Source organism: Stegodyphus dumicola, chromosome 3, assembly GCF_044657685.1.
Source record: "Stegodyphus dumicola isolate Sdum_Otavi_A_Nest chromosome 3, ASM4465768v1".
NCBI classification, from domain to species: domain Eukaryota; kingdom Metazoa; phylum Arthropoda; class Arachnida; order Araneae; family Eresidae; genus Stegodyphus; species Stegodyphus dumicola.
This window is the reverse complement of record NC_140770.1, coordinates 133,635,198-133,878,990: the sequence shown is the minus strand read 5'-3', so window position 1 is coordinate 133,878,990 and position 243,793 is coordinate 133,635,198. Positions and strand designations below refer to the sequence as shown.

General features: G+C 32.8%; 2 protein-coding genes across 7 annotated transcripts; one reads left to right on the top strand and one right to left on the bottom strand.

The window, feature by feature from the left end:
- Positions 1-4,784: 4,784 nt before the first annotated feature.
- Ctps (CTP synthase) lies at positions 4,785-96,128 on the top strand. Of its 6 annotated transcripts, none has more exons than XM_085813326.1 (16): positions 4,785-4,912; positions 5,035-5,169; positions 13,483-13,671; positions 26,176-26,350; positions 37,600-37,769; positions 52,057-52,155; positions 53,722-53,838; positions 61,668-61,751; positions 66,206-66,286; positions 67,263-67,556; positions 67,818-67,906; positions 68,328-68,422; positions 77,104-77,213; positions 84,372-84,468; positions 84,642-84,794; positions 95,270-96,128. In XM_085813326.1, the coding sequence occupies exons 2-16, from the start codon at positions 5,083-5,085 to the stop codon at positions 95,503-95,505; spliced, it is 2,076 nt and encodes a 691-aa protein (XP_085669452.1). In that variant the 5' UTR covers positions 4,785-4,912; positions 5,035-5,082; the 3' UTR covers positions 95,506-96,128. The 6 variants fall into 6 exon arrangements, with proteins under 6 accessions (XP_085669452.1, XP_085669457.1, XP_085669454.1 ...); XM_085813331.1 differs by lacking the exon at positions 95,270-96,128 and adding an exon at positions 78,770-78,822 and having other exon boundaries at positions 84,642-84,779; XM_085813327.1 differs by having other exon boundaries at positions 4,804-4,916.
- On the bottom strand, positions 95,666-123,552 carry LOC118192734 (arrestin homolog). Its single transcript, XM_085813332.1, has 10 exons — positions 123,398-123,552; positions 118,576-118,636; positions 115,853-116,103; positions 112,898-113,025; positions 112,593-112,813; positions 105,894-105,966; positions 102,707-102,850; positions 100,943-101,029; positions 97,024-97,101; positions 95,666-96,037 (listed from the first exon to the last, which is right to left on the bottom strand). The coding sequence occupies exons 1-10, from the start codon at positions 123,443-123,445 to the stop codon at positions 95,980-95,982; spliced, it is 1,149 nt and encodes a 382-aa protein (XP_085669458.1). The 5' UTR covers positions 123,446-123,552; the 3' UTR covers positions 95,666-95,979.
- Between the last annotated feature and the right edge of the window lie 120,241 nt (positions 123,553-243,793).

Below are 243,793 nucleotides of genomic sequence, written 5' to 3'. Positions count from 1 at the left end.
CACAGGCCGAAACGCGTGGTTCTTCAATTTCTAACTAGCTACCTCCACGCTCGTGAAGTAAGAAAGCATACCTTCGAACTCGTTTCCCTTCTATTTAACTCAGAATAATTCTGCTTAATGATAATTTGAATCCTTGCGCGTTCTACTAACATTTACATACTCTGGCATTGGCAGTTCCAGGGAAAAGTAAGGCTTGACAGGAAAGATAGTTTAAACTTAAAATAAATGTTAGTTAAAATAAATATAAACCCTACAAGCTGCAGGGCGTAGAGGCATATTCGTAGAGGCACTTTCATTCCTTCGAGCGTCTTGGGCAATGAATGGTAACTTTTCCGAACTGTTGATTTCTAACAGATAAAGTCTTTGGAATTGTCTCGACTTCTCTCCATCAGCTGTTCTCACTCTGGCAACTCTTGAGTGTCCATCTGCTCCAGAAAAGACTTCAGTGACGATTCCTAAAGGCCAGTTGATACGCTTGCCATCAGTTTCTAAAAGAACGACCTCCCCAACTTTTAAAGATTCTTCCCGGCTCTTAACTTTATGAATCAACATTACTAAATACACATTCCGAAATCTCATTCTTAAATCCTGCCTTAATTTTTGTACAAAACGCAGTCTTATATTTCGACTTTTACTGTCGATTTCGTCTAAATCAGTTGTTTCACTGCTAGGAATACTTTGTAAGAAACGAGCAGGAGTTAACGTCTTCAGATCTACCGAATTGTCTTCAATATATGTAAGAGGCCTAGAGTTTATTGTGGCTTCGCAGTCGCATAGAATAGTTTCCAACTCTTCAGAGTTAAGACTTTTCCTGCCCAAAATTCTTTTTAGCATCTATTTCAACATTCTAACCATGCGCTCCCACCATACTCCTCACGAGGCGGCTGATGGAGGATTGAAATTCCATTTAATTTTCTTGATAGTGGAAAACGACATGATCTTCTCCCAATCTAAATTTCCTAGAGCATTGCTTGAACCAATGAAGTTTGTACCGTTGTCAGTGTAAATTATATTTACTCTACCTCTTCGAGCAAAGAATCTTCTTAAAGCCGTAATAAAAACTTCTGTAATGAAGTTGTTTACATAAAAAGACTCTTTGAGTCGACAAGCTGTTTGCTTCCTTTCATCCTGAGCGTTCTCTAGATGATAAGCTACAGTTGCTTCTAGTAAAAATGCTTTTTTGATGTCTGATGTTACGCCAATTGCGTTTTTCCGAAACTGCATTATCAATTTGGGTACCAATTCTAATAAATTTGGCCCCTTTTCTAAACAGTTATTCAAGGAATTTCCTTTGGAATTTTTTGTCAACGCATCAAAAACCGGACGAATTTTTGTTGTTGTTACACCAGGTTTTATCACAGGATGGTGTGGTAAATAGTGTCCCTTTTTCTCGTTTTTATCTACAATTTCAATAATTCCATCCCGAACCCACTCATTAAACACATCATCGTATTCTCTTAAATGTCCAGATTGTATGAGATTTTTGGTAGTTGACATTAACCGTTTAGTGGCTAATTCTTTATTCATGTTTCTAATTCTGGACGTCCACTTTTCCATTGCAAACATACTTCATATCTTTTGTCTTCGTTTCTTTTAACAGTTTTACGGAAAAAATCTACCGTTTCTTCATCAGTTACCTGCCTTGACTTTACTTCTGCAGGACATCTTATACCGATGACATCTAGGCTCCATAATTCCGTCAAATCTAAATTATTAGCATAATTTAACTATAATTAAGCTGTTAAATAGCATTATAATAGTTTTCGCCAAACGGTATATACAATACTCTCCAAAGATTTTGAGTAGTTTCTTTGTTTACCTTGAAGCGTCCATCCAAGTTTTGTTTTAATAGCTACCAAATTATTATCAATGAGCTCAATTCTCCCACTCAATAATGCGCCAAGATAATCAGCTCCTATTAATAAACCTATTTCAGGCACATATTCTCCTGTATCACTTAAGCGTATATTTTTCTTTTTCAAAATTGGATAAATATGAGGATCCTCTACACGTGGAATCGCACCACATATCTTCCTTTCGTCCAAAACTGAAATAGTGTACTTGAAACTTGAACACAAGCTTTGTAATGTAATAGTGTAGACATTATGGGACTCTTGTTTAGTTTCACTGCCCCCAAAAGTCCATGACTCATCATTTCTTGATCTACGGGTTTCAATTCTAGTTTCTCCGCAATATCTTTTCGTATGAAAGATCTTCTCTGAGCACCAGTACCAAATAATCCGCGAACGATTCCGGACTTGTCATCATTGATGATTTTCACCAATACAGTTAACAATAACGTTAGAGAATTTTTTGGTGACAAAAGAACCTGTGCATCCGATTCAGATTGTTTGTCTTGTTTTGATTGATTTATATTTGGACACATAATGCTATGGTGTTTTTCCTTGCATATAATGCACTTTAAATAAGCTTTGCAGATTTTAGAATTGTGTCCTGGTTTTAAACAGACGAAACAAGCTTCCCTTTTCTTCAATGTTTCCCTTTTCCCCTCTAGTGACATCTCGGCAGCTTTAAAACATTCTGAGGTATTATGAAACGACTTAATACAAAATATACAATGTTTGCCATTTTTCTCAGCTCTTTGCTTTTCATTAGATACAATACAAGCTGCAGTGGGAATTTTTTCTTCCGTTTTAAAATTTTCAAATTGATCATTCGCAAACCCTGATCAAGCAAGTTGTAACCGCTCTTCACTTTCGACTTCCAAACGAAGAAATTCTAATAAATTTCTTAACATGCTCATCTTGTCTTTATTTTCTAAACGGTTATGTGTGCCTTCCCACTCCTTGATAAGAGCTTCTGGCAGAGCTGATTCTACTAAAGGATATAACAATGCTTCATATTTTTCAGACGTTACCCCTAAAGTCTCTAATGCTCGCAGCTGAATTTATCATAAAGAAGTAGCAATTTATCATAAAGAATCCGCAAAGTAAAAATTTCGCCACTTCTCGCTTGCGTTAAAACTAGATTTAAAAGTTCACGAACATAAAACCTGAATTAATAGTTCATCTTTAGCAAAATGAGATTTCAGCTGTAAAATAGCATTATAATAGTTTTCGCCAAACAGTGGAAAACTTGCAACTAAAAAATCTCTAGCCGATGAACCTTCTTCAGTTGCTTGTAAAAGATACTGAAATTTATCATCTGCATCAATGCTATCATCATCATGAATCTTTTTAAATTGTCCCCAGAATCCTAGCCCTTTTTTAATATTACCATCAGAACGTTTCAATTCTAACTTAGGAAGACGGAAATTTTGCTTAGTTTCATTTACTACACTGGAAATATCGCTCTTTCTTTCAGTGGTTGATAACATTAAATCAACTTTTGTTTTCATAGCAACCCACTGATTTCGATAACTTTCCGTTAAATCCATATCATTAGAAAATTCATCTTCATTAAAATTTTCCATTTCTAGCCATTTCACGTTAACTTTTTCATTTAACTGAAATAATCTGTCAGGTTTATCGTTAAGTATATTAAATACAGATATCAAATCAATCTTACTTACTGCTTCATCTTTTAGAACAGCGTCCACTTCTTTTAAAGAAGTTGTGAAATATCGCCGTAATTGTGTTCTTTCCCGTTTTAAATTATCCATAGTCCTACTGCACGGACGTCAGTATTTTAAAGGATTCGAAAATAACTATGGATTTAATATGAAAAACACTTTAATTGCAGATATTTCCAAAAAATTTAGGAGCAGTTATTCTTACAGAAACGACAGAACTTATTTTTAAAACATAAAACTTAAACAGAGTTGAGTTGTAGCTGGTATTACTCAAACAGACTGCAATAAATATGATATTGCAAAGCATATCGATCTTCACCTAAGTTTGCGACTTACATAGAATTTTGAATAAGAGTTTTTTAATGGCATTCTCATTACTTTTTCAAAATGACATTTGCATTTTTGAGGGATGCACGTCTTTTATACAGTAGCTTTATCATAATCTTTTTTTGTAAAATGTAAATAATGAGTTTGGAAAGTAATTCACAAATATTTTAATAATTATAAATGTTTACTTTGCATATTATCGTATAATCGTTTTTGGCAACAGTTTTTGACTTTAGAATATAATTTGTTAAAAATAACAGAAGATGAGTTTTTGACTACTTAATTGGTGAATGAAAATTATATTTGGTGCTGAAATGGTAATATTTTTATTTTTTGTAGTTTATTCAAACAATCCTCGGAATAGTAAAATTTTGTTTGCATCTTATTACGTTGTACTTATACACGTCTTTTACACTGTAGCCTTATCATAACCTTTTTTTCCTACTTCGTTTAAATAATTGTTTAGAATACCCAGTGAAATTACATAATAATTCTCATATTTCATATTTTACCTAGAAACGCTAGGCATATTATAAAGTGTATATAATTTCATACATACGTATTCTATATAATTTCATACATTGCCGCCAGCATATATATAGTGTCCTATAAAATGTTTAGCTATTCCTCCTGGTCCATCTCAGTTGATAATCTCGACTGATAAACTATATTAAAATTTAATTAGAGCCCTTTTGGGCAAAAGATTAAGTTGCAGTAAAATTAAAAACGAAATCCCGAGTACAGCACATTTTAATTACCTGAATGAGTATCGGGTATGGTATTTTAGCAGAGACTGATATTATAAATCAGCACAATGGGAAAATGTTTTTGTAAATGTCGAAAAATATTTTAATAGCAGTTTATTGCATTCAAGTCAAAGATAGACCGTGAGAATTTTGAGAAAGATTTAACTTACTGGAGAATGGCAATACGTATATCCGATCTTTCGCGCGACTTTATGCATGGTGTCAGCACAGTCGGTGTATGTAGTAGTTACCTTTTAGTCTCATTAATTGCAATTATTTGTTATCTGAAATCGACAACTGAAATTCAGTAGGTAATTTGTATATTTCTAGAGTTTATAACTCAAATAATTTCTGATGGAGTTGTTTTATAAATTAATCTTATTTTAAATCTTCAGTATGTTATTTAAAAAATTATGTCATTTTTACTAGTATCTGAGATTTAAGTCCACAGATGAAAATGTGTGAATCCTTTTTCTGATGACTTCTTTTCTCAAAGGGCTTCGTTTGCATACATCTTTCACTCGTACTGTGCGTACTCTGCATAGATTTAAACACTTACCTAAGGTAAATAACAGGCAAATTTTTCAGACAGTTCTTTGCATGTAACTAGAAATTTGCGTTTAAAACTCCTCACATTATTTATAGTATTAAATGTTTCATAATTTTTTAAGAAGGTGTTTTCGTGTCAATCTTGTATATCATTACTGTATTTTCTTACTCGTGTATGGTCAATTGCTAGAATCTACGTGTACCATACAAAATTTTAGTATTGAAGGCCAACCAAGTCTAGATATATTATAGATTAAATCATTATATTTATCGAGAAAGAATAAATAAATGAATTAAATATTGTTTCAAATGTTTATGCACAAATAAAGCTAAGGAAAAAAATCAAGGTATTCAGATTTTTACAGTTCACCCAGAATAGCTCTTTGAAAGTTTATTTGTATATATTATTAATACAGATGGCCCAGGTTAAACAGCAAAATTTTTTATAGGATACTAGATAAATATACATGTGGACCAGTGGTTTTAAACTTGTAGTACGTGTATCCCTGGGGCTGTGCGATGGCTTTGTCAGGGATAAGCAAGGAAGCAACTTGTAATCGGGTAAAGTATTAAAGTGTTATAATAAATGTTGCTGAAAGAAAAGTATTCAGAACTTTAAATTTGTCATTAAAGGGAAAGGAAGCAACTTAAAAGATTTCTGATGTGACCGTTACTGATCAAAATTTGTACATGAGCAAAATAATTATCATTAACTAGCTCCGCACACACCTGTAATTTCACTTGCTTCATTCGCATCACATGTAGCCTTTCCTTTCTTCATTCTGTCATCTCTTATTGTAGAAAACATTTGCAGCCTGAAAATATGGTTATATTTTCAGTACAGAGCAAACCATCAAATTAATTATAAAGGTCTCTTTCTTTATAACTGAGATATTCAAATCAATTTCAATGTGGAAGTTTATTTGCACCGTTTATTTTTATAATAAGCATTTGTTCTTTTAAAATTGTTTTTATATAAAAATCGATAAATGGTAAAAGTATATTTTCACATGGAAATAAAATTGGTGCTACTTTGGTAGACGGTTGCACGGATTTTTGGCGATTTACATTGGCGCAATTGTTGGCGCGATTTTTACAAACATCAGCCATCTTGAAAAACACTGTTTTTACGCATAGTAAAGTATTCGAAACTTAAAAAATAAATAAATATCGTTAAAAGTAATGGATTAATTTTTTTGTTGAAAATGTCGTTTTTTAAGATGGCAGGCAAGTGTAAATAAATACATTTACTATGAGTATAAAATACTAAAATTAGGTTATTATTACTTTCATATAGCAAAGAAGAGAATAAAAACACCGCTATAAAAACATTGGGCCAACGTTTAATTAGATTAAAATATTACTGAAATTGAATATCGAATTAAAAACCATCATACCAACATTTAAAAGAATTAGAATATTATTAAATTCAGATACTTTAAAGTATGTTATATAGAATATAATTAACATTAAAACATATGGACAATAATTATCTCAGCAATTTCTGAAAATAGTGTATTAATTCTTTTAACAAAAATTGAAGTATACAATTATAAAATAAAAGAAAAATATGTACTTAAATTTTTTTGAGTATTTAACCTAATGTTTATTGTACCACAAAAAATTTAGAATCATAATTTAGATAACATCTTTGAAGGAATTTGAAGATATGAATTAAATTTTAAAACGGCGCAGAAATGCACAAATTGTCAGTAACCAATCAGGGAGCTGATTACAGCTCGTTAATGCACAAATATTCTATAACCAATCAGAGAGCTTATTACATCACGGCTAGAATTAAAATTATTTAAAAATTCATACATAATAAAATAATTTTTTTAAAAAAATGCAAAATTAAATTGTATTTTAATATTTAAAAGCCATAAATAATGTTTAAAACATTAGATTAAATTTATACATATTAAAACGAATTACTTTTAAAGTAAGGTGACGTCATTGATTACATCATCCACAACATAAAATTTCGGTTGATCTTTACAATACGGTAACTGGTAGTTTGGCGACATTTTGGAGGCGATAAAGGTTACTTACTACCTAGGACTTTGGTAATAATGTGAGCAGTACTCAGTTCCGATTACGCATTATTTTGTGTGAGGGAAATGAGAGATCATGGGATACGTCATGTGATATTAATGGACGAATTACGGTTCTTGAATCGGAAAAGGGGGGAAATCGGGAACAAATCTAGAAATTTTGTATTTGGTTTATTCTGTGTTGTGTGAAACAGTGTTCGTGAATTTTTGGATCCCATGGCCGTAACTCAAGAAAAGTTTATCGGACACGTAATGAAGATTCTGAAGAAGATTAGGTAAGTTAGTATTTTTAATTATTTGAGGATATTATTTTTATGCATTGTTCTAAATGTAAGGTGGAAAGGAATTTTGTATTATTGGGAAAATTGTTATTAGCAATGATTTAGTTTAAAGTAATTAGGATTGTAAGGTAATTTTTATTAATTTAATGTATGTGCTCATTTATATTTTAAGTAGTGTTTTTGAATTTAATTATATTTTAATGAAATGATAGTTATTTTGTGAATTTTATGTTTGTAGGAATTTGGTATACGTTTAAGTTGAAATAAACGTGCATGGAAATAATTTAAATATTTGATATTAAGTATTTGTAATGCTTGCGGTATGAATTCGTTGGTGACGTGTATAATGTAATAGATGATTTAGAGGTAAAAGGTTTTGGATATTTTATTTATTTTATATGTGGAAATGTTCATATTTGTAAAGGGTAAATACTTTTTCGCGATCAGGTAATTTCATATATGTTCTTTTTACCGGGTTTAAAGATTGAGAAAATTGTCATGTATTTTCGTGAAATTTTTCTAATTTATGAGAAAAAAGCAGTGTACATGGATATGGTGAAGAGTGTGCGCAATGCCATTTTTGTGCAATTCTGGGATGTTTTTTTAAGTAAAAATAAGTCGCCGTGTACATGGTTTATGTGTATGTGTTATTTTGAAAAACGCATAAGGAGTATGGTATTGTGCACTTTTTCCCAATTTTGCAGTGAATATTTGTCATGATTAAGCAGTTTTGTTTGATAAAATTTCTAGCATAAGTGTAATTCGGCTACTAGATTGTTGGAAGAAGTGTTCAGTAGATAAAAAGAAAAGAAACATGTCTTTACTTCGTGAAGACAAAATGGCGGCGGGGAAAAAAAATAGAGGGTTGCTGTAGGAGAGTTGGTCGCCAAATTTTCGCCAAAAAAACGCCAAGTTACCATAATGTAAAGATCAACCAAAATTTCTTAAAATATGATAAACAATAAAATTTTTATTTCAAATAAAAATGCAAAATTAAATTGATTTTTAATATTTAAAAGCCGTAAATAATATTTTAAACACGGAATTTATGCACAATAAAACGCATTATTTTTTAAATAAAATGACAACAAAGTATCGGTTACCATAAATAACTTATCCAGCAATGGGTTTACCATAAGTTGTATTACTCGTCAAAGGAAAATCGCCAAAATCTGTGCAACCGTTTACCAAAGTAGCACCATAAAATTATCTTGGATAACTCTAATTTAATGTTTATGCCAAATTTTTACTTGAACACCGTATATTGCAAATGAATTTAAAATCTCGCAATGAAGAATGGCTTCAATGACTTGCATAACGATTCGATGATGTTTAATATATATAAAAAAATTTAGAATTACAGAACAATTTCATAATGCTGTTCAGTATGTCTGACAAAACTGATTCTGTAATCAAAACATTAGGTAAAATCCTAGGAGAGCTCGCACCCTTGGCGACAAACTGGGAGGAAAGTGCAGAATCGCCCACTGCTTTGCGCATTTCTTAAAATCGTCAACTTGAAAATAACAAGTAACAAAATTGCACAAACTCAGTATCCATGTACACATAGACTTATTTTCACTTAAAAAAATCCCAGAATTGCACAAACTTGGCATTGCACACTTCCTTGACTTTGTCCATGTGCATGTCGATAAGTGGGGGGTCATATAAGTAGTGCGCCATATAAGTGGGTGCGTCAAGGGTGTAGGCTCTGCTAGGATACAACCAAAGTTAAATTTCTGGGGATTGACTACTAAATAATTTTGAACTAAAATATTTGAAACTCATTTTAAATTTGTCAAAAAAACTAGCTTTAAATTAAAAACAAAATCAAAGAAAACAATAATCCACCTACCAACCACCATGAATTAGAAGATTCATTTAGACATCTCTTTCTGAAATTAAATGGGAAGATAAGTGAGATGGATCCTTTCAATAAAGGCTTCTCTAAAGTGGTCTCAAAATTATCATTCACAGAAAAAAAGAACAACTTACTGATTATATTTTTTTAACTTTAGTTCATTGCAGTTTATTAACCTTATTATATTGAAAGAGTAATATAGAAATAATTGCATATATTATGGAAATAAATACTAGAGGGTGGGAGTTTTGTATGGGGATGTTAGGCATTATTTTACTAAGTATATAAATTACTAAGTCTATAATATATATAATTACTAAGTCTTATTAAGGGATGCATGAAAGTGAAAAGGTTGAGAACTTCTCTGACTTAGACTGGGAAGTGTCTGTATATTTGCATATTCTAAATTACAATTTTTGGAAAATCTACGATAAACGAAGAGATTTCAACTTTCCTATACTTAAATTAACTAACTGGAATTCCATTATTTCTAAAAGGGTCATAATCAATACAATTAATGCACAACTGCATAGAATTAAAAGAATCTCTAATACTACAAAACACCTCCAAGAAGACGTACTCTACTTTGTAATTATCTTGCAGAACAACCTAATTCTTACATAAGTCATTAAAAATGCTTTAAAAAAAGCTGGCATTAACTTTTTCTTTTAGATTTTTTGAGTTAGATAATGAAATTTTGTACTTAAAGCCTTATGGGATGGTGTAAAGTGGATGGCTGATTCAGAGAATCTAATATATAAATGTAAAATTAATTCCTCTCACAGCTTCAATTTTACTCTTAAAATTTGGTACAGTATTTCTGATTCTATACTCATGGAACTATCTTTAACAAATCTGTTCAGATTTTTGTATTTGCAGACGATATTGACATAGTCTCACGCAGTCCCTAGTCACTTAGAGAAGCTTTCACATCTCTAAAGGCTGCAGCCAGCAAAATGCATCTAGCAATCGACCAAAATAAAATAAATACATGCCATGTGGTAATAACAGCAATCACTATTTTGAAATTGGGAATTATAAATTTGAAACTGTTAGCAAATTTAGATATTTAGGATCAGAGGTTAATATTCTCAATGATTTAATGCCCGAAGATCCGCAGTAGAGTCACAGATGCTAACTTTTGGTCTAAAAAATACTTGAAGTCTAACTTCATTAGCAGAAAAAAGAAGATTTTAATTTACAAAAGCTTAACCAGACCCATTGTCACATACTCTGCCCCGAGACCTGGGTGATGACAGAAAAAGTTAAAAGTATTATTTCTGTCTTTGAAAGAAAAATTTTGAGAAGTATTTTGGGTGGCATAAAATGTAACAGCTCGTGTAACAGCTAACTCTGAACTCTATAAATGCTTTAAAGAAATAGATATAGTAAAATATATAAGGATTCAGATAATTAAATGGGCAGGACACCTGTACGGAATGGATGAAAATCAAGTAACTAAAAAAGATCGTATTGGCCAGACTATTCGGCACCCGAAAAAGATTCTGAGGAAGGCAAGGGCCCATCCTGGGCTGTCTGGCCATTGGGGGGGGGAATAATAAAAACTTCTAATTCTGTTCTTGAATAGATTTTAACAGGGTTGCCACGCTACCTGGAAAACCGGGAGAACCGGGAAAAGTCAGGGAATTCGAAAATTGACCAAAATATTCAGGGAAAAGTCAGGGAATTTAAGTATTTTTGTCAAAATCTGGAAAAGTCGGGGAAGTTCACACAACGATGCCGCCAAAAAAAAAAGCGATTTTTGCGCCGACGTCGGAAGAGATAACTTTTTTGGCGAATTATGTATCACGTGAGTGTCATTCGGGTAGCTGGCATAGAGCCAATTTTCGCAGCTCCAATTTGATTGTCTTTTAGAAAGGCAAAGCAACTTTCCCGCAACTTTTGGTTTCCAGTATTCTCGAGAATCGCATGTGCAGTGCATGAACTAAAGAAAGTACCTGTTCTCGTAAAAAACAAAATGGGTTTAATCCTAGTATACGGTACCATGGAGGTTAGAATCAAAGAATATGTATTGTAAAGAAGGAAAACCTCTCTTCAACAGACGTGGCTCCGTTCCATCATAGAGGGAAACAGCTGTGCATGTCTGATATATCTGTCGCGGAAGCTCGAAACCGGTGTCGAAGTTCGAAGGTCACGTTATCAAGAGTTCATAAAATGAATATCGTTTAAAATTTCTTGAACGACTTGCGCTAAAAAGACGTGCCACGCACGTCGAGATGCTTTTGTCTCAAACCGTGAGCGACGTGAACACCACGTCGATAAGCATTTATCGCAAAAATGAAAATAACGTGGTGCACACGTCGCCTAACAACGAGATTGTTTATTTCTCGAGTTACAGATCTGGATTGCACTCGCAGATGCGGAGCGGCGTAAATGAGACACTTTACCGCTTGTTATATTGTAGCGCACGGCACCGCAACCGTGAAGTTTAGTCTTAGCGCAAGTGGTTAAACTCTAAAGGAAAAGAAAATATTTTTTGGCGCAAGTAAATTAATTCACGGATTAGTTATTTTCAAGGGGAAAAAAAACTACGAAAATCCGTTTTTAAAATTATTGCGTGGATTTTTCGCAATAATTTTAAAAACGGATTTTTGTAGTTTTCTTTTTGTCAAAGAGCGTTTCTTCTTAACACGTGTTTCTCAATTTCCTGTACACAGCGCGAAGAGAGAAGAAATTCTGGCCGCCAGGTTCCGTCGCCAAATCCCTTGGCAAATTTTCCCTCCGCATTCTAACGGCGTAATAGCATTTTACTTGTATGGAACCTTTTCTTCTTTACATAGACGTTCTTTGTTTAGAATAATAATGGGATTTGGCGACATCATGATGCGCAGTAAACGGGTCATTTTGGTCTTGGCGACAATTTTCAAAATCGTGCCAAAGCCTTACCGTATACTAGAATTTTACCGCAAAATCTTTTTAAACCTTTTTTTTTTTTTCTTTTTAATAAATACCTTGCCATTTTGCAGTAAAATAAAAAAAATAGTAATCAGTCATCTAGGCTAGCCATGTAATATAACTATATTCGCTAAAATATCGTTGATTATTATAATTCAATTTTTAAGTAATTATTTTTATGTTATTCATATAATTTAATGTTGCTTCTTCCCTCTAAATTTATTTATTATTAGTAAATAATATTTCCAAATTTCAGGAAATTTTCTCTGGCATAATCCTAAAATTAATTATAGCAGTATGATGACATACCATCACGGAATTTAATGCACATATTTTTTCCTTATGTATGCTGCAAAATAAATATAAAATACCTCAATTTATTAAAATAGATTTCTTTCTTTCGTTTAGCTGCAGAATGTCTGCAAAAAAAGCCTTATTTTATTCCAGATTGGGAAGATTCTAATCTCAATCTTCAGTGGAGAAAACAACAACTGTTATAATTATATTTGTGTTTTCAAGTGTTAAGGTGCCTTTTAAGAACATACCTCACGCAAATTAAATTTACCTAAAATCTAACCTAACTATTTAGCATTGCGTTGTGATTTATAAGGACCGGATTAGCCTCGTGTTGAACTGGTGATGATCATGAGTAATAATTAAATAAAACATACATTTGTTATCCAATGTATATATCTTAAATTTTATTAAGTTTCTTAAGTGGAAAACTAAACAAAATTATCAAACAAAGTATACCAAGAATAATTAAGAATAAATGTCCTCTGGGATTTATTGAATAATTAAGTGAATTTGCTACACAATATAAGTAATACCATAATTAATTTACCTCTTAGCACAGCCAACGTACATTACGTGGATAGACTGGAATTTTCTTGAAACACACCTGGAAAACCTGGAAAAGTCAGGGAATTTCATTCTCCTGTTTGAGTGGCAACCCTGTTTTAAGCTTTTTCTGGCCATATCTATCCTGTTATTGATTTTATAGGCCATTTCGTTTCTAGTAGCTTGATAGCCCTCTAGCTTGAAGAATTATGACTTATTAGAATTAACAATTTACTATTTTTTCTAATTTATTCTTACTTTCTGTGGCCGTTTTTTTAACATTTTGTAGAATTGGCCATTTTTCTTTCGCTTATGCATAACTTCCTTAAAAATCGTCGAGCAAGACGCCATCTTGAACAATTTCTTCATTCTTCAGCAAATTGCCACCCGCCCTCACACTGAGTCAGGTTTATGCCAATGGTCAGTCATTTTTCATTGGCTCTTTCATCATGATGTTTCTTTGCCTTTTACGTCATCCTGCCTAGTTTGTTGTCTTCTTCCTTTCTCGAGCCTTTCGTCCCTTTTGAATGAGCATGGGTCCAGCAAGAAGACATCGCCGTTCCAGGTCTGTTAAAAAAAAAAAAAAATTCTTTCCCTTGTATTGATTTTTGATCAAGACCTTTTCAATATTTTTATAGTCTTTTTTGCTTTTTAATTTTTAAATTTAATTTTTTAGCTATGTTCACAAAGTTTAAACTCTGTGAGCTAGTAGGTCCTCCCTAAAAATCTTATAAATTTGACTAATAGCAAATTGCTATTTATTTTGTACATTGGCATAACCAGGCCATTATGCATAGTTTTTTCTTACACCTTAACCTGCGAAGACACGTGCTACTTTTAGCTATGTGAGGACGTGCGTCGGGCTACGTAGGCTCGAAGCGTTTTTTTAACAAAACAAAAATAAAAGTGCTTGTTTAATTGAAGAAAAACATTTAAATAATAAAAACAGATGTATAAAATATAGAAATATACTTTTAATTTAGTAAGTCTAATAAAATTGTATTTTAAGACTGAAATTATTTATCATTAACAACAAAAATTAAACTGATTTCTTTTTGAAAGCAAATCAAATTTAGTACTAATTTATGCAATATTAAATTTTTACAGCAATAATTTCAAAATAAAACTTACATTTCAAATTTTTTTGCAAATAATCGTTCTGTGTTTACCCAAAACATTTTTCTCGCATATAACTCAGCAAATTTGTGATTTTCGGTCCCTTACGCCAAGACTGTAAACTTTTTTGCAATTTTCAACTAACTTTTCAAAAGCATATCTTATCGGAACCAGTTCATTTATTTCCCTTCTAGAAAAGCGATCTCTTATGTCATGAAATCTCAAACATCTGATTAGAAATAAAAAACGTTTGTTAGACATTGTTCGATGAAAAATGTCAAGCACTGTTCCATCAGTCACCCAGAGGTCGAGAACATTTATGTGAGAAGCCTTGTCGAGTCCTTCAAAATAAAGACCGACAAATGCCCTGATTTCTGTAATATTTGTGGATCGAGCATCTCTCTATCCTTCACATTTGACAGCGATGGATTCGATATAAATGTTTGCACAATCTACTAGAATTTTTACTATTTTATCCATAAGCAGTTGCCAAGAATTCATAGGGAAGGACACAAAGTTTGCTTCGCAAACATTTCCGAGCAATTTTCTCACAATGTTGTGAGCAAGAGTTCTCACAGCAAGTCTTGGTTCTTTTTTATTCCATTTTGTCACATTATATTTGCCAAAATAACAATTCGCTGACGCACACAAAATTACTTAATTCGTTACTACACTCATGTCCATAAATTAAGGATAATTCGGAGTCACGCGGAAATCGAACTCTGAAATAAATATATCACCTGTAAAATCACCACACACATCTTCAAGAATCATATGCAAATTTCAGGAAGTAACCAGATGACACCGATGGTATGTCACAATGACAAGAGTGTAAGAGAAGATATAAGAAATACAAGCAAAGAAGTAAAATTGTTTGCAGGTGCTTTATAAGCATTTCAGTGCAATAACCGTATCGTAATGACACAAAGGACGCATTTGGATGATTTTTTACGTGGTAGAATTATCAGCCATCTGGAATGTGGGCGTACCCAACTGGAAGTATCAGATGAACTTGCAATTGCCCAGAATGTCATCTCCAGGCTTTGGCAACAATTCCAAGATGATGGTAATGTGAGTAGACGTTACAGCACAGGTCGCCCCAAAGTTACAACGCCGAATGAGGACCGGTATTTGGCAGTTACTACCAAAAGAAACAGGCGGAGCACAGCCTCAGATCTGTCTCGTCAGCTCTCTTCAGCCACTGGTATGACAATTTCAAGGCAGATCGTGTACAGACGCTTAGGGCAGATTGGTGTATATGCTCGTAGACCTGTCAGATGCGTTCCACTTACTGCAACTCACTGTCACCTGCGGTTAGCCTGGAGTAGAGAGCATGCATTATGGACATCGCAATAGTGGGCTTGTGGGATGTTTTCCGACGAGTCCAGGTTTAGCTTGCAGTCTGATTTTCGCTGGACTTTCATATGGAGAGCTCCAGGTATCCGTTACCACCAAGAAAACATCATTAAACGATACTGTTACGGTGGTGCAGGAGTGCTCGTTTGCAGTGGCATTATTCTGGGTTCCAGAACTGACCTGCGTGTACAAATAGGAACCATGGCAAGCCAAATCTATCGGGACTGCATTCTGGAATAACATGTATGTTTGTTTTGGGGTGCCATGGGTGCACAATTTGTGTTTATGGATGACAATGGCATGGCCGTCCTCACCGTGTAAACATCGTAAGCGAATGCCTTCAATCGGAGGATATCACCCATATGGACTGGCCAGCATTCTCACCGGACATGAATCCAGTAGAGCACGTGTGGGACATGCTTGGCCGACGAGTTGCAGCCTGTCAACCTCCTCCTACATGTCTTCCGGAACTTCGGAGAGCATTGCTTTTTGAGTGGTATAATATCCCCCAAGATCAGATCGATAGTTTAATACTCAGCATGCCTAGGCGTTGTACGGACTGTATTGCATCGTCTGTGTAGCATCTGATTTCGAGAGTATCAGTACTCTTATCCCCGAGAACCTTTGAACGAGAGTAGAGTAGAATGTAATGTACCTGCGTAAATAGCGCATCGCTACTGTATGAGTTAGTTAGAAATAAATGTTTGTGCCGTGAACTAGTCTGTTTTGAAGACACAATAACACGCCGAATAAATACTAATTCAGAAGTCAAACAACAAAAATCAGCGTTAATTTACAAAATTTTCACAGGACTAGTTTCGATGGTTTTACCGAACCATCATCTTCAGCTGCAAAACCGCAAATGAACAAGATAGGAAATAATGTTTAGATAAGATAAGAAAGCCTGGACAAGAATAAGCAAGTGGCGCCATCTGTTGGCGAAACCAGAACTAAAACATAATTTCTCTAAAAGCCGAAGGCAAATTTGGATTGGAATTAGGATCGTTAACTAGAACAGAAAGATTTTTATGAATGTGAAATGCCTCTAGAAAATCCAGTTCTCCAATGGAAGATGTTTTTTGAATAATTTTGGCAGCAGAAAAATTGAAAGTGTGATTTTCGGACCAACAATGTTGAGCAACAGAAGACTTCTGTGTTTCCTTTTTTCTAACATATGCCTCATGTTCTTTAGGCTTACATTTTGCTTTCTTTTTTGCACGTGGTGTGGCCGCCATTTTGTGATTGTAGGAGTTTCGGTGAGTACATTTTTGCAATTTTCAAGTTATGTTTATGTTTCGTACATTTGGATATTGTGCTTTGCTTGTCTGATTTCATGCATTTTGCTTACAAACATTTTGTTTTCTATTCATTTCAGTGAGGGATTTTTCTGCTATTTTGTGTGTACTTTATTATTGCTCAGTTAATTTAGTTTGATTTTCTGCATTGTTTATCATGCCTTTATCCGTTAATCGTTTCACTAAGTTACGCCTGAAACGGCAAAAATTCCTGAATCATCTTGACTTTTTACTTAAATGTAAATGTAAAAAATTGATCCCCAATTTTATTCAAATCAAATCTAATCAAAAACCTTGGAGTCGCGTTTCAAGAATTCTGTTAAATTGCAAACTTGCCTTACTTCGGTCCGTGATAAGGGATACACGTCAACAATTGTCCAAAATTGAACATGAACTCTATAAGCTTCATCTGGAACTCGCTAAAACATATCCAAAATTCACTGCCCTTGAACAAAAGTCTTGGTCTAGAACGGAGAATGCAGTTAACCGTCATAAAAACACCCTTGCAGTTAAATTCGAAAAACTTCTTTTACAGTCTTCCAGTTCAAGTAGTTCAAAAAATCTTCCCATTGTAAACATCAAGCCAATAGTTAATATTTCTAATGTTAGTCTTTCAGAAGAACAAGAGAGAATTCTAAAATATAATTTTAACTTCTCACAAACCTGTAAACCCTCGATTCCAAAGACTTTGGCTCCTATCGAAAAAGCTTTCAAGTTCAGTAAAGTTTCAGATTCACAGAAAGAAATGATTAGGCATCTTATCGCTCATAATGTGAAATTCAATAATAAACCTTTGAAACCAAATCTAACGGCGAGAGAAAGAGCTACAATGCGCGAGATTCATTCTAACCCGAATATTGTCATTTCAAAGGCCGACAAAGGTGGCCAGATAGTCGTCATGGATAAGAACACTTACATCGATGGTGTCACTAAACTCTTAAACAAAGGACCATATAATCCGATCCCTAAAGATCCTTCACCTTCGGACTTATCCAAAATAAAAACTGCGATCAAATCTTCGCAAATCATTTCAAGCAACTTAAAACATTCGCTTATCCCATCTGTTGCGAATTGTGCCAGATTATATGCTCTTCCCAAAATTCATAAAAGTGGTATTCCTTTCCGCCCTATTGTATCAAATTTAGGTACTGCCTCGTATCCATTAGCTAAATATTTAGTTTCTAGATTTTCCACTCTATTAGACAATAATATTTACACCATAAAAAATTCAATAGAGTTTGTAAAAAAGGTTAAAAACATTTCTCCTCGTAATTTACTCATGGTTTCTTTTGATGTAAAATCATTATTCACCAATGTCCCGGTGGAGGGTGCATTAAGATGTCTAGAAAGCAGACTTCGCGAATTTCATTTCTCTTGCATCGAAATTGATGAGCTAATTTCTCTCACTCAACTCTGTTTGAAACAAACGCATTTTGTTTTCCAAAATAAATATTACAAGCAAACTGAGGGATTAGCCATGGGAAGCCCCCTCAGTCCCATCCTGGCTGATATCTACATGCATTATTATGAATCAAAATTGTTTGAAACTTTAAACTTCCCGGCATGGTTCCGCTATGTAGACGATACTTTTACCCTGTTTGAAGGTAATAAAGATGATTTAAATAGAGTTCTTTCAACAGTGAATTCTATTGATCCTGCTATTCAGTTCACTTTTGAACTTGAGACTTACAATTCTCTTCCGTTTCTCGACATTCTGGTCACACGTAACACATCCAACTTCAGTACTACAGTTTACCGTAAACCTTCATCGGTTTGCCTTCCACCACACTTTAAATCATGTCATCCGACTAAACAAAAGTTAGCTTCATTTTATTCCTATGTTTTCCGTGCTCTTCAAGTTTGCTCCTCCAAACTAGCCCTTGATGAAGAACTAAATTATTTAAAAGCAATAGCTATTGACAGGGGCTTTTCACCCAACATTATTAATCAAGCAGTTAAAAAATTCTCATCTCAACACACTAAAAGCCACACTCTTATTTTAGGAGATTATAAAAATTCTGTTGTCATTCCCTTCTTTCCATCAATTAGCTATAAAGTTGCACATATTTTGCAGAAATTTAACTTTCGGGTTGTTTACTCTCCCATCAATAAAATTCCAACTTCTATACTCAAGGACCCCATTCCGGATATGAATTCCTGGGGTATTTATAGGATTCCTTGCCAGTGCGGTTTAATTTACATTGGCCAAACTAAGAGAGCCTTAAAATTTCGTGTCAAAGAACATGAGGCATATGTTAGAAAAAAGGAAACACAGAAGTCTTCTGTTGCTCAACATTGTTGGTCCGAAAATCACACTTTCAATTTTTCTGCTGCCAAAATTATTCAAAAAACATCTTCCATTGGAGAACTGGATTTTCTAGAGGCATTTCACATTCATAAAAATCTTTTTGTTCTAGTTAACGATCCTAATTCCAATCCAAATTTGCCTTCGGCTTTTAGAGAAATTATGTTTTAGTTCTGGTTTCGCCAACAGATGGCGCCACTTGCTTATTCTTGTCCAGGCTTTCTTATCTTATCTAAACATTATTTCCTATCTTGTTCATTTGCGGTTTTGCAGCTGAAGATGATGGTTCGGTAAAACCATCGAAATCCGAAAAGTGTCCAAGACATCGGTCCTGTGAAAATTTTGTAAATTAACGCTGATTTTTGTTGTTTGACTTCTGAATTAGTCTGTTTTGGTTGCGTCATGCATTTCACTGAACCCACACCGCTAGACACAACAAGTTGGCGACGAGGCTGTGTGAGAAGAAAATCGTTCCCGACTCGGCGCACTAGGTGACATGCGTAAGTAGTGGCAAAACCGAAACTTGGATTAGGGGATTCCCCGAAAAATGCAAAAGGTAGGAAAGTTATTTGATTTTTATTTTGAAAGGAATTGAAGAATTGATAAAGCAGAATGAAGCTTTAATGGTCGCATTGCAAGAGAAATCGGAACATAAGCAAGACAAAATTTCTGTTTCTTTTGATAAGTTCGATGAAACGGTAGAAAATTTTGATTTGTTCATAGAATGATTTGAGGCTTTTTTGGACGTTCAAAATGTTCCAGAGGCAAAATGTGGGAAAGTTCTGATCTCAAGCTTGAATGCGAAATTGTATAATTTGTTTAAAAATTTACTCTCTCCGGATAATCCTTCAGAAAAAAATTTTACCGAACTAAAAAAGTTTCTTAAGGATCATTTAAATCCTAAAGCTTTAATAATACTTAGTCGGCACATGTTTATTAACAGAAAACAGCATGAGGGGGAATCATTTAGTAGTTATGTCGCTGAATTATGCTCGTTAGCGATTCCTTGTGAATATAAAGAGGATATGCTAAATACAATGTTAAGGGATGTTTTTGTTAGTGGTCTACGAGATCGTAATATCTTAGATCGATTATTTCAGGAAGATGATATCGATTTTAAGAAAACATTAAAGATAGCCTCGGCGATGGAAAAGGCGGTTAAGGGTGCAAATGAGATTATAGGAAATTCCGTAGAACTGAAGGTACTTAAAACCAAGAAAAATGAGTCCAAACCGCAGAAACAAAACTTTGTTGCTAAGAACAATAAAGGTAAAAAGGAAACTTGCTCGCGTTGCTTAGGAGCAAATCACAATAAAAACAACTGTAGATTTGCAACAAGTGAATGCCGCTTTTGTAAAAAAATTGGACATATCGAAAAGGTGTGTTATTTGTCTAGGAAAAACCGCCAGGTTAAACAAAAGAAAGTTGAGGCAAATAATGATTGTGATTCGAAAAGTGAGGTCCCCATCTATAGATTTAACTCCAGAATGCACATGTTAAGAGAGGAAGAGCCAAAAAGACTGCCAATAATGGTTCAAGTTAAAATTGAAAAGAAACGAGTTAGCATGGAACTTGATACTGGGGGAACAGTTTCGGTAATGTCTATAAATAAATTTAGAAAAATTTCCAATAAAAAGATTCAGCCTACAAATTTAGTTTTTAAAACTTACAGGGGTGATAAGTTGGTACCTTTAGGATATGTTCCTGTTAAAGTTGAATACCAAGGTCAAAAATTAGTTTTAAATCTATACATTGTGAAGGAAAATTTGGACAATAGAGTTGAATCAGAAATTGATCGGCTTGAGAAAGAAGATATCATTGAGAGGGTTGAGACTTCAGAATGGGCAACACCAGTTGTGCCAATTGTTAAATCTGATGGTTCTATTAGGCTTTGTGCTGATTATTCTGTGACTCTGAATCCTAATTTGGTAGTGCCACAGCATCCTTTACCAAAACTCGAAGAAATATTTTCATGCCTTAATGGAGGTAAAAATTTTTCAAAACTTGATTTCAGTCATGCTTATCTACAAATGAAGGTGCATCTGGAGAGCCAACAGTTATTAACAATAAACACACATAAGGGGTTGTATATTTGTAAACGCTTAATGTATGGATTAAATGCTGCGCCAGCTATTTGGCAGTGCTATGTTGAGGGATTATTTCAGGGGATTGAAGGAATTAAAATTTTTATGGATGATGCTCGAGTGACAGGACCGGAGGATCAGTCTCATTTAAAGGCATTGGAAATATTTTTCAAAAAATGCAAGGAGCACGGCCTAAAATTAAACTTAACTAAAAGTAAATGTTTTCAAAATGAGATTAAATGTTTAGGGCATAAAATTGATGCCGATGGATTGCATAAAATTGATGCCGATGGATTGCATAAAACGGATGAAAAGATTTCGGCAATTGCTAGTGCCCCTAAGCCGAAAAGCGTCCAAGACATCAAAAGCTTTTTGGGATTAGTGAATTTTTATGCCAAATATTGCCCTAATCTGGCAACTTTGGCACATCCATAAATAATTTAACAAAAAAAGATGTTAAATGGAGTTGGTCAAAAAACTGCCAAATTGCTTTTGAAAAAATAAAAAAGGAAATTTGTTCAGACAGAGTTTTAATGCATTACAATCCCACATTACCGTTGATGCTAGCTACTGATGCATCTCCGGTAGGTCTTGGGGCAGTGCTCTTGCATGTTTTGTCTGACGGAACAGAAATCCCAAATCGATAAAGAAACACTGTCAATTGTTTGGGCTGTCAAAAAGTTTTATCTATATCTAAAGGGGAGACGCTTTTCTCTGGTGACAGATCATAAACCTTTAGTGGCTATTTTCAAATCGAAAAGAGGACTTCCTATCCTCACAGCCACCCGACTCTTACATTATGCACTGATATTGCAAGCATATCAGTTTGATATTGTGTATCAAAATACCAAGGAACACGGTAATGCTGACTGCCTGTTGCGCCTACCTCTTAAGTCCGAAGATTTAAGCATTAAGGATGATGTTGAAATATTCCAACTCTCCCAAATTGAAACTTCCGGTAACAGCTAGATAGATAGCTCAGGAAACACGAGCTGATGAAGAATTAAATAGTCTTTATATGAAATTAAAATCTGGAGAAAGTTTGGAAGGTAGGGAAGCCGAGTACACCTTACGAGATGACTGTATAATGAGTGGTCAGAGGGTAGTCGTTCCGAAAAAACTCCGAGTTAAAATTCTCGAAGAGTTACACCAAGGACATTTAGGAATCGTTAAAATGAAGGCAATCGCCAGATCCTATGTCTTTTGGAAGGGAATTGATCATGATATTGAAGAAGTTTCTAGGAACTGTGTTGATTGTATTAAGTTCAAATCAGATCCTGTAAGGGCAAGGGTCCATCACTGGAAATATCCAAGTGCACCTTGGGAACGCATTCATGTAGATTTTGCAGGCCCTATTTTTGAACGAATGTTCTTGATTATCGTTGACGCACATTCTAAATGGTTAGAAGTGCATACCTTAAAGTCAGCAAATTCCTTTCAGACAATTGAATGTTTGAAAGACTGTTTTGCAAGATACGGACTGGACTGCCTTTAGTAGTAGTGAGTGACAATGGTCCTCAGTTCACATCGGGGGAATTTGAAACTTTTATAAGGAAAAATGGAATTAAACACAAAACGTGTGCTCCATTTAAACCGGCAAGTAACGGGCAAGCACAGCGGTACGTTTACACCGTTAAACAAGCATTACGTGCCATGCAAGGTTATCCAGGAAATATTAAGCAAAAACTTGCCATGTTCCTCATGAATTATAGAAAGGCACCGAACATGACAACCTTGTTAAGTCCAGCAATGTTATTCTTAAAAAGAGAAATTAGAACTCGAATTGATTTAGTTGTTCATAATCTTAAACGAAGAGTGGCAGAACGCATCCGAAGGAATACTTATGATTTCAAAGACAGAAATTTTGAGATTGGAGAAAAGGTTGCCATTCAGGATTATAGATCGGCAAATTCCCAATGGAAAATTGGCAGAGTGACAAATAAGGATGGAGCGCTGCATTATACCATTGACGTTCAAGGAACTTTACTGCGCCGGCACGTCGATCAGATCAGATCGGTAGGGAGCAAGGTTCCGTCTGCACCGATAATCTATGAACCTCGTATGGCTGCTACTTCAGATGGCAACGTAAAGCCACAGGCTTCGGACAAGGACATTGAACAAAGAAGTAAAGCTGTGCAAGCTTCAGCCGGACATGAAACATCATCAGTTCCAAGGAAAACTGATCCAGTCCTTCCAGTGGATCCTGATAAAGAGTTGCAGCAACCTCAGCCAGGACTTAGACGATCTTCGTGCATCCGCAAAGCTCCTCAGAGATTAAATCTCTAAATAAGTGGGGAGGGATGTAGCATCTGATTTTGAGTGTATCAGTACTCGTATACCCGAGAACCTCTGTGAACGAGAGTAGAGTAGAATGTGATGTAACTGCATAAATAGCGCATTGCTGCTGTCTTATGAGTTAGTTAGAAATAAATGTTTGTGCCGTGAACTAGTCTGTTTTGGTTGCGTAATGCATTTCACTGAACCCACACTGCTAGACACAACAGTCTGGGACACATACAATGTATTAACAATCATACCAACCATGTTTTTTTGTAAATAGGTGTTTTTTTTTTGTAATTTGCTCCAGGGAGAAAAAATCGCTAATTTTTTTAATAATATCAAACATATAGCATCTTTTTTTTGCTCTTTACCTTTTGTTTAATAAATAAGCTTTACAAATAAGTCAAATTTGTTTTGCTTCTAACTCTTCCTTTGCCTGATTTTGCATTATCCTTAATTTATGGACATGAGTTTAGATTTATCACTTGAGTCTAGCCTCTTCAAAATCCGATTGGTGATCACTAAACTTTTCTTCACCAACTATTTCTTCGTCCTCTTCATTAATTGTATCTTCATCAGTCGACACTTTGGCTAATAGTTTTTGTAGTCTTTTCATTTCATCGTCATAGCTCAAATAGCAAGACTTTTTTGCAACTGCCGGATCTCTTTCACAATTTTAAATGACAATGCGAGTGCGGTCCTCGGCCCTGGGAAGCCCAGTTACTCAGTTTCTGAGAAAAGATGAAGGGTTAAATTCCGGAAATGCTTGTGAATGACAAGTACATGACTTTAAACGCAGCTACTAAGAAGGTCGAAAAATTTCACCAAAGGGAGAAATTTTTGTGTTACGTTTTTATAAAGACCGAGCCTCGCAGGCCTGACGCGCGTTCTCGAGGATTAACGTGTTTTTTCAAGTGGACACGTCGGGAAATGGAACAGAAAATTGAAACTAAAGTTTCTGACTAAGTTTTTTTCAGTTAATATTCAAAAAGAGTTTCATATACAGTTTCAATTGTCTGTTTTGACGAAACGCGATATGGAATTAGCTGGATTCGAAAATCAATATAAAATTTCCCCTGAAGAGTCAGTAATGAGATTCGAATTAGGCTAATCTACCATTTACCCTTTTTTTGTTTTTGTATTTTTGCTTAAGTCTTTTTGCTAAATTTTGTATTTTTGCTTGTCACACTTTTATTCTATTGTTTAAAGTTTGCCTTACTTTGATAAACATATTACTTAAATTAGATTTGAATTTTATTTGTAACTATTCTAGTGATGATATTGTTTATTTAATGTTTACACTTTTCATTGCACTTTATTTTACTTATGTTAAAATTTGTCACCAGAACCACAGTACCTAGCTACTTTTTAGCGTAAGCACTAAGAATTTTCTTTTGTTTTCTAAATTTTGCAGCTGAATGCACAAAGTTCTTAGCCACAAAGATCTTTTTTAGTTTATTCTGCTTTCTTTAATTATATACATACAGTGTATATAAATTTTTTGGTGAAAATTTTGAATGATCATATATGTAATCAAGAGATAAAATTAAATCAAAATTTGATCACCTTTTTGGTGATCTAACTTTGATTTAATATTTGTCTCTTGACTATTTAATTTCCAATAAACTGTGAGACATTAATAATGTATATCTTTATTTGAAATTTTGTCAACTTTATATATATATATATATATATATATATGTAAAATATAAAAAAAATACGATGGCTTTGCTCTACGCAAACAGGCAACCTCTAGTTAACTTTCCGCAATTTAGGATCTCCCCCCAGACCAGTTTGAGAACATTCTAGCCTATTATGTAACACCTAGTATAAATAACGAATGCACGCCATTTTGCGAACAGTAGCTTGCCCCTCCTCCTGTGCTGTACATTTCGCTGCTGCTTAACCTATCTTTCCTTTGTAAGAAATAATGATGACACGGGAAGTTTAAATTCAGTTGTACTTAGTTTAACTGACTATTGAATATGTAATTTGGAAAATATCACATATATATATCTGAAAAAGCTATGATCTAAATATTAATTTGTGATGATATGTACCTAATTCTTTAACAGTAATATGTATTGAATGTCTTTTTATGAGAATTTTTATGTAGTTTTTCTTTTAAAATATAACCGTAACCCTTTTTTTTCCTTCTGCTTTACCTATCTTAACATCTTTTATCTCTATTAACCCTCTGAATGGCATGGGATTTTGGATCTATCATAAAGACCTGTATTTAAACAGTGTTTATTAGCCAAATTTATATAATTATTTTAATTTCTATTTTTCATAAACTTACATTCATTAAGATGACATTTACATTATTAAAAAATCATATCTTGAATTATAAGCTAATATGTGGCAAGGGACCAAAAAATCTACCAGATAAAACTAGTCATGCCGCTTAGAGAGTTAAAGATATTATATAGTCGTACACTCCTTTTTAGGTTAAGGATTTCTAAAGTGTATTGTTTATAAGTATAGTTCGAACTTTTATCACTTAAAAGAATTCAGCTGTTGTAGTGGTGCTAATAGTAAAATATCTTAATATTTAAATGAATAGTATTAAATGCAGAAGTTCATAGAATGTATTTGAACTATAATTGGCTAAAGTTAACATTTCATTTTAGGTATATCCAATGAAGTACATACTTGTAACCGGCGGTGTGATTAGTGGCATTGGAAAGGGCGTTATTGCAAGTAGTATTGGTAAAGTTTTAAAAAGTAATGGTTATGAGGTCACAGCCATAAAAATTGATCCATATATTAATATTGATGCTGGAACATTTTCACCTTACGAACATGGTAAGTTATAATGCTTGATTTTCATGTAAATTGTTGACATGCTGTAAAAGGTTTTGTAACATTTTTTCATGTATCTACATCAGTTAACCCTTTCATTGCATATCCCACAATTTCCATGGGCAAAGTAGAAGTAGCAAAATTTATGCTACCCGTGATTTCCGTGGGGATGCCTGTTTTCATATATTTCAGTGTGCAACCCACTCATGGTTTTTTTTCAGCTTTTCTGTGATGTTTAATTGTTTATTCAGATCTTTTTTCGATTAACAAATAGCGGTAGTAGTCTATATTTTTGCGAAATATACAAGCATATTTTGCACCATTTTGTGCACTCTTTTTCAAAGCTCAAATATATCTGCAGTTAACTCTTAATCCCATGAGACTAACTGCTCACATTTTGCTAGCCGTGTACCCTCCAATTCCATCAAGAAAGAGCCTCGTAAACGGTGTGCTGTTTGTTGCTTAAAAAAACTGAAACTTGCAAATGACTTTGCAAAGCAAAGCGAATTTGGTGCAAAGATTGGCAGGTAGGACTTTGCCTCGAGCCTTGTTTCAAAGTTTATCATATTAAACTTCATTTTTAATAAATGTTTTATAAGTATTATGCATATTTTCTTTAGTATACAGTACAAAGCTCAAAATCCGGACTTGTCGGGACTTCGGATTTTTCCGGATATTAGATCATCAGTGTAAATCTAGTAAGATGGCATGTAGAAATTATAAAATTAAAAATATGAAATTGTGATTTATAAAATAATGAAGTATTTATGATCTAAAGGGTATCAAAATTTACAAAAAAAAAAAAAAAAAAAAAAAAAAAAAAGAAACTTAATATTTATTTGTTACCTTATTAAACATTTCTTTCAATGCAAGTTGTTTAAGTTGCTTCGTTTTTTATGCTAATACTTTTTCTTTAATTCTGTAGACAGACATCATCTCTTGTTTAGTTACATTGTTTAAGTCCTGTAACTGCTGTGTCGAGAATTCCGACTAACTTATCAATTGAAATTTTTTTCATTGTCAGTAACTTCTCTGTCACTTTCTTCACTATCGGTAGCGGTATTTTCTGGATATAGAACCATACTACAGATATCGTCATTCATTAATTGATTGATGATTGAGAAGCTTTGTCATCACAATGAAAACTTCTTTTATATCATCATTTATTACCGCTTCTCCACGTTTATTTACAAAATCCGTTAATTGGAAAATTTACCTTTGTTTTGCAATATCTGAAAACCATTAAGATTTGTGGCTATCATCATCAAATTGAGCTGTTGTTCACCACTATACATATTTGGTTCAGCATCATGAGCTTGTCGACTAATAACAAGTTGTTCCATTAAATTTTATCTTGCTTCTATCACGCACTGAGACAACTAAGCTTGAATTGTATTAGTTTAATTATTTATTATACTTATGTCTATTTCTTGCACATTCTTAAAGCTTATCAGAGTTCTGAATAAATAAATTCTCACATGTACTTAAACCTTATTGAGGGCCGGCACTAGATGTCTTACCGCCTGATGCCTCTGTGGGTCCTAAATTCTGCGATTCGGTATGAGCCCTGGCGCTGCTTCTGGGTTTATGTGAATAACAACAGAGTTGCCACGCTACCTGGAAAACCGGGAGAACCGGGAAAAGTCAGGAAATTCGAAAATTGACCATAATATTCAGGGAAAAGTCAGGGAATTTAAGTATTTTTGTCAAAATCTGGAAAAGTCAGGGAAGTTCATACAACGATCCCTCCAAAAAAAGCGATTTTTGCGCCGACGTCGGAAGAGATAACTTTTTGGCGAATTATGTATCACGTGAGTGTCATTCGGGTAGCTGGCATAGAGCCAATTTTCGCAGCTCCAATTTGATTGTTTTTTAGAAAGGCAAAGCAACTTTCCCGCAAGTTTTGGTTTCCAGTATTCTCGAGAATCGCATGTGCAGTGCATGAATTAAAGAAAGTACCTTTTCTCGTAAAAAACAAAATGGGTTTAATCCTAGTATACGGTACCATGGAGGTTAGAATCAAAGAATATGTATTGTAAAGAAGGAAAACCTCTCTTCAACAGACGTGGCTCCGTTCCATCATAGAGGGAAACAGCTGTGCATGTCTGATATATCTGTCGCGGAAGCTCGAAACCGGTGTCGAAGTTCGAAGGTCACGTTATCAAGAGTTCATAAAATGAATATCGTTTAAAATTTCTTGAACGACTTGCGCTAAAAAGACGTGCCACGCACGTCGAGATGCTTTTGTCTCAAACCGTGAGCGACGTGAACACCACGTCGATAAGCATTTATCGCAAAAATGAAAATAACGTGGTGCACACGTCGCCTAACAACGAGATTGTTTATTTCTCGAGTTACAGATCTGGATTGCACTCGCAGATGCGGAGCGGCGTAAATGAGACACTTTACCGCTTGTTATATTGTAGCGCACGGCACCGCAACCGTGAAGTTTAGTCTTAGCGCAAGTGGTTAAACTCTAAAGGAAAAGAAAATATTTTTTGGCGCAAGTAAATTAATTCATGGATTAGTTATTTTCAGAAAAAAAAAAAAAACTACGAAAATCCGTTTTTAAAATTATTGCGAAAAATCCAAGAAGAAACGCCCTTTGATAAAACGTTTCTTCTTGGATTTTTCGCAATAATTTAAAAACGGATTTTCGTAGTTTTCTTTTTGTCAAAGAACGTTTCTTCTTAACACGTGTTTCTCAATTTCCTGTACACATCGCGGAGAGGGAAATTCTGGCCGCCAAGTTCCGTCGCCAAATCCCTTGGCAAATTTTCCCTCCGCATTCTAGCGGCGTAATAGCATTTTACTTGTATGGAACCTTTTCTTCTTTACATAGACGTTCTTTGGTTAGAATAATAATAAGATTTGGCGACATCATGATGCGCAGTAAACTGGTCATTTTGGTCTTGGCGACAATTTTCAAAATCGTGCCCAAAGCCTTACCGTATACTAGAATTTTACCGCAAAATCTTTTTAAACCTTTTTTTTTTTTTTTCTTTTTAATAAATACCTTGCCATTGTGCAGTAAAATAAAAAAAATAGTAATCAGTCATCTAGGCTAGACATGTAATATAACTATATTCGCTAAAATATCGTTGATTATTATAATTCAATTTTTAAGTAATTATTTTTATGTTATTCATATAATTTAATGTTGCTTCTTCCCTCTAAATTTATTTATTATTAGTAAATAATATTTCCAAATTTCAGGAAATTTTCTCTGGCATAATCCTGGAATTAATTATAGCAGTATGATGACATACCATCACGAAATTTAATGCACATATTTTTTCCTTATGTATGCTGCGAAATTAATATAAAATACCTCAATTTATTAAATTAGATTTCTTTCTTTCGTTTAGCTGCAGAATGTCTGCAAAAAAAGCCTTATTTTATTCCAGATTGGGAAGATTCTAATCTCAATCTTCAGTGGAGAAAACAAAAACTATTATAATTATATTTGTGTTTTCAAGTGTTAAGGTGCCTTTTAAGAACATACCTCACGCAAATTAAATTTACCTAAAATCTAACCTAACTATTTAGCATTGCGTTGTGATTTATAAGGACCGGATTAGCCTCGTGTTGAATTGGTGATGATCATGAGTATTAAATAAAACATACATTTGTTATCCAATGTATATATCTTAAATTTTATTAAGTTTCTTAAGTGAAAAACTAAACAAAATTATCAAAGTATACCAAGAATAATTAAGAATAAATGTCCTCTGGGATTTATTGAATAATTAAGTGAATTTGCTACACAATACAAGTAATACCATAATTAATTTACCTCTTAGCACAGCCAACGTACATTATGCAGATAGACTGGAATTTTCTTGAAACACACCTGGAAAACCTGGAAAAGTCAGGGAATTTCATTCTCCTGTTTGAGTGGCAACCCTGTAACAAACCATTTATTCTTAATTCAAACAGCCCTAAATGTACTCTTTGGGTCTATGAGTATCATCAACAAAATCTATTTCTGGAATATGGAAAGAAATTTTTGTTAAATTTTTCGGTACTTACGTATTAACGCAACCAGGCCAAAATTCGCATAAATCGCCAAATTTGGCGACCCTACTTACGGCAACCCTACATGTTATACGTAGTTTTTTGTAAAGAAATTATTCGTAAAGCAATGGGTTTTCGGTAGAATTTGCCGAGAAAAGAAAGAGACTTTTTTGGTTACTGTACCTAACAGAAGCGCCGTGACCCTCATGGAAAAAATTTGCGAAAATATCAAGGAAGGAAGCATCATTTATTCAGATTGCTGGAAAGGATACAATACAAGTGAGTTCGAAAATGCTGGATTTCTGCATTAATCACAAATATAACTTTGTGGATCCCAACGTGGGCGTTCAAACACAACATGTAGAGCGCATGTGGGGCTCATCCAAATGGCGCAACAAAAAACAGAGAGGAACAGCCTGTCATCATCTTGACTCATACCTTATCGAATTTATATGGCGCCAAGCTCAAGCTGTTAATGGCGAAGACGGTTTTCAATCAGTGCTAAAAGCAATAGCCAAAAGATTTCCGCTGTAAAAATAATTCTGCAACTTATTCAAATTCAAAACCGGAAGGGTTTAATTGCTATTTTATATTTTAAAACAAAATAATATAAAAACTGTATTAAAAATTATCTGTAATTAATAAATGCACATTTTCTTTCTATTAATACTTTTTTACTCAAACTTACAAATCGCGCCAACCTGGTTGCGATAGTACGTAAGTACCAATTTTTCCTCATCAACATTTTGTAGCACATTTAACTTAAATCTGTAATCATCATCAAGTGTAATGTCAACATAAAAGGTTACCATTATCCTTTATTATTCAATTACTAACATAAGAAAAATTGTTTAGGCATCTCTACACGAGTCATTACTCAAGTAGTCATGTGTTGATAAACATGTGGTGATGAAATGAAAGTATAATAAATAATGATTCTCCAGGTTGGCGTCAGATCAATGATCTATCTATGTGGAATGTTTCGTCTTGAGATGTGTGTCAAGCAGATCAATGAAGCCAAATTACTGATTGTACAAATTAATGCTAAAATGATTGTTTCTTCAATAACAAGGTATTTTATTTAGTGTTTAATTAATATTTAGTGTTTAAAATTAAGAATTGGGACTCTCCAGATGTTTTATTATGTATGGAGGGGGGAGGGGAATAAAATGCGCATGCAATAAAGTCTATGAGAAAAACTTTGTTGGTGGTTTTGAGCTCCAGATTTTAGATCATTCCGGACATTGGGATTTCAGACTTTGTACTGCATATGTTTTACCTTTGTATTTCATAAAATAAATCATAATTTAACAAAGATTTTCAACATTTTGCTTTTATAGGATTATTCTTCAATTTCATTTTTCTGACAACCTTTAATTATGATCCAGTTCTATATTGAAAAAGAAACTCTTTTACAAAAAGCTTTCTTATATTTTAACTCTTAAAATATAGGTTTGAATTATGTAATAAAAAAGTACATAATTTTTTAACCTATTTTGATAAAAAAATGACACAGTGAGAGGGTTAATAGAAGGAAAATGTTCAAGGTATTTGTAAATTGTTTTAAAAAAATTGGGGGTTTATAATACCCATCAAAGCAACTATCTGCAATGGAACCCAGAGGCACATTCCACTCATTGTCAGAGAAGTTTAAAGTTAAATGTCCAAGTTAAACTTTCCTCAGTGAAAGAAAGAGCATTTATCTGTCAATTCTTTGTATGTGTAGTCCTTCATGGCCTTCACAAAGTCATCTTGTACAGTGGTAATAATCTCAAGCATTGAGGATGTGACACGGTAAAAATAAAATATATTTCAGAGTGCTCATTGGCACTATTTAGTGTTTGGCCGGCAAGGCACAATTTCAAGATGGCCACTACACAAAACCAAAATAACAAGTCAAAAAATTTCACAGACTTGGTGTCCATGTACACATCAATCTATTTTCACTTGGGGAAAAAAAAAAAAAAAATTGCACAAACTTGGCATTGCACACTCCTTTGACTTTGTCCGTGTACACATCAATCTATTTTCAGTTAAAAAAAAATCAGAAGAATGATGACATCATATAATGTTAAAACAAAGTTACTCATCACCAAAATTGAACAAAATGTTGTAGTCAATCAAAGCCCAATAAACTGCATTTTAAATCACACAATGAAATAACATAAATAAGGAAATGCATGTTATCTCGTATACACACTTAAAAAAAGAAATATTGACTTGCCATATTTAGAAATTTCTGTCTCTTCAGTCTGTGGCACACAAAATTCCTTAACAGCATCCCAAAACTTTCTAAAATTATCAGAACTAGAATATGCATACTGCCATCACCACATTAATTCACAAAAAAAAGAGTAAAAATTATCCTGTGTAATGCCAGGCTATCGGTAGCATTTCTTGCATGAACTTTTTTTGCAACAAACCCATTCAAAACCATCTGAATGATCTTCACGCTTGACCATATGCATTTCCTTCGCACAAACAGGACACTTATAATGACTACTAAGTAAACCTTCATTTACACACCAGTCAATTGCTTTTCCCCTTTCATTCTAATTCATACAGAAGCTTCAGATTAATCTCATCACATACAGATATTTTACGATGTATCGCACAAAAAAAGCAATTGACTGATGTGTAAATGAAGGTTTACTAACTTGACATCCAATGCAGAAGTAAGCCCTTACAAATATTTTCCCATCGGTCAAATTCACCATAATCACGCAAACAATTAAATCATAATAGAGTTTCCATAACATTCAACTACTCAGGTTACCATAAATGAAACAACAATTTGGCTATAAATGAAACAACAATGTTGATATGATTTATTAGAGCATATTATGCTTATTAATCTGATTCAAAATACATTAAATCCTCTCTTGATGACCAGCTCCCTCAGAATATTTCTGAAAGTGAGTAGTATTTCTAAGAACATACATAAGCATTAGTATTGAGTTTCCGCTTACTAAGATGATCTCTATTGAAGAAAAAATCATTTGGAAGCAAAAGTGGTCATCTAAAAGGGGTTTATAATTTTTCTTGAAATCCCATTTGGTGAAAGCTATGGCATGTAGCTGACTGCATTGTAATGGGCTTAAAGACTTACCATGGTTACAGGAAATTACAAAGAATATTGACATTATGTGCAGTACAGTGTTTATATAATATGCTTAAATACAGTAATTTTAAGTTATGAATAATTCACTATAGGACTACCAACATAAAATAAATTAATAATAAATTATTATATTTGGGATAAATAAATTATTATTTAGCTAGGATCTGCCAATATACTATCAGCAGTATAACTCACCATTCATTTTTATTGAACATTGCAGCAATCTAATATGCTGTTCCAAAGTGATGCCATTTTAAAATTTTTCATTTTTTTATGAAGGGGGGGGCTTCTTTTTTTTCATTTAAATATCAGCCCTATGAGAGGATGTTCGTATCCACCTTGGATCAATTTTTTTGGTAACTTGGTAACTGTTTTCCTGCAGGAGTTCTTCAGGCTTACATTTTGTTTTGTGAATTTTTACTGCATTATGCATTTGCATTTTCCAGTTCTTATACAATAAAACTGCTCATGATAGAAAATCTATGGTACAAATTAATGTTTACAACTTCTGACAAGTTGTTAGAATAAGGGCTAGGAATTAAGCCTTCTTGTTATATAGTAGAGTTCATATGAGGATAGAGAATTTGTGTAGAATAATAATTTGTAATATGTAGTTTTGAATGCAATTATGAAATAATACTGGCTATAAAGTAAAAAAAAAGGTTTGATTGATTTGCTGATGCCAAAAATATTTTATTGCCCAAAGACAATAACTGATTGTTGGTGTTGCACTGGCAGGAGTTAGCTAATAACCAAATACCTAAATAATACTTACTGTATCAGGGTTCGTACGGTCCTGAAGAGTCCTTAAAAGTCCTTAGATTTTTTGGAATCGATTTTTGGTTCTTAAAAGTCCTTAATTTTGGCCAAAATCAGTAGAAGGTCCTTAATTTTAATCATCTGAAATTTCTGTCTGTTTTTACGACTGCCATTTTGAGTGTGAATTAGCATTTTGGAGGAATATTTTTTGCGATTCAGTGACATATATGGTTATCTTTTGAATGGGTTCGTGGTTTATAATTTGTTTCTTTTTCTAATAGAAATGATGAGATACTCGAATTTCTAAGCAAGAAGTAAAACATAAGCATTTTGAAATTAATTTTTTCTAATAAAGAGCTCTTAAACAACTTCTCGCTTTGGGGATGTGAATTCTTTTATTAAACGGCTTTAAATTTAGCGACTTATCAACATTTTGGCGATTTTAAGATTAGTTTTATAGAAAATTTTTTAATTCCGAGATCTGAGAATTTTTCGACGATTTTTTTTAAAACATCGTAACATTGATACATTTCATTAAAATAATGGTAATATATTGAAATTATATTTAAAAAATAAGATTAAAATAAAACATTATTATTTTTTGCTGTCATATTTTAAATTTTCACTTTGGCAACTTATTATACAATATTTTTAATCTGAAAAATAAATAAGGTATAATGCTATAAAGCACAATTTACGAAACAGCTCTTAGCAAAAGCAAAATTAGCTATGTAATTAATTAAAAATGTCTTGTTTTTAATTTTTGCATAGTAAGAGTTTTTCCCATGTAATTAATTGTCTTGGATTATTCAAAATTCTCATAATGGGCATCAGTTTTCTCTATAAAATTAATTTTATACTTTTTCCCTCCCCCCCTTTTTTTTTCTCGAAATATTTCTATCTTTTTGCTGTTACAGAAATGATAGGGAAAATTTTTCTTTAGGATTTTAGACATTGCAGCTTGGAAAGTTTAGAAGGATTTGAAGGCAAGATTTATAGACCCACAATTCTAGAAGATTCGAGAAATATGTGACAAAATGAAAAATGTCTCCATGGTATCAACACGTAATGGATGTATTTTACAGAAAGTTTGCAATGAATTTCTTACTTTTTGGAGAATGTCTGGAAGGTCAATGAAAACATAATATTTGAATATTTTACTTCTGATGCTAGAATCTTATTTTCTCTACTTTTCACTAGACACAAGCATGGAAAATATCAAAAACGCTTCTAATCTTTTTACATGGGCAGGCATTATAGATAGGGATGTTTTTATTAATAAATAAATTGAAAACTTACAATTTAAAAAATTAATCTCTCTTAATGCATCATACACAGAGCTGGTACACATTTTTCCACCTTATGCAATCTGTGTGGATCCTAAATTCTGCTGTCTAGTGCCCTTCTAAGTTCTGCTTCCAATGTCTGCTCTAAATTCTAAAAGTTTTGCCATTTCTAGATTTTGTTGTTTGGTATGTCACTAAATTCTAAAAATTCTGGCACATCAGCTCTGTAACCGGCTTTTACAATATATATTTTATATTTCTTTTGAATGTTCATATTACTAAAGAAATAAAATTAGCCGCCTTTTGTATAAATTCTAAATGCATTTAGTGTTTTTTAGAATAAGAGAAATCCTTAATTAAATCCAGAAATTCTAAAATGAAAAGGAAACATGTTTAATCTTTGACCACTAGTCCACATTTTTGTTTGAATTAGGGTGTTCTTGTTTAATTACATCACCGTGAGCTGTAATTTATTTTGTTAGCATCAGAAAATGCCTTTATGTTCTAAGTTCTTTATTTTAAACGTTTGTCTGATGTTGTAAATACTTTCAGTCATAGCGATAATATGCTTCACAACTGTCTGATATTTTGGACTATTTAACTTTTAACAGATCAAGTAAACCCTCATAGGTACATTATGGAGAGGTTGACGAGCATGCAGAAACTAGCGAGAGCATTGGTTTGCATAGTGAGACAAATCTTTAATTGTTAGAAAAGATGCTTAAAGAGAAGGAAATCGATACAAAGTAGCCAAAATGTTTGGGAAGGCTTCAAATTAAAATGACGGATAAATATTTTTTGAGTGTTGTTGTTAGAAGACATAAATGTTTAGTAGCTTTTACAGGGTAATTATCCTAATGTCATAAATTACATGTATTTTAAACTGTGATATGTTATTAGATTTTGATTTTAATAGTGTTTTTTTAACAAATATTGCTAAAAAATCGAATTTAATAGTGGCCATGTAAATGCATAATGACTAAGGTATTCAAACTACCTACTTTAATTATTTATAACTAACTGCTTACCCTTAAAAATTATCCTTACATATTAAAGTGAATTATTGCCTTTCATTAATACTCACTGTGGTCACAAGATAAAATAATGTGTAAAAATTCAAGTAAAACTTATTCTTTGCATCTAGTGAGACTTAAAATAATGCAAAGCAACTTATCACCTCTGGTGCTTTAATGGCTTATTGGGAGTTTAAAGTATATTAACTGGGTTACAACCTCTCGAACTCTACACAAAGCTATGGCATTAACTACATCAAGCAGAGCTCGACTAAATTTTAGCACTTGCCAACCGTGCCTACATAGCCTTTCAGGTTTGTTCGAATCAGCATGTCTCTCTCTGGACAATCAGCAGCGGTGACAGCATTCAGTCTTTTAGGTTAAGAATCATGCTGATTATGATCTTACTTCTCATTTTAACCTATTCCATTATACATAAAATCTACCTGCTATTTACTAAACCTGTAGACTGACCAAGTATGCGACAAAATGAGACATAAAAAAAATCAACATAAAGCTTTTTAAATGGTAAATGTCACTTATTTCTTTCAAATATGTCCAATTATTATAAGTGTCAAATATTTAATGCTACTTGATAAATTGCATAAAGTTTATTTTATTCTCAAACTTTTAATAATTATGTTAATTAATTCATGCTTAGTAATACTGCATACTACTTAGGGATCTATTTCATTTTAGGATGGTATTACTAAAGTGAAATTCAGGCATAGATAATATTTTTAATTGAATTTATTCAGTTTCCATTTGCTCATAGGTCCTTAATTTTTTTCATTAATGGTCCTTAAAAGTCCTTAAAATTACTTAATTTCTGTGTGCAGAAATGTGTACGAACCCTGTGTATGCTACACTTAACGGTCATAGCAAGTATTTTCTTTGTATCTCATGTTCTTAAAAATGTAGACATTCTGACATTTTAAACTATTTTATAAGATTTAAGAATATTGAAAAATATCATACTCGTTCGAGTGGCTTCTTTGTGATGTTGATTATTGTTTATTGTTCTTTGGTGTTGCTTAATGAATATTTTGCTTTTAGGTGAAGTCTTCGTTCTAGATGATGGTGGTGAAGTAGATCTTGATTTAGGAAATTATGAAAGATTTATGGATATAAAATTGCACAAAGAAAACAATATTACTACTGGAAAGATTTATCAAGAAGTTATAAACAAAGAAAGGAAAGGAGAGTTTTTAGGAAAAACTGTCCAGGTATTTGTATACTTTATTGATTTTTCTCAAAATTGTTTGTTCACCATAATTTTGTTTAGTTAAATAAATTCACTTCAAGCTGTAATATGTCTTATTGGTATTTTATTTTTTTGATTTTTAAATCTTATATTTCCTTAGCAATTTTCTTGCAGAGAAAATGCATATCCTTATTGCCATTTGCATTTACTTTAGTCCTTTTCCTTAATAAATAAATTTTCATTGACTTCTGTTATGTTATTTTATTCAGCTACGTTTTTATTTTTCTTTCTTGTTTGTCAATTTTATTTTATTCACGTAAGTTGGATTGTTTAGCAGAATTCAAACCACTTCAGGTAGATAATTATGCCAATCATTTTTTTTGCCAATAAAATATGGAATTCTTCTTTATAGATTTGATAGGCATTTCAAAACACTAATTGTAAATAGAACATACATACATTTCAAAACACCAATTGTAAATAGAATATAACGAGGCCACAAAGGATTTTGTGCATTGTCATGCAATTTTTTATCTAATTTTTATTCTGTGGTTATTTCATTATATTTTTGTCTTGAGATGGATACCACATTTCTGGAAAACAGCTGTAACTTTTGGATCTGTCTGTTGCAAGTTCCTTAAATTGTGCTTACTTCTGGTCACCATTATTAGGCACTTAATTGAGAAATTGCAGAAAATGCAAAAAGCATAAATGTTCACAAGTATAAACACATGAAGTTGTGGAAAATAGAAATAATGCAAATGGCAATGAGAATGTATCTTTTATCACTGAAAATTTCTGCGGAGATAACTGAAAGTGATGATCATTATGAACACTGTATACTGAATCCAAGAATGATGATATATGTGACCTTTCATGATGTAAGATGCAAGTAAAGCTATTATACTTTCATGCATGTAAAGATATTAGATTAAATGACTTATTTACATTACCCAGAATATTTGAAAAAATGTTTCTACAAGCTTTATTTCTTTAAGCATAAATTCTTATTTTACTGTAATTGTGCTCCCAATTAATCTCTGCCTTATTTTACTATAATTGTGCTCCCAATTACAGTAAAATAAGGCAGAGAATTTAATGAGAGCAGTTTTGATATTGTGGGTGAAAAATTTTAGTTGTGTAAAATCTTTTTATATGACACATATAGGTCATTGGTAAATATGCATTTGGTGAAATAGTTGTTATACTGTAATTAGCAAATATAAAAAGTCCTATTCTTTTATGAGCAAAATGTGGAATGATATCAGAAAACAAATTTGCTGATTTGGAATGTTTCTTAGTGGATATTTTCGACTGAAATCAAATGTTCCCTGAACTTTAAGGAACAAATACAAAAAGTGGCTCATTTTAGTTGTTAATGGTTCTATATTGGATATAACAACAATAATTATATTAACATTGTAATTAGATTTAAGAAAATATTAATTATAAATAACTCATTAAATTTTACATATGAAAATATAGAACATTTTGCATTTAATTTATTAGTGTGTAACAAACTTTCTTCTAATCACACAGACTTTTTGCTCGATGGAGACTTCATAAAAAGCTAAATTTTGTGCATATGAAAGCATTCTACTTACAGTGCTAAAATTATTCTTTTGTTATTTTCAGAAATTTTTATAATTCTAAGACTCACTATTAGCCTGTATCTGGTGATATACTACCAACACCACCACTTTGCTGTCCAACTGATATTGCTGCAACCTTATAAAGTAATCTGGGTTCTTCTAGAAATATGCTTTTAATATAATAAATAATATTCTTTCATCATTATTAATTACTATAATAAATACTCTTTTCATCATTATTAATTTTTTTAGCTGAGGGTGAGGATGGCTTTTTAATATCAGTATCATCTTGAAACGAATTTGAGTAAGCATATATCTGATTTCATCATTTTTTAGTAATCCTTTTCCTGTAGAAAGTCCCTGACAATATTTATTCATATTATGCTATTTTTTACTGCGTTTTTCAACATGCATTTACCAGATTTGCCAAGATGCGAACAAAAACAATCTATTATTTTCTGGCATGTGGTATTTTGCTAAAAAACAGGAGTTTTCTAATTTTATATGCAGTCAAATTATATTGTGATAGAAAGTCAGACAATGGCATTGTAATTTTAACATCTGACAAAGTTTTCAGACTATTGGCCGATATTGAAAGTACTGTAAGGATTATGTTAATTTTATTAACAGTTAAATTTTAAGTTAAAGTTCCTGTCCTGTCAAATTCTTAACTTCAACTTACTACTTCCAGCTAGAACGTAGTTTTGGAATTTGCTGAATATTTAATGAGAAGGAGCGGTATTTAAACCGCGAAGTTACTTACTGAGTCAGAGAGAATCAGAGTTTCTGATTCCTTTTTGGCCACTCTCTTTCTCAAAGCTGTTATTACGCTCGGCCATACTCAGGCCCTTGCTAAGCTTCATAGTAAAATAAGGGGCCAACTCAAATTGAACTTTGATAGCTTCAGCTATACTTCTTTTAGTTAATCTTAGTTTTAGTTTAATTCTTAGTCTTTTTAGTTCAAGTCCAAGTGTGGGCTTTGCTTGTACACTCCCAGGCGGAGTTTTGTTAAATCTTATTGGAATAATAAAGGGTTAGTTACCCTTCTATCTTGTTGTTTCTTGTTACCGAATGCAAGCGATTATTCGCTTATCAGTTCTTAGATTCCTCACTTCCAACATTAACTTAGAATTCCAAAGTGAGGTACTCTATAGTAAATTTCATTACCAAAAGAAGCCAATGGAATTTAGTAATATATTGGCGGTATCAGCTAATACCCAAGTACTATTAAGTGCATGTCTAGGTTTTAAGGAAATAAAGCTTATAACTGTCATTTTTGGCCATCTCATGCAGAATCTATATTGCTGACATTCTGAATGGTGTGTATACAGTTAAGGAACATGGATCTAGTGTTTTGTCAAGCTGTATTTATTTACTTTTACCAGTTGATAGTGTATCACTTTTAAATTTTACATTTAGTTATTTTTTAATGTTCAATTACCGATTATTTTATGTTTTTCATCTTTGCTGTCACTTCTATCTTCTGGTTTCTCAGCAAAATACGAATTAACTTGCATGTATTAAGCTGAAGTTTTTAGATTGTAAGACAGAACTACTGCTCTCTAGGTTGCTGCTAGCTCAGCTAAGATTTAGCCTTCGGCCTTGTTTTATAATTGCCAATATCTGAATATCTACGTCAATTAGATTGGTGAGCCAATTTCATGTTAATCTGATTTGTGTAACCTTTGGCTACTAGCTTACTTAAATTAAAATTTTACATTTGACTTCAATTTTAAGTCATCTCACCACAATTGGTTGGCTGAGTTATAAAAGGACAAGAAGTGTATTTTATGTTCAATTTCTGATTTAATAAAAAGTTTTGTTTTAAAATAATCTTAAAACTTTGTCCATGCTATCCAAACATAGCGATAATTCGTTTAACGTCTGTTAAGAGTTTGATATTACTTTATTTTAACAAAACAAGTTAAACTTCATAATTTGTATTGTAAGTTTATATGCAAATTATATCTCTGTCTAGCTTAAAATCTATAAAGTTATTCTTGAAAAAAATTTTTGTTTTATCATAACAGTTAACATCACATTTAAAGGCCAAACCAAACTGGTCTAGTTTTATGTAATCTTCTTACTGGGTCATTTATTGCAGTTAAATTACATTTGTCAGATAATAATTATAAATTCATTTATTTTAAAACTGACATACTGTGTTGATAACTTTAAAGTTTTGCCACATAACTTTTGTACTTGAATTTAGTGTCTAAATATTATATCATCTAAAATCTGAAATTAAAAATTTCGGATATTAGCTTTACTTTGTACATTTATTTTTACAAGAATCGTTTTTGCATAAATCCTGATGTTATAAGGATATTTTCCTTTTCACAATAAAAGGAAATGGTACTTAATGTATTATAGTAACCACTTTAGTAGAAATTGTCAAAGCTTCTGATTACACTAAACTTTAACCACATGCATTTTCAACATCACTGTTTTCATATGTGTTCTTTTTGTTATATTCCAAATTCTAATGGTTTTTGGTCTAAAAATTATGATTATTTTTGTTTTAATCTTAAAATATGTGCTTATAGAGTTTTCCTATACCAGAAGAAAGAGAAGCGAAATTTCTGCAGGAATACATTATCTTGGTAGCAGAAGTCTTTCTCAAAGTGATTACTATTGAAATTTGCAATAAATATGCAACAAAAATCTTTTGACTAGGTTTACCAATTGTCTTCTGAAATAAGTATTTTGTCGAAACATAGAATATGTATGCAATATATAATTTTTTACAATGTTAGTAACTTAGTTAGTTCTTTTTTCGCATACTCGTTTGGCAGCTACAAGACCCCTTTGTTGAAAAAATGATATGGCGTTCACCTTATTTATTCATCATTATTCATCACCATTATTCATCATTATTCACCTCATTACTTGAAAAATTAAAGATTGTTAACATCATATTTACAAAAAAAGTAACTAATATATTTTTAAATAAATAATGTGAATTCAAAGACCTCATAAAAATGAATAATGTGAGTTGTAAAATTTTCCAGACTGTGCCAAGATGGTTGCAATAATACATAATCACAAGGACAATATCCTTATAATATCAGAATTACTGACTAGATATAATTTGATAATGTCTTATTTAATTACAGAAAGTACTTTTTCTTAGATGATCATGAGTTTAATATTAGTACTATCACTGACATGTATAAAAAATTACTAAACCTAGTGGCATCTGAATTCATCTGCAGTGAAAAGAAAATTTGTAGCGGCCCCCAACTATATTTGGTGATTTTAGTAGATTTGCACCAAGATCTCAGCTATAATTTCACCAAGCTTGTGAAGCATGAATATAACAACATAATATATAATAACAATAATACTGACATGTCATTTCCTAAGAATATTTTTAAGAATCCTTATTATAGTTTTATCACATGTAGTAGTTGTTCCAGTAAACTACAGCACTTTCACAGAGTAAACTGTAACACATTCACCTATATTAAATTGTTTGTTACACCATTTCATGGATGTGAATTCCTCTGCCCAAGAAGACATAAATCAAATGATACTATAGAACTGCTGAACCAGTTTCCAATACAGAGGCCCTTCTTTTTGCAATTTTTAACATTGCACCTCCAAATGGTTTCATCATTAACATAAAGTTTCATGTTGTGTCAATTTTCGCATACTCGTTTGGCAGCTACAAGACCCCTTTGTTGAAAAAATGATATGGCGTTCACCTTATTTATTCATCATTATTCATCACCATTATTCATCATTATTCACCTCATTACTTGAAAAATTAAAGATTGTTAACATCATATTTACAAAAAAAGTAACTAATATATTTTTAAATAATGTGAATTCAAAGACCTCATAAAAATGAATAATGTGAGAACATGTGAAGGAGCAAAAATGCAACACAGTGCTAATGTATGACTACATGGTGATGTGTAAGAATATGTAACCAATGCTGATATATGATCATGTGGTGAACACCAGAACAGCCAGATTTTTTTCAAGATGTCTCGTTTGATTGGCTATTCAGTCTTGGGGGCCACTATAACAAAGAAGTACTGAAAAATTTAACTTCTAAAAATTATTGCATTTTAAAAAGTGTAATTTGTTTTTGATTATATAAACAAGTAGAATATTCTGTTTAGAAACACTGAATTATAATTTATTTGTATATTTTCATAAAAATATATGAATGTTTAATAATTTAATATTTATAATGTTGTTTGGTTGTGTTATCAATAAACGTAATTAATGTATTCATTTAATTGTGTCTGTTGGTGCTTAAGCTGAATTTGATATCCTTTAAAATTTTCTAATTTTAAAAATCAGTATGGATCATTGTCTATAGCATATTTGAAACTATATTCAAAATCATTGAGCTGTTGTAAAGCCTTTCTCATATATAAGCCATTATGAATATTAGCTCATCTTTTGCTAACATAGAATGTATCTTCAACTCAGCTTCACCCCTCAGGGGGCTCACTTTTGTGAGTACGGGTGTGACAATCCCGAGGTACCCTAGCCCTTCAGGGGATCATCTTGGTGAGACGGGTGTCACGATCCTGGAGGCCCAGTGATCTATCCTCTTTTCCGTCTCCTCTCCTCTTGGGTGGAACTTTTTGCCTTCCCTTCTCCCTTGTGGTTTCTCTCTTCGAAGTTTGGGGTTCGTCACGAGAGACTAGAACAGCCCTTGTCTCTAGTTTTCGAGTGGCGAGAAAACTGCCCACGTGTTTGCTGTGCGTGGAGACCCGTGTCACCGGAAAGGAGGGTCCTGGTAGTTGAGGGGTGAGGTACTGTCCCCAACACACTGCTTTGGCCTCTGCTTCAGCTAAACGGAAGGCACCTTAGTCGTCCTCACGGGTGTCAATCGGCTGGTCACTAGTCCTTGTGTCAGTGGCTTGGGGTCAAGCTCTCGGAGTACCTGCTTTCGGGAAAGCCGACTGTGGGGCTTCAGTTTGCGTATAAGTCCGGCTAGCCCTAACACAGGAATCTGCGTTCCTTTGTTGGGCTCCGTGGTGGGTGGGGCCGTCGGACCCAAATTTTTTTCTTTTTTCAATATGGCAAACTCGCAAATATTTCTGATTAAAGACTTCGAAGTTAGTCAAGTCGGTCAAAGCACCAGCTCTGAAAAATCTGCTAAAAAAGTACGTACAGATACAAATGGAAAACATCCTAACAATAGTACCCGTTTTCTGGTTATCTCTAGTCCTTCTGGCAAACTGCATAAGATGTCTCCTTTCGTAATAAATAAATACATACACTCTTGTATTGGTGAACCGAAAAATATAAAGCGTCTGCGCTCTGGAGACCTCCTTATTGATACCATTTCGGAAACTCAGTCTGCATCTTTACTTAAAATAACCAAACTTGGACAAGCGAATGTCACAGTAACAGCACATAAGACACTGAATTATTGTCGCAGCGTAATATCGGAATTCGGCCTTCTGTATGCTTCTGAAGAAGAGATTGCATCCGAGCTGTCTGACCAAAATGTCTGCGGTGTTAGGCGGATCAAGATGCGTAAGGAAGGTAAGTTGATTGATACAAAACACGTGATCCTTACCTTCAACACACCTGATCTGCATAAGAATGTTAAGGCCGGATATTTAAATTGTCCTGTGAGACCTTATATTCCAAATCCTATGCGAAGCTTCCAATGCCAGCGTTTCGGCCATTCTAAGACGTCTTGTCGTGGCAGCCTCACATGCACCCGATGCTCACAGATTGGCCACGATTCTGATAATTGTACCGCTGCGCCTTTGTGTATAAATTGCAAAGGAGACCACCCAGCATTTTCTCGCTTGTGCCCAAAATGGAAATCGGAAAAAAAAGTCCAGACTACAAAAGTTACTAGGAACATCTCTTACGCCGAAGCCAGAAGATTAGTCCAGAGCACACAGCTTCGACCAAATACATCATACGCCAGTGCTGTAAAGTCATCTCGTACAGTCGCCACCCAAACATCAATAGGCACACAGACCCTACCAAATAAAACCCAACCGTCTACATCCAATAAGAAAAAAGAAAATGCAACCCATATAGTACAAAATAAAGAAATAGTAATTCAAAGCAAACCCAAAACTACCACACAAAAAGAAACAAATAAAAATAGAAGTTCCAGAAATAGCTCTCTTGATGGAATGGTTTCTGAATCTGCGGATTCAGACAGTTTGGAAGTAGAAGAGGGTCTGGAAGTTCCCAAGCATCTACTTCCACGAAAAACCAAACAATAGCACAGAAAGAACAAAAACCATTCATAATGGCCACCCTCGTCTCATGGAACTGTCGCGGTTTTCACCGAAATTTGCTTGACATCAAATCTATAATAGAAGCTTATCATCCCGTGTGCTTAGCAATACAGGAAACAAATCTGAAACCAGAACAACATGCAAAACTTCGGAGGTTTTCTTTCGTCAGGAAGGATAACCTTGCAGGTGAGCGTGCCAGTGGAGGTATAGGTCTCTTCACCTCACTGGTCCACCCATCAAGTTCCTTACCTTTGACGACACCCCTCCAAGTTGTCGCTACTCAAACAAATTTTGATATTGTTGTTACAGTCGTTTCTCTGTATTTGCCTCCAAATGAGCACATTGATCAGGAAGATTTAAATGGTCTTATAGAGCAGCTGCCTGAGCCTTTTATAATAATAGATTTTAACGGCCATAGTCCACTCTGGGGTAGTAAAGATACAAATTGCCGAGGAAGACAAATTGAGCAGATGATCGAAGATCATAGCCTTTGTCTCCTGAATAATGGGCAGGATACGTACTTCCATGAGCCTTCAAGGACATTCCACGCTCTTGACCTTGCCATCTGTTCACCATCTCTGTTGCCCGACTTTTAGTGTCGGAAATGACCTGTACAACAGCGATCATTATCCCATTTTTGTGTCTCTTGCATGAAGAGGAACAAACCCCATGTCGAGAGTCCCTTGGTTTATTCCGGACAGAGCAGACTGGGAACTCTTCTCTTCCGTTGCAGAGCTGACAGATGAAATGGTAGAAGATGTGCATATAGATGATGCTGTTGAAGCTGTTATTAATACTATTATTCAGACAGCTATGCTGTCCATTCCTAGAACATCAGGAAAAATGCTCAAATATACGAAACCATGGTGGAATCGCAACTGTCATGAAACGCTGAAAAAACAGAAAAAAGCATGGGGTATTTTTCGTAGATATCCAACTCTGTGAAACCTCATAGCATTTAAAAGAGCCAAAGCAAATGCACGAAAAGTAAGGAGGCAGAGCCAAAGGAATTCTTGGATTTCCTATGTGTCGTAAATTACGTCCTCTACGCCTAGTAAGCGGGTTTGGGAAAGAGTTCGAAAAGCATGCGGAATAGATAAAGACCACTCACTTTCCTTTCTGGAAAAAGATGGCCGAGTGATTAGCTCCATAGAAGAAATTGCGAATAGTATTGGTGAGACATTTGCTGCCATTTCTTCCAGCAGAAACTATTCACTTGCATTTCTCTCTATCAAGCAGCACTCTGAAATAAATCCCATCGCATTCAACCCTTCCAAATCTGAGCCTTACAAGAGACTTTACTATGCTTGAATTAAGGAGAGCTTTGTTGCAGACACATAGGTCTTGTTCGGGTCTGGATGACGTGTATTATGAAATGCTAAAGCATCTGTCCTATAAGTCACTGTCTGCCCTTCTAACACTTTACAATAGAGTGTGGAAGGAGCATACTTTTCCCAGCGCATGGAGGAGAGCTGTTGTAATTCCTATTGTTAAGCCAGGGAAAGACCCGAGGAATCCCTTCAACTATCGGCCAATTGCCCTTACCAGTTGTGTTTGCAAACTGTTTGAAAAGATGGTAAACAGCTGCCTAGTCTACTTCTTGGAAAAGAATATTATTATATCGCCTTATCAGAGCGGTTTTCGAAAGGGGAGAACGACCGTAGATAATATTCTTCTTTTAGAGACATCTATTCGAAAAGCCTTTGTCAGAAGAAGTCACCTTGTCTCAATATTCTTCGACATTGAGAAAGCTTATGATAAGGCATGGAGATACGGTATACTTCGGGATCTTCACGAGAGTGGCTTGCGCGGCAACCTACCAATTTTCATTCAGAATTTCTTGAACACTAGAACTTTTGAAGTAAGGATTGGCTCTGTTTTTTCGGATGTTTTTGAACAGAAAGAGTGTGTGCCTCAAAACTGTGTGCTTAGTGTAATGCTGTTCAGTTTAAAAATAAATTCTGTATTAAAAGAACTTCCTCCCACCATCTTGGGATCACTATATGTAGATAATTTACAAATTAGCTGTCGAGGGGCAGACATGAGATACATAGAGAGGCAATTGCAGATGGCTCTGAATAAGATCCAGGAATGGTCAAACAAACAGGGATTTACTTTCTCCAAACAAAAACAGTGTGCGTGCACTTTTGTAGGAAGCGAGGTCTCCATCCTGAACCTGAGTTATATCTGAATGGTACAATTATTCCAGTTGCGGCCGAAGTAAAATTTCTAGGAGTGACATTCGATCGAAAATTGACTTTCCTTTCTCATGTTTTAAACCTGAGAAAGAAGTGTCTAAAAACACTAAATATTTTAAAAGTGTTGGCGAACACCTCCTGGGGTGCAGAGCATTGCTCTATGCTTCGCATTTACAGAGCGCTTGTCCGCTCTAAACTGGATTATGGCTCAGTTGTTTACGGATCCGCCCGGTCATCAGTATTGTTAAAACTGGATCCTGTTTCACCATCAAGCTCTGCGGATTTGTTCAGGAGCTTTCAGGACTTCTGCTGTCCAGAGCTTGTATGTTGACTCTAACGAACCATCACTTTATCTGAGGCGTGAGCAATTGTCCCTTTTGCAATATTTTAATATTCTATCCCAACCTGAACATCCCAATAAGCTGTGCTTACTTGATAATGTGTGTAACACATTATTTGAAACACGTCCATCCTGTGTTCATACTTTTCCTTTAAGAGTTCGCCCTGTCATTGAGGAACTTTCCCTCTCTGATATGCACCCCCAAGCAGTACAGAATTTTGAAATTTCACCTTGGGAAAATTCACGGATTCAGCTTCTTGATGTTTTCAAACATCACGTGAAGGCAAGCACTATTGAGATCGTTTACAGACAACTCTTCGCTGAGCACAGGCATAAATATAGCAGTTATCATCCGATATACACAGATGGATCAAAGTCAAATGATCATGTCAGGATGGCATTTATATTTGAAAATTACATAGAGGGCAGATGCCTGCACCATGCTTTCTCAGTTCTAACATCTGAACTAACTGCAATATATTATGGTCTTCTGTACATCTCAAAGCTCTGCCACAAAAAATTCATAGTTTATACAGACTCGTATAGTGCTCTTAAATCCTTGGAAGCTTTTCCCAACACTCAGAATCCTGTGGTAGTGGATGTTCTCAAAATTCATATAAATTTAACGATTCAAGGATATGAAGTCCTGTACTGCTGGGTTCCTGGACATGCTGGAATAAAGGGAAATGAGCTTGCAGACATCGCAGCCAAATCTGCTGTTGAACTGTCCAGTCGCCTTATCCGTTTTAGAGACATCTGCTGTGTCACCAAGGGAAAGGTCCGAAAAAAATGGCAGGAAATTTGGGATGTTCAGCATCACAACAAGTTGAGAAACGTCAAGCCTAGAATTGAGCATTGGGATTTTGCTGGAAATCGTAAAGAGGACGTTCTTTTGACTCGCCTCAGAATTGGTCACACTAAAGTCACACATAACTATCTTCTCAAAGCTGAAAATGAGCCTGTTTGTTTTAATTGTAATGTTTGTTTATCTGTTCGTCATATTTAATTGAGTGTCCATGTTTTAATAGTCTTCACCAGAAATATTTTAATAGCTGTGACTTACCTCTCGACCGTTTAATCGGAAGAGAGGTCAATTGTAATTTATTTTACTATTTAAAAGAGACTGGCTTTTATTTCCTAATGTAATTTGTTTTGAAAACTGTGTCTTGAATTTTAATGTGTGCTTTTAACTTTTGTTTATATGACTTCATCCTCTGGATTTGGTACATTTGTCTACTTGTTTTTATTTATTGAATTTTAATGTCATCAATTGTAATCATCCCATCTTGTGTTTGGCGCGTTATAATCATCTTTGGTTTTTGCACCATAATCACTCACTCACTCGCTCAACTCAGCTCCATTGAATTTCACCGTGCACAGCTTTCGAGTAATTTTTTTCTTCCCTCCTTCATTCTCTGAAATTTACGAGGGCTATCCAGAAAGTAGATTACGTTTTGGAATAAAAAAATAAACAAAGTATAGGAAACAAATTTTATTATATACAGATGAAAGCCACACTCAAATACTACTTTTCTACATAGTCACCATACAAATTAAGGCATTTATCGTAGCGATGTACGAGCTTGGAAATTCCTTCGTCGAAAAATTCGGCCGCCTGCGCCTTCAACCACTTCGTTACCTCTTCTCGCCTTCCATCTTGCACAAAACTTGTGGTAACCAAGCTTTTCGCTGATGATTTCGTGCAACAAACTTCGCGAAATTTGTGGAAAACTCAAAGAAAGTTCCGTTATTGTGAAATTTCGATTTTCACGGACTTTAGCATTGACTTTTTTGAGAAGTTCGGCGGTCACTATGCTGGGTCTCCCACTTCGATCTTCGTCATGAACATTGGTTCGGCCATTTTGAAATCTTATGACCCACTGACGCACTCCACCTTCAGTGATAATGTTGTCCCTATACACTTCACGAAGCTGCCGATAGATTTCTATCGGTTTACAGTTTTTTGCAGTCAGAAACCTTATTACTGAGCGCACCTCGGAGCTCGCGGGATTTTCAATTAACGCAGACATTTCAAACCGTCACAGTATCTGAACGGAGCACAGCACGAACCTCTCACTAGCACGGCTAGATGCAGACTGAGCTGCGCAACGCTCTGACCCCAAGATGGCCGCGCTAGCCCCGCCCCTAGCGGACACAGACGGAAACGTAATCTACTTCCTGGATGGCCCTCGTATATCTGAAGACAAATCAGCATCTTCGTATCATTATCATTACAGAAATTTGTAAAGCAGTAGTTTTAAACCTTGTGCACTCAGTTTTCCTAGCTGAGAGGACTTGTAAGTCTAGTGTACCATATGAGGGAATATCTTAAGTTGGCTAATCTTTGGAATATGGTAACAGGTAGTTTGGTGACATTTTGGTAAGGCGATAAAGGTTACTAGCTAGGACTTTGACAGTGTACATGGATAAAGTCAAGAGTGTGCACAATGCCATTTTTGTGCAATTCTGGGATGCTTTTTTAAGTGAAAATAGGTTGATGTGTACATGAATGCCGTGTATGTGCAATTCTTAAAAACGCGGCAAGCAGTGTGCGATTCTGCACTTTCTTCCAATTTTGCACCTAATCTTCGTCATGATTAAGCACTTTTGTCCCATAAAAGTTCTAGCATAAGCGTAATTCGGCTAGCAGATTGTTGGAAAAAAATGTTGAGTTAAAAAAAAAGGTTGATCTTTGGATTATGGTAACTTGGCGAAATGGGTTTACACTCTCCATAAGGTATTGTACAGTTTAAATAGATAGATAAGCAAGCATAAGATTTGCTTTAATGAAATAGACCTTCAAAGCTGAAGCAGTTCATGTAGAAGGGTATAGACTAACAGCAAGTTTTACATTTTGTGATGAATTTTATTCTGCAATTTCATAATTTGCAATCTACATTTTTGCAAATAAGTGCTGTTGAATTGCTGGTAAGTGACCAGTGAAAGGCTTTGGGCATTAAAGGTTAAAATTTCATGCAAATGTCACTCAGTATTTTCCTACATTTTTAGTGTAAAGAATTATATGAAGTTGGTTATAAACAAATAGTTGTAGCACTGCTTTTAATGCATTTAGCAGATTAAATTTGTTTTGTTATATATATGCAGCTGCTGTACTGTAAGAAAGAAAATCTAGAGCATCATATGGGCAACTCGTTTAAGTGTAAAAAAGACTTCGTATGGGCAACTTATTTAAGTGTTAAAAAGCTTATATAGCTGTGCAAACTAAAATTGGTATGAAGAAATAAAAGGAAATGTAAAAAAAAAAAAAAAAAAAAAAAAGGTTAAAATAAAAATGAGAGAGAATAGTCAAGATATTAAAAAAAATAAATAAAATAGATTTAATTCATTCTGATGCGGATTTGTTATGAAGATGTCTTACTGAAATCCAAAAATTTGATTTTGCTGAGAAATACCTGCACCTCATTAGATAGTGTTTGGATTTCAAGGTCTTTGCTGGGTACACTTCTGTTATCAGGACTGTATTCAGAAATATATATATGCATATATATGTGTGTACATAGAGATACATATGTATGTATGTACATACATACATAAACTCGTACATCCACGCATACATGCATACATTTCTGGATGCAATCCCTGATAAGAGAACAGTACCCTTTGGCCCCTTTCTGTAAATTAATAAATTCTTTTTTATCTTTTGTAGATACTCATTTAAAAGGCCCAAATCATAATCCTGGACACAATGATAAATTTAGGACTCTTCCAATGAATTCTGAATATCTGATAAACATAATTGCATATTTACTTTGTATCTTAAAAAGTTGTTCACTATCGTATTGATGCAGTGTTACATACAGAATTGTCATTGCATTTGAGGCTGCTCTTGTGTATTGTGATAAAATTTTAATCAGAATATTTTTTGCATATATATAGTATCACATGTTATATGCTTGTTTGGCAGTTATATATTTTCTTCTTCCAGGTTGTTCCACATATAACTGATGCTATTCAAGAATGGGTGGAGCGAGTAGCATTGAAACCTGTATGTAATGGAAATGAACCTGAAATCTGTATAATTGAGGTAAATATGGATGATTGAATTCAGAGAGTCAAACCTTGTTAAGAGGTCACCTTTGGAACCAGGAAATAATTATTTGTTATTCAGAGTACTTTTTATCTTGCAAGAAAGACATTTTTTTGTACCAATCAATAAAGTATTTGAGTAAGTGAAACTAAACTATCAGTAATTCTCACTAAGCATCAAAATGTATGTTTATGAAAGAACAGTTGAAAATAAATAATGTACCACAGCAAAGATAAATATCTCAAAACTCATATTTATTTCTTAAATAATTACTAATAATTCTACATTCAAAGCTTTTGATTCTATAAACGTTTTTGATCTTCTGATGTTGCTTTCTCATTAGACAGTGTGTACTTTTTTAGCCATATTCAAATTCTTTGAAATGTCCTTTTCGGCTGGTGCTTTCTGAGAAATTTTCCCACACTTAGAAACTCATTTTTTTGTTAAGTTTCTTTCTTCAGCCAATTTACCAATACAAGAAATTGGCCAGTAGTTTGATAAACTCTAAAAACAATTTCAAGCCCTGTCTTGAGAGCAAGTGGTGAGATTATAATAGGGGTTGCAATAATACTTAAAAAGGATATATGGAGCTGTCTGGACAGCAGGTCGTAGTGCATCTCCAAGGTGTGCATTATGAAATGGTGGATTCAAGTTGCTTGCAGCTCAGACATTCTATGAATGTAAAAAAAAAAAAATCATACTTTCCTCTGAGTAAATGGCTAGCTCACATATCTTTGTTTTATTGTTTGCTTTTTCCCCCCCTCAATGGTGGGTCTGTTATATGTAAAATAAATTGAATTATACCTTCATCGCAGGGAAAGCAGCATTTATTAGCAGAATGGAAAAATAAGCAATCACAATACAGCAGTGATCAATCAACATTACTACAACTAATATAACTAATATAAGTTATAAAGTTGGCAGATTGCCCAAAACATAGATTACGTCATTTAATGCTCTAAGAGGCGAACACAAGTTAATGAAGAAAAAGGAATCACATTAATCATCACATCTCAAGACATTTGGAGGTAAAAATTATACAACAGGCCCGACCATCCACAGATATTGGCCACTATTAAGGCCAGAAGCGGTGGTCACTTTATTATGGAGGTGCGTAATAGGTGCCACTTTTGCTTTCTATGAGGAGACCGACAAGTACAACCATGCCTTCTCCAGGATTTGAACCTGGGCCCGTTGGTATCACATTTGCCTCCACCCCTAACCACTATACTGTCTGGGCAGCTATTTCTTTTATTTGTTCTATGCTAACTGATGTGATAGATTTTTCATCCTGAGAGTTTGAATGTGATTTGGTAATTAAAAGTCAGCATTCTGTAAGTGACTAATACAATGGTCTCAAACTGCGTATTGGCCACCAGTTTGAGACCACCGACTTATTTCTCATTATAGAAGATGAAATAGGAGGCAGTCAGGCCAAAAAAAGTCTGACCGAATAAGCAGGGTGACCAGATGACAATGTTTGAATGTAGCATTTTTCAGGTATTTGTTAAATCAACTTCTAATAATACCACAAAAATGTAATTTTTTTATTCTTGTCTTTAGCTAGGAGGAACTATTGGTGACATTGAAGGTATGCCATTTGTTGAAGCATTTCGACAATTTCAGTTTCGTGTTAAACGAGAAAATTTTTGTTGTGTGCATGTCAGCTTGGTACCTCAGGTAATAAAAATTGCTGAAATTTGTTATTTTATCAGTAGTAAGTGTGTCTATTACAAATATATTTACAATCACCCAACATTCTTATTTTAATTAAGTTGTGCTTAAATTAATAGATCCATAAGTTTCTGGCCATACATATAAAAACAATATTTGGTAATAAATTTCTCTTGCAGACAAGTAGTGGCAATACCAAGACAATAAATCCGAAAATTTCATTAAAGAAATCATATATACTTGTTTTTGATTGTTTTACAGGGGATGCGCTTGTTTTTCTTCTGAAATATTTAAAATTGAGTATTGCTGTGATTAAATTTTTGAATAAAGATACCTTAAAATAAAATAGCACTGCATCATATGTATGCTGTTTTGTCTTCTGCCTATTATACATTGAAAGAATGGGTAAAGCAATTTTGCATGGACCAAGAATCTGCAGAAGGCGATTTTTATAAATTTTGACCATGGAAGACATTGACATAAAAAAATGTTGCTTGTGTCTAGGAGAAAATGTTAAATGATAAGAGATTAAAAGTTAAAGAGATAGCAGCAAGATCAGATCTATCTAAAACAAGTGTTTTGCGCATTTTGTAAGAATGACTTCACATAAACAAAGTCTCTACAAGATAGGTATCCTGACTTCTTTCAGCCATTCAAAAACAGGAGTGCTGGTTTAAGGAGCTTGTCCATTCCGGTACAGTGCAGAGTTTTGTGTGTTTATTACGTTTTCAAACTTTAATCGGGCCTTTGTAGAAAGAAATTTAATGATAAAAATGGCATATATTATGGGGCATTTTGAGGGCAGACCTCAAACTTAATATACTTTACATGTACTCGTACAGTCAAATGCCAAAAATCCGCCGACCTGAAATCTGCATTGCCTCTCAAAATATAAACATTCAGTTTATAGGTTCCGGAAGCCGCAACTATGAGTACGAAATATGGAAGAAAAAATACTTACCGAATAATGACGTTATAATTACCGAATAATAATAAGTCATAACTGAAATACCAAATTATTGACATAAAAAAAGTTTTTTCCCTCCAATCTCTGCATTGAGGTAAAAAAGCAGATGATTCACTCAACTCTTCATTCAAGTTCACGATTCACATTGTTGTATTTTCAGAGTTTTGTTATTTCAGGAGATTGTTCAGTGCTGCCTTTTTTTTAATCCTGATATTTTGTGGATAAATTAAGAATTTTTAAATTTCAGCCCTTTTAATACAATGACAGATAAGAAATGCACTCATGATTTTACAGCTTGCAACGTTGAAAAACGTAAACATGTTGCATTGACGGTAATGCAAAGAGTTGAAATTCTGCAAAAGATGGAGGCAGGTGCTACTCCTCGATTTATGACAGAATGGTATGGAATTGCGACACGATTGTGTATGATATATGGAAAAATAAAGAAAAGCTGTTGAAATTTTACAGCAGCAGTGATTCTAACAACGGAATCCGAAACCGGAAATCTTTACATGAGAAGAAATCAGCAAACCCCGATGCTGTGTACATGTAATACAATGAATAATACAGCCAAAAGTCCAGATTCGTCGGGACTTCGGTGATTCCGGATTATCATTTTTTCTGGATTATAGATCATCAGTTTAAATCTGATTAAACGGCATGCAGAAATTATAAAATTAAAAATATGAAACTGTAATTTATGAAATAAAGAGCAATTATGATCTAAAGGGTATCAAAATTTACAAAAAAAAAAATGCTTAATATTTATTTGTTTACTTTATTAAACATTTCTTTCAGCACGCACATGCGTAAAGCATACATTACGCATAGTCGAAATTAGAAAATTGCAACCAGAAAACTATTTGATGTGTATTCGTAATATTTATAATGATCATCAAAGATGGAGTACATCGAGATGAAATACTACATTTAGTAAGGAATTATAAGCTGAATAAAATAAAAACATCTGCTCTGAAGATAAGGATAGTGCTGACAGATCAACTTCCAGTTCATTGTGTGGCGCGACGTCTTCCCCCCGCAGAGCAGCATGAAATTGATAAACAGATTTCGAAATCGTTAAAGAAACAAAGGATATGCCTTTATCCATTTTTTTGCAGCAATTCCACTTTCTGTTTGATGGACATCGAAACATGCTTTCGCTTTGCAGATCCTTTGGCTGCTCCAGAATCAGAAATTCTTTTTAACATAATCGAAAGTTCAAGCTTACTTTTATAAAATTGCTCTAACAGTCTGCAAAAAATAATAAGCCGGACACAATTAGAAGAATAAGGAACAACGCAATCTGCAACATTAACTGAAATAGATAATTAGATAGTTTTAGCTTAGCTTATACCGTTCATTATACATTAAACATATTATGCGCATGTGTAAAGGTATTATGCATTTACGCATGCGCAGAAAGTTTGTACCTTTGAGGTCCAGATTATAGATCATTCCGACGTCCGGATTAAAGACTTTTGACCGTATAATCAATTTATATATGTAATAATAATTTAATGCATATAATAAATTATTGCAATAATGTATATAATAATTTAATTAAATGTATCTAGTATGCCTTATTTATTTTGCACTTTTTGTCCGAATATTAGTGCTTTATCTTTACTGTCCTGAAATCGGCAAAATCCTAAAATCCACACAACCTCTGGTCCCAAGCTTTGCAGATTTCTGGACTTTTACTGTCTTACTTTTCAGTTGCTTATTAAATGACATCAAAAGCATATTGAAGTACAAGAAGATCATATTGAAAAATAAGCTAATAAAATTTTCTGTATTTATTTTGGAAGTACATAAGGCTAGAAACATTTTGGATCTACTTATTGTTTTTCTGTGAATGTTTATATGAATTCCCTAATTTCTCATTGTGATTGTAATATAAGCATACTATAAAATGATGTAAATCACTATTGACCATAGTCATCAGAATATCAGAAAAATGTATGTCAGCATTTAACCCTGCATCGGGAATTTTAAATGTATACTGGTATTGCTGGTAATTTTGCTGTTGAATTGTATATGATATTAGTGGGAAGAAAATGAAGATTAATAATCCAGCTAAAAAGACTAAAAAGGGGGTTAGGGGGTTTAATAGGAGTGAGTATAACAGCAAATTGGTAGACTGTGAGCTCAGGGAGAGTGTAAAAAAGTTAAAGCCTTCTGGGTGACCGTTAAAATCTGAAACTTTTTTGATTTTTTATTTATTTTTGATTTATGAAGGAGTGAGGAAAATGTTACATCATACTTTCATAAAATGAGGCATTTCACTTCGTATTTCAATATGCAAAAATTGCCACAAAAGAAACAGTATTAAGCATTTAGAGATAAAGTTCAACTGAAAGAAAGCATATATTCTCACAGCTTAGGATAAGAAAATGATTTTGATGTTGCATTAAAAGCAATCATGGGGATAATGCATTCGCAGATTGTCTGTGAGAAGTAAACATGTAGCATGTAAATTCTGAAACTTTCTTTTAATTAAAACCTGTCTGCTACCTTAGCACTGTTAACAATAATGTTATTTGTAACAATAAGGAGATATGAAAGCTTTATATGGAATTGTTTTATTTTTCAGTATCTTTTTCATATTCAGTTTCTTTGAAATATTTTGAAGTCACATAGTATAAATTGTTATTAATTATGTAATTTAATTTTAAAAATACCTCATATTTAGGAAATATGCAATGTCATAACTACTGAATCCTAGTTCTGTACTATTAATGAAATATTTGCATTTGTATGAAAATTAAAAATCTTACTCTCAAGGAATACATATGTAGTAATCCTTTGTATGATTTCCTGTTAGTATATCAAATAGAAAATCAGATTTAAAGCTTTTGAAAGAAAGAAATGCATTTGAAAAATATATATATACAGTCAAAAGTCGTTAATCCGGACTCGTCAGGACTTCGTCGATTCTGGATTATAGATTTTTCCGGATTATAGATCATCAGTTAAATCTGGTCAGATGACGTGCAGAATTTATAAAATTAAAAATATGAAACCGTAATTTATGAAATAAAGAACAATTATGATCTAAAGGGTATCAAAATTTACCAAAAAAAAAAAAAAAAGCTTAATATTTATTTGTTTACTTTATTAAACATTTCTTTCAATGTAAGTTGTTTAAGTTGCTTCATTTTATGTGATAATACTTTCTCTTTAATTCTATAAACAGACATAATTTCTTGTTCAGTTACAAAGTTCTGCTGTTTAAGTCCCGTTAATTGCTGTGTCGAGAATACCAACTAATTTGTCAATCGAGATTTTTTCGTTTTCAGTAACCTCTGTGTCACTTTCTTTAGTATCGGAAGCGAATTATAATGACGAGGAATTTGATTTAAATCATATCAAAGACGGAGTACATTGAGATGAAATACTACATTTAGTAAGGAATTTAAGCCGAATAAAATAAAAACATCTGCCCTGAAGATAAGGATAGTGCTGAGAGATCAACTTCCAATTCATTGCGCGCTGCGGCGTTTCCCCCTCCCCTCCCCGCCGCAGAGCAGCATGAAATTGATAAACAGATTTCGGAATGGTTAGAGAAACAAAATATGCCTTTATCCATTTTTTGCAGAAATTCCACTTTTTGTTTAATGGACATCGAAACATACTTTTGCTTTGTAGATCCTTTACATATTAATAAATATATACCGGAAATTCTATTTGACATAATCGAAAATTCAAGCTTACTTTTATAAAATTGCTCTAACAGTCTGCAAAAAATAATAAGCCGGATCCAATTCGAAGATTAAGGAACAACACAATCTGCAACATTAACTGAATTAGATAATTTTAACTTAGCTTATACCATCCGTTGTACATTAAACACGCATGCGTAAACGTATTATGCGCATGCGCACACGCATATTCGCAGCCGTAAAGGTCTTGCTGCGTCAAAACGACGCATGCACAGAAAGTTTATAGCTTTGAGGTCCGGATTATAGATCATTTTGGATTATGGGTGCCCAAATTAACGACTTTTGACTGTATAGGGATGCAAAAGCATTGCTGTCATAGGTTTTGTAAAACTAACATCTTATGTGAATTTTAATATTTTTAAAATTAAAAATTGATTTAAAAAATTGTTAAAATGATGTACGTTATCCCTAAGAATGACCACGGGGTTTACTTTGGAGTTCATTTATCACTCTAGAAGAGTTTAAATTCACTCTAGAAGAGTTTATGGCTAAAATGTTTATCATATGTCTAATATGATGTAAATCTACAGCTAATTTCACATTATAATATCTCTGGGTGATATTGAACAGCAAATAAATGATGCTTATTGTTTATATTAAATGAATATTCCAACATATCTCATCATTTTAAGGATGTCAGTTTGTCTTTATCATTCTCATCTTAAATGGTTTTCTCATGTTGATATACACTGGTGAAATAAATTAAGAGAATTTTCATATTTGATCTATGATCTCCAGAACTACTGGACAGATTTTAATAAAATTTGGTGTGAACATAGGTTGACAAACAAATAAATACAAAATAAAAACAAATAAACATTTCAACAGTTATAATAGACACACATGTTCGTGTGTAACACTCATGGGAGTCTGAAGGCCTGAAATAGCTGTTGCAGAAGACACAAAAGAAATGGGTTAATAGGGGTAATGGTCACCTCTTAAGCCATACAGGCCCTGCAGTGTGATGTCATACTGGAAATAAGGCAGTTTATCAGTGCCTGTGGCAATTGGTCCCACTCCTTCAGCAATGCTGTTTTCAGTTTGTGTATGGTTCTTAGAGGGGTGTTGCAAGTTGCATTTGCCCTCCCCAGAGCTTCCCAGACATGCTCTATAGGGTTGAGATCTGGAGACCTGGTTGGCCAATCCATCTGGCAAATGTCCTCGCTTTTGAGAAATTCGTCGACCAGAAGAGCTCTATGTGGCATCACATTATTGTCCTGTAAGATGAACTCGGGGCCCATTGCATCCTGGAAAAGACAAACATCCCTATACCTCACACCAGTCGCAGAGTCTCTGTCAAAGACGTGCAGAGGTGTGCAGCCAACCAACATAATGCCTGCCCAGACCATTACACCACCACCGCCATAATTATTGATTTTGCGGACATTGGAGGGTAGGTAGCGGGTCCTTGGCTCTCTCCATATGAAAGTACGGTGAGAATTTGTGTTTAGGCTTAAACAGGATTTGTCGGTGTACAGAATGGTCGCCCATTGCTCTGTTCTCCATTCACTATGCTGCCTGCACCATGCGAATCGGACTCTCCTGTCCACTCTAGCCGTCGTGGCTCTTGGACAACCTTGCCCAGGCTTTCTCTCGATGGATCCAGTATCCTGGAACTGTTTCCGTAGGTTACACATGATGCTGGGCATTAAATTAAACTCTCTGCATATCTGAACTTGCGATTGGCCTGCCTCTAGCCTCCCCACAATTCGCCTCCTTATTCCATCATCTAAACGTTGGTCGTTACTTATTTTTACTGTTTCAATGTGAATTTAACCGATTGCTGCAAGATAATACCAAGAAATTCGCCGAGGTGTGCTAGCGGACGCAATTCATCTTACCCCTCCATGCTCTTATAAAGGCCTGTTTTTCTGCTGGCTCCGCCTACACACATGTGTATGCTTACGTATTTGCCGTACAAGATTTACATTTTTATCTAGAAGCAGTGATTTTTCCTTCAGATCAGTTCTTTTCCTGCAATTCGATAAAATATTCAAATTCTCTTAATTTATTTCACCAATGTATTTTTATATTTGCAGTTGCAAAACCATTATTGTTCTGGGAAACACAATGCTTTTAAATACTTGCTAATAATAACAACAATAATTAAAAAGAATTTTTTTGGTTGTTAAAGAAAAATTAAATCCTAATCCACAGTTTGAAGCTTACTTGTTATTAGAGATGATAAGGCTTAAAAAACAGATTCATTATTTACTTTTAAAAATGTTAAGAGCATTGAAGCGTGTAACAGTTAAAAAAAGTCTCATTTAATAATTGTTTATGCAGTTACAATTTTATTGTTGTATAATATTCTGCTTAGATTTCTACGGATATTTTTATTTTGAAGTTATTAAAACAGTTTTAAGGCTTTATAAATTTAACTATTTGGTACTTTGTTATAGTGGCTCCTGAGATATCTAGCCAAAATTTGGCTGCATGTTCTTGTACCTCGCTACATAATCATATATTAACACCATGTTTTTTTTCTTGCTATCTCCACAAGTTCTTATATTGCTCATTTTTAATGAGTTTTTTGAATTCGCATTTGTTTATTAAAAATATTTTTCCTCTCTTTTTTTTTTTTAAATCTTTTTTGTGAATATGATGTTACCAGTCTTTAATTTTGCCAAGTAATAAGGTGGACGCCATATCATTTTTCATGAAAGAGGTCTTTTATCTAACAAATGAGTATGCGAAAATGACCACAGCCTGAAACTTTGTTAATGACAAAACCATATGTAAATGCAATGTTAAAAATTTTGAAAAGAAGGGCCTCCATGCCAGAATATTGTTCATCACCACTATTGGATTTATAAGAGGAGTTGACATCCATGACAAGGTGTAATAAAGAGCTTAATATGTATAAAAGTGACTGGAACAATTACATGCATCATAATAATGATAAGGACTCTTAAAAATATTCTTACGAAATAGCATATGAGTATTATTATATATTGTGTTGTTTATTTTTACATTTGCACTTACTTCATGAGTTTGGCAAAAGTATAGCTGAGATCTTGTGCAAATCTAAAATTGCCAAATAGGATTGGAGCTGCTTTTAACAGAGAAGTACCAATTATTTTATGTATTCAAAATAAATTGGAAACAGAGCTTACTAATTTAATTTCTGATTATTGTGTTTTTAGCCTAGAACAACTGGTGAACATAAAACTAAACCAACTCAAGCAAGCGTTCGAGAATTACGGGGTCTTGGTCTTTCTCCAGATGTGGTGAGTAAAATGAAAGATATAATTTGAATAAGATTTCTCCTGACATATAGTATAAATATGCAAAACTTTATTAATTTTTGCTTGTGTACACTGCTAAAAAAAAAAAAATGGGACAGTGCTATATCTCCCGTTCTACTGGGGCGATTCACGAAATTCAAATTGCGTTCTTCATGCCTCGAAAGCGCGACTTAGGATATATATTAGATTTATATATAGCACTATTCTAACATAGGTATTTTGACACAAAATCGGACTTTTTCTGAAATAACATACCAATTTTTTTACATATTTCGATTCTACGACTCAAATTATGCCAGAATACCAAGTTTTGTAAAAATCGTATGAGTAGTTTTTGAAATATTAGCTCTCAAAATTTTAGCTCCTCAATGTTAATTCTTTTTTTATTAAACTTTTTTGATTTTTTCTCTCACATTTCAAAATTTAGGTTCATTCCAAATAAAATTTACCTATTTTTGTGTTTTATTTTTTAAATTTCTATTTTTAAATAATTTTTATAAATTTTTCGAAAAAAATTTTGAATTATAACCTATAAAATTTTTACCATCATCTTAAAATAGGTATATTTTTAAGCATATCTGCAAAAAATTAGCCTTTTTTATTCAAAATTTTCTAAGATATACACAAATTTACATATTTTCGCGTTTTGAAATTTGGCATCATTTTTTTGAGCGATAATAATGCCAAATGTGGTCGATGGATTTTTGTGACACTGTATTGCCACAGCTATTTTTAACCTTAAATTTCAAGTAAAATTTTACGGAGAATTTATTATATGACATTTTTTCCCTCAATGGTGCGTAATAAATATTTATTAATATTATATGAAAAACTATTTTTTAAATAAATTTTTTAATATTTTTTTAAATTTCTCTCTATCTTTTTTTTTTTTTTTTTTTTTTTTTTTTATAAGAGTAAATTTTTGTAAGAGTAAATTTTTACCTTCGGCGTTTTATTGTCTGCTACTTTACTTCGTTTAAATCGAGAATTTTCGTTTGATGTTTATTTGAATTTTATGACATTAACTGCACAATTTATTTCTAAACAAACTGATGCTTTTGAAGTGGCTGAAAGAGCGGCTGGTACTATCATCCATATTTTTAAAGCACAGTATACTTTTATAGAAAAATAAGATTTAGAATAATCATTTTTATAAAAGTCAAATTATGATATAAATATACAACCCTCTAGAGACTGAATTAATGGAAGTTCAATGGTTATGTAGAAATGATCTGCAGCTGTTAATCGCTGGATAAGTCAGCAGATTCCGTGGACAAGTAAGAATAATTATATAAATGACACCCAACATTCTGAATTCAATTAACAACCAGGATACGATGTATATTAAATGAATTCAAGAAGTTTTAAAACATAAAAAATCAACTCATTTTTTATCCTAAAATGTATTTTTGTGCGTAGCGTATTTTCATTATTCTAATTTAAAATTCTAATAATTCTTAAAATTCTAATTTAGAATGTAATTGTCAAGAACTGATTCCTAATCATCAGTAATATAATAAGTAATTACTACGGTTATTAATAAATCCTTCTTATAAAGTAATTGCAAATATTTCAAAAAACTTTCTGTCTGAATGCAAATATTTTTCTGTGCAAATATTTTTAATTTTATATTAATCAAGATTGCACATGATATTATTTATTTGCACTTCACTTCTTAACGTCAGTTCTAGTAGAAGTTACAAATCAATTATATTTAATTAAGGATTAGATTGGATTGGATTGGATTATTTAATTATGGCAAAGCACATGAGGGCTATCTGCCTAAAGGGAGGGATGCCTTCGTGGAGGACTTTCTAAGGAAAACTGGCTCGTATACATGTTACACATCGGGAAAACCACGAAAACACCCATGCAACCAGCCCGTTCGCGGGATTCGAACCTCGGACCGAACTACCAGTGATCAGCGTCTTTAACCACTCGGCCGTTTGTGGGCCTTTATGAAATGGTAGGCGATAACTTTATTTAAAAATATTGTCAGAAATACCAAAATGTTTTGAAAAGTTGGATACTTTTTAATATACTTTCAGAATGCTTAAAGAAAAGGAGAAGAAAAATAAATTTTTTCGTAAAATTTAGTATTTGTATTTTTTTAAATTTAAAACTTTTCAATGTTATGATATTTGATTCTTGCGATTTCAAAAATAAAATATTTGACTAAAATATGAATAACATTTTAAAAAACCAAATGTAGGATAAAATTGTGTAAAGCAATGGGCACAATGATAAAACTGTTTAAAGCAGTGTATGCAAGTCATCCTAAGTTAAAATGTCGGTTATACATCTCTCTTATTTATATATATCTTTTCTGAACGGAGCATTGAAAGGCGTGTAAAACTGTGCTTTACTGTATTTTCTCTTTTAATATAGTATGCAGTTTTCAAACTCATCGTAGTCTGGGTTACAAAGTAACATTGTTACAAAGTTACATTACAAAGTTACATTGAAAGGTGTGTAAAACTGTGCTTTACTGTATTTTCTCTTTTAATATAGTATGCAGTTTTCAAACTCATCGTAGTCTGGGTTACAAAGTATTCTTCCGTAAGAAACGCAGTTCAAATAAATAAAATCAAATTCTGGAAAATTGATATTAATAAATATATTTAAAATGCTCAGTTCAAAGGAATAAATAGAAAATTTTAAAACAATTATCTGAAGAGACAATGCCACACAAACAATTAAAATAAAAGTATAAAAATTTAAAAATTACCTAAAATAATAACTATGATGAAAAATATATATAAAGAAAACTATTTGAAAAAAATAAACGCTGCACCTTTATTTATGCAGTTCAAATAGGTAAATAGAAATTTTTAAAACAGTTATTCGAAAAAAAAAAAGTGCAACTTAAACAATTAAAATGAAATTCTAAAAAGAAAAAATTACTTAAAATAATAAGTTATAATTAAAAATATAATATAAAGAATATTATTTGGAAAAAAGGAACGATGGTGACTTTTTTTCCTCTCACGGGAAAGGAAACTAGGTTGCCATATATTAAGAAGTTCACCAAGTGAAGTATTCTTGGCGCAAAATGACAGAAAAGTGCCAACATAAATTTGGGAATTTCTCTGTAAATTTCGCTCCAAATGCTACAAAATTTCATATTTAGGCGTAATTTGAGTCGTAGAATCGAAATATGTAAAAAAATTGATACCAGAATTTGAGAATTGAATTTCAGAAAAAGTCCGATTTTGTGTCAAAATACCTATGTTAGAATAGTGCTATATATAAATCTAAAATATATCCTAAGTCACGCTTTCAAGACATGAAGAACGCAATTTGAATTTTGTCAATCGGCCCAGTAGATCGGGAGATATAGGACTGTCCCTTTTTTTTTTTTTTTTTTGAGCAGTGTACATTTGTCACATTTCTCCAATTCTAAAACATTTTCTCTCATTGCTAAAAATGAGACCTTAGATTTGATATTGTAAATTGACCTTAGATTTGATGCATGTTTTTTTGAATTATGAACTAATCTGAGACAATAAAGTTTTCTAAATTTTTAATTTAAATAGTGTTATTATTAACAAATCAAAAAATAAAAAATATAAAAAATATAATAAAGTTTTATAGAAATTTGTAATGTATTATAGAAATTAAATGTATTATAGAAATTTGTTTCATTTACATTGTTTTTATACCTGTTGGGGATATTAAAACTTTCTTAAACTTTTAGCATCTTAAACTCCTTTTTCTATTACTCTGCTTAAAGACATGAAAAATCAAAGGAAACAAATTTTGGTAAAGAGTTCTGTATTTGCATTATATAAAATAGAATAGTAGGTTTCTAAAATGATTTTCTAATATTTAAATCTTCAAATACTACTTATGTTTTCTGTTCTTTGCATTTAAGGAAGAGCAGTGAAATGAAGAGATTGTAAAAAGCAGCTGTAAAAGTAATTTTCTTTCATAACAGCATTTATATAAACCTTTCAAATTTGTAACAGTTGGTAATGAAAAAGGATATTTTCACGTTCTTTTTCTTCATTTTATTTAGTTAAGAGCAGCATGTAATATATTTTACTTAGCATATTTAAAGATATGTTTTTAGCAATTTAACTCTTCCAAAGTAAAATAATTTAATCCTTAAAGCACATTTGTTTTGTAGGATTTATTAATTTCTATTTCATTAACATTAGAAAAGCAGATATTTGAAGTACTTTGTGCATTTGCAAATTATTTTTAGTGAAGTTGTGAAAACTGGAGCCAGTTGATCTCAATTTGAAGCTTATTTATGTTGTGCTTGTAAGATTTTTTATTAAAAAATTGTAATTCCAAGAAATTTACATGGTCTCTTTGTAACCTTCTCCTGTATTATAGTTGAAAATTATTCACTTCTTTTTTCAATTATAATACTGAATTCCTGCTTATTATAATTAATAAATATTTTAAGCCTATTTTGTGTCTTGTTTTAGATTGTCTGTAGAAGCGAAAAACCAATTGACGAAAATGTGAAACAAAAAATTTCAAATTTTTGCCATGTTCCACCAGAAGAGGTAAGTGTTTTTAACCAGTGGTAATAAAAAAAATTTCAAATTGCATTTGAGAAATAAAGAATGATTTTCTGTATTGTTAATATGTTAAGGCACTTGTAAGCATTTTGGTAAAGTGATGCTTTGAGTATATTTTGTCAGAAACATCACATAATATATATTTCCTACCATCCTTTGATAAAAGAATAATTATTTACAGAGTTATTTTGACAATATCAATGTTCAATGAAAATGTATGAAATAATTGTGTATTTTAGTTTTCAGCTTTATAGATTAACAATATGTATTTTAAAATCTGAGTCAATATATTGCAAAAAAAGTGAAGCAGCTTTTCGTCTTTTTTATCATATTTAGTTATTTATAATCCACAAAATGTCATAATTTTTAAAAATATGCCAAAAAAAAAATGCCACTGACATTTATTTTGCAACTAAACTTTATAGGGTTAAAGTAATGTGTTAAAAATGAAGTGTAATAAATAATTTTAGATACTTGGAATTGATGAGCAAAGATTTGAATTTTCTGTAAATGGACTTAAATTATATATACACAGAGAAAGAGAGAGAGAGAGAGACAGCCATCTTCTCTGATTTATTTATTAGCTCTTGGTTATTTAATTGATTTTGCAGCATACTGCATGATTTTAATAATTAATCTTAATTTTTAAATTTCTAAACTCATGTTTATTTTATATATATTTTGCAAGACATTTTTTTTTCATAATTTATTTTCTACTGAATGAAAGAAGAAGCTTTTTAAAGTATACGTAGTATTCTGAAAGCATTTTTTTTTCATGAAAATTTATTTATCATTTTGAAGGATTATTTGATGACTTCTCAATAAATAATAGTAATAATTATATTTATCTCAATAGTAATAATTATATATTTATCTCAATAGTAATAATTATATATACCTTTGTTTAAAATGTAAATATGATTTAATTAAAAAAAACGTTTATGAATCTTATTCATTGTAGGTTGTTTGCTTGCATGATGTGAAGTCAGTATATCATGTTCCAATTTTTCTTGAAGAACAAGGACTTGTTAAGTTTTTTCATGAACGGCTAAAACTTCCAGTTCGGAAACATTCAGATGAGGTTCGAAATCGCTCTAAACAATGGAAGAATCTCATTAAAAAAATTGATAGTCTGGTTCAAGAAGTAAATATAGCACTAGTTGGGAAATATACTGGCTTAGAGGATGCATATGCATCTGTCATCAAATCATTGCATCATGCATCTATGCACTGCAACTTGAAGCTTAATTTACAGGTATAAGTTTCCTTAATTTTAGATTTGTGTATACCTTTACTTAAGTGTGTTTAATTCTTTAATTATTTTTTAGCTTTTTGAACTGGAATAATATTAATATTATTGATAGTGTAAGTAAATTTATAATTGATTGGTTTTTGTCTTAACAAATTAAGTATTTTCGATTTCATATATTTTTGCTGTGCTTTTTAATTCAAAATTCTTCAGAAATGTAAGCAAAATTTTCTTGTTTCTGGTTTCAAAATTTGCTCTTGCCTTTAGTTTATAGCTGCAGCTGATCTAGAGCCTGAAACCCTGAGAAATGATGCAGTTCGCTATCATGAAGGATGGCAAAAATTATGCAAATCAGAGTAAGTGTTATTTCTGTGCTGATAAATGTTAATGAAATTTATCAAAATTAGCATAAAAACCTCTTTAATATTTCTTTTCAAATATAAAAATATGTCCACAATTTCAATGTTCTGTATGTGTATTTATAATTCAATGATTAGTGCACATTGGATATCATATTATTTTAGTTATAGTATTGCCTTTATTTTCCCAATGAATATTTTATTGCTGAAAAGGAGAATATTATACTTTCTTTTTGCATTAAAGTATTTATATCAAGTAAAACAATTTTTTTAGCATTTTTTTAAAATATAAAAGCACAAGCAAAAGTTTCTTCGATTGAATAACAAAATTTCATAAAAGTATTATTTTTAATAAACAGTGAATTTTTTGAATTAAAATATTTTGGAAAATTTATTAAATTTTAAAATTTATTTGTAGTGGCATAATTGTTCCTGGAGGATTTGGTACCAATGGTATTGAAGGGAAAATTTCTGCTATAAAATGGGCAAGAGAAAGCAAAAAGCCATTTTTAGGTAAATTTACATTTTTTCTTAACTGTTCTCAGTTTTTGGGTCTTTTGTATTTCTGAATGTATGTTAACCTACTACAGCATGTTCCAAGATGTTTAGAATGTAATACCGCTTGAAACAGCAGACTTTGGTTAAGTTTTTCTAATTGAGTTGTATACTTTAAACTGCTAACTTATCTGTATAAAAAATTTAAGTATTATTGATTTTTTTAAAAAGGCGTTAAAAACTTTATGGTCATCTCCTGTTTTGAGGTCATAAATTTAGCATGTTTAACATCTTTAGTAGGGAGAAGATTCTTTAGAGTGTTTTAAGTTGAAAAAGAGAAGCACAAATTCAAAAATTTGTTTTGTAAATTATAAGTAATATATTATGTATATAATATAGAATAAATGCAGTTGAAATGCAATATTTGTGGATACTTGTGAGAATCGAGGCTTTTTCCCTTTAATTAGGAGTGCATTATTCTCCTGTTCAAGGGTCTTTAGGCATCAGGAATTATATTTTAACTTTCTGAGTGGCACTCTTTTTGAATCTGCACATGAAAAATTATATTTAAACAGAATTTGTTCGCTAAATTTGTATAATTAATTATTATATTTTCATAAATTTTCATTCATTAAGATAATATTTAAATTATTAAGGAAAGTAAAAACAAAATATTTTAAATAATAAAGTTATGTACATTAAATGACAAAAAACTCATATGCAGGTAAAGGCACTCATGTCACTTAGCAGGTTTAGAAAAAGTGTTCACTAAATGAGTTTGTTAATGAAGGTTTGACTATACCTGTTAATTTATTATGAAGCCTTAATGCATAAAATAAAAATTAAAAAAAAAAAAAAAAAAAAAAAAACACTTTTATACAGGGTTGCCACGCTACCTGGAAAACCGGAAAAATTCATGGAATTCGGAAATTGACCAAAAAATTCAGGGAAAAGTCAAGGAATTTAAGTGCTTTAGTCAAAATCTGGAAAAGTCAGAGAATTTCATACAAGGATCCCACCAAAAAAGGCGAGTTTTGCGCCGACGTCGGAAGAGATCACTTTTTTGGTGAATTGTGTATCAGGTGAGTGTCATTCGGGCAGCTGGCATAGAGCCAATTTTCGCAGCTCCAATTTGATTGTCTTTTAGAAAGGGAAAGCAAGTTTTCTGCAACGTTTGGTTTCCAGTAACCTCAAGAATCGCATGTGCGGTGCATGAACTAAAGAAAGTACCTGTTCTCGTATAAAACAAAATGGGTTTAATCCTAGTATACGGTACATGAAGGTTAGAATCAAAGAATATGTATTGTAAAGAAGGAAAACCTCTCTGCAACAGACGTGGCTCCATTCCATCATAGAGGGAAACAGCTGTGCATGTCTGATATATCTGTCGCCAAAGCTCGAAACCGGTGTCGAAGTTCGAAGGTCACGTTATCAAGAGTTCATAAAATGAATATCGTTTAAAATTTCTTTAAACTCTAAAGGAAAAGAAAATATTTTTTGGCGGGGGGGAAAAAAAAAAAAAAAAACTACGAAAATCCGTTTCTAAAATTTTTGCGAAAAATCCAAGAAAAAACGTTCTTTGATAAAACATTTCTTCTTGGATTTTTTGCAATAATTTAAAAAGGCATTTTCGTAGTTTTCTTTTTTGTCAAAGAACGTTTCTTCTTAGCACATGTTTCTCAATTTCCTGTACACATCGCGGAGAGGGAAATTCTGGCCGCCAGGTTACGTCGCCAAATCCCTTGGCAAATTTTCCCTCTGCTTTCTAGCGGCGTAATAGCATTTACGTGTATGAAACTTTTTCTACTTTACATAGACGTTCTTTGGTTAGAATAATCTCCATGTATGGTACAGTGGGATTTGGCGACATGATGATGAGCAGTAAACGACTCATTTTGTTCTTGGCGACAATTTTCAAAATCGTGCGAAGGCCATGATACTAGGATTTTACCGCAAAATCTTTTTAAACCTTTTTTTTTTTTTTTCTTTTTGATAAATACCTTGTCATTTTGCAGTAAAATAAAAAAATAGTAATCAGTCATCTAGGCTATCCATGTAATATAACTATATTTGCTAAAATATCGTTGATTATTCTAATTCAATTTTTAAGTAATTATTTTTATGTTATTCATATCATTTAATGTTGCTTCTTCCCTCTAAATTTATTTATCATTAGTAAATAATATTTCCAAATTTTAGGAAATTTTCTCTGGCACAATCCTGAAATTAATTCTAGCAGTATGATGACATGCCATCACGAAATTTAATGCACTTATTTTTTCCTTATGGATGCTGCGAAATAAATATAAATACCTCAATTTATTAAAAAAATAACATTAAATAGATTTCTTTCTTTCGTTTAGCTGCAGAATGTCTGCAAAAAAAGCCTTATTTTATTCCAGATTGGGCAGATTCTAATGTCAATCTTTAGTGGAGAAAACAACTCCTATTATAATTATATTTGTGTTTTCAAGTGTTAAGGTGCCTTTTAAAAAGACACCTCACACAAATTAAATTTACCTAAAATCTAACTTAACTATTTAGCATTGCGTTGTGATTTATAAGAACCGGATTAGCCTTGTGTTGAACTGGTGATGATCATGAGTAATAAATAAATAAAACACACATTTGTTATCCAATGTATATATTTTAAATTTTATTAAGTTTCTTAAGTGGAAAAGTAAACAAAATTATCAAACAAAGTGTACCAAGAATAATTAAGAATAAATGCCTGCTGGGATTTATGGAATAATTAAGTGAATTTGCTACACAATACAAGTAATACCATAATTAATTTACCTCTTAGCACAGCCAACGTACATTACGCGGATAGACTGGAATTTTCTCGAAACATACCTGGAAAACCTGGAAAAGTCAGGGAATTTCATTCTCCTGTTTGAGTGGCAACCCTGTTTATAGTAAAATAAGCTCCAGAAGAATAAATCATCTTAAAAGTTCAATAGTGTTTTCTCTCACCTTGGAAAGTCATAGAGATGAAAAATGATTAGGAAAAATATAATTAAAATGTACAGATTGATCCACTCAAATAATAAAAAAGTTTGATTTTTAAACTGTTAACAAAAATTACAGTTCTTGAAAAAAGAACAAATGGAGAATTGATATACCCATCTCGTATTTAAACACAGTTTTATCAAATCATAGTTATTTTCTTCATTTGTTAGTCAGCTGTTCTTCACCCTTCTTTTTAGAAGTGAAATTTCCATTCAAAAGCTAATAATGCAGCTGAGAAGTCTTTGTATTGTTACGAATTTTGTACTTAGGTTAGGTAATTTTTGTAGTTTTTGGTTTGTAATTAAAAATTTTGTAGAATTATAAATAAAATTAAATTAAAAATAAATTTATAAATAAAATTTATAATTCTGCAAAGTGACCTAATTCTATGTAATGTTTTTCAAGACAAATTTAAACCCTCTGAGCACCTGTACTTTTCTGTGTAATGTAGTGCAAGACAAATTTAACTCTCTGTGCGCCATGACCGGCTTTATCTAGTCATGAGATTTTTTGTCACTTGTAGAAACTGTATTGCACCAGATGGTGCTGTGTGCGCCTGAATTCTTTTGAGTAGTTTAGAACATTGCTGACTGCGAGAGATATAAAACGAAAGTACATTAAGTTGCAAAAATCAAACTAAATTCATATGTGTTTCTTTATTATAATTGTATTTATTTGTGTCGTCAATAAAATTTGTATAAAATGACAGAATGTGAGAATCAATGCTGCTTCGCACAAGTAAGCAAAATTTCATTTGAATATTGAGTTTTAGAATAATGCAAATGCAATATTAGATGCAAGTTCCTTATTTAGTATAATATATTAGCATATAATTTAAGATATTTTGCTTTCTTACTTTCATTAATGATATAAATGCCATTTTGATGAATGCAAGTTTTTGAAAATATAGACTAAAATAGGTAAATATACATATAATAAAGGCTCTTAATACAAGTCTTCATTTGAGTATATGGGTATCTAGTAATTTGATGAGATATTGCCAAGCTGACCATGGTTTTGGCGACTTATTTTGTCGCCAAATTTTGCGACATTTTGATCCAGTCCCTGTGTCACTGAAATAAGTTTTGTAAGTGAATAAATGTAACACACCACTTTGTTAGCTGTAACCGTAATTCTACTTTCATATTGCTTTCCAGTAACAGACAGTACAAGAAACATCTCGTGGCCAGTTGAAAACTATTTAAGGCTGAAGAGAGAGCATCAGCTCTCAGTTGCTTAGATATTGTTATTGCAAGTTGCTTAGTCCTGCATGAACTGAGATATACGAGTCAGCTTTCTCTTTAGATGCACTTTGCATTGCATTGTGTTTAACATTTTTAGTACTGTGTGGTACTGTGCACACTTGTATGAATATTTCTGTAGAAAATTCCAGCATTCTAAAATATTTCTTTTGATAAAAATAAATTTTATTAGCACATTATTGGACGCATGCATTCAATCTATTATGAACCCGTATGCATGCAACGATATTGCTTGATTGTGTGTTATAACAAAATTCCTTTTGCAGAATGAACAACTTTTCTCAGAGTTTGATATTTCTTTTTAACTCTTGTCTACTTTTCGAATATTTTAGATGTTTTCTATATTTGTTTTATTTACTTTGCAGTAGTTAGTAAGTTAAATTTTTATACTTTTGTTCTTAGTTCTTGCATGGTATTTTGTAAACATATAAAATCATTCAGTTATTTATACTTAATTTGGTTACTAATTTATTATATTTGGTGAAGGAAATAGTTTCACTTGATCATGGAAATTCAGGGATAATCAGGGAAATTAAAGTTGAATTTCGGTAGGAACCCTGAATTTGTATTTTGCTAAAGAGAAATATTATCTGTTCTTACTACTGCTGCAGTTGTAATATGTGACTTCATTTGATTCTTCTTATTGTAATAGCTTTATAGTTAACCCTTTTAGATGTTGATGCTCTATATAAAACGTTCCTCTGAGCTGATGTTTCTGAAAATAATTCATTTTGAAAACATTTCCAAAAGTTTGAGAGTTTTTATTAAATGTATTGATTGAAATAAATTTATATCTTCATTGCTCTGTTTAATTTTCTCAGTATTGCTGCATTTAATTTAATTTTAACTTAATTGTATCTTTCAATATCCAGATTATATCAGTTTTATTTCTTTTGAAAGCATCTAAAACACACTTCATAGATCTTGGACTGGTTCATAAATACCAGTATTATTTTTCATATAGCTGTAATTTCTTTTGTATTTTTGGAAGCAAAATATCAATTTTGGAAGCAAAATATGCATGGAATAATAACTCACTTGTTGGTTGCTACTGCAAAAGCAGTAGAGTGTAAAAAAGAAATGATCAAATAATAAGGATATCGATGCGTTTTAATTACTTCAGTCTTCATTCTCCAGTGTGACATGACAAAACATATATTTTATATTGTTTTGTAAACAATATAAAATATTGTTTACAAAGTCTTGCCTTTAATGCGATTAGCTTTTGAGCTCTTTGATAATTTTGGGTAGTGTCCCTTTACTTCTGAAATGTACTGCTCATGTCTAAATGTTCAGTATCAGAAGAATCAACGAAGTTAAAACATAGTAAATGAGAAAGTATATGATCATATTCTGTCAAAAGTTTTGAATAAGCTGTTGCGGCAGAATGTATATGGTCCACAACAGTATCTTTCTTAGAAATAGGCTCTATCTCTTCTCATCAACAGAAGTCGAAAGCTCTTCTCCATCACCATGATATTTCCTTGCACAAGAAGTCTAGTCGAATTAAGGGATAGGATGGCTAGTTCTTTAAAAAATGTTAGCAGACATTTTTTTTTTTGATGAAATCAGCCATTTTGTTTCTGTACATACATCAGGCAGGGATCATTCTAATACTACCTTATCATACACTTGCTTTAAAATAATCATATAGTTAAACATTTGAGGGCTAAAAGTAGGCTTATAATTAGAAATGGCTTGGAGAGCAAATCCTGTACTCAGGGTTGCCACGCTACCTGGAAAAAGTCAGGGAATTCGGAAATTGACCAAAAAATTCAGGGAAAAGTCAGGGAATTTAAGTGTTTTAGTCAAAATCTGGAAAAGTCAGGGAATTTCATACAACGATCCCGCCAATAAAGGCGAGTTTTGCGCCGACGTCGGAAGAGATCACTTTTTTGGCGAATTGTGTATCACGTGAGTGTCATTCGGGCAGCTGGCATAGAGCCAATTTTCGCAGCTCCAATTTGATTGTCTTTTTAGAAAGGCAAAGTAAGTTTCCCGCAACTTTTGGTTTCCAGTAACCTCGAGAATCGCATGTGCAGTGCATGAACTAAAGAAAGTACCTGTTCTCGTATAAAACAAAATGGGTTTAATCCTAGTATACGGTACCATGAAGGTTAGAATAAAAAAAATATGTGTTGTAAAGAAGGAAAACCTCTCTGCAACAGACGTGGCTCGGTTCCATCATAGCGGGAAAGAGCTGTGCCTGCGCGATATATCTGTCGCCAAAGCTCGAAACCGGTGTCGAAGTTCGAAGGTCACGTTATCAAGAGTTCATAAAATGAATATCGTTTAAAATGTCTTTATAGGAAAAGAAAATATTTTTTGGCGCAAGTAAATTAATTCATGGATTACTTATTTTAAGGGGGGGGGGAATATCTACGAAAATCCGTTTTTAAAATTATTGTGAAAAATCCAAGAAAAAACGTTCTTTGATAAAACGTTTCTTCTTGGATTTTTCGCAATAATTTAAAACGGATTTTCGTAGTTTTCTTTTTTGTCAAAGAACGTTTCTTCTTAATACGTGTTTCTCAATTTCCTGTACACATCGCGGAGAGGGAAATTCTGGCCGTTCCGTCGTCAAATCCCTTGGAAAATTTTCCCTCCGCTTTTTACATAGACGTTCTTTGGTCAGAATAATCTCCATGTATGCTAGAGCGGGATTTGGCGACATGATGATGAGCAGGAAACGGGTCATTTTGTTCTTGGCGACAATTTTCAAAATCATGCGAAGGCCGTATCGTTCGTATACTAGGATTTTACCGCAATTTTTTTTTTTTTTTCCTTTTTAATAAATACCTTGTCATTTTGCAGTAAAACAAAAAGATAGTAATCAATCATCTAGGATAACCATGTAATATAACTATATTTGCTAAAATATCGTTGATTATTCTATTAAATTTTTAAGTAATTATCTTTATTTTTATGTTATTCATATCATTTAATGTTGCTTCTTCCCTCTAAATTTATGTATCATTAGTAAATAATATTTCCAAATTTCAGGAAATTTTCTCTGACATAATCCTGAAATTAATTCTAGCAGTATGATGACATCACGAAATTTAGTGCACATATTTTTTCCTTATGTATGCTGTGAAATAAATATAAAATACCTCAATTTAGTAAAAAAAAATTTAGTATCATTAAATAGATTTCTTTCTTTCGTTTAGCTGCAGAATGTCTGCAAAAAAAGCCTTATGTTATTCCAGATTGTGCAGATTCTAAATCTGCAGTGGAGAAAACAACTCCTATTATAATCATATTTGTGTTTTCAAGTGTTAAGCTGCCTTTTAAGAATACACCTCGCACAAATTAATTTTACCTAAAATGTAACCTAACTTTTAGCATTGCGTTGTGATTAATAAGAACCGGATTAGCCTCATGTTGAACTGGTGATGATCATGAGTAATAATTAAATAAAACGTACAATTGTTATACAATGTATATATCTTAAATTTTATTAAGTTTTTTAAGCAGAAAAGTAAACAAAATTATCAAACAAAGTGTACCAAGAATAATTAAGAATAAATGTCCTCTGGGATTTATGGAATAATTAAGTGAATTTGCTACACAATACAAGTAATACCATAATTAATTTACCTCTTAGCACAGCCAACGTACATTACGCGGATAGACTGGAATTTTCTCGAAACATACCTGGAAAACCTGGAAAAGTTAGGGAATTTCATTCTCCTGTTTGAGTGGCAACCCTGTGTACTTGAGAAGAACACAGCTTAAATAATTTGTATTGACAATATGCAGCTATTGAAGGGCAATAAAAATAGCTGTGATATTACTGTCAAAATGAATGGTATGTATTTCAACTTCTATATTGGGGGGGGAATAATACACTAACTTGTTCAAAAATACACTAACTTGTTCTATCTGTCAAAGACATAGGGTCACAGATCTGGATAAGATTGCAATCATTTCTTTTGGGCTATAATACAAATTTATTTAAAATTCATTTAATTTTGTATTGACGTGCAAGTCAAGATCTAAGAAAACCAAAACCTTAAGCTTCGTGGAGTTCAAACAGTTTTCTCGAGGAGGAGGATAAGAAACCATAATCATTCACAATCTCGAAAGCATCTGAATGAAATCACTCTAAGTCATAAGATTTGTGTTCTTTATTGCATTATAATCTCACTGTAGGAATTATGAAGAAGTCTATTAAGTTTCTGGTAGAGAAAAACTTCTCTTCCATCATTTTGCGACTGATAATTTAAAATCATTTTGTTTCTTCAGAGGTGACATCGACTATACAGATTAAATTAACTATTATGGAGATATGTATTTAATGTATTATATTTTTAATTAAGCATACTACATGTGGGACTAACACTAAATTGTTTAAATAAAATAATTTATGCATAGCAATATTATATGCATTTCATTAGCAATAAACATCTATTTCTTTTGTAGGTATATGCCTTGGTTTTCAGTTGGCAGTTGTAGAATTTGCTCGAAATGTTCTAGGATGGGAAGATGCTCATACTATAGAAACAACTGGAAACAAAACGAAGAGGAATGTAGTAAGTTGCATGAAACCAAGATTTTAGTTATCATTAAATAAAGTGGCTTGGGCTTTTGGATCTGTCATGCAGATATGTATTAACCTTTTAACTGTCAAGTTATTTTGATGGTTTGGGTGCATAAATTGTCAATTTTTTTATTTCAAAAATGAAATATTTACCTAGCAGTCAAAAAATCAAAAACGTGCCGCACACTTTGAACTTTAAACCTCTATCCTTTGAAACCTTCAGTAAAATGCTGCCATCTGTTGAACTGAAGCCGAAATAAACTTCTCACGATATATATTCGGATATAACAATACAATGCACACACACACACACAAAAAAAAAAAAAAAAAAAGTAGCCCGAGTAATATTCGGGCATGACATTTTGGAATACCAGTGCTGTGCCCGAGATTATTTCAGGCATGACAGTTAAAAGGTTAAAGAGCCTTTACTAGCTAAATTTGTATATTTACTTATTTTAGGCTCTACTTTCATAAACTTTCATTTATTAAGGTGACATATTATTAAAGAAAGTGAGAAATCAAAACACCGTAAATTATGAGGTAATAGTACCAAGTGACAAAATATCTCATTACCGCATAAAACCGGCCATGGCGCTCAGAGGGTTAAATTTTCTTGCTTTTATTTGTTAAATATTTATTAAATTCTTGCATTGTTCCAAAAAAGCTTAATAATGTATACTTAAGATAACTTTTATTAAAAAAAATTACTTATATTTTTAAACCTTTTGTTATTTGACATCTGTATTTTCAAAATTTAAAATCTGTGTAATTTTAAGTAAGCTTTCTGTTTGTGGAAATAGTTTTCTTAATATAAATGCAACTTTAGCGTTTTGCAGAATTAGACCAAGAGGTTGTCAGTATTTAATTATCAAACTATATATGACTAACTAAAGCTAAATTGTTTTTGAAGTATTACTAGTCCATAGTTTTCTTATTTGTTTGTTATAATTAATAAGCTTGTTTTTGTTATTACTGTGTTTCACAAAAAAAGATTATTTATAAGGCTTTTAATTATCACCTTCTTTGACTTAATGCTATTGATATTTCAAATTATTGAAATAAGAAGTTTAGAAATTTTGCTTAGCTGTGCTACTAAGAAGGAAAATTAATTATACTAACTTTTTTCAAATAAATACCAATTTAATATTGAGTGGAAAACAATTCATTAAGGGAAAAGTAAGAATTGTACACTATATCTGACAAAATTGCTAATTAACATGTTTAGGCAGTTAGGTTTAAAAAGCTCTGTGTACTTTAAAGTGTGAAGCTTAAGAGTTAGTTTAAAACCCTGATAATTGTTGTTCAAATTTGTCCTCATTTAAGCTATCTTTTGATTATCATGTTTTTGCATATGTTAAGAAAGTATATAAATAAAAGTAATTAATAAAGGCAAGCAAAGGAAAGAATAGAATCCAGAAAATTCAGTCAATTATATCTAAAACACTATATGTTTACTCGAAAATATCTTCTTTAAATTAGGGAAATAAAGTAATGTTTTTCATTTTTCTCTTGCAGAATATTTAATGCAATATTCATATCTTTGGTTAGATTAGATTATCTGAACATGGCAAAGCACACAAGAGATGTCTGCTTAAGGGAAGGTATGCTTTTGTGATAGATGCTCATATTCACATTGCTTTTTGGGAAAACTATGAAAATCAACTATACAGCCAGCCTGTTTTCCTGGGTTCGAACCCACATTAGCAATATTCAATGGTCTTTATCAGTCAGCCACTGGTAGACTTTATATTTTTCGAAACTACTACATGAATATATTATTATGTCCTGTATGTAAAATATTCAGTGATCTTGAAAATTTGTCGAGTGCAAATGACTTGCAATGCATGGAAATGATAAAAATTATGCCGTCACTGCAATATAATCTGACAAAATGAATCTAAAGCACAGAATAAACCTTAAGGGCAAGGGTATTTGTACCTTAAAATACAGAGTTGCAGTAATAGTCAAATTTAGTAAATAATGATAAATTAGTTAAGCTATGAATATGAAATTCAAAAGTGACTCAAATGTATCTCTGATTAAACCTATTCATCATTGATTACTTTTCTACTACTAGGCCTCTTGTGAACCTTGACCAAGAAATGCTTGCTTAGAGAAACAAGAAAGCATTTTTTAGGTTAAGATAAGATCATACAGTTACAGATTGAGAGACATATCAGAGGACCATATTATGACAGTAAAATATTCATTGTAAATTGACAGTGGCCACAAAAAAATGACAGTAAATTGCTAAAAATTGTTACATCTGATGAAGATATACATAATAAGATTTATTGTGCATATAAGGCTGTGCATGCATGTCTCATTTCACCATCAAGAGCTGCACTTTTGAAGTAATATAAATAGCACTGGAACTAGATTGGTCTTGATAGTTGCAAGAATTTTTTTCATTGATATCAGCATCCTATGAAGACAAGCTCAGCAGTACCCAAACAGTAAGACCACTGAATACTAGTAGTTTGACCTAGGTTCAAATCCTGGTGAACAGGCTGGCTGCATGAGAGTTTGTTGTTTTCCTACATGTAGTATGCATATAAACTAGTTTTCCCATAGAAAATATACAAAGCCATCTCTTTCCTTTAGCAGGTAGAGCTAATATCTTTTATCAAAATCCAATCCTGTGAAGTTATAAATTTTAAATCGTGGTGGGAATGGAATTGATGTCAAACTACCATGTCATATTTTCCATACTTAGGTTAACTTTCAGGGTGGTTCTTTAAATGGTATATAGAGATGAGATTTTACAAAGTAAACAAAAGTTGCTGTTCACGCTTGTCAAGAACAGGCATTGAGCACAACTTACTCAGCGTTAAGTGTGACATAATCTCCATCAGCATCCAACATCCTTTGTCAATGTTCTTAGAGCTGCACAGTATCCTAGTGATCAAATTCGCGGGGGAGGGGGGGTTAGTCACAAAGGAGTCTGTGAGTATGTGCTGCAGGTCTGCCTCATTATCAAAGGATTTTCTGTGGAGGTAGATGTGCAGGGAATGGAACAATTGGTAATTTATGAGTTTTAATTCATCAAGCATAATGGATGGTACCATGCCCCTCGGGCAAGTTGTTGAATGGTATCCCTGGTTGCTGTTTATATGTGATAGTAATTTTGCTCTCTTTTTTGTTGTTATTCAGCGTGTTATCTAAACTAAATTTCTGCAAAAAATGTAGTTTCCTGTTTTCATGGAAGCAAAACACTTGCATTGCCATTTAGGGATCATGAAGAACAGACAGCCATATGGTGCTGGGCACTCAGTATTTAGGTCTCAAAGTAATTTTTGTTTTGCAATCAGCACCTTTTGCCAATGTCCCTGTAGTTGCATAACGCCCTGGTGATAAAACTTTTAAGATATTGGACACAAAGAAGTCTGAGAGTGTGTACTGCCAAGTTGCTGAATGATATCCCTTGTCATTCTTCCCACGTTAGGTCTCACATTGTCATGGAAGTGCAACATTCTTTTGCAATTAATGCTGGCTTCGTATGCTGCAACTTCCAACTGCTGTAATTTCAGATTGGTTATGATGATGTAGTTTTCAGGATGGCTTGCTGGAAATAGCTTGTAATACACTGCTTTGTGATTACTACTCAAGACGTACCGCAGTCTTCAGTTATGTGGTATGGGGTCATGTTGTGACAACAAAAATGTCTGGTATGCTTGGAATACACTAGATCCACTTTTCATCATTTATGAACACTTGACCAAATAGGAGTGTGTTGCAATGTCAAGATGAAGGATGAGCAGACTGTAACTTGTTTTTTCTTGTTAGATTAGGATCCAATTGCTCAACTTATATACTTTCTTTAAGTGGTGAAGCTGAAGTCTGATAGGTTTCTTAGAAATTTGGAAGTGTTTGGCAAGTTCACTATATGTTTGACTCTTATCTTCCCTCCTCTATGGCTCCCTTCAGGGTTTTGTTATCTAACACTGGGTTGGATAACAAAACCCTGTAGGCTTGCAGCTGCTGGGTACATCACAAAAGCTCGTGTCTCTCGACCTGAACTTCTGGAACCAATGCCGAGCAGTTTGTTCATTCATGGTATCCTTCAAAAATTCCTGGCATATTTCATGACTTGATCTTGATGTGGTTGCCTACAGGCCTGAGTCATACAGTAAACAATCATAAATGAGCTGCTTCGATACCAACATTTCTCTCCAATGCTGGATGAGCTGTGATTGTTATGTGTACACAACATACCTGTATTATTGCTAGTCAGTAGTCACACTAACCATCAATTGCTTTTCTTGCCCTCACTTAATTTCTTATTTGTAAGCACTTCAGCAAATAAGACATCAAAAGCAAAAGGATGTTCTTGATACCTTGTATATCAGTACAGGAGTCCTTGACTTTCACACATAATTGATTTTTGAAAATGTGCATAATGTTGAATGTGTAAAAGTAAAGAGATGTTTAAAAGAAATAATTATTGTATTTGAAAATATTTTTTGATGAATAATATTTATTAATGTACATAATTAAGTTGATGAAGCATATTTAAGCTCTTTCAGGTGTTTTCATTGTAAAATTTTCAAGAGTTTGTAGAGTTAAAGCTCTTTTAACTGCTAGAATCTAGTAGGAATGAGTAGTAACTATTTGCTAAATTTTTGTTACATAAATAAGTCTAAAGAAAAGTTAAAATACCCTTTTATTTGAACCCAAGGATATTCGCAGATGGCCCCTTTTGGGCATATAGGAAGCCAACACTTTTGACTTGAAATAGAAAATGCAAAAGTAAACTAAAACTAAGTAGGCTAAGTACTAAGTAATCTCTTATTGTAGGCTTACTTTCTTTGCAAGTTAGTTGCCATATTAGACTGATTCATTATTGTGCTCGTGTAATATCTCTTAAACAGAGTTATCACTGTTTGATCCATGGGCTCTGAGAGGCAGGTAGTACTGGGACAAAGAATACTACATTAATTTCCATGATGAATTCTGTAGAGATTTTAGATGTCTGTGGTATTATCTAAGATAATAAGGCTTTAAATTGTAAATTTTTTTCTTTACAATGTTGTTTAACTGCTATTATGAAACGAAAAGTGTACCAATCTTTAAACATTAACACAGTAACCCAGGCATTTTTATTTACTTTCCAAATCATTAAAAATAATTTTTTTATCTTTCCCTTTCAATGCTTTGAGATTTTCTGCTTGATGAACTAAGACTGGCTTCAATTTTAAATCTTCAGCTAAATTTTCACCAAGAAGCAATATCAGTTGGTTTTAGGAAGTTTATGTCCAAGGGCAACTGATGCTCTGTTTGATAATAATGTACACTTAGGCATTTTTTCGTAAAATAATCCCATCTACATTGAATATTTGCTTAGGAGAATTCTCCATCTACAATAATTTTGGCCAGTGAGGAAATAAATCCTTCTGCAGCATCTTTTTCTGTGTCAGCCAATTCTCCAGTGAATTAATATTATGTAAAGAATACCGCATTTTAAATTTATTCAATCAGCCATTACTTTTTTTGAAGCATTATGTTAGAATCTTCTTTTAATCTAGTCTTCCAGTCTTCATGCAAACTAAGAGCCTTAGTTTGTTATTGAGGAGCTCAGAGGGACACTAGTTTGATGTTTAATGATCTGATCATCAATCCATGACGACAAAAATCTATCCATTTTATTCATCACTATGCCATGTCTTTTGGAAACAGTCTTTAAAGATATAGCTTCCCAGTTTTGAACGTACTCCTTAATTTTATTCTTTTTTATCGAAAGTGAACATACTGTAGACCTGTGTACAAATAGGTGATTAAAGAAAAAGATTACAAATAGCCGTTTAAGTACAGATAGCCGATTAAAGCAAAAGATTCACTGCTTTCAGAACATCTAATTATTTTCATCTTTATTCTCGATCTTTTGAAGTTCAGGAGTCTTTAATATCTTCTGTTTATATCAACATTGCAGTTTCTCCATTTCTCACTCATGTTAAAAATTTGTAAGGACAAAATGTTTAAACATAAGCAAATAATTTGGCACAAGACACAATGCATTAATATATGCCCTAATGGAAGACCAAGCCTGTTTAATACATTGTATATATTTGGCCCATCATGCAGAACCCTATTGATGTCACAGTGATTCCGACATGGATGTAATAAGAAAGCATATTCTTCTCCTTTCATTTATAATGTCATGAATTCCGAGCAGTCTGCTACTGTAGAAGGTAATATGTAAGTGGTTAGAAGCTACCATGCTTTCTGAGAATGACTCCATGGAAGCAAAACAGGTTTTGCAATATTGATAAAAATCTTTAAGGAACTGAAATCTGCAAAATAGTGAATTGTGCAAAAGTAAAATGTGCGGAAGTCAAGTGAAATCTTGTAGGAGAGCTATCAGCAACAAATTTCTCGCAGTGGTTAGTAAAGCTGATCCTCATTGAACAATTCTCATCTGTGAGCATTAAAAAGTAAAAGATAATCAGTGCTTATTCTTTTCACTTAAACTGGATTGAATATGTTGTCAAATCCTGCTCTACCAAACATTATTTATAATGAACCTTCATTTATTAAGTGCAAATTTTTTTATCCCATCCATTTTTCTATTTAATTAATGTTTTTTAATAGGCCTGTAAAAAAAAAAAAAAAAAAAATCAGATATAATAAATTTTATGAATTATTTTCAAAGACTCATTTATTCAGATAGCATTTAAATCAGGAAAGTAAATAAGACGATATAATATTATAAATAATAATATACTAAATGACAAAAATTCTTGTGATTGGATGAAGCTATTCATGCTGCTTAAGGGATTATAAGAAGTTAAATATTGTAATTAAATATTTGCTTAGTGTTTTTTTCCTTTGTATGTTTGTCCGTTTTTACTCATTTTCGTGTTTCTTTTACTCATTTCGTTCTATGAAGACTTTTCGCAAATTTTCTGTTTCTAACTGGAAAGCAATTATATCCCTTTTTAAAATCAATTATCCAGTGTATCAAATTATATGAAGTACAGGTTTTTACACTTTTATAGTTACAATCATGTTTGAAATTTTAGAATGAAACAAAATTTCAATGTTTGCTTTTGAAGAAATTCAGGTTTTTACTTGCTTCAAATATCAAATAACATTTAAGATAAGATTTCTTTTGTTTATCATAGCTTAAAAAGCTTATTTTGATTCTCTTCAGGTTATTGAAATGGAGGAGCACCACACTGGCATTATGGGTGGCACTATGAGGCTTGGAAAGAAGGTCACAATGTTCAAGACAACTGATTCTGTTTTATGTGAGTATCTGTTTCACATATTTGGATGTGAAGTAAACATGCTAAAACTTTATTTCTAGATAAAAGAATAGAAATTCTAGAAATAAAAAATATAGATTCTGTATAGATATTCTAATAGATTTTAAATATTTTGTAGTGTTTTTTAATATTGCATTAACATTTCACTATTTTAGGGCAACTGTATGGCAGAAAGGATTTTATTGAAGAAAGACACAGGCACAGATATGAGGTAGATAAAGCATATGTTCCTGATATGGAAAGAGCAGGTCTAAAATTTGTTGGTGAAGATGACTCGGGAGAAAGACTAGAAATCTTAGAGTTGCCAGGTAATTTATATAAGTGCAGAAAATGAAGTAAATTGGAACTCATTTCAAATTCTGTTTCAGCATGTAAAAAAGGAAATAGATATAAAATATAAGCAAAGAATTAAGTAACAAACATTAGCTGTCAAGAGAGAATTTCTTTGCTCCTGATGAAGAGAGATCCGTACCTATTTGCCCTCAAAATCTCATTCTCGATCTTGATTACCCCAATAACTGCCAAATTTTTATTTCATCAATTTTTATTTTATTTCTCTTAGTTTACATCTAAATAATAAGAAAAACATGTTTTTCTCACAAATGCATCAATTTTTTTTCAGAAATTTTAAATTTAAGTCCGATCTCCAAATGGGGATCATGGCTGATACTATCTACTTTTAATGCCAGCATTTAAAACAGTCTACGTGTAATCTAACATTACATTTTTTACATTGTTTTCGTGCATTTGTTTTGCACACTGCACATTTTCTTTGTTTACCATATTCGGTCTGTTCAATATAATGATTACCAGATGTTCTGATAACAGTAGCGACATGATTAATTGATGCTTTAGTGAAAGAATTCCTTCCACTCTTTTTTGCATCTGAGAGTTCTGATGATAAAGCAAGATATCCTCTAACAACTATCCTCCTAAAATCTAGCATCATGGCAGGGAATGGGTTAAAATCTGCACCAAGCACAAGGTTGTTGCTTTGCCTAATTTTACGATAAGTTTTTAATTTTGAGCACTGGAAAAAATTAGAGAGAGGCAAAAGAGTATTAAATTTTCTTTTATCCTACATATAGATTTTTTGCTGTCTCATAGCTTAAATTAATTATAATAAAAGAAATATATTCTTGTATGTGAACATCTTGTAATGCACAGACAGAGAAACTGAAAATTGTAAAATTCAGCACATAGATTCCTCAGAGAGTTTTTCAACAATTTTTTCTAACAGGTTTTTAAAAAATTCAGTGAAGGCTGTTAATTTAACTCTTTCCAGCACGCTATCTTTTAAAGTTGGAATTTCGATTAAAAAAAAAGTGGGTAGGCAGTCTAATTAGGCCTAGAGGAGTACAGTTTTGTGTAATTTTGTGTAAGTAAAATTTTGTGAAGGATAGCACTTATCGTTTTAATTCTGTGGGTGTGCCCGAAGCAGGCACACTGATTGAATAGAGCTTCGGAAAGAGTGCTGAAATGAGCATTGCTGGGAAGCACGTAAAAGAGTAAGAGATTTTGCCTACGATTTAAAAATACACTAGATTCTGAATACCGTAGCATATTTAGCATCACCCAGGGTGTGCCATGGGGAGACCTGCTTCTCTACACCTCTCTAAAAAGCTCTTTTTTGATTATATGATGATTACATGTGTATGAATGTGAAAACAAAATAACTTGGGTATATGATATTTACATTATTTACATTTCATATTAATACTTTAGTCTATTTTTTCATGGTGATACTTTTCGAAGAAAGTGACACCACCTTTAAATAAGCACAATCCAATATCGCAAGTTTTGCACATGTACCGGGATCCGTATCAGATTCACTATCTGAAAGCAATTTGTGTAGCTTCAGAAATGGCCAGCCCTCTCTGATCCATTTGGAAAATAATTAAAAAATGCAAAAAAAATAAACTAATATTATATCCATGATTAGAAATTATAAACTATAAAATAAAATTAAACGTCTTCAACTCAAAACTATTAAATGTAGCGCTAGCGAAACTTTGAACGAAAGCGAAAGAGAAAAAGAGAACTGCTCTAGTGAAAAACCAAACAGCTAACTAATAAAATTACTGTTGACCTTCAGAAAATAACCCCAACATTTTGTTAGTTAATAACCAAACATCTCCTAAAAGAGAGAGAGAAAAGAATAAATAAAGAATAAAGAAAGTTATATAAAGAAGGTTCAGAGTAACCTATAAATCCTTTTTTTATTCAAATTTTCTGTGCATACAGAAGGAAATTTTGTACGCATTTGTTTTTGTTTCTGTGTGTACGAAGGAAATTTTGTTTCACCGTGCCGCAAAGGGTTAATGTTGATATAGTTTTTCAGCACATCAGATGGTTTAATGAGGAAAGTAATCAATGCCAAATTTCGTCCTTTCTACCATTAGATAAATCAGAAAATAAATATTTCAATGTAGTTCATTCTTAAAGCAGAATTTACTGATTCTATTTAAAAATCATTTGATTTTTACAGTCATTATGTTGATTTTTACAATCATCTGTAATTGTTTTGAATTTTAACAGCAAAAAATTTGATGGCAAAAGAAAATCACAATATTGAATTTTTATGGATTGTAAAGTGATCTGCTGTTATTTTTTGAAGTAGGAATACTAAAAAGACATTGAGTGGTATTCTACAATTTTTAAAAATGTATCACTTTATGATCTTTATTCCTGCAGCAGGTTAGCTTCTTTCCTTTCCAGATCATGTAACTTAATTTCTAAATGGCAGGATTTTACCTACTTTATTGTTATGCCAAATAATTTATTTTATATACATTTTGTTAATTGTTCTGGGTACTTAATATGGATTGTTTCTCTACTTTTATATGTACTGGAAATAATTGTCTGCTTCCTGCATCCTTAGTTTAATCCTTAATGTCCTTAGTTCAATTGCTAAAATTAAAAATGTTGGAGATATTTGGAAGCCACTAGGGAATGGTGATTAAAAATAAATAAAGTATAATAAATAAAACAGTGAATAATGAATTATGAAATTATAAGTAAATAATTAAAAATGTTAAGTATATTACACCTCAATCCACTCCTAAAAAATGCAAGAAGTGGTCTGAATGGAACAAAATTTGGTAAATGGGATGAAATTCAAGATGCTACTGGGACAAGAAATGGTTAAAGTTTCAGGAAAATTGAATGCTTTATTCAAGAGATGGAGTTACACATAGCATATAAATCAATAAGACTGGTTTGTTTTTGGATCTCTCATAAATTGGTTACAGAATTATTTGACAAGCACAAAAACATGCATTACTAACCTGTTGATGCTGGAGTGCCTTGAAAGGAAAGGCAACACAACAAGGCATAGAATATATGTCACATCATTGTGCTGTAAGTGTGCGGTGCATAGCTACCAAAGCGGCCTGATTATCAAATGAAGTGGCACCCAAAACCTAACTCCCTGCAGTTGGATTGTGTGATGTGTAACTGTCAAGTCATATCCCCACTGGTGTCCCTATTGTCTCTAGACATATCTTTCCTGGTCACTTTGGCCCAGTTTGAAGTGGGACTCATTGCTTAAAATAGTTCTTTTTCACTCAGTGAGATTTCAGGTTGAATGATCCCATCACCATTGCACTTGTTTGGTATGTGCAGGTGAGAAATAGTCAATACAGAAATTATCTTTTTTCTTGTACACAATCTGGATGATCAGTTATGATGATTTATAAATCTAGGTATTAATTTATTGGCAGCCAAAAGTCAAATCTTTTGTGTTAAATAAATTTTTTACCCAAAGTATTTGTATAAAAAATTGGTTCTATATCTTTTACAAAGTTAAAAAATGGTTCTGAGGCATTAAAAATTATTATTGTAATAAATTATTATTAATGTAGGCATTTGTTAATTAAAACAAAACTGTGAATTTTCTTAAAAATTATCATTTGAGTATAAATTAAATGTATTTGAGACCATATCAATTCGATACGTTTGTGAAAAAAATAGAATGAAGATTTACAAAATATATATTTATTGCTTTTAAATTGCCGAGTTTATTAATTAATAACAGTTTGATTAAATTTGAAATATAAATTAAAAATCTTTTTGTTGGCTGCACTTTGATAATTGCAGTGTGTAAGGGTGCAAGGAAGATAAATCAAAAGTCTTTTTTTTCACGCAGAAGCAAAATGGTTTTTAAATTGCTTCTTTATTAATGAACAATAAGATGATTTAAACTAGAAAAATAAAAAATCTTGCGTGTTGCTAAATGGCAACATTCTGAGAATCTTCTCTGTAAAAATGAAATGGAAGAGGATTTGCACAGTGGTAAGGGCCAAAGGCTGCTTCTAAATTTGTTCAGTTCTTATTCATTCATTTCCAGTGAATGTTATTGCGTTCCATGATCTTTTTACTTCAAAATAAACTTACTCCAATTCTGTGTGTCTGATCATAATGTTATTTCTTTTTAACCCCTCCCCCCGACCAATGCTTGATTTGCAAGTAGATGCACTTCCTTTACAGGTTCACCATTGGACAAGACGACAGTAGCTTCACCCCCTGCACCCAAGTACCTCCAGAGACAATGCCTTTAAACTCAGTCAAGCTCTCGCCATTCTGACGGTAGCATGTAGCACATAATATGCCTTATTGCATGTATAGGGTAACGGTAGCAATTGCATTTATACCACCGGACATCTTTAGGAGAACTATTTCAACGCCTGCTGTATCTGAAGACTCAAACATCACACTTTCACAAGATTTTTATCTTAACTACGAACTTTATCACGTTAGGGTAGAAAAGATATGGCATTTTTGAACGTTTTCAACACAGGATGTGGTTTTATAACCCAGGTGCCTGCTGACAAGTGTTTCTAACACCTGAGTCTTCCAGTGAATGATCAGATCTTTGGATTTCATTTTGCTAGGACATAAATTTATGCATTAAGTAAGGTGACCATACATCCAGAATTTTCATTTCCTGTCCCGATTTTTTATAACTTTTTTTTTGGACCCAAATTTACAGCATTTGTTCGGAATTGTCTCGAAAAACAGTAGTATGAAAACAAACTTTAAATGCATATATTATTTAGCAGTGTAGATCGCAAATTGAGAATACAAATGCAAGTTATTAGCGCCTTCATAAGTAGGAGATTCCGCTACCTCAGAAAAACTGTATTGTGTGTGTTCTATTTCTCATTCCTGCATTTCTCTCCTGAATCCCCCAACATACACAGAATTTTTGCTCACAGTTACAGTTCAGACTTTCGTTTACAGATAGCACTGCAATTTCTAATCGATATATTTATGGGATTAGGGATTCAAATTTAAAATATATGCATATATTTTTTAACTATCAATGGGCATTACATACATTAGTATGTATCATTCTCTGCACCTTATTACATAGCATCTAAAAATAATTCTCTTGTCATTTTCCAAAACTTCATTGTAGATATATCCATCTAAAATCATCTTTCTTTTGTCACGTTTAGACTATAAAACTTTTACTCCATCGTCATTTTGATTTTGCGTAAGGGTTAAAGAATTTTGAAAAAAATCTGCTGAAATGATGAAATATAATGATGTTTCCTGTTTGACAATGACATATGTTTTTTATTTATGAAAAGGTGCATCACGAACATGCTAAGGGTATGTTTTGTTACAGGTTAATTTAATTTATTTTTTCCAGGGATTTTATTTAGTAATGGTTTTATGAAAAAGTAAATGTAATCTAAAGAAGACCTACAGAACGAATACCCATTTATTGAAAAAATTATAAGCGATTCAAATGTATGGTGCAATATGTGTTCTTCAAAATTTTCAATAAGCCATGCTGAATATATAGATATTAAACTTCATATACGTAATAATAAACGTAAAATATCAAACTCTGCTGCTGCATCTAGCTCGTCATTAAAGAAAATCTTCCAGCAGGAGAAAATGGGTGGTAAGGAAGAAGAATTAGCTAGATGGTACTTCTGCATACCATACTATTTGCCAGAATCATAGCTTGATGTTTATTAATACCATCCAAGCTGCTTCAATTGGTATTTGACTTTCAATTTACATGTGCATGAAACAAGGCTGAAGCAATACTGCATACCATACTATTTGCCACAACCATAGCTTTAGGTTTATGGATTGTCCGTCCAAGCAGCTTCATTTGATATTTGAGCCTAAATTTATATGTGCAATGACCCAAGGCTGAAGCCATATAATGCTAAATGTTTTCCTGCCTTATGCTTTAAGAATTTTGCACAGTTATTTGGAAAAATAAAATGTTCATTTGTTTTTCTCTTAACTCATGCATCCAATAACGAGGAAATAAAAATTTTTCCTGTACTTGTTAGATTCATTTATAGATTGGAGTTATGGAGTTAGAGTAAAAAGTTTAGAATTTAAATCTTTATCTGGTGGAACATTCAATATTTTCATCAACTATTTATCTACCTGTATTGAAGAAAATTTTAAGAGAAAAAGTTGTTGGTGTTTGTGTCGATAATATGAATTTTATCTTTGAAGTTGTGATAGACATGCAGAAAGTAATGTTTTTGTTAAACTGAAACGAAACTTTAACCATAGTTTGATTGGAGTTGGATGTGCAGCGCATATTATTCATAATATTATAAGAACATCAGCTGTTGTTTCGCTATTGATATAGAAATGATTATTTCTGAGATATACTTTAAATTTTTTACCTTAGAATAGAAACATTGAAAAAATTCTGTAACTTGTTGAAACCGATTCTTTAATGATACTAGGGTATTCACAAACAAGATGGTTAGCCTAAATTCCCACCACTGAAAAGGTACTCCAGATGTTTTTGCCTGTGAAGGCTAATTTTCAATCTCAAGAAAAGTTCTGCATGCTTATTTTGCAATTCTTTGAAAATACAGTGGCAGAAGTGTGATTATTTTTGTTAACACTCAGGCTTGAATATTTCATAAGGTTATCATTACAACTAAAAATCAAACTGCATCTATATTTGATGTGATAACTTCAACGGATGCTCTGAAAGCTTCAGTATTTAGCAAGATAGGATAACTTTCCAATGAGTTAAAAAAATGAGTTTGAAATGAAACTTTCCAATGAGTTTAAAAAAAAATTCTAGAGAAACTTGAAGAGAATGTAGACATGTCAAAATGTCAAAGTTATTGAATTTCGAGAAACTGCTGTTTCATTTTATCAGGCTGCTCTTACTTATTTGGAGAAATGGTTAAAAAAATATTTCAGGAGACAGAAACGTATAACTGGATCATATTAAATGAAATCCCTTCTTGGAAAATAGTTGAAACAGCCTTTTCATTAATTAATAAAATGATACCATGTCATAAATTATTGGAAATTTATATATGTGAGAAATATGTTTACCTTAAACAATGTATCATGAAAGAAAAATATTGGAAGGTAAAAAATATGATATAGCCACTTCAGAGGTGGATGGAAATAATGGCATATTTTTAATAAACAGATTCCTTGTTCAAATGTTTTAAAATTGCCAGAGTTTCTCTTTTGTCTTCATGGCACTAATGCTGCAACTGAGCGAGTATTTAGCATTATGAACAACAACTAAATGATCACCAACTATGTTGATAACTAACTAAATTTTGATGAAAATTGCACAGATTTTTATATGAACATTTAAGAAATATTCATGCTTTAGAGAAATATAAAGGTTACTTCATCAAAATAATTAAGAAGAGTTAGATATTTATTATTTTGTTTTAAAATGAATACTGCATTTTGATTTATTCTTTATTTATTAAAAATATAATATATCATTTGTTACATTCACAAAAATTATTTATCTTGATTTATATATGTTGATCTACATACCACCTCCACCACAATAAAATTAATAATAAATAATTTATTCGTAAAAAAGTTATTTAAAAAATTATGTATATAGCATCCCAAATTTCAAACTTCATAATCTGGTCACCTTAGTATTAAGTGAAAATGAACTCCTCCCTTGAGGTGTAATAATTTAAATAGCTCTTCATTTAAAACAAATGAGGTATATTTTTGGGGGTCCAGTTATTTTGTGAAAATTGTGTCTTTTTGGCCATAGGTGAAAGAAATTTCTATAAAGAAATCTGCTAAGGAAGCATATGTATAATGGTGCATATTATATATGGTGATATAAAAGCATATTATATATGGTGATCTATATAAATAAATGTAGAAATCTTGATTTACATAATGAAACTTTGCATCATTTATACTTTAAATAATAAATTTGTTTAAAAATATGATGCTTTTTTAAATTTGAATTCTCATTGGTCATTTTTAGTGAATTTTTTTTAAAAAGGTGTATTTATTACTAAATCTCATAATTGCTCTGTGAAGTAAACCATGTAGTGAACAAAACCTATATGAGTATTAAACCATATATTCTTCATTTAAACTTCAGCTGTTTGCATAATTTCAAATAGTAGATGTGCATAAAAATTTGGTTAATTATGTGGGTACTGCTTTTAGTTAGTTATATCGGATTGGCAAGAAAGTAATTTTTGTTTTTTTGTGTGAAATAACACAATTATTTTTTTTTATATGAAAAAATTAACTTTAATCAGTCAAATACCTTCCATTCTGTTTAATGACCTTTTGCCATCTTTCTGGTAGCTTCATGATTCTTCACTTATAGAACTTCTGATCTTTATGTACAAAAAGTTCAACCAAATGCGATTTGAGGTCATCATTATTACTGAAATTTTTACCATTTAAGAAGTTAGTATATTTTGAAATAAATGATAATCCGATAGTGCAAGGTTGTAGCTATATGGGGGATGCAACATGTGCATGGCCTCGAATTGTTCTGGTAGAACACAATTCCTTTGTGATTTGGCAGTTTTGACCTTTTTCTCTTTGATTGCTTCCTGCAGTTTTATAAGTTGTTAACAGTAAACATCTGAAAGTGTCACTGGTTGCTTGGAAGCAGCTCAAAATGCACACCTTCGTAATTCCTCCAAATTGACAGCATGGTCTTTTTCTGCTGCAGTTTAGCTTTTGGTATTGATAGTGTTGAATCTATATTATGTATGCATACATAATACCTACACAGTTTTTGAATTGCTGAAATTTAACACAAAATTTTACTATTCAGAGATACTAATTTTTTTGGTTCTAGAAAAATACACTTTGTCAGCAGTTTTCCCTTTTGTCATATCTACTGCAATCAGAGCAACATTTAGATACTTATTAGAAAAATTCCAAAGTAGATAAGTTAGGTAATAATTTGGAGAAATTAACTAGTACAAATACATACAGAAAGCATACATGCATTTTTAATGCAGTTCTATTAAAGTGATGAAATATTGTACTGAAATTATATTTTATTGTTTAACCAACAAAATATGAGATGTCTTGCTATTTACGGGTTTTTTTAAAACATTTTCACGTTAGGATTTAAGAATTTTAAAGAAGCCATAGCATATAAATACCTACTTAATTATAATCATATTTAATTTGTGCAGATATTTTGAGTTCTGCTTTTTTTTACTATAAATTTGCCAAAAGAGTTTTTATTATAACACACTATAATCTTTTGTGCATATCTTTTCAAATTTGCTTTAATTACTTGGCTCTTTATGGGCAAATGGATAAGACTGTGGAAAAGAAAGAGTTAAAAGTAACTACAGATGTTTGATATTGTATTTATTTCTGTTTACTTTAGGCCCACCAATGGGCAAGTGGTAAAATCGCTGAATACTGACAGTTCTGATGAGTTTGAAACCAGACGAACAGGCTAGCTGCATGGGCGTTTGTTTTTTGATTTTTCTCCATGTGTAACATATATACAGGCCAGTTTTCCTTAGAAAGTTCTCAAAGAAGGCATCCCTTCCCTTAGGCAGATAGCTCTAGTGTGCTTTGAAATAATAAACTAAACCAAACCAGTGTGCTTACTTCAATAATCTGATTTTTTATATGCTTTTGAATTTCCTTCGGTTGTCTTCCTTTTTTTTGAGAGACATGTCTTCAGCACATTTTTCCACTTTTTTTGTAGCTTTTATATTTGCCATTTAACATTCACATGACATAATGAGTGTTTTCGTTGCACAGAGCATATGTTCTTTATCATCACTGAGGCCTGGCAAAAAGAATGTTGCCATTTTATATAACATTAACATATAATCTACAATAAATTTGCAACTGATTAAGGGCATATCAGTTAGATTGTGAATTGAGCAGGCCCTGTTAAAAAGAAATTATTAAAAATATATTAAATGTAGTAAATTTATTTTATGCAGAATCATGTAGAGATTGCTTAAAAAAGCTATCAGTATAAAAGTGTCTAGGAGAACTATAAAAGGAAAGGAAAAGAAAAGCAATAACAGCAATAATAGCAAATGATGTCCTAGAGTTTGGAATTTGTTTTTATTGACAACAGTATTTAATTTAACTATATGTAATTTGGAATATATAAACATCCAGCAACCAAACAATTTTTTTTACACAAGCTTAAACTTATTGATATTGTTTATGTTCTGTTGTAAATATTATTCTGTAATGCATTTATGATAGTTTCTTTGTTTACAATAATACATAATGATGCAATAATTAATTTTTTCATTGTGGGTATTGTCCTCAGTATTGCTCTGAAAAATTGGCAATTTGCTATCATTTACCTTATTTCTAAAATTTTATTAAACTAATTTATCTCTCAAACTGTAACTATTATTTAATAAATTGAGCACTTTAAAAGCAGTAAATGTTCTTAATATAATATATCTTTATTTAGGTCTTTTTCCATTTTTATGGATGACTTTTTTGTACTTAAATTTTTATTATTTAATGAACTGCATATTTCTTTCAGATCACCCATATTTTGTTGCAGTCCAGTTTCATCCAGAATATATATCTCGCCCAACTGAGCCATCCCCGCCATATTTGGGTCTTATTTTAGCTTCAAGTGGAAAACTCTCCTCTTTTTTGGCTAGAGGTTGTCATCATCGATTTCTTGATTGTGAAATTACTTCTGAAGATGAAATAGAAACTGGAGAAGAGGAAAGTGCTTCATTAATGAACATTCAGAGTGTGCAAAATAGCTGATGTATAGCAAAATCAAAATATTAGCGAAAATTTAGATAGTTTCTTTCATTTAGATATTTGTTTTTCAAATGCAAATAAAGTTATTCTTTGATTGTAATTGATTATATAATTCTTAATCCTTAGTATGCAAAATATGTGCATTAATGTTTTTTTATATATCAAAAGTATACAAAGTGTTGAAATATTTTTAAATGGAATTTCAAGGTGTCTTAGGAGAGAGCAACAGAAGTGAATTCAATAAGTAATTATCTATATTTTTTATTATTAACATCTGTTCCATGAATAATTCATAAAAGCTGACTCTTTGCTTCTTTTAAATAAATAAATAAATAAAAATTCTCTTTCCGGAAATGAATAAAACATAAATATTTTGCTATACATCCTATCAATTGTTTGGTTCTACAAAAATCTTCCATTATATTTATCAAGTGATTCTTTGCTACATTTTTGTTCTTATTTTTCCCTCTGAATACTTCAGGCATCTTTCTTGTTTATTGGATCATCTGCTGATAGCTCCTTGTTTTCCAGCATGCTGCAAATAGTCATAAAATATGTTTATTATATTTTGAAAATATTTGTTCCTGAACAAATACTTTCTCTGAATAAAAATATAGAAACACTTCTATGATTTGTGAATTTTTTTCAAAATAAGTTGTAGTAGGGTGAAAATGTAAGTATGAGTGTGTAAGGTGTAGTAGAGTAAAAATGTAGTAGATAAAAATGTAAGTAGAGTTTTTATGAATAATTTTCTAGTGAATCAAAATAGAAATGAATCAATGGAAAAAAAATAACATTGAAATATAGTCTAAATATTTAGTCATCATAATCTTGTTTTTTTAAAATCTAGCCTTTGTCAGCATTATCTTTTAGAAGTATATATATATTTTATAATAGGAACTATCTAAAGAAATATAAATAGGGATAGGGAACTCTGAAAGAGTTGCTTGTTCAGAAGATGGTTTCAAATATCAAGACAATATATTTTACACAAAAAGTGTGATTTCTGAAATAATTATGTATTCAGGAGATGACTAAGCATTCAATGTCATTTATAATTTGGGTTATACAAATTTATGTAGCATAAATTATAAAGTAACAAAAATAGTATTATAAAAAATTATTTGGTATTAGTATAAATATCTAAGTATTAGAATTAAAAGAATCAATTAAAAAAATCTATTGTAGCTCAAATCAAATTCTCCACCCCCTCTCTTCATGGAAAAGCTTATTTAAAGACCTTTTTAACTGATTTTTAGGCAATTTTATGGGCATGTTTTAAATTACAAAAATTGCCCTTGAAATGGCTTTCGTTCAAGGTTGAAAAAAACATTCAAGTCTTCAAATACAGTTTCATTACGGTTACTGCTTTTTGTTTATGGATATACTTTGGAGAATTAAATTCTAAAAATAATGCCTTTAAACATACCTTTATATGTATTTTTTTACATAAGCAGAATCATAAAAATATTGAGGAGATAAGGATTTTTTTTTTTTTTTTTTTTTTACATTCTTACTTACCCGCCATCACCATTTAATTGGTGAATTTTTCCAATTCCAGGATTCATTAAAACAAACGGCAGCTCAGCTACAACTTCTCTGAAAAAGAAATAAATAATATATTGATTCTTGATTGAAAAATGAATTAAAATAAATATCTTATTATGCTTTGTAATAACATTTTGATATAGAAAATGAATTTTTTTAATGTTCTTTACATGTCTTTTATAAGCTTCGAAACAAAAACGTGTTTTAGAGTATCAAAAATGTCCATTGCTTAATTATAATTTAAATAAAAAAAAATTGAAAATTTAATATGTATTTCCAGATGTTTTGCATATTTATTCCAATATCTATTTATAGCAACAAGCAAATATTATATTAATATTTATTTATTGTTATAAATACCCACATACAAATTTTCAAATTTCAGTCTTCAAATTTTCTCGTAAAATTATGTATATATTTTACAAAATATAAAACTTTTTTGTAAAATTAATTTTTCAATCTTAAGTTGCTGAAGTGCTCGAGTTTATTATTTTATATCCTAATTATTGTATAATACAGCCAAAAGTCTTTAATCCGGACTCGTTGGGACTTCAGCGATTCCGAATTATCGATTTTTCCGGATTATAGATCATCAGTTTAAATCTGGTAAGATGGCATGCAGAAATTATAAAAATAAAAATATGAAATCGTAATTTGTGAAATAAAGAGAAGTTAGGATCTAAAAGAGTATCAAAATTTACAAAAAAAAGAGCTTAATATTGTTTTGTTTACTTTATTAAACATTTCTTTCAACGTGCACATGCGTAAAGCATACATTACGCATAGTCGAAATTAGAAAATTACAACCAGAAAACTTTGATGTGTACTCGTGATATTTATAATGCTGAGGAATTTGATTTAAATCAAAGACGGAATACATCGTGATGAAATACTACATTTAGTAAGGAATTATAAGTGGAATAAAATAAAAACATCTGCCCTGAAGATAAGGATAGTGCTGACAGATCAACTTCCAGTCCATTGCGCGCTGCGACAGTTCCCCCTCACCGGCAGAGTAGCGTGAAATTGATAAACAGATTTCGGAATGGTCAGAGAAACAAAGTATATACCTTTATCCATTTTTTGCTGCAATTCCACTTTTTGTTTGATGGACATCGAAACATGCTTTCGTTTTGTAGATCCTTTGGCAGCTCCAAAATCGGAAATTCTTTTTGACGTAATCAAAAGTTCAAGCTTACTTTTATAAAATTGCTTTAACAGTCTGCAAAAAAATAATAAGCTAGATCCAATTAGAAGATTAAGGAACAGCGCAATCTGCAACATTAACTGAAATAGATAATTAGATAACTTTAGCTTAGCTTATGCCGTCCGTTATACATTAAACGTGCATGCATAAACGTATTATGCGCATGCGCACACGCATATGCGCACGTGTAAAAGTATTACGTGCATGCATAAACGCCTATGTGCATGCATGAACGCATTATGCGTTGATACATGCACAGAAAGTTTGTAGCTTTGAGGTCCGGATTATAGATGTCCGGTTTAACGACTTTTGACTGTATTTTGAAATATATATGTTACCATGAAAGACCGAAATTGGAGAATGTCGACTTTCACCGGAGAATATCAACATTCGCCAAATACGTCGGTGAAAGACCGGATATTTCAGTACATTCTTGTATATTTGGACCCTCACCGGTGTATGTCAACAATCACAGATATGCTAAAGAGAGGTCATAAAGTACCATAATAGTTTAAGTTGTTGCAATAAATAAGATTTGAATAACATAATTTAGTAAGTTTTTTATTACTGTTATTTTATTTTCTCATTTAGAATGTACTGTATAATTAAGTAAGTTTTTAACTTCTATTATTTTCCTTTCTCATTTTGAATGTATTGTGTGTTTTAGGTTCTCATGTTCTTAAGTTCTTATTTCAAGTTTCAAGTGCGTTTATTCGCGACTGAATTAAGGAGAAGAATATATAATATTGTTATATGTTCAACATTCATCATTAGTACATGGTGAATGTCGACATTGACCAGTGTAAGTCAGAAATAAGAGTATTTGGAAAATATTTCGGACATACACCAAGAGACTGTGTGAACGTTGACATTCATCTGTGAAAGTGGACATTCTCCTGATTTCAGTGTTTCACCGTAACATATATATTATTATGGAACCTTTACCAGCTTCAGAGAAATATATCACTAGTGTGTGTAAATTATATAAAAAATAAAATTATTATTGGATTCTCATTAGAGATTTTCTGTAATCCGAAATTCGTTCATTATTTTTGAATAACCCTATATTTTATTTAAGATTAGCGCATTTTCTGTGAACAGTAAATCTAATGGAAAAATGTCGGGCTTTTAAATTATCTCACTAATATGAATTTTTGAAAGAATATAAAAAAGCAGGTCCTTTAAAATATAATGTTACAACTTCCTTTTTGTTTTGCTGCTGCCATCATATTTTCAGTGAATAAAAAGCATACCATTAAAGTTATAGACATGCAAGTTATCTCATTGATGTAGCGTTATGAAAGAATATAAACAGGTCATTGAAGTATGATATTAGAGTATTGTCCTTTGTGGCCACTCAGTAATGGGAAATTGCAATGGATGTCAATTAATTCTGTTGCACAGTATAAAATATAGATATGCATAGGCAAAATTTAGCACTAAAGATATCAGTGTAGCATGTGGTTTGCCAGCTATCATATATCTCCCCATTTTCTCCAGAAATATTTGAATAAGTAGTTTTTAAACTTCTGTAAACATGTTTTATGTGAACCACATTATTTTTTGACGTTGCGGCCCTCTTTAAGCTTTTTTAGCATTTTCTCTCCTCTTCTCGGCGAAAGGGATACGAGACCTTATGTTGACGGGGTTTTCGTAGGCTTCAAGCAAACACGCGACGTTCGTTGGGACGGGTACCCGCATATTACTGCTAACCCGGGGTAACACCATGTCGATTTTTGATTCCTTGTAAATTTCGAAAAGTTCATTAAAGGGAGACACCCGATATGATCAAGTAGGAGTGAGGTTCTTTGGCAAGTCTCATCCGACCCTCAGACAAGCGAAGTCCCAGGTATCAGATGAAACCGCAATGCATGTTCGAAAAATATGTGCTCAATGTGACCTGCAATTCACACAAAATCTTGGAGTTGGCTGCGTTCTTTTGTGAGCCATATGCTTTTCCATGCTATAAATGAACATTTTGAAACTTTAGAATTGAAAATATTCGCTTCATGTAATTCTTTTTTGTTTTGTTTTGTTTGTGTGTGTGGGTGTTAGCGGCGATTAAAACTTTTGAATTGACAGCACATAGTCGTTTTTTTATTACATTGCTGTGCAACATCAGAAGATTTCAATCGAAAATTGAATGAGAAGCCTACAAATTAAAATTTTTATACAGACTAGACATTTTAATCTCTATTCAGACATGTTCTGAAGATGATCAGGTATGCAATCTCATTGATAAATTAGGTTATCTACTGAAGAAAACTGTGGCAAATTAACTTTGACTATTGTATTTCTAATGCATCTTTAAAATATGCCAAATTACTTTTTTAGTCTTAGTACTATGAGCTAGCCGAAGGACTAAAATCCATGAAACAGTAGCATTTCGTGCAAGGTTCCATTTGTTGCTTTTAAATTGGTTGACTGCATGGGACTTTTGGGGTTTTCATTTTGTGTAACTTAAATGGATGCCGGTTTTCCTTAAAAATCCTCTACAAAGGAATCTCAATCTATAGGCAGATGGTCTTCCTGTTTTGCCTTTAATCCACTTCAAAATAAACTAGCCTTAATCCAGCTCACATATATTCTTAGGGAATATAGTAACAAATTAAGTAATAGATAATGCTAATTTAGTTAGTTTTCTCTGGATTAATTTTTGAGACTCTGTATTTGGTTGATACTTACCCACCCAAGGCTCCTAGAATAAGTTTCACTTTGATGGAATATGAAACAATAATGCCGAAAGGATCTTTTTCTTGTTCTTCTGGTAAGCTAAAAAATATAAAGCTTGCTTTAATATAATCTAAATAACTTTAAGATAATATGCTGAATTGCAAGAGAAAATGCATATAATTAAATATATCTTGCAGGCAACAAAGAGATATAGCTGATTAAAGTGTACATAGGCGTCACTTTAATCAGCTACATCTATCAGTTCTCCTGTATCTCGAAAGGCATTACAAATTTATAGTTTCGCTACAAAGTTTCTTGTTGAAAGAGACATTAGTCAATATTTTTTGGCATCTGCCACCTATCCAATATGTCCCGAGTAATTTATTGCCGTATAGTAAGTTGAGCAAAGATGGGTACATTGGGAATTTGGTCAGTTTGCTATGAATTTTTAAAATGCTTTACGGATTTATGAATAATCCTCTATTTAAAAAGTAATAGATTTAGTTACTTGATATTTTGATTATCTTACTGTTGTGTCTCAGTTTTAATTTATACATATCTATGTAAAGCTAATTTAAATTTTAAACTATGAAAATTCAATTGTATACTAATAAAAGATTAATTATCACTGCGAATTAATTTGCAATATTTAAATTCAGAAAGCATATGTAAATTAAGTGCAAGTATCTAAAAACATGATAAAGTATTTAATAATACAAAAATTAATCCTAAATATAAAAAAAAAAAATTAAGTCCAAATCATCCATATAGGCATAATTCAATAATTGGAGAGTTAGGTTTGCAGGCAACTTCCCCTTGAAAAGATCTGTCTCCTGCCTACTGAGCAATTATTCACTTTATGCACTTAATTGAGTCTTAAAGCTTAATTTTTGGATTAATAAATATTTTATGTTTTTAGCTGCTTGCATTTAATTTACATATGCTTTCTGAATTTAAATGATATTGCAAATTAATTCGCAGCAATAATTAATCTTTTATTTGTACACAATTTAATTTTCATAGTTTAAAATTTAAATTAGCTTTATATAATATTTGTTATTCAAATTTCATTTCTTGCAGCAATGGCACAAGAGAATTCTTTAATTATTTATTTAACTTTACTATTGATTTCTTATATATATATATAACATATAAGACATACGTATATAACAGTTGCTCCTTTTTTTAAATTTATTGAGGTAAGATAGTTTGGTGTTTTAGAGACAAAGCACAAAAGTATTCATCTAAGTAGGAAAGCATCTTTCTCTTTATTTTTCACTCTGTTATGCTATAGTGAAAATTGCTTATGCTTGTGAGTACGTTTGCAGTGATATGTCCAAACTACAGAGAAAGAAGACACAATTAGATGTTTCTAAGTAGCAGGATTAATTAGAAGAAAATCTTTAAATATTGTCTGTAACAAACATATAGTAGTTTTCTTGCATAATATGACTTAATGGAATATCGGCTAATGGAAAACACTCCAATGATACTTTATGAAAACGCATTTGGACAGAGTCGAAATGATCCGTTGGTCTGCATTCGAGTTGCCTTTCATTGGCTGTCCGAAGTCGTGAACTATTTCTTCCTTTTTTCATACTTCACGGACAACATAGGCCTTTACAAACTGAAAAAAACTGAGCAGATTTCAGCCTAATGATTTCTTTGTAAAATGAGCGTTGATTATGCCAAATGACCTTATTAAATCAATATGTTCAATTAATCAAAACTTTGTCGAATATTTAGGCAAAATCTAAAAAGATACATTTTACTCACATAGTCGAAGATGCCATGCTGACTGGTTCATCACCTACTGGTGCATCTAATGCCACACCTCTAGTAGTACAGTTGTCAGTAATGGTTGGATTAATCTCTACAATTTTATGTAATGTTCCTCCTGGTCCAATTGGGCAACCAGACCTATAAATAAAATATCTCAAGAGTCATCTAGTATATGATCATTTGAATCAATTCGCATCATATTTAAATTAGAATTTTTCAGTATGTAATTTAAATTTTTTTCGGGGATTTGGCGAAACTTTTACGGGAAGTTACATTCGTTTCTTATAATTCCCTAAAATAACTGCATAAATTCAAACAATCAACCGTATATGCTTATAAATTTAAAAATTGGGCAGTTTTTATAAAAGATCACAGCATTCCTTCGCTTCATGAAGCTCATTTACTTAAAATAATTGTGTTATGTCTAAATTATGTATTTTACGCTAATAATAATATATAGAAGAGAAACTTATTTGTCTATTAATATTGATCTTATGCGAATGATCTTCGTATTTGCGTGTATAGGATGCACTATAAAAGAAAGAATTTGAAAGATCTGAAAGAAAAGAACACCAAAAGAAGGTGAAAAAATATATATCCTGGCAATACATTTGTAATAGAGGCTCTTTATTTTGCTGTGGTACCATCACGTTTTGAATATCATACTGAACAAACGACTATTTGCTATTGAATGCATTATTGCAATTGCGATGACAAGCATAACATGATATGTTGAAGTACTGCCTGAAGAATTCGCTGTGCATGCTCCAGAAATAAAAAATGTTACAAGGAGGTGTTCCTTATACTCGGTTTTAAGGTAATTCTAAATTAAATAATAAACTTTGGCTAAATCTGGCTACCAGATTGGCTAGCTGATGACTCAATAAAACGAAATTAGTGGGCCCGGAAACAATTTTCAAAGGATGGTCACGGAGATCTTAGTTGTATGAGCACGTTAGAATAAATTAGATTCTGTTTTGCATAATGAAACTAGGAAGCGGGAAACGAACGCGAGCCGAACTATATACTGGCGAGAGCGGATTCACCCTATGCCTTGTATCTAAGCCAGAGTGTCAGTCACTCAGTTTTCTTTTTGATCCATGTTACTTATGTCTTGGGATTACTCCTGCAATTATTGCCTAATAGGTAAGCCTGAAGATATTTTTGAATGATTAATGAGCATATGTAAGTTCCTTTTTTTGACATTTCAATTTTAAATGTCTGTGAAGTAATTTTTTTTTCTACTTTAGAATTAAATTTTTTTTTTCTACTTAAGTAAACCCCCCTTACTTGTTAAATGAAGATTTCAGAGTAATTTTGAGTTATGAATCTTTAATGGAACTGTGATAACAGAGGGTAGTGAACTCAAAACGCTTTAGCTGTGTTAATGCATAACACATCAGAGCAGCCGTTCTATCTTGCTTAAACCACCAATAAGTGAGGAAAAAATATCGAATCCTGCAAAAACGTATCGGTGAACATTTCATAGTAGTTGATTCTATTCCTCAGTTTCAAGAAAATATAGCCAAATGGTGTCAGATTCCATGCCAGAGAAATTTACTATCATGCTCTGTCCTTGGTACTGAGGAAAGGGTATTGTAAAATGCATAAAGATTTCAGATGCAGTTCTTGTAGAATCTATGGAACTCAGTATCAGTATATCTGCTTACTGATGTTAATAATCCTACTGTGCCAATGCGGTATTAGATGCTCATCAGAACTGGACTCCGACAATACGAATCATGGTGGTCGTCAGTAAAGGACTGCTATGTAGCGGGCATTATAGTTACTCATGTTTTAAAACAGTCACTTATTTTTGGAGCTCTTTACGCAATGAAATATATTTGTACAATGCTTTGCTAAGGTAGGTGCTGTCATTCACTGGCAGATGCTGAGAACACCTTAGAAAGAGAGATAATTGTTGTCTTAGAGCACTAAGGGATGGGGGGGGAGAAACTGAAAATACAAGCTTGAAAAAATTGATAACCAAATTATTGTTAAAATAAACATTTAATAAAGGACAAGGAGGCTCTCCTTATACTTCGTCTTTAAGGAAGACCGTAATAATATAATCAGCTTCTCTAAATGAGACTGATCTGCTGATGATCCAATAAAGTGATATCAGGTTTCTCAGAAACAATCTTCGAAGAGTGGTAATCTTAGTTGTGGGACAAATGCTTCATTCTGCTTTTACATAAAGATTTCAGTCGCCTTTACAAGAATTGTTTCAGATTATGATGCCAGTCATACAAGTTTTATATATATATATATTTCTAAACACAGTACCTCAAATATATTTTTGCAGTGATATTCAGTATTCACAAGTACTATCAAATTTACTCAACGCAGATTCAGCGAGTATGCAATGGCACATGCGCATGTTCTGTCAGATTTGCTATAATAATATATGAGAAATCTTTAATTACCATAGTGGTTTTTCATTTTTAAGGGAGGGGGAAGTAATGGTTCGAAGTAATACAAGTTCAATAAAAGATAGCTTAAACTTTCAATGATTATTTATTTACTGTTTACAGATCATATTTAAAGAAAATCTAGTTTATCACTGTTTCAAAGACGCTGAAAAATCCAGACGGTAAAAAATGCTCTGAAAATAGGGCTACTGAGCGACTGGCTGTAACCAATGAATTTACATACGATGAATTTTAAGAGTTTCTTTTCTATTTTTGCGAAAACCTATGCTAAACAATAAAACCTGCTTGTTCATGTTGTTGGAAGCAGTGTCGTTGCACCAGGCTGAAATTTGACCAAACGTTTCCATTCTTGTAGTCTATGCGAGATTTTATACTCTCTGCTGACCTTGTTGAATGTCGTATCTGTAGTCTCTCTTCTCGCTGGTATGCCGTCATTGGTAAATGGTGGTTGATATATTTATGCTTGAGGATCCTAGGGTTGCTATCATTTTAACGAAATGTCTGTCTTTTACTAACTATGCATCAAGATCACGACTAACTCAAGGTTAATCGTTTCGTTACCTTGCTTAACTCAGCGACCTTTCTAGTGTGAAGTATAGCTACACTCCATTTTTCTGTGCAATGAATGTTGTCAAATACACGTCGAAGTCATTTCTAATTTTTTGCACAGAGAATGCAGCTGCTAATGATACTGTACTGAAAATAAACATAAAACATATTTTCAAAGGTTTATGTAATAACATACTTACTCAGTATCGACGCAAGCTATAATTGTTCGGCAATGTCCACTAGCAAACATGCAAATATCTGCATTTTGAATACCTAGAAATAATAAAATTAAGCGTTTAGTTAAGGAACTGGGAAGTATATAAGTACATAAAATTTTATTTGAGTTTTTATGTGTATGATACTTCGTAAATAGTTAATGCTACACCTTTTATTCATTATTAAATGTGCGTAATCATTCGCAGTTTCCATTTTATTCCATTGTTTTACATAATTTTTTTCGTTAATTATTCGTATTCAGGTTTTAGGTTGAGGATTTTCATTTTGTTTTTTAAAAGATGTTTCCAGAAAATATTGTTTCTTTAATCTTAAAAAATCTTCTAATAAAGCTGCACATTTAAAAACAAGGTGTGGTAGCAATGGTAATTTCTAATATTTGGAAATATGCAACACATTATCACTATGTTATATTCACTTGATTAAAAAACAGATCAATGTACCTCGTTTTTAGTAGAAATTGCAAATATTGCTGATAACCACATGCAGATGACACAGTTTCAGAACAACACTAAAGAAGCGAATCAAATAATAGTTAAGAAACTTAATGAACTTATGAAAACCCACAAGAAAATAGTGATGAAAAGTGAGACGGGATGTAAAATACTGTACGTTTAAAGCAACGGACTATGGAAAATGTAAGACAATAGGTTTGAAACTCAAAATGGAGACTCGATCAAAATTTCCTTTTGAATCACGATGAAAAATTTTCGGACATTTCAGGCAACGAATTTCGATTTTGGACCGTATTTATTTTGGTTCTGGAAGGCTAAGCTGGAAAATATTTATTGTACCTGCGCTCATTATTTAGTTTTTCAGATTTGCCAGTAAAGAATTGAAGCTAGTCTTATTTAGTGGGGCATGGTAGCTAGACTTTACATTCATAATTGTAACTAGCTCTGTTCACCCATTGGTTAGAGACGAACCTTTTATTTTCCTTAATTCATTAGAGAAATTCTTTCCATCCACATTATAATTTCCCATATTGATCCCAATGTACATGCAAGGAATTTTCTATGTACGACTGGAATGGAATTAGGTATTCGTTTGCGGATTAAATTCTTATTTTATAAGATTTGCATTTGCTGATTTCATATATGCATGCGTTTATTTCATTTATTTGAATTCTTGGTTGACAGCATCTTTTCAGCGTAATGTGGCAGGATTTCTGTTGTCATATGTGTCAATGATGCTTATTTCAAAGATTTATATGCGAGTTTAAAATTTGACATGTTTGCGCTTTTTACAGCTTTCACATGGTTATAATGTCTGTATGATTAAATTAAAATATTCGGAACAGGGTACATTAGGAAAGTGCACATTCTTATGTTTTAATCGACAATTTTTTAAAATCAAGATATAATCGAGAATCTTTGGCTCAGAATGGTCGAAAGATTGTTCACTTAAAACTTTATATCATAATAAACTTCATAATAAATCCTAATGCTGAAGAGAACAGTTCTGAATTATTTATAATAAAGACTTTTTTTTTTTTGTAATATGTCCAGTTAAACTATTTTTTAAAAATTTGTTTTAGGTACTTGTAAAACTAGCATGCTCCGCGTCTTAATAATGAAGGTATTTTTTTTTTTTTTTTTTTTTTTTTTTGTTGTTTTGTTTTTGCATAATTTTTACGTGTTTTCGTTTTTATGCACAGATTAGTGATATACCTATTATTGCATTTAGCACAAAGTGTATATTTAAAAAAGTTTGTAATTTTAACTTCATTTTGTCGAATAAAATTTTCATAATCTCTGTTAATTATATCGTTATAAAAAGATTGTGTATTATGTGCGTTATTTTTTGGGGTGCAACATTTGACTGTTTATTACATTAATTTTTTTTAAAATTACCACATCATCTATCTCGTTATCTGTCTATATCTATATCTACAACGATCTATCTATCTATCTATATATATATATATATACATGTGTGTGTTGTATCTTCACGAGTGTGACTGAGCATGTGTATATATATGTAATGATGTAGGAGACTTAGATGTAATGTAGAAATACTGACTGCACAAATGGTGATCCATAATGAACATCAAACTTGATAGCCAAAGCAGATTGAATATTGATTTTTATTTCAACTGACATTTGCCGTCGCATCTCCCTTGATTATTCAAGGAAGTTGGCTAATCGTGCCTGGTATAAAACACGTACATTTTTTATACAATTGCGGTGAGGAGGAAGCAGCGTGGCAGCGTTCGAGTGGCAACAGAAGCAGAAGCAAAGGAGTCATCGAATATGGAAGCTTAATTAAGAGAATTTCGTTTCTCTAAATTTTTTAGCTCTGAATTAGTTACTTCTTCATGTAAAAGTCACATGGTAAGGATTAATCTAGAAATGACGCGGTCCAAAAAGCGTTACTACTATTTTTAGAACAGAGCGGGGAAGTACAGAAATTAAAATAAAAAAATTAAGGGTCTGTTGTTAATTTAAGTTATAATTTCGATTTACATATTTTTTGTCTTACATATCCCTCCTCTTCAAAGAGAAAAAGACTTGGCGATAGAAATGTCTTTCGAAGAGATAAAACGCTGCGCATTTCAGTAAAGGGGTATTTATAGAGTTGAATTTCTTTGCTTAAATTCTGGAATGCTGCTTTCACATCACGGCATAATTCGGAATAATTATCAAATGATGAATTTTAGATTAGCAGTTTTAAAATAAGAAGGTCATGTAGCCAAATTAAAATGAAGAATTAAGGAGCTATTTCAAGTTATAATTTTGTATCATATGTTTTTATCTTGTATGCACACACACACCGCATGCTTATACAGTGTCCATAAAAGTTTTTGTGTCTTTATATTCGAAACTATTTGTGCAGACATATACTTCCAGTATATTCAAGTGCAAATATGCATGTTTTGGTATTTTAAAATAAAATAAAAAATAACTCAGTTTTATAAAAATTACGAAATCTAGCATTTTATATGGTACCCCATCACTATAGTTATATTTAGTTTAAAAAAAGAGGTTTGATTCGCATACAACAAAAAGAGAACGAAATATGTCATTTCAAAGTTTCAGAACACATGTTTTGAAAGGAAAAGGATCCTATACAAATTGAAGACAGCAATACCAGATTATTAAATATTTTCTTTTTTAACGATTAAATGACAACTTTTAATATGCAGACATTCGGAAAAAAGTTTGCAAAATACAATTTTTTTAAAAAAGACATCTTATTTATAAACGTTTCTAGAAATAGCAGATGGCTTCACGAGTTTCGAGTTAGCACATCGCCAACTTGTAATATTAACTATATAGTTTCAGAAGGAAAATATTTCTGTTTCGTTGAATTTTTTATGACTATTAGATAATGTACAGTACTATAGATTAGACTAGCGGAAGTACCCGATGCTAGTTAAGTTAGAATCAGAGTAATGTATCAGACAACAGAGAGAACGATACCGCTGTAATCCTTCTCTAATTATTGATCTTTGATGTAACAAAATCCGGTGAGGGTGTTTTTTTCTGTTATAAGTTTTTTCTATTAAAATTCTGACATCATTAATATCCGCTAACGCATTTCACCTATATTCAATTTTAATGGATTAAATGTGGCAAAAATTGATCATAATTGATCAGAAATCAATAAAGCAATTCGAAAAAATATTAATGTTTTGTGGTCACGTTTAATCGATCATTGTCAAAATTAATTGAAACAGTCGATACAGGTTCAACTTTATGGATTGTTGTTTTAAAACAAATTAGAAATTGATGAAAATGTGTTTTTAATTTTATTTCCTTCATAACTTTTGATATTTGAATCTTGAGTTGGTTGTTTCAGATTGAACTCACATTTTTTCAAAATTTTCCTGCCGTTTCATGTTCTTTCCTTTCTGTATTTGTGCATGCATATATATTAGGTTGATAGGGATAAGCAAAAAATTCACAAATCAAAATCAATGAAAGATTTTTAAATTTTCTAAAATGTTGGCAAAAGTGCAATTTGAAGAAGCGTGCATCCAATCAGGCAGAGAAAACACAGATGAGATATAAATAAAATATGTGAATTCTAGTGCATGTGCTCATACGGCCTTCGCTGCCGATTAATCGAGAGTTTTGCAATTCTGGAATCCTATTGGTCAGTTCCATAGACTTCCTATAGCAAGCGAACGATTGAAAATTTTTTTTGTGGAAAAAAGTGCACATCGACCTTTCACAGGACCCAGAAAAAATTACAGAAAGTTAAGTGACGATAGCGGTAGTAGTGACTGAGTGTATCGCGAACAAACAAACACGCAAACAAACACGCAAACAGACATTCTTTGTTTTATATAGAGAGAGATTATGCTAAAGCAATGGTACTCAAACTTTATGACAAGACGACCCACTACAACAATTTCACGACTCAGTTCAGAGCGTTCACCTTTTATATACCATCAATTAAGATTTTTAGGATTTTTATCAACATTGTGACTCCAGTGTAAATTTTCGCGACCCCAATTGGGGTCACGACCCATACTGCAATAAAATAAAACTGCATGTAAATATTATTGACGTATTTTTAGTATCTGAAAACTTATTTATTATTTGTGTGAAAATCCTTCGTCATTTCAAATGTTACAAAAAAAAGAAATTATAGAAAAATTTAAAGAATATTATATACTAGTACATCACAAAGGACTATTACTGAATGAAATTTAAATGAAAATAATCAATCTCGAATTATCCTAATGCATTGAAGCTTTCCTGCGGAAAATATAGCCAGGCTAGGTAAGTAGATGTACAGGCATATGTAATCACTGGATCCCCAATGCCACGAGCAAAGGAAGGAAATTGACGATAATGGAAATTAATATAAAACTACAAGTATACGAGCAAAAGTCATGGCCTGTAGGAAGGCGGAAAAGAGCCGTAACTGAACTTCTAGGAAAATCTGGGATCAACTGTGTATCCTCAAGCAGCGAGGCGGCATACCGGCAGAGTCACACAATGCTATCTGCTTTATCCTGGAGGTATATCTTTTTATCAGAAGTTTGACTGAATGAAATGAGAGGATTTTCAAAGGTCTCTGGATGACTCTTGCACCCTTTTTGGTCAAAATGTCGGAAGCCTCGTTCCCAGGAATCCCGCAGTCAGCTGGGATCCACTGGAAAGAATAGGAGAAGAGTAAGTAGATTTAAAAGGTAATCAATCCTTGACATTTATTTTTGAAGTCACCAATCATAACATTGCAATTTGCTGCTTGAGTGTCTATTCTTTGATAACATCAAATGTAGAACTCTTAAGGCTAAAAGCGAATTATTGCTATGTCTTGTAAGTACCACAGAGACAGAGAAGGATGTAAAGGACATTTTTATTGGATTCAAATAAAAATTAACAGACGGCACCACTCGTACTTACTTAAGGCAACTATTATGGCTTGAAACAAAGGTAACTGATTGAACAAAACTAAGAAACGTAAATTCAATAAAATTAATTTATTGAAATTTACTTCAGAGAAGCTTCCCGAGTAGACAAATACTATAAGATTACTATGCTTTGGCACTTTACTTAAACTTTAACAGATAGAAGAATTAGAGGTATATAACTTAAAAAATAAGTTTTTGTTAAAGAAGTCGAATTCAGCAAGAAAAATTAAAGGTTGTGGATTAAACTAAACTACAGGATTTTTATAAATAGGATGAACACACAGAATAAGAAAATAATAAAGGCCATACACGTAAGCTGTACAGGACAAAAGAGCACACAAATTCATGTAAGACACTCACACGTGCAATTATAAAAGGCAAAAATGTGAGAATCTAAAATTTCATTTTTAACAATTCAATTTTTCAGGACAGGACGTTTTATTCTAAGTAAAAATTCGAACGTTCCGTGAAATGTTTAAAAAGGCGTTGATAAGTAAAGGGCAAATTATTTATCTATTTCAAGAACAACGAAAAAAAAAAGAAAAAAAGAAAAAAAAGAAAAAAAAAAAAAAAAAACTCATTGCATTATTAGTTATAATTAGTCCAAAGGGGCAATTTGCCCTGATTATTTGCCTTTGTTTAATTTTAATTTGGCATTTTGCGTTAAAACTTTAAAAGGCTGCATCACTTTTCAAATCGCTGCCATCAAATATTATCGCTCTGTATTATATTTGAAGAAATTAAATAATGAAAAATCTGCATAAATGTATGTATGTTTTTCGCATTGTGATAAAACAACGGTATCTAGAGCCATCCAATTTTGAATGACGTAATCCTACTGCGAATATGGTCATCTGGAATCCAAAATTTGGAATTTGTTTTATTATAGATTTTATATTTTGTAAAACGTTAACGAATTTTTCATTAATAAATTCAAGGATTTCAATGCGAGCGATGGCAACGTTGTACAGAAAAACATTTTTATTTCAAACGCGGAAGTCTGTATATCTGAAATTCTAAAGATATGCTCAATTTAAAATTATTTTGCGACATTGCTCATGAACTGAATTTTATGGTTTAAGTGATATTTAATAACGTGATATTTAATAAATAAAGGTAATACACAAAATGTTAAAAAAAACCCTTTGAACATAATTTAAAATCAGAAAACTTTCAGATTTTCTTTTTTTTCTTTTATTTTTAAAATAAACTTTTTAAAAATTTCTCTGGTTTCTTTGTTTTAAGAAAGTGAATTAACTAAAGTAATAAACTGATATTATTTTCATTTTTTACCTACCGTAGACTTTTATCCTTTTCACAGTTTTGTTTGAGTAATTTCTTACAGCTATATTGACAGCCACCTGGTCACCGTGACCGAAGACTTGACGATCCAGAGTGACTTCTAATTCCAGGTGACCAGGACTGAGAAGGAAGTCCTTTTTGATGATAGAGCAAGGCTGCCTATTTCCGATTAGTTGGGCCCTCTGAACTTTTCTTATGGCCATAGAGACTGAATTCCTGTTAGAAATTGAAGTTTGTTTAAAATGAAACAGAAAAAAAAAATGTATAAAACATCTAAAATATTTCAAAATATTTCACTACCGTTTATGTCCTTTGTCATGCTGTGTGTTTCCAACTGTTATTCTGACTTCATAATATACTCCACATGGCTGACCTTGTTCTTCTGCACCAGGCTGTAGCACGACAGAATGTGGCGCATTTTCTGGTAGCTGGATAGCAAAGAGTATTTACAAATTTAAGTTCTCAGAAAGGGAATATTTTCTGATAGATTTCGTAATATTTAAGAGATCAGTGATGGTTTTTGTTTAAAACATTAGTGATCCTCATTTGCTGTTTAGCTTTGGTTCCGATTATGAAATTAAAAGCATGTTACTTTAAGCTGTAAGTTTTCTCCCCAACTGAGGTTTTCTTTAGATAAGTTGTGTCATAAATCAGCTTGGATGTCTTGTTTGAACCCCGATGTATATTACGTTCAATCCATCTGGCGTTAATAATCTTGTTCACTACCTAATTATCTACAGATTGAGCTATTAGGTAAGATTAAATGAGCGGGGGCCACTATAGTCTGTTACTTTAAAACTTTAATGTAGGCACTTTAGTGTCGTATCAATCCTCCCCATATTTACGATCGTAACGTGTGTCGTCATCACTACACAGAGGAAAGCACAGGAGTTTGGAAAATAATATGTTTGGACATTTTCTCCGTAGTAGTCGTTACCATGGTTATGAATTATGATTTGACAAAAATGACCTTTAAATGTCTATTGTAAAGTAACATACTATAAGAAAGCTTGAAAGGTGTACCGTCTTCCGCTGAGACAGTAAGAGGTAATTTTAAATCAATAATTGTTCCGAAAAGAGTAACTTATTTTACACTGTAGTTCATTCTTGAAGTTTCAGGCCTTCAGAATAATCCCGGAAAGCAAATATTTATGCTATGAATCGGGATTAAAAACATTTCTTTCGAAAGATATATTACTATCTGTTAGTGTTCCTTGTTTGTATTGCATTATGAAAGAAAATATGAAAGAGATCCCATGAAAGTACAAATAGAGGTACAAAAGTAGTATATTAAAAAATTCCTACCTGAAGTTTAGACGCTTATTTCAGAGACTGAAATGTAATTTATCTATTGTCAATACGTCCTCAGAAAATATGTTTGACTATCTCTTCATAACAAGCTACAATTACTGAGAATCTTTGGGAAGAAAGCTTTAGTAATTTTCTAAAATTAAAATTTCTAGCATTTCTTCAATACAAAATTAAAGCGAGCATTTTTTGTTAGATGTAAAATCAGAGAACTATTATGTAATCCCGAATTTGAATTTACGCTAAGCAAAGCTGAATCTAACGTTTAGAAGCATTTTATAAATGAGGTGTTTCTTGAATAAACCGAAAAATAGAAAATAACACAGAATTAATTAATGAGCTTCTGAAAACCTGTAAATCAGTGGGGAAATGCATCTTTTAAATCTTTTTCTTAAAGAACTAAGGAAATACAAGCGACAAGCAGAGAGAAACCAGAATGTATATAAGATGAAAACATGTTAAAGAAAATGAGATTACAGAATACTAATCGACTACTGTTTAACTCTAAGAAATTATGTAAGGGATTTAAAATCTATCAAAGAAACTCGACTAGGTGTTTAATCTAAGATTACAATCATTAATTATAATGATTAAACAGGTAAAAATGTACGTATTGTAAAAAATAAAAAGTGCTAAACAAATTTATGGTCATTCAAATGCAAGAGGCAAATTTATAGTCTTCAAATGCATAATCCAAGTGCCTTAGATTTTAAAAAAGTTTATTATTGACAATGCTTTACTGTACAATGCTTTACTTTACTTTCTTTATGCTTTGCTTTACAATGCTTTACTTTACTTTCAAAATAATTTATTGAACCTTTTTCCAACAGTATTTTTCTGTAACATTGCAAACATATCTTTGCGAGATCATTGTGATGACACGTCTATGTTGCACCCATTAGCGGCCGAGCGGTAAAGTCGCTAAACACTGGTAGTTCGGTCCGAGGTTTGAATACAGGTGAACGGGCTGGCTACATGGGCGTTTTCGTGGTTTTCTCCATGTGTATCGTGCATAGTTCCCCTTAGGAATTTCTCCACGAAGGCTATCCCTCTCCTTAGGCAGATGGCACCCGAGTGCTTTGCCATAATTAAATAAACCAAACCAAGCGTCTACTTTGCATTACGTCACATAATGCTACAGAGACGGTGTATGCCAGCTGTAATGTTCTGTCTTTTGACGTAGATGTGATTTAGCACTGTACCGTTGATGTCATATCACACAGTAACTTTGATGTGACGTCATATTGCGATGTTGCTGTAACATCCCTCTATGACGGTGATATGATATCACATGCAATGTCACTTTACGATATGGAAGTGATATCTTAATGTGACTTTGTATTAGATACCAGTTCCACTTTGATGCGATGTTCACTGAGAGATTATTATATTTTACTGCGATGTCTATGTAGCTTGTCATGGTGGTGTGATTGTAACTTAGAAAGCAGCGTTAATGTAAAATAAAACATAATGTAAATACAAAGCCACTATGGTGTTAAATGAATGATATTTTATCGTAATAAATCTTTGTTGGGAGTCTCTTATTAAAGCAAATGTAGTAATTATTTTCTTAATGTAGTAAATAGCTTTTTATAAAATTACGTGAAATATTTCAGGTAATCCAGGTTTCAAACTATCAACATCTTTAAACATCTTTCCAAATTGTTTTCCCAATTCATATCAACAGCGCACGCACTTGCTGTCATCGTTTTATAAAAAACGAAATTAAAATTAATTTGTACGAATTAGTTGTAGCTTTGGAAAATTATCCTTATCCTCTTTAAAAAGTTCATAATTTAATTTTATTTCTTTTCTTTATGCTTACCAATAATTATTTAGCTATTAAGTTGAGATTTATTTTCTGAGGATTTACAGTTTTTAAAATATTTTTTTGATGGAAATTATCATGAAAGCAGCATGCGAAAGGATTTAAGGAAGTATACATACCATTAGTTTGAAAGGATAAGCATTAGGTCCAAGTTTGCTGATAAGCCGCTCTTGCATCTTAGATCGAGTACCAACAGGTATTCCATCTTTCGTCTCAGGTGGATAAATCTGTTCAGAAGCCAAATACAGCTCTTTCACAAATTTTAGACCCATGACCTCATCATCCTCTCGACCATACCTAAAAGTGGCGATCACGTGGCCATACACATGACGCTGTTTCAAATATTCATCATCCAAAAGAACAACTCCCTCTGTTCAAAAGGAATTTGAAGTTTTAAATCATAAAAGAATAGCCATTTACTTAAAATTTATCGCTGAAAATAGATACAGTATTCATTTTAATTTCAGAAGATTAAAGCTTACCAAAACAATGTGGGATTCTCATATTACCTTGAGCTAATTCTTTTAAGAAAATGCCCAAATTGAAATTATATAGTATTAGTTAAATTAGTGTTTTATTAGTACTGTAATGAAATTGTTAGCTTACTGGAAGTCAGGTTTTTAAATATTTTACTAGCTTTTAGAGTTAATATTTCTAATAATGTTTTACGAACATCACAAATTTTTAAATGAATTGCACCTCTCTTATTCATTTAATTAATTTTTCTAGAAATTCGAAATTTGGTTCAATTTAATTTCTGCTTTTTTATTTTATACCTTATAAAGTTTGATTAAAATCTACCGAATTTAAATGTAAAGTTTCTTGATAGTATTAATTTAGTGATAAGAAATTGTGTAAAATCTAAGAATCAGAGGAAAAATCTGTCAGAAAGAAATTCCTTTCAATGAAGCAAGTAGTCACGAACACCGCAATAGATCAGAATCGCTGTTATACGCTGTTACAGCGGAAGAATATGTTCAGGAATATATAATGTTTGTTATTGAACGAGTCATGCTTGCCTGGCATAGAATGCAAAGATAAAATCACTTAATTCTCAGTGACAATGTAAAACTTCACTGTTTAATAAAGGGAGCTTAAGGCAATGGAACTCTGTCTGAAGGAAATTTTCTTCAGTGAAGCATTTAGAAACACCATTATAACAATGACACAGCTCATTTCATTATCCCAGCAGATGAAATTGTTTGTAGACTTTGGTTACACACTTCTTGTGGATAATCTTTTCTTTTGCTGATTGAATGAGATGGTTATCTGGCACATCATGCAGAAAATAAAATCTCTTCCTTTTCAGCTCCAATCTTAAATTTTATTGTTAAAATTAACAATACTCTATTGACCTTTCGAAATTTATAGAGTAGTCTTCAACTTACATTCCACAGAATTTTGGTGTTCCAATCAGTTTCTCCAAAACTCAAAATAAAAAATTCACAACAAGTCTCATCCTCAATAAAAGAATATTTATAGAGGACGTGGATCGCAAGGTTAACCATATGAAATATTTAATTAAATTATATTTTTTACTTGTTTTGTTATTGTTACCTAATATAATACAATATAAACCTGTTTCTATGAGTAAAGATGAAATAATGATTTTCCTTTCATTTCATTAAAGTGCGCAAAACATTGGTACATTAACGTTTATAAGGTAAGTCCCCACTGACATTAGGCGTTTATAAGGTATTTTCTCCCTACTTTCCGCATGCATTCGTTGTGTAACGGTTAGCACACTCGGCGCGTATACTCGAGGTCCAGGTTCGAGTTCCGGTGGGGATATTTCACATTTTTCACGTTTCCCGTACACAAAAATCCTAAAACTTCTACACGTTTTAATATTCATTCTTCTAAGAATACTAGAGCCCCCCAAAATACTTTTCTCCCAAAAATTAGTTTTATAGGTTTAAAACACTCTAATTTTAGCGATTCCCCAGAAGAAAGTTACAGTGGTCTTCAAGCAGAATTTTTCAATCTTAATCGAATCGGAAAATAATAGATTAAACTGAAGACCATTATTTTAGGACAGTGATTCCTAATGTTCTGTGTATATACTTATAAGGGAACAAACGAGCGTTCAAAGGCATGCAAAGATAAGTAAAAAGAAGGATTTAACAAGATTTTCTTATACTTTTATAAATAAAATACTACAGTAAGTTTTAGACCTTATGAGCTATTTTCTCCCTCCCTTCTACATGCTTTCGTGGCGTAACGGTAGAATACACAGCGCGTATTCGAGAGGTCCAGGTTCGAGTCCCGGCGAGGGCATTGCACATTTTTCATGTACTCCTGCTTCAAAAATATCTAATGATTCTAAAATGGCACCCGAACTAAAAACGTGGTGGATGATGATTCTTCACGAACAGGATTTGGCGATTGGGTCCCCTAATCCCCAGTCGATTTTAAAAGGGGGAGTATATAAGGTATTTTATCCCTCCTTTCTGCGTGCTTCGTAGTGTAAAAGTAGCGCACTCCGCTCGTATTCCAGAGGTCCAGGTTTGAGTCCCGGCTAGGGCATAGCTCATTTTTCATGTCTCCTGCTTCAAAAGAACCTAATGACCCTACAGTCTTCACAGGTACGGCATATAGTTCTGAAATAATATCAATACTAATTACTTATGATGAATGTTTTGCTGATGTGAAGGATATTGGTTCTGAAAATGGTTTACCAATGGTGTGAAAAAATGAAATGAACCGCTGTTATAAGCTTAAATTAATAGATCTGCTTCTGTTTCCAGTTTATCAAACTTAATCTGTTTGAAATTATTAGGAAAATTAATTTCATTTGGTGAATTATTAAAAGTGATGAAATAAAAATAAAATTATTCCTTACCGATAGGGTCCACATGTGTTATATGATCAATGTATTCTCTTTTTGGAAGATATAGCATCACCTAAAATAAAAAGATAAATTTACTTAAAATAAAAAAAGCAAGCTACAAAGTTTAACAAAATTTTCACTGAAGTTAAACTTTTTTGAGATTTCACTGAAATTCACTGAAGTTAAACTTTTTGAAAATTTTATGTTTCCAAATTTCTTTCAAAAGTTGCTTTTTACATTCACTACAGTTCTGAAATATGCCATCAAATGAAACAAATCTTAGATAATGATAGTAATCAAATAAAATCAGTAATGATAATAATGATGATGATGTAAAAATGATAGTAAATCAAATAAATTCATGACCTGTTTGGCGTTATTTTTAATTTAAAAGACCGCACATTTTCGAGATAGAAAGAAATTGTTATTCCTCTTCTATAGAAAATTGTTCTTTAAAAGAAATGTGAAACATTTTGCCTTTTTATAAAACTGTATAGCTTTAAATACTTTATTATTGTAAGTAATCTATTCTAAATATGTTACTTTTTATTTCCTTGCACAAAGTAAAGGAAGTATTGTAATCACGAAATATTTTGGGTACGGTATTTCAATGGAAATATCCATTTTGACCGTTCCTCGAATCCATTTAGACAACTGTTTTACTTGTCTTCTGTACGTACACATAAAATAAAAGACTCGTTTTTTTCTAAAACGAATTGTAAAATGCATTTGTAATGAATTCAGAAAGCTTTTTGCTTGTCGAAAAATTTTCTGTAAAGGTTTCCTGTTCTTGATGTGTAAAACTGTGCTCTTCTTCTGGCACATTTGTACAAATAAACTAAATCCACGCTTCATTTAATAGGAAGGCGGATCAAACAGTAAAATAAAATGTTTTCCTTTTTAGCTTGTAGAGTTTAATTTTAGTTTTTAACCAGTTATTTAATATTAAACTGCTTGCCTGTTTTCCTCGGTCTCAATTTCCCTGCTAGAATGTAAATTTCTAGCTCGCATTGTATTCAGATGAGGTAGGAAGAAAAGAGTATTTAAAGGAATGTTTTAGAGGGTAGAATCAGAGCGTGTTCTGTCCGCTGAAGTTCACGTTGCTAAATTGGATTCCTTGCGAGTAGTATTCTGCGGAGTTGCGTTATTCTTGCCGTTAAGCTTGCTGCGCCGGTCAGAACCAGCCTACGGGTTATTCTAATTATGTAGCCTTTAGGCTAATTTACTTTCCTTAGTTTTAGTTAATCAGTAATCTTTGATTTAAGCCATAATTCTGCAAGCACGGGTGGTGCCGGCTATTAACTTTTATTTGAGTCAAATAAAAGTCCACACCTTTTACTCCTTTTCGCCTGTCCTCTACACCTTTTCACATGTCTCACCTCTCACCTTTTCACCTTTTATGTACTCCTTTTCACCTGTCCTCTACGTCTTTTCACGTGGTACTTACAAGACATAGGAATAATTCGCTTTTGTTCTTAGGAGACTTTAACTACATTTGAAGTTACCAAAGACTACGAGACTTTATAAGGTTCTCAAGAAGCCAACTGAAGTGTTCCGACTGGTGACTTCAAAACTAAATATCGAGAATTATCTTTTTAATCTACTTACTCTCTCCTACATATCACTTACTTCTGAGCATTAGGAAATGTAACTTACCACAGGTACGAAAATTAACCGTAACAGTTTTCTTTTTATAATATCACTACAGTTAATTTGTAATGCGTTTTATCATATTCGTATAGTATTAGAACGGCATGCTAAATGCATTTTACTTCATGTATAAAACTCTAAGCATTTCTCTTAAAATGCATTTTTTTAAAAGTCGGTTTTACCTTATAATAAAACTAATATTTTCCTAGACAGTGTTTTAAATATTTTAGTATTTTTGGAAAATACTAATAATTCATTTCGTATCATTATTCAGCACATTTTTAGCTCAAAGGGGCGGCAGCCACAGAATGGCTATTAATCCCAAAAGGACATTTTGTGGCGTTCACTATCAAATGGGGATTTTCTTTTTCAAGTTGTTGCCACAAAATATTATCGCCCTGTATTATATTTAAAGAGATTAAACAATGAAGAATCTGCATGAATGTATCTATATTTCTCGCATTGTGAAAAAACAACAGTACCTAGAACTATCAAACTTTGAATAACATAATTCTCCATCCAAACATGGGCATCTGGGCGCCTGAATTTTTAATTTCGAATTTGTTTTATTATCTGTTTCATGTTTTGTAAAACTTAAACGCGATTTCAAAACGAGTAATGGCAACACTGTACTAAAAAACATTTTTATCTCCAGCGCGCGAGAGTGTGCATTGGAGCTCTAAAGATAGGCTGTTTTTAAATATTTTTAGCCCAAAGGAACTCAATGCTCTCGAACCATGTATGTGTATGTAAGTGAAAACAACGCCTTGCGTAATATAAAATCTGAAAGCCTTCAGTTTTTTTAAAGTTTTAAATCTGTTTTATTGTACCTTTTATAGCAGCAGCACAGTCAATGTAATGTGTGATAACGAATGAGAATATATACTACATCATTATTTCTTAAACTCCTTTATTAAGCAGATACAAGTATATAAGCCTCTATTGCATTTTTTTAAAAACCATGTTATTCGTTTTCGCAAGTCGAGTAGGATTATCAATTTATCGTACCTAATTTTTTGTTGTGATGTGTTTTTCAATCTTTTCGTCAAGAAATAAGCCAGTGTAACATTTTAAAACTGACGTGATTTGTGCTTTGATGATTTTTGCTTTGATAGAGCTAAAAAGAACGAAAAGAAAATATTGTTTTAAATATTCCTCATATACTGCTATGCTAGTTTGTGTTTTATTGAAAGGGGTTACTAAAAAAATAGTTCTCCTCTTTATTGATATTGTCTTACTATTGTGATTTTAAGTTTAAAATTACACTGTTGTACAAAAAATCTGTAATTTCTCATTTATCATGTCTTTCATTTTTAATTAAACATTAAAATACAAAATATAGATGATTAAGAATGATATGAGAAACATTATTTTCATCGTAAGTATAAATAAAAGGCTGAACAATTGCCATTTCAATGGCAACTGCTATTTTAAACTCAGATTAATATTATGATTTAATGACGAGCAGCAATTAAAGGAAAACAAAACGTTTCTCTTCAATATGTAATAAATACGCCACCGTACAATCACCTTCTTAAGTACGAACGCGTGCTAAATACGAATGTATTTACGTACGGGTTCATAGGATGCTAAATATGAAAAACAAACAAACAAATGAATAAATAATAAAGAAATCTGAAAGGTTTCGAGATTTCAAAGGTCTCCCAAAAGAGTCTGTTATCGTTTTTTAAGTTCTCGTTGCGTTCGCAGTCTACCAGTCTGCTGTTACCCTACTGACGCATTTTTTGTCTTTTTTTAGCTTTATTATTAAGAACCATTTTCTTTACAATTACGTCTTATACAATTCAAAAGCAAAATGAGGAAAATTTTAAAAGCAGCACAGCATTGTAGAAGTAGAATTCCCGATGCAGCATAAGAATTAGCATTAGAATTCCCGATGCACAGCATTAGAATTTCCGATGCACAACATTAGAATTCTCGATACAGCGTTAAGTTGTTGGCATACGTTTTTCTGTCCCCCCCAGTCCTTTCTCGGCTTGTCATATAAATATTCAATTTTCTTACAAGATGATTTTACAAAATTATCATGTTCTTTGCAATTAAACCACATAAAATTCGATTCAACAGTAAAATCGCCAAATATTTAAAAACAGCATATCTTTAGAATTTCGGATTGACATGCTCGCTTTCAGATCGCTGAGTTAATCAAAATTCGGTAAAGTTTCATAAAATATGAAATAGGTAATATAAGAAATACAGGTGAACATGTTCAGGTGGAGGACTGCGTTATTCAAAATTTGATAGCTTTAAATTCCGTCGTTTTTTCACAGCGTTTAAACCATTTAAAAGCTCTTGAGTGGGATAATGCTTCCTCGCCGTAAACTTGTTTTAACATTTCGTAGGTTTCCGCAGCAGTCTTGCCCAATTTGAAGCAAAATTTAATGTTAATTCTTAGCTCCATTTTCACTTCGACAATAGGAATTTAAGAGCTACGTTTTAATGCGTCTTTCCATGAGAACACTTACTTCAGAATGGCGCCGATTGCGCTGCACATGCGCAAGAAAACGCTCTTCAATATGCAATCATTCGCGCCATCTTCCGACTTTTCGTTCTCCTACAGTTACGTCAGTCCTGGAAATTAATAGCCGGACCTTGTATATATTTCACGCAGATTCTGCATTGTTTAATTTCTTTAAATATAATACAGGACGATAATATTCGGTGGCGACAATCTGAAAAGTCATACATCGCATTTAAAGGTTTGGACTCGAAATGCCTTTTCGAGAGTGATATCCCATCTGGCACTAACGTCCCTCTTAGGGTAACAAACAAATAAACCCAAACAAGTTCTATAATACAAAACCTATTCTAGAGCCCGTTATGTTATTTTCCTGTATGTAGCTTTTTTGATAGTCAAACATATTTCATATGAGATTTGATATGACATCAAGGAAATGCACATCATGAATCATTTTAATCGCAGCTATAAGAAGTATAATGGAAATAAAATTACAAATAAAATATTTTATAAATTGTTCAAAGGAAGATTTTCCAATTTTTTAAAAGAGTAAGTAACTTTTTACTTTGAAAAACATTCAGGCCTTTTAATATTTAAGACCTGTGTTACATTTCTTAAATCTGAAAACATCTGAAAAAGATAGCAACGGTGCGGTTACAATACTACGATATGTTTAGAAGAACTATTTTATTGAAAAACATTTACCTTCGCATTAGGTGAGCCTTTCTTGTATATCCTACAAGTCGCAACCATGATCTCAAAATTTCAGGTAACGATTTAAACGCTGATGAAGAAAACAGCAATAGATCAACCAGAAAGTCAATCAAGACTGAAACGTAGAATCAGCAACGTCAAAGAGAGAGTCCCTATAACTGATTCTCTGTTTCATCCAATTATAAATCGAACGCCTTTATTCTCCCGAGAAGCATTTGTAGAGATTCGAAACATCACCAATCCAAAAATAGAAAAATCGATCGTTAGCTAACATGAATCTTATTTTAGTGATGTTTAAGTTTATGAGATTTAAGTATTTTCATGTCAGAAGTTTTTTGCATTAAACTTATATACGTATATATATTCAAGTGCTTATCAGTTATTTTCGATTTTGATTTAATGCAGTATATAGGAAATTTGCAGCTGCTGTTTCATCTAATGGTTTTGCTTCTAATGGTTTAGTTGATTATGGCAAAGCACACTAGGGTTATCTGCCTAAGGGGAGGGATGCCTTCGTAGAGGACTGTATATCGATAAGATTATATCTAATATGTAATTCTCATACAGTGGTGCCTGGCATAATGGACGTAATCTATTTCTCGATGTCTTTCGTTATATGAATGTTTCCTTATGCAGAACGCTTTTATTATACGAAAAGCTTTTGTTATGAAATCAGTATGATGTTGCTCCATACATTATTATGGGAATAATCTGAAATCGTTCGGAACTTGGTTCAGAATAATGAAGTACAGTAAATTTCAGATACAAAGCCTATCTGCATAGGTTTGGTCTATCCAACACAGACATCTGCGACTGTGGGAAAGTGGGCAGTCCAGACCACTATTACTTTGAATGCCGCTTGACGGCGAAGTTCCATCTAAAAAAACCAGCACCCATGTTTCGCGCAGCATGGTGGAATAATATTCAATATAACAATGTTGCTCTATCGAAACTATATGCTGTTACTACCTACTGCGCTGCAAAATCGCAGTAACCTGGAACAGCACTCATCGCAGTATTTAAATTTTTATATATACATATTTTTAATTTATCTTTTTTATATATATATAGTTATTTAACTCTTTTGTTATAAAAATCTTTGTTCCATTGAATCAACTTCTTGACATATACAAATATTTGTACTCATCCGGTGTAACACATTGTTCATACAGTTATCTAACTTTCGTAATATAAGAGTTCATTCCAATATGGTAAATATGCCAATCTAACACATGAAATACCAATAACAATGTTGCATAATGTCATTTATATATTTCTGTAGTGTAAAAATCTTTCTTTCACATTGATTGTCATAACTTAAATGTAGCACATTTGACTTATTTATTGACAAAATGTAGTACTCATTTAATGCACTGCCAAATGCATATATGTGTATACATTCAATATAATTTCACTTATATATAGTATTGATTTATGTTATAAGAGTGATCATATGTAATACTGTGCTATTCAAAATATCTTGTAACAAAAGAAAATAATATGTACTGAACAAAAGGCCTTGTATGCCAATGTAACTGATTTCCACAGAAATGACGTTCAATTCCGTACGGCACGAACTAGGACGGATGTCATTTCCGCGGTGTATAGTAAATTTCAGAGAATACTGAAAAAAACATCGGTCTTTCAAATGCTAATAATTTACTGATTTACTAACTTATTTACTTACTTACCTCAAGCTGAGTTGCTGTACCGCATGTTATATGACTATCAGCATTTGTACTCAATTGGTGGAGCATTCTATTATTGCTAAGCCTAGCCAAAATCTCTGTATAATATTAAATTTAATTAAAAATTAAATAAATTTAAAGCTGAATTTATAAAGTCGGAAGATAGGTATTTGTGACCTGTGGTTATTAAGGAGACTCTGTCAAGACTCTGACAGTGCTGAATGATTTCTTTTTTTAAGATTGCTTTTAGATTTTTGCAGTTTATAACCAGGTAGTCTATGAGAGTCTAAGCTAGTACTACGAAGCAAACTTACAACTGGATTTCCTAACTGCAAAAATTTGCGCATTTATAAAATCTCACAAGTTTTTTTCCTATTTACTTTCAGTCTTTCACTGAATATTAAAGACTTGGCCGCCATATAAAAAATATTTTCTTCTTCCTTAACAAATGCCACCATGTTGTTGTAGATGGCATCATGTTCTGTAGTTGGAGAATGTCTGGATGGCAATCTGGAGGTCCGAAGTTCAAACTCCGGCGAAAGTATAGCTTTCTCACATTTTCTGCCCTAAAAATGTTCTAAATGGCTTTAGAAATGACACTAGAACTAAAATAAGACGGATGATAATTCGTCTCCATGATTTTGTGAATAGAGGCCCACTTTCCCAGTCGTCTTTTAAGAAGAGAGAGAATGTACCGAGTTTTCTCCTTCCTCATCACGTGCCTTCGTGGTGTCATTGAAAGCGCATCCGTCTAATAATCGGCAGGTCCGAAGTTCTAATCCCGTCAAGGGCACTGTTGATTTCTCTAGTTTCATGGCTTCTAAAAATTTTAGAGAATTCTACAAGAGTTGACCGAATTCAACGGTCATTGGACGGTAATTCGTCACCATCAGGGATTCGGCGGCTGGGTTGTTTCTTTCCCAGTCACCGTTTAAGGGGAGAGATCCTGTCTTCGTGATGCAATTGGAAATAAAATGAGAATAATAATTCGCCAATTGCGAGGTCCGAAGTTCGAATGCTGGTGAGGACATTGTTAGTTTTTTATATTTTCTGGAGGAGGAGCTTAATGATTTGACAATTCTGAAATATCTTCGTTTGATTTTGTGGTAGGTCTAGGTTTCAAGAAATAGAATGGTTTCGAAGTTGTCTGAATTGGTTTTCATCTCCTTTAAGACTGTTCTGTTATCTCCTTTAAGACTGTGGTATTGCAATTGAATAGGTCACCTACATTATTCATCTCAGTGTATCTGTCTAATTAAATAAAATTTCAAAAGAATGAAATGTGAAATCGGTCTAATTTTCACTTTTCAGGAAGTTTCTTGATAAGTTGCATTTGGAACGGATCATTGCATTCTTTTCCTAGAGGAAATTCGCTTTGGGCTATTTCATGTACCTAGTCAAGAAATATTTGCAATGTTTCAGTGGTAACGTAATATTAAGAAATACAGTTACTTATCCATTCTTCTTCTCGTGAAGTGGTTTACACGCAGATCATGCTTTGTATTTACGTGCTTTTAGAACAAAACGAAAAAAACAAAATAGCTACATGTTTACTGTGGGACGAATTTGCAAGTATAACACGAGACCGAGTTCGGTATGCGAGACATTCATTCGTTATGCGATGCGCCATAGCATTTAATTAACACTCAAGAAAATAAATTCCCCTAAAACTTTGTTGAGTTTATCAGTGAATTAATAGTGAATGAGCCTAACACCAATCATTTTATACAAGCACAGATTTAAAACTCAACAACTCTATTTGATCACTCCCGATGTGTTAACAAAAATTCTGATGTGTACATCACATGGCTTCCTTGTACGGAATATTAAATTATACGCATTTTTTCTTGCATTTCATTTAAACATATTGGAATGAAATGAATTAAATCTAATTCGCCGATAGTGCATAAACCACGATAAAATAAATCCACTCTTCAAAATTCACTATATTTGTTTACCATAATGACACTCTGGTGCGATGTTCCTTTAACAGCGTTACATCTCATTCATTTTATAACTCAAAACGAAAAATATATATATATATAATCTGAGGAATTATCTAATCGTTGCTACATGTTGCTACATCGTTGCTACATGAATTATCTAATCGTTGCTAATTCAAGTTATATTAAAATAATAACAAAAAAAAATAAAGGAACAGTTTTTCACAGATGATTTAGTATTTCTCATTCAATTAATTCAGTTCTCACTTCACGACAAGGCAAAAATACATAAAGACTCAACGTATCTGTATTAAAAATTACGAAGTAAATCTTAAACACTTATTTCCTGGAATAAATTCTAGAATTCATTAAGCATGATTTAGTTCGAAATAATGAATGAAGGAGTTATCTTTGTTGTTGCGAAGCTTAGTTTCTCTAGATTGGCAACAAATCCGCTATTCTGCTAAGTTTCAAATGTAAACAAACATGGGTGCCATGTTAAAAATAGTTAGGCTTAGCCGCACTTTACCAACTTTTAAATTGTTGATAATTCTACAAATATTGCATGGAGATTTACTAAAAGCAAAAAAACCTTAACCAGAAGTTAAGAACAGCATAATTCAATAATTTTTAAAGCAAAACGCACAATTTACAAATCTATAAGAATAAAGAAACTGAGATCACTGAGCCGAGTAACAGAGTGAATATATAAATGCATATATTTATATACTTTTGGTGCGGCCGATTGCAACCAAAATACGAGGTGCACATCTACATGTTATAGCAGTCCTATATACAAAATTTCAACGTTCTGAGCTACTCATTTTTGAGTTATGCGAGATACGTACGTACGTATAGACGTCCCGAAAAATTCTCTTCAGAATTAATTTAAAATGAGTTTTGTAATTGTTTTGGAGGAAAAGAGTCTTTATTCTGTCCTTACGTACAAATGTCATGCGAAAACAGTTAAATTGCATTCCATAGCGGTCAAAATGTATATTTTCTTCGAAATATGATACTTGAAATTTTTCGCGATTACAATACTTCATTACTTAATAAAAGGAAGTAAAAAGAGTAAATAATAGCCGGTGCTATCATTTATTTAATATGATTCCTTTTAAATATGGTATATGTTAAATTCTAATAAATATTTTAATTAATATAATTATTTAATAAAAAGTTTTATTTATTTTAACTGATTGGAGAGAAAGAGTTTCCAGTGACGAATATGTTTTTTGAAATTTAATTCAAGTTTAAGGCAAGTGGAACCCCATATACCGATAATGTTAAATTGGCAACTTTCGATGTACCTTTTCCCAAAATCTGCTGTAGGTACATGTTTGAAATTTGAGTAATTAAAGTACACCTATATGATTATCCTGAAATGAACTTTTGAAACATTTTGAGTTTTAGAGTAACTTATAGAATATTGTATTAGGCATAGTAATATTTAGCACTTTTCACCCAAAATAATACTTGTGAAATTTCTCTTTTTAGTTTATCACAAAATGCTCATTTCTGTAAATACTGGAAAACATCATAAATAAGCCGTAAGAAATTTGCATACCTGTGAGCAGTAATTCCTGAGAAAAGGTACATCGAGTATTAAAAAAATCACATTTTGAGAAAAATGCAATTTTGTGTAAAAATCCTCATTTAGCAAAGCATTCGATGATAAACAAAAACTAGATTTTTTACAATTCTAATTTTCATAGAGACTGAAGTATGGTATTTTTAGAAAGCTAGAAGTGTAGAGAATTTGAAAATGCGAAAGTCCCAAATCACTAGGTTTTGAAGATTTTTTGGCTTCCAACTCCCCTTAATGTTGAAATAGCTTTGCTGAGGCATTAAAATATGAATATTTAATTAACATTAAAATAATCTTGAAAATCTAAACTGTGAGTGTGTGAGTGAAGGGACTCACATGCTTGAGGATTCGTTTTGAAGAGAGATATCGGGCTGCGAAGAGCAAACTTTCAAGTATAGTAAATTTACATTTAATGAACATCATTTTAGATATGGTGCAATTTAAATGTTTCCAGACATTCTAATGAAAATAATTTAGTTATGAGTCTTTCATAGTTATTTTAACTGATCTGCGAGTAAGCGTTTGTGGTGAAGAAGTAGCTTTTCGAAAGCACATTTAAGCAATAACAATCAATAATGCAGAGCGTGGAAATAAGCGATTTTTCCTAGAATTTTAAGAAAGTTACCAGCTGATTCCAGCAGATTCCTCAGAGCAGTTTTGTCCTCCATAATTGTTGGCTAAATGTCTTCTTTCGACTACTTAGAACTGGCCTAGACAATAAATCTGAATTATTGCACCATTTTTAAACGTGTTTCTATGAGAGGAGGAACTTACTTTTGCATATGTTTTACATTCGCATATTTTAGTCTAGTCTACCGAAAAATGGGTATAATTTCTAGAAAGGTTATCGCATTGAACAGTCACTCATCCATAACTGTAAGAAATATTCTCGCGGTTGCTGTTGGGAAAAGAGCGTTTCTCGAAATCTGAGGAGACGTAATGAAACTGGATCATTTTCTCCAGAAAGGAAGGCCAAATGTGGAAAGGAAAACAACTCTAATATCTGATCTATTCCTACTCCAGAATAGCATTATTAATCTAACAAAAACTAAGAAAGACTTTAAAAGAGATCCATTTTCTACTGGGTATTGATATTTATCCTTCAAATGTGTGGCGCAGACAATTTACTGTTGGTCGGAAGGCAATAAAGCCAATCAAGAAACGACTTTTGACACATCAAATGAATCAAATATGATTATTATGGACCAAAAATATAAATCTTGGACCACAAATTATAAAGTATTTCCCGCCTTCTTAACATGCCTTCGTAGTGTAGTGGTCTGTACGCTGGGGGCGTATTCCAGAGGTCCGCGATTCGATTTCCGGCGACGGCGTTGCTCATTTTTCACATCTCCGGCTTCGAAATAACTTAATGTCTCTACAAAATGACCGAAAAAGGGCGTTTTCAGCAATGAGATTTATTTGTTTGTTCATGGTTACACATCTTATGTTGTTAGACAAAGCAAGGTTGAATCAGTAGGACTTCAGCATATCAGCATATCCAAAAAGCCATAAAATACACTAAAAATAAATGTTTTTGGGGTTTTTTTCGTTGCAGATGGTATTGGAAGTCTATATTTTGTTAACGGAATAATGAATTCATCAACGTATACGACCCCTTCCGGGCATTACGAATGGCTTCGGACACCTTTTGGTATGCGCAATGCACCCAGTTCCTTCCAAAGGCTCATGTCTGTTGTCTTAGCCAATCTGTACCCGTTAAAAATAGGCATATATATAGATGACATTGTGATAGCTTCGAGTACTTTTGACGAGCACCTTGAAAAGCTTAAAATAGTTTTTGACAGACTCAGAAATCATAATCTTAAGTTGAAACCGTCCAAGTGTCATTTTCTCAAAAGCCAAATAACTTATCTAGGATTTAAAGTATCAAAAGGTATCTTACAGCCAGATGGCAGAAATTTAAAAGTTGTACAAGCATTTGTTCCTCCTCGGAATAGAAAAGAAGTTAGAAGGTTTCTCGGGCTTGTAGGTTTTTCATAGAAGATTTATACCTAATTTCGCACAGAAGGCTCTTCCTCTTACACAGCTAACAAAAGAAAAAGTTGTATTTAAATGGACCAATGAAGCTCAAAATTCTTTTGACACTCTTAAAAATGAACTTTTAAAGGAACCTATTTTAACTTTACCTAATTTTTCCAAACCGTTTTCGCTTTGTACGGACGCTTCCAATTTAGCCTTAGGAGCTGTTCTTTGTCAGGAGGATGATACTGGGTTCTTGCATCCAATTTGTTACGCAAGCCGGAAGTTTAAAGATCCGGAGACCAGATACAGTACAGTTGAAAGGGAAGTTTTAGCAGTAGTTTGGGCAACTGCCTTTTTTCGCCAGTACCTTTTAGGGAAACGGTTCAGAATTTATTCAGATCAAGCGTCGCTGTCCCACGTACTGAAATTGAAGGATCCCACTTCCCGGATAGCTAGGTGGATTATGGGCTTGTCCCAATTCGACTATACAATAATAATATAATGTATACAATAATATGTATACAATAATACATAAACCAGGGAAATTGAACGTAACAGCTGATTTCTTGTCTAGAGCAGTAAATGTAACGCATCTTGTTCAAAATTCTGTCAGTCCAGACTTATTACAGACGTTCAAAGAAGAGCAGGGTTCAGATATGCAGTGTAAGCATATTATTTCAGATATAAAAAAAAATTGACTCCTAGTCCTCGTTTTTTTTTTTGAAATTTTTTATGCGTAATGGCATTTTATATTGTGAATATGCTAAGCAACGTACCCGTTGGCAAAAACTGCACAGGTTGGTTGTTCCACGATCTTTAGTTTCACGTATTTCTGCAAGAGCACCACGATTCGCCGGTAGCGGCGCATTCCGGGTTCCATCGCACACTGCAACGTATTCAAAAATCCTTTTATTGGAAAGGCATGCATAGGGACATTCATAATTATGTAAAATCTTGTCATTCCTGTATCGGAAGGAGGGGTCTCACGAGGCTCCTCTTCTGAGACTGCCTGTGGCTTCTCGTCCGATAGAAAGAATAGCCATGGACATTGTTGGTCCCTTACCCATTACTTTACAGGGAAATATATACATCTTAGTTATCACTGATTATTTTACGAGGTGGCCCGAGGCTTATCTTTTGAAAGACTTTACTTCTGAATCTATCATAGAAAAACTGGAACTTTTTATTTCGGCTCATGGTGTGCCTTTACACATAGTTACTGACAGGGGCTCGAATTTTATTTCACATGCAATAAAAGAAGTATATCAGAAATTAGGCATCACTAAGCACACCACCACCAGTTACCACCCGCAGTCTGACGGAGTTGTTGAACGCTTAAATGCTACTCTAATAAATTCTCTCAGCCACCTTGTGAGTGAGACGCAGGAAGATTGGGACAGACATTTGCCTTTCGCACTTTTAGCGCACAGAACTGGACGGCATAGCGCATTACTGGACTGCCCAGCATTTTTCTTTATGGAAGAGATTTAAATTTACCTATTGATTTGTTGACACAAACAGACTTTAAGACTTATCGTGACACAGACACTTATTCAAGGGATTTAATTTTAAGACTCCGCAGGGTTTTCTCTTTAGTAAATAAAAACTTAACGGAGGCGGCTGAAAAACAGGAAAAGATTAGAGACAAGGTTGTTATTTCGAAAAATATTAAAATAGGGGATATGATGTATCTGTTTACTCCTGTGTTGCGGTCTGGATTGACTAAGAAATTTGCGAAGTTTAATAAGGGCCCATATAGAGTGATCGAACAGGTCACGAAAGTGACCAGTTTAAAATTCAGTTACGAGCCCACAGCAGTCGAAGGTAGTACATGTGGATAGATTGACAAAGGTACCTGAACGTATAAACTTTCCTTCATTTCAGGCTTGCAACTCTGATGCTCTAGAGAGAATTCGTAATCAATGTGCTGCTATTCCTTATAACCTGAGACGTAGGGATTCGCAGGGTTTTGTTGCTTACTAATGTAGGGCTTTGCAAACATTTATTTTTTGGGACTCAGTAAATCAGAATTTAGCGATATATATATATATATATATATATATATATTGCATATAGTTTGATTTTTTCCGTTTGGCCAAACGTTATTTTGTATATGCATTAGGTTGTATTATTATTATTATTTTTTTGTGTGTGTTTTGGATAAAATTCTAATTGGTATTTGCACAGCGTATTCGTTATGCTATTTTCGGAATTGATTTTGGTTGGATTGAATTTTTGGACCATCACGTTTTTTTTCTTTCTTTCTGATTTTTGTGTGGGGTATTTTCGGCTGGTTCCGAGGTTCCTTGTGTTGTAACGTTCTTTTCTTTTCTAATGCTTGGCCCTGATCAGGCCGCTTCTGTTCTTAGACGTGATTGTTTGGGATTCATTCCTGGAAGTTATTCAATTTCGTAGTACTTAGGGGGGGTCTTTACTCTTTGTTTGAATACGTTCATGTGACATATTTTATTTGGTTTTGTTTGAATTATTAGTGTGTTTATTTTCTCAGGAATTTATTTTATGTATCTGCGGCGCGTTACTTATCTTATTTTTTTTTTTCTTTTGGTGTGAACAATTGGATTAGATTCTTTCTCTCTTCGGGTGTGAGTATCCGAACAAATTCAGTGGCTTATCTATGGTCAGGGAAAAATTGACAGATAAAGTCTTCTTCAACTTTGAAAGAGTGATTGTTCTTCCTGGGTCGAAGGTGAGACGTAGGGGGTGAAATCTGGTTTCTTTCTAGGTCAAGTTTCTTGGCTTGTATTCTACTAAACGGTCAGTCAGCTGTTTGTTTTCGAGCATTGTGATCCTTTACTTAAAGGGTATTGTGGTGCTGAGTTCTTACATTACGGGGTTGTTGCTTTCACTTTCTCGGGTTGAAGGCTGCAGGGGGGAGTTGTTAACACAACGATTTCTAACTACAGGGTTTTCCCTCGCTTGCGTTGACAACTCCGTACTCATTTAATGTACTCCATGATTGTGCTCAGCAGAAATTATCACAATAGTAGAATGTTCAACCTCAGGTGAAATTGTTTACATTAATGGACTGAAAAAAAACATGAATAGATAAATAAACATTCAGAAATGTAGCCACACAGAGACTGGAACACTAGTGTGATGTAATGAACTGGAAAAAAAAAAAAAAAAAAAAAAAAAAAGAAATTCTTTTTGTCATAAAATTCTTGAATTCTTGATCTTAGACATATTTTGTTTGTGATTAACGCCTTTTTTTATTTTTATTTTTGTATGTGTTCTGAATATTTCTAGGTTTAATTAATTAAGTGATTATTTGATGATTTTGATTAATTATTTTTGATGATCTTCCTTGAGTATTTTAATTAGTAATTGCTTTGATTAATCTTGTTGTTTTGCTTGCACATGTTGGATTTGTGATTTAATGTGTCAGTAACGTCACTGTTACCAAGGAGTCGTGTGAAATATTGGTACATTATGTTATCCTTTAGTCTTATTGCACAGTATGAGTCATGCTATTTCAAGAAGTGTCTGTCTTCTAAATTTTGGTAAACCAAAATTTAATTCCTTAGGGAGAAGGGATGTTGTGTAGAGAATTGTCTGATCGCGTTATAAAAACTAGGTGAATGATTTTCTCATTTATGGAAATATTAATTTTATTTGATTCCGAATTATTTATTTTAATGCTTTAATTTTGGGGAAAAACAGATGCTTCTTGGAATATTATTTAGTTTAAAGGATATTATTTATTTTCCTTTACTTGCAATTTTTGTCCAAGCTTTGATTCATTGTGAAAAGAACCTGGGAAAGGGAGGCAATTTTGCTAAGTCATGATTTCGTGCTCTTATTCCTTTAGAATGTTCTAGAAGAAATTTCACTGTGCAGTTGACCCTAGGACAGGAAGTACGTGACAGAAGGGTGAGAGGTTGCCATTTAACCTTCGATGGAAGTCATTCAGGTTTTGGCGATCGGAAGGTCCGGTTGTTGGCTAGGTGAAGGAGGGGCGCGCACGTGCATTCGCCCTTATTTCCGCATTCAGAGGTTGAAACGCAAATTTTGCCAAAATTAAGGGGGCGATAATTGAAGCCATAGTGGGAGCCCTCGTTTGTGAATGAAACGAAGAAAATTCGAGTTTGAATCACTTACTCTTGGAATCGTTTACTGGGTGGACTTACTTACTTTTGGATTAAGATTGTAACTTCGAGCTTGCTCTTGGGATGAGCGATAGAAGGCGAGCTGTAATTGCCTAGAGAGACGTTTCCGGCCAGGAGCTGCAAACATGCTCCCCTGCCGCGTTCTGGCTAAAAGGCGAAATTGAACCCGGGCGAGTTATACTAAAAATGTTTAAGAATCTCTGCCCGATGTTGCACGAGTTCTTTTGCGGAAGGATTTAAGACTTTTAGGATTAAGACTTGTGGCCCGATTTTTCGAAGCGGGAAGACCAGGCGGACAGCCGTGCTGGGCAGCAGTGTTCCTGTTTCTGTTTTCCAGAATGAAAATTGCTTCGTCGTTATGAAAACCAGTTACCTGCCGTGTGTGTTTCGCCCATAGTGCCAGGACAGGACGATGTCCTCTGAAACTTCCATTTGTAACCGTGGATCAGCGCCGCCGACGTCAACGCTTATTAGGATACGAGTCTTCCACTTCAAGATGTACACCCAAGATAAGTTTTTATTTTTTTTTGTGTTTGAACTTTAAGTAAGGTTTCAACAACTTCCTTGGAATGTAAAAACAACGTCGAATCTTAAATTAATTCTCAGGCTTTCAATTGTTTCCCTTTCCCCTTCTTAATTTACCGAGACAAACCTTAAGGTCTTTATATGAATTAGGATGTAATAATTTAAGTTGTTTGTGTAATCTTCCTTAGAACAGATGTGAATTGCAAATAATATGTTTTCTTTAACCTCTTAGAAATTATAGAATGGGTATCCATTAAATTAAAAGAGTCATGTAATAGATTTGCAAATCATGAATTTAAATGTAACAAAAGTAACTGACAAATTGAAGAATTCCCTGTGTCTAAAAATAAGCAAATTGAAACTGTAAGAAAAATAAGAAATTTGACTCTCTGATTAGGATAAGATTTAATTTTAATTGTGAGGAATTTTAATAAACTGGTATTTAATCTGGAAACCTATTACTTATGTTTTCTTTATATCTTTTATGTGTTTTTCTTATATATTTATTGATTTTGCATGTTGTTTATTCAATCCTCTCACGGCGCGGTCCCGGATGCATTTTCACAACGCAATGCAGTACCGTTTTACCTATACGATCACTAAACGTGTGGTAATTAGCAAGCTCTTAAGAGTTTAGTTTTCTCAGTTGATATTTAGTTAGTTACGGTTTCACCTGCCTGTTTCTGCATTAGTTTCCTCCCTCAGAGGAAGTTGTAACACAGCATTGGTGTCCATGATTTTTATGGCAAAGTATAGAAACAGAACATAGGTCGTGACTTCATAACATAAGCAGTAACAAATCCCATTTGTCAAACTTTGAGTAAAACAGATTCTCACGCAGAGTCGAGTGGCGCTCAGAGACTAAGAAAATGTAACAGAAGATGCGTTCGCAAAGGCCTAGTGGTTTTATAGAAGGTGTTTCTAAGAACACAGAAAATATAAAAAGAGACAAAATATTTTCTTCAATCACGGGCTGCCTCTACCCGAGATATTTATTTACTTCTATCAAAACAGTCTCTCTGCTTCAGAGGTCAACTTCTAATCTGTCTACAATGCAAAAAGAAAACATTCAAAAATTCAGGATGCAGGCTGGTGTCATGAACAGCGGTGCCTTGTGCCAGTTACTAGTTTACTTCACTTCACACAGAAGGGAATGTTGCATGCAAACAATAACATTTTCCAGTTAAGCAATTCTTCGGCTGAATGCTAGAAAGGATAATTTCTGAACTCTCCTTCATTTAACTCAGGGTTATTACCGTGTCATTTGTGTAGTTTCATTCCACCATGATCAAGCAAACGGGTCAACTCTCTCTGGAGACGCTTTACCTGAGTCAAGTCTGAAGCGCCCGACAGGACATTGCAAATGTCGGCTAAAAGTCAATTATTACCATGTCATTACCAGTAGATTATTCATATGCCATTTGTGTAGTTTAATTCCACCAAGTTCAAGTGACAAGGTCAACTCTTTCTCTGAAGACGCTTGGCATGAATCAAGTCTGAAGCGCCCGACAGGACATTATCCAATTTGGAAGACGTTTAAAACTACGGATGGGGCTACAGTGAAGTTTTTCTTAGGGTTTTCAATTGTAACTGGGCTCCTGCCTCGAAAATGTTTCCTTTGTTTGAGTTGTTCAATAACGCAGTAAATCCCCTTTAATACGAAACCACTTCAGGCGAACATTCGGTTAACTTGAATAAAATTTCGTTCCAGGCAGCTATGCATATGATCTTATAGGAAATTTTATCGGTTTATAGGAAATTTTATCGGTTGACTCGAATTTTGGTTAACACGAATTGCGAACTATTTTTCAGACTCGTTGCAGGATTAGACTTCGTGATTTAACACATTTTTCATATTATTATTACGAATTTTATGTTTAGTTAGATGTTTCTAGTAGAATTATAATTAAAATTGTTTCATTTCCCCGTGCAATGCAGCACGAGACATAATTTAAGAGAAAGCTACGCCGGAAAATTAAAAATACAAGAGCACGTGCATTGAACATTGAATAAAAGTTTAGCACTGTAATTCATACTTAATTCGAATAAATGTAATTGACTACTATGTTAGTTGTAACCGTAATTCTACTCTTTTTGCTTTCCAGAAATTGCTAGAACTGTCTCTCTCGGCCGATTTAAAAAGCTATAAAAGCCAGAGAGAAACCATCTCAGCTCAGTTGCTTAGTTACTGTTACTGCGAGCTGTTGTTTAGTTAGCTGCTGTTATTATTATTTTTGCGAATTCGCAGTGAGATCGGATTTGCTTTCTCTACGCTGTGGATTCCGTCCCGTTAAAATGTTCCGTCCCGTTTAATTGAAAACCTTTTATACTTATCATACAGCCTAATAAAGCATACATGATATGAATTTAACCAACGTAAAGGTTCACTTCTCCCCCCTCAAATGCAAGAAAATCTGTTGAGTCTTTGGATCAAGACATTATGACTGTTATAAAGATGTCTTGTCGTAAACAAAAGACTGAATCATGTGAGGTGAAAGAAAAGAACTATGTGTAATGATAGAGAACTGTGAAATGTAGGAATTTATGAAAGTGCATTACACTGTTGTTCGAACAAAATTAAAGAGAGAATATACAGTAATATGAACGTAGACACAGTCTACTAAATACAGATAAAATGCAAAACTAATCGACAGCTTTATTTGAACGGCCTTTTAGTGAACTTAGATCAGGTAAGAATTTGAAGGAATTTATTTTCCTAAAACTTTGAATTTATTTTCAATAATTTACAACGACAGGATGAGTCTTAAAAAAGTTATCATGCTTATTTTCACTTTAGAAAGAAAAGTCGTGAGCGCAGCTGATTAAACATAAATCTTTTTACTTCAGCAAAATATCTTTGCCTTAAATATTTACGCCTGAAAAAGAGGAATCTATGTTTGATTGTCCTCGAAATCGACTGAGTTTTGTTTAAACTCTGCGCCGATCTACGGTTGCTTTCTTTAGCTTAATTAAAAAAAAAATAAATAAATCTCCATTGCTTTACTGTTAATAATCGTATTATAATTGTAGAAATTAGCAACTGAAAAACATTTCTAGTATAAAATACAAAACGCTATTGATACGTTAGTTTTTTTTTTTTTTTTTTTTTTTTTTTTTTTTGCTGAAACAGACAAGAAGAATTAGTTATACGGTCTTCGGGATTTGAAACACAGATCTCATTATTTTTAGATGGACGCACAACCTCTTACACCACTACAGCGCGCACAATAGAAAGTCGTAATTACTTGTATTTTCTCTACTTAAAGTGAAACTTGGGAGTGACACAAGACGCAGTCAACCAGATTCGGGTGATAGTAAATTATTTTCCGCCATAGTTAGACAGGCACAATGGAATCATTAGGCCTTTTTTAGGCACTTTGAAATAGAGAAACCAATTACGTCCTGTCCGCGTATGTATAGTTCTGCCATCTGATATGTGAGTTATAATGTACCATAGCATCAATTCTTGGATATTTAAATCCTTGCATGACGTTTTCAGTTTGGCCTACACTGTAGGGTTGCAGAGACATTAGTTATTTTTTAAGCAGGAAAGATGAAAAATGTGCAACGCCTTCGCCGGGAATCGAACCACGGACCTCTGGAATACGCGCCCAGCGTGCAGACCACCACACCACAAAGGCATGCCAAGAAGGCGGGAGAAATACCTTATAGGGTCATTAGTTTTTCCTGAACCATGAAATGCGAAACATTATTTAAGCCGGATCTTGAACAATGGATCTCCCAACGCTAGCTGGGCATTCTACCAGTTACACCACGATAATACAGAAGTAAAAGAGTTATTCTTGCAGTCTTTTTACCATTCCACATAGAACAAAGATGGAGCAGTTCAATTCGAGTACTGAAGTTGCATCATTAATTTTGGAAAAAAAAAGCTTACGGAATGCTTACTTAATTACTTACCATTTTGATAGTTGAATTACTTCAAAAGTACTCATAATATGATTAGTAGAAAAGCACTGGTAACAATATTTTGTATTATTAAGGAGTCTAATGTGGAGACTAATTTCCTTTGGTTACCTTGATTTAATCAACATTAATAAAAAAAAAAAAAAAAAAAAAAAAAAAAAACCACCCGCTGTATACAGTCGAAGAATAAATATAATTAGAAATGAAGAAATGATAAGCAATGTATCGAAGAATTATACCTCCAAGAGAACTTAAACAACACACTGAATTCAAATTCGTTTTAAAATATCGCTTAGAATTTTATGTTTCCTCTCTTACTATGTTTCATTATTCCAGATTCCGTATGATTAAAATTATGTATTGCTTGTGTATAAAAACGACTCTCAAGAAGCCTAACATCATCTGCTATTACTGCTATTATCGCACACACATTTCTCTTGGTTTCTATATTTTTTGGACACAGTTTTGTTTTATGTTGATGGTTTGTGATAGATATTTTTCTATCGTTATCATATAAACAAGTTTAACTTTTTTTTTTTTAAAGATAGAACCTGGTTAGACCGCTCCTAGTAAACCGGAAATTGACTGCATTTGAAGATAATAATGTGAAAGATAATGCAAGTTCTTAAAACTGCAAAATTTTCTTAATGATCCCGTCTTTAAGATTTGGTGTGCCTTAAAACTTGCTTTAAACGTATATTTAAGATTTCATTTTAAATTATACCAAACTTAGCAGAAAATGTATATTACGTACTTTTCAGGTTTCACAAAACTTTGGGCAAATTTAAAATTTAGCTTATTTTACACAGAACTGAAAAGTGTTATTTTATTCGACAAAGCAACAAGCAATAACATGTGAAAAGCCATATAGCGAGCTGTGATGCACAATGACTTACTAACATAATATCGCCTTACAGTTGATGTGTTTTTCACTTACTTTGGTTTTTATCTTTGGACCACTCTGTGTATCTGTTAATGCACAGAAGGGCACCTTTCAGGCCAACGAACGCTATCTCATTACTATAAGCACAGTTTTTTAATCAACATTGCATTAAAAAGGTTTCAGGCTCTGTGAGTGGGAAACAGTTACATCTCCATAGCACTCATACAAACACGTTGTATCAGACCAGGTCAAGGTCAAGTCTTAAGGTTATCGAACTCAAAGGATACAGCATGTGTTTCTTTAACTTGAAATTAACATGGGTACTTCAGATAAGACGGTTATTTTTAATAAAACATATAAATGAAACATCTTAATTGTAACTTTAACTGATTCCTCTGAAAAGGAAAAGTTCGACTGGCTTTTGATCAGTCATTTCCAAGACTCAGAATTTATAAAGAGAAAAAAAGTTTGACTCTTAAGACCCAAAATATTTGCAATTTGACAGGAATGTTTCTTTTCTGGTAATTTAGACTTTCTGCTCATTTATACAGAAGTTTGCGAATACTAAAGATACTATCGCCCATTTGAGCAGAATCTTCAGAATTCGAGTTCTTGGGGTTTTCCGTTATTTGGACATACTCGGGAAAGAGGCATCAAAAACATTTATCGTAGAAAGATGCCTCTGGGAGATAAACAAGCATTCTTTCCCTTTGAAAGTTCGGAGGGAAATTGATTGTTTATAACATTCCATCTTCAAAGGGAGATGGATATTGGGTGTTTAGATTTAAGCGGAAAAGAAATTTCTAGTTCGAAATTATTTCTTCTTTTATATTTGTTTGCCGATTTCTGTTTTTTTTTTTTTTTTTTTTTTTTTTTTTTTTCAGTGGTATATAAATGTGTTTACGAGAAAAAAATAAATTATTCTTCCATATTTGGATCTTTTAGAATACTCCATTGTTTTGTTGTAATAATCTTTTAAACTACGTAGATTTGTTGAATTGCTGTTCAAAACGATTTTGGCACCTAAAAAATAAATTATACACAGACTCATGAAAAAAAATATGGATCTGGCTTTAAATCATTGTATTGTTCTTCGCGGTAAATCAGTCTTGTTAATTTTTATGCTAAAATTGTAAGACCTATCTCTACTTTTCCACATAAACTAAACTAGATTCCACAATCAACCTAGCGAATTCTCGAAAAGGCGTGAATTAAATACCAGCACAGAAGAAGGGTGCAAAATAACCCTTTATTAAATCAAACTAATTTAACCAAAACTTACTGACAAACACAAACCGCTGCAAACTATCCGCGAAGGCCATAGCGATGTTTTCCCTTTCCATCCACTAGCAACAATAACATGTTAAATGACGACACAGAAAGCAGTTCCAGCAGCACTTTGAAATTCAAATGATTCAAGATCTAGGGAGTAGCAGTGGGCAGCAATAAGAGCGGACAAGATTCAAGATACAAGGATGTAAAAATAAAGATATCCTGTTCGATATTGTAATATTAATATTGCTGTATATTCTTATCGGAATGTAAATACGGTACTTTTAAAAATATTGCGCAGACATTAAACAATAAAACATAGAAAGGCCAGAAAAGTCTCTACTTTTTGCATTGTAAGGTTCATCTCTACATTGTAAGGTTAAATCTACTTAAGAGTTGAGATACACCTGTTTCATCTTTTATTTCTTAAATGGAATTGAGTAAAATCTCCAAGATCATTTATCACAGTTAGAGATAGTGAGGCAACAGTGACACATAATCTCAATCTTACTAACAGATGGCGCCACGAAACAACGGCAGCAAATCGTGATAACGCGAGACATCTCACAAGGAAAACAGTGACATAAACTCATGTGGGTGATGGAGACAGAAAATGATTGATGATATTTAATACTGGAAATTTTGTTCTAATGCAAAACGACATTTAATCGCGTGATTCCACAGTATGCAGTAATATTTCTCTAAGCCACTGTTTGTCAAATTTCATGTAAAATTCCTTTCATTAAAAATAAATAAATAAATAAATAGAACAGAAAGCAGTCTCGTTTTAGACAGCTTACTAAAAATGCATAAGTTGAAAATTAATTTACAGTATATTATTGTCATCAAATGATTATAAATATTTAGAGTGATTGTTTTAATTTATATTTAATGTGAATATTTAAGTGAACTATAGCAGAAAGTTGTTATTGTTCTAAACTGCCGGATACTTGCAACTTAATATGCATGTATGTATGCAGGTAAAAAATCAGTAATTTTATTTTTAATGAATCATACCTTTAATCAGTAAACCATTCTAGAGTTAAAAAAAATAAATGATTTTTATTTGCATAAATTAAAGTAAAAAAACATATTTTGTTCACCAAATATTTGCTCTTTGTTTAAGCACACACCTGTTTTAAGCTAAAATAATAAAATTAATTTTCATTCTAGGAGAGCAGAACCTTATTGTCATTTACATTGGGTCGAATTCGACAAATTACTTCCTATTTTCATAAAGCATAAAATGTACTAATAACCAAGAGTCTTACGTCAATAATGTGAAAGTCAATTCTTTTTGACTGCAGTCAACAAGTAAAAACGCGCCAATTTAGCGCTAATTTGGCGCGTTTTTATTTAGTAATATTACTGCTGCAAACTAATAAATAGAACAAATGATTAGATTATTAGCAATAAAACGCGCCAAATTAGCATAATTTAAAAAAATAATATGCTAGTTAAAAGTGCACATAAATTACATGTTCTATGTACTTTTAAAAATATTTTTTTCTTGATGCTGTGCTCGTATCTTTTTAGATAAAATACCTACATACAGAAACGCAAAAACCATTCCAAAAATTTCTGAAATACAACATTTTGATTTGTGGGCTAAGGTGTAAAGCGTTTAGGTATCTATTAGACCGGATCTCCTGCTAACCACACAAATATAACATGATGGAACATGGATCAGAAGATTAAAAAAAAAAAAAAAAATCCTTATAAGGGTATTTCAAGTGTTCTAAGCTTTCCATATCTTCATGGCTTAAAAAAAAATAATAAGTAGGAAACTACTATAGTTAAGGTAATGTTTTTTCAAACTCCGTTATGGTTTTTAAATAATTATTCAAATACATTATAATATTAATATTATTCATATATACAGTAATATTTTAAATCTGTGCTGATTTTCCATGCGTTTGGAGCACAAATTTTCCTTTCATTCCCGTATATTTCCACTAATTGCAAAAAATGCAAAGTTTATATTGTATTAAGTGCAATACATCAGCTTAATTAAATGTACAGTATATCAATTGGACCACTTCGTAGTATATTAAATAAAATTAAATTAAGATATTTTTTCATTGACCTGAAACAATAATTCCAGTTTTGAAGGAAAATTCCCTCAAGGCATGGATTCTATTATCTTCCCTTCCAACAACCTCTCAAGAAAACTTTCGGCTAGACACTGATTTAAGGACATCCATGGCGTAAAGAGAGTATATACTTACAGAAATACGACATTTGGATCCGGCAAGGCTATGTCACCATTGCGGTTTACATATTACCAAAACTTTGCGTCCTCGTTAAAGACGTGATAAGGTATTTTATAGTTTTTCCTCCGTTTTGGGGAGCAAAAAGAGTTACACTATGTTCGGCGTTAATGCTGCAGGTTTTGAAATTTAGGGAAGAAAACTAGTTTTTTTTTGCTAGTTTTTCTTGCCGTGGGTGTTGGAAAACTGGGTGCACGCTCAAGGGAGCAAATTTTCAACTGATTTTGACTGCTCAAATAATCTGCACACCTTTTAGACGCTCGCTCTTGAATTACAGACGCAGTGAGCGAATTTATCAAGAGGCTGTAAGTGTTCTTTAGAGACTACCACAGTTGCTAACTAACAATCAGATTCCTTCTAACAGGAATTATACTCTAAACATTTACTTCCGGCTGGACGTCAGTTGTGCTCAACAAATTTCATCATTAACCGGAGAAGAGGTCCTAATTCGCCAACGATGGCTCAGCCGCTCCTCCTGGTGCGGGTCGGTCAGTACAATGCGAAAAAAAAAAAAAAAAAGTGGACAGTTCTATATCTCCCGTTCTACTGGGTCAATTGACCAAATTCAAATTGCGTTTTTTATGTCCCGAAAGCGTAACTTAGAATATATATAAGATTTATATATAGCATTGCTCTAACGTAGGTATTTTGACACAAAAGGGACATTTTCTGAAATAACATGCCAATGTTTTTCCATAGTTCAAATTATGACTAAATATTAAATTTTGTAAAATTTGGAGCGAAATTTACGGAGAAATTAAAAAAAATTAACTTAGCACACTTTTTTCAGTTTAATAGGAATAGGAAGTACAGAAGGATATAAATATACATAGACTCTCCTTTTACCCAAATCTAACTTTATTTTCCTAAACATTAGGCTAGACTTGTATTTCGAAAGACAGAAGTGTTTTAAATGAAGAAAATGTTCATGTTTCGACAATTTCCAATTAAAAATTTAATTTTTGACTAATAATGAAATCTAATGTTTAGATGCTGTCTTACGATCCCTATACTTATATTTCTGAAAATTTTATGCTCGTTATGAAAAAATAAAATTGAAAGAAGTTTGACACCCGTAGGACAAAATTTGGTCGCTATATTTCAATTAAAAATTTTCAGTTTTTGATGTCATTTTAAACTTCCGTCGAAGGATCAGTCAGTTAAGTTAGAATAATTCGAGGAAATAAGTTTAAATGAAGTGCAGCAAAAAATGTGTATAATTTAAAAAGCCGTACAAGGAAGTCACGTGGTGCTCACATCAGATTTTTTTTCCAGTTGCCAAACACTCTTGAGAATCAGGGCTGTTGCTAAAATTTCAGGTTTCGTAACTTTTCACAAAGCAACAATAGTTAATTTTAATAGTTTATATGATCATAATACATTTAAGTGTATTTGTTTGGATTTAACGAGGACTGCTATATAACAGATATAACAGTAAACCAAAAAGAAATGTATCACAAATTGTGCCATTAACCTCTTCGTCGTCTGTAACGCATCTAGAGCGTTCAAGTGAAACTTCTGCAGGGCGGCCGGAACGCTCTTCAAGCGTTCTTCTACGTTTAAAATTTTAAATGTTTAAAACGCTTTCTAAATGTTTACTTGTTTGAGTTTTTATTTTTGTTTGTTCTAATACCTCCTAGAGGGCAGTACTAATCAGGCGCTCTATTTCTAATTGAATTCTCCCCCGGGTTTTATGAATATTCGCGCTATTTTACATGAGATATAAGACAGTGAGAAATCTTCAGTGTCTACTCAGCAGAAAAAGAGTAAAAAAGAGGTTGTGAATTGCAAAGAAGGATATACGTTTGATGAGTACAGTCCATAATAACTCTATGACTGATGTTGAAACACGGAAAAGAACTGTAAAAAACCAATAATTGTAAAATATTACAAAAAACAAAATGGGAGGAGTGGACCACCTGGATCAGATGTTATCGAATTAATCCTGCTGTTAGAAATAAGCAGAGATATTATTACTTTTCCATTATGCTTTATTTCCTTATAATTTTATTTAATATTCATTTACATTCATTCACTACGAAAGTTATGCAAGCACAGAGAAAACAACATTACACGCTGCGAAAAACAAAGGGTCGCTGGGGGAAAAATTTCGTGGACGGGAGAGGACGGTGAAAGGGTTAATCTACTTTTATCTCACCGTAATAACACTAGAATATCAATTTAATCATCGTTTCATTCTTAATTTTAGTTCTTTTTTTTATAATCCTTCTTCCTAAAACATACTCATCAATTAAATTATGTTATTGTAACATAATTGTTAATTAAAAAAATTTAATTTGAAAGTAGAGCTGAATCGTAACCGGCAGATTAATGCAGTTTTCGCCGTGTCGCCACTGTAGCTCACCGAGAATTAGTTCTTACTGCATTAGTAGAAAGCTAAAGTTTAATTGGTTTCAGTTCCTGGTATGTGCTGAGTACAGAGATTCTGTAGCCATTTAACTGTTTAGTTTTTACTTCCTTGTACGAAGTAAAAAGGAAGTATTGTAATCGCGAAATGTTTCAGGCAGCATATTTCAACGAAGATATCCATTTTGACCGATATCGAATGCAATTTAAAGATGGTTTTGCGTGATATCTATACGTAAGGACAGAATAAAATACTCTTTTCCTCAAAAAAAAAAAAAAAAAAAAAAAAAATTATAAAACTGTTATAAAATGAATTCTGAAGAGAATTTTTTGTGGCGTCTGTACGAACGTACGTATCTCGCATAACTCAATAACGAGTAGCCTCAGAACGTTGAAATTTTGTATATAGGACTGCTATAACATGTAGATGTGCACTTCGTATTTTGGTTGCAATCGGCCGCACCAAACGTATATAAATATATTTATATATATATCCACTCTGTTACTCGGCTCATTGATCTCAGTTTCTTTACTCTTATATGTTTGTAAATTGTACATTTTTTGCTTTAAAAATGATTGACTTATGTCGTTCTTATCTTCCGGTTATGGTTTTCATGCCTTCATTTTTAGAATTATCAACAATTTTAAAGTTGTTTAAGTGCCGCTAAGCCTAATAATTTTTTTGATGGCGGCCATTGCTTGTTTACATCTGAAACAGCAGGATAGTGGATTTGTTGCAAATCTAAAGAAACTTAGCTTCGCAACAACAAAGATAACGCCTTCATTTATTATTGCGAATTAAATTAAAGTGTTTAAGATTCGCTTCGTAATTTTTAATACAGATATTTCGAGTTTTTATGTATTTTTGCCTTGTCGCGAAGTGAGAACTGAGATAATTGAATGAGAAATACTCAGTCGTCTGTGAAGAACTGTTTCTTTTTTGTTTTGTTTGCTTAATTTCTTTTATACATCGTTCTAGTTTTATTATAGTACTTGAATAGAACATGTGGCAACGATTAGATAATTCTTTAAATGATATACACTGAACTGACAAAAGTCATGGGATACGTCCTAATATTTTGTGGGTCCTCCTTTTGCCCGGCGAAGTGCAGCAACTCGACGTGGCATGGACTCAACAAGTCGTTGGAAGTCCCCTGCAGGAATATTGAGCCATGCTGCCTCTATAGACGTCCATAATTGTGAAATTGTTGACGGTGCAGGGTTTTGGGCACGAACTGACCTCTCGATGATGTCCCATAAATGTTCGATGGGATTCATGTCGGGCGATCTAGGTGGCCAGATCATTCACTGGAATTGTCCAGAATGTTCTTCCAACCAATCGCGAACAATTGTGCCCCAGTGACATGGCGCATTGTCATCCATAAAAATCCCATCGTTGTTTGAGTACGTGAAGTCCATGAATGGCTGTAAGTGATCTCCAAGTAGCTGAAGGTATCCATTTCCAGTCAATGATCGGTTCAGTTGCACCAGAGGACCGAGTCCATGCCATGTAAAAACAGCCCAGACCATTATGGAACCACCACCAGCTTGAACAGTGCTTTGTTGACAACTTGGGTCCATGGCTTCGTGGGGTCTGCGCCACACTCGAACCCTACCATCAGCTCTTACCAACTGAAATCGTGACTCATCTGACCAAGCCACGGTTTTACATTCGTTTAGGGACCAACCTATATGCTTACGAGCCCACGAGAGTCTCTGCAAGCGATGTCGTGCTGTCAGTAAAGGCACTCTAGTCCGTCTTCTGCTGGCATAGCTCAAAGAAGACAAATTTCGCCGCACTGTCCTATCGGACATGTCCCTAGTACGTCCCACATTGATTTCTGCGGTTATTTGACGCAGTGTTGCTTGTCTGCGAACATTGACAACTCTACGCAGACGTCGCTGGTCTCGGTCGTTAAGTGCAGGTGGTCGGCCACTGCGCTGTCCATGGTGGGATGTTATACCTGAAATTAGATACTCTCGGCACACTCTTGACACTGTTGATCTTGGAATGTTGAACTCCCTAACGATATCCGAAATGGAATGACCCATGCATCTAGCTTCAACTACCATTCCGCGTTCAAAGTCTGTTAATTTTCGTCGTGCGGCCATAATCACGTCAAAGCCTCTTCGGATGAATAACTTGAACACAAATGAAAGCCGTGCCAAAGCACTTCGCATTTATACATTTTCTACGCGATACTGATGCCATCTGTATATTTGCATATTGCTATCCCATGACTTTTGTCACTTCAGTGTAAAGTTTGTGAATTCTGAGTTATAATATGAACGAAATATATTACTGTTAAGTGAACCTAGCGCCAGAGTGTCGCTATGGTAAACAAATAGAGTGAATTCTAAAGAATACATTTATTCTATTGTGGTGCATGCGCTGTCGGCGAAGTAGATTTAATTCCAATACGTTTAAATGAAATGCAAGAAAAAATGCGTATAATTTAATATTCCGTACAAGGAAGTCCTGTGGTGTACACATCAGATTTTTTAATTTATAGCCTTGTTGCAACTAAGTTGAATCTTAGCCAAAGTAAGTAGTATCAGCTAGAAGTATTGTTAAAGCTTCCAGCTTTAATCCACCAGAAGTGTTAATAAATTTGAATTTGAATTTAATGTAAATTTGGTTTATATATTGTGCCGACAGTTAAATAGCTGTTGAGGGCGGTAGCTCGCCTACAAGTAAAGATTACTCTATATGTGTAACTATTAAACTGAGCATTCAACTAAATTAATTCACATCACAAAAGTTATAATCGGAGATTTAAGAGCAAAAACTATCAAGTCGTTAAATTCCGCAGTTTGTGAGAGTCGCAGTTTAGAGAACTAAGGGAGACTCACAGGGATAGAAAAAAAAATCTTTCTATTAAATAGTTTTTCTTTTTCTTCCATTTTTAAACTCCCAGAATAAGAAAACTTTAAAATCTAAAAGGTATTTTATTTATTCTGAAGTTTTCCATTCTGAAATTCATTCACATACTCATCTAATATAAAGATTTCTATTTTTCAAAAGCGGTAGTTGCAGCATGTTAATAAATATAGCTGACAACGATAACGTAGTAATTCAAATAGGGGGGGGGGCTGGATTTGCGATTAATGAAATTGAAGCGAAATATGACGCGAAAGGTGATGAGCTCATATATTTCGCGTGTTGAGATGCTCAGTGCAATATAAGATATTTTGAAGCTGATAGTTTTGTTGCAACATCCGAATATTTAGACAGTGTGGTTATTTTACGAAAAGTGTATGAAAAGCCTGCAGAATCAAAACTAATGATGAAAACAATGATATATCGAACAATGAAATTAATTTGCATAACTTCTAGCGAATACTGCAACATGGTGCAAGAAGGTTTGAACAAGCTTGAACTCAACTGTTGAATCTAAGAATAATAACCATACGCTTAAGTTTAAATTATCATCTCCAACAGTATAGTAGTACTTTTCCAAGCTTTCGAACTTATAATTGATAGACAAAAATTTGATATCTCGGACTTTGCCTTGAATATTATAGTAAGTTTTATTTTCTCTGTGCCCTTTATTATCCAGATTATAACAATCAGTCTATCTTGACTATTTTACGCTCTACACGCTTTGAAAAATAGAGTCTTATCTTTGACAGAAACGATAAAAATTATCAATACTTCTAGTTAGAAGTATCCACAAGTTCTTAGAGCCTATCGTCTTCCTTTTTAATAAATTTTCTTTCAACCTTCGGCAACGTCATTTGGAAGAGGAGTTTTCTTGTACACGCAAACAGATTCAGAAATTATTTGATGTCTCTGTTTAAACTGCATAAGCTATCTTCATTTTCTTATAATTCATCGCCTCCAAATCTTTTGGACCTGCTCATGTCCAAATCTTTTGGACCAGTACTCTTGTTCAAGTCTTTCAGATCAGAGCTCATGTGAACATCATTTGGATTATTGAATTCTAGAGCGTTTCTTGTAATATATAAGAAACAGACATTAACCATTTTTCGGATGATTTTGATTCTAAATCAGACGCTTTGCATCTCTTTTAGAAGGTTCAGTAAAAATGCAAATGGTTTAAATAACTTATCTTTCCAAAAATAATGACAGTTGTCCTGGGAACATGGCATTGCGTCAGGTTCTCAGTGATCTTTTCCATTGCTAATTATATAGAAAAAAATCATTATAAATAATAGGGTGTTTTATTTTCTAAAAGTTTATTTTCTTAGAGCCATTATAATAACATTTATACCATATATAAAAAATGTAGTCCGAATAAACATTTAAACACAACTTCAATCTTTTAGAACAACCATTTTTCTATTTATTTTTAACAATAACAACGGTAAAGAAAAAACTGGTAACCATGGTAACACTTTGCGACTGCGCAGATAGTCTCGCAGACGATTTTCACAGACGATGTGTTAGCGTCGCAGAACAAATACAAAAATATTAAACACACCAAGCCACTGATAAATAGAATGCAGAGAGATTAGCGCATAACTTCGTTCCAAACTAGAAATTGCTGGAGATGCAAATTCCTTTAAGAAATGTTCTGAGTGAGCCATAAGGCATTATCGATTACATTCTTCCTCCTACTGACGGAACGTTCTATGATACAAATACGAATCGTTTTAGCTTTTAAAAATCTATAAGGTATTTTCCCCAATTCTTAGCATGCCTTCGTGGTGTGGTGGTCTGCAGACTGGGCGCGAATTCCAGAGGTCCGTAGTTCGATTCCCGGCGAACGCGTTTCTCATTTTTCATCTCTCCTACTTCCAAATAACCTAATATTTCCGCAAGTTTGTAACAGAAATGCATCCTAACTATGGTATGCTAAAAAAAGAAATGAAAATAAGAGAATAAGGCATAAAGAATTAAATAAGGCCTTTTGTTTGTCTGTCATGTCATTGAGGCCCATTTCTGTTACAAAAGCATTGAGAGAATTTGGACATTAAGTTTGTATTGGGTACCGGGATTTTATGGTGTCGTATTCGGTTATGCTTTTATATTTTTCAACTGAAAGAAAATTCAAAACACGTGAATAGATTAATACAAAATTTAGTTTTGTTTAACACCGACATAATCTTTGGAGATTATTAGAGTTCTTGAAGCAGGAATAATTGGAATTGTGGCTCCACTCAATCTTGCTCTAAAACAGTTTGTTAAATTTAAATGTTAATTACTCTAATTATTATTTGACTAATTATTTTCATAATGAAAAATGCTTAATTTGTGAGTTCTATACAGACAAAAAATTACATTGTTAAAATAAAAATATGCTTAAATGAAACATTCCCCCCCCCCTGAAATAGTATTTCTTGTATCAGAGTTAAATTATAACAACTGTAGAAAAGAACAGCTTGAATTTGAATACCTTCTTAAACTTTTTACCTAGAAAACCTACTTAAAGGGGTAAACATTTTGTTCCTTAATAAGTATGATTTCTAATAACAAAATGTTTTAAAGATTATTCATTTTAAAATTCTGAGAAGCATCACTAAAAACGCAATAAACATTAAAAATATTATAACGGTTTGGAAAAGATCCCCTTCATAACTATGCTAGATTACCATAAAAGTATTGAAATAAATCACAGCTCATACATCAAGATAAACAGCAATAAGTAGCCTAAAGGGAAAAAAAAAAAAAAAAAAAAAAAAAACACTGGTACTGAAGAATAACGTAGATCACAAAAATGGTTTACAAATCAAAGACTAAAGTAGAAAATAACGGCCAAAAGCTTGTTGCATTCGCATGTTTCTGAATATGTGAATTAACTAACTGAAGTCTTCAACGGTATCGATATTGATATGGTTCCTAAAAGGGGAGAAAGCATTTCTAAATGGTTCGAGAAAAATCATCCTAAGGTATCAAAACTACGTTTTCTATAAACTCGTAAAATATCACCAAATCGGCAAAAGATCGCAAAATCTTCGCATCTTGTTAACAAGAAGCAAGGGGCACTTTGCCTGTATAAGGTATTTCTGCCGCCTTCCTAGCATGCCTTCGTAGTGTGGTGGTCTGCAGGCTGGGCGCGTATTCCAGAGTTCGTGGTTCGATTCCCGGCGAAGGCGTTGCGCATGTTTTACATCTCCTGTTTCTAAAATACCTAATGTCTCAACAAGGATTATATTTTGAGTTATCTGTGCAATTGAAACGTCGATTTATTCGGAATTAAAAAGAGTACATCATATTACACAAAATAATGATTAGCAACGTAATAAGGGGGCCGTAAATTCGATTAAACCAGAAATATGCACTAAAAGTATTACATAAACTCACTAAATAAATGAATAAATAAGAATAATATATAATACTAATATTGCGTAAAAAATGACAGTATATACATTACGTTCAATAACAATAATTGTGGAACCTAAACAGAAAGCCCACCAGCGGTGACTGCTTGCATGGGCGTTTTCGTGGTTTTCTTCATGTTTAACGTGTATACTAGCTACTTTCCCTTAAAAACCCCTCCACGAAGGCAGCTCTCTCCTTAGGCAACTAGTCCTCGAGTACTTTGCCCTAATTAAATAAACTAAATCAAGCCAAGAAACCTAAACGACAGCTTAGCGATTTTTACTCTGTACTTTACGTATTATAACTGCAATTGAAGCTGAAAATAAGCAGTTGGTTGGTGCAGAAAAGCATTAAAGCATTTAATACAACAAGAATCATAGAACCTCCATTAATTAATTATCTGATTAAGCTTATGCTTTTAAGCAAAATGCTTACGCAAGCCAAGTTGCTATTGATAAGTGTAAAAATCTCTTGCAATCCTTCACAATGTTGAAAAGTTTATTATTCACTTCCCTAGTGGAAGTTTCTTCTGCAATTCCGATAATAGATAGGAATAATTCATCCTCTTAAAGAATATACATAACTTCAAAAGAAATAGAATTGTTGTCTTAAAATATTGCCTAAGATTTATACGGCTAAAGACTGTGTGAATTGTAATCTAATGAGATATGAAGCGCCTCAGAAATAATTAGATTTTTATGTTGCATACGTTACGGAAATGTTGTCACACATTTGATTACCGAATCTGCTGCTTGATGAAATTTATCTATAATCAAATTTATCTATTCCAGACCAAAGCGAAAATCAGTTCCCAGTTTTAAATAACAATGTAATAAATTAAACAAAAAGGATTAAGAATATCAACTGCGTTCGGATGATACCTCTGGGTGTATGATCTCCATCGAGTTAAATTAAACAAAGAGTTAAGAATATAACTGAGGTAGAATGTTAGCTCTGGGTATATGACCTTCAATAAATGAAACTAATATTTATCATAACAACGTTAAGTCATTAAAGCAAAGTCACTGGCCTTAAATGGAAGATACACGATGCAATATAGGAAGTCTAATGATGGATAGAGAAAGACAAAGAAAGAAGCGGTTTTGCTACCAGCAGAATACGTATGGAAAACATGCACAATTACTATATATAGTAAACAACATTTTAACATAGTAAAAAAAATGTTTTTTACTATATATATATAGTATATATATATATATATGTGGGAAATCATACCGTCCAATGCTGAATGAGAATTGCCCGTTATGACGTCATCAGTATACCATCACAGCCCAGCGCAGTAAGAATCATCCCAGACAGCGCTGAGACCTGGTCGAGAGTGGAAGGCAGACGTGAGCAGACGGCTCACACGTCTTCAAGAGTTTACGAACTTTAATTGCGCTTTCGATGTTATGCCTTTACATCATTATGTTAATCCTGCATACCGTTAACTTCATCTTTATATACTTTTATTTCTTTCTATTAAATAAACCATTTAAATATTACTTCGTGCTCTCATGCTGTGAATCAAGTCAAATTTTACAAAAAAATATGGCGACCAACCGTGCGGCCTCGAATTCCAAAATGTGCGAGTAGTAGAACTGTCCTTTGAACTACTGAGTGAAAGTTATTCGATTTATTGGATTACTCGTATAAAGTGTGGATTACCCAATTGACGACGATCATCTGTCGGGTGAGTACAAAACTTTCTTTCCAATATGAAGTTAGTAGAAATTCCAGAATTGGAAGCAGCTTTAAAGAACACTAAAAGTTCTGAAATCAAAAGTTTGCATAAGCTTATTTTTAATACTGATGGAGATCGAAATAACCGGAAAAGATTACGTGAATTTTCTGGCTTTATATTTAAACCAGATTCTGAAGAATTTAATAAGAAAATAGATGCAGTGCAGAATAGTTTTACTTTGAATGAGTTAATTAAAGTTTGCAATGTACTGTGCATAAATTCAGAAGGTTTAAAAACGGAAGTCGTAACCCGAATTGTCTCTTACCTATGTGATTTATCTGTATTATTTGAAAATATTTTGCATGAAGAAAATAGTGATATTGAAGATGAAACTATTAATAAATTTTCTGAAGTAATGCTTGATGATAATCAAAGAGACAATCCTGGTTTTACCGAGTCTCAAGTAAATAACAGTATGCAGCTTCCAATTCAAGATCATTTTAAACCTCATCTTAGTTTTTCTGATATTGAAAGTATTGTTAATCCTTTTTCTGGTAATGCATATGAAAATGTTGATAAATGGATTGATGAATTTGAAGATGTTATAAACTCTTTGAAATTGAGTGATTTGCATAAATTAGTTTTTGCTAAAGGATCATTAAAAGGTAAAGCGAAACTATTTATTCAGAGTGAACCTAAAGTTAATGACTGGTGTAAGTTAAAAAAGCTTTTGAAATCTGAATATGGTAAAGCTTTTAATTCTGCTGAGTTGCATGAAATGTTATGTAAACGTGAATTAATGCCTAATGAATCCTTAGATGAGTATTTTTTGAAAATGAAAGAAATGTGTTCGCGAGGTAACATTGAAGATGCTTCATTAATTAAATATGTTATTGATGGTATTCCTGATTCTGTGGTTAGGAAAACTATACTATATGGTTGCGGAACAATATCTGAATTTAAACAAAGGCTTAAAATTTATGATAAAATGAGATCGGACAATGATAAGTTTAAAAATCCGAAACCGAAAGTAGACACTCAAGTTAAAGATAGAAGTAAGCTTTCGTCATCAAACCGAAATCAATCTAACGTTAATAAGGTCAAATGTTTTAATTGCCAGGAATTAGGGCATTATTCTAAGCATTGTGTAAACAAATCAAAGGGTGTAAAATGTATAAAATGTAAGAAGTTCGGGCATTATTCAACGGACTGTCCAGATCAGACCCCCGAGACACATCAAGCAGCTTTATTACAACGAATTTGTGACAAGGATAGAATTATGAAGACTGTAGAGATAAATAATCATTTAGTTGATAGTTTAGTTGACACTGGTTCAGATGTAACGATATGCAGCGTAGAGTTATACAAGCAGATTGGTTCTCCTAATTTAAATTGTAGTGATATCACATTAAACGGAATTGAATCAAAACAAACGTACCCTATCGGCTTTTTTATTTCTGATATTTCAATTGATAGTTTTTTACTTCGTACGAAAATTTATGTTGTTAAGTCATTATGTAATCAAATTGTATTAGGTTTGGATGTATTGAGTCAGTTTAACTTCTCTTATACCGAGAATGGCCTTCAAATAATTTCTCATCGGAATAAAAGTAATGTGAACTTGATAACTGCTGAGTCATATCGAAATTCTAACGTTCGTTCCGTTATGGGAAATTTGAATATTGCTATCTCATTGAAGAATGCTTATGATCCTTCGCGATCGTCTGGCGTCTCTGTTAATGTAAACAAAAGTCCCGAAAGCGGAAGTAGCGCGACGTTTAATTACCTTTCACATCTGGTGGATGCTATTTCTGTCAACGAGATTGATTTATCGCATATTTCAAATGCAGAACATAAAGAAAGACTGTGTAATTTAATTAATTCGTACCAGCCTCGGAAAAATAGACAATCTGACTTCAAGATGCAAATAAATTTATGCGATGATATTCCTGTCTGTCAAAATAGAAGATACATGTCTTTCGCGGAACAAAAAATTGTTGACGATCAAATTAAGGAATGGTTGAAAGAGGGCATAATAATGCCTAGCAATTCTAATTATTCGGCGCCTATTGTTTTGTGTAACAAGCGTAATAATTCGAAACGTTTATGTATAGATTATCGGAAATTAAATAAGAAGATTATTAAAGACAAATTTCCACTACCTTTAATTCCGGAAGTACTTGATCGCTTAGAACAGTCAAAAGTCTTCACGACACTAGATTTGAAAAATGGCTTTTTCCATGTAGACATAGACGAAAATTGCACCAAATATACCGCATTTGTAACACATAATGGAATTTACGAATTTCTTAAAGCTCCTTTTGGTTTATGTATTAGTCCAAATGTTTTTCAAAGGTATATTTATTCAGTATTTCGTGACTTGTTAAATGAAGGTGTACTAATTATTTATATGGATGATATAGTCATACCGGCTAATGATGAAGTTGAATGTTTAGACAAATTAGAAAGAGTACTCAAAACTGCTTCGGAGTATGGATTACAAATAAATTTCAAAAAGTGTCAATTCTTAAAACGTAAAATTGAATTTTTGGGACATGTAATTGAAAACGGAACTATTCGACCATCACCTTCCAAAACTGTTGCTGTTCGAAACTTTCCACAACCGCGTAACTGTAAACAACTACAAAGCTTTTTAGGACTAACAGGATATTTTCGTAAATTCATTCCTCAGTATGCTAAAATAGCTAAACCTCTTAGCGACTTGCTTAGAAAAGGTATTGGTTTTAAGTTCGATTCCGAACAACAGGAAGCTTTTTGCAGATTAAAAGAAATTCTCTCTCAGGCACCTGTTCTACACATATTTAGGCAAGGATATCCATTAGAACTTCATACTGATGCTAGTAGTCAAGGCTTTGGTGCGGTATTACTCCAATTGTCTGATGATGGTAATTATCACCCAATCCAGTATATGAGTAAGAAGACTTCACCGCAGCAAGAGAAACTCTGTAGTTACGAATTAGAAGCCCTTGCAGTAATAGAAGCTCTGAAGAAATTTCGAAACTATTTGTTAGGGACTAAATTCAAAATTGTAACTGATTGTAGTGCTTTTCAGAAAACTTTAGATAAGAAAGATTTAACTCGTAAAATTGCGAGATGGGCAATGTTTATTGAAGAATTCGATTACGAAATTGTACATCGTTCAGGAAGCCAAATGAAACATGCTGATGCTTTAAGTAGAAATGCTTTAATTTTAACATCATACACATCCGATGTAACTGAGAAGATTCGGTTAGTACAACAACAGAATGAAGATGAACATGTGAAGTTAATCAAGAATTTAGTTGAGAAGGGAGAAGAAAATGGATTCTTCGTGAGAAATGATATTTTGTACAAATTTGAAAATGGTAAAGATCTTCTAGTAGTGCCAGAATCCTTACAGAATGAAATCATACAGAAGGTACATAAAAAAGGTCACTTTGCTGTAGATAAAACTGTGAATGCTGTAGAGCAAGAATTCTATATTCCCAGACTGAAATGCAAAGTTGAAAAAGTAATTGCTAACTGTATAGAATGTATACTGTACAACAAGAAGCAAGGAAAAGCAGAAGGATTTCTTCATCCTGTACCAAAAGAAAACGTTCCTTTGAGTACGTATCATATCGACTTTATTGGACCTCTTCCATCGACGAACAAGAGATACCAACACATTCTAACTGTTGTCGACGCTTTTACGAAATTTACTTGGTTCTATCCAGTGAAATCACCAACTACACAAGAAGTTATTTCAAAATTGAAGCAACAACAGACTGTATTTGGAAATCCAGCCAGAATCATTTCAGATCGAGGTAGTGCCTTTACATCGAAAGAATTTTCAGCTTATTGTACTGAAGAAGGAATAGAACATGTCAAAATTACTACCGGTATTCCAAGAGGTAACGGACAAATTGAGCGAATTCATAGAATTTTGATTCCTGTTTTGTCAAAATTATCACATGAAGATTCAACGAAATGGTTTAAATATGTTTCAGATGTTCAGAGAATAATCAACAGTACAACTACGAGAAGTACAAAATATTCACCGTTTGAGCTTCTCATAGGCACGAAAATGAAGAATAAAGAAGATTTGAGAATTAGTGAAATATTGAATGAAGAATATCTAAAACAATTGATGCAAGAACGTGATGAAATGAGAGAAGATGCGAAAAACAACATTTTGAGGATTCAAGAAGAGAATCGAAAACAATTTAACAAGAAACGTAAGAAACCGAAACTATACAAGATTGGCGACTTGGTAGCCATTCAGAGAACTCAATATGGGACTGGTTTGAAACTACGACCTAAGTTTCATGGACCGTATAAAATCATAGCTGTTCGATTAAATGATAGATATGAAGTCAAGAAAGTAGGATGCCATGAAGGACCAAATTTGACATCTACTGCGGCTGACCATATGAAGCCATGGTCAAATTGATTTAATGCTTGTATCAGCTCAAAACCTAAGGACCTGATACTCTCTTTCTTTCTTTTTTTTATTATCTTTGCAGGTACATGATAGTGATGTCCATTCAACAGACATCGAGGACGATGCCTCTTCAGGCTGGCCGAAGCTGTGGGAAATCATACCGTCCAATGCTGAATGAGAATTGCCCGTTATGACGTCATCAGTATACCATCAGAGCCCAGCGCAGTAAGAATCATCCCAGACAGCGCTGAGACCTGGTCGAGAGTGGAAGGCAGACGTGAGCAGACGGCTCACACGTCTTCAAGAGTTTATGAACTTTAATTGCGCTTTCGATGTTATGCCTTTACATCATTATGTTAATCCTGCATACCGTTAACTTCATCTTTATATACTTTTCTTTATATACTTTTATTTCTTTCTATTAAATAGACCATTTAAATATTACTTCGTGCTCTCATGCTGTGAATCAAGTCAAATTTTATATATATATAATGTTGTATGAACTTAAATCCATTTAGTGCGAATACAAGTTATTATTACTTGCGCAATTGCTGGAAAGTTAGTTAATAATAATTTATTTCCTAAACAGTATTGATTAATTGATTATATTATCTCCTAAGTTTAATTAAAGTAGAATTATTTTAAAAGTGTGAATCCATACTGGTAAATTATATTTTGAAAGATGTTTTGAAGTAATTTGAAAGCAAAATGTTAATAATGTTTTAACGGGGACTGGAGTTAAATCATCACGAAGAATAATATTACAATTGTAAAATTAAAAATTAAAAATTAAAACATGTAATTATTGTCATTGATCGGAAATTAGTTGACTTTTCAAGGGGAACAAACCAACTCCCGTTCAATGATCAATAATTGATAAAAATACGTAAATATGAAAGTGTTTCGTCTTTACTCGAGTTAGAAGTTAAAGCCAAACCGGCAATTCTAGTCAGGCCAAATATTTCCGCGAATAGTTGCTACTCAAAGAACTTATTCTCATGAAGCATTTTAGTCAATTCAATTTGGAGTAAAATTCAATTACTGTAGAGAAATCCTGTAAAACTCGAGTAACCGTCCCCGACACTATCATCTTTATGTATTTGAGTACTATATTATTTGTAGAAATTAAACATTGGAAATTGTCATTATGAAATCGAAATCAAAGTAAAGTTGAAATAAACATAGAAGATTATAAAAAAGATAAATAATGCAAACTTTGTAAAAACAAATCAAAGAGAATATAAAAATAATAGAAAAATAATATAGAAAATAATATAAATAAGATCAGTGAATGTATATGAAGATATAAAGGCCAGAAAGGTATTAAGTAACTTACATTCTTTCTAGTGGGGGAGTTGGCAATGTGTTCTCTTCGTGTCTGACTCAGAAGTGTAGGGTGTCCGAAAATTCTTAGCGGCAGTAGGGGCTTTGAATAATATCAGTCGGTAAGACTTGGGTGAAGTAATTTATGGTAGTGGGTGGGACTTGGAATTCTTGAGGGATGTATTTTGTGGAGTTCTTATCTGAGAGAGACCGTCTGTTAAGATTTTTTTAAAATACTAGTGAATAGAAATTAATTAATTTCTGGCTAATTGTCGTGTCGCAATAATTAAGAATTTAAGAAAGGAAAAAGGCATTTTCGCTGTCCAAGAGCTAGTAGACAGTCTAAAGGCAGGAAATAGGCCCGTTTTTTTAGTAACAGTATATGTCTGAAGACAATTAGCTTTTTACAATATATACAATTGAGTAATTACACTATATACAAATCTTTCAACTGACAGTCATCCAACTTATACCGCCTTCTCAGGTTTAGGAATAAATTATCATATCCCTATCAGTTAAATGATTTAGAGTGAGTATTTAACGCCTGCTCTTTTAAGGCAATGGTTGATAAATTGAAAGGGAATTAGATTATTTTTAAGAATTTTGATAAGGATCAAAATTTCGCGTTGTAAATCTATTGTATCTCTGCATATAGTTTTAATTCGTTGTATTTGATTAATTATAGTATTGTTAATTACTTTTTTGGATATGTTGGAGTTCCAATTTATTAATTTGTTAGTATTGAAATTGAAGTTTCTTGTTTTGTCAAAAAGTAAAACTTTTTTGTAGTTAATGATTTGAAGATCTAGAAAGTCTATGCTATTTTGTGAATTATTAGTTTTATTAAGTTTAAGACAATTCGGATAAATGTCGGAGTTTTCAATTTTACCAAAATTATTAATTGTAATAAGGTCTTCAATATATCTGTAGGTGTATTTGTAGTAATTTAACTCTTGTGGTTGTAGATTTTTTTGGAAGTTAAATTCTTTGACAAATAAAAAGATATTACAGATCGAGGTGCTGGAATGTAAGCCCATTGGCAATCGTCTGACTTGTTTAAAAAGTTGATTTTGAAACTTGATGTAGTTATGAAAAAGTGTGCATTTTAGGTAGGTTTTCCATTTGTCAAGAGTCATGATATTGAGTATATTAGGGAAAAGTTTTGGTAGATCGAGTAGACTGGTATAGATTTCTTCTAGAGGAATTGAGGTATATAAGTTTTCAAAATCATAGCAGTTAATGTTTTGGATGTTAATGGTATGAATGGTATTAATGACAGGAGTGTTATTATGAATGATCCAGCAATAGTTATGATTAGTGTTACAAACATTGAAAATAAATTTACAGATTTTAGTAAGTTGAATTGAAAAATAATAGTCTATATTTTTCTTGTAATTATTAGTTCCATTAGCTATAAATCTAAATTTTAATGGTGTTTTATGGAATTTGGGAATCGCATAAAGATTAGTAAATCTGTTGTAGTTTGCATTGAAAGTAATATTGAGTTTCTTATGAAAAGTTTTAATCCTGTTTATTATAGATGTTTCTGTAAGGTTGGCTGAATGATAAGTAGTTGCGTTGAGAAGTTCTTTATGAATAATCTCAGTGTAGAATTGTTTTCATATAATGCTAAAGTTATTAGTTGCTTTATCTATTTTCGTAATAGTAAAAAGCTGTTTTAATTTACTAATATCTGATGTAAGTTGCGACCAGTTCAGTGTACTTTTAAATTTGAGGTGACTGATTTCTGTGGATATGCGTTGAAGAATTTTAGCTTTCCATTTTAAGAAGGTATCTATGGGAAAATTCAGTTAATAGCTTGCTTTAACTATAAATTCGTTGATGTTGTTTTCGAAAGTCTTGTAACAGTAATTTGTAGTCATGTTTCTGACTGGTCTAAATTTTGTACCATAACTCATTAGTGTTTTTAGTTGATGGTTTTGTATGATATTCAGGTTGCCAGTAATTATGTGCTGGTGATGAGAATCTACGTAATTGCTGTAAATTGGTGTCTTACAATATCAATCTGCTGTTTCATCTATTTCATGGTGGTTAGTAAGCAAGTTGCTTAAGGTCCTTTGATATTTAAATGCAATCATTGGTATAGTGTCAACTGCGGGGAAGTAATCTTTACAATCTCTGATGATTCTTGAGAAATGAATATTGTCAAACTGCGGATGCACAAAATTGACTTTAAAATAAATTTTGCGTTGAGTGAGACTATTAAAGAGTCTGAAAAGACTAAAATCAAGAATCATGTCTTTAATGATTTGTATGCCGTCGTAGCTTTCTTGAATGAATTTTTTTAGTTTGATAAGGAATTTATTAGTACAGGAGTGTAACCAGTTGAGAAGTTTCTTGGGAAAGCAGTCTGAGTCAAAAAAACATTTCAATTGTTTTTTCAATGCAAGTGTATTCAAAGTGGATAAAAATCTCGCATTATTTTTTATTTTGCTTCCTCTTTTTCCTCTCTGCGTTTTGATGTTGTAGAGTTTAAATTGGCTGAAAATAGACTTCTTAGAAGTATCTCTATGACTATGTATATAAGTGTTAAGTCCATATGGATAAAGTGAACGTTGTTTTAGTATATAGAGAGATTCCTGAAAAATTCGTGTTTTGTGATTGGGTATTATATCCAGTATCTGAAGTTGAATAGAGTTGAAGTCATGGTGTTTAAAGTGTTCTAATTCTGCTGTATTAAGTTGTGATGGTGTACTTATTTTAATGTTATTTTTTTGTGCGTTGAATTTTTTGATTTGAGCTCTATGGTTATTGATTCGAAAGTTAAGATTGTTTTTAGTCTGTCCTATATATTTAATATGTCAAGTACCGCATGTAATCATGTATATACTGTTACTATACTGTTACTAAAAAAATGGGCCTATTTCCTGCCTTTAGACTGTCTACTAGCTCTTGGACAGCGAAAATGCCTTTTTCCTTTCTTAAATTCTTAATTATTGCGACACGACAATTAGCCAGAAATTAATTAATTTCTATTCACTAGTATTTTAAAAAAATCTTAACAGACGGTCTCTCTCAGATAAGAACTCCACAAAATACATCCCTCAAGAATTCCAAGTCCCACCCACTACCATAAATTACTTCACCCAAGTCTTACCGACTGATATTATTCAAAGCCCCTACTGCCGCTAAGAATTTTCGGACACCCTACACTTCTGAGTCAGACACGAAGAGAACACATTGCCAACTCCCCCACTAGAAAGAATGTAAGTTACTTAATACCTTTCTGGCCTTTATATCTTCATATACATTCACTGATCTTATTTATATTATTTTCTATATTATTTTTCTATTATTTTTATATTCTCTTTGATTTGTTTTTACAAAGTTTGCATTATTTATCTTTTTTATAATCTTCTATGTTTATTTCAACTTTACTTTGATTTCGATTTCATAATGACAATTTCCAATGTTTAATTTCTACAAATAATATAGTACTCAAATACATAAAGATGATAGTGTCGGGGACGGTTACTCGAGTTTTACAGGATTTCTCTACAGTAATTGAATTTTACTCCAAATTGAATTGACTAAAATGCTTCATGAGAATAAGTTCTTTGAGTAGCAACTATTCGCGGAAATATTTGGCCTGACTAGAATTGCCGGTTTGGCTTTAACTTCTAACTCGAGTAAAGACGAAACACTTTCATATTTACGTATTTTTATCAATTATTGATCATTGAACGGGAGTTGGTTTGTTCCCCTTGAAAAGTCAACTAATTTCCGATCAATGACAATAATTACATGTTTTAATTTTTAATTTTTAATTTTACAATTGTAATATTATTCTTCGTGATGATTTAACTCCAGTCCCCGTTAAAACATTATTAACATTTTGCTTTCAAATTACTTCAAAACATCTTTCAAAATATAATTTACCAGTATGGATTCACACTTTTAAAATAATTCTACTTTAATTAAACTTAGGAGATAATATAATCAATTAATCAATACTGTTTAGGAAATAAATTATTATATATATATATATATATATATATATATATATAGTAAAAACATTTTGTGCATGTTTTTCAAATTTTTCTGTAGTTTGTAAAGATTTTTTTAAATAATCTATAATTTACTTTATGACTCATATTACAAAGTGTTTATGGAATTTTAATAGGAAACTACAACTGTTTTTAACGACTTTTTGTAGGTTTCAGACTTCCTTTCTTATTTAAATTTATATATATTATATATACGGATTTTACATTATGCCCAAAAGGGTGTTTTTTTCATTTATATATATATACACGTTTTGAAGGATAAAAATATTATTAAAATTAATTATTAAATGCTTAATATTACAGCATGTCTTTAGAATTTATGTAAGCAATTTTCAACGCTGGAGATAAAAATATTTCATTTCACACATAGTATTGCCATTTCTTGCTTTGAAATCGTTGAGTTTATTAATAAAAAAATTCGCTAAAGTTTCTAAATATGCAACAGATAATATATATATATATATATATATATATATATAAATTCAAGATTCGGGCTTCCTTGTGCCCATATTCGGGTGGAAGACTACGTTATTAAGAATTTGATGGGTCTAGGTATCGTTGCGTTTTCACAATGTACATACATTTATGCAGATTCTTCAATATTTATTTCTTTAAATATAATACAGGGCGATAATACTTGGTGGCAACAGTTTGAAAAGTGATATAGCTGTTTATAGCCTCTGGGATACAAAATGCCGTTTACAGATTAATATCCCTTCTGGGCTAACGGAACTTTAGGCTAGAAGATAGCCCAAATGTTGTTGTAAATATACCTAACGGAAACAGTTTACTTTGAGAATAAAGTCAATTTTAACAGGAGATCAAAAATGAAAAGCTAAAAAAGTGAATTAAGATTTTATAAAATAAGCTTTTGTTTAAACTCATACAGTATTTAATGAGTTAAAACAATACAATTATTTATTATATAGTTTAATGGGACCAAGATATTAAATAATTATCTTTAGAAAATTCGTAAAATCCATATATACAAGAAAGTAAAGAACGGTTATTAATCATACTAATGAATCAGTGATACTAACTCACTGTTAGGATAGGCCATTCTCAACTTAATTATAATGGAATGCAAACCATTTTGCATTCCATTTTGGATAACGGCATTATAATATAACCCAATAAGCACAATTACTGCAAAGCCATTTATTCAAGATATTCGTATACTACATAGCCAGATAATGAATAATAAGTATACATTCCACTTTATTTCACATTAAATTTCGTCGTTGTAACGCTTACGTTTAACAACAGATACAAGAGAAATACGTTAATTTAGATTGATTAATTGAAATAGAGAAGACAAGGTTTGGATCACAAATGCGATCTCAATCGCATGTACTGCAGGTAGAATTAGAGGTTCTGAATAACTAGTTATGTACTAAAGTTTAAACGTAACAGGAATCTCATTTTCATTTATAATGCAGGTGAGGATGTCACATTTAATACATAGGTTGTTCAAGAATTTGCTTTACAACTTAAAATTTTAATAAATTCAAGCTGTAAGTTAGTTATTGAAGTGGAGTTTGTTGCACAGGCTGAAATGGAGAATCATTAGCAAGTGAACGGGTGAATTTCAAAGGAAAAGGCTTAATATGTTATCATGTATCTTTTACCTTTTTTCTGCATGCCTTCGTGGTGTAACGGTAGCACACTCGGTGCGTATTTGAGAGGTCCAGGTTTGAGTCCTGGCGACATTTTCATGTACTCCTGGATCAAATAATTTTAATGACTCTACATTGGCGCCAGAATTCAAAGGAGATGGATGATGAGTCTTTACCACCAGGATTTGGTGACTGCGTCCCTTAATCCCCAGTCGCTCTTTAAAAGGAGGACTATATAAGTTATTTTATCCCTGCCTTCTGAATGCCTTCGTGGTTTAACGGTAGCACACTCGGCATGTATACGAGAGGTCAAGGTTCGAGTCCCGGCAAGGGCATTGCTCATTTTTCATGTCGTCTGTTTCAAAATACTTGCTGATTCTACAATGTGTTTTGATTCAGAGAGACTAAATGTGAGGTATAAAAAAGCGCAAATTTTGGGCTGTTTTTTCTAGACAAAGTACTCATGTAACAGCGTAATGTTTGCAATGCACACTGCATCTATGTGTCTGATTTAGTTTCTATGAATTAGATGCACATAGTGCTTCCTCCTGAGATATCCTCCACATGATAACCTAGTAATGATGATTCACCCTCAACTAACGATGACTAAAAATGAGCAGAAAAAAAAAATCATGATTTTTTTTTCTTTTGCGTTATATACAGAAAACCTCATTTCAGTATCTAAATTATCAATTTGAAGAATCAAAATTTTGAACTGGGATGAAAATCTTTGGGCACATTGTATGTTTACAGACTTTAAGCTATGAAGCTTTAAGTCAAACTCTGTTACACTCAGTTATAAAGTAAAGTCACAAAATATTTAATAATTTAGAAATTGTTGAAGATAGATCATGAAGCTTACATAAAAAAAGAAACTTACATTCATGCCGCCTTTAATATTCCTTTTTATTTTAGTTGACATTTGCGCCCATAAACAACTTGGTGCAAAAATCGTGCTTGTTCCAGAACTTTATATTTTTAACATCGTTGGAATAAGAAGAGAGCAGCGCAGCAGCCTCTAATCAGCAAAAGCAGCTGCAATATACAAAATGGAAGTTCAGTTGAAAAGGAAGATTTTGATTTGGAGATTAGGCTTTTAGTTCTGGAATATCTGCATCATCCAGTGTTATGCAAAGGATGAAAAGGAGAAATATTCAAATTTAAATAAGGGGCTACTGAAAATTACAGAATTTTGATTCCCATATTTTTAATTTATATATAAAAATATATAGTTAATTTTGTCTCATTAATTATGTTTAACTTATGCACTGATTTATTTTTAATTTTGTTGTTCCACGTTTTAGATTCATTTTATTGATTTATGCTTTGTTTTTAGAGATTTTATAAGGTACTTTTCCGCCTTCTCAACCTGCCTTCGTGGTCAGCACGATGGGCGAGTATTCCAGAGGTCCGTGGTTTGATTCCCGGCGAAGGCTTGGCTCATTTTTCAAGTCTCCTGCTTTCAAAAAAATCCTAATGTCTCAACAGAGGCGCAGAACTAAAAAAGGTGGGGGATGACGATTCTCCACCCGTAGGATTTGGCGATTGAGTTCCCTAAGGACCAGTTGCCTTTTAAAAGAGGGATACATAAGGTATTTCTTCCGCCTTCTTAGCGTGCCTTCGTGGTGTAGTGATCTGCACGTTCGGCGCGTATTCGAGAGTTTCGTGGTTCCATTCCCGGCAAGGCATTGCTCATTTTTCAAGTCTTTTGCTTCCAAAAAATCCTAATATCTCTAAAAGTTCACTATTTTAGGATTTTATGAATTCTATTACAGATACATCGAGGAATCAAAACGTCACATACGTGAAAATTTCAAAACTGTGAAAATTCCAAATTGGATTTAATGGGAAAATCGTTTCAATGCTTCTCTTTGCTCTTACAAATAATATGTTATTTAAAATAGCAGTTGCAATTTACGCTATTGGCTTTAAAATAGCAGTTAATTTGTCATTTAAAATTGCAGTTCGCTTGTCATTTAAAATAGCAGTTGCTTTACGCTATTGGCATTTGTTTGGTGTAAAATGGATATGTCATTAAACCCCCCTCCAAACAAAACTAATTTTTTATGATATGCTTGATACCAAACTTATCGTACGATTGTAATCGATAAGTGAAAGGCTTTCTAACATCTCTGACAGTTTAGAAGAGTCTTCCAAACCCTAAAAATAGCACTTCATGAATCTTAGATCCAGCGGCACCTGCTTCTGCATCAGCCTTTAGGATTATCATAGGCGCACAATGATAATGATATGATTTTTTTTTCAGTTGCTGTATATATTGACTGAACGCATGAATACACTTTATCTCAGCTGCTCGAAATCGAAACCCCTGTTTCATGTATTGCCAGCTCTATGGGGCTTTGTTCATCCTCTCCCGAAAATCTGTTTTCCAAGCAAAATTAATATTATTTATCTTTTGAAAGTCATTTGAAACTCTGCATCCTGGAGAGTGTAGATATTCACAAATGCCTCGAAGTACTAAAAATAGAAAATTTTATAATTCGATTTCTATAATGAATGTAACCTGTTAAGTAAACGCGCATTAAATAATCTCCCGCATTAATAATCATAAGTGCCTGGTTTTGAGTAATATTTTCTGACATAAATCGGTTGCAGTACGTTTGGATAAAGAAAGGCACAACTCCGTACAACATTTTACTGAGCATAACATTATATCAAATATGTTATATTGATACGTGACATTCAACAATGAGTTGTGTTACCGATGAGTTGTGTTATGATGTTGAAACGGATGACTACCGGTTTTATTTCCTTAAATTTTCATCCTAGATGTGTATTTGTAATCAAGCATTATCTGAAAGTCAATAGATAAATTAATATCTTAGCGCAATGGTCTTATAAAATAATCTTAGCACTAGGATAAGGGAGAAGTTTTTTGTTAATATTTTCTGAGTATAAATATGGTTGCCAAGAGGAATAAAGTTAGGTTATTTGACTGTCACGAAGAACACGGGAGTTGTCTTCCTAGGGAAAGGGATGCTTTCGGCATTCAAACTCTAACCGGCATTCAAACTCAAGGTCTCCCGATGGTTAACCTGACGTGGTTTCCAATAACACCAAGCAGGCTCGTGATATGGAAAGGGAATATTCGATACATTCTCCCCTACGTGAAGACTGGTAAAGAGAAGACCCATTTAATTGCCAAATCTGTTCCTAAATTTAGTTTGGGCGCTCCTTGCAGAGCGATTAAGTATTTATCAGAGCACGAAACAAGAAACGTCAATCGTGTTATCATCGCGATTCGAACTTCAGACCTCCCGACTGCTAGTCGGATGTGCTTTCAATTACATCTTGGAGGTAGGCGTAAGAAAGGAAAATTGGCTTTCAAATTGATTGTTAATTGGTTTTTTATAAATACGGAAAGTTCAGTAACATTAAGTGAAAATTACATAGAATTATTTATGAATGAAGCTAATGATTTACTTCCTTGCGCGAAGTGAAGGAAATATTGTAATCGCAAAAAATTCCGGTTTTCAGATTTTAGTCAAAATATCCATTTTGACAGTTCCCGAATCCATTTTGACTATTTTTGGCACAGCACGTATGGACACGATAAAGTACTCTTTATTCCAAAAACAGATTACAAAATGGATTTTAAATAGATTCATTTCATGACGTATAAACGAACGCACGCATCTCGCATAACTCAGAATCGATTAGCTTTAGAGCGTGGAAATTTTATCTATTGTGCACGTCTCTTTTTTATTGCAAACGTCAGCGCCATATATACATGCAATATAGTCTCTTTTAACGAGCATAACTAGCTTCCGAATCTTACCTGTAATGCGAAACACTTATAAGGAAGTACTTGTAGAAGAACGCGTGTTAGATCAATACTTTAATTGGAATACTTATTATTTTTTAGACTACCTCTTGTAACTGCTAGAATTATAATTTAAAGTAAACCTAAGAATATTTCATAAATTACGTTTATAAGTGTGATAGTGATTCTTAGAGCATAAAATATAGATTAGATAGATTAGCAAAGTAGTTCAAGAAAATTTCGTGTAAGTACCTTAAAACAGCATTGTGTCATTTTGGGAAAAGTGAAAAATCAGTTGTACTCTTGCCAGGACACAAGCAATGGGTCATCCATTTACCGGTTGGAGATACTAATCACTTAAACTGTAACAGCATACACAGTAATTATTTATATTCTCCCCCATTTAAATGGTGATTGGAAAAAGCACAAGACATAGTGACAAAATCGTGGTTGTAACAAGTTAACTCCGTCACTATAGAAACACTGCCATTTTTTAATGCAGAAAACGTGAAAAATTATTTATATTCTTGAGGGATTCGAAACACTAATTTTTCATTTGCTAGATGAAAGTGTTAGCCATTTAAACCACTTTAGCATATGTAGGAGGATATATGATAATTTCTTATAACTCTACAAAATTAAATTGGCACTGTGCAAAGTTTGAAGAAGCATCTTTTATAATCACATGTAAAAGAAGTTTTAAACAGACGTACTCTATTCTGGCCTCGAGATTGCAAAAAAATTTATGTTTCCGTAATGTTAGAAACTTTTGCAATTTCGCTTTCGATAACTGCACAAATGTACTTTAAAAATGCTGCCTCGGCCATGAAAGCACTTATTCTTTTTTCTTATAAAAGACAGACGAATAAATTCAGACTCTATCCCATAAACTTTTCAAAATCAGAAATCCTGCTTCTGCAAAACTTTAACATAAGTAACGCTTTAATCATAACTCTCATTTTTCCAATTTTGTTCTTTGCAGATGGAAGATTCCATGAATAAATTAGACACTTCAATTTTTGATGCAAATTTTATTACCCAAAGCTAAGAAATCTATTTACTGTTAGAAGTAATTCCTAGATTGAATAAAGAAAACAGAAATCTTTATAAAATTTATGAACAGTTAAAATACCTGCGATAAATCTTTTCAGAGTTGAAGTAAATATATTATCATGGGGAAGATTTTGCTAGAAGGTAGATTTTTCTGTCCTAATACAGCAAGTTATTCTTCAAAAGACCAAATCGTTTGTATAAGGTTTGCATTAAAAGTTCCAGTAGAATATTGTTTTTATAATTATTAATTCAAAGATTCCTAAGTTTCCTTTCAAGTTTGAGTATCCGATGTTCTTTCACATTTATGTTTAAGACCACATTTTTTTTTTAAATTCGAATTAATTTTATTTAATGTTAGCATTTAGTTTTTTGTTTTCTTTACACTGAACGGTTGACTTTGTTTTCATTGAAATCGATTCATATTTCATGCTTAGAATCATCACAGGATGCAAACGAAAATGTTGAGTCAACTTTGTAGAGTTATTCGTAGTTTCGGGGATCGATTCCCGGGCTGGGCAAGGTCGACTCAGCCTTTTATCCCTTTATTTCCATCACTTGGGTCGATAAAATGAATACCAAGTTCGCTTGGGGACTAAACACTGGGGGTCTTGCAACAAGCTGACCACTTGTTCAGGGCATATGCTTACGCGCCACGGGACCCACGGTCAAGAAAGCAGATTTCGAGCACTGCAGGCCTTGGCCCCATTAGGGCTGATACGCCACTTAGTTTAGTTTTTTTGTAGAGTTATAAGGTTGTTCTGCAGCAAGAGACGTGAAAAATGGGCAATGCCCTTGACGGAACTCGAACCTGGAATTCTCGAATAGGCTCTGAGTGTGCTAACCGTTACAATACGAAAGCATGCTGGAAGGAGGGAGAAAATACCTTATATACTCCACCTTTTAAAGGGCAACTGGGGATTAGGGGACCCGATCGCCAAATCCAGTTTGTGAAGAATCATCATCCACCACGTTTTAGTTCGAGCACCACTATAGAGTTATTAGATTATTTTGTAGCAGGAGACGTGAAAAATGAGCAGTACCCTCGCCAGGATTCGAACATAGACTTCTCGAATACGACGGGAGTATGCTAGTCGTTACACCACGAAGGCATGCTGGAAGGAGGAAGTTATGAGGTATTTACCTTATAACTTCTAATGCTTAAAACCCCAGGAGACTGAATCATTCTCATACTTCAAATCACAGCAGACCGCAGATCATTACATTACAAGTACTGGGAGGCGTCCTACAATGTGGTACATTTACAACGCGTTTTCGTTCCAACGCGACTGAAAAAACGCGGGAATTATAATGCGGTACTTTTACAACGCGGCTTAGGAAATGTGCGACGGCTCCCTGTACTTAATTTTAAATTGTGTAGAAATTTTCGATTCGGTCCTGACAGAAATGCGCTAGTCGATTCTAAATGCTTCCTGGAAAGCTTTGTTGCCGGAAATGGCCAGTCAGAAAAATATTGCTGAACGAATTCAGAATGAATATAATAACACAGTAAACACCGCAACCGAAAAAAGAGGCAGAGGATTCCATGAAATAACTATTAATGGTATTCTAGAATTACTTATGGAAAATGAAATAAACGAAGCAGATTTGGTGACAGTTATTACCAAATGAAGATAATTCTGAAGATCGTTTCAGTGAAGAAACTCAAAACTTCATTCTGTAAGTTACATAAAAATATTTTCACATGGCGAAACAGATGGAATCTTAATTTTTAAAGAAAGATTATCTGCAGAGACAGCAGAAATATTTAAATGGAATCCTCAAACTGCTTATCTGTCTATCGAGACATTTATAAAGATTTCCAAAGCAAGAGTTATTAATCCCTAATGACAGATTCTTTAAAACCTAAACGTACCCGAATTGCAGTGGAACTTGTCAATAAAACAAGCTCAGATCTTGAAATAAGGCATTTTGCGACCATAATTATTATGTTTCTTTTTGATGTTAACTTGAAATGATTATCTTTTTAGTTTTTAGATGATATTGAATTTTGTTAAGCTTTTTATGAAATCTTTTTATGTACATACTAGCCGCTACGCTTTAAATGTACAGTAAAAATGCCTAAAGGGAACACCAAACATTAAATTTAAAACCTGCACAGAATTTTACTCTGCAGAACAACTTTAAAAAAATTAATAAAAATGTATCACATATTAAAAAAATTACAGTGAAATAAGCAATATCCCTTAATACAAATATTAATTATCCTAATAAATAAATTAACCAACTTTCCCGTTGCAAAATCTTAAGAATTCAAATGGTATAAAGAAAGTTAAGAACATTGTTTCCTAAAAGCAACCATGCAAACTTTTTATATAATTAAAATTATATGTAATTAAAACATAATATAAAAAATTACAATGAAGTAAGCAATAAATCTTATATTTTCAAGAGAAAACAGTCAGCAATCCAGTATCCAAAGCAATGACTGAAAAACTGTTGCCAAAACAACATTTCTAAAAGAATGAACCTATCATCAGAAAGCTTTAACCTATCAAAAGTGAGCTTTGGGGATGACATAATTCAAAATATACAAACCTCTTTGCCATTAGCTAATAAAGAGAGAGAGAGAGAGAGAGAGAAAGGAAATTCTTTTTGTTGTACCTCACAAAACACATGCGTGTCAGAATAAGAAGAAAGCGTTGTGCGTGTTGCGTGTCCAAAAATCAAAAGAAAATAAGCAGCATGAAATAAGCAATATTCCTTAATACAAATATTAATTATCCTAATAAATAAATTAACTTCCCGTTACAAAAAAAATCATGATAAACATTTCAGTATCTTAAAAACAGTGAAATAAGGAATAAATATTTTATCTCATATTTTCAACAGTCAGCAGTCCGGTATACAAAGTATTGAATGAAAAACTGTTGCCCAAATCACATTTATAAAAGAATGAAAATATTCAAAATCAGGCGATTTCATCAAAAAAGATAAAAAAAAAAAAAAAAAAAAAAAAACATATGATTCGAAGTTTGAAAAAAGTCGCTTCGAGATGCACTGGCTCTTGTCTAAATGCACCTATGTACCAAATTTTGTAGCCCGGGGTCTATTAGCTTACACGCAGCACGAACGGAAGACACACTATTTCTTTTATTATATGTAGAGATACTAAAAAATGATGAAAATGTTACACCATAAAAGTCAGTTTTTTTCTTTTCAGAACCGAATTCTAATGTTTGTATTAAGCTTGTCTCTCCTATAACGCGTTTTCCTACAAAGCGGTATTTTCAAGAAACTTATCTGCAGCGTTGTAGGAAGTCTAACTGTACTGGAGCTATTCAGTAGATATTAAATGCTTTCACATTTAATACAGGCCTTGAATGTTGGATTCTCTGAATTGATGGGAATCTTCTTTTGTAACTAAACCAGATGAACAAGAATATTTGGAATATATTTGAAATAAATAATTACTCTTATAGGGCAGATAAACTGTTATAAGAAACTCAAAGAAAAAAACTAGACAAAGCTAAATTCTCCTTAATATGCGAGAAATACCATATACCATGAAATCACTCATTGAGTAAGGCGCAAAGTGGTAAACATCAACTAGAAGCTCAACGCTGTAAAAATATAAAGAGTTCTGATTAAGTTGATTTGTGGTGATTCGAAGCCTTTTATTTATAATAAGGTTTCTCAAATACAGGATTCATAACTCTGAATGCTTTGAGATAAATTGTTTATAAGGCTTCGAAAACAACATTTTCCGGATTCTTTGAGAACGTTGCTAAATTGGCAAAAAAATCGCTATTTTGAAACCAATTGAATTTTGATGCCATTTTATCTGAGTTAGTTTTACCATTCGAAGATAAACGACTCAAGAATTAAAATATTTATAATATAATACGCGAAATAAATACACACCGGCACAATAAGTGGCAAAAATTTGAAAATGTATTGTAAATAAAAGCAAAATAAAATATATCAAATAAATAAATAAGCATATAAATAAAAAGACAAAAAATCTGAAAGGTTTCAGTTTTTAAATTACGTCTAAAAGGGGCGTTTTTTAACGTTTTATGTGTTACCTATATTTATTAAATATCATGTTCTACGTACTCAAACTATGAAACTCAGTTCAACAGCAATATCGCAAATTAATTTTAAAATGAGCATATCTTTAGAATTTCTGATATAGAGTCTCGCGCTGGAGATAAAAAAATGCTTTTTGTTTTCGTTCAGTGTTGCCATTGCTCGCTTTGAAATCGTTTGGTTTTTTAATCAAAAATTCGTTAAAGTGTTACAAAATATGAAATCGATAATAAACGAATTTCAAATTCAAATTAGGGCTTCCACATGCCCATATTCTATGGAAGATTACGCTATTCAAATTTTGATGGCTCTAGGTACCGTTGTTTTATCACGATGAAAGAAACATACATACATTTATGCAGATTATTCATTATTTAATTTCTTTAAATATAAGACAGGGCAATAATATAAGTTGGCAGCGATTTGAAAAGTGATTCTACTTTTTAAAGTTTACGATGCAAAATCCCAATAGTCCTTCAGGGGGCAAGTGCTCCTTTGAGCTAATAAATATAATTTAAAAAATATTGGAAAATACATAAAATCTAATTATAAACAAATAACTGTGAACATTTAAAAGATGTATGAAATATTATTAAATTGTACAACACAGCCGAAAGACAAGAACCTTAAATCCAGAGGAGGTTTACGCGTAAAAGATTTCACAATTGCTTAATTGGGCTAGTCGGCTCAAAATGGCATCAGCCGTGCTATTTGTAGAAAAAAGAATTTGTCAGATAAAAATGAAAAGAATCAATATGTGTTTCCAGTTAACATCATGAACTATGGTCTTTTATATGAATTATCCATAGCCCATGAATTATGAATGAAAATAAATATTATTATAATCTGTGATAATAATAAAAATTTCAAATCGAAAGAAACATTTTGCTTTTAATTTATTTTACATTTGATGAACTCTGATTTATTTTAATTCTCTAGTGCAAACTGTTACATTGTTTTTTGCAACAAACTATCAAGCCTTTTACATTCTTCAAAATGGAATTCTTCTTAAAGAATGGAATGGAATTCTTTTTTTGTGTTCTTAAGAGATTATCCTTAATTCATGCTTTCATTACCTAAAACAATAGAAAAGCTTATGCTAAGAAATACGCTTACATTGGGAATCTTTAAAACAATGGAACTTAACTGATTAGAATATTGCGTTCCAATAAGGTTTCTAGAAACTGGCGAGAAATTATAGATTTTTCAAAATTAAATAGCTTTTCGTATAATTTAAATGAAGAGAGAAAGCATGGAAGGAAGAAGATAACTTATTGTTAAGTAATCTTGAAGAATTTATTAATGGAGTTTCAATAACAAAGAGCACGTTGAATTAGAATACTGTATTTATTGAATATTTCTAGTCTAGGAATTTAAAAAGTATTCTATGAATTGGAGGGGAAATTTATTAGGCATATGCACAGAGTTTATATAAAATAATAAAACATTCTTCAAACATGATTTCATACGAATTGTCAAATAAGCTCTTAAAAATTAGAATCTGGCACAAAATTGTGTTTAAACTGCTGTCAAAAAGATTGTTTAAGTAAATGATTCTTTTTGTAAAGACTAACGATTTTTCTACAAGCTCATTCTTCAGTGAATTTATTGACGTTATATACGTGTATATAACGTCAATAAATTCACTGAGGATTCATTTGTACAAACTGAGGATTCATTTTCATTCACTGAGGATTCATTTGTACAAAGCAAAAGCCTTTATTTTGTATTTTTCGTTTTCATTTAAATATCATAATTGGAATAATATGCATCAGTAATCACAATAATGTATTACTCAATATTTTTTTAATTACAGCTCTCACTTTTAAACTATCTGTACTTTAAGTTTAAAATTTTCTTTAGTTTAATTCTAATTACTTTATTAGTTTAATCTTAACTTTTCACTACTTTACTTCTAATGAATTCAGTATCTAATCTTTTAACTTTTTTGAGGTAAGATAACGTCAGCATACTATGTCTGGTAAGAAGAGTGAAATTTATCAATTTTCGCTTAAATTCCCATTAGTCTCAAGAAATTTGTTTCCATTAGTCAAACACTTTCGTTTATTGGGGATTAAATTGTAATTACTGTTTTCCGTAAAAGCTTTATTAGATTTGGAATGCTTAAGCAACAGTTTTCTCAGGAACTGACGCCACTGTTTTCTTTCTAGAGATTTCCTTTGATTTGAAGATTTATCTTAACGCAACATAATTTTGCATAGCTAGGATGTTAGGAATAGTAATATATTAAATAGTGAAAATAACCAGACGATTCCAAAATAGTAATTATCGTAAGTGAAATACATAATTATCCAAGAGAAATAATGAGTTTTTCCTCCCTTTTAATCAAAGCAATAAATAACTTATTTTATAAACTTCTTTACAAACTTTTTTTTGCCAAAAATATCAATTGTTACAAAAATTGTTAATTGCATATTCTCAACTGCATACAGCTTTTAATGCACTCAGGAAGATTTTGTTATTGCTGTTATTACTAGAAAAATAATTATTATATCTAGTTCTATAATTTTTGTAATATATATAATTATTAAAACGAAACCCGATTAACAAAACTATTTTAAATGAAACATTAAAGGCACACCAGCGGCCGAGCGGTAAAAGCCGCTGAACACTAGCAGTTCGGTCGAGGTCCTGGCTGCATAGGTTTCTTTCTTGGTCGTTTTCATGTGTAACGTGGATACGAGCCAGTTTTCCTCAAAAATACCTCCACGGGACATCCCTCCCTTTCCGTGTAGTGACCAAGGGCGGAGCACGTAATAAGCAAAAAATGAACCATTACGTAACGAAAACGTTGGCGAGAAATATTATAATTGAATTCATGAGCCAAACAAGCAATTAATTCTAATTAATTTTTTTTTTTTTATTTAAGAATTAAGAAAAATTAAAGCTAAATTTTTTTTTTACACTGAATAATAGAAGATACAAATTTAAAATTTGCATTGGTTTTTAGATAATTAAAATTTGTTTATCGACCGTTTTCTTTATCCTTTGATGGTTATTTATGCTATGCGTTCATATGTGTAATATCATCATCATTATTGTTAACTTTCATAGTTACGTTGTTTCAACTGTGCATGTTGTCATTAAATATTGAGTTCTTTAGATGCATTTAAAGTTCCAAATATTTTTGAATTCCATTTTTTTCACAATTTTGAAGTTTATTAGTTATGCGTTAAGATAACCACAAATTCGTGTTCGAACTCCAGTTTGCTCTCTTTAATAACAGAACAGATCAGCTTACTCCACACGTTTAGAACTGGGTACTTCCTTTTGGGGAGTAAGTTTCAAGCACAGAAAAAGTTACATTTCATCTGTTAACAGAGGCATGGGTATTATATTTAGTGATGTAATGCCAAATGCTTTTCTTTTTAATTTCTTTTTTTCTTTTAATTCCCCCCACAAAATATGTAATTCTTTAACATTGTTCTTTTTAAAACTGTAATTGTCCCTTGTTGAAAAAGCTCCCATTGAATAAAATATTATGATATTTTTTTTACCAATTCAATGATAACCCAAGCTACTTTTCTCCTGTACTCAGTAGTAATGATTTAACATATTTAAGACACAGATGATTTTGATATTTTCTTTCAACAAGGAAAAGCACTTTTCTGCTAGTATCAGCTCTAGACAGAATGAAGATACGTAACTATCCTTGCTTCGTTTTCTTTATGACTTTACTTCAAACCACTATACCTGGTTCAAGAAATGCTTTTCCGTTGTTAACTATTCTCTGAATATTGAGAATTTATTGTAAGAGAGAATTAATGGAAAAAGCAAATTAAAAAAGTTTCTCTTCTTCCTTTGGGAACTAGATATAAAGGGAAAATGTTATTCTCTTCAAAATTTCTTTGAAACTTTAAGGAGTTCTTTAACCTAAGGGACTAATAATACAGAGATAGAAAAAATCAATTGTTACATAGGTAAACTACCTAAAATATTCAAATCGAAAGTAAAAAAAAAAACTCATTATTAACTGCGTTATCGCTTAGTAGCTAGCAATGTCACTAAATAATATAATAATTTAGAACTTTAGAACATGTGCTCATTAATTAGTTCAATGTACGCTAAAGAATATAATATTACTAAAACACTTATCTATTGGTTAACCTTAGCCAATTAACATCAAGCAAAAACGGACACTGGTACAGCTCAGTTACAAGTATGTTGTATCTACTGTTTCTCCTAAAATGTGGGTTACAATTATACCTAGTTAGAACTTCATAACAGTCTTTAATTGAACTGTGTAGTCTTGCGGAGCGAATGGTTGTATTATAGCAAGTTGTATTGCTTATTTAAAGAGAGTAAGGGAAGAATATTGTAAAACATATGAAAAACTAGTCAATAACTTTAAATAAAACATTTCTTTAAATTAAAATAAAACATTAACTTTAAAAAAAGGCATTTCTCCCACCTTCTTAGCATGCCTTCGTAGTGTACTGGTCTGCACGCTGGGCGCGTATTCCAGAGCTCCGTGGTTCGATTCCCGGCGAAGGCGTTGCTCATTTTCATCTCTCTGGCATCCAATTAACCTAATATCATCTACAGAGGTGCCCGAACTAAAAGGGTGGTGGATGATGATTCTTCATTTGGCAACTGGGTCCCCTAAAACCCCAGTTACCAGTTATAAGGTGAGTGAGTGAATGTACCGCTATGATGGCTTCCGACTACGGACGTGAACCAAACGGAATTATATACCATCACGGCGGAGAAGACTCCAAAGTAACAAGGTTGAATATTACATACTAATAACAGTTTTTACATATTGATAACTGCAAGCTCTAAACGTTATTCTGGTTATCTGCTTTAAGTTCTGAACATTTGAAACATAATATTATTCACGGTTGTTTCTGCTTAGGCAGTGTCTTGAGATTTTCTCTATTTTATCAAGGGCTATTCTGTTTTTGAGTGTGTTAGACGTCCACATTGCTCAGGCAAAGTCCGCTGGTTTTTTCAAGTGTCAGGATCTTGTATGTACACAATGGAAGTAATAATGGTCCGTGTCGCCTTGCTCTCTGCATTCGCAGAAAGGAGTATCCCTAAGTCTGAATCTGTTCAGGTATACTGGGAATGGTCCATGACCTGTCAAGAACTGTGTTAGGCTAGCACAGTGGGTCTTTATTTCCATGTTTACTTTTGGCAGTAAGCGAAATGTCCTTCGTCTTACCCCCCTCTGCCTACGTCCTTCTACTTTGCCAATTTTGTAGCAGACTTGTCAAAGTTGTTCGCTTAATATGAGACCAAGGACGTTTAGTTGGTCTTTCTAATATATCCGTGCAGTTGGCTGCCTGCATGGCCAGTAGGTCAGCAGCTTCATTGCCTTGATTCCCCGTGTGAGCGGGAACTCATTTTAAAGTGGGTCTTTGCGAAAAAGGCATTGTCAGAAGCTGTTTCTGAATTCGGTATACCAAAGGACTCCGGCTGTTTTGACTTGCGATAGCCGTCAGACTTGATGCCGAATCACTGAGTATGGAGAATTTCTCCTGTTGACATGTGTTCGTATATCTAATTGCAGCAATGATACCTAGAAGCTCTGCTTGGTATGGCGAGTTGTTCAAGCCTAGTTTTCTTTGCCACTCGAATGTTATAACTCCATTTTCCAGTCTACAGAAGGCGCTGCCAGTGCCATTCTCAGTTTTGGAGCCATCTGTGAAAAGGTTATTACTGTTCCTCTGAATTGGTTGGTCGTTTATGCTGATACCGTCGGAGAGATTAAAAGCTGCTGGATGAAAGTTATTGCAGTTATTTTGTTTCTCGTAGTCCGAGGGGGGATACATATGACCCCAGAGTGTTGAAGTTTGACCCAGCCTGGTAACCCTTACGATAGCTGCCTCCCTTTCTACTATCAAATCTAGGGGAGGAATTCCTGCCAGTTAGTGTAGGGCTAGTGTTGACGTGGTGCGGTAGGTCCTGCATACTTGAAGTAGCTGCTGTCTCTGAATAGAGAGCAGGAATCTTTTGATATGAGAGATAAGTTCGCCACCCCAGATTGCTGCTCCGTAAGTTATTACTCTTTCTGTAATGGTTTTATGCCAAATTTTTAGTAGCTTAGATGAGATACCCCATTTATGTGAAGTCATGAGTCTCATGTTGGTGCTTAGGATGCTAATTCGAGTCTTAAGATTCCTGACATGTGGCATCCAAGAAAGTCTGTTGTCGAGTAATAGCACAAGATATTTCAATTGGGGGAAACATTTTACCGGTATAACATGGAGTTTAATGCTTGGGTTGCGTCTTAGCTGCCTGCAGCGTCCTATGAGTAAAGCTTTAGTTTTCTCTGTTAAAATCTGAAGCTTATGTGCTCTGGCCCATTGGGAGAACAGATCAAGACAGTATTGAGATCTCATTTCGAGGTTACTCCTTCTTGCCACAACTAGCATAAAATTCGAGCGTATTCTATGCTCTCGAACTGACGAAATGCCGTTTTTGCCATTATATTCCAGTGTTGGTCCAAGGCATGACTCATGTGGGCACCCTCTAAAGACATTTTTGACATAAATGCCGCTGTCTGACGTTACTTGTACACTTCGATCTTGAAGGTACGAGCGAAGGATGGTAATAATGGTTGTTGGGCAGGCCGTGTTGTGCAGCAACTTTATTACGTCTGGCCACCAAAGGGAGTCAAAGGCTCCCTTGATGTCAATGGCTATTGCCAGTGAGTGCAAATTGTTATCCTTGTTCTGTTTGATAGTGGCCATTAAGTCTTTTATGGCATGCTCAGTTGAGTTGCCCATTCGGAATCCATATTGGTTATTCCTCCTGCTCTCTTAGCATGCCTTCGTGGTGTAGTGGTCTGCACGCTCGACGCGTATTCGAGAGGTCCGTGGTTCGAGTTTCGGCGAGGGCATTGCTCATTTTTCATCTCTCCTGCTTCCAAAATATCTGATGTCTCTAGAAAACTATATCCATTTCGGCCAACTAAAATAGATCATTTCCTTCGCACCATTTATGAATTGGAGCAGAGGAAGACTTTATAAGACTTTTCGGTTCATGAAAACTGTATTTTAGAGACATTTAATCACGTATTTGCTTCGTATTTCTTTAATTATTGAGCGCCCTGTTTCGAAAGAAGCTATCAATTTACACTTGGGTAGTTTAGGAGTTAGCAAAGTTTCTTGGCGTTCTCTCAACACAAAGAGGCCCTAACATCAGTAAAGATTGAATGTATTGATTTTTGGTCGTTAACTAAACACAAAATGCTTTTCTGCGCTCTTATTTATAAATATAAAGTAACAATACAGAGCATGTGTTCTTATTTATTACCTGTGTTATAATAATTATGCCTTGTGATTGTGTATAATAATTATGTATTGTGATTGTGTATAATAATTATGTCTTGTGATAGTGTATAATAATTATGTCTTGTGATTGTGTATAATAATTATGTCTTGTTACTGTGTATAATAATTATGTCTTGTTACTGTGTATAAGTCATGTTATTGTGTTATAATAATTATATTTTGTTATTGTGTATAATTGTAAGCCATGCTATCTGTAGAATTAACATTATAATTATATAGTTGCTACATATTGCATAAATTTAAAAGATAATTGCTCATATATTTGACAATCTAATTAAATTAATAGGTTTAATTATTTAGGCTCCTTACGCTTTTAGTATTCGCGATATAAAATTCTAGATGAATTCTGTAAATCGAATTATTTAATGTATTATTACCATTAAACTATACTATAGCTTATTTCTCCTTTTTGCCGCCCAGACGATATAGTAGTTAGGGAAGCCTGACTGCGACACCGAAGGGTCTGGATTCGAATACCGGAGAAGGCTTGATTGTAACTGTCCGTCTCCTTATAGGAGGCGATGGTGGCTCACCTATTAGGTGCCTCCATAATAAAGAGACCACCATATCTAGTTTTGTACATATTAATGGACTGGGTCACACTGTAACTGTTTACAATCTGCCATTAGGAAAAAAAATTCTCCTTTTTTGTAATAATTATCATAACTATTTTATATAAAAGCTTATTATATAAAAAGTTTTTCCTTAATTGTATTTCATTTTCTATTTTTTTAGTCTCAATATAGGAATTATGAAATTGTTAGTCATTATTAAAACACAAGCAATAAATTATATAAAAGTTACAAAATAAATATAAATACCTGAAAGTCATTCAGAGAATGAAGAAATCGCTTTGAATATTCAATTTCGGAAATTGGATGAATTAACAATCTTTAAGCAGTGTTTTACTTGAAGCTAAAAGCTAAAAATCTGATGTGGTTATCACTTGGCTTCCTTGTACAGGCTATTAAATTATACACATTTTTTTGTTGCTCTTCATTTAAATTTAAATGAATTTACTTATTTCCTTGAATTTCATTAGAGATATATTTCTCATTCAATCAAGTCAGCTCCAATTGTAAACTTACGTTTCAACGCTAAACGACAATTTTGAAATCGATGATTCTTTATTCGGGGAAAGGGTAAAGTGGTGAAATTAAAATCTTAGCTAAACAGAGACGAATGGAAAACCCGACTGGAGTAAAAAAAGAATAAATAGAAACTAAAATAACTTTATTCATTCTCAGCACAGAGTCAGTAAACCCATCCCTCCCCCATGAACAAAATATTAAATCCTAAACAACTTGTAAATTAATCATAAATAAATTTTTACATCATAAACAATTATAATATAAAGCAATTCGGTCATCTCACAGAGTAGAAAAGGAAACACCTAGTGCTGCCATCTATTGGCGTGGTACCCTCAGTATGGGCGCCGGCATATTTTGTATACAGGTCTTAAAATCGTATAAATAATCTTTGAATTATCAGTTCTGACTGAAATGCAGTAAATATATAAGATTCAGCCTAGGTCAAATTCAGCAGGTTTTGATTTTTTTCTTTCCCTCCAATACAATTTATGAATCTTCAAACATGATACCTTGGAACGAGGTATATTAATTCCATAACTGCAAAATATTGAGCATTCATAGGGTAGTGCGGCCATTTAGAATCAAAAGGAATCACTAGAAACTTACGATTACAGCTTTTGGCGTAGAAAAATTATTATTTTTTAGGAGGTTAAAAAATTGATAAACAACCGGTATATTTTATAAGCCGGTGTCCTTTACAGGGAAGAGCTCATCGAGCTAGGTAAGAGGACGAGTAAGTATATGTATGTACACTGCTAAAAAAAAAATGGGACAGTCCTATATCTCCCGATTTACTGGGCCGATTGACAAAATTCAAATTGCGTTCTTCATGTCTCGAAAGCGCGGCTTAGGATATATATTAGATTTATATATAGCACTATTTAACATAGGTATTTTGACACAAAATCGGACTTTTTCTGAAATAACATACCAATTTTTTTACATATTTCGATTCTAAGACTCAAATTACGCCTAAATATGAAATTTTGTAAAATTTGGAGCGAAATTTACGGAGAAATTCACAAATTTATGTTGACACTTTTTTGTCAGTTTGCCCCAAGAATACTTCACTTGGCGAACTTCTTAATATATGGCAACCTAGTTTCCTTTCCCATGAGAGGGAAAAAAGTCACCATCGTTCCTTTTTTCCAAATAATATTCTTTATATTCTATTTTTAATTATAACTTATTATTTTAAGTAATTTTTTCTTTTTCGAATTTCATTTTAATTGTTTAAGTTGCACGTTTTTTTTTTTTTTTTTTTTTTCGAATAACTGTTTTAAAAATTTCTATTTACCTATTCGAACTGCGTAAATAAAGGTGCAGCGTTTATTTTTTTTTTAAATAGTTTTCTTTATATATATTTTTTGTCATAGTTATTATTTTAGGTAATTTTTAAATTTTTATACTTTTATTTTAATTGTTTGTGTGGCATTGTCTCTTCAGATAATTGTTTTAAAATTTTCTATTTATTCCTTCGAACTGAGCATTTTAAATATATTTATTAATATCAATTTTCCAGAATTTGATTTTATTTATTTGAACTGCGTTTCTTTCGGAAGAATACTTTGTAACCCAGACTACGATGAGTTTGAAAACTGCATACTATATTAAAAGAGAAAATACACTAAAGCACAGTTTTACACGCCTTTCAATGTTCCGTTCAGAAAAGATATATATAAATAAGAGAGATGTATAACCGACATTTTAACTTAGGATGACTTGCATACACTGCTTTAAACAGTTTTATCATTGTGCCCCATTGCTTTACACAATTTTATCCTACATTTGGTTTCTTAAAATGTTATTCATATTTTAGTCAAATATTTTATTTTTGAAATCGCAAGAATCAAATATCATAACATTGAAAAGTTTTAAATTAAAAAAAAAAAAAAATACTAAATTTTACGAAAAAATTTATTTTTCTTCTCTTTTTCTTTAAGCATTCTGAAAGTATATTAAAAAGTATCCAACTTTTCAAAACATTTTGGTATTTCTGACAATCATTTTAAATAAAGTTATCGCCTTCCATTTCATAAAGGCCCACAAACGGCCGAGCGGTAAAGACGCTGATCACTGGTAGTTCGGTCCGAGGTTCGAATCCCGCGAAAAGGCTGGTTGCATGGGTGTTTTCGTGGTTTTCCCGATGTGTAACGTGTATACGAGCCAGTTTTCCTTAGAAAGTCCTCCACGAAGGCATCCCTCCCTTTAGGCAGATAGCCCTCGTGTGCTTTGCCATAATTAAATAATCCAATCCAATCCTTAATTAAATATAATTGATTTGTAACTTCTACTAGAACTGACGTTAAGATTTGAAGTGCAAATAAATAATATCGTGTGCAATCTTGATTAATATAAAATTAAAAATATTTGCATTCAGACAGAAAGTTTTTTGAAATATTTGCAATTACTTTATAAGAAGGATTTATTAATAACCGTAATAATTACTTATTATATTACTGATGATTAGGAATCAGTTCTTCACAATTACATTCTAAATTAGAATTTTAAGAATTATTAGAATTTTAAATTAGAATAATGAAAATACGCTACTCACAAAAATACATTTTAGGATAAAAAATAAGTTGATTTTTTATGTTTTAAAACTTTTTGAATTCATTTAATAAACATCGTATCCTCGTTGTTAATTGAATTCGGAATGTTGGGTGTCGTTTATATAATTATTCTTACTTGTCCACAGAATCTGCTGACTTATTCAGTGATTAAGTAGCTGCAGATCATTTCTACATAACCATTGAACTTCCATTAATTCAGTTTCTAGAGGGTTGTATATTTATATCATAATTTGACTTTTATAAAAATGATTATTCTAAATCTTATGTTTCTATAAAAATATACTGTGCTTTAAAAATATGGATGATAGTACCAGCCGCTCTTTCAGCCACTTCAAAAGCATCAGTTTGTTTAGAAATAAATTGTGCAGTTAATGTCATAAAATTCAAATAAACATCAAACGAAAATTCTCAGTTTTAGACAATTCGATTTAATTGAAGTAAAGTAGCAGACGATAAAACGCCGAAGGTAAAAATTTACTCATACAAACATTTACTCTTATTAAAAAAAAAAAAAAAAAAAAAAAAAAAAACATAGAGAGAAATTAAAAAAAATATTAAAAAATTTATTTATAAAAATAGCTTTTCATATAGTATTAATAAATATTTATTACGCATCATTGAGGGAAAAAATGTCATTTAATTAATTCTCCGTAAAATTTTACTTGAAATTTAAGGTTAAAAATAGCTGTGGCAATACAGTGTAACAAAAATCCATAGACCACATTTGGCGTTATTATCGCTCAAAAAAAAGATGCCAAATTTCAAAACGCGAAAATATGTAAATTTGTGTATATCTTAGAAAATTTTGAATAAAAAAGGCTAATTTTTTGCAGATATGCTTAAAAATATACCTACTTTAAGATGATGGTAAAAATTTTATAGGTTATAATTCAAAATTGTTTTCGAAAAATTTACAAAAATTATTTAAAAATAGAAATTTAAAAAATAAAACACAAAAAATGGGTAAATTTTATTTGGAATGAACCTAAATTTCGAAATGTGAGAGAAAAAATCAAAAAAGTTTAATAAAAAAAGAGATATAAATAAATATTTGCCAAATTCAATTAACATTGAGGAGCTAAAATTTTGAGAGCTAATATTTCAAAAACTACTCGTACGATTTTTACAAAACTTGGTATTTTGGCATAATTTGAGTCGTAGAATCGAAATATGTAAAAAAATTGGTATGTTATTTCAGAAAAAGTCCGATTTTGTGTCAAAATACCTATGTTAGAATAGTGCTATATATAAATCTAATATATATCCTAAGTCGCGCTTTCGAGACATGAAGAACGCAATTTGAATTTCGTGAATCGCCCCTGTAGAACGGGAGATATAGCACTGTCCCATTTTTTTTTTTTTGAGCAGTGTACATTTACATTTTTGGTGCGGCCGATTACAACAGAAACGAGGTGCACAACTAGGTACTATAGCAGTCCCACATACAAAATTTCAATGTGCTACGGCTAATCGCTTTTGTGTTATGTGAGATACGTACACTATGTACGTCACAAAAACATTCCCTCTGAATCCATTTTACATTCGGTTTTGGAAAAAATAGTCCTTTAACCTGTCCGTATATAGAGATGTCACAGGAAAAGGTCTTTTATGTAGATTCGAGAGTGGTGAACTTGGGTATTTTTGTTGAAATATGATACCCGGAATTTTGGCGATCACAATATTTCCTTTACTTCGTATAAGGAATTAAAAATAATATCGTCAAGTGAACCCAAAATAGCAAACTCAAAAAAAAAAAAAAAAAAAAAAAAAAAAAAAAAAAAAAAAAAAGCGATCTTTTTTTTTTTTCCCCTTATTTAAACAGCAAAACATTGAAAAAAATCTGATGTGTACACCATGTGATTTTCTTGTACGGAATATTAAATTAAACGCACTTTTCCCCTGCATTTCATTTACATTTATTTCTTCGAATTTCATTAGACATACATTTCTCACTCAATGAATTCAGTTCTCATTTGGCGGCAAGGCCAAAATACATAAAAACTCAAAATATCTTCATTGAAAATTGAAAGATATAGAAAAACATAAAGCACCAAATAAAGTTAAAACAATTCAAAAAAGTTTTGGAATTAAAATTTCAATTTTTTACGCAAAAACAAGCAATTTGGCCAGCAGGCAAGAAGGCAGATTTTTCGATGAACTTTTAGTTTTGCTCCAAAAACTGTGTGTGGTTCCTTCTGGTTTTTTTGCCGAGTTGGGCTGACGGAAACATAGTAAAGGCATTAACTGATGCAAAACGGCGAATAACAGCTTGCGAGATAGCTAAGAGATTAAATTTATCGAATTCGACAGTTCATGATCATTGGGAACGCCTAAGTTTAATCTCAAAAATCGACATATGGGTTCCTCATCTTCTTAAGTTCTTTAACTTCAACTGTCCTTCCAGAACATGGTGCATCTTCAAGATCAAAATTTCCGGATTGAAATTTTGCGAAACAGTTTGGGCGCTGGCGTTCTGTTAAAATATCTAATCCATACACGTTAAATATATATATTTTTTGCTTGAGTAGCTTTTTTAAAATATGCCGAAAATGCTGCTTTGCATTTTCCATATTTAAAAGGGTACCAACAAAAAACTACTACATAGAATCAACCGAACTTTTCACAAATAAACCTTGCTATATATCAGCTGTCAAAATATAATATCTGTCGATATATAATGATTATGCGGCTTAAGTGTGAAACCGGTCTGTGAAAAAATATAGTGAAACTTTCTGTTGGGAAAAAACAAAATTACTCTCCGAACAACCCAATATTTATGCTCTTGCAGCTGGTTTTAAAAATGCTATGCATTCTTAAATGTGTAAAAAAAATTGTTTTGTTTCAATTTTGAGTGAAATGAAATTTCTTCTTATAAACAAAATTAAAATTGCTCAAAAATATTTTCCATTCATCTGCCCGTTTTCACTAAATGCGAAAGAATTTATCTTGGTGTCATCAGATTGAGAGCGAAGAGAAAAGATTTATGATTTTCTAGAAGATTAACGATAGCCTTTGGAAACATTTCTAAGAGATAAGCAAAAATATATAGAATTCCTGCAGATCAAGAAAAGATACCGAGCAAATTTTATATACCTGTGAATAAAATCGTTTTCTTATAGCGAGGCATCAATTTATGCTTTTGCAGAGTTTTTACAAAATAAGGGAATAAAAATATATTCCAGGCATTTTCTATCCTCTGAGAAAATATTTGTGAATTATGTTCATACATTACTGACGACAGCTTATGTTTTTAAATGAAGTATTTAAAACATAATTCTCATATAAGAATATAAATATTAGTATAAAAGCAAGGATTTAAAATTCCCACATGCTAAAATGTAAAATTCGAAATTTCTTTTTATAAGTAAATAAAATTTTTATGTGTCCCCTTAAATGCGAAATTTTGTTTCAGGGAAAAGTGGTTTTAATCATAAAATTATGAAAGGTTCTGCTAGTTTCACTTTTCATTGAAGCAGTTATCAAAAAACACTTTTACACGAGAAGCTACGTACTAATTTTAAATTTCTATACAAAGGATACGTAGATAATTGAAATGTTATATATATTAATTAAAAACCGTTATATACCCATGTAAGGTTTGATGTTAAATCTTTCCTGCCCTTATATTTCTTCCGTGAACATCACCAGAAATGCTATTTAAGAAAGCTTGCATGACGAGCGAAAATTAAGTTTATAGAAGTACTAGCAAGTTTAACCTGTGCTGCTTATCTCTCAATATTAAACTGCCGACTGTATAAGTATATAGCTAAACCAGCTACGAGTATTTCGTTGAATTCTGTCTTTACAAGAATTTTCTATTTGTTTTGTGTTTGCAGCTGTGTGATAGATCTCTCTGCTTTATTGTTTGCTTTCCAAATGTTGTTATTTTCCCAACCTGTAAAAAATGACATTTTATTTATGTTATGTTGTAGCGAAAATTCCCAGTCTAAGGAAATATAAGTGTTTTAGTTGCTTTTACTATAGTTGTATTAAATTACTGCTCTTGGATTCTGAGGGATACGACAACTTGTCTGCAGTCAAGATAGGTTAAATAGGTACTTATATTATGTTGTTGTGGAAATAACTCAGTCAAACTACATATAAGCGTTTTAATTGCTTTAGTTTCGTTGTATTAAATTAGTGCTTTTGGATTCTAAGGGAGAAGAAACGATAATATGTACGCAGTCAACATAGCTTAAGTAGATGTTTAGTCAACATAGCTTAAGTAGATGCTGTGGTGGAAAGTCCTCAAATACAATGAATGTTTTAAATATTTTTATTATTGTTATATTGAGTTAGCGCTTTTGGATACTAAGGAAGGGTGATGAACGATAATTGTCTGAAGTAAACATAGGTTAAATAGGTGTTTATTATTCTGTGACAGAAACTTCTCAAGTATATATAAATGTTTTTCTTATTGTTGTATTGAATTAGTCCTTTTGGATACTAAGGGAGACGAAACGATAAGTCGTCTGCAGTCAACATGGATTAAGTAGGTGTTTATATCTATTATACTGTAGTGGAAACTCCCCAAGTATATATGTAATATTTTGGCAGTCGGGCACACGAACGAAGTTTGGCATGAAATGGGACAGAAGAACTTAAATTTATAGCTCCATATCTTTATTCAATTCAAAAGGCATATTATCATTCTTTACTAAGATAAAATTCACTGCATCATAGTATTCTAACAAAGGGAGGCAGATGAGAGTGGCAGCATAGATCCTAACAGCAGTAGACGTCTCCCACTCAAAATGGCGCGAGTTCTCTATTTATAGAAGAGGTTACCTAATAGGCTCGAATATTCTCGAAAGTACTGGTCTAGGGGGAAGATCCTGAAAATGCTGAAAGTTAATTAGAAGTTGCTTGTTCGCACAGAGCAAAGCCGTCCTCTGTTTTATAGTTTACATATAGAAATGTTTTAATTGCTTTTTATTATTGTTGTATTGAATTAGTGCTTTTGGATCTAAGCGAGACAAAACGATAATTAGTCTGCAGTCAACAAATGTTAAGTACGTGTTTATTATGCTGTGATAGAAACTCCGCAAGTACATATAAATGATTCAATTGCTTTTTATTATTGCTGTATTGAATTAGTGCTTTTAAATTCTAAGCGAGATGAAACGATAATTTATCTGCAGTTGTTGTGTAGCGAATTTAATTTAATTAAGTGATTCATAAAAATCAAAATTTTAAGTTGTAATTATTCAAAATTTGAGCTACACAAGTTTGGTTATATTCTTTTTGGGGCCTATTAATTCTAGTGTAATATATTTTGGCTTTCCGAGTTTACGCGAACTGCGTCTTCAATCTTGTACACGCAAACAATGGATAAGTATTTTTGTTTCTACGTAATAAACTCAGTTTTCCATGTCAAAAATTAATTTGATTTCTTAGTATTTAATATCATTAGTTGCAGAAAAATTAGCTCTTTAATTTGGCATAACTTTCATTTTTCTAACTTTAATTGCATTTCAGTTATGAGCTTTAATGAGTAGATTTTTCTTCGTTTCGCTTGTGATTTAGTTAAAGGGGGATGAAATGCCTTCTTTCCGGTTGAAAAGTCACTTTTTGCGAGTTTTCAGCGTTCTTTCGTTGGGACCCTTGCAGGGTTGTTGAAATTCCTAATCTCCCCCGGTCGCAGGTGGTGGTTATTTGGCGAGGGTTTGGCGATATAGATTTTCCGTTGAGGTTTCCAAATAGTGGTTTTGGCGAGTTTGATAACATGAGGGTATGCTGTGGTTGCAACTATTTCAACTTTCGGCGAAAAATGGGTTGCGCCAACTTGGCAGTCCGGCGCTCTCCCTTTTAACGGGTTGTTTTAGGGGACGAGCTGACTTTTTACACTTTTTTGCACTTTCTACTTACCATCTGACGCTGTCTCGTTGGCAGCAGAATTTCATCTCGGAAAATGCATTTTTCCGCCTTTGGATCTACGGGCCTCTTGCCCTGGAGTTTTGAACGAGGGACTTAGTTGCACGAATTATGACCTCGACTAAATTATAGGCTCCTCATTGCCGTGCCTTAATATGTAAGTTACTCAAAGATAATTAAAATAGGAAAATGCAAAGAAGAGTGATGCCTAGTTCTAGTGCCGTTAAGAAGAAATTTCAGTCTCTCCTCCATGAATAGAGTATCATCTACATCGATAATCCAAATCTTTAAGAATTAATTACCGCCATCAAGAGTCTTCTGCATCGCTAGTGATGCCTAGTTCTAGTGCCGTTAAGAAGAAATTTCAGTCTCTCCTTCATGAATAGTTTCCATCTGCTTCGACCTTCCTAATCTTTAAGAATTAATTGCCGCCATCAAGAGTCTTCTGCATCGCTAGCTCCGGTGTCCCACGACAAAAATGCTAACTTCAATATTGGATTGGACATCAAAGAGAACCTTCGTAGTGCTTCTTAAATCAATGGAAATGGCCGGACTTTTTTGAAAACTATCCACCCACGAACTCTTCTCATTTTCTACTACGCTCAGCAGCCGTCCTCCTTGGCATCTTGATAATTTTTAAATATGAGGGCATTTCTCCTCCTCCTGTTCATCTGCAGCTTGTATTTCATAAGTTCCTTTTATTTGTTTTCTTTTATTTGTTTGTCGGATATAAAAAAAAAAAAAAGAAAAAAAAATTATAATAGGCAATTCTTATAGTAAAGTTTACTAGACATTTCTAATAAGTAATTCTAACAACTAAAATAGTTAGTAGTGATTGAAATAACTTAATTAGTTGAATTAAAAAATTTTGTAGTTGAGTAAACTAACCTAATTCTTATGAAATCATTTTGTTGTCCATAAGGTAAATTATTAGATTGGCCAAGGAAATATATCATTATTTAAATTAGTTAATTGAAACTGTGAATGTAAATTAGTCAGATTGGTTAAGGAAATTTATTCTTCATTAAATTATTTCATTGAACTTGTGAATTTCTTTCTTGGTGAAGATTGGTTGGTAAAGGTGTCATTAGTTGAGCTTCTTTGCTCCTCTTAGGAATTAAATTGCTTGTAGGATGTAATAGCTGATTTTAATTAACATATTACCCGGTTAAATCATTCTTTTAAAAATAGAAAGTTACTATGTGCAATAACCTGAATTACATTGGTATTGATTATTCTAAGTTAAATTGCTTGTAGGATGTAATAGCTGATTTTAATTAACATATTACCCGGTTAAATCATTCTTTTGAAAATAGAAAGTTACTATGTGCAATAACCAGAATTACATTGGTATTGATTACTCTGTGTGAAATGTTTTTTTTTGGAATGTATAACTTGTTAATTATTCTTTTTTTTCTCCCCGGGGAGGGTATTGTTAATTTATCCAAAGTTTTATCTAATCATATTTATCTGAATGTAATAGCAATAATAGTGTGATATTATTGAGTCTAAGATAGAAGTAATATTACTCTGTAGAGGTATGCATTTTGTAGAAAGCAATATTTTACAGTTCAGCTTGAATATGATTTGCTTAGTAAGTTAATTCTGCACTGTGTAAAAATCAATATGTTAACAGTACTGATTGAATATTAATTGCTTACAAATCACTGGACTAAGTAACTCTTAAAAATTTTAATAAATAGGCTCACTTTTCTAGATCAGTCAATGTTTATTTATTTCTTTTTGTGTGTGTGCTCAATGATTTTCACCCGTCTCATTCTCAAATTGATTTCAGGGTTAATCCGAAAACACAACGCAAATGCACAGGGCTTATTGATATTAGTATATTACTATCGAAATCTTCATGGCACCAATAATGTTATATGGAAAATCATCATGGCACCAATATTGTTATGGTGAAAACGTCATGGTACCAATAAAGTTATGGTTTCCTAAAGGTCTGGTACCTAAAGGTTTCCTACTCTGTTGACATAACACTTAAAATTTTTTAACAGTAATATATTTAACAGTTATAACAAAAAGAAATAAATAAACATTGACTGATCTAGAAAAGTGAGCCTATTTATTAAAATTTTTAAGAGTTACTTAGTCCAGTGATTTGTAAGCAATTAATATTCAATCAGTACTGTTAACATATTGATTTTTACACAGTGCAGAATTAACTTAGTAAGCAAATCATATTCAAGCTGAACTGTAAAATATTGCTTTCTACAAAATGCATACCTCTACAGAGTAATATTACTTCTATCTTAGACTCAATAATATCACACTATTATTGCTATTACATTCAGATAAATATTATTAGATAAAACTTTGGATAAATTAACAATACCCTCCCCGGGGAGAAAAAAAAGAATAATTAACAAGTTATACATTCCAAAAAAAAACATTTCACACAGAGTAATCAATACCAATGTAATTCTGGTTATTGCACATAGTAACTTTCTATTTTCAAAAGAATGATTTAACCGGGTAATATGTTAATTAAAATCAGCTATTACATCCTACAAGCAATTTAATTCCTAAGAGGAGCAAAGAAGCTCAACTAATGACACCTTTACCAGCCAATCTTCACCAAGAAAGAAATTCACAAGTTCAATTAAATAATTTAATGAAGAATAAATTTCCTTAACCAATCTGACTAATTTACATTCACAGTTTCAATTAACTAATTTAAATAATGATATATTTCCTTGGCCAATCTAATAATTTACTTTATGGACAACAAAATGATTTCATAAGAATTAGGTTAGTTTACTCAACTACAAAATTTTTTAATTCAACTAATTAAGTTATTTCAATCACTATTAACTATTTTAGTTGTTAGAATTACTTATTAGAAATGTCTAGTAAACTTTACTATAAGAATTGCCTATTATAAATTTTTTTTCTTTTTTTTTTTTTTTTTTATATCCGACCAACAAATAAAAGAAAACAAATAAAAGGAACTTATCTTATGAAATACAAGCTGCAGATGAACAGGAGGAGGAGAAATGCCCTCATATTTAAAAATTATCAAGATGCCAAAGAGGACGGCTGCTGAGCGTAGTAGAAAATGAGAAGAGTTCGTGGGTGGATAGTTTTCAAAAACGTCCGGCCATTTCCATTGATTTAAGAAGCACTACGGAGGTTCTCTTTGATGTCCAATCCAATATTGAAGTTAGCATTTTTGTCGTGGGACACCGGAGCTAGCGATGCAGAAGACTCTTGATGACGGCAATTAATTCTTAAAGATTAGGAAGGTCGAAGCAGATGGAAACTATTCATGAAGGAGAGACTGAAATTTCTTCTTAACGGCACTAGAACTAGGCATCACTAGCGATGCAGAAGACTCTTGATGGCGGCAATTAATTCTTAAAGATTTGGATTATCGATGTAGATGATACTCTATTCATGGAGGAGAGACTGAAATTTCTTCTTAACGGCACTTGAACTAGGCATCACTCTTCTTTGCATTTTCCTATTTTAATTATCTTTGAGTAACTTACATATTAAGGCACGGCAATGAGGAGCCTATAATTTAGTCGAGGTCATAATTCGTGCAACTAAGTCCCTCGTTCAAAACTCCAGGGCAAGAGGCCCGTAGATCCAAAGGCGGAAAAATGCATTTTCCGAGATGAAATTCTGCTGCCAACGAGACAGCGTCAGATGGTAAGTAGAAAGTGCAAAAAAGTGTAAAAAGTCAGCTCGTCCCCTAAAACAACCCGTTAAAAGGGAGAGCGCCGGACTGCCAAGTTGGCGCAACCCATTTTTCGCCGAAAGTTGAAATAGTTGCAACCACAGCATACCCTCATGTTATCAAACTCGCCAAAACCACTATTTGGAAACCTCAACGGAAAATCTATGTCGCCAAACCCTCGCCAAATAACCACCACCTGCGACCGGGGGAGATTAGGAATTTCAACAACCCTGCAAGGGTCCCAACGAAAGAACGCTGAAAACTCGCAAAAAGTGACTTTTCAACCGGAAAGAAGGCATTTCATCCCCCTTTAACTAAATCACAAGCGAAACGAAGAAAAATCTACTCATTAAAGCTCATAACTGAAATGCAATTAAAGTTAGAAAAATGAAAGTTATGCCAAATTAAAGAGCTAATTTTTCTGCAACTAATGATATTAAATACTAAGAAATCAAATTAATTTTTGACATGGAAAACTGAGTTTATTACGTAGAAACAAAAATACTTATCCATTGTTTGCGTGTACAAGATTGAAGACGCAGTTCGCGTAAACTCGGAAAGCCAAAATATATTACACTAGAATTAATAGGCCCCAAAAAGAATATAACCAAACTTGTGTAGCTCAAATTTTGAATAATTACAACTTAAAATTTTGATTTTTATGAATCACTTAATTAAATTAAATTCGCTACACAACAGTACCATGACGTTTTCACCATAACAATATTGGTGCCATGATGATTTTCCATATAACACAGTCAACATAGGTTAAGTAGGTGTTTATTATGCTGTGGTGGAAACTACCCAAGTACATATGTTTTTGTTGTTGTCTCGTCCATATCGCATGGAACAATGGTTGCCACAGCCTACTCCGAAGAGAGGTTGCACTTCTATTTTCCACCCCCAATTTTCAGGGCAAGCAATCCTGGTGGATTCGGTGTAATAGAAATTTGGATAAAATGTAATAGAATTTTGAAACGTGGGTGCTAAAGGTAAAAATTATTTAAATTCTTAAATCCTCAATTAAGATTAAAATTACTGAGATAAATAATCCGCAATAACCTATAGATACATACAAATGTAAGAATAGAAATGTGCGATCTAAGAAGAGAAATATAAGGTCAAAGTAAACTTACCCCAAAAGACGATAACTCAAATATATCATAAGAAAATCAATTATTTTTATTTTTTTTAGCATCACTACTTCAGAATAAGCACTAAGGAATAATAAAGAAGGTATTTGCCAGTCAAGCAAATCCAGGTATACTTATACAAATTCGCACTCAAAGCACATTACACGTGACTTAAAGAACATTAAGAATATAACGCTGAACTCATCGTTACAGTAAATCGTCTTCCATCTGTACAAAATGAAAGTTCTGGGGGAATTGGAACCATTAAAATTAGGGCAGTCAATAAGAATATTCGGTAAACGATCGTATTTTTTTTTATCGAAAGAAGAGGAGACACGTGTGTATGGAGATCACTCGCGAGGCGAAGGCATCTTAATAGACAATGTAGCTGCACAGAAAATTATAAAAATCTGGAGAAATACTTTTCTTGTGTTGTACCATTAAGGTGAATTCCTCTCACAAAAGTTCGCATGGTATTATCAGTCAGCATTCAAGGAAGAAGAAAAAAATGGCATGTCACGTCAGCAGGAGAGAAACAGGCCAGAAGGCCGTCTTACACCTCCGAACTCCAGCAGCAGAGGAGAAGGAGAAACCAGTTGTTCCATTGCTTTAAGCGTTGTCATCCTACAGTTGCGATTAACAAACATGACGCTTGAATAATGTGGAGACTTGCCTGCCCACCGAGAGTCTTCTACCGCTATCCTCTCCCACCAATTTACACGAGAAGACTTCGGTTCGCCGCGTATTTAGAGTGCCGCCATACCGCGCCAACTCTATACTTTTACAACCATGTCTTACAAGGAATTCAAACCTGGGTTCTTCGATACCGTAGTAGGCTCCCCTAACCAATATACCGTCTGAGTGACCCCAAGTATATATAAATGTTTTAATTGCTTTTATTATCGTTATATTAAATTAGTGCTCTTGTATTCTAAGGGAAACGAAAAATTTTTTGTATTCTAAGGGAGTAGTTCTGTAATTCGTCTCACTCAGAATACAAAAAACGTTTGTATACAAATACAGAAACATACATAAGGGAGATGGAACGTATGTTGTCTGCAGTCAACATACGTTAAGCAGGGGTTTATTATGTTGCAGTCAGAACTCCCCAAGAGTTTGGATACTAAGGAAGGCAAAACGATAATTTGTATGCAGTCAACTCAGGTTAAGTAGGCGTTTATATTTATTATGTTGTGGTGGAAACTTCTAGTGTTTATTATAGTTACATATAAACGTTTTAAAGTTTTTAAAGTACATATAAACGTTTTAATTGCTTTTATTATAGTTGTATTAAATTATTGTTTTAAGATTCTAAGGGAGAGAGATAATTTGTCTGTAGTCAAGTTAGGTGAAGTATGTGTTTATAGTTATTGAAATTGCATTTGATTTTACAAAGAATGTTGTCCTAGACTGAAAACCTAATTTATTTCACTCATGTTTTGATTTAGAACTTTGAATTAAGATCGTTCATTCAAGAAAATCCTTTCGTGCAACCTGTTATTGAACTTTTTTTAGAAATATGCAAGCTACAGAGATTATGGATCCTAAAATTCAAACTGATGCTATTTTCTCCTACGGTAAACAATCGATGCCAACTACGCCAAGCAGAGTTTTAACAAGCTTCGAATTATTTCGTTATAAAGATAAAATTTTATTCTGGTGAGTGAATATGTTCTTAGACGCTTCGCTTCTGAATTGGGCAAAACGTAACCTTTTGAATTGCAGCAGCAGTAGAGAAAGAAGCCTTAATAGTCATCCAGACGCTTTAGTACGCAATATTGGCACAGAAGTTGCAATATGAATAAAAGTATATATTCGTTATTCGATAAATATGACATAGCAGTTTTGAGACCTAAGAAATGCAGAATTGAGACAGTATTTCCGGGACGATTTTGAGTGCCAAGTTGAGTATAGATTTCTGTTCCCAGAATACTCTTCTCTTGTTTAAGAAAATTACATGGAAGAATAATCTTTTTATATATTATGTTGCTGCAATGAAATCTAATCTTTTTTTTTTTTTTTTCAAAATTGTGTTAGAATATAATATTGTGTTGCTCCTTTTAGGTGTTCTGTTATTGTTAATACCATATACATTATATTCTGCCGTGCAGGGCTCAGCACAAAAGAATACTGTGAGATGTCGCTTATAATGTATGCTTAATGGCTACTAATACAGCAAAGCGGCTGCAACGTTCTTTGGATCCCATAACTGAAATAATCTAAAATGCTATCTAAAAATCTAAAAACAGCGAAACCTCTATAATTTGATCAATGTACGCACAGGCCAGAAATAAGTATTAGTGATAATGTTTTGGGGAAAAAATGGAAAACGAAAGAGATTAAAGTGTTTTCGAACATTTTTTTTAGTAAACTCTAATTTCAACTCCTCCTTTTCCACAAATTATACCCCGAGGCTTAGGCAAATAAGTTATAGCACTAACAAAATAACCAAATGCACAATATTACTGAAAATGGGGAAGAATTATCAAAAAACAATAAATAAATAAAAATAAGTAAAAGAAATATAAAATAAAAGTAACAAAATAAAGAGAACTCAATAAACTAAATCGAGAATGAAATTTAGAAAAACAGAAATTGTCTCTTTAATCCGAAAAAGTTCCGAAAAAAAAACTGGTGGCCAAGATACAGACAAGGGCTTCAAAATTGTCTGAAGTATCTTCCTCTACTGAAAATGATGAATGCACTTAAGGAGAATATGCTTAATATCCTTATCGTCTCTACCGAAGATGCATAAAGCACTTGAAACAAGTCAAAATCGCATTGCAGCGCTCTAAAAATTATCATGTCCAGTCAAAAATTGAGTTACTTTAGTATACTATGTTGAAATTTCTGTGAGCAAGAAAATGTCCGTAGAAACGAGTCAAACCAAATTTCAAAAATTTGAACAAAAAGCAATATTTAAATATATATTTTTATGTAACTGACACTTAATTTACTGTGATTTATTGTCTTGTTTTGTAAAACTAACTGTATCTTTAATTGTTGATGGTAAGACACATCACTCTAACTGAATAAAGGAATGAAAAAAGCAAATCTGAAATATTTCAGATTTTAAATTATGTCCAAAGAGGCGTTTTTTTTAATATTTCGTGTATTACATTTATTCATTAACTATCACGCTCTTCGCACTTAAACTATAAAATTCAGTTCAACAGCAATATCGCAAATTACTTTTAAAATGAGTATATCTTTAGAATTTCCCATACAGAGACTCACGCGTTGGAGGATAAAAATGTTTTTTCTGTACAACGTTACCATTGCTCGCTTTGAAATCCTTGAGTTTGTTAATCAAAAATTCGTTAAAGTTTTACAAAATAGGAAATCGATAATAAAGCAAATTCCAAATTTCAAATTTGGTCTTCCACATGCCCATATTCGTAGGAGGATTACGTCATTCAAAATTCGATGGCTCTATGTGCCGTTGTTTTATCACAATGCGAGAAATATACATACATTTCTGCAAATGTTTCATTACTTAATTTCTTTAAATATAACACAGGGCGATAATACTTTGTGGCAACAGTTTGAAAAGTGATTCGCCGTTTGTAGTGAATCGAAGCAAATGTCGCAAAACGAAAACAATAGTCCTTCAGGGACAAATCCCTTTGGACTAATAAGGCAGATATTAGGATAATTTTAGTCACAGGTTAGGTTTAGAAAAAATATACAAAATTATTTTTTCATGTAGGTCTGAAAAGAAAAAAAGTATCTGCAGGAGAAAATTGCTTTCCCTACCTAAGTCCTCCACTATGGGAACAGGGGAATTAATATTGCTCATAGTCATGTGATTTACATAAATATTTTATTTATGTAATAAATATTTTTGTTCTTTAGTCTACTATTTGTGGCAATGCTAAAATTCGACTTTCTTTTTCAATGAAATTCAACGTTTATATGACTCCTAAATCGAAGCTTGCAGCCATTCTTTCTGTAATATAATTCGAAAGTCATTAATTCTGATAATATTTTTCATGGCTAAATTCGTATTATTAACCTATTTTTTTTATGAAGATAAGTAACTGTTTATTAATAGCGGATTTTTCTGGATAATCCATCGTAACAATGTAACTTTTATGCATTTATTATGCAATCAAATCCATCATAATTGTTATCCCAACTTTTTTGATAAATTTTTTGAGCTGATGTCGAAATATGTGATCATGTGTTCAAGAGGCATTTAGCCGTACAATAAAGCTATTAAGAAACTGAAATCATTCAGTATTGAACATATTTAATAACAAATTATATTTATTGGAGAAGTCAAACAACAAGAATCATCGTTACATATGTTGTTACAAATTTAACGCTAATTCTTGTTGTTTGACTTCTCCAATAATCATTATTCGGCATGCTATTTAAACCTAAGCAAATTATGATTTCATGTAAATTACTCCCGGAATTTTTAAAACATTATCCTGTATATAGAGGTTAAATACATAATATTTATAACAAGGACATCTGCTTCTGAAGTATTTTGGCCGGTCTTATATTCGAAAACTTCAATGGAATTTTATATGACTTGCAAAACAACCTTGGGAATAATTTTATCCGAATCCTCCTGAAAATTCTTTTTCTCTGTGTTACATTTCCTCTGGTTGGTGTTCAAGTTTGCTACCCCGTATCACCTTCGCAATATTCTCAAAAAATTTCTTGATGTATAAAACATTCCTGCTTTTTTTTGCATCTTGCATCATTGTTTCTTTTTTCCTGTTTATATTTTATACGATTTCTGAAAATGTTGCTTTAAAATTTTTTGCCCTTTGTACGAAAATATTACTTTTTATTCATTTTTTTTTAATTTTTTGCAGGAGAGAAAACATGTGTAGATTTCTTTTACGTTTACAGAATATATTTTTTTTTACCTTACGAAAAATATATAAAAAAAATTACGTTTGATCAAATATTAAACATTTTGACGTCTCACTTAAAATAATCTGTTTAACGTTTTGCACAGATGTTAAAATAAGGTTGAGATTTCTTTGAATACAAAGTACTTCTTATAAATTAAAGTTAGCCTTTGTTCTTTTGAATACAAAATGCTTCGTTTAAATTCAAGTAAGGCTTCGTTCTTTAAGTTTTAAGACCTAATTTGCTTTTTAAATTACATTTGTTAAAGCTTCCATTGCTTGCATAAATTTTTGTTTTCATACTTAAAAATTTTAAACTAGAAGAACATAAACGAGAGGTAAAATTTAACAAAAAAATTTATTAAAAGTTACGTCTTATATTACAGCTGAAATTAAAAAATACCAAATTATAATAACAATTATAATTAACAAATTACAGGTAAAGCTGGAATTAAAAAATACCAAATGATAATTTTAATACCAAATTATCCCTATTTGTGTTGCCTGAGTAATGGAAATACTTAAATGCGCACAGCACAGATGTTAACTTTCAATGACTAACTCAATTTCTGCTAACATGAACTACGCTATTGGAGCTGGAAATTACATCAGACTTGCTCTTTTTTTATCAGACTTGCACATCAGACTTGCATCAGACTTGCTCTTTGCCTGATCCTCGTTAAAGGATTTAAAGCGTACTCATTCGAGTTACGGAGTCTTAAAAGAATCCCGTACTGCTATTTTTCGTCACTATTTCCCCGCTCAGAAAGTGCGTAATTTGCACGGCTGCAGCCTTTCTTGAATGTATTTGCTATTTCTCTTCCCTCTCCGAAATCGAACCCTTATTCTCCGACACCCGTTGAGACCATAATGTAATAGGCACGTAACCTACCATTAACAGTTGATAACGCAGATACTTGATAGATACGTCACCGGGATGAGCCGTGCGATCAGCTCAAAGTTATACAGAGTAATTACATGATACGATTCGCGGTTTCGTCTTAATAGGATATCTGCTTAGAAATTCATGGCTTAATCTTTGAAACAAGCATATGACTATCGGCATAATCAACAGATAGCTTTTCCACTTTCATAGAAAGTTCGAACTGCACGCAACTCGAATCCGAAAAAGATAGCATACATCTTGGAAATGTGCTTGAAACCGCTGTCCAACTGACAACCCCCTCTTTTATTTTAAAGTTAACAGAAGCGCTGCTAGATCTTCACTCTAAGAAATGCAAAAGTCGCAAAGATTGACTATACATAGGTGTCTCAGAATAAGCAGGTTTATTGGCGTATTACCACAGCTTTCTCGAGACTGTAAATTTTCTTGTTATTTAAATTCAAACTAATTTTCATTATGATGATGAAAAGTAATCAGTTTCCCATATTAAACCAATATGGGAAATTTATACGTATAGTTATATTTATATAATTATATGTATATTTTAATGTACAGGGTGATCAAAAAGTCAGTATAAATTTGAAAACTTAATAAATCAAGGAATAGTGTAGATAGAGAGGTAAAAATGGACACACATACTTAGAATGACATGGGGTTTATTAGAAAAGCAATAATTAGAAAAGCAATAATCTGATCAGAAAAGCAATAATTAGCATAACAGATTAAGACAAAACAAAGATGATGTTCTTTACAGGAAATGCTCAATATGTTCACCATCATTCCTCAACAATATCTGTAGTCGAGGAATAATGTTGTGAACAGCACTGTAAAGCATGTCCGGAGTTATGGTGAGGCATTGGCGTCGGATGTTGTCTTTCAGCATCCCTAGTGATGTCGGTCGATCACGATACACTTGCGACTTCAGGTAACCCCAAAGCCAATAATCGCACGGACTGAGGTCTGGGGCCAAGCATGACGAAAGTGGCGGCTGAGCATACGATCATCACCAAACGACGCGCGCAAGAGCAAGAGCTTTCACGCGTCTAGCAATACGGGGTGGAGCGCCATCCTGCATAAAAATCGCACGTTCCAGCAGGTGTTTATCAGCCAGGCTGGGGACGATGCGATTCTGTAACATATCGGCGTACCTCTCACCCGTCACGGTAGCATTTACAAAACCAGAATCACGCCTTTCCTCGAAGAAAGAAGGTCCGATAACAGTACCTTTGAAATTTTTGTTTTTTGGTTCTATTAAAACCCCATGTCATTCTAAGTATGTGTGTCAATTTTTACCTCTCTATCTACGTTATTCCGTGATTTATTAAGTTTTCAAATTTATACTGACTTTTTGATCACACGGTATTTAACAACATTAACATTTATATGTATACATACGCACACATATATACGTTTACACATGCTATATACGTAGAGTATATATATATATATACTTTACGTATATACACATATATACGTAGAGTATATATATGTGTATGATTTATATGTATAGTTTACTAACATTTATATGTATAGTTATATATATTTATATGTATAGTGGGGAATATTTATATGTATAGTTTAATATGGGTAAGGAAAAAACACACAGAAAAGATTTAGCACGAAAATAACGTGAAATTCTGCTTCCAAAATACCTAATGACTCTACAGTGGCGCCCGAACTAAAAAGGTGGTGGACGATGATTCTTCGCCTCTTGGATTTGGTTATTGGGTCCCCTAATCCCCAGTCGCCCTTTAAAAGGGGGAGTATATAAGGTATTTCTCCCATCTTCTTAGCGTGGCTTCATGGTGTAGCGGTCAGCACACTCGGCGCGAATTCGAGAGTTCCGTGGTTCGAGCCCCGGAGAGGGCATTGCTCATCTTTCCTGCTTCGAAATAACCTAATGTCTCTAAAACGTAATTTAATCTTACACTGATCGGTATAGTGGTTGGCGCTGTTGGCCCCGTATCGTTAGGTTCAGATTCGAATCCGGGAGAAGGCTTGGAAGCTTCTAAGTGGTCTGCGGCATGGGAACATCTAAAATACTGACAAGTCAAAAGCCAAGCTTAATGGTACAAGGAGAGGTGTGAGGGCCCTTGTATTCATCCCTAGGCTATTTTTCATCAAAACATGGACTTTAAGTTCTCAAGAGTGCTGGAGTGCACTTTTGATAGCATTCTCAATGATTAGATGCCTAAATGGCTGATGGATACTGGGCAGTCCCAACCACTGTATGAAGCTGTAAGTACACCGCTATTTGAAACAACAATAGCCATGTATAATGCAGTAATAAAAAGGAACAAGAATATGCTATTACTTCATATGAATTGAAAATTTTAAAACTTGTACTTTAAATACGAGTTTTCAGTTTTCTTCTCCAAGTTTTAAAACGGGCAAGATCTGAATGTAGATCTTGTTAGTTCATCGAAAACACAAAGTGACGTCGATGGCATTTACATGGCAATGATGTCTTAAATATTGCGGTTTTTTTCATTTTGTAATAACATTTATTGTTTTCCTTTTGCAACGAAGAAGAAGGGTTGATGAATTAACATTAGTTTAACCAATCACTTCCTTAACTTTCGAAGGAACAGGATTAGCTTGACATTTCACTTTCATTCCTTGAAATATAAATGCGACAGAAAGGAGCTAAAATAACAATATTATACAAATCTTGCAAAGTACTGTAGAGCCTGAGATCATATACTGAAATCTTACATTCAGCCTTTTTCTGGGGAGGGGCTGCAAAAATATAACCCACGCATTTACTCCATTAAATGAGACTAAAGAATTTTTTCATTTACTATAGGCATTAGAAATTTGCTACTTAATGCAAAGCAGGGAATGACAGATAGTGTAAATTTTTTTTTTGTTTCTTGTTGATTGAATACTTGAATAAATGACCTTAATGCATAAAAACTTAGCCTCTTTAGACCACGCGAAAGAGTTACTGCAAACGGTTCCCTTCGATATTAAATTTTAAATAAACTTATGAAAAGTGCAATTAAAACTTTTTATGCAATTTATTACTTTATTCAAAAAAATAAATTCTTATCTCCAAATGATTACATAAAAGTTCTAGTAGAGTCAAAGTTTAAGTAAATTTTACTTACACCATATCATGTGATATAGTCCTTAAAAGCTTTTCCTCGAGGTTAAAGAAGAAAATAAATCTAAAATAACCATAAAGTATTTCGCATACGGCTAATTTCAAGATCCCATTTTGAATTCAAAACAGATAAGTTATTACGCAGAAATATTTCCTTCAAATCCTTTGAACAACAGTTAAACTTGCATAAAACGGGAAATGAAATACGTGTGTTCCCCAGTTTTATTCAGACGAATCATAAATTCTGCTTTATTAAAGAAAAGCTTCTGAAAGAGTTTAATATGGGAAGAGGAAACTTAAAGGAGTGGGGAAACGTTAAAAGAGTGCACAAAAGTAACTTTGCTTTTAATTCACGATCAAGATCTAAGACATGAAAAATAAAAGCTTTCTGAAAGATACAGTTTCTAATCTTATTTCTTTATTTGCAATGCATTTATTTAGATATTATCTAGGATACGGGGTTTGAATGAACACATTTAATTCCATTTCATTAGAGTTAACAGCAGAGAATAAGACTCTAATTTGGTATATTTTCCTTGAAATATGTAGAAAGCAAGTATTACATCACTCATTATTTACACACAATTATTTTTTAGTACGTAAATTACCGACATTTCCCCACGTTTCTTTTTGTGGGGTTTAAAAGTTATGACACATCCTCGTTATACTCGTGTGCACTGTTCGGGTCGTTCGTTTGTGAGCTTTGAAAGTTGTAGCTAGAAAAGGGCGGTAGGGAAGAGAACTGGCAAGATCTGCTTCTCGTTATCGTTTACCCTGTCTTGACAGCAGCGCATACAACTGTTAGAGTTTAAGATTTTTAGAGTGAGGTGTGTGAAAAATTCAGTTTTCAGTGCTGTACCATTACAATTACTGTTATTTCAGTAGTATCAGTTCAGTACCATCACAATTACTGTCATTAATGAGTAGGTTATTCGTTTGTGATACTTGAATTGGAACCCAATTTTACGTGATAGTAACACTAATTATCAAGAAGGGAAAAAAAGTGGTTGTGTCACGAAGAAATTTGTGGGCTCAGTTTCGAACAAAAGGTTCAGTTGTTCAGAGTAATGAAGCGGATGCATCATATGTTAAAATAGGCCACGGAAAAGAAACCCATGGTTGGATAACTTATCAAAAAGAAAGATCAGTACAAATCATATGGAATTTTAGTAAAGACTAAAATCAGTAGCACTCGAATTATAAACAAGGCATGGCTATTATTCATGAGGACTGAAGCCTTAAATAAAAGCACCGTTGCACTTAGTTAAATGAAAATTCATGACAAAAAGCAAAGTCATTACGATAACTTGGACACTACTGATAATTCAGAAAACGAAAGTGAGGGAACTAACGAAAATTTTATAGCAGGATATGGCTAGTTTTTCCGTTTAAGCAAAGAAATTGTATTTATAAAGTTCACATTTTTGATGAATTCGCCAATACAAATAAAAAGGCTGCTACAAACTACTCAAAGGAATTAGTGAAATCATGGGGAAAGATGGCTACAAAGATGAAAGACGGGGCGAAAAGTAAAGACCAAAGAAGATAAAGTTTCATACTTTCAATATTGCAATGAATAGAGAATAAAAAATGAATTACAAAGAGTATGCATTTTAAAATTTTATTTCTAAAACAGAAAATTAAAATTACTAACAACAATTATTATCTAATCGCGTATTAATTCCTTCGATTAGTCCAGTTTCCAACATTCCAGATTATTGGTAGAACAAATTAACAAAACTATGCAAGATAATATTACATTAACACATAATATTATTTGGTATACGTGAATAGAGTGGACTGAGTAATAAAATGAAAGTCATTTGTTAAGGGACAAATGCAGTTTTATATTTCCACTATATGTTGAGCATCTTAAATCATGCTATTATATCGTAATGGATGTTGAATTAAACACTGGTTGTTAATCGTAATATTTCTCGATCAGTGGTTCTTTAATTTAATAGACTTAATTAATAATAAGGTGGGCTACAGGTTTATGTAATATTACACCAAATATTGTTTACATATAAAATACTGGCAAATAATCAGGTCGTACAAATGATGCAAGTTATCCTACAAGAGCAGTTTCATTGATAAGATGGTTCACAACAACATACCAAATTTTCATGCAGACTACTAAAATTTATTTTTTGTTATTAGAAAAAGTGAAGAGAGTTTTAATTTCTTAGCGAATTTATGCGTAGTATACAAGAATATTTTTAAGAAGAGAGGATTTATCAGCACCATTTCGCATTTTCAAGGCAAGAAGAAAACACTTATTTGGTGAATCACTATAAAAGAAAGTGCGGAAGGAATGCAGATCCCAAGAGAGTGAGAAAAAGTTTGGAATAAAAAGTGATAAAATAGCTGCGAAAAAAGAAATCTGGAGATAGACAAGATCTCTTTCTTAAAAAATGATAAAGTGACGTGCAGTCTATTGTCTGAGGACGGAGCCACCATGAACACAAACCCACATAACTAGTTCATGCCGGCTTATTCACGAAATGGAAAAATGTATGTGTTTCGTCTGAGAAGGACATTCTTATGTCCCCCACAAAATGATCAATTCACGAAAATCAAAAAACAATGAAAGCTCATTTTTACTTTAAAGAATAGGAGTTGGAGGTGTTATGTATTGAAAGTTGTCCTAATTGTCATTCCAACAAAATTAACATTTTAGTTTCTCTTCCAGGCACCTATTAAATAGAAGTTTCTGAAAGTATTGTCATACGAAGTGGCATAAAATTCTTAATTTATCTTCCAATTTCTGATTGTAGTTGTTCCAGAGTTTGAGTGGAGAGGTTTAAAAATAATGAACGTATGTACTAGTAAAACACATATTTTACTTAATTACTTAATCTAATTGATATTATTTACAACATACTTACCTGATATGATTTACTGGCACTTAATAAAACTATTAAATTAACATATTTATTTTATGCTTTAATAACGAAATTTTTTTAAATGGCTGGTGTACGTTTTTAAATGGCTACGTACGGTTTTTTAAATGGCTAGTGAAACATGTACGTTCCGTTGTTTAAAAATAGTGGACTGTAAATTGACTTGATATTACTTCAGTATAGAACCCAAAAAACCTCAGAGTCATAACGTTGACCGAAACTTCTTTATTGACTTTCAAATAATAAGTTAGTTGATTAACGGCGAAGACCACACAAACTCCGACTTCAGTGGCGGCTTACCAACACAAACTCAGAAGAACCTCTGCTTAGTTGAAACTCCAGTAATTCACAGCAACCTCAAAGCTCTAAACGCGAGCTTTAAAAACCTAACAAATTTGCGTCTGCGCCGCTCCTCGGTACAAAGAAAGAAATACAATTTGCATAACATCGAACATACCCCCAGCCTTGAAGTCCCAAGGGGGTTCAAACAATAAATTTAAACTGTTGAACTGCATAAACCTGAAAAATAAAAATTAAAGTCTCTAAATCAGGAATTAAATGGCAAAGCGCATAGCTTTGCTATAGGTAGTTTTATTTCACCATTAGACGTACGTAAACTCACCACTCGAACTTTCTCATCCAGACCAGGATACACTTTAATAATTCTACCTAATTTCCAACGTAGCGGAGGTTGATTTTCGTTCTTAATAAGAACCATAACACCAATCTTCAGATCTTGTTGTAACGAGCACCACTTGGGTCTCTGCTGCAATCTAGATAAATACTCACTGCTCCATCGATTCCATAAATGTTGAAATAACCTTTGCACGTTCCTCCAACGGTCACTGCAGCTCATGCTTTCTTGAATTTGGTTAGATTCTGGAATAGCGCTTAAAGCCGCTCCGGTTAAAAAGTGTCCTGGTGTTATCGCCTCCAAGTCGCTACAATCACTTGAAGCTGGTACCAAAGGCCTACAATTAAGACAGGATTCAATTTGGGTTATTAATGTCAAAAATTCCTCGTATGTTAAAATAAGTGTTTCTAAACATCTTTTTAAGTGATGTTTCATAGACTTGATACCCGCTTCCCAAAGCCCTCCAAAATGAGGGGCAGAGGGAGGATTAAATAACCATTTAATATTTTCTGAAGAAATATAACCCTGTAGCTGTTCATCACGTTGAACAATAGAAAAGGCTTTCCTTAATTTTTTATTAGCTCCTATAAAATTCGTTGCACAATCACTGTGAATTTCACATGGTTTGCCTCTACGAGCTATAAACCGCTTAAGTGTCGCGAGGAATGATTTTGTTGAAAGATCTCCAACTAATTCTAAGTGTATTGCTCTTGTAGTAAAACAAATAAATAGACGTACGTAACACTTAAAGATTTTGACTCCTCTACCAGGACGATATTTAACGTTAAATGGTCCTGCTAAATCAATCCCTACACGAGAAAAAGCTCTACTTTAGGTAACTCTTGAAGCGGGTAAATCTGCCATTAGCTGAGTTGCAGTTTGCGCTCTAACTCTACGGCAGATAACACATTGGTTTGTATACTGACTTATAATATCTCTAGCATTCACAATCCAAACTCTATATCGTATGACAGATGTGAGTAGCTGCGTACCTGCGTCAAGATACGTGTCATGATAATGCTTAATAATTAAACGCGTAATATTGTGATTCTTAGGTAAAATCATAGGATGTTTCTGATTATTTGAAACTGTAGAGTTTCTAAGCCTTCCGCCTACACGCATTACTCCCGAGGAATCCAAGAAAGGACTTAAAGACAGTAATTTACTTGATGTCTTCAAGGGTTTACCAGATTCTAAACAGAATAATTCTTCTGGAAATTCGGCTCTTTGCACAATTCTAACAATCATAGAAGTAACTTCACAGAATTCTTCAGTAGATAAATAACCCTTTATACGCTCTGTAGGTAACTTACTACAATTATTTCTAAATCTTAAACACCACGCTAACACTCGACATAACTTTAACCATGATGAAAATCTTGAAAACACACTAGGCTCTTCAAATTTGGAAACATTTGAACTGAAACTCTTTTTCAATTCCTTCAACATAACTTCACTCTCGAATTCTACACTTGAATTTTGCTGTACATGAATTAGGGATTCGTTTAACCACTGCGGTTCCTTCATCCATAACTCACATTGTAGGAATTCTGATGGAATAAAACCTCTGGTCCCACAGTCTCCAGGAGTTTCTTTCCCAGCAACATAATTTCATTGAATACCTGGAACAGCTTCCTGGATTTTTGCAACTCGATTTGCCACAAAAGGTAGCCAACGGCGAGGTTCGGACGAAACCCATGCCAATGTAACCCGCGAGTCGGTCCATGCGTAAATATTGTTAATAGGCAGTTCTATGCATAATAATACTGCATGTAAGAGGTTGGTTAAAAGTAACGCAGCACACAACTCTAGTCTCGGAAGAGACTGGGTTTTTAAGGGCGCTACTCTGGTTTTCGATGTCAGAAGGCTGACTTTGACTGACGAATCAAGGTCGATTGTACGGAGATAGATGACTGCACAATAAGCCTTTTCTGAAGCGCCGCAGAAAGCATGGATTTCTATAACTACTGCCTTCGGACTCAAGACATACCTCGGAAATTGTAAGCTTGAAAGTAAGGGTAATTCTAGATAGAAACGCTTCCATTTTCTACTTATTCTCTTATCAACGAGTTCATCCCAACCCAGCTGTAAGTTCCATAACTCTTGTAATAATATTTTCGCGTATATTATTGTTGGCGCTAACCATCCCATTGGATCAAAGATTTTGGCTACTTCTGATAAAATAGTCCTCTTAAGTAAATTCTTTATCACTTATGCACACCGAAAAATGAAACGTATCACTAGAGTTGTTCCAATACTTTTACTTTCTTGTCACTGTTTATTTCAACAGAAATACTGGATTCTCGTAAGCGCTCGGCAATATTCTCTAAAATAGCTGAACTGTTTGAAATCCACTTCCTTAAGCGAAATCCACTCCTTTTCATCATTTCATTCAACTGCTGAACTAGAACATTCGCTTCCTCTTCACTTTGTGCCCCTGAAAGCAAATCATCAACATAGAAATCACGAAGGGCAATTTTTGATGCTAAAGGAAATCTCACTTGTTCATCTAATGCAAGTTGTTTCATTACTCTAGTAGACAAATATGGCGCACAGGCAGTCCCATATATAACTGTCACTAATCTAAATGTACTCAAGGGCTCACTAGGACTATCCCTCCAAAGCATTCGTTGCCAATTTGTATCTTCTGGGTGGACACGAATCTGTCTGAACATCTTCTCTACATCGGCACATACTGCAATTTTGTGAGTTCTAAACCGTAGAAGAATTGGAAACAGCTCTTGCTGAACTCTTGGCCCAACCATTAAAATATCATTAAATGAAAGACCCGATGTCGTTTTAGCTGAAGCATCGAAAACAACTCTCAGTTTAGTCGTAGTACTTGATTCCTTTAATACAGCATGATGAGGCATGTAATACGTAGAGTCAATAAGAATCTCTCCCTCAGGCACTCCCTCCATATGTCTCAGCTCAAGGTATTCCCTCATGAAATCCTTATACTGTTCATATATCTGAGGCCTTTTTAGAAGTGAATTTTCTAAAGATTGGAATCTACGCATAGCTAATTGTCTGGAATCTCCAAGCTGAGAAGGCGGAGAGTGAAACGGTAATTTCACAGTATATACCCCACTTTCCTCTCTCGTATATGTAGATCTGAAATAATCTTCACATGCTCTCTCCGATTTAGTAAGCATGTCAAACGTAGGTACAGCATCCAATTTCCAAAAGTCAGACAGCATCTGATCAGTTTCCACTTGTATATTATTAACATAGATAGTAGGATTAATTTCTGTTGAATTATTCACACTACCTGAAATAATCCATCCTAGTTCAGAACGAGAAGCTACCGGTTTACCTTCTTCGCATTTAATTATTTCTCCCTTTAAAAGAGGTAAGGCAATATCTACGCCTAAAAGTATATCAACAGGCCCACTTTTGTAAAATGTTGGATCTGCTAACATTAAATCATTATATTCCTCAATGTACTTCTTATCCAATGTAAAATGCGGCAAAGTTCCAATAATTCTATTGATGATAAATACTGGTGTTTTAAATGATACTTTCGCCGGAAAATGCGAAACGAAGTCTATTTCCGTAATTCCATTAGTTTTCGTATCCAAAGACCCTAAACATGAAATAAAAACTTTGGCATTTCTTCTTGCTAACCCTAGCCTTTGTACACAATCTTCTGAAATCAGGCTTGCTTGACTGCCAGGGTCAAGGAGGGCTCTACACAATTGGTATTCACCCGATGAATCTAACACTTTAATAACAGCCGTACATAATAAAACTTCACTCTGAAAATTAAAGTCTGAAACACAAGATTTAATTACTGGACTAGAACTTGCGATATTCTCCCCTGACCCAGCCGATTGAGCGCGAGGTTCTGGCCCAGGGAAAAATGGCTTAGCCGTCACTGATAATTCATTCGAACTGTTCGTAACTCCTTTACGTGCCTTTGGTTCATTTTGAACTCTTTCGAAATTCAGTAGTGTGTGATGATTTTTAAAGCACTTTTTACATTTATGTGTACTTCTACACTCGAAATCTTTATGATTTGAAACCAAACAATTAAAACAAACATTATTTCTCTTGATAAAATTAACGCGTTCCTGAACATTCAAATTAAAAAAACTTATTACATTTAAAAACTGAATGAACGGCTTTACAATACGTACACTGCGCGCGAATCTCTGAAGCCGATGAAGTTAATTTGTCTTTTGTAACTTGTTTTTTAACACCTTGCGTTTTACCTGCTTGTAAAGTTCTGGCATGAGATTTCAAGAACTCTAGCAGATTATTAAGTGTTGGTATTTCCTTACTCTTTAATGTTCTTTCCCACCATCCTCTCGTCGAAGAATCCAATTTAAACTGTACTATTAACATTAAAATAGTATCCGCGAATTGCTCCACTTTGAAGCCTAAATTTTCAAACGAACATACACACTCTCTTACAGTGTCTACTAACGCTAATATCTGACTAGGAATTTCAGATTGTAAATTTGATAAATACAAGATTTTCTTTAATAACGATGAAAGTAATTCTCTCTTATGTGAAAATCTTTGACACAATAAATTTCCACGCTATTTCGAAATTCCTGTCACAAATAGTTAAAGCTTGAACAATCCGCAAAGCATCTCCTTTTAAAGAACCCTTTACATATTGTAGCTTTTGTGCACCTGATAAACGGTCATTATCCACTATCGCCGTTTTAAATAAATCAAAAAATGATAACCATTGTTCAGTACTGCCACTAAATACAGGAAGAGTTAGCTTAGGTAAGCGTATGCTCGCTATTTCACAAGATTTAGTTTCCACACTAATGTCTTTAACATTCTTAACTCTGGTTAGCATTAAAATTAACTCATCAACAGTATCTTGTATGACCTGTTGTTCTTCTATAAATATATCAATATCTTTTTCTTCACACACTACAAATATGTTACTAAAAATATCCGAAAGTTCGGTCATTAAATTATTTAATCTAGATTTAAAAAGTTCTAACTGATCAACATCAGCAGAATCGTAAGTCACTGTAATTTTCTCTTTCAGTTTACTTAACTTAGCTTTAGCTACACGCTTTTTAGTCTTAAGCGTTGTAAATTCCATTATCTAATAAGAAAGATAAAAAAAAAACACACTGACTCACCAAATTTACTGCGACTCCGTAGCTGACGGACCAAAAAACATGTACGTTCCGTTGTTTAAAAATAGTGGACTGTAAATTGACTGATATTACTTCAGTATAGAACCCAAAAAACCTCAGAGTCATGACGTTGACCGAAACTTCTTTATTGACTTTCAAAGAGTAAGTTAGTTTGTAAGGATCTTAAGTTTTACTAACGTTTATTTTATTTTAAATCTTTACTATCACTTCTTATTTTCTACTTCCGGCCAGAATTATAAGCGTGAAGATTTTTATGCAAAGTTTGTCTGGCGAACGCCAAGTATTTAAGTGTGGCCTTTTTGCCAAGCGAAAAAGAGGAAGGAGTTAGTAGAAGCAGGCCGCTTGCCTTAGCAGTTTTACTCGGTTGCTGGTTGCCTTCCAGGCCAGAGGTTTAATCCTCTTAATAATTTTAAACGTATCGTAGTGTTAACAGTTCTCTGTACTACATACGGCTTCCTGTTAATATACGGCCAATCTTCTCGGAGGACCTTGTTTGTTATTCCAAAGTTAAGTTAGAGTTTAGTTAATATTTTTATATTCTTACGTTCAGAGCACAAGTGGTTGGTCTCTGTATTCCGAAGTCCGGAAATCATTGTAAAGAGTGAAAAATAAAGAGTTTCGTATACCCTTCCTGTGTATCTTGTCTACTTCCCACATTTATTGAACATAGCTTTAGTAGCCAAGCGAGAGAGAGGAAGGAGTTAGTCGAAGCAGGCCGCTTACCTTAGAAGTTACGCAGTTGCTATTTGCCTTCCAGGCCAGAGGTTTTAATCCTCTTAATAAATTAAACGTCTCTGTGCTACATACGCTTCCTGTTATTATAAGGCCAATCTTCCACGTGTGTTATTCTAAAGTTAAATTAGAGTTTAGTTTTATTTTTTATACCTTTTACGTTAGACCCCGAGTGGAGGGTCATTGTATTCCGAAGTACGGAAGTCATTGTATATAAAGAAAAATAAAGGGTTTTGTATACCCTTCGTCTGTATCCTGTCTACTTACTACAATTAGTGAACATAGCTTTAGTAAGCTCTCTGTTCCTAGTCAGGTCATTGTATGTTTCCGAAGAAGGTTAGAAGAAACATTGAACCTGATAAGTTGAGGAACGGCGAAGACCACACAAACTCCGACTTCAGTGGCGGCTTACCAACACAAACTCAGAAGAACCTCTGCTTAGTTGAAACTCCAGTAATTCACAGCAATTCACAGCAACCTCAAAGCTCTAAACGCGAGCTTTAAAAACCTAACAAATTTGCGTCTGCGCCGCTCCTCGGTACAAAGAAAGAAATACAATTTGCATAACATCGAACAGCTGGCATTAATCATTTTAGACATATGCCGGAACTAAGGACAAAAGCGGTGCCAAAGTCACTTCTTCAAAATAGGTTAAACAGCAAATTTATTTTAATGTAGATTTAAAACAAAATTATTTCGATGGCGATCAAACACTTCTGGTACAAAAAATGTTCTCCACACTGGGAGGAGCGAACGACCATATTTATATCGAAAGCAATGGGAGGAGTAAAGCAAGAACGAACGTAATGATATATGTTGAAAAATTGTAATAAAACGTGAAACGCTAAGACATTAGAATTCTAAAATCATTAAGACTGGTTTGGAACTAATGAATTAAAGAAGACAAATTTTCTTGAGTGAAGCGTTTTAAGGATATCCAGTTCATCAGCTGAAGAAGCTTTTTCGTTTTATGGATAATTACAAGTCAAAATTTTTATTAAGTTTCCAACTATGACTGACTATCGAGGACTCTTTTATTTCTTCTTTTCGGACGTAAGATTCGTTCTCCTTGACACGGAATTTCAAAGCTCTTTATATTGGTCGAAATACCGCAAACTAAGAAAATATGCTACGATTTCCGCAAGAATCAAAGTCAGCAAGAGAATCTTTGAGAATCGAATAAAGAATTTATTTGATAGGGGAGAAATTGACCTTAAAGTTGAACTTCTGTAGAATCCATGCAAATTGATAACTGACAGAAGGATGGAATGGAATGATGATAAGTTTTTATGTTATATATAACAACAACAGATTGTCTTTGATGGAATGACGAAAACTTTTAAAGGCTTCATCAGTGACCATGGGAGAGAATTCTTTGTCAATTACAGCCAATTTCAAGTAATTGAGTTCAGAAAACAAAGACTTTTAATAATAAAATTTAGAGCACCATATAGACAAAAGTAAAAAGATGCATTTTTTTGGCTTAACGGGGTAATATGATTTAACATGGGGAGACAGAGAAACAAAAAATGGTTTATAATAAACAGTGGAGCTAAAATGAATATTATACCGGATGATCTGGATACCGTAAAAAATCCTTCCTTTATTATAAAACACTTGTGAAATAAGAGATATGAACTATTTTAAAATTTATAAAAGTACTGAATTAATTTTTTATTTGTTTTAATGCAGATAGTTGTTGTTATGGTGTCCAGAACAAACGCTAAAGAGAGAGGGAGAGGAAAAAAAATATAGGAAAGAGTAGGGACAGGAAGTCAAATAGGGCCAAAGGTTATGAAACACTGCCCTGGCCACGTCCTCGACTCTGTTCGTGAAATAATGTCTGTGGTCCAGTCATTGCCAATTTGGAAGAGGATCGCTGCGACAGCAGGACAGACCAGGAGATGTCCGGGGACCAGCTGTGTTATCAGGACTTGTGTTCCTCTTTACTTGCTTTGGAAACATGAACTGTCCTGACTCGGAACAGGAGCTTACTCAAGCTATGTTCAATAAATTGTGAAGTAGACAATACACACAGGAAGGGTATACGAAACCCTTTATTTTTCTATCTTTACAGAGATTTCCGGAACTTCGGAATACAGAGACCAACCACTTGTGGTCTGAACGTAAGAATATAAAAATATTAACTAAAACTCTAACTAAGCTAACTTTGGATTAATATACAAGTGCCTAACTTTAAGATTGGCCGTTATTTAACAAAAAATCCGTATGTAGTACAGAGAGTTGCTAAAACTACGATAAGTTTGAGATTATCAAGAGGACTAAACCTCTGGCTTTGAAGGCAACCAGCAAACGAATAAAACTACTATGGCAAGCGGCCTGCTTCTAATAACTCCTTCCTCTCTCTTGCTTGGCAAAAAGCCACAACTTAAGTACTTGGCGTTAGCAAGACAAATTTGCATAAATAAGTTAAAGCTTTTAATTCCGGCCGGAAGTAGAAAATAAGAAGTGATACTCAGGCAGTGCATACAGTCCGTGTATACCCTGGTGCTATTAGGCAGGATCTTCATGCTTCTTCTTATGACATCTCGGGCGCAGTTTACTCAGGTATGCAAGTAGTTATGCGGTTTTCTTGACGTATTCTGACTTAAAAATCAATAAAAGTGAAAGTCGAGGCACAACCAATTTTTCTGCCATAGTTAAGAAAAAATGATCTGTAATTTTTAAAATGTTTTAGAATGAGATTTTCTGCTCTGATAGAAATAATTATTTCAAAAGGTAAGCAGTATTATCAAATATACTATGCATCTTCGAGTCAAACTGCACAGAACATTTTCTCAACAGACAAAAGCTAAGGAACATTTGCTAACATCAGATCCAGTTTTAGGATCCTAATTTCAACTATTAAATCCTTCCAACAGAAAAATATGGAACTTGTCTATGCAACGAAATGGAGTGATAATTTAGGCGACGTTTCAAGTTTCGTACACTGCACTTGCTAAATTCAACACTGTTTTGACCCAAACTGTGGCTTCCAGACAACGCGGAAAATATACCTCATCTGGACAGGAGAAGGAGATCTCTTCTGAAACTGAAGATGAGTTAATGATAAATGATGCAATTTTTTCAAGTATGCTCCAATAATTGCAATAAATATAGAGAGAAGCTTCTCATGATATAAAATTTTATATACTGAGAACAGAAGTTTTTCTGTTAATCATTTAATAATTCAATGCAACCACAGAACACTTGTTTAAGGATGAAAGTGCGGAAGGGAAAATGACATTCAAATGATAGGATGGAATCAATCCTTGTTTGGTTTTTAATCAATTCTGCAATTATGTCATTTTTTTATATCATTACTTTTTATTTTCAGGGGAAATTAAAAAAGCAAGGTGTTGTTTTCCATTTTAAGTACATTTTTCGGTAATTTTTAAGGCCGGGATGTAGATTTTTAGATCATAAAATTCCGGGCTGTGTTTATGACTATTCTTTATCGAGAACAAATTCAAATTTAAGAATTACTGCTTTAGATGTTACAAAATCTTTTCCATCAAATTCATTAAAACTGTATACGCATACTCTGTTTCAACTGAGTGAGAGAATATCTAGTCTAAAGCAACATGTTTGCTAGTACAGAAAAATATTCTATAGTGATCTATTTCATAATGCATCATAACTTGTTCCATATTTTTACGTTTTTAAGACTCTCAGGACAAAAATAAAATTGTTTAGAAAGTGAGGAATTTCAGAAACGTATGAAACCCATCAAACTGAATCCCCCCCCCCGGAATTCGGATTATGTAAAACAAATCTGGCAATTACTAAAGTATCTGATACTCTATAAATGGCAAAACTAACATAACACCTTGCATGCCACAGATATATAGTATTTTCTGTATAAAATAAAATAGCGCTATTGTATCTGTTCGCATGTTTGAACATAGAAATAAAATTATCCAAAGAACGAAACTAACACAAGCAACACAATAAATGAACGTTTCAAAGCTAGTACTGGGCTTTCTGGAACAACAGCAATACAGACATAGCAGCTTCGCTATTTGTAATAAACATAAGCAGCTTAACCAAGCAGCCTGGAATTTGCTGCAGCGAGAAATCAAAACACTAGTCCTATGGTGTACTTCACTACCAGGTAAAAATCCCATGCGGCATTCTGTTATCACTCTCGCTCTCAAAAACTAGATTCTCAAGAAACTCAACTTGTTTACGGCTCGCTTGAACACAGAGTGAGAAGTCCGAATTTTTAGCCTCACGAATAAATCCATGTAGCCTTGGATATACCTCCACTATTCTTTCCAATGGCCATGTGTCTGGAGAAGTTCCACCTTTTACAGAACGATGTCGCCAACTTTAGCAGTCTTAAAATGTGAAATCTCTTTAACAATGCTTATAGCAATACCTCAATATATGGTAATTAATTAGGATATAATCAAATTTATTATAAGAAATGCTGAATATTAATAGTATACATTTTAACTCTGTCTTTTCGAGGACTCACTATTGGCCAAATGGCAAATTTGCTAAGATCAATAAATCGACCAGTGTTCAAACTTCGGCAAGAGTGCTGTCTGAGAGGGTTTGTGGTTTTAACTATGTGTAATCTCAATACGTGCCAGTTAAACTTAGCAAGTCCTGTTACGAATACATCCTGCAACCTGGGCAGATAGCCTTCACGTGATGTGCCGTAATCTAAACCATAAACTCTCTGCATCCATGTTTCGTGTGTATAAAAGCAAAGGAAGCATTTTAAAACTAGATTTATTGTTTAATTTCACTAAAGCCAATTGCCTAAGAGAAGGAGAAACTACCTACAGAGCTTTCAAAGGGAAATTGTCTCCCGGATGCTTTAGACACGAGGAAAGCCACAAAACGCCACATAGATGGTTCGCTAGTCGTAATCTAAAACCGGATCGAACTGCCCATATTTAACAATCTTATTTTCTCGGCCGCTGGTGGACTTGGCGTTTTAGGTTTATCAATAAGAGATGATACGTAAATTAAAACGTATTATATCTACATACAAGCTACAGCGAATTTGTGTAAATACGGTGTTAAAAATATATTGTATAGGATAACATGTCTATTTCAGTTGATGAAAGAACAATAAAAATTATGGTTTTCATCAGAGTATCGCATAAAAATAAAACATAGGTCTAAATCTTTGGTTATGTATTTATGCTTATTTCAATAGAAAGACTGTATTGAAGCTCTTTTATTACATCGTGCGCGTTTTCGTTACCTCTTACATCAGCGAAATACGAGAACACGAAACTATTCCTAAGTATTTATTCATAACATAGCGCATGGTTATTTTTTATACATTATTTATATACATTCATAAATTATTTTTTATGCAACAAATTGTTTTAACATGGAAATCTGTTGAATGTTTTTCAAAACTCATACCACTCCTTTTAAAACCATACATTTCATAGTCATTCAGTTTTCCCGGCCCTTGAATTTGAACACTAATGTCAAGGGCAGCGAAAACTTCCTTAATTTGGTAAAGCGGTGACACTATTATTTGAGCTACGTCAGTGATATTAGCGCTTAACACATTAAGTCTTGACTAGAATAGAAGAGAAACACGCTAATGTGACAATCAAAATCGTAAAAACAACCTTGTATTTAGCGTATGTATATTGAAACAATCGATTTCGAGGCAGCTAAAGGTCCCTCCTCATCAGGAGAAAGAAATACCTAGAAAGAAGAAAAATAAAGGAGAAGGAGTCTCAGAAAAACGTGGTCCTTACCGGCACTGCACGTCATAAAATTCATTAAAAAGCTCATTAAAAACTCATTAAAAAGCTTTTAATTCTCATTAAAAGCAGATAACTGCAGTTTAAAGAAACAACTCTAAATGAAACTTATTTTACTGCAAAACAATTTTTTTTGATAAACGGACATTATGATATTTGTGATATACCTAATCTCTGAATTACCTCGAGAAGTTGCATATTGTTTGGAGTGATGCATATATTAAAGCATTTTGGATTAGTTTGCAATTTAAAAATATATGACGTCAAGTTCATTGAGGGTGCGGAAAGCACATAATTCAAAATGTTAGTGACATTAAATACTTTAAAGAAGAAATTAGTGAATTTATTGCGTTCCTAAAAGCAGGGCTTAATTTCTAAAATTAGAAGTGCCGGAGCTCTACGGAAGACCGTCAGAAAAGAGGATAAATAGTAAATAAATAAAATGACTATAAAATCATTAATAATTAAAAATTAATTAGTTAATTATTATCAAATTAATCAATATTTATCAATTATTCTTTATTGATAATTAATATTTAATTAATGAAAATTTATTTATTAAAATAATTAAAGATTAAAGTAATTAAATAACTAAAATGTAAAGAGCTAAAGTAAAATTTAATAAGCGGTTTTTAATATAATTTTATTGCAAAAAATAAAATTTTCGAGATCAAATTTCTACTGAAATCATTGTTCATTTATATATACAAAAGAAGTGCCGGAGACTTCTTATTTAGGGCTTCAGTGCGCTCCGGCTAGACTTATGACTTATCCGCAAAACTAAGAAGTACCGGAGCCGGGCTCCCGTGGGCTCCAGCGCAATTTCATCTCTGTCTAAAAGACAAAAATGTCGTCCGTCTTGTAGACGTGTACAAAGTATTAATTATAGTTTTTCAGCCTGATTTCCCGAAAACAGGATCTGTTCTTAAAATATTTCTGACAATTCCAATTCGCAAAATAATTGGTAGTCATTTTCAGCTCTTAAGAGAGTTAAACGTTCTTTGAGAAATTCCTTATCTCAGTTAAGTCAGGTGTTAGTTATGTTTATTGAAACCAAAGGTGTTCAGTTATCGGATTATGAATCTTTAATTGATAAATTTGCTGAAGCTAAAGCAAGAAAAGTTCCTTTAGTTTAGAGTAGTTTATATTTGAGACTGGAACCAAATGATATCGTTTATGTATAACTTTTCCATTGTGCTTACAATAGAAACAAAACTAAAGAGCTATTGAAGTTAGAAGCAAACCAGGATGGGCAGACATGCTTTTCATAAGATCTGTACCAGAATACCACAGCGAATAACGAATATTGGAGAAGTTAAAGCAACAAGAATCAGCTTAATATTCATAAATTTGCCGGACTGGTTTCGAAGCTTTAAATATAAATCTCTTCAGCTGCAGGAGTGCAAATGACGAAACAGAAGCCAGTGATAAAAATGAGAGGAAGGTCCTTTTCTCATTCTTGTCACCTTACCATATCTTATTAGTAGCTTCTCTTCTGTTACTTGCCCTTTTTCAAAAGGGCAATAACTGAAGAAGAAGGTTCTATATTTAAACCTTCTATAAACATCATTGGCAATAACTATCAATCGATTTAAATCAATGTATTATTGCCAATCTTTAACTCTTATTATTACAATGAAAGCACTGCTTTAGAAATTCTTTATTATTTTTAATATTGCATTCCAGTATGTTTTTAATTTTTTAATAAAATGACGAATAACTATGTTTTTTGTATTTTTTTTTAATAAACTCTATTTTGAAATCGATCGCTTATGTTGTAGAGACATTAGGTATTTTTGGAAGCAGGCAAGATGAAAAATAAGCAATCGCCTTCGCCGGGAATCGAACCCCGGACCTCTGGAATACCGGCCCAGCGTGCTACCGTTACACCACGAAAGACGCTAGAAAAGTGGGAGAAATACCTTATATACTCCACTTTTTAAAGGGGCGACTAGGGTTTTAGGAGACCTAGTCGCCAAATCCTGGGTGTGGAGAATCATCATCCACAACCCTCTTAGTTCGGGCGCCACTTGTAGAGACATTAGGTATTTTTTAGAGGCAGAAAAGATGAAAAATAGCAAACGCCTCTCCGGGAATCGAACCGCTGACCTCTGGAATACCGGCCTAGCGTGCAGATCCACTACACTACGAAGGCAAGCTAGGAAAGCGGGAGAAATACCTTATGTGCTCCCCTTTTTAAAGGCCGACTAGGGTTTTAGGGGACCTAGTCGCCAAATCCTTGTTGTGGAGAATCATCATCCACAACCTTTTTAGTTCGGGCGCCACTGTAGTGACATGAGGTTAATCGGAAGCAGAAAAGATGAAAAATATGCAACCGCCTTCGCAGGGAATCGAACCACGGACCTCTGGAATACCGGCCTAGCGTGCTACCGTTACACCACGAAGGACGCTAGGAAAGTGGGAGAAATACCTTATATACTTCCCTTTTTAAAGGGGCGACTAGGGTTTTAGGAGACCTAGTCGCCAAATCCTGGGTGCGGAGAATCATCATCCACAAACCTTTTAGTTCGGGCGCCACTTGTAGAGTCATTAGGTTTTTTTTTTTTGGAAGCCGGAGAGATGAAAAATTAACAACCTCCTTCGCCGGGAATCGAACCAGGGACATCTGGAATACCGGCCCAGCGTGCTACCGTTACACCACGAAGGCACGCTAGGGAAGTGGGAGAAATACCTTATAATGTATGACAATTTTTTTTATAAACAATCTAGAGTGCGTGCAAATGTAAAAATGCATGTTCGGAATAAGCACTATAGTGATACTGAAAATATTTAGTCAAGAGGACAGCACTGTTTTTACCAATTAATAAAATGTCTTGACTCATTTTGTTAATCCAATTCAGGTAGTTTTATAATATTTATTATTATTTTTAGTAGGCTATAAGCAAATTAAAATATTAAAGTAATAATATCTAGGCATCGTTGTAATAAATGATTCCTAAATCTTCATTCATCTACCAGCTGCGATAATTCCACATATATCTAGCTTTATAAACCCCCATTTCTAAGTATTTAAACATCATAGATTTCAAGTTTAATTTATTGACGCATCAGTATAAGAGAAAAAGAAGCGATGATTATGCATAATGCTACTTCTTTTCCATGAATTTACAGAAAGAACTAAAATAATATTTATATTATCTGAAAGTTAATAACAAAACTATTAAAGATGAACTGATTGGATATTTTGTATTGTAAGCTGCAATTTGAACGTTGTGTATGTGTGTGAGCGCCTTGTAGGCATTATGTTGTTTTTAGCACCGTCACAACCCGTCAGTAGTCGGTTCAGGCAATTTGTACGTTACATGTAGTTAGTTACCCGCGCGTGGAGCGCTACCCTGGTCGAATATTATAGCTGATTTTTGATTTTATAAAGTTTCGAAACATGTGCATGGCATAACATAAAAGTTAGTCAGCCATTCAAAGTACGCTAAATAGCAAATATGTAAATGTATTTCCTTTAAGAGCGTAACTAAGTGTTAAAGTATTATTATCAGACTGAGAATCTGTGAGAGGTTCAAAGACGATGGAGAACAGAGTTTGATACTTAGCCACACTCATATGTAACATTTAAGAGATTATCAACGGTATTTCTTCCATGCAACATTCAGCTTTGGTACAGTCATTGAGTAGATCAATAACATGGAAACGATTTATTTTCAACCATTAGTAGTTCAAAATTTCCTCAAGTCTTTAGAACTTACATTCGAGTTAAAATAGTGAAAATTTCAATAGTCTCCTTTTGGTAGAGTAGTTTTCGACAATGACTTCGACAATGTGCGGTATGAAGTAAGAAATAAAGGTACTTTTCTCATATGATCTTTTTAGCTTAAGAACAGGCTATTTGGAGATTTTGAATAAGATTCCGAGCAAAAACGCAGCTGCATTTTTAAATATTTCTGAATCTATGTCACTGCGTTATTTAGAATCATGCATATGAAAGAAATTTCTAAATAGTACAAAAGCTTAAAAGATAAAATTTGAAGAATTAACCAGTATGAAGCTAATTCATTTTACTGACGAGTTAAAATTCAAAAGAGTAAAAGTTCAGATTATGTTATAATTAAAGATTCCAACCGGACGTCCACAGTAACAGGCTTAGGATGAAAACCTTTGAATAGGATCGTATAGTAGAAGAATCTGATGTGTACAGGGATATTAAATTATACGCATTTTTTCTTGCATTTCATTTAAACTTATTGGATTGAATTAAATCTACTTCGCTGATAGCGCATAAACCACAATAGAATAAATGCATTCTGTAAAATTCACTCTATTTGTTCACCATAGCGACTCTCTGGCGCTAGGTTCACTTAACAGTATTATATTTCGTTCATATTATATAACTATGTCTATGTCTTATCACTTAGTAAGAGGCAATCGACCACTAACGGCTTTTACCAATATATTATACTTGACTTTTAAATGCTTGAGGAATCGAGTAAGTTGTATACAATAATATGGAAGTACTTGTGCACATGCTGTGCTAGAACTCAGAGGTTACTAGCGACGGAGGCTCCTGTGCCGCCGTCCGTAGAATAAGTAAACTTTGAACAAATGAGGGGTCGTGTGGCGCCATCTATTAGTAGAGATGAAAAGCATTTTAGTTGACTGGAACTCTGGTTGCGCCATCTCTTGCAGGATATATTGTAATGCATTTTAAAAATTTCATAAAAATTATTCTTCTGATAAGCAATAATTGAAAAGTGAATGATGAAAAACACAATTTGCTGTACATTGAAAACGTTTCACAAGCGTAAAAACTATTTACATACAAAGCCCATAGCGCATTGTAATTTGATAAGTAAATCAATAAGTAAAGAAAATGAAGTAAAATCTTGGTTAAATAAAATGAAAACGAAAATATATACATTACCACCGACTATTATGGTGAATAGAGCAGGGCCTTTTGTGGCGTTGTTCAATTGTGAAACCATAATTTCCTAGTTTTTTCATGATATTCTTAGGATGATTGTCACATTTCATAAAAAAATATGAGAATCGTTCTTGCAGTTGCAGCCCACGCTGGAGAAGCATACAGTAAAATCCAGCGAATAAGCTTGTAGAGAGATACCTCTTTTTGTAGAGAGACTAAGTTTAGAATTTCTCCCTATGGGTGCATAGATACTGCCTATTGCTTGGCTGGCATTTTTACAGATATTTTCGATATATTACATAACTCAGAATGCTCAAAATTTATATCATTTAAAGAATTATCTAATTGTTGCCACATGTTCTATTCAAATACTATAATAAAGCTAGAACGATGTCTAAAAGAAATGAAGCAAACAAAACAAAACTGAAACAGTTTTTCACAGACAATTGAGTATTTCTCATTCAATTAATTCAGTTCTCACTTCGCGATTAGGCAAAATTACATCAAACTCAAAATTTCTGTATTAAAAATTCATAAGTAAATCTTAAACACTTATTTCCTCGAAAAAATTCCAGAAAGGATCAAGCATGATTTAATTCGCAATAATAAATGAAGGCGTTATCTTTCTTGTTGCGAAGCTAAGTTTATCTAAATTGGAAACCAATCCACTATTATGCTGTTTCAAATGTAAAGAAGCAATGGCCACCATCAAAAAAATTATTAGGCTTAGCGGCATTTAAACTACTTTAAAATTGTTGATAATTCTAAAAATATTTGCATAAAGATTTACTAAAGGCATAAAAACTTTAACGGGAAGATAAGAACAACTTAATTCAATCATTTTTAAAGTTTCTTTTTAATTTTAGTTTCTTTACTCTTATATGTTTGTATATTGTACATTTCAAGTAAAAATGTACAATATACAAACATATAAGAGTAAAGAAACTGAGATCACTGAGCCGGGTAACAGAGTGGATATATATATAAATATATTTATATACGTTTGGTGCGGCCGATTGCAACCAAAATACGAGGTGCACATCTACATGTTATAGCAGTCCTATATACAAAATTTCAACGTTCTGAGGCTACTCGTTTTTGAGTTATGCGAGATACGTACGCACGTACGTACGTACATACGTTCGTACACGAAAAATTCTCTTCAGAATTCAATTTTTTTTGGAGGAAACGAGTCTTTTATTCTGTCCTTACGTACAGATATCACGCAGAAACATTGTTAAATTGTATTCGATAGCGGCCAAAATGGATATTTTCGGTGAAATATGCTGCCTGAAACTTTTCGCGATTACAGTACTTTCATTTTACTTCGTACAAGGAAGTAAAAAGCACTCATAAGAACATCGACATGTACCGTTTGAGAATGATACCATTTTTGGAACATGCAGTACCACAAAGAACTAAATCAAGTAAAAGGTATTTCTCTCGCCTTCTTAGCATGCCTTCGTAGTGTAGTGGTCGCTTATTCCGTAGGTCCGTGTTTCGATTCCAGGCGAGGGCGTTGCTCATTTTTCATCTGTCCTGCTTCCACTTAACCTAATGTCTCTACACAAGAAACATAGGCAAAGTTTACTATTGTCCTTTAGGCGTTGCAAGCAGGACTTTCCCTGTGGTCTTCTAGCAACTATAACTTGAAACTATAAGGTATTCAGTGATTAAGTCTGGTTTTTATTGGACTCGCATAATCAGAGATTTCATACTTGTGATGTTGCACTCTCCATATTATTACAGAGCCTTCACTTCCGTTATACTTGTCATTACTGTTTGAGGAGCGTTTCTTGTTGATACACTCCCCTAATTATCTTTAGTGATTGTTCACAGTACTTTAATAATCCGAAGGTGCATTGATAACATTCTGTGATCTGCTGTACTGCAATGTTGCTGCATCTAACGGGACAATTTCAATAAATCCTGTTAACCATCTGCCTGATCATCACGCGATTTCCACGGGCAACTCAAATGTAGCAAAATTTGCTCATCCCGCGATATCCGCGGGCATATGTTTTTCTTCCTTTATTGAGGAGCGCATCCCGTTTTTTCCCCGTTTAGCTATTGAAATAAATTATATACAGTATTAGGTGTTTAGTTTACGTTTTGGCCAACAGATATCGTTAGTTGTCTACTAACATAGTTGACTACTAACATTGCGGCATTCGAACTGCTAAAAAACGTTCAGCGATTATTTTAATTATTTAATTAAATTGAATCATTGATTAGATTGATTATTAATTAGATTTATTAGTAATTAGATTTATTGAATATGGTGCAAAGACTGTGAAGTTTCAACTCTATCATACTAAACTGCATTTTTAAGGTATTTTTCCCTCAGCGCTTTATATTTTCTTAAATTTTATACATTTTACTTTTTTTATATTATGCAATACATAGAAATTAACTGTAATTCGACTGAAATTTATTTTAAAAAAATATTTTTTTTTGTGATAACATCTGAAATTTGTTTTTCTCGCAACTTAGTTTCTCATGATAAAAATCTATATAAAAAATATTTTCTAGAAAGAAAAAGTGAATTTTTTAATTCTCCTATATATGTAGATTTAAAATATGAAAAAAAAAAAAAAAAAAAAAAAAAACCCGCAATTTTAGAAGCGATTTCGGTCTACAAATTGAGCAGTCAGAGGGTTAAGATACTTCTAAAACTTTCTCTTAGCATGGGAATTTTCCAGACGTTTTCCCACAGAAATAGGAAATGGATGTGTTAGGATACCTTTTACATTCATCTAGATATATACATGGACTTGATGAAGAATTATATCATAATCTAGCAGCAAATTCTACCAGACAGCATATCATTTTTCACGAGTCGATATCAGACCAAATATATTCAAGAATTTCCAGCAAATGCACTGCAAATCATATTAATATATAAAAATTTAGGCATATTAGTTGCTCAGAAAATGAACTGATTATTATCCAATTTCTTTCCCTCTTCTTTGTTTACATCAAATTTCACCTTTCACATTCATATAATTTCTTTGAATAATTTAATGTTTTTAAGTGGGTTGCTCTCTTACTCGAAATGCATTTTCGATACTAGGAACAGTGCTAGATATTTATTGAAATCATTTGTAAGAAGATGAAATTACAATAAACTTAGGAATAAAAACATTAGGAATTTTCTGTGTGTAGATATAAGTTTCATTACATGATTAATCATTTTCTTCGATTTAATAAAGTTGTAATTTGAATGACTTAATACATGTTTGTTAAGACCATGGTCATTTTAAAATAGATTGCTAAGAGGTTAGAATTAGAGTAACATCAGAACTACCTGCATATATGGTCTATTTTTAGTACTCATAAATCATACATTTTTATACTTGCAATTTCTATTTCTACGGATTTTGAAAGATGCTTCATCAACTATGTAAAAAGGAAATTTTATTTTTCTTACTGTGCAGGAGAAAAGTAAATAGTTTGCAATCTGCAACGATGTAAAATCAATAAAATTTTATTCAAGTGTTTTGAATGAAAGCTGTGAAGAAAGAGTACTTGAAAAAAAAAAAAAAAAAAAAAAAACAGCGCTTCGAAGTTCAACGCAAATTCCGTCCCATAAATATGTTTATAGATTCTTTTGAAAATAGCTGAATAATGATTGATTCAATAGATAGATAAGTTACATCACAAGAAAGTATGATTTTAAAATTTCTCTAGGCTGACGAAAATTGTATTTCAAAATAAGTATATTATTTTGAATCTTTGGTTATATCATATTTATTATTATTATAATGTTCCGTTGATTTTAGTTGAAATTTAGTACAATCCAGGTGTTTGCATAATCCCCTGTTGTTTGTATTTTAAATTATATACTGTCTGTTTGAGTGTAAGGTGATCTTTTACTTGTTTTTTATTGCAAAATAAATATTATTTGACTGCTTATAGACTCCAAAATTTGGATTTTAATGACTTGTTATCTTACACCAGATCCTTTTGTCAACATTTTTGTGAAGTACTAACGATCCGATTGATAGTTTACAATAAAAAAAAATCTAAAAAAGAAATGATAAGCCAATCAAGATTTAATTTTAAGTCAATCAGGCAAGTATTTAAAAATTAACGTTTTGATTAGTTAAAGAATCTTCAAGTTGCAATAAACCATCTTTTTTAAAATTATGTTGGGTTAGTTTAATTTGTATTATGTCTTGATTTTAGTTGAAAATCTATTTAAGAAATTAATCAGAAACAAAATACGTAACCCTTTTCATGAAAACCTGGTGAACAGTGATTAGATTTTTTATGTTTGTTTACTTTTGTGATTAGTATGGAAAAACAGTTTGTGTCTGCAGGCAAAAGTAAGTATAATTTACCTTCTGCGGGCGACTTTTTAAATAAATTCCCTTACATAATTTGTCTTACACATAGAAAAACAGTGTAGATAATTTCACATGATAGACGGTTACGACTAGGAATAAAACCTGGCATTGAATAATATTTTTCTGATTAGTTACTTGTGAAATAAATGATAATTTAAGTATCTCTTCCTGGAGACTGTTAGATTTTTCAAATAAAAAAATTCTCTACGCACTCTTAAAAAATATGAAGAATTCTCTACGCACTCTAAAAATATACGAAGAATTCTCTACGCTCTCTAAAAAAATACGAAGAATTCTCTACGCTCTCTAAAAAAGTACGAAGAATTCTCTACGCACTCTAAAATTATACGAAGAATTCTCTGCGCTCTCTAAGAAAATGCGAAGAATTCTCTACGCACGATATTCGAAATTACCAGTTGCACCAGGTGGACGTGATAGTTACTTACACTACAAAAGCCCGCATGGAAGATGCTATAATTTATTTACAATCTTCCTATCTAACATGCAGTTCAAAGGCGGCACAGATCAGCATATTAAATGCACATTATGATGAGCTAACTTTCATCACATTTTATTTCGGGTGCCACTGTAGGAACCAGTATGCTTTCCGGGCGTAAAAAAAGTCATTTTTACCCTCACCAGATTTAAACCACTGATCTTCCAGCTGCCAACTAGACGCTTTAAGTATTCCAGTGCGGCCATGAAATGTAATAATTTCTATCATACTCTATCACTTAAAATCAAATCGAAATGGTGACATGCTCATGTGGGACCAAATCGAAGTGGTGATGAGGTCTCACTTACAACACTTTTAGTTCGGGCTTCAAAGTAGAGATTATTTGATATTTTTGACTGCGAAAAATGTAGGTTTTTGAAATCTACAATATTCTGTCCACCAAAGAGCTAAAAAACAATTTCATGACTAGCTGTTATGTATGAGGAAATGACCGTGCTGCCTACTAACTGCATTCTATGGAAGTGACTACTTTTCTTGAAATTTAATCTTCTCAGTGCCTGTTACGATATCTTTCTGATGTGTTTGCGGCACTTTTATGAGCTCAGTTTCTAAGAGCTCATAGGATGTTCCTCTGCTAGGCTGATCAAGATTACTGGAACATTTCGGTTCTGCCCAGAGCTTGAATTTCTGTACGGTTAATTTAAAACTCTAACACAATTAAAGTACCGACGACTGGCTGAAGTCTTCATGCCATCAACAAAAAAGTCTCTTTAAAACTGTGTCTAGCAGCTACTATGTTGTAAGACCGACATCTCTGTTTGCGAATTCTAGATAATTCTTAAATCATACATATTTCTTATCTTACTTTTATTTCTTATTTTTTCCAACAATGATAAGTCAATCGCGCCCTCTCGGAGATCTTTCAAATGTGAGATGGGCGTTCTAACCACCTTCACCACAAGAGTACGCATTGAAGTATGCGATAATTCGGCATGCTTTTACTGGGAAATAATTTTCAATTGTAACTTCATCAAATCATACATTATGCATTTACTTCTTATGTTTCTGATTATGAAACTACGCGTAATGAAGATCGCATTAATGTATTCTTATGTTTATTAATTTAAATTTAAGATACCGCTAGCTACAAAAGTGATAGATAAAGAGCTACACTAAATATTCTTCCGAAACAGGTGTCAAAATTTTCCAACATTCTTATTAGAGAAACTGTCAACAACTCAAAGAATACAACACGAGCAAAAAGAACCTTCCACTGAATAAGCTTAAAATTAACGAGGAACAGCTGCTTGTCAGTCTTTCGAGTACAGTACATTTTTATTTTTTAAATAACATGTCATCGAAAGATTATTATAAATAGATTGCAAATTTCATCTAATCGTAAGATCTTAGAGAATAAATGGAGGAAATTTATGTGATTTCTGTGTCGCATGTATTATGTGAAACTGGCCAAAAAATTCTTTGTTTAATTCAGCCACTTAAAAGGATTGTGTAGCTGTGTTTTATTACATTGTAGAGCTATTAGGATGTTTGAAAGCAAGAGCCTTGAGAAATGAGCAACACCTTTGCCTGGAATCGAACCACGGACCTCTGAATACGCGCCCAGCCTGCAGACCACCACACCTTGAAGGCATGACAAGAAGGCGGCAGAAATACTTTATAGCATAAAAAACTGCCATGGTAATGAACAACAAATTCTCGCGAATTCAAACTGTACGTAGTCCTCAAATTCATTCCAGCGCTGTATCCAACAATTAGATCTTCCTAAATGTATCATAACGCGTATAAGATTCAACTTATGTCCTACAGTAGTGATATCTAAATGTCGGGCTGCGGTCCTCATGTGTCCCTCCAAAGCAATTTTATTCGATATACCATTATATTTTCGGTATATATTTGTTCTAAATGCGGCGCCAAAGGTTTGAAGATGGAAATGATTATTGAAACAATGACAAAAACCGCAAATTCTATCCGCGGAAACGTTTTGAATGAATAAGTTTGTCGCACTGCTTGAAAAAACAGAAAATGAGTACAGAGAAATTATGTAGTTTATCTAGGTGAGGTGATATATAGAGAAGCCGTATTAAAAAAAAAGAAAACTAGCAATAATAATAGTAAACTAATAATGCTAAATAAATTAATAAAGGAAATGAAAATATTCATGACACCAATAGAAATAAATAAACCCACTGATGAACAATATATTGATGCGTGGATAATGGATATAGCATTTCTTGTTGATTTAACGGGACATTTAAGTATTCTAAATCAAGAGATGTAAAAGAAAAAAAAACTTATAACTGACATGTATACTTGTATTTAAACTTTGAAAGGTAAATTGGAATTACGGTAAACACAACTTGAATTAAAATATTTCGTATCGTACATCTCAAATTACTGAATTATTATTACTCAAATTATTCTCATTACTGTTAAAACAAACATAAGTAACGCACCAGAAAAATCTATAAATAGAGCTAATTAATTTATCACTGTAGAGACATTAGGTTATTTCGAAGCAGGTGAGATGAAAAATGAGCAATGCCCTGGCCGGGACTCGAACCACGGACCTCTCGAATACGCTTCGAGCGTGCTGACCACTAAACCACGAAGGTGTGCTAAGAAGGCGGGAGAATTACCTTATAGCATAAATCTTATTCAAGGATTTGAAGGCGTAGATCTGTATTAAATTTTATTCATATTTATCGAAAGATTAATACCCTAAGTTACCAATTTTTGTTTCTGTTTTGTTTATTTAATTATAGCAAAAAAGTCGAATACACATAGGGAAAACCACGAAAACTTCCAAAGAGCCAGCCCGTTCGCTGGAATTCTAAAGTCTGACTGTTGAAATAAGAATAATCGATTTGTTTAGGAGTATATTTGTAGGTGAAAAGTGTTTCTCGCAGTTGAAAATTAATAAATTTGGGTAAAAATCCGATTGACCACTGAGTATCTATAATCTGTGATGAAGGTAAGTTTTAATAATTTTTCATCAAGGCTGGAAATTTTAAAATAATTGAAATGTCATCAAGTCGTAGTAAGAAATAAAGAAGTTTATAGTTGTTTACATAAAAATATACGTATTTCTTCTGCATTTGTCGAAGGTATATAATAAAAAAGGAAAGCATCAGAGATGGCTATTTATTCTCATGTTTTACTAAGCTTCGAAAGTTTTCCTGTAAATTTAGAAAGTTAAATTTGTTTATTTTTTGCTTAAGTAGTTTTAGAGTTATTTTAAAATGTAACAGCTGTTACTAATGTTTCTTTTAGAGTTCCTTGAAAGAAATTTCGGTTTGAAAATTTAACGTTTAGCTGTCAATACGTCTGAAGCGTTTTGGGTAACCAAGAGAAATTTCTTGCAGATACGTAAATTTAGATTTTCAAATAGAAAATAAGTATAGATTTGAGTTTTTTTAAGTGATTAGGCACCTAAAGAAATTAAAGAAATAATTTAATAATAATAATAAAAAAAACTCATCATTTTAGCCAAGGAGTGAAATGAAAGACTATAAGTTTGAGAAATAAAAAGTAAGTATAGAGGAAAACGCTGCAGAAAACACAACTGAATATTATTGTAACACACTTTAAAATAAACCCTGTTTGAGGCAAATTAAATTTGAAAAGTATAATTTCCAAATATTCTATAAACTTATATTCTGCACACAACAAACACACGTCAGGCGTTACACCAGGTTACAAAAATGTGATATCCGTACATCAGGGGTATAAACTGCGTAATATATTCTACGTAATTCATACATAAACGTTCGCTGTCCAAGCGGGATAGTGGTTAGTAACTCTGACTACCGTTCCGAAGGGCCCGGGAGCGAATCCTGGATGGATGAATGTTTATAAATGTATAGTGTCTGTCCGGCATGAGGGCACTGAAATATTCGGCGAGCCGAAATCTTTCTTGACAGGTTGGTTGAGTGACGCAATTAAATAAATGCCCTTTCAAGGCATTTCACATAAATATATATTTCATTCAGATCTAATGAAACCCGAATATTCATTCTGAAAGTGTATACAGAACGTAATTCGACTTGTAAGCAGATTATAAACATCACACCCCTTTTACTCAGCTTCTTATTTTTTGATTTCGCACATTTTAGACTCAATGCTTCGTATTTAAAACCTTATCAGGAAAAAGAGTTCATATTTCAAGGATGAAATTAAACCGTATCCCATCAGAGACTGTAATCAGAGAACCGATTTGTAAAACACTTTAATACCAACATTGTTCTACTCCACATACGTTTTATAACTTAGTCCGAATTATATACATTACTTTTGTATGTTCTATAATTAATTGCGCCTGAAGTTTAATCAAATGGTTTCTGTAGCAAAATTCTAGCAACTCTGGTTGCTTAGAGCATGACTGAAAAATGTTTGAAATCAAATAACAAATGGAATCAAAAAAGGAAAAGTGACTGACAAAAATATCAGCCTTCGATCCCATTGGTCATGAGAAATATACTCATAAACTGATTAAGGTTCAGATTATGAGATAAATTATTCCCCAAATCAGTTCTTTTCTTTGGAGCAAAAAATTTGTTATGAAGTAAAGGTAAAACTATTAAAAAAAAGAAATTCACTTTTTGTAATATATTCACCACGGAGAAATATTTCAGAAGCTTCAGAACTCAATTTCTTGTATCATGTGAGGTTCAGTATATTACAAAATGTAAATTTCGAAGCCGAGATTTAACTCTGCGATAGGCATTTAAAAATTCGCTCCAAGTTAAACTTATTTTTCTGTGATCGATAAGCTTAATTCTTGTACATAACTACATAACTTTCATTGCCAGAACGAGAAGCCTAATTTTGAAACATAGCTTTCATTGCAACAAACAATTCAAGAAACAAAAAGCGCTCTTCGACAAAACAGCTCTGAGTTTCACAGAAATCGCAGATAGCGTTAAACTTATGTATTAAAGTTTATTAATCTTAAGCAGCATAATAATCTGAAATTAGCATAATTATTCAAAGAGATCTTAATTAAATATGTCTGAATTTGCTTCACTTAAATTACAAATTAGTGATGCAAAATATTTGTATTGACGTAGCGTATATTCGTCTGTAGAATTATTACATTTATTTTGTAGCAAGAAATCCGAAGCATCAGCTAGTACTTCGTCGTTTCTAGTACTTCGTCGAGATTCGAACTCTGAACCACCCGATTGCTAGCCGGATGTGCTTTCAAATTACTCTAAGAAGGCACGCGATGAGGAAAGAGAAATATGCTTACAACCTTTTAGTTTCAACGGATCTTTAGAATAAGACTCATAAATATAGAAGTTTCTGATAAAGTTGTATTTCATATATTTCATACACTCTAAAGTGTTGTATAAGAAGTTTTCACTTTGCATTCTCAAGCGATTTTCTTTCTCCTGAATCCAAACCACTTAACATTTAAAATTTCAGCGACTATATTTATAATAATATGTGCCTTTATTTTGCCGTAAGGATTTTGTATAGCATTAAAGTTATCTTTTTATACAGCTAGCAGAAATATGCTCTTGCATATAATACATGACAAAGAACACATTTAAAGCGCTGATATACAAAGAGCTGAAAAAAAAATGAAAATATTCCTAGAGGCAAAATTGTTATTACAATCGTTGCCTAAATGTATACACATACATGAACAAATTTGTCACATGAGCAAATTAAATTAATGAGTTTGCTCTGCAACAGACATTGCCGTTATCGTTCGCTCGGTCATTAACTTTGATAAAAATTAACAAAACAAACTCAGAACTGGAGCATCTTATCAAATAAATAATAACGCTCAGTGTAAAAGTTTAGAACTGTATGAACAGACAACCTTATTTTGCCTCAAGGTGTTTCTAGTACTAAAAGTTTATACCTTTTATAACAATGCTTAGAAACCGCATTCTTTCTTCAAAGCATGGATGTATCATTTCAAATTCTCTTTGTGTACGATAACAGAGTAAGAAATCATTAAAAATTAAAATAGTTATTTTATCGCAGCCTACATTCCAGCAAAATAAAAACTCAAGAAAGCAGAATATACTGATGGTATGATAAAATAACGCTAACTTCGAAATTAGTTATAACACTTAAGCAACTGACATTAAATTTACAATTATCAAATCAAATTCTGTCGAATAAGATACCTTATATTTCTATCAGTTCATCATTGTTAAAGGGCATTTACCAAACTCGAGTGGGGAAGCTAATGGATGGGCTTTGGACCAATGTTAACTCTTATAAAAATATTAGAGTCAATTCTTGCGAGCAGCAAGGTGTCTTGTTGCTTAACAAGGCGAGGAGTATAGTTAAGATTGGTTAGGTTTTAATCTCTCTTGCATATGCTTTAATTTTCATAAATTTCTGGCTGAGAGAATGTATATAACGTGAATCCAGGTGAAGATAATATAGTCTTAAGCTTAAATATTATCAAAATTTAAACTAATTGACACAAATTATACTTAAAAAACATGCTAAAACAAATGAGATTATCATGGAATAATTCAACGAAATTTAGAAATTTATTAATATTGCAAACGAAGATTAAGAGGAAGGACGAGATCGCATAGAAAGGAACAACTTCATACCAACATGAAATTTAAAGCTGTGAATATACTGAGGCATTGAACGGAAACTCCAAATGTAGGTTCTGTTAAAATAATACTGTCTGAAGTATTGTACCATAAAATGTATAATAATCAAAGGATAGTAGAAATTTCAAACACATCTTGTTCAGAAATAATTTTACAAAACATACAAAACACAGACACATACATGTCTTGATTTTTGTTCATCTATTCAGACATATATAGTGTTGTGTGTTGGGGATTCGTAGTGATCATCTTAGTAGTTAAACCAAATAAATGGGAAGAAATTGAAATGAATAACTGGTCACTGAGAAATAAAAACAGCTCCGTAATATCCCAAGAAAGAAAAATAAAGTCTGAAAGATTTCAGACTTTAAATTACGTCCAAAGGGGCATTTTTTTAACCTTTTGCGTGTTACCTTTATTTATTAAATATCATGTTCTTTGCACATAAACCATAAAATTCAGTTCAATAGCAATGTCGCAAAATACTTTTAAAATGAACATATCTTTAGGATTTCCGATACACAGTTCCGAGCGTTGGAGACAAAAAGGTTTTTTTCCCCGTAGAGTGTTGCTATTGTTCGCTTTTAAATCGTTGAGTTTGTTACTCAAAAATTCGTTAACGGTTTAGAAAATATGAAATCGTTCATAAAACAAATTCCAAATTTCAAATTTGATCTTCCACATGCCCCTATTCGTAGGAGGATTTCGTCATTCAAAATTCGATGGCTCTGTGTATCGTTGTTTTATCACAATGCGAGAAATACACATACATTTGTGCAGATTTTTCATTATTTAATTTCTTCAAACATAACGCAGGACTCTAACATTTCGTGACAACAGTTTGAAAAGTGTAACGGACATTTGTAGTGATTCAATGCAAAATCGCAAAACGAAAAGAATAGTCCTTCAAGGAACAAGGCCTTTTGGACTAAAAATCGCAAAACGGAAACAATAGTCCTTCAGGGCCCTTTGGACTAATAAGACAAAACATTAGAAATATGCAAATTGGCAAAATATTTCTCAGAGCAAAATTTAAAGCAGCAATTATTGAGTGATGTGCTGTCCATAAAAATATTCGAAGACTCAAAACTGTCTGATTGAAGGTTTTGCGCGACAGATATTTAGAGCGTTGTCGAAGAGGGAGAGTGAATACTTCTGTAGTGTTCCAGAAAAGTCGTTACCGTGGCTTCAAAAATGTGTTTTTCGAAAGCTTTTAGAATAACAAATTTATGGATATTGCCAATTTAGCAAAAATGCTTACTGCGAAGACGGATGGAGGACTCTGATCATATTTCTGGTTTTAACTGAGCTATTGTTACTATTTAAATGTCAACTGAGTAAGAATTAAAACGTCTACAACATAATACAAGAATTTAATACTGTTGTGACTTATCTCACTTGTTTGACAGTAACATCACGATGGAAAGCAATATTGCTCTTGTCGTTGGCAAGAATCTCGAGCGCCATAAGGTGAAAGTAAGACTTTGCCTCCTAATTTTGATATGGAGCACCACGTTGGCGACGGGTCCGAGAGTCTTCCATCCTTCTTTTTTTAACACCACTTCTGGAGAGACTTTCGGCTCCCCATATATATAGAGTGCCCCCATGCCACAAAACACTATACATTTACAAACATCTATGCCTCCTCTGGGTTTCGAGCCTGCACCCTTTGTTAAGTCAGTAGGCTCTCCTATCCACTATACTGTCTGGGCGGCCAGAATTCAATACTTACGAGCAAAATGACGTCATAAAATGCAAAAAAGTCAAATTAATATATAACACCAGAAAATGCTTAAAATATAAATGAGAAGGAAATAAACATAAATATTGACAAATTAACAACAATATTGACTATGTACGTATCTATAGAGTACTTTTCATTGCACTTTCTACTTGTTAATTTTGTTTCGTTTCTTACATTAATAAATCAAGGGTTAATAACCATAGAACGTTTTCTTTTTTAAATTTTACTATTAATATTACTAATAGACCAGGGATGGGTAAACCTTTTCGGTCGCGGCCCAAAAATCGAAAACAAAAAGTTTGGCGGGCCAAGATAAATTTTTCTAAAATTTTAAAAACAATATACATGTATTACAATTTAAATATGTTAATGAGATGAATGAAATTGCGATTTCATTTTTAAAAGTTCCTTATATTGAGTTTCGAAGTCAGATGTACTGATTCTAAAGAACGAGGTTAAATGCTCATCTTTCACCAATCGAAAGCTGCCTGTGCTTGCTATTTCCGTCAATTTATATTTTAAGTAAAAAGTTCATCAGCCCTTTGAAAAAAAGAAAAAAATATTTAAACAAAGTGGAAAAGGAAATGGTACATAATATATAAGAACATATTTCTTTTAATTTGACTCGAACCGGCAAATTAAAAATTCTATCGACAGGCCGGATAGAACCTTCCGACGGGCCGCAGTTTGCCCATCTCCCTGAAATAGATCGTTTAATGTTTTCATTTTGGGTAAATTTTGACGTTTTTATTGCGAAAAGCATCCCTTCAAGCATCACGCAGATTTCATTCTAGCGTCATTTTGCATTATAACAAGAAAGCACTGGACGATACGATAGTCAAGTCTCTGCCGTGTACAATGAAATAACCAAAAAATATTGATTCTGTTGTCTGACATTTCCACAAACTTAATTTTAAATAAGAAATAAATAAAAAATTAATTAAATCTTCCAAATATTAAAATGTGTTTAGAATAAAATAAAACATATCTGAGTAGAAAATCTTGAACAAAATCATTAACGAATCTCTAAACCCATTAAATGCATATTCTTATAAATATGTCTTTGACGTTGTTAGGTGGAAAAAGTCGAAAATGAAAATAAATTTAAATAATTCACATTCAAAATTAGAAACGATCGAAGAAGCTGCAGTTTAAAGGAAAAGGGAAAATAAGTTTTAATCCCTTTACTTAAAAATTTAAATTACGCAATCTTTTCAAATCAGTCTAGAGAACTTATAAATAAAATATGCTCATATGTTATTAAATACACGAGCAGTTTTAAATTAAAATTCTCGTCATTGAAGTTCCTTCAGAATTAGAAATGCAATTTTTATTTCGTCAGATAAGTATAGACGAAAAAGAAGTAATAACTCACGTTATTTTCGTTCTAAAGCGAAAGAATTGCACATCTTTTTCCTTTTTGACTTCGAAAGGCTTTTTTAATAATGCCATGAGGAATTTTCGCATTTTTCTCGCCCATGTCATTGTTATCTAGATCTAAATATTACAAGGATTTTCGAAGCAAAAAAATGTGAGAAAGATATCATGGCAGAGATTCAAACAACGAATTTTACTTTCCTGTTGGACTTGCTAAACACTTAACGCCAGTGCTTGTCGAACTTTTTTTAAGTGGGGCCACTTTTAAATATTAGAGTGTTCTGTGGGCCACCTTACTCTTGTCCTCCAACAAAGCTATATTTTAGCATATGTTACTATCAATGCACTTACATTTTTTGCAATTAAATTAAGAAGTAAGGTCAAATAGTTAAATCTTCCTAATAGAAGAAAATTCGTATTCTTTTTTAATATTACAAGGTAGTTAAAGTTTGGAAAATCATTATGTTATAAACTAAAAATTCAATAAATGCAATGCTTAGGTGAATGCGATGGATGAACTTGCCGGTTACGTTTGCAGGTGTGCGGGTAAGCTTGTAGAGACATCAGGTATTTTTTGAAAGCAGGAGAGTTGAAAAATGAGCAACGCCCTCGCCGGGAATGGAACCACGGCTCTCTGGAATACGCGCCCAGCGTGCTGACCACTACACTACAAAGGAATGCCAAGAAGGCGGGAGAAATACCTTATATACTCCCCCTTTTAAAGGGCGACTGGGGTTTTTAGGGGACCCAATCTCCAAATACTGTGTGCGGAGAATCATCATCCACCACCCTTTTCATTCAAGCGCTACTGTAAAAACATTAGGAACTTTGGAAGCAGAAAAATAAAAACAAATGAGTAACGCCCTCGCCAGGAATCGAACCACTGACCTCTGTAATACGCGTCGAGCGTGCTGACCACTACACTACGAAAGCATGCTAAGAAGACTGGAGAAATACCTCATAAGCTTAATTTTGAGATCATCACATGCATCAAGTTAATTTCGGTACTTCGTTTCCATTTGAGTTAGTCACGAGAATTCTTTCTCACACAGCTACATACATACTCGTAGAAGTAAAATGCATTACGATTTCTAAAGCACCATTATACGGCTCCGGCTGATCTTTAGAATATGGTAACTGGTAGTTTGGCGACATTTTGGAGGCGATAAAGGTTACTACCTGGGACTTTGGTAATAATGTGAGCAGTACTCATTTCCGATTACGCATTATTTTGCGTGAGGGAAATGAGAGGTCATGGGATATGTCATGTGATATTAATGGACGAATTACGGTTCTTTAATCGGAAAAGGGGGGAAATCGGGAAAAAATCTGGAAATTTTGTATTTAGCTTTATTCTGTGTTGTGTGAAACAGTGTTGGTTAATTTTTGGATCCCATGGCCCTAACTAAAGTGAATTCGAAATGGGTATTTAAGCATTGTGATAAAGAGAAGTTTGCTTTTTATTTAGCGGAGGAAGTATGGAGGAAAAATTCGCAGAAAAAATCTTTCAATAATTTTATTGAATGAATTAGAAAAGTGTATCCGCCACGTAATCAAGATTCTGAAGAAGATTAGGTAAGTTAGTATTTTTAATTATTTGAGGATATTATTTTTATGCATTGTTCTAAATGTAAGGTGGAAAGGAATTTGGTATTATTGGGAAAATTGTTATTAGCAATGATTTAGTTTAAAGTAATTAGGATTGTAAGGTAATTTTTATTAATTTAATGTATGTGCTTATTTATATTTTAAGTAGTGTTTTTGAATTTAATTATATTTTAATTAAATGATAATTATTTTGTGAATTTTATGTTTGTAGGAATTTGGTATACGTTTAAGTTGAAGTAAACGTGCATGGAAATAATTTAAATATTTGACACTAAGTATTTGTAATGCTTGCGGTGTGAATTCGTTGGTGACGTGTATAATATAATAGATGATTTAGAGGTAAAAGTTTTTGGATATTTTAGTTATTTTATACGTGGAAATGTTCATATTTGGAAAGGGTATATACTTTTTCGTTATTAGGTAATTTCATATATGTTCTTTTTAACGGGTTTAAAGATTCAAAAAATTGTCATGCATTTTCGTGAAATTTTTCTAATTTATGAGAAAAAAGCAGTGTACATGGATATAGTGAAGAGTGTGCGCAATGCCATTTTTGTGTAACTCTGGGATGTTTTTTTAAGTAAAAATAAGTCGACGTGTACATGGTTTATGTGTATGTGTTATTTTGGAAAACGCGTAAGAGTATGGTATTGTGCACTTTTTCCCAATTTTGCAGTGAATATTTGTCATGATTAAGCAGTTTTGTTAGATAAAATTTCTAGCATAAGTGTAATTCGACTAGTAGATTGTTGGAAGAAGTGTTCAGTAGATAAAAAGAAAAGAAACATGTCTTTACTTCGTGAAGACAAAATGGCGGCGGGAAAAAAAATAGAGGGTTGCTGTAAGAGAGTTGGTCGCCAAATGTTCGCCAAAAAACGCCAAGTTACCATAATCTAAAGATCAACCACGGCTCCTTGTATTCCGTTTTTACATGTAATGAAGTCTAGGAATTAAACTGCTTGGAATTTTATTTTAAGTTCGGTGTCGTTCGTGAATTCGAGCAATGCCGGTGTGAACGCTTAGGTATCGATACACGTCGAAAAGCATCTATTGCGTTTTTGCAACGAAACAGAGCCACGTTGAAGCTCCCTTAAAATATCTTCTACTTGTACAGGACAAGCACAAGGCACTCTGCTGGGAAAAAAAATTATTAAATATCACGTTCTTCGCACATAAACCATAAAATTCAGTTCAAGAGCAATATCGCAAAATAGTTTTAAATTGAGCATATCCTTATGCAGTCTCACGCGCTGGAGATAAAAATGTTTTTTCTGTACAACGTTGCCATGGTTCGCTTTGAAATCCTTGAGTTTGTTAATCAAAAATTCGTTAAAGATTTGCAAAATATAAAACCGATAATAAAACAAATTTCAAATTTGTGCCTCCACATGACCATATTCGCAGGAGGATTACGTCATTCAAAATTCGATGGCTCTATGTACCGTTGTTTTATCACAATGCTATGCATATTTTTCATTATTTAATTTCTTCAAATATAATGCAGAGCAAATATAACATTTGGTGGCAACAATTTGAAAAGTAAAACGGACATTTATAGTGAACCGACGCAAAATCGCAAAACGAAAGCAATAGTCCTTCAGGGACAGAGCCCCTTTGGACTAGAAAGGGACAGTTCTATGTCTAGCCGATTGAATGAAATTCAAACTGCGTTGTTTTTCGTGTCTCGAAAACGCGACTTAGAATATATATTAAATTTATATATAGCATCATTCTAACATAGGTATTTTGACACAAAAATCGGAGCATGCCAAGTTTTTCAATATATCGATTCTACGACTCAAAATAATATTAAATTTAGTAAAATTTGGTGCAAAATTTACAGAGAATCTCAAAAATTTATTTTGGCGTATTTTTTTCGAGTTTTTGCCAAGAATAATACTTGGCGAACTTCTCAATTTATAGCAACCCATTTTCGTTTTCTTATTTTTTGTCATTGTAAACGAGCGGAGAAAAAGTCATCCTACATACTTTCAAATAATTTTAACAAAGTGCGTATTATCGTTTGGCGTTATTATCGCTCAAAAAAAAAAAAAAAAAAAAAAAAAAAAAAAAAGATGCCAAATTTCAAAACTCTCCAATTTGTAAATTCATTTATATCTTATAAAATTGTGAATAAAACATTCTAATATTTTGCAGGTGTGCCTAGAGGTGCATCTATTTTAAGACGTTGTTAAAAATTTTGCAGGTTGTTATACAAAACATTTTAGGAAAAATTTATAAAAAATATTTAAATATAAAAATTTTAAAACATTTTAAAAATAAATCATTAAAAATGAGTGAATTTTATTTGGAATGAACCTAAATTTCCATCTGTGAAAGAAGGAATCAAATAAGTGTAGCTAAGGAGAGATATAAATAAATAAATACCAAATTGAATTATATTGAGGAGCTAAAATTTTGACAGCTAATTTCTTAAAAACTACTCGTGCGATTTTTACAAAACTTGGCAGTTTAGCATAATTTGAGTAGTAGAATGGAAATATGGAAAAGAATTGGCATGTCATTTCGGGAAAAGTCCAATTCTGTGACAAGATGCATATATTAGAACAATGCTATATATATATATATATATATCTAATACATATCCTAAGTCGCGCTTTCGAGACATGAAAAACGAATTTGAATTTTGTCAGTTGGCCCAGTAGAACGGAGACATAGAACTGTCTTTATTTTTTCGCAGTGTATAATACTTTCATCGAGCTAAAATAGCAGCAGTGCTCCAATAGCGAAATGCAGCTGGCAGCTCAATAAACAATCAGGTACAGAACAATATAAGGACACATCATCATCGACAGA

Coding starts and splice junctions, on each gene's coding strand:
- Ctps (XM_085813326.1), top strand. CDS start 5,083: ATGACTTCTTTTCTCAAAGGGCTTCGTTTGCATACATCTTTCACTCGT. Junction 67,557..67,817: donor ACTTGAAGCTTAATTTACAG/GTATAAGTTTCC, acceptor TCTTGCCTTTAG/TTTATAGCTGCAGCTGATCT. Junction 68,423..77,103: donor AAGCAAAAAGCCATTTTTAG/GTAAATTTACAT, acceptor TTTCTTTTGTAG/GTATATGCCTTGGTTTTCAG.
- LOC118192734 (XM_085813332.1), bottom strand. CDS start 123,445: ATGGTTGCGACTTGTAGGATATACAAGAAAGGCTCACCTAATGCGAAG. Junction 101,030..102,706: donor AGCATGGCATCTTCGACTAT/GTGAGTAAAATG, acceptor TATATTTTTTAG/CTTACCAGAAGAACAAGAAA. Junction 97,102..100,942: donor ATTCTAGGAGCCTTGGGTGG/GTAAGTATCAAC, acceptor TTTCTTTTTCAG/AGAAGTTGTAGCTGAGCTGC.